The following is a 235,108-nucleotide window of genomic DNA, read 5'->3' on the forward strand; positions in this document are numbered from 1 at the left end:
GTTAGGTTAGAGGAAGGAAGTTAGCCAACATCCACAATGCACTATTTCATCACCACACACAGGAAAACCAAATGCTAAGAATAGGTTCAGAGTATGACCTACATGTGTGAGGTGAAAAACAAACTGAGGGTTGATTTTAGATATAATGTTGGAGCAAAGCTGAAACTGTAAAGCAACAAGAAGTCAAATTTGATTAGACTGAGTCAAAATGAAAGTGATTTAGGTATTTAGTATATGGGCACAAAACAGGACTAGACATCAGTTTTAACATCTGCAGTATAATGGTCATCAACAGAAAATGGACAGAATTTAAAATCACATGACATGACTCAAGTGATTGTTTCTTAGAGATGGTTCAAGAAGGGAGCCAACCAAAGATTAGGTCCATGGAATAGAATTAAGTCAGTCAGGATGAACGGATCAGTATGCTACAAACAAAGTGCATGTGTGCTTGTGCCCATCTACGCCCACCATTCTGTTATCAGATTTAGGGGGGGCTGCATTCCACAATTTTTTTGTGACTTTCTAAAAGCAACAATCCAACAGTCATGCTCACCAACATCACAGGGTGTGCAGAGCGGATAGAGAAGGCAGGATTTCTCTGTTTTCTTTCTTCAGAAAACTTCTTCCCTGCAACACCAATGCCTTCAAGGAAATACTGTCTGAGAGGATGTGGCATTCCCCATATGATTAATTGTGTCATGACTACACGCAAAAGACAGAGTTCTCGGAAAAAGATCAGGGAGGCAGTCAGGAGGATGATATGACAGTAGGCGTTCCACCGCACCTTCAAGTGTGGCCATTCAGAACATGTAAAAACACCTTTGACTTTAGATGTGGTTGGACATGTCATATGACCTACTTTTTCAAGCAGACTGAAAATTTCAGTGTTATTAGATCATCTTCTGGCATCAATGAAAGTCAGACACAGTTTCCTGTAATACAACTTCCTGCCCCTTATCTCTGCCCATTGCTAACAAAATCACTATGTCTCTGGGTTTGTTTGCCTAGTTTTGGTATTTGATGTCACAGAGTATAAAATTACAGTGGATCTAGACTTGAAAATATTGTAGTCAGTAGTGAGCTAACATTACAAGTTTAATGTGTGATATCTTGAATTCAAGTTCAACTTAAACTAAACTCTATTGATTAATGTTCTTTTTATTAATGGAACTAATTCAATTTCAATTGGTGAAAATCCATCCATCAATTTTCTGCAGCATATTTGGGTTTGAGTAGTGATAGAACAAGGTTAATGTAGCCCAGATGCCGTCGTGGGGCATCCCAAGGTCTCTTCCAGACATAGACGGGATATACTATAATTGATCCAATGTTTTCTTGGCCAGCAACTCCTTCAGTTAACTGTCATGCTCCTCTTTTCACATAAGTGTCCAGACATACTGTACGTCTGCAGATCTTATGAAACAATTACAAAATCAATCATCAATCTTTGGCCAAAGGTCGTCTTCAGACCGGTTTTGGTCAGTTTGTGCATGAGGCCAGTCCAGCAATGCAGCAGCATTACTACACAGAGGGACTTTTGCCAGACTGCAACATCATTAGGTAACTTGTGCGGTGGCCAATCACATATATTTGAGGGCACATTCCTGGTAGATTACTCTGTAACATAAACAGCTTATTTCTACAGTTTGCCTCACGATTGTCTCAATGAATAAAATAATTGCAGCTGTGATAACTTTGTAGACTATCTGTGCAGTGTTTTTGCATCTGATAAGCTGTTAAAATCATGGATGTCACTCAAAGCTGACCTTCTGATCTTTCTTATCTTATTTCATTTCTCGCCAGTACCTGTGGCAAGACACCCTCACCAACGCAGCTCCTGTTTTTGGTCTGAATGCCTGCTGAGGTGTTCTGGTATTCAGTACCTTTATGGACCACCATATGGTGACAAGTCAAATTTTTAGGACAGTCCATGACTAGAGAACTTGTTTACTAAAAAAGTACCTTTAAGATTCAGATTATAAAGGCAGCTTATCTCAATCACTTCCCTACAGTTTTCTCCATTTTTGCCCATGGATCCAAGACTGCTGGGTGTTCTGAACTGTTGTTTGGTGCAAAGACACAGACAACTGTCTGAGCCTTCAACTCTTCGAGATGTGGTCGTACTGAGGTGACCCACTTGTTCTCTGGAAAAAACTAACACAGGGATGGCCTTGGGCTCTTGAGTAACCCCACACAGGCCCAATACATTTTATCTTGAACAACAACAGAGTCTGACTGGGAAATTTGTGGCCAATTTATCAAAATTTCCACCCCCCCCCACCCCAACTTCAGCTGATGATCTACCAGGGACATGTGGATGACTATGTGGTATGTGCTCTCATCTTGTAATGAGGAAGCTGAGCAGTGGATCAATCTACAAAACCCACAGTGTATTCCACTGCAACTCTGAGGAGAGTGTCAATTCTTTTTTTAGATGACAGAAATTTGCTTCTTGTGTCAGATCTAGAAATAAGAGTAGGGTGATGTAACATGAGGGGAGTTTTCTTGAGAAAAAAAAAGTTGATATTGAAAATGCATGTGAAATTGTTGTAGACCACACAATGGACAGTTTCTTTTTCACATCTTATCTGTCTTGGTGCTAAGGGTAGTATACCTTCGGTAGGAGGGGGAGTATACCTCCTACTGAAGTCACCCTCATTGGAAAAGCAGGTTTAGTCATTCTCACCAAATGAGATGTCAAATGATACCATAAAAATGTTTGTGGTCAATACTGTAATTTCCCTATGTGGAAGAGAAAACAAACAGAACAAATTTGACTTACTCTAGAATTTTGAGAATTTCTGTGCAATGAGGGATTATTACCAACATTTCAGGTATGCTCACTTTTGGTTTGACCTCCAAAAACAGTGATTTAGATAATCTAGATAAACTGCTGGCTTGTTTACAACCCCCCTGCCATCAGATGACAGATCATTAAATCCACATTAAACCAAAAAGAGACAGAGATTTAATTCCATATTTTGGGGGTATGTTGGCAAGGTCCAGAAGTCTATCTAACTTCAAACTGAAGGGAAAATTGTAGGATTGATATGTCTTTGTGTATGTCAGTTTTGCTTTTTCTCAAAGCCTTCTACAGCAGATAGATACGGAGTCACATTAAGAAGAGACATTTTGAAGTAGTGGCACTGTGGTTTAAATGTTGTCTTAATATTACTCTTATTTTATAAGAAAGGTTAATGGCTGACGTAAATTGTGGCTTGTTTGCTGTTATGGTAGCAAATGTAGGAGGATGTTTCTCTTTTAAGATTATAGGTTGTCTGTGATTATGAAAAGATCAGTGAAAAGCTTGTGTCAAAACCCTGTATTTAAAACATCCTCATTTTTGCATTGTTATTACAGTCTTACCTCATGTTTGCATCTTGTTTTCCTTAAAGCTGAGACTTATGGCAATGATCCATGCTAGTATTGATCTTCATGGAACTGAGTTGATCTCTGACTAACTCTCCCATACATACTCCTGTCTGCTAATAGACATGAAACAATAATGTATTCAGTTTTTAGTCAGATGTCACATGTAACACTTGACTTCCAATGTAATGTACATATTTGTCATTAAAAAATGAGTTTTATGGACTGGACCATCAGTTTTCCTTTTCCACTGTAGTGTAATTATTTTCCACAATCACCACATAATAATTATGAGAAGTAACTTTGAGGATTTCCCTTGTGGTCTTTAAAATATTGCTAAAGAATGTACCCCAATGTCGCTGGTTTGAGTCAGGCCATGTTGCATATCATTCCCCATCTCTTTTTCTCACTGACTTTTCCTCACAGTGAGCTCTGTCATAAAGGCATTACATGTCCAAAAAGAAACTCAAGTCCTTAGTGCTCAGGAAAAAGATGTAAATTGAAACACCTACAGTTTCATGACAACTGGACAAACTCCATCTGGTGATGGAGGTAATGTGACATGGTTGAAAGCTCCTGGGCTCAGTAATCAGACAGTTTTATTTTCTGTTTGTTTTTTACTATTTACTATTTCCATAGGATGGCCAATGCACTGAAAACATACTGAACTAAGGCCCTGCTTCATCATCTGCCTATTTTTACACAAAAGGGAAGTGACACAATGAACTGTAAATACCAATAATGACACTTCAATTCAGAATGCAATATCATACATTGATAGTGTGACTAGGTTTTGGCAATGCTGGCAAACACAGCTTGATGAATAACTGAATGAGTAGAGTATCTGTGGCTGGTGACACCGCATTGTTCCTATATATTTCAAGTATTTCAGTCACAATGAGAATGACATCACTGGAGTTCCCCACCCCCACTCAAAGGAAGACACTTAAAAAGCTGCTCCCTGAGTGTCAATCAACAAACCAGAGTGACAGTAGAAGAAGAAACAAAGCTCTCAATAAGGCTGCTAAGAGTCTGAACAATGGAAGGTGAATGCAAGGTAGCGCTGGATGCTGCTGTCCACATAGGAGCTAGGAAACACACAACGCAGAGTGTTAAACCCAGCTCAAAGCTAACCACAGCCGTGTTGGCGTTCGCATTCTGTTTTGCTGCTGCGGCTGCTACTGCTCTCCTTGTTGTCAACCAGCATACCAAGGTGGGAACATACGTTCTGGAATAGTCTCTGAATTATTGAAGGGCCTGGATGCCTTTCAGAGTGAGTGGCCTTTCTTGCCTGAATCCAGCTGTTCTAACAGTCTCTTTACCATTCTCTTCTTGAAACAGGGGACAGGACAAGGAGAGGACAATGATGGTGAGAACTCTTCCCTTAATTCTCTCAAAAGTTCAAGACTGTACTTTTTATATTAATGGCTTTGTAGTATCTAATAACTGATCATGTGCTGAAATGTAATAATATTAATATATTAAATGCATTAGTCTTTATATCAGTTATTGAACTTAAAACATAGAGCAAGTGAATGAATACTTCAAATTTGCAAAGAAAAGAACATCTCAGTAAACATACCTGACTGTTTTTCTGCAGCTAATGTTGAACCAATAGTGAAAACTATCTTACTCTACTCTGATTCTGATACTAATTGCACCAGAGAGTCACACAGGGAAATGTCAAGCTGCAGCAGGAGACTAGCTAATTTTCTAAACCTCTATCTTCTCTCCTTTTACAGATCTTCGTCACACATTGAGGCAAATTTCCAACATAAGAGCTGCCATTCATCTAGAAGGTAAAGACACACAATATACCTACACTTATACTTGGGGCTAGGGATCTATGTGGTTCATACTTAGACTCATCAAAAAAGGAAGCACGATGTTGTCTTCCTCTGGTTCATTGAGATCCCATTTTAATAGTCCAGTGGTTCTCAAATCCCAGTTCTTCAAGGCAGTTGTCTTGGATATTTAGTAGGGTTAGGGTTAGTGGTCCTTGAGGAAGTTCTAGGGCTTCCTGAAGAGGCTCTATGGGTTCTCAAGGCTGTCACAGGGCTTCTTGAGGAAGTTCTTGGGGTTTTTGAAGAAGTTCCAGGGATTTTGTAGAACATTTCAAGGCTCACTGAGGTAATTCTCAGGGTCCCTTAACTCAAACTGTCAGAAATTCAAGATAATCTCCATCACCATGTCTCTCTACTCTTCAACAGGTGAATACAACCCTGACTACAAATCTGATGTGAAGACATCAGTGGAATGGAAAAATCAGGTGGACCAGTCCCACTCTCAAGGAGGGCTGAAACTTGAAGAAAATGAGATTGTGATCCCTCAATCCGGCCTCTACTTTGTGTACAGCCAGGCATCTTTCCGGGTCAGCTGCAGCAGCAGTGACTCCACCTCAAAGTCCATGGTCCATCTGAGCCATACTGTGAAGCGTTGGTCCAACTCATATGGGAACGGTGACGCCACAAGTTCCTACCAGACCATCCTGCACTCTGTCCGCACCGCCTGCCAAAAGACGGTCAGCCGTGATCCGGATGAGGATGGGAGCTGGTACTCCACTGTGTACATGGGCGCTGTGTTCAGCCTGAATAAAGGCGACAAGCTGAAGACAGTGACAGAGGAGAAGATCTTGCCCAAGCTGGAGGATGAGCCAGGGAAGACCTTCTTTGGTGTGTTTGCCTTGTAAGGACAGTTGACTGAGGGCAACCGCTGCAAATATGAATATACACTAAACAGTCATGCAATGTTGACTTTACACCCAAACCGTAAAGACTGCATCAGAAGGTCATTACACAAGGCTGTGTAAACCAAGAAAATAGCGCCATGTTAAGTGTAGAAATTGAGAAAACAGTTCACAGTAAACTAAAAGTAATGTGCTACCACAAATATCTCTATGAGTCTGTAATGTTGTGTACTATGTACTAAAACCTTGTCATATGTCAGTACCTTTTGTTGTACTGCAGTGTATTTGACATTTGTTACTATAACTGCTCACTACAGACTGACAGAATGGTAAATGGACTGTACTTGTATAGCGCCTTTCTAGTCTTCCGACCACTCAAAGCGCTTTTACACTACGAATCACATTCACCCATTCACACACATTCATACGCTGAATGGGTACAGGGGCACACCATGCAAGGTCCCATCCTGCCCATCAGAGGAAACTAACCATTCACACACATTCATACACTGATGGCACAGCCATCAGGAGCAGTTTGGGGTTAAGTGTCTTGCCCAAGGACACATCGAACTGGAGGAGCCGGGAATCGAACCACCAATCTTCCAATTAGCGGACGACCCGCTCTACCTCCTGAGCCACAGCCGCCCCCGGAACTGAATTCTAGGAATTCTAGGGATTTACATTGTTTTTATTTATAACATTATTTATTTATTGCCTCACATTTATTGAATTATTTATTGAATTATTTATTTTTGTTTTCATGTGTTTATTGTAATTGAATGCTTTTACAACAATATGTAATTATTTATTAAGTTATTTTTAACTTCAATTTGATCAGCTATTTGTCATAATTCTTTATTTTATGAATAATTAAATTACATAGTGTTTCTTTATTTTATAAATAATTATTTATTTATATTTTCAAATAATATGGTGCTGAAAAAATGCTTGGATAAAAATGTAAAAAAAATCTGTTTGCAAGGGTTGTGTTCAAGTATTTTTTAGATCACAACATGAAATAAATAATAAAGTGACAGTACCAAAAATGGAAGAAAGTGTCAACTGGTGGTGGTGGGGTGGGGAGGAAGTTGCAGTTTTTAATGAATGCATATGGTTAACGTATCAACTGCAGAGTACATCAACCACAGTGTTCTATCACCTCTTTACTGTGTGCTGTGCATACAATATTTCCTGAAATGTTCACTTAACCTCAATTAAAACTAGTGGTATCAAGTTAAGCGGGAAGTTTTTCTAGGTTTTTCCAACAAGTCTCTCAGATTTAAGGACAAAATGCATCACATGTGACATATATCAGCATTTTCTACATAGGTCAATGTAATTTGTCTTCCAAACCTGTAACAAATCATTGTAAAATAAAACATTTTTCTGATCTGACAATGATATGGTTAAGGTTTGGTTAGGTTTAGGCACAAACATGACTTACAGGGGATGTTATAGGTCAAGAGCATGTTTTGGATTAAAAGTTCTGTTAATCACCCATTAATTATCTGTTAAGGGTAAGGGATCTTCATTGTCACTGTTACAGTAATAATCACATGGTCAAGATTAAAAGAAACTAACTAACATTTTGTTGACTCACTCATCCACCCTGACCTCCTCCATCTGACAACTTTGTTGCTCTGTAATAATGTCACACTCCTTCAATTCAGATGAACAAGACTATAATTCCTATAGCTGCTAGAGGTCTTTATCCCTTTACACAAATGTTTTTTGGGGTTTTTTTTGCTGACATTGCTGAAATGATGCTGTCGTTTTACTTTATTTTTTCTGCTTAGGCTTTGATATATTTGTTTCTATGAGATAAGACAATGGAGCTGAATAGAATTTTAAATGTGCTATTGTAGTATTATAGGGGTGGTACAAGCTTCAGTCAAAAGCAAAACTATGTGCATCACCAAATTTTGTTGAGCCACTGGCACAGTGGTGCAGTGGTTAGCACTGTGTTAGTGCCTGTTAGTGTTCATAATAGTTTTTTCATTTTGAGTTAATACTTAAATCATCAGCAGGCCATTTCTTATTTCTGCTATGATCCATGATACTGTACAACATTCATTCAAGTTAGTAGATTCTGTTTATTTAGCCCACTGCAAAAATAACACATGCATAGCACCAACACACACATCACTAAGTAAAGTACAACACTTCTTGATGCCTAAGTTATTAGCTTTATTGCCATTTCTGCGGTGTCAGAGTGGAACTGAACACATTCACTCTGACAGTCAAAGTAGAAATGTTAATCACGGTTGGCAGTCGCCCCTCTAGCAGATGAAGATGGTCTGTGTAAATGTGGAAGTTATTCAGTCTCTAAACACTAGTCTGAAATTAGGATGTAGGCTTTGTGAAAAATGAATGCAACTTCTGTCGACCTCCACAGTCTGGATGTCAAAGTACTGTGTGGAGAAGCTCATCAAACCCAGCAGGAACAACTTGCTAATTTATGATTTAAATGATCAAATTCCATGATGATGAGCTTAAATTATGCTTTAATTCTGATTAAAATGAAAATTTAAGCTAATAAAAACCGGAACACATGTAAAAGTGGAATTTCAGCTACAGGTTATTGCTCACTCACTGATACTTCTTATCATCCCACATCAGCTCTACTGTACTAAGGCCCTTTGCCCAAATTTGGATTTCCTGGCTGCAGTAACTATGGTGTTGAATAATAAACCCAAATTCAATACATCCCTGTGAAAGACTCTGTTCTTCTACAGTCTGCAGTGAATCTTCTTTTCTGATTAAGTCCTAATTTAGATTCATGTTGATAAAGTGGGTAAAACCTCAAAAGGCAGCTCCAGTGATCACATTTTCTACCTTGACAATAAAATTACAACCCACAAATCCCAGTGATTTCACACATGATGGCTCTGACAGCTATTTTGTTAATGCCGGTGTTTATTTACTTGTGAAATGACAATGGAGGGGTTTGGTACTATTTTCATGAGAAAAGCCAACAGAGCACTCCTGTGATCTCATCATCACTGATACTGGATAAATATAGCCTCTGTATTGCATAACATACCATGACTTTGTTGGCTCTGTACTTGCATTCGCTTAAAATATGGTTCTTATTCTGCTGTATGTACTGAGGAAGTTTCCAGTGGAGTAACCGTTCCTCAACAGCTATTCAGAGTAAGAGGAGGGGAACTCCCTGGTTATCTGGTAATCCCCATACTTCCTCCTCCTGCAGCCTACAAGCAGCACCACACACCAGCAGTGGAAAGTATTAAAGTATTAAAAAGAATATCCTGGGCTTTCAATTTTATGTCTCCATATTGTTATTTCATTTTCTGTTTTGATAGGTAGGTCATCGTAAGAATTTTTAAAAAATGACTTCAAACTTCACATATTTCATTGTTTTTTAGTCAAGCAAATCCTCTACCACAAATCAAAAAGGTGCTGGATTGAAAGAAAAAAAAAACTAACAAAAAGAAATAAAAGCAGCATGATGTTTTCTGTACTACATAGTTCTCAAAGAACTTCAGTACAAAGTCAAGAGGTTGTGTTACTGTGTGTAGCACAAGCTAGTGAAAAACTGTAAATGGAACTATGCATGCGCAGTGGCATTTGTCATACATAGAACTACTCTCCAGAGATTGAAAATGTGATCACTGTTATTAGTTTTTGGAGCTGTTTCTAAACAAACTAACATGACCAAACTCTTCATAATGAAACGACATGTCACCCAGTGCAGTGATGTGACTCACTGACATGTTTTCAATAGTTTTTGGACAACAACAGGGGTTTACAGCTTAGAGGAATACGATATATCAGGCTTTGGATATGCACACAATACTTGTACGTAGATCAGTTCATTGTTGGTATGGCTCTGCACATGAGATTTGTTGACAATAAGAAAAAATAGATGAAATTACCAGACAAATCATATAAAGGGCTTTAATTCAGACATTAACCTTCAACATCCTCTGCTGGCATCCAGTAAGGACTGTGGAAACTTTGAAATCATTTAGCATTTTTAAATTTGGAGTGGATTCTGTCCATATTGGACTTAATTATGTTACAGATCTCAGTAATTTACTTAAAATGTTATCATAACCAATAGAATGGAGAATGAATGGTCTGTGCAATGAAAATAAAGCCAAGTTGTAATAAATCATGGTTTTCATTTAAGTTAATTGTTACACCCTTGCCCTCTTTATTTTAGCTTCTAGAAGCCGTCTGGAGGAGCTAGACTGTCAAGATCACCTATATAATAATCAAACTGATGTTTAATGTAATAAACAGTGTTACATTGTTATGCATGAAATCAGACAAAAGTCCTCAAACGTGAAACAAAGCAATTGGAAATTCAATTATAAAGTTTGCTCGGAATGATTTGGATCTTCATGATGCAATATCACTGTTTGTCAATAATGATAAAAATGAGTTGCAACTTGTGTGACTGATTAGTGAGGAAACTGTGATCGCAATGCACTTGGTGCAGTGCAAACAATGCTGCATGTGTCAGTGCACACCCCAACCACAACCTGAGGAAGACCCAGTGTGGCTGATCTGTTCTTTCTTTTCAAGTATGATCTGCTACATATGTAATAGAGAATTCTGTCAAACTGTCCTTGATGTAACCCTCTACTGGCTTCAGTTTGTATTGTAACAAACCTTTATTATCCTAACAAGACTGTAAGGGTGTACAGCCACACTAGCAATACAACCACTGTTGAGAGCTTTTTTCTGACAAACAAGTCAGTAAAAGCTGAAAGATAACCAAAATTATTAGGAAAGTCATTAGGATAAATATTACATGTTAATAACCACATTTCCCAATAGTGTTAGGTATCATGGCCAAACACGGGCAGTAGATGTTTCTTGATGTGAGTTATTACAAAGTTGGGATATCAGCACCCCAAGTAAACAGTGAAGGTTCAAGTCCGAGCTCTGACTCTCTCAATCACTCAGCCAGTTATCACAATAAACATGCACAATAATGACAAAAAGACCTCTCTTTAAAGGTACAACAGTATTTATTAATCTCCACAAGAATCAACAAAGTCACCAAATGTTTCAGTTAACACACACTATCCTACCAATTAATACTAATCAAACGACACACATAAAACAGCAGCTGTGTATGGTCAAAAACATGTGAGCAGAAGTGTGTGTGTGTGTATGTGTATGGGTGACCAGCTGACGTGATCTGGCCAGCTGATGTCAAGCGACCTTACGATGGCGGATGTGATCTGGTGAGATGATGTTGCATGAGACTCAAGATGGCTGACTTTGGGAGGAAGTCACGTCATGCAAGAACCAACTGGCAGATGTTGCCGCAGCGTTCCAGTTAAACAATAGCTAGATGGTGCCGACCAGTGATCGGTGTCTCTGCACTCACCCAAATGAATTTATCAAACACACATGTCTGATGGTGTTCAAGTGAACACAGGTTGAAGTCTAGTCACATCCAGTGAGGGGAGAAGCTTCAGAAAAGGGGAAAAGGTACACACAATTACCTCCATTAGTAATCTGGCTGATGGAGAAAGCAGAACCTTTTCCTCACTTGGTTACAATGGAATGGCGGTGTTAAATTTGTGCGGCTGATTCTTAAAGCCACGGCTGCATTGCGCATTACTGCCGGTGATGTTGGGGCGTCTCTGCCAATCAGAAATGAGAGCTTGAGGCTTCCCACAGAGTTCACACTAACGTGCACACTGGGCAAAGCATGATGGGAAGTGAAGTCTGTGAGAGCAGCATCTGTGAGAGTGCTGCTCCTTTGTTTCAGAGAACAAAGGAAAAAGGTGACCTCATGGTCAGGCTTCAGAGTTTACATGTAGGCCTGCCTTTGTCCGACCCCATGGTTGAGGCACAACATCCCCCCTTTTGGTCTGAGGAGGTGGGTGCTGGTCACGGTCTTCAGAGCAACCCAAGGGCCAACTAATCCACATAGGAGGTGTGACCGGTGGGTTACATAGTCCATGTCCCTGAAACAAAGACTCCTTAATCCCTGAGGAAAAGTTAAGTTAGAGAGTCTATACAGTTCAGTTAGCAGAGGTTCTGGCATCTGGGCAGTTAAAAATGAGGCATCATCTGGGCAGATGGTTTCTACTCATGAGGTTGTGCCTGACTACCTCTGACAGTGTTCCTAAGGCATGCAAAGTGTTACTGGTTAGGGCAGAATGGAGGTTAACAGTTACTATGGTACCCTGGAGGGTTTTACCCAAGTCCTTCAATTGTTCACATTGGATAAGGAGTCTCTGTTGGATTTCTGGCATTTTCTCATTGAGTTTGCCCACATGCCTTTGAAGCAGTTTAATGCTGACAGAGTTGGCGGCCAAGGGTCCAATTGAGATCTGATGGCCAACACTGCGGTGATCAAGTGCCCCACAATATGAGTACATTTTGTTTATATATTTTATTTTGTTGGTAATTGTTGTATAATCACAATATTACACTTGAGGGTGTGCTTTACCATAATTGTTGGCATGACAATGACATGGTCGGGAATGAGGTGCATACGCCATGTTCTGTAAGCATCACCCTCTCATGTAATATTGCTTAATTTAAACATATTGAAGCTTGTGCATTCTCTTAAATTCCATTTATCAGCTGCTTTGACTGAAAATGCAAATTTTTGTGTTGGGTTGCTTTCCACTTTCAGCAAAAGTGTAGTGTTTCTGTAGTTTAACTCGATTTGAAGAGTAGGTTGTAGCTTCATTAGATTGTAGCTTTGCCAACACTACGTCTGGGAACTATGAATGTAACAACGTTTTTCTGGTAGGTGTTGAGGTATAAGTGAAAAGTTTAACCTGCTGGTGGTACTGAGCCAAAGGTCAGGAGATCAAAAAAGTTTGTCCAATAGATGTTGAGCTACCTCAGTCTGAAAAGTGGTGGATTGACTGTGCTACTAGCGTGGCTGAATAATTTACACTGAACACAGATAATATTGTGAGAAAAACAACTAACTTTATTTGTCATTCTTGCAATTCAAATAATCAGATATTACAGCAAATAGAAATATATTTTGAATACTGTACCACATGATATACAGCTTGTATATGCAAAGTCAAACATGATCATTATTTACATCATCGTTATTTACAGTCAGTGCACATGTTCTCATGTGTATCAACATCACTTACAGCTTCACTGCTTTACAGACTTAACAGTTAAAATACATCATTACAGACAAGCATACGGTAGATATTTACACATTGTCACTTGATGTAGCAGGAATACTGCACAATGTTCTCATGGTTTATACATCTGTGTGTCATACTGTAGTTAATAGTCAACAAACAACTCAAATTATCCACACTACTGAAACAAGCTGTGCTACCACACACAGAGAGAACATGAGACTTAACTGGAAGTCAAGAACAACGTTAAACCTTGGCTAGATATCCTACAAGCACTGATATAGTTGTCATTAGTTTATGGAGGTGAAAAAGGGTGCCTATGAGTGTGTATTGCACACAAAGAAACAAACTATAAAGAGACAAACATAACATGGCACTGTGATGTTTGTCTGCTTCTAAAAGTGTGTGTAATGAACAAGGACTGTTTGTCATGTGGAAAGGTGACATCACCATATTCTTAAAGTGTCAGTTCACCCAAATCCCAAACAACTGTCACCTTGAAAACAGTAATTTGACAATAAATTTCCACATACAAGCTACATCCATGTGATAAACTCACTACTTAACCAGAGCAAGGCCATGAGATGCGGTTGAATGCTCTGAAAAAAGCTTGTAAGTAGACCTTGAGTTAAAATTGCTTTGTCAAATGCTTTCATAGGCACTATTTCTTCAGTTGAAAGTAGATCCAATGAAGAACTCTGACAGTGTGCTCTCTGGATTATCCAGAGTAACAGGGACACTTTCTGGAAGAAGATTCTGCTACAAATTTTATAATTTTTATTATTATTATCATTATTATTTTTTTTTTTTCTTTGTTTTTTCAATGCTGTGAGCACAGCAACTTAAATTCAATTCACCTCCATTGTACTGGGGTGGAAGCAGTTGTGCATGGACAAGTTTGAGAGGCTGATATCTTAATACTTTGGTAAAAAACCAAAACAAAACACAAAACAGAATCTGTATGGCTAGATAACATGAGAGATTAGTGAGAAAATATGTCTTTTATGGGATTTGGATGAAATAACCCTTTAAGCTTAACAGTTGAGCAAGTTAGGTTAGTTCAGACATCTAAAACAGGGTAAGGTAAAATTTCAATCCTGGTAAAATAAGAAATATGTTTTTTTAGATTTGGTGTTTGGTAAATTGATTAGACACATTAGTTAAAGAAGAGCTACATATCAACACAAACCTGATTAAATGAATCTCATAAACTAGATATTGACACAGGAAAACTCTTCAGGACAGGGCTTCAAGATCGAGTAAGCATCTTGAGGCCCTTATCATGTCAGCTCATACTGTGCTTCAGGGGTCCATATTGCCCAGCTAATTCTCAGCTAAATTAACACAGGCTTACTGTGTGCCCTGAGGCCCCTGTAGGCCTGGGGCCCTGGGGTGGTGCCATGCTTTCACCTGTTGGTAATCCAGCATTGATATTACCTCATCATTCCCTAAGCACGTTGGGATATTACTGCAATCAGAATAATATGTTGATATGCAGTATATGAATGTCCCATTCAAAATTTGATGGACTGTTAAAATTACATCAAATCATGTTTCCTTATATTTCTATCGCCTCATATGACCAGACTATGATATGTCTCACGAGTTAAATATCCACTATTGTTGTAGAGGTTGTAAAGACACAAACTTGTGATTTTGGGAAACATATATACAACTGACTGAAGATTTTAGTCTGAAAAGAACCACTTGTGACTTAAATTGTTGACTGAAAGGTGAACCTGACACCTCTCTGAACCTCTGAGCCTTGTTAACTATACAGTAGATAATGAAACCTGGTTCAACTACTGCATGACCAATCAGACACAAGACAGACACAAAACCAGTGACATGATAGCCCAACACACATTTTATTTGTAGAGGCTTTATGTTGACATAATAAGCAAACTGAATACATCCCTGTGCAATATCATTAAAATGTTAAATGAATCAGTTTTTCAAATGAACTGGCTTAATTATTCTTAGGTTTAGTCTAAAAACAAATTAAAAGTGTATTAAATGGAAACAATTTGTAATTACTTAACATTTTAGTGATATTGACCAAGGGTGTACTCAGTTTTGTAAGAGCTGATTATTGAACTATATATTTTAAAATGCCTACTGTCTAATTCACCAGAGGCCTTACACAGTGAAGGCCTTACACTCAATCCCACAACCTCCCAGCTTCCACGTTTTCAAAGCTGATGGTTGCATTATTTTTGGTCCCTTTTTGTTGTTCATTTATCAAGACATGGCATAAAGTGGAGTCTGTACTTAATATTTGTGTTTAATACAATAAAGCTCCTCAATGAAATAAAACTGTCTGTAAAGAACTGACTGAAGTAGCACAGGCTAGACCTCCTGCAGTAACACTAAAGCCATCTGTGCACTGCTGAAGATACTGTAAGCCTTCTCATTCCACTTAAGTCTGAGACTCAGTTGTGTGATTCACAGCAACTCACGGAGCCACATTGAGACACCAAGAGCCCCATGCTGTCATTTTATGTTAGACAAGTTATTATTAGGTATACAGAGGTCAAACACGTGCTATAATTTCTAATTTCACTTTCTGCAATGAAAACAGTTTCATTGGAACTGTATCTGTGAACTGTACTGTCCACAAAATACCCAGAAAGAGCCATGGTATTTGGAAGTGAGAGCAAAAAAGCAGAAGAGTGAACACAAGAAGTGAAATGCAGCAGTCTGCACAGGGGAAATCTGATGTGGGCTTGTTGGTTTTGTTTTCAAGAACAACCAGATAGACTATTTTGTTTACAGCTGTAGAGGAACTTTGTGAGGTGATATTAACTAACCTTAGGGCATTGAATCTAACACTGACTTGCTCTGGTAATAGACAGACATGAAAACTAAAATGTAATGTAAACTGCTGTGCTTCTGGGTCAAGTATACAGTACTTACTGTGGAGATACAGTATTTGTGCCAGCAGGTACTAAATTTGAATTTATATCTAAATTCAACCTGAGTTTATATTCTCTATTTGGAATTTCAGGATAGAAACAATTTTATCTCCATTGGAAATTTTACTTCCAAGCAGGTCAGCATGACCTGTGAAGTACCACAAGGATCCATACTGGGCCCTCCTTTTCAGTACATGCTCCCAGATTTTTAAAAACAAAAACATTTATCACCCTACATATGCTGGTGACTGATGCTAATATCTACATTACTCTTTCCCCAGCTGACTACAGCCCCTTTGACTAATTATATCAGTACATTTAACAAATTAATGACTAAATGTGTCAGACTTATCTATTGTGAAATAATGACAAAAAGGCCAATCAATAAAATAAATTTTGTCAGACAGACATGAAACTGAAATTGAAGGACTGAAATGCATGTGAATTCATGTATCCTCTGTCCAATCCACATGAAAGTAAAACAAAAAAAATTCAACAGCTGCTGCTCTAAGTATCAGCTAATACTGGTCTGAACTGTTGTGTTTTCAGTCAGAAACAAATCTCCATACCTGCCAACATTTAGGTTTCAAAATATGAGAGTGGGTTGGAGGGTGGGGGGATGACGTGAAAGATAACGTTTTACTTGAGTTGACGACAACTATGCTTGTTACTGTAAGTGCAACAAAACCATTGCGAGTAAAAAGCCAATATATACTTTATCAAACAACCTATTCAAAAAGCATAAACATGTAGAAAAGTGATATTTTCAACTGCTTTGCCTGCAGTGTCCCACCCAATACCAGTATGTTTTACACATCCACAGTGCGCTGGTTAAGCTAATAACACGAAAGCGGTCTGTATGTAGCCTAACAATTTATCTGAGTTTGCAATGTATCTTAAAATTTGGAAAATTCTTATAAACTTAGCTACTGGCTCCTCCTCATCCTCTCTACCAGCAGTACATATAGGCAGTGAATCACATTAGCAACAGAGGGAGGAGGACAGAGGACAGGAGAAAAGACTGCCTGCGCAGAGAGCAGCTGTGCACATGCCCCTTGAATCAGGTTGTGGTGACAGATGGGTTGAAATTGTGGGTCGTCTGTGTGTATGACGATTATTCATAATAAAAGGTTGAGGGTCATGCAAATGATGGGAACTTCCTGGGAGAAACAACAAAATGGGAACACAGAGGGAGAGGGGACGAACATACAGGAGAAACCCAGGAAAAACTGGAGGTGTTGACAGGTATGAATCGCTCAGTCTCTCAAACGTGTAGTCCTCCAATACACTCATTCATTTAGACGTGAAAAGAATCCTGGAGAACAACTTCAAAAAGCTTAAATATTACATACCAACAAATTGTGTCTGCATTAGCCTTATGGTTTAACATTTAGGCCTTGTCAGTTGACAGCTGGTCCATTGTATTTAATTTCTGGCATTTATCTGTCTTTTTTAAATTAAACAGCTGCATCCACGCATTAAACACATAAAGGTGTTGTAATTCATGCTTTTAGCCTCATGTATTGCTCCTTCAGCTCTTGAGTGTGGCAGTCACAACACTTGGATACAGTAAATATCTGACAGATGAGATGAGAGCCGTGTCCTCAGCTTTTCTTCGATCAGGAGTTCATCCACAGTGATGGGGGTTTAGCATGAACACACACAACTATGTACAATGACGCAGCAGTCTCTTTGAACAGAGACCAATAACAATGTAAAAAACATCTCCAAACATTTAACAAAAGGAGCTAAAAATTAGTTTTTTATGATATGGATACAACCAGTTACTTCACAAAACTGGAATCATTTATCATGAAGTCTGTCCTTTTGTCTACAGTACTAGTATAGTACTATCGCAAGACATTAGGAGGCATTATGGCAAGGTACAGATATGATAAATGCTTTGCCATAATACCTTGGTCTCCAATTGACTATTTATTGCACCCTTCCCCTGAACAGAGATTGTTCTGTCTTTGCAACCATGACTAGCCACGGAAGATCTGTCAAGCTTTGAATTTGTGTGCTTGGGGCTCTAGTAGGAGTTATACTTTGTATATAAAGTTTGGTGGGTTGTTTCTACACAGTGTGTTTATCTGTTGTAACACAAGTTGCAAACATTAGCATGCTAAGTAGCTTACTACTACAGTAGTAATCTAACTTTGTGTCCAAGGCCAAGAGTTAGAATGTCATAACTACATTGTTTGGAGGCAATACAGGTTACTTTAGAAAAAACTCCATTTAGGACTGACACATCCACTACATGAGGGCTGGTCCTGGACGATACTACATCAGAGTTTAGGCTAATGTTAACAGCACATGCTCTTTACTGGATTCAGGGAAGTTTACACTCCCAAGCCAAACTTGTTACATTGTTACACATTGCATTAAACATATTGTTTGAGAATATGAGAATTAAAACATAACTCAAACCTCTGTGTTGCTTGGTCAAGTATGTTTTTCTATATTGAGCAACCATATAGGGTTATGTAAGAATGAAATAACAGTCTGATCTTTTTTGTTTTTTTGCTTATCATACTGTATTATTGTAGGGCTAACTAGCTATCATTCAAAATAGAACGAATTTGCTCCTTTATTTCCATATCTTCCACATGAATCATCAACTGGCAAGGATGCTAATCCTTTGCCTGTTAACTTTAGCCTCAGTGTTTAAGCATGATCATGTATGTAGCCATTAACTGCATATTTCAGACCCCGTTACAGAGACATTTTGCAGTGAGTCAGTTGAAGACAGTTTTTAATCAACTGCCAGATTTGCTCAGGTTTATAAGCTTGTTAGCTGTCTAGAGTTGATAAAATTTGCCTGCAACAGTTGACATTTAAACTGATAAAAATGGAGGTCACCGACTAGAAATAGAAAGCTTAATTTTGTTTACCTTTGAAATCCACAATTGAAATTAAGGATGCATTGTTTCAAAAATCACTATTAATTTTGAGTAGTAAAGCTGTCACCATTATTACTTTGAACTGCATATGTGCTATGCTACAATGGAACGGTTACCAGACTTAGCAACCAGAGCTTAGGGGGCTAGGCTTAATGAATAGTCAGTTTTGAGCATTTTTTTCTCAAACCCCATCTGGCACATGATAAATCACTGGTAGATGACAGATGCAAAATTGTATAACAAAATGTATGTACATCTTTTTTTCTTTGGGAGAAAATAAGAGCAACATATTGATTAGCTTGGGAAAACAAGTGGAAATTGAGATCCTCACTGAAGATTCTTAGATATTAGCCTTTCCACTGGTTGTACTCAGGTGATCTGTATGACTCAGCTCCTCCAACAGATACTGATTTATTACTGAATCACATGTTCATACCTCATTCTCTCCACCTCTATGTAGTTTTGAACGTCATGACAGTCCTCCTCCCTCCACTGTTCACCTTCACCTCACTTGTAGAGTAGCTGCAGCCGGCTGGTGTGGCAGTTATTGCGGCTGATCTTGCTGTCCGGCTGGTAGAGGCTGGATGAGTTGGCGAAAGATGGAGGGACAGGGTGGAGGTCAGAGGTGGGGGCTGGGTACCCTGGAGGAGGGGCCAGGGATCTTGGGTCACTCTGGGGGATGGTGAGCGGGGGAGAGCTGTGGTTCTGATTAGTGATGGTGGATGCTCTTCTCCTTGATCGCAGGGCCTGTCGCTCAGAGAGCTGGTTCCTCAGCTCTGACACACGTTCCTCTTTCTGAGAACATAAATGGTAACAAAGACTCAACAATATCTTCTAGTAGCAACTCCTGTAAGATAGTTTTCTGGTATGTTTTAACTTAAAAGATGCTTGTCAGGAGTTTTGAGGAAAGACTAGAAAAATGGGGGTGACCGGGGTTCTAGGCTGGTTTCAGTTATCTAGCCATACTGATAGCTTTATTTTCATTTACTCAAGTCTTGAACTGTCAGACTCAGAAGATTTCTGCCTCCACTCAGTACAATAGGGGTGAACAGAATTTATTTGTGCTGCTCAAAGTATTACATATTACATAACTCCATCTGCTCAGGAGGATTGTGACATGCAGATGAAAGCTCAGGTGAAAGCTAGTAAGATCTTAAGTAAATATTTTTGAACGATTAAAAAATTACATTAAAAACTCAAGAGCAACATCTTTTTTTGTGCTGCCCTCTTGGTCATGTCTCTCTTGACATTTACATTTTAAATGTAAAGAAAAGGAAAGAATAAAGAATGATATGAGGAACAGGAAGAGCTTGGCTGACCTCCTGGATTATCTTCTGTAGCTCCTTGTTCTCTCTCTCCAGCTGTCTGGATTTCTCCTCGTCGTTGTTGTTGGTGGACGAGCCGGTCTTCATTGTCTCCTGGGCGTCTGACTGCCACTCACCCCGTGTGATCAGACGCCGCATCTGCAAATCATGCATGTTTACTTTATTAAAGATGTGATGTTTACTATTTACTGAAGATGTTCAACAGACACCTTTACATCATTTGGAACTATTACTCTCTACACTTTAACTAAGGGTCATAATGACAGTTGGCTAAACATTGATTTATTGGTTTATAACCAGAATATATGTCACCAGGTATCTGATTTTAGGGGAATTACCAGAATAGGACTAGCTGAGATGACAGATATTCGACTTTTCAGTTTTGGGGCATGTATTCAGTAGGGCTGCAACTAAAGAATATTTTCATTTTTGCACTTAATTTGTCTATAAAATTATATATATTTAATTTGTCTATAAAATATCAGAATATACTAAAAAAATACCCATTACAATTTCCCAAAGCCTAAATTGATATTCAAATGCCTTGTTTTGTCTGACCAACAGTCTAAAACCCAAAGATATTCAATTTACTATCTTAGAAGACTAAAAAAAGAAGAAAATATTCACATTTGATAATGTGGAGCAAAAAATTACTTAAACATTGAGTCAGTTATTAAATTGTTGCTGATTATTTTTTTTATTGGCTAATTAATTGATTAATCAACAAATTGTTGCAACTCTACTTTACAGTTTATATGTATAATTCTATTACATCATATCACATACTCTAAATTGCACGTGCAATGCTGATGTTATTTTGTATCTCATCATAGTCAGTGTTGTCTGCAACATTCATCATTTTCTCCAACTTCTCAGCTAGTTGGAGAAAATTAGATGAATGTTGCTATTTGATATTTTGTAAACCAAGTGATTAACCAATTAATTGTGAAAATAATCTGCAGATTTATTGCCTTACGGTAGGGTAAGTTTTAACACTAAGTAGATGTTCACAGAAGCCAAATGCTCAGTCTCGGGTTTTGTTTGTATATAATATCGCTTAGATGGCTGCTTAGATTGAGAGTAAGCCTCACTATAAATACCAAACCATAAATTCCATATGCTAAATTGTAATAAAATTATGACCAGGAGTTGGCTTTCACTATAGAAAATTAAAGCTGTTTCTCTTTTTCCTCTACAGAATGAAGTGCTGAGTCAGTCAGTGTTTGAGCTGCTGCCATCAATCTTAAAACAGTCTGCCATCAGATTTATCAGCCTGTCCTGTATGCAGTTTAGGAGGACCATGTTCCATATTAAATGTCTGAATTGTTGTTTCTATGCAGTTTCTGTTTACTGTTGTGTTTGTTTGTATTTCTCTATCAGTGTTGGGTAGGGTAGGAGTGCGTTTGGTTATTAGTAATAATTCATATCTATCATAGATAAGTATGAATTATGAAATCAAGAGATTATTAATATCAATCAATAATGCGGGCTCTAACTGTTGATATCAGGGGAGTTTCACACGGGAGGGCACCAATATGTTGGATCTGTGAGGAGCACAGTTGGTTATTAGCAATAATTAACAATTATCAGTGATAATTAATTAATTATAAAACTTAATAGGATTATTAATATGAATTAACAACTACAGAGCACCACCCAGAAACCGGGAACAATAACCAAACAAGGTAGTCTCATAAAAGAGTTCACCTAGAATGTTAATATCTGAGTGATATCAACATTCACAGGTGAACAAAGAAGTGTTGAATTCGAGCACTGACTCTCTCAATGACTGACTGACTGACTCGCAGTGGCAACATGATCTGGCGTGATGACGTCAAGGGTTTGGGGCCATGGATGTATAAAGAGAACTGGATACAGCGTTGGAGGCGGGGTCCTGTTTGTTCCTATGAAAGTTGCTCAGTGGCGCATGAAGCCATAAAAGTTCGACTTCCACATATAAAATTACCCGGATCTTCTGGGATGATTGGGCCCATAGAGCAAGCACACTAGTGGCTTTCGCCGGCAAAGCCAGCTACTTCTGGCTACTTCCGGTTTAGCCCTCTGGCTAACTTGAATGGGGATAAAACAATTCAATTGTGCGGCTCTTTCAGACTTTCTAAATGTGATTGGACTGAATGAATCAAATTCTGAGATGAGTCATTTCACGGGGGTTGTGATGCTCAAAAAAATGTATCCGCTGATTTATGGACATCTCTTTCACAATTTAAGTCTATGGAAACAAGTCTTTTTGGGCCCACGTGACATTGTAATTACACGGTTTGGCCACTATGTCAAATTGGCCTCACAGCCCGGCGCTGTTCCTGGGGGCTTGTTTGGGGTGTGGACGTGACTATGGGAGGAAGTCACGTCACGCGAGAACCAAATGGCGGAAGTATGGCAGTGTCTTGGTTAGACAATAGCAAGATGGCGCCGCCTGGCTTCTTGCAGTCACCCAATTCCGTGAAAAACACATGTGATGAGTCCCACGTTATCCGACCATCAGATTAATGTATGTGTGCATGCGTGAGTGTGTGCATGTTAGTTGCAAGAGAGGGAAGAAAGAAGAGGGGAGTGACCATGAGGGGGGAAGAAGCGGTTCTTTGTCCACAGCGCATATGGACGGCATGGCGGAGAAAACAGCAGTTGACTCAGTGGAGGAAGAGCAAAGTTGTTTCTTCCTTTTGCTGGATGTGAGAGTGCTGGTTGCAGCAGCGGTCTCTCTTGGATCCAGGGATGGTGTTTGGGTGAACGCCGTGAAGTCTTGTCTCGTCTGGCGAGGGGAGAGTCTTCTGATCAGTGGGGGAAAACACATGCGTGGGGTACCCCCTTTAGTCAAGCTGACTCACAGAGGGGCAGAGGTTCCCTTAGCTCAGTCGACATAGAAAGGCGATGTTTCTTTGTGTTTCCTTAGGTTTTAAAGGGGCGGTGATGTCTCGGCTGTGTCATCATGATGCTCCTCTGTGCAGGAGCGTCTCTGCCAATGAGAGACTGTTTGTTGAGACCATTTCCTGTTTAGCACCTATGTGTGAAATTTGCAAAGCATTAGCGGAAATGGAGTCCAAAATGGACTCCCATTGTCTGTCCTGGCGCCCTTATCATGCAGGCCTTTCTTTGTGTGTTGAGGCCCAACATTAGAAACAATTAGTTTATTTATGCTCTCAAGTAGAACTGCTATATCATGTAGACTCCCAAGTCTTTTGACATTTTGTGCTGAGTTTGGCACTCCTGATGTGTATGTAACAGGAATATTCTGCTGACAGTGTGCAGTTTTGACTGCTGCAAATACAACCAATAACTTCCCCTGTGTTTGGAGATCCTTTGGGGGAGAAACACAGATGGCATGACAAAATGCAGTTTACAGGACAGGCTGCTGTACAAATCACTCACTATAACATCGTGATGATACCAGGCCAATTCCCTTCCTTATCCTGAATTGACTAAAATCTTTAACCACCTGGGTCTTAACATTTTACTCTGTTTAACTGCCAATTTGGGGATGCTGGGACATCACTAGACACAGTTTTCCAACAGAGTCCAACAAGACAAACTACATGTGAACCATTAAACAAACTCCTTATTTAACCCACGTGTTTATTTTATTATTACTTTATGTAAACCACACAACAGTAATGTCTACTATTATCATCCATTGCATTGTTTAATTACCAGTACAATTACCATACCAGTGTGTGCAAATTTTAGCTCCTTAACAACAAATTATGTGCACTTAACATTTGCAACTTTCAAATGCTTTACTCTGTGAGATTTTAGATAATCACAGAGTAATCTAGTAATTTTACCTTTTCACATATACAAACAGCATAAGTAACAGATAACATGTGAAACAGGTGGTACAGGAGAGAACAAGAAGCCTCATACAGTGGGCCTCACCCTAAATTAAAGATCCCCTCCAATCAATCATTAAATTGGTCAGACTTCATTGATATTGCACCTTATAAGTTGAATGCAATTCAATCTGCTTTACAAGTGACTGACAAATGCACAGAATGGCAAATATGGACTGGGGGTTTAATGCACACTAAGATACAAGTGAAATATCCAAATTAAAACAAGACATGTCATGTTATTTGAGTTGTGTTATGGTATATCACTGCCACCTGGTGGACAGATACAGACAGTATCCTGTAATAGGGTTTTTTACAAATAAAGGTTACTGAGTGAAACACAAGTTGTGTGTGGTCCCAAGCTCTCACTTCTACACTCCTTTTTTGCCACTCTAACATAATAATTTGATAATGATAATTTTAATGTTTGGACATTTCTGTTTTGGCAGATATGTCTGATGAGATTAAATTAACTATGATCATAGGTCGATTAGGCTATTGTAGGCAACTATTGGCTGTTGGCAGGATCTCATGTGAGGACATTTATTATATTCAGTTAATATTTCCAAAACCATAGCCTATGTTCTATTAGGCTAATATGTAGGCTACAATGTTTTTTACTTCTTGCGACTGGGAAATTCTTCTACCTGAGAACATAATTATTGTTAGCAGCATATTTTCAACCAAATAATCAAAAATGGTCTGTGCATTGCCAGACCTATTCCACAGTTCTATTAGTGTAACATTGGAAGAAAACTCTCCTATGGAATCTCAAGCCAACAACATGCTGCCATCAACTTTTATAAAAGTTAGGTAGGGTCCTCGATATGTGCTGTTGTAGTGCAGAAGAAGTGCAGTAAAGCTTTAATTATTCATTTGACCAAGGGATTAGGCTGCTGTTGACAGATTAGTGGATGTGATATATTAACAGAGGATGTGTGATCATTTTGCAGCCAATTTATGTTGAATTTGGAAATGTTTAATGTTTGAGAAATTACATGGGTGTGGGCAGGATATCAAGTTTAATAAAATAGTTGGGACCACTAATAATTCAGGCAGACCGTTGTTGTCTTGCACTTATTCTGTGCAGGCCGTTCTATGCTTATTTATAGACTGGACACAGCCTACATATGACCGAACTGTCAGTGTTGTAGCTGTTTTTAAAAATGTTGAAGGGTTAGATTTAATGTTAATCTGGATAGCTCCTTATCAAGAAAAATAAATCTTGTGAATGACAAAACAGAATTTCGAGCCTTTTTCTATAAATTCTATTTCTCATCAGAAAATGCTTTCATGTCCATTTTTCAGAATACAAAATCAATTCAGACGAAGTTACACAGATTGATTACAATAAAACTGTGAAATGTTAATTAAAAATGAATTGAGCAATAAAAGCAGCATAACTACACCCTCTCTAAATGGTTATCTCTGATATGCAATTTGTAATTTATGAAAAATCACTGGTGAGGTCCTTTCGATATGTGCACAACTACGGTAAGTATGGAAGGTCAAAATTAGTCCAAGATGGAACTCTGCCAACTACAGTCATGGGTTATAGGTTAATAGGTGAGCACTCACATCACATGCCACTAACATCCGTCTTACATTTCACTTTTTTAAAAATAATTATAATAATCCACTGCACAAGTGGAGGTTTCCTGCTCTGGCTTCCTCAGCATGTGTGTTCCTGATTCCTGGCTGGTAGCACCCATAAGGAGCAATGTCACCATGTCTGTGGAGCTTAGCAGTGATGGTGATTACTGAACTGTTATAACAGTAGGAGTAATGAAAACAATATCTGTCTATGTCTATGTTATATCTTTTCTATATGCGGATATCTGACCATATATTATATATTTTATAATATTATGCATTTTATATTTTATCTTTTACTGCCTTCTTTAATTCTTATGTAAACCTCCATAATGGTTTGTTTTCTTTGTTTCTTTTTAAATAATTTTGTTAAATTTGTGACTGTAATTCTTCTTTAATACAATTAAAAAAGACATACCCCACCCAATCATGATCATAAATACAGCATATTGCCACATACTTAAGTGTATTTTGCTCTCAGCCATGTTGCAAAATCTAGTGGAAAGCCAGACTGCAGAGGAGTGGAGGCTATTGTAGTAGTAGATTAATAGTCATGGTTTGGAACGTCACATATGGGTGAAATTTACTGGTATCCACATACTATTGGCAATATAGTCTATGACCAAGAAGTGAATTTTCCTTTACAGAAGTGGAGAGCATATGTATCATTCAAACTGGTCCTCAGATGAATAGATGAATAGATGCCCAGGCTGACAGAACAGAGCAGACTGCTGAGGACTTAGGCAGATATTGATGCTGACACAGCAATTTGGGGCCAATCTACAGGCCATTACGTGATATATTATAGCAGCCCAGACGACTTAGATCCCTTGTGAAAGGGGATTCATTAAAGCTGACACTTAAATTGCTGCTGTAATCTGCAGGGAGGAGATGATGAGTGGAGGACAGTGGTCTGGTTTTACCTTAGGAATGAACAGAACCACTAGGGTGATGTAGACCGAGAAGACGATGGCCAGGGAGGCGAAGGCGAAGGAGGCGTCCTGCTGGGAAGACAGGATCATGGTGACCGGAGCTGTGATCATACACAGAACCTGAGGAACAACAGCATGTTTACTTCTTTCAGTGCAAAGAAAGAATCTCAATACAGGTCAAATGATCACAAGACTTTAAATCAAAGAGGTCTTAGACTTTGTTTAACCAAAGAGAGGTATATACACTACCTGTACCTCTAGGTATGCATCGGTTACACCTAGAGGTACTGTATAAGAGATGCAGCCATGTTAAAACTGGGCAGGATTAAGCCAGATTTTAATGCTGAATTGGTCATCCCTGACTAATTTTAGAATCGGGCAGAATTTCTGCCAGATCTATTGTCATTTGTCATGCAGTTTAAGGTCACAACACCTGTTTAGTCCCTGATAGATCAATAATCTGGCTCTTGTATGATCGGATTTTGGCAGGTCAGAAATTAGTTTTTTTTTAAATTTCTTGAATGAATTTGTTGTGACATAAAACTAACTAACTGATGGCTAAATTTGGCTAAAATCACTGAAAGTTGAGAAATCTATTGTTTTTGTAGAGATTATTATTATTAGTTATTAGGGCTCAAGCACAAAAGTGCCAGGGGCCCAACGGTCCCTGGCACTGAAAGTGCCAGGAACCTATTGTTTTTGAAGGGTTTATTGTTATTTTTAGGGCCCAGGCACGAAAGTGCCAGGGGCTGAACGTTCCCTTGTGCCAAGGGCCCTACAGTCCCTGGCACTGAAAGTGTGAGGAAACGATTGTTTTTGAAGGGATTATTATCATTATTATTATTATTTGTATTATTATTATTATTATTATTATAGTACGCCATTGCATTTCTCAGGGGCTTGGGATGTTTGAAAACTCATGAAAATGGCACACACATCTGAACTGGCGAAAATTGTGATGTTCTGTAGTGATTGGGCTCAGGCGTGGCCAGTGGGCTCCATAGTGCCCCCAAACACAGGGCCATTTTGGAATAAAGTTTCTTAGATGTGCATGAAATTCAGTGGTTTCATTGCTCTCAGCATTATTGACATATTACATATTTTTTAAAATTTTTTTTTGCCCAACAGGAAGTCAGCCATTTTGGATTTAATGTGTCAATTTTCAATTAATGAAAACATGTTTGAGGCCTTTAGGATGTATGAAAAACTCATGAAACTTCGTACTTATGTTCAAATTAGTAAGTAATGCGATTAGTATCACAATTGGGCTTGGGCGTGGCACATTGGCTCTATAGTGCTCCCTAATTACTTTTAGCATGTTTGAGGTGCTAGGGGTGCTTGAAAACTCACAAATCCTTGCACATGCATCAAAAGTGGTTTATCTTGATATCTGATATGTGTCTTTGGCATGGGTGTGGCACAATGGCTTCAGGGCACCCCCTCCAAAATTTCAAATTCAAAGCCCCCATCTTTAAATTTGACATATATGTACGAAATTTGGTAGGCAGATGTAACATCTCCAGACTTAAATAGCCTCTTGGAGCCATACCCTAATTCCAACAGGAAGTCAGCCATTTTGAATCTACTTCGCATTTTTTTCACAAAGTGAAGCCATTGACAGGTGACTCCTAGAAATTTAACCAGAGCAACTTCAAATTTGGTAAGTTACATCTAAACAGATTTGTGATGCTAAATAGTGAAGCCTTTTAGATTTCATGGAATGCCTTTGGTGTGGCGTGCCGGACAATTTTGCCCAAAACATGTTTGGGGCATTAAACAAGAAGTTGTTGTACCTCGGCTCTACATTGTCCAATCTGTGTCACATTTCTCATGCTTGATAAGAGTCCAGCCTAAACACATCTACATGTCAATACTGACTCATAGTCATAGCCCCACCTACTGACACAGAAAGTTGGCCTTACGTGACAAACGTCATCTGATTTACATGAAAATTACATGGTGTGGTCTATACATGATATACAGCAACATGACTTATAATCAGTGGGTGCTCTCTAGCACTACATAGTGGACACAGGAAGTGACATTTAACTTCTTGTGCAATGTCCGATATTTATAACAATGCATATGTATGTCAGGCTACCTTGACTTAATGTATTGCTGCATTAAATGAGCCACTTCTATTCTACATGCAAACAACTTTATTTATGGTTTTTATCTAATTTGTTATGCTATTTTCACTGTCATATTTAAAAGGGTCAGCTCACTCAAATTTGGTAAAAAAAAAAAAAAGTAGATTTATTTGTCCAGGTTTTGAGATATCTGCCTTCACCCCAACAAAGTGGAGGTGAATGGAATGTCATTTATGGTACCTGTCCCTCTAAATAATCCACAGATCTCACTGTCTCATTTTTTGTGAGAACTACTTTCTACCAAAATAGTCTGTCAAATGAAAGCCCTGGACAGAAAGGTGTGTGGATTATCCAGAGCAACTAGGAGAAAGATCCATTATTGCTGTTGACAAATTAAAAAACACCATCATAGATTGATAAGTACTCCAACATACCAACAACTGACAGAAAACAGAAAATCCTATATTACCAACAAGACTCATACACCCTCAGACAAAGACATGAAGTCGTATGCATTAAGAAGGACATTATAATTGAATTTAACTTTTTAATTGATGACTGTATATTTTTTAATAATATGCAGATAATGTTTTTATCACTACTCATCATATATTATCATCATATTGTGTGTATATGTATGTATGCTTTGGCAACACAGGTTTAATTTCCCTCAAACCAATAAAGTTTAATTAGAATCAGAAAGTGAATGGGAGTGAGCTGGCATGAGAAGAAGAAAATGCACAGAACACAGTGAGATGACAGAGGGAGAAGATGAATCGAAGGGAGTCTGTGATAGAATGTGAGAGGGTAGAGGAGTGAGGGACAGAGACTGAGCACAAATGAAACATGAGAGAGGTAGAGGTGAAGCTGGAAATCAATACATATTGATCAACAGTCAGTCATCTCTGTGCAAAAGCTGAAAAATCCTATCCAGACTGGCAAATGGAAGCAGCAGGTGGACACCAGCAGCAGCCATGTTTTCTCTGCTGTGTCATTACTTACACACAGTGAGGCACAAACACAATCCTGCCCTCTGCTCAGATACCACCCATCCAATTTATTTCACCCGCCTCTCTGGAACAAATAACATTTCTGTGCACTTGGGATTGTGTGTCATTCATTTGGAGTCAGACGGCTTCAAAGCAGTCTGCAGCCTTTAGAGAGACAACTTTAAAGGAAAATCTGCCTTATTACCACCTAACTTTCATAGTTTTGTTCATCCATCCTAGCCTGGTCCCAGACCTCTGTATCACTGCCACATATCATATTTGTTGCCTTAGTGGTGACCATGCAGTGGTGTGGCTCACTGACATGACACTACACAATACTTGTAAGTAGATCAGTTCATTGTTGGTTTGGCCCTGCACATAAAATTGGTTGACAATAACAATAATATAGAAAATTGCCACAAGTCCAAGTCAAGTGTAGAATACCCCAAAGGCAGGAGCAAAGGATGCCTGGCAACTGTTAGAGGCACAGATCATGGAAGGAGAGAACTCAAACTCGGATTCAGTGGTTTTAATATCAGGTGATTTTAATCATGTCAACTTGTCTCATGTCAAATCACTGCCCAAGTACAAGCAACAAACAAGGGGTGATAAAACGTTGGACCATTGCTATTGTGTCAACTCCAATGCATATCACTCAGTAGTATGGGCCCCTTTTGGTCAGTCAACCCTACCTGTGCATTTGTCCTATTTATTGACTTAAGTTCTGCCTTTAGTATTATTATTCCAACAAGACGAACTCCTAAAGATGGGTGTCAACAGGTCCATGTGTAACTGCATCTTTGACTTTTTGACCAATAGATCACAAATAGTTAAAGTCAACAACAAGTTATGAATGCCCATAAGCATTGGTGCTCCCCAAGACTGTGTTCTTTTGCCTCCCCTGTACTCAGTGTATACTAACAATTGTATTTCTCTCTCTGACTCAGTTACAATCTTCAAATTTGCGCATCACTGACACCACTGCAACATGTCTGAACTCTTCCAATGATGAAACAGCTTAGAGAGCAGAAGTCTCCTCACTAGTTGAGTGGTGTGCTCATAACAACCATGGAGATAGTTGTGATGAGCTTCAGCCCTTTGTTATCAATGATCAGGCTGTTGTGATAGTAGAAAACTTCAAATACCTGGGGACCACTTATCTTCTTCTCTTAAATGGAATATAAGCCACATTGTGCAGAAAGCCTACCAAAGATCGTTCTTTCTGCGACAACTCAGGAAGTTTAAGGTATCAAATGCAACGATGTATGATTTTTTACAGAGCTGTGACAGAGTGTGTTCTCACATTCTCTGTCACAGTGTCATATGGAAACTGCTCAGCCGATGACAGGAAGGAGCTTAATAAGGTAGTGAAAATAGCATCAAAAATCATTGGTCAAGATTTGCCAAGCATTTGTGATATTCATAATACCCACATGCTAAGGATGGGTCTGTACCTGTTCCGGCTCAGTTAACACAACAGTAAACAAAACAATAATTAAAAAGAGCACACAATAATTTAAGAGGGTGATTAAAATAAGACACATGTACACAGTACACAGAGTTGTGTGAATAGTGTAGACTAACTTGGAGGTAAAATATGGTGTGTACTATATCCAAAGGAAAAAGTACAAAATTGTACAAAGTGCAAATTGTCTTGATAGTCCTTAGAAAACCAGGCTTGGAGGTGTGTATGTGTGTGTGTGTGTGTGTGTGTGTTTGTGTGTGTGTGTGCCATCCTCTCTGTATTGGCCTTCAGGCAGCAGTAATGCCTTTCTGATGGCAGCAGTGAGAACAGTCTGTTACTGGGGTGATTGGGCTCCCTCACAATTTTCTTGGCCTTTGATCTGCATCTCCTGCAATAAATGTCTGGCAGGTTGGGGAGGGTAGTTCTGATGGTTCGCTCAGCCGAGTGGACCACCTTCCTAAGGGCCAAGTAGTCTTCTTTGGTGCCGCTGCCCATCCAGGTGGTGATGCTCCCAGACAGGATGCTCTCTATGGTGGAGGTGTAAAAGTTCCTGAGCACTCTGAGGGGGAGCTTGAAGTCATTCATGCGTCTGAGGTGGTAGACACACTGACCAGCTTTCTTTACCTGGGTGTTGATGTGGTGGGACCAAGACAGGTCCTGAGTAATGTTGATACTGAGATATTTAAAGCTGTCAACCCTCTCCACCTGAGCCCCTCTGATCCTGAGTGGATGGTAGTTCCTCTGCTGCTTCCTGCTGAAGTCCACTATCAGTTCTTAAGTTTTACTGATATTCAGAATGAGGATATTCTCCTGGCTCCAGGTTGCATAGTATGAAGAGAAGAACTACACAGCACATATCCTGAGGCAGTGAGGGCCCTTAACTCCCCATCATCAGTTCAGTCCATGATTAATTTAACTGTGTCCCCTAGGGGGTTTCTTAATGCACAGAAACGTGTGTTTTATTTACTCTGTTAGAGTATTTTATATGTTTATGCTGATGTTTTATTTATTTTGCTCGAGTATTTTCGATATGTTTATGCTGATGTGTATCTGTATTGTATTGTTGATGAGTGTTTGTATTGTATTGTTTTTGTCTAACCCAAGCACACATCAAGACAAATTGCAATCAATGTTTCATTAACACAGTAATAAATTATCTGAATGAATTTTGAAAAAAAAAAGTCTTGATTCAGTCGAGACACGTCCAAATCAAGTAGCTATCAAGTCAGTGAAGCCAAGTCCAGTCAAGTCTCGAGTCAGCTGAGAAAAGTCCACGATAAGTTTCAAGCCAACCTAGACAAGTCAAAGTCCATTTTTAAGTCAGTCAAGACAAGTCTAGGTCAAGTCTAGGGTAAGTTGAGACTGGTCTAAATCAAGTCTAGAGTCAGTTGAGACAGGTCAAGCAAATTGCATGTCAGGTGCAAGTTCAATTCAATTCAAGTTCATTTATATAGTACCAAATCACAACAGAAGTTACCTCAGGGCACTTTTCACATAGAGCAGGTGTAGACTGTACTCTTTAAGAATCAAATGTTTCAAGTCTCTGAATTCTGACCATTAATATGGCATAACATTCGAACATTTTGCTTCCAAAGCTGTTTTATTATTGTTTATGACATACCTCAGACCAAGTCATTTGAATCCAAAGGTCTAATAATTAAATATGCCTGTTCCTCTATTCTATTGTTCCAGGACTTTACCAGGTCAAAACTAGAGACTTGAATGTTTTTGCTTTCAAATCTCAAGTAAGTCAAGTCCAAGTCTAATCCCAAGTCCTCATTTCCAGTCCAAGCCTCAATTGTCAAGTCTTCTGCTCTGGTTGGAACACCCACATTACAAAAACATATATTCTCACATAGCTTTAGTGGTATCTATCCATGCAGATAGTTTAAGTTTTATTTGTCCAGGTTTTGAGATATCTGTCTCTGAGATTTCTGCCTCCACCACAATACAAAGGATGGGGTTGAAATTTGTCTGTGGTGCTTATAGAATTAAAAAATGACACTTCAAAAATTCAACAGCAACATCTCTTTACAGAAATAGTCCCTGTGATTTAAGAATCATTTCCTGTTCCAAAAAAAATACATGAAGCCACGTTTTTGTCCAAAACATGTAGTAGATCCTATAGCTGACCAATGGTTGCAGACAGCAGAGGCTGGATCAAACTCATTTGTTTTACACAGAGAGGGGAATCTGAGAGGCTACTTGTTCATCAAAAACAGACCAAAGCAGGAGGAAGAGAGGAAACAGCAATAAACACATACAGATTTTTTCCCTGTGCCAATTTGCATTTCACCCACTCGGCTTAGGCTTAAATTGGGTTCAGTGTATAATGGATAATCCTCTGAGATGAATTAAAACACAACGATGGGAATGAAAATCACAAAATCAGCCGTACTGGAGATGTTGCTGATTAAAAAGCTATTCTGAGTGAGTGTGTATGTGTGTGAGCTGGCTGGCTGGAAAGAGTCTAGCATTTCAAACCAGCAGCAGATGCCTCACTTGTCTTTTTAAATGTCATGCACAGTGGAATACTTTGCAATTTGTCGAGTGAAATTTGGATGCAGTGAAAGGGCTTCTTATTCTTGAATACACATTAAAAGCTGAACAATTGACTTCTTTATCTGGCTGTGTGACAGAGCAGACAGGCCCAACCAATTATAGACACAGAGAGCAGGGATGTCTTTGAAGAACACTTGAGTAGAGAATGTCAGTTATTCATAGGCAGGCAGATGAAAATCCATCAGAAACCTGGTCAGAGTCACACCGTGTCTTCTCTGCACTTTAAGACTGAGATGGAAATTTAGACTGCTTATGGAGTTGATGGAATGAAGTGGAAGCAACCAAATAAAGCCGTGATGCATTTATTTGATTTGAAAATGTTTCAACTGGAGTGAAAATCACACATACAGACGGGTGACAAATTAAAGGAAAAACCGGTACAGGTCTGAAGGCTTGACCCCTACAGTGAGGTGATCCGGTGGCTCTGTTACTTTGGGGAGCATTTTGCTGACAATGGTTTGGGTCCACTTGTCCCCTTAGAGGGAAGGGTCACTGCAAATCAATAAAAAGTTGTTCTGAGTGATCACCTTTATCCTATGATGAAACATTTCTATCCTGATGGGAATGGTCTCTTCTAGGATGTCAATGCCCCAATTCATAGGGCACGAGGGGTCACTGAATGGTTTGATGAGTATGAAAATGATGTGAATCATATGCGATGGCCTTTGCAGTCACCAGATTTCAACCCAATTGTACACCTATGGGAGATTTTGGACTGATGTGTTAGACAGCGCACTCCACCACCATTATCAAAACTCCAAATGAGGAAATATCTTTTGGAAGAATGGTGTTCATGCCTCCAGAAGAGTTCCAGAGACTTGTTGTAGACTGTTGTAAGTCTTATTCAATGAGCTGCATACAGCAGAATCAAACACTGCAGCTCCTGACTGGTCGAACAGTCTCCTCCAGCAGCCAATAATATTTTTCATATAGCAGTTGATTTAGTCATTTGACCTGTTGCTCTATCGTTAATAAGAAGCATATTGCACTCAGTAACATTCTGTCTCTGTCAGTTACCTACCTACGATCTGATGTTAGTGCTTCTTGGAAGAAAAACATTAATGGACTCAATTAATCTACAATGCACTGACAATTATACAAGAAACAGCAACAAAACAGCTGGACAAACTCGGAAAACATGCAGGCAGTACGCCAACAATTATAAAAAGCTAAGCTAATGTAGCATTTTCAAGTTAACGTTACTTTCAGTCGGCCATTGCTCCTGTTGCTATCAGAAGGAATAAGTGTATTCCAGGACTAATGTTGGAAGTCAACCATCTAAATCTTCCTCTAGATGTTCACTAAAGAAATATCGCAACGTTATCCCACATATCTCCTCTCAGGCTGAACCCAGACAGTAACAGTATTTCAGTGAACAGATAAGTAAATGATTAGTTGCTGTGCTAATGCTAATGTTAATGCTAATGTAAGAGTGAAGTTGTGTCTTATGGGCAAAAGTTGTGTAAACGTAAGGTTAAACATCAGTTTACTGTGTTTTGTTGAACATTGCCTGTTTGCATATGTTTAGTGATGCAGTGTTTGTTAAGCAAAGAAGCACTTGCAGACAGCTTTTGGCCAAAAAGATGTAATTGCATCATTTCAGACATTCCCTAATGTCCGTCATAGACTACCTAATGAAGCAATGGAAGTTTATGCAGCAGATGTATGCAGGCTTGTCAAAGAAGCTTTCCCAGATTTTGAGCACAGTGCTTCAGAGTATATGAAAATGTCTCGCTTCATCGCTGGTCTGGATCAGGAACTTCAAGTCAAATGTCATGAAAGAGGGGTGAAAACTTTCACTGAGGCTTTTCAAGTCGCCTCCCAAGCTGAACGGGCTCGCCAAGCAGCTAGATTAGTAATGCCAGTGTCCTCACCAAATGTTGCCACCAGAGATATTGGTACAATGCAGTCAGTAAATTCAGTACGTGAAAATGACATTGAACTCAGGAAAACAGTTCAGAACCTCACTGCTACTGTTAAAGACTTAAGTAAGGATATGGATGCACTGAGACTGAAGCTGGATGAGCGAAGCAGCGAGCACCACCGTGACAGGCACATGCATGTGCGTCCTCAAAGATCTCCCCCACCTTATGGGAGAAGCCCAGATAGAGATGCAAATAGATGGAGCTCAGGCTACAGACATTCCCCCTCCAGATACTCACGTTCCAATCATTCTCCAGAACACTATTCTCCTCAGAGGACTCGCCACCATCAAAATTACATCCGTAGGGAGCCTGACAGGTACCGACAACCTTACAGAGATACTCACTACTCAGACCCTTATGAGGAAAAGAGAGGGAGGCAACCCTCTCCCAGTAGACCCTACTATGACTCTCACCGCTGAAGCCCGAGTCCCTATGCCAAGCATGTTTCATTCCAAGAGTATGGGGACCAAGGCCAAACACGACAACCAAAGGACTGGGACAGTCAGTATCCCACTAAGAGTGGTTACAAAGATCATGGCAGATTTTCACAGGGAAACGGCCGTTAGCTGATGATGCGAGGTGTTCATCAGCTACTTCTCTGTGGAACCCCCAGACGTCTGCCTCACTGAAATAACAGACTGCATCAGTACACCACTAACCCCCTAGTGGTAATACAGATATGACAATCCCCCTGACTGAAAGTGTGAACATTGAAGCCACTGTAAGTAAAGACTTCACCTCCTATGTAAGTGGAATTGTTGAGGGCACTGATATGCACATCATGCTAGATACAGGTTCCACTATTTCATTCATCAGTGAGGAAACCAAAATGTCAATTCCTTCCCTAGCAAAAAGACCCATTAAAAAGAAGTTTATCATGTCACAAGCAGTGACTGGCCAAACTTTGGATACATTGGGTATGATAGACATCACCTTTAAACTAGGGTCTCAAACTCTGCAACATGAAGTGCAAGTCATCAGAAATGTCAGTCAAGGCTTTATATTAGGTTTTGACTTTCTCAAGCCTCACTGTGTGATTCTGGATATGGGGAGAGGACTGTGCATCTGGGTGATGATGTCCTGCCCCTACTCAGGAAGAGTGACCTGGCACCTGCTAGTTGTAGACAAGGTACAAAACACGCCAATGCTGACTCTATGTCCCGTCGTCCCTTCACAGGTGAAGGCACTACCCCTATGGTTATAGCCAATCAGGTGAGATGTGTTTCCATTCACACTCAAACAGACCCAATAGAGTCATCCATGTGCACTCCAGCCACTGAGCTGGCACCCTGCTCAGAGACTGTACCCACTGCTTCGACTGCTACGGATTTAATATCACTCGTGCAGTCTGCTTCACCAGATACTGCAGCTGTAACGGTGGACAGTTCACTCCTGAATATTGACAGGCAGTATTTCCTCAAGCTCAAAAAGCTGATCCTGAGTTGCAAATAGTCAGGAACTGGGTGTTGACTGACCATAGGCCACCATTCTCAAACATTAAAGCAGCCTCACCTGAAATCAGACAGTACTGGAGAGAGTTTCCTAAACTCACCCTTGTTGATGGTCTTTTGTGTCGCAAAGTCAGACCTCCACCAGGTGACCCTGTTTTACAGATTGTAGTTCCTAGTAACTTGCAGAAGGAGGTGTTTCAAACTTTACATGGACATTCACTCTCGGGACACAAAAGACATTACAAGGGGCACAGATCAGATGCTTTTGGCCTCACATGACACGTGACATAACTCAGTGGTGTCTTGAATGCACAGCCTGTGAAGCACGGCGACCACAGACACCACACCAACAGGCCCCTATGCAAAACATAGTCACATCCAGGCCTTTTGAGAAAATTGCAGCAGACCTGACGGAACTGCCACTCAAACGCCGTGGTAATCGGTATGTACTTGTTGTAATGGACTATTTTACTAAGTACCTCAACTTGTATGCACTTCCTGATCAACGGGCAACCACTGTGGCTAAATGTTTGTTTGAAGATTACATCAGCCACGATGGTGTGCCTCAAAGTTTGCACACTGACCAAGGCCGTCAGTTCAACTCAGATCTTGTCAAAGAACTGTGCAACCGTCTGGGAATACATAAAACGAGGACATCACCTTATCATGCTATGTCAGATGGCATGGTGGAACGAGCAAACAGGACCATCAAGGACCAGTTAGCAAAATATTTGTATACCAGAGGAGGTGAATGGGATGACCATCTATGGCAGGTTGAATTTGCATACAACACGACTGTTCACTCCTCCACGAAACACACTCCTTTCTTCAGAGTGGCCCACCTGCCTGCAGATCTCCTCCTTGGAGACTCACCAGGACTTTCAAACGCCACACCAGGTACTCCAAGTGAATATGCCAATTCGGTATTACTGAAACTGTGTGCTGCTTTTCACTCTGTTGCACATAACATTGAGGCAGCAGGTGCTCAACAAAAGCACTGCTATGATGGTTGGATGAAACACACGGCCTATGACTTAGTGTGGGTTGGCCTTCCTGCCCTTGCTAGACAAAAACTGTCACCTAAGTGGACCGGCCCTTTTAAAGTTCTACGATGACTTGACTCAGGCACAGGTGACATTGGAGTAGACTATGAACTTCTGGATCAATGGGACCCTAGAGATAAACCTAAGATCATTCACTACAATCACCTGAAACCTTATCGTTCAGCCTGGTCAGCTGACAGACTTCCAGTTCCACCCTCACCTTCAGAACTGACTGTACCAGCAAACGGCCCAGGTCCCCCACTGCTCACTGCACTCTCAGGCTCCAGACCTTATGTATACAGGCACCCAAACAAGCCCGGGTGCTCTGTGACTGCGCCTAGGGATCAGACAAATGTTTGCCCTCTGCCCCAGAGTGCTACTAGCACCACAACACAGGTGGGAGACAATGTTGCCACAGGACATTCCAGTGAACTGTCTCCGGTAGTTCAGCCTTTCACGGGAGTAAGGACTAAGTCAGGTCGTTGTGTACGTCCCCCAGTGCGTTACAGGACTGTTGAATGAACTGTTGTCTGATTCATATGCTTGATTGAGAAGCACAAGTAAAAAAAAAACAAAAAAAAAAACACTGGGATGTTATAGGCAAACACAACGGAAAAAATGTATCCTGTTCCACTGTTCTTTGTTGTTGTTTTGCCAACGTCATCTGTTTATATTGTTGTTAAGCATAAAGTAGTGACAGTTTCATTACACCTATTTGGAAGCGAGGACGCTTCTCGTGTAAGGGGGGGACGATGTGTAAGAGTGAAGTTGTGTCTTATGGGCAAAAGTTGTGTAAACGTAAGGTTAAACATCAGTTTACTGTGTTTTGTTGAACATTGCCTGTTTGCATATGTTTAGTGATGCAGTGTTTGGGTGATATTGTAGTGTCAGCCGCTTGGCGGCGCTGTTCAGACAGTGGGTAGAGTTTTGACGGGAGAGAAGGAGAGAAAAGGGTGAGAAGTGTGATGACGGGACTGAGCTGTATTTTAACGTGACTAAAGTTATGAGGAGAACCCAGAACGTATTGGACTGATTTATTCCCTCACTCACACCCACGTCGCTTACACTAATGCTAGGTGAGCAGGAACGTCCTGTTCCAACAGACAGTTTGCTGAGGAGAGTTAGTCTGTTGTATTACTGCAGAGACCAGTGACATGGACACTGTGTGAGTCAACAAGTAAACACTGTTTTACACTAATCAACACCTGTAACCATGGTAACTGTACCCAAAAAAGATGGCAACAGCCTAAAAATGCCCAGAAGACATAAAGATTTTAAAGGCATGACTAGAATGAAAGTGAAATGTCACTGATGAAAACTAGATCAAACTGTCTAAAACTAAATGAAAATCTTGTACCAAACTGAACACTGATTCAATGTGAGAGATTCACTTCTTGAGACGTAGATGGAGAAGGAAAAAGTGGCAAGAGAGAGGCACGAGACTAAGACAGCAAGCCTGCATACAGAGGCTCATTTTCTGAACTGTCAGTTCTTTTCATCCCACTGCCTGCCTGCCTTCAACAGTGGACAACTAAAGGACATGAGTGCATGTGTGAGTATAGAATATACAAGAGTATAATGTAGAAGATGTATCTGTGGGGGATTTTAAAATGTGACTTTTTTCCTGATGATGAGGACACATCACAGCCCTGTCATTCCAGGTATCAGTGTTTTCTGGGCATGCTACAGAGCCTCATGCTCTAAATGTTGTCATTTAGAACACACATCCCTGGTTGCAGAGCCCACCAGCCAGCTCCGCCCTGATTTATGCCTACAAATTGGGCTGGAGGTGAGCCTCACCACCAATGATGATGGAGCTTTCTCAGCAGACCGTGAAAGGAAGGAGGAGAGGTCAAAGAAGAATTCAACATGCCTGCTAAGAGAAGCTGCATTGGTGAAGGACTGAAAGTGAAAGAACAAGTCTGCAGACTAACACAGAGCCTGCAGAGAGCCTTATCAGGGATAATTATGAATTATAAAATCAAGAAATTATTGATATCAATTAATCATATGGGGTGCCAGCTGTTAGAGAACCTCACACAGGGACACCAGCTGTTGGATCTGTGAGGAGCATGGCTGGTTATTAGCAATAATTAATAATTATCAGAGATAACTAATAATTATTAAAATTAATAAAATTATTAATATTAATTAATAATAACGGGGCACCACCCAGAAACCGGGACCAATAACCAAACAATAAGGTGGTCTCATAAAAGAGTTTACCTAGAATGCTAATATCTGAGGGATATCAACATTCACAGGTGAACAAAGAAGGTTTGAGTTTGAGCTCTGACTCCCTCAATCCGCCACTTTTCACAATATCTAAACATAATATGACAAAAGACTTGAACACTAGATATGACAGTGTTCATTAAATAATAGCAGAGTTAACAAAGTTAGCAGATGCTTTGATCTATAAACCAAAATCTATTTCTACCTAAGGAATAACATACATAAAACCACAGCTACACTGTACACAACCATAGCCGTACAGTGAAAACACATGCAAGTGGGAGCGTGTATGTGTGGGTGTGTCTATGTGTGTGTGGGCAGCAAGATGGCGACATGATCTGATGTGATGTTGCGCAAGAGTTTAGATGGCGGACGTGACTATGGGAGGAAGTCACGTCATGCGAGAACCAAAGGGCGGAAGTGACCGCGGTGTCTTGGTTGGAACAATAGCAAGATGGCGCCACCTGGCGTCTCTGCACTCACCCAATTCCGTGTAAAACACACATGCCTGATGGTAGATAATGAGGGGTAGAGCGGCGCTGTGTCCCATGCTATCTGACCATCAGATGTGTGCATGTGTGTATGTGTGTGTGCACGTGAGTGTGGGTTAGTAACGAGAGAGAAGAAAGAGGAAGATTAACGACCGTGGGGGGAAGAGAAGCGGTTGCTTAGTCCACAGAGAGCACGCATACAGATGGCAGTCTGTAACACATATTGTCTGATTTTCGATCAACAAAGCAACTTACTGTCTCACTCACGGTGGCACAAATACAGCGGTCCCAAGTGGGACAGACACAATATAGTCTAGCGTGGTGAACACAACTAAACAGGCAACAAACTTCAAATACTCAGAGTAAAGCAGCAAAATGGACTTGGCGGTCCGTCCATTCACACAACAAACAACAGCACTGAAGCTGAAAATAACACACAGTCTAACACTATCTCTGCCCAGACTTAAACCTCTTATTTAGTTGCTTCAGAAAGCGAGCAGGGTGTGTGTTTCAGTCCATCTTTTGGGTCCCGCTTGGTTCCTCGGCTCAGACGCTGACAGGGCCGTCTTCACACTATGTTGGCGGGTTCATGGCAGCGGACCCTTGGCAGAGAAAACAGTGGAGTTGACTTAGTTGAAGAAGAGTGGTGCAGAGAAGTTAGCCACGTCTTCGTGAAGAAATCCTTTTCTTCCATCTGCAGGCAGTGAGAGTGCTGGGTTGCAGCAGCAGTGGTCTCTTTCAGATCCGGTGATTGTGTTTGGGCGTACACGGGTGAAGTCTCGTCTTGTCCAGTGAGGGGAAAGTCTTTCAGTTGGAAAAAGTACACGTGCATGGGGTTACCTCCTTTAGTAAACTGGCTCACAGAGGGACAGAGCTTCCCCCCCAGCACAGTTACAATGGACAGGTGGAGGTTTCTGTGTGCAACCAGTACTTAAAGGGGCAGTGATGTCACGGCTGTGTCGCTGTGTTGGTGTTGGAGCTGTCTGGTGTTGGAGCGTCTTTGCCAATGAGAGACTTAACACCAAGGTGCGAACTGAGCAGAGCATGCTGGGAGATGGAGTCTGTCTTGGACTCCCTTTGTTTGGCTGGGTGCCCTTCCTTGTTATCAGGCTTTGTGACTGCATGGACATGCAGGCTTTGTCTCATGCACATGGAGTATGAGGCTCAACAACACTGAAAATAAAAGTATGTTTAATGGTTTGTTGATGGGTGCAAAGTGGCTATATGTCCCCTGTTAGTTTTAGACAATGACTTTAAAATTGAAATTAGATTGCTTCTTTATTTTCTGCAACAGCAAACAGATCTGCTCTGTGAATCATGTGTTCTGTGCTCTACTTTCAGAGAAAGAAATCCCAGAAGGATGAAATTCATATTTTTTCATGATTATGTTCTCTGTCTGAGAATTCACGAGTTGGAATGTTGTTGTTTCTTTGTGTGTGTAAATGGAGAGTTTGTCTTTATACAGTGCAACCAACCATATAATTTAATTTCAAACTGTATTTGCATGAAGCAGTAATGTCACTGTTCTATCATTAGCTGATGGTCACACGACTAACTGCAGCAAGCTACACAACACAAGAGCTACAAAACAACAAACCACATTAGCTTCTTATAAAAAAGACAGGTCTTGTCCTGCATCTTGCCTTGTTGAACCAGTCACAAAACAAACATCCACCAGAAAAAATTGCACTGCTTATAATATATTGTTGTTTAATTGCGCTGATTCATATAGTGCTTCACCTTCTGTAGCTGAAGTCTGTTCTGTCCCTACACAGCACCTGTAGCTTTGTACACAGGATTGTGCAACAATAAACAACATGGCTCCCACATGAGGTCTGTGTCCTGTGTGTAGTACATTAAATGGTGTCAGAAGTCTGTCAAGAACAGAAAAATAAGTAATAATGGCATTTTTGCAATTTGAACACCCCAAGATCGACTGGGATGCTCCTGATTTATATCAACAGTTTGAAAGATTTAGGAGTCACATCTGGTTTGTCTTCGATGGTCCTCTCCCTGAGCTAATGGCTAAACAGCAGGCTGGTTGGCTAGGTACGTGGATCGGCAAGCAAGGTAGAGAAATCCACAAGACATTAGATTGGGCGGATGGTGAGAGAGAGGATCATTATAAAGTATTTGATAAGTTTGCCAGCTACATCAGACCGAGGAAAAATAAACAAATAGCCAGGCATCATTTAGAACAAAGGACACAAGGGCCAAATGAAGGTTTTGATAACTTTGTTAAGGATTTGAGACTCATACTCATGGATTATGAGTATGCTGACCCAGATGACATGTTGAGTGACACCATAATTGCGGGAGGAAGAGAATAGTGAGTCCAAGAAAGACTGCTGAACAAAGGTGAGGAGCTACCTAAAGCTCTACCTAAAGCTATAGAAATCCATCAGCAGTTTGAAATGTCGCAGAAAGAAATGAAAAACATCAGAGAGGAAGATTCACAAGTATCAGTAGTGGCTGCCAAAACAAAGTACTCAGCACCTAATGGGAAAACATACAGTAAAGGACAGACACAACCCATACATCAGAGGCAGGCATCAGTAAACTAACTGAAAAGCTGCTCAAGTTGTGGGAAAGACCCCCAGCACAAGTAGAACAAGGGAAGGTGCCCAGCTAAAGGCTCAGTATGTTCCTACTGTCAAATACCAAATTACTGAGTGGCTGTGTGTCTTAAGCATGCAGTAAGCTCCGTGAGTGTTGAGCCACATCAAGATTCATCAGTTGATGAAATTCTGAACATAAATCTGACACAGATTGATAGTCCTGCAGATGATAAATGGACAGTAAACTTGGGAAGTCTGTCTCAGGAAGTGCAGTTCAGGATAGATATAGGTATATAGGTATATATTATAGGATGAACAGTGAAGGTTTGAATTCAAGCGCTAAATCTGTCACCAAACTGTTATCACAGCATATATGCCAACAATCACAGGAAGCTTCTCTTTAAATGCACAACAAAATTTATTAACTTTAGCAACATCAATTCAATAATGCTTCTATTAACACACATCAATGGGGTTGACCACGAGAACAGGGGCTGTGATTAAACATTCAACATGTGCCTCTGATCACCAAAATGGTGTCGGACAAAACTGAGCATCTGTGTTGCCTGGCAACACGTGTCTGACTACAGAATAAGGTTTGGGTGAGCGTCAGAGCGCATGTGTGTGTTCACATGCAAGTGAGGTCAGTAGGGAAAAGAGGGTAAAAGGACCAAAGAACAAGAGATCTCAGTGATTGTGAGGAGAAAGTGGTGCTTGCTTTTATTTCCACAGAGATGTGGTGTGCTAACGTCCTTATTTGCTGGCCATGGTCTGACTTCAACAAATAAAATGCAACTCACGGTCTCATACACGATGGCAAGCTAACACATAGCAGTCCGAGCAGTTAGACAAACACAAATCAGTTTAGTGTGATAAACACAACCAAACAAGTAGCAAACAACAATAATACTTCCACAGTGTTCTCAGCAGCAACAACTGGACACACGGTCCGTTAACTTCACAACGACAACAATAAAGCACAAAGTTTAGTAACCTATCTCTGCCCAGACTTAAGCCTCTTACTTGTATGTAGGAGCGAGTAGAGTGTGTTTCAGTCTGTCTTTCAGGTTTCTCGGGCTGGATGCTGATGGGGCTATCCTCTCACTCTGTTGGCGTGTTTCACGGCAGCTGATCCTCGGTGGAGTTGCAGAAGAAACAACAGAGTCCACTCAGTTGAAGAAAAGCGGGGTTATCCTCCTCCTTCATTTCTGCAGGAAAAGTGGGAGTGCTGGGTTGCACAGTGATCTCCTTCATTGGATCCAGTAATGTGCTCGGTTGAACACAAAGAAAACCTCTATTCATCCAGCCAGGTTGAGATGTGTGCTCTTGTTATAGTAACGTACTTCCTTACATTAGCTGTGCAAACAGCTGGAACCACTGTTTGGAGACCGTCTCAGGTATTTATACTGCTGGTGGTGTCACAGCCAGGGAGAATCCCTATGCGTTCCGATGGGTCTCACCCAATGGGAGCCAAGAGTTTGACTGCCGGATTTCACACCTGGGTGTGAGTTGAGCATAGTATGAGGGGAGTTGAATTCCGTTTTGGACTCCTTTTGTTTGACTTGGCAGCGTTTATTTGTCATCAGGCCTCAGTCAGGCTTTATGACTGCGTGCAGGCCTGTCTTTGTCTCATACACGGTGAATGAGGCCAAACACTGTGCAGGTTAGTTTACATTGGGTCTCCTGTCCACTCAGAGGCTTGAAGACTAAAGGACCATTTCTCATTTATCCTCAAAAACTTTTTTTACTCTTCCTATTAATACATGCAAGCAGTTCTTTCATGCAGTGCTTTGAGCTAAATGCTAACATCAGCATGCCAAAATGCTCACGATGTCAGTGTAAAATATTGGACAATCTGACATTTTGACCTCATAAAGGCATTAGATGAAAAGTCAGAAGCTCACCAAAGTTATTACAGATCATCCAGAGAGAACATGATGTCAACATTTGGCACAAGTGGAAGTCACCAGAGTCATTAGGATAAATTCTCTGGGAACCATGAATGTTTGTACCAAATTTTGTTGTAATCCATGTAATGGATGAACTCCCCCTCCCCTTTTCCTTTCTTTTCAACACCTCATACCTGTGCAATGTCCAGAAATTATATAATATATATATATTTTCTATATATATTTATTTATAGAACTCTCTTTTTTTATATACTGTTTTTTTTTTTAATCTGTGTTTTTAACGGTATCATGCTCGTAATTTTGTTCTGCTTTGCATCACTGATGATTTGCTGAATGACAATAAAAGGATCTTGAATCTTGAATCTTGAATCTTGAAGATACTTGACTGAATAAGATTTGGCCTGCTTTTGGTGCTACAGATACAGTCAGGGACACGGAAGTCATTTGAAATTGTCCTTGGTGGACACTCAGTTGTATTTCATGGCAATTTAGAAGGTCAAAACAGGGAGAACACTGTGTTTTCAAATTTTCATGTTTTCCACATTGTTGTTGACTTGGACTTTAGGCTTACACACACACACACACACACACACACACACACACACACACACAACTAAATAAACTCACAGCAACATTATAGATGGCCATGCCCACAGCTCGGTGGTCATTGATCTTCTCCGTGGAGATGGATTTGGTCTCATAAGCCAGGAAGATGCCAAGCAGCAGCAGTAAGCCTTTATAACCGTACACCACACCTGCAGAGATGGACAAGATGGCATCTGTGAGGAATGATGGAATTGTTTGTACTGCAGCTCATATCAGTCAGCACTTAAAAAAGGTTACAGTCAGTTCGCACAGTACTTGGTACTTGGTATAGTACTTTAAAAGACCATACCGGTGATTTTACATGTTTGAACTCTAAATACAGACTCTCTATACTTGAAGGACCAGTGTGTAGGATTTAGTGGCATCTAGCGGTGAGGTTGCAGGTTGCAACCAACTGAATACCCCTCCCTTCACCTTCCCCTTCCAAGCTTGTAGGAGAACCATGGTGGCCATAAAACTTGCGGAAAACATGAAAGGCCCTCTCTAAAGCCAGTGTTTGTTTTGTCCATTCTGGACTACTGTAGAAACATGGCAGTGCAACATGGCAGGCTCTGTGGAAGAGGATCCGCTCCCTATGTAGATATAAAGGGTTCATTCTAAGCTAATGAAAACACAACAATTCTTATTTCAGATGATTATATACTAATTAAAACATATAAATATTATATTCCATTTCTGCCAAGTCTGTTCCACTAGATTTCACTAAATTCTTCATGCTGCACCTTCAAATCACACCATGTGTAAGACTGATTTACTAGCTTCCAGGCTACATGTCAGTTCATACCATTGTGCTTGGACAAAGATTTTTACAAAGATGCTAGACTAGTCTGAGATCCATCATAGGGAACACTTTGCCACATTTATTTACTATTATAGTTGGCTTTTTAAAAACTCTTTCAAATGTAACAGAGTCTGAGATGTGGCACAAAAACATGAGCACTAGGTTGGAGTCATCAGTTCACACAGATAAATACACTGTTCAGTTATCAGGGATTCAGGTGCTGTTGCCCCCTAGTTTTGAAGAAGAAAAGGAGAAAAAGAAGAATGTTAAAAACAAAAACTGAGAAAAAAGCATTAATGAGTATCCATTTCCTGTGAGTTACAATTCCATCTCATCATATTATTTAACCCTTGACTTTCTGTGGTTGAAGGGTGTAAAACATTTTTTCCATGAAGTGTAAATAGTTAACCATGTGTATGAAAAGGTCCATAGTAGCATTTGGAAACTGTCTTTTTACATGCAGCAATAAAGATCTTCAGGAGTTAGATATCACCTTTGCACAAACATTCAGGCACATCTCCAAGATACAGAGAAATAAATGAGACATCCATACTGAGGCCCAGTGTCCTTGACATTAAGCATCCCACTTCCCACTATAAATTGCTGAATGTATGGACAAAACCAAAATATGTGGGCATGGTCCACCATTGCAGTTCTACACTTTCTCCAAAGTACTGGTTCTCAGGTACACTCATTTGGATTTTAGCTAAGGAGTTATAAAAATCTGATATTTCCAGCAAAAATTTCTCCAAGTCAGTGAATTGGTAGAAGTACACTGAGTTTCTCAGGCTTGTAGCCACACCTCCTCAGGTATTTTCATCTTTATCTCTTTTTCCCCAACGTTCCCTTGTAGAATTTGATGAGTTTTTGTTCACTTATTATACAGTAGTTGTTTTTGTCAGTGACAAAACATGACAACCTACTCCAACCAGTAGAAACACTTATACAATGAAGAGGTCATTATAGTGGCAGTAAACCAGTTTAATTCAATATTACCCTAACAAACTACAGCATCTCTCCACTGCTGCTTACAGTGTGTAATCACTGCTTGATATTTATTTATTGGATTAGAACCATGACATCACATCCTTTTTTGGTTACAATTGTGTTGGACTGACAGCACATGTGACCTTACAGAAGATCTTTCATGGGCTAAAACATGTTGAGCCAGTGGTATGGTGACACAGATAGTGATGCAGGATTTGGTTGGTATTCCACTTACCTAGCCAGGTGTTCATCTTTTCTGAGCTGCAGTGCTCCAGTAATGGCTGGATTAAAACATCCAGGTCTCCTTTGGGGGCTTCTCTGGTGAATTTCTGCTCACATACACACAACATGAACACAAGGGTGAAGCACAGCAACACACAAACATATGAAATCAATTTCAACACATATTATGAAATCTATTTCAATTTAGCTAAAATAGAATTATTCGTGGGGGTTTATTTTATGGAAGACTATGGCTGCCAATATAAAAATAAAATCATCTGATCACAGTGAAATTTCATTTTCTATCTGAGCGCAATTGATGTAATACAAAATTAGAATGAAAGATTTTGAAATTTAGTTTGCATTTTATATTCACTGCACAATATTATTTGCCGAAATGGAAATAAATGGTGTTAAAACAATTATTTTATTAATGGATTAGTTCATGGAAAGAAAATTAATTGTCAAAAAATTGAATGCTATTTATTAAGCAAAAATGCAAAATATTTTGCTGGGTCCAGCTTCTCAAATGTGATTTTGATATGATTTTTTTTTTCATTTTTATGGGCACTATTGTGTGGAATTTTAATAAACAAAACAACAAATCAATCGGAAAATAATTAAGATATTGATAGTGATAATTAATGTTAGATGTTGATGTAAAAATTTAAATGAAAACTTAATTGACAGAATTTTCAGTGTACCGCCTAAGTATAACACTGCCATAATGATTATGAACAAAATTTAATGTGAAATTGACTTATCATTTTCAAATTAGAAGACACTATTCTTTTGGATTTGAACTTAACAATTATAAAACAGAAATTTCCTCTCTAATGAAAACAAAATGAACTTTTGACTTAAGATTTCACAAAAGAGGCCTGAGAGAATCCTGCCACAATAGAAATTTTCATTTTCATTAGAAATGTGCAAAATAGTATATTATGTGCAAATAGTATACAATAGTTATGGTGATATCTCTAGTCTCTATTCTATTTTTAGTTATTCTATTTATTTTTATTTTTTTTATATTTGAGTTAGTGTATTTAGTTGTTGTATGTGACTTAGCCTTAAACAGAATTGTTTCTGTCACCTACCTTGTTGTTTTTGTATTTTGATTTATATCAAGTAAAGTAAACTGCTATAACAATGAAAATTCCCTTTGGGATTACTACAGTACTCTCTTTCCATTTCTCCTTCTCTCCCTGTCTATCTGTCTGTCTGTCTAAAATTGTACTTTTAAAATGTTAATTTTGTTGTAGGTCATGTGCTTACAAATGGACTTTTGTTTAAATGATTTCATTTTAATAATGACAGCCACATGCTTCCACAATTTTCATTTTTCTACTTGCTTTATTACTTTTTCAAATTCTCCAGCCCAGTTTAACATTATTCAGACACACAGGTTTAACTCATAAATGCAACAGATTTTGACAGGAATTTAAAATGATTTTTGCTCAAAATGTTTTTTTATGAAAATATGAATGGATGATCATACCTCCACTGTGATATGTAATGGGTCCACAATCTGCCAGATCATGAGAGACAGGACGTCGATGCTGAGCAGAACGCCAACAGTAGCGTAGAGTTTCCACGGCTCCAGGTGCTGCTGGGAAACAGGGGGGTGGTGGTCACTACAGAAGCATGGCAGGGGGATCAGGAAAAGGCACAAATCCTCTCTTTCTGATTTGTGAGGGAAGGATTTATGAAGCCATAAATAGACTAGCCCAAGCTGGACGAGAAAACAATGATCCATCACTAACTGAGGCCAATTCAATCTGCCCTCAATGCACTGGGCCATGACAGGGAAAGAGACAAAAAGGCCATACTGATGAAAGCACACAGCTCCCTGACTCAGTCAATAAATAGAGGTGTTCCTATATGTATTCAGGTTTAAAGAAAGAAAGCTTTTGTGGGAACAGGTACAACACTATAAAGTGGTTATTGATTTTGCTGCATTATTCCACAAGATCAAAGCTTTCTGGTTATTCAGCTGGAGTGAATATGGAGAAAGGTACAAAGGCAGCAGCAGGATGTGATCCTCCTCTTCTACAAGACAATGATCTACACTGTTCATCTACACAATCACAGCTACAGTTACAGCAGTTATCCTTATCCTACGCCTCATTCTCTCTCTATCTGTCCTTTGCCAGTGTGTGTAACTCGGCAAGTGTTGAGCATTCTGCTCAATGAAATATCCACACTTCTTATGTACTTTAAATAGACTTGATCTGTCCTACTTATTTTTACAGCATCTTATCCATTCCACAAGCATGCTAGTGCTTATTAGAAATCAGTGCCAAATCTGCAGTGCACAATTTTACATCCAACGCTAGCATTCTGTGTCAATGCAGAGTAGTATGTCCTTTATGTAAGTGGAATAAGTGAATTAGCATTATCTCACAGAGCGCATTGTTTTTCACTTGCCTACAGCCATTCCTCCCTTTACCTTATTATTCATAACAGAACAATTAATTACATTATTAAGGTCTAGTTGACATGGTGGGTGTATGTGGTGTGCTGTTGTGTGTAGCCTTGTATTATGTGTCCTGTGTGTTTTTTGCTTTGTGCTGTTTGTTATTGTGCTGTTATACACTGCCTGGCCAAAAAAAATTGCCACCTGGATTTAACTAAGCAAATAGGTAAGACCCTCCTATTGGATAATTACTGCATGGGTGATTATCTTTTAGCTGGCAACAAGTTATTTAAGCCCAACTGATGCAATGAGTAACTTCTCATTTCTTAAACAACCATGTCAAAAGACACATCCCGTGGTTGTGGAAAAGATGTTAGTCTGTTTGAGATGGGTCAAATCATTGGCATGCATCAAGCAGAGAAAACATCTAAGGAGATTGCAGAAACTACTAAAATTGGGTTAAGAACTGTCCAACACATTATTAAAAACTGGTAGGATAGTGGGGTACCACCATCTTTGAGGAAGAAATGTGGTCGGAAAAAAATCCTAACTGATAGTGATCGGCGATCACTTAAATGTTTGGTGAAATCAAATCGCAGAAAAACAACAATAGAATTCAGGGCTATGTTTAATGGTGAAAGTAAGAGCATTTCCACACGCACAGTGCAAAGGGAACTCAAGGGATTGGGACTGAACAGCTGTGTAGCCCTAAGAAAACCTCTAATCAGTGAGGCTAATCGGAAAAAAAGGCTTCAATTTGCTAGGGAGCATAAAGATTGGACTCTGGAGCAATGGAAGAAGGTCATGTGGTCTGATGAGTCCAGATTTACTCTGTTCCATAGTGATGGGCGCATCAGGATAAGAAGAGAGGCAGATGAAGTGATGCAATCATCATGTCTAGTGCCTACTGTACAAGCCTGTGGGGGCAGTGCTATGACCTGAGGTTACTGCAGTTGGTCAGGTCTAGGATCAGCAACATTATGTGCCCAAAGAATGAGGTCAGCTGACTACCTGAATATACTGAATGACCAGATTATTCCATCAATGGATTTTTTCTTCCCTGATGGCACGAGCATATTCCAAGATGACAATGCCAAGATTCATCGGGAAAATTGTGAAAGAGTGGTTCAGGGAGCATGAGACATCATTTTCACACATGGACTGGCCACCACAGAGTCCAGACCTTAATCCTATTGAGAATCTTTGGGATGTACTGGAGAAGGCTTTGCACAGTGGTCCAACTCTCCCATCATCAATACAAGATCTTGGTGAAAAATTAATGCAACACTGGATGGTAATAAATCTTGTGACAGAAGCTTATGGAAACAATGCCACAGCGAATGAGTGCCGTAATCAAAGCTAAAGGTGGTCCAAAGAAATATTAGAGTGTGTGACCTTTTTTTTTAGGTGGCGACTTTTTTTTTGGCCACGCAGTGTATGTTTTATTTGTAAAGGACTGCAGATAAAAATTAGCTTTAAAGCTAAGTCTGGTGCAGTACATTAAATGTTAACATTTATGTTTAAAACTGTACATTGCCCCAATAAATAAAATACAACATTTAAAAACTACAGTAAGTTAAAGTAGTAGTAAAGTTAAATGTGTTAAAAAATTACCTAAACAAACACACTACATTATCTGTCCCTAGTCTCTAAAACCAAATTGGCTGTGGGCAAAGTCTCCATGAGAGAGCATGCCACACACACCTGTCTCCCTGTGTCCTGCATGTCAGTGAGAGGTGGACTTTTACTGATGATGATTAACATATACTCAAGTACTGTACTTAAGTACAATTATAAGGTACTTGTACTTTACTTGGGTATTTCAATTTGATGCTACTTTATACTTCCACTCCACTACATTTCAGAGGGAAATATTGTACTTTCTACCCCACAACATTTATGTGACAGCTTTAGTTACTTTTCAGATGAAGATGATTTGACACAATGGATAATATAAAAAGATTTTAAAATACAACCCATTGTTAAAGGTGAAACCAGCCTTTTTGGCTTTTGATGTCTTACAAAAAACAGTGTGTAGTCGGGGTCACATTTCAGATGTCTATGAGTTGTTAACAGCTCCACCAAATAGTGATTTTTCCCTCTAAACATCTCACACGGTTTCATTTCAATAAAATGTTGAAATTATCCAATATTTCACCAAAAATCCAAGATTAGAGAAAAAAAAGTCCAAAAACTAACCAACCCCTAGGTTGGACTAAACTAGCTAACTGTATATAAAGTAGTGTAAACTAGCTCCACCTCCAGCAGCTACAGTAACATGCTGCTCTAACACTGATGCTTCAGTATTAATAATCTAATGATGTCATATATAAAATTATATCAGTCAGAGGGACCAAACCACTACTTTTACTGCAATACTTTAACTACATCAAGCTGATAATACTTATGTACTTTTCCTTAAGTAGGCTTTTTCATGCAGGACTTTTATTTAAGTAAAGGATCTGAATTCTTATTTCACCACTGTGTAACTGTGATGGATATTCACTGATCTCATGCGGTGGCCATCGGGCTGCTAATTCATCTTTTATGTTATTATTTATAATCTGCTTGGGGCAAACAAAAATTGTGGAGCTGAAGCTCCTCAGCAGCCTTAGAGCTATGGCTGTGTCTGTATGTCATGGTAGATAAAAGCTGACAGGTACTGTAGAGTGAGAGACATGCTACATACAGCTCACTCTCTCCTGCACTCTTTAGAACATGTCTGACCATGCGACTCAGGTATCATGTAATTTGTTTTATTACGGTAGACAGTCAGATATCTGATGTCAAACATAACACGTTATAACATGACGTGATCAAATTCGCGTATATTTTTTAAATTTGAAATCTGGGGGAGAATATTGGGGTGCTTAAGTTCACCAGCAGCCACAAGCTGGTGTCTGTTCCCAGTTGACTCATTTGGTGGCTGTGATAATGGTTTATTTAGCAGCTATTCAAAATAGAAGCAGCTGGAAATCATTTCATTATGTTTACCATCCATATATTATTTTCAGATATTGATTTTTTCTAAGTCAAGGGGAGAAACCCCCCTCCAAAAAAGTATTAATACAGTTGGGAAGGGTCCTGCTTTTTTTTTTTTTTTTTAAATAAAATTTAATATAAGATTCTCTTCCATTTCTTACCCATATAAAAGTTACATCAAGGTAACTTCTGTTTTACCTCATCTTGTTACTGAGTAAGAGAGTTGTGCTGTGCCGTTTCTGTGTTTACATTATTTTATTCACTGTGTTAGAGAGTGTGATTATGGTGAGCAGAAGGTTTACAGTGGAGATGTCTTTGTTAAATATGTGTTAGTGAAAAGCAGCAGATCATTGAGCCTTTTTCCAACTTGCTTCTTTACTTTCAAGAATCTCCACCATTGTCAGCAACTTGCAGGAGAAAACACAAGCAGCCTGAGCTGACCAATCACAGTTCTTGTGGTCTCCATATGGTACCTCTGTAGCTGCTGTAGCACTGACATATAATTACATTTTTGAGAGGGTGCAAATCAGCTATGGTGTAGGCTATTGCACAGCTACAGCAGCCCGCTGCCCCTAATATTAACCATACTGTAGCTGCCACAAGCAAATATTATAGAAAGAAAAAATGTTTACATTAAACATATATGATAGGTCCTCTGCATAACAACTTATCTGTTGGTGAGGGTTAGTGTACAGTGGCAGATGCAGTCAAAGCACAACACATAATGACAGAGGCATCAGACATGCTCCCAGTCAATGGTACTGACTTTGGTTTTTGATTTTAAACGCTGAAGCAGTGTCTCCAACCTCAGAGAGAAGGACTGCAGCAGCTGTGGGTATTAAGTAACTTAAAGTGAACTCAATCGGTTTTGACATAGCCCTCGATAAAATAATCCCCCCTGATAGGCTTTCTCCAACTGAAGATGTTCATAAATATTCAGTAATAGGCTGTATCTCTCTGCCAAGAGGATTCTTGCTCTTGCCTCGCAGCAGGAGTGTCTGTTCTAAGACGTCCTGCCTGACATGTCCTCCGACATACAGTAAACAGGAGAGGCAGAAGGGGGTTGAGGATGGATAACTAGAAGAGACCATCTACCACTGGGACCAATTGGAGGAGTTCACTGGCCAGGCAGAATGATAAATAGATGCTACACAATGCTAAATGGCAAGCAGAGGGCCAACTACATCTCTGTGGGCTAATTATAGAAGCAAGGGAGAGAGTTAATGTAAAAACAAAGCACTTGATTGGAGAATACATCATCTCTGGCTGTGAAGCTTGCCCTTGAAGGGGATGATGATCAAGTAAAGCCTAACCCCCCACAGCTTGGCAGAGGAGCCCAGGGTGGACTTAACTTTTCACTCCTGGAACATAAATCCACAGCTTCCTTGTCACATTTACCTTTCTCTTATCCTTCTTCTCATCCTTCTTGGTAAAGACAGTATGGACCCACCAGATCTTGGTGAACATGCTGCCATACGCAAGGCTGAAACCCAGACCCAACAGCCACAGGCGGAACTAGGAGAGAAGAAAAGAAATTAAAGACTTAATAATGAATCTGATTAATATGTCAAACAAATGAGCAAATCAAATCAGCTCCTCAGTCACCCTCCATCATTAAGCCTGGTTTGAATTAAATAGCTTTTCAGAGATTACCTTGAAAGGAAAATATCCTCTGTCTCTCTCTCTGTTACCCTATCCTCTGTAATACAGCAATGAATCTCCCTTTACTGAGGTGGAAGAAGTATCAGATGAGTAGCAACATAAGGAAAGGTGAGAAATTTAATCAAAGATTAATTCAAGCTTGGGAAGGTAATTGTCCTTTTAAATAGGAGGATGGCATTAGCATTTTGTTATCCTGCCCATTGAAACTAAAGGGACAGATGAGACACCAACCGATGACTTGAAATTCCAGAAATGTAACTGTACAGCAGGGCTATTCAATTACAAATTCAATTGGACCAGATTTTAAAACTAGGAAATGGAGATGGGCCAGACATTTTCAGCAGCCTATTTAAAAAGTTTCTTTTTATCTTTTGGTTATAACAAATTTTAAACAAATAGCAATTATTGTTATATTATTATTGTTATTTTTGGTCACATATATCTGACCCAGGTACATCACAAAGGGCAAACACAGAATAAAAAAGAGCTATCAACATAACACTCATAACAAGTGGCAATAACAGTACCCAATAACCCACACTCTCTCTCTCTACCAGTATCTCCATATTTTCACTAAAAGTGCTTGTTTTTCCTACTGACAGGCTCAGATTGTTATTATAAGTGTCTGACAACATTATGGAAAGGCTCCCTACAGAAAAATAAAACTTTTTTCTTTACCTTTTGCTTGATCCCGTCTGTTATTGTGTCTAACCAAGTCTTGCTCAAGGAGAAGTAGTCAGTTGTTGTAGGAAGACAGCTAAATAATCTGCTAAATATTCAGTCATGACTTTGAATATTTTTAGGTAACACAAAGCCACGCTTTCTGTAACCCAACACAACAAACTCTTTCCAGCACTCCTCTCTCCAACTCTCACTCACATTTCCACTGTTGCCTTCCTGCAACAACTCAACTCTCACAAGATTTCAGAACATTGATGGGGTGCAGTTCAGTCGGGCAGGTGTATGTGGTTTGTCCAAGTGGTGTTGCTGTACCTAGCTGTCCAAGATGGCGGACCAGCTTGTGCATGAGTGACACATCCCACATCTCACATGCCCGGTTGACTCAGATCCTGTAGTGACAGGCAGAATATATTTCTCACGCTGGTTTTGTTACCTGACTGCTTACAGATTTTAGAACACGCCTGCAGTACTGTAACTATTTAGGCTACACAACAACATTAATTAATAATTTTCATAAAATAATATTACAATTAAAATATTAAAATTGCTATTAAAATTGCCTATTTAATTCAAGCTCGCTGGGTCAGTCAGAGGTTCCTTCTAGGCTGGATGTAGCCTGTGGGCTGCCAGTTGCTTGGGCCAGCTGTAATGTCTTTCAGCCTAACCTGATGCGCCAGATGGTTTGTTACACAGAACCATCGTCTTTGGAAACTGTTTGGGAAAGGGCAGGCTTTTTCAAAAAAATACTTGGCAGGTGATTGAATGAACCCTCTGTCTATCACCGTCTTACCTTGCAAGGCATGCGAGATCTCAAGATCATGTGAGATTCCTCATAGGACACTGATTGGTCAAAACCACTGGTGGTTTAGACACAAGTACATAACTTGAAGCCTGACAAGATGGATTCTCGCATGATCTTGTGATGTTATGATCTTGCAAATCCAGCTGCCTGTTTGGAAGGGATTTGTTTTCAGGAGGGATGTGTTTTAGCTCTGATCTCCTCTTTGGAGGAATACCACAATATAATACTGACTTGCAAGAAAATTATTAGTATTTTGACAAGTATGCTGGTACAAATTGTCAATTTTTTTTTTTTTTTTTACTGAGTATCTTCTTTCTTTTCTTTTTTTTCTTGTTTTATTTTACACAAACATAAAACACATATACAATATTCACACAAACAAAAAGCACAACTTACAACAACAGACATACCACATAAATACATACAATACTGTGCAAAAGTTTTAGGCACTTTAGATGTTTAAATTCTTATCCATCATGAAATGCCATCAGAGAGGCGTCTGATAACTTCCGAATTTATTCCGCAGCATGACATCGACCCCAAACATACAGCCAGAGTCATAAAGAACTATTTGCAGCGATGAGAAGAGCAAGGAGTCCTGCAACAAATGGTATTGTTGCAGGACTCCCCCCCCCCCCCCCCACACACACACAGACCTGATCTCAACATCATAAACTTCCAGTTAACAGTGTCAAAGGCTTTCTCTAAGTCAGCTATAAATATCAAACCAGGCAGATTATTCTTATCATAATACTCAACGATTTCAAGGAGTCGCCTAATATTATCACCTATAAATTGGCCTTGTAAGAAACCTGTCAAACCTGGTCAAAATGTATTAACTGTTGAATGACTTGTTTTAATCTCAGTGCAATACATTTGGCCAAAATATGGGCATCACACCACAAGAGTGTTAGGGGTCCCCAATTGTTTAATTTCACAGGATCTTTTGCCGGGCCATTTGCATCATGTTTTAGCAACAGAGAAATTAGCCCCTCTTTTTGAGAATTAGATTGCTGCCCAACATCAAAGAAAATTTATAGCAGGCTAATAAAGCGTCCTTAATTTCAACAGAGAAGGTTCTATAAACCTCCACAGGTACCCCATCTAGACCAGGAGCCTTGCCATTCTGAAAAGACCATATGGCATTATATAACTCTTTCTCATTAAAAGGACCTTCACACAATACCTGCTGCTCATCTGTAAGCTTAGGACGAGGACATATCAGTTGTAGATTTAGCAGTTGTTCCATCTTCATTCAAAAGTTTCACAATATTCTTTCTGGGTATATTTCTATTTTGAAGTTGCAAGAAATGTTTGGTGCATATTTCACCGTATTCCATCCATGTCACTTTACTTCTATATATAATCCCTTTAATCTTATTCTGATAGAGCCTCTCTAATTCTTTTTGCTTCAGATCCAATAATTGTAGATCATCATCAATATGAGTAGACTATTCTCATTCAAACGAGTTCTAATATTTTATAATTCATCCAACGGTGTTTTTTCTCTGTCAGACATTTGTTTATATTTCCAAGAAGAATACTTTATGGCATAACCTCGAAATGCACACTTAAAAGCATCCCATACACTGTGTGGATTTGCGGAACCAATATTAATAGTAAAAAATTCCAAAATAAATTGCCTTGTTATTAAAACTAAAGTCTTGTCTTCCAGGAATGATTGATTAAATTTCCAATAACCTCTTCCCCTGTTAATTTCAGAAAGATTAAATTTTGATATAATAAGATGATGATCAGAACAGAATCTTTCAGCTATCACTACTTAACTAACTTTTGTGATTAAGGAGAAAGAAATCAGGAGAAAGTCTCTTCTACTGTCCATGGAGTTTCTTCGCCAAGTATATCTGATTAGATCTGGATTCTTTATCCTCCATATATCAAGTCCATAGCAGACATTATAGATGCAATGGCATAGTGTTTTTGATCTTGATAATCTTTTTGATCTCATGCTCTATCTTTAGCTGGGTCTAGGACTGTGTTGAAGTCCCCAATGATAATTATCGGATTATCATAACACTGGATCATATTACACAGACTTTTTTAAAAAAAAAGGACTATTATTTGGTGCATAAATTTTAACTAAACATAAGTGTAAATTCTTAATTGTAATATCTAAAATAATTAATTGACCATCCATATCGTGTTCCAACTTATGTAAACAATAATTCAGATGCTCTCTTAACAGAATTTCAATACCTCTCTGATTTCTTAACCCACGATTAAAAAAGATGGGCCCCTTCCATTCTCGCATCCACCTCCCTTCCTCTTCTTGAGAATGTGTCTCTTGTAGACATATTATATCAAACTCCTTTTTGTTATTCAACTAAGTAAATATTTCACGTCTTTTCACAGTATTGGCAAGCCCATTACAATTGTAACTGGCAAAGGGTCTCATTATTCATCATAACTTAAAAAAAGAACAAAAAAGAATATAGAATGCCTGCATATAGAACTTTATTAATAATCTTAGGTACTCTGCTGTTGCTTGTCTGTCAATGTATGTACAAATAAACTAACAAACATAAAACACAACAATACAAAACAAATTTAAGACTAGTAGCATGAGCCTAGTGCTAAAAGAATAACTAGCAAGTAAGTAATAGTGGGGTGGACCACAATCTTCAAAAAATAAATAAAGTCACAATAGTCAAAAGTCAACATAAATTCATAGTTTAGGTATAATCTTCATGCATTGTTCATCCACGTTAAAGCACAAAAGTATCAGTTGGTGGAAAAAGCCAGGGTGTAATATCAGTGTATAGTTTATCAGCAACAAGCCTTACCCTGCTTTTCTTTTGCTGCTTAAACTCCCAGTATATGGGGAGAAGTTTATTTCTTCGGTACACAATCTCAGAGGGAAACTGTTCACTGATGCCAAAGGGTTTTTTGGAGAGATGCAAACCCCGACCAAAAACCAAGTCTCTGTGTTTATTTGCTTGAATCTGACAATGATCCATCTGGGTTTGGAGGGACTTTTGATCACCACGTCTTTGAATGAGAGATTATCTACAGATGCAGGATGCTTCCGTTAGCCCAGCCTGTGCACTCTGTGGAAGGTAATCCCCTTGACAGTGTCACTGTCCAACAACAGCTCCTTAATGAGGAAACTTCTACTAGTTTGCTCAACATCCTCATCTTTTTTCTCGGGAATGCCTCTAAAAATCAGGTTGTCACGCATAGAGTGCGTAGTCAGTTCCTTCATCTTTTCTCTCAGTTTGCAGTTTTCACCTGAGATGTAGTTAATTGAGCTCTACGGCTGTTTAACTTTCTCTCTCATGACTTCAACATCCCTGCATGTCTGCTGCAGAAGATCCACAGTAGATTTCACAGTGTCTTTTAGCTCCTTGATATCTCCTGACAAAGTGTCCAGGATATCTAGCTTCTGTAATTTTTCATTGATTGCCTGTAGAACATCCTCCATAATATTAGTTTTTGACTTTGGCCGGGAAAGATGCGCAGGTGAGTTCTCTGGACTGCTATCTATGTCCCATATGAATCATTTGGCTGGTTGACTTGAATATTTAATCCTATATTCTCAGTTTGAATCACCTGTTGTCTTGGGCGTGCTGCCCTCCATCAAACAAAGAGACGGGAGAAACTGCTCAAAATAGACTCCGGCAAAAATCAAAAATCAGATTTTAAATCTCCTGCATTTAACAAAGTTAACCACCCAACGTTACTTGCATGCACATTCACTTGCGCATGCACATTGTATTTACTGGTACAATTTGTCACTGTAAACTAAAAGCTGGTGACGCCTGTGAGATCAATTGTGCACGTGCAGAGCTCAGATCTGACAGCAACAGGCAGAAGTGTCTAGCTGGCCGAAAAGCAATAGAAGATGGAGAGTTTGACCAATCATAGAGCTGGATTCATTCCCCCTGCTTTCACCCAAATTTCAAATGGGGATGATTATGATTGACAAATGTGTAATGTCATTTCAAGAGACTACAACCTGACATCAATTTATCCCTCTCGTTCCCCCTCCTCACTCCAGCTGGCTGATTCCTCAAGTGAGGACAGTTCCTTTAACTCCTTTGCAAAGATAAATGTGGAAATTTGAAATTGTGAATGAGTTAACCAAAGTTAACAGAGACCTGCCAACCTTGGGAAAATATTTAATGTTAATAATGTTAGCCTTACGTTACGTAATTTGCAAGCTAGCTTGCTTGTTCCCCAGACATTTAAGTTGGCAAAGTAACATTAAGTTATATTGTCCGTGTGTTGCACATTGTTAAACATGGCTTTTCATAGTACTGTATTGTTGCAGCAAAACCCGTGACCGTAATGAAAGGAGCAGATCATGGCACGATGAAAAAAAAAAAAGCGAGTGCATGTGACACAGAAATAACCTTACCTAACAAGTTACCTGTGTGTGTAAAAGGAGGAATGGGCCTGTGGCCTGCTAGGTGTTTGTGTGTGTGTTTTGGCACTGTAATCATTAACTTTGCCTACTCAGCTTGTATTGTTATTAGGTCATCATACCATTAAGTCTACCTATAATGAGAACTGTTGTATTTACCAGCACAAAAATATTTCTGTCACCATAGCCTCAAAATATTCTGTTTAGGCTGGTTTGGGTTTTACAGCTACATTATCATCTTTTCAAATGAGCTTAAAAAGTTCAATTATTGTGGAGGTGTAGACAATAAAAACTATATAAATACAGCATACAGTAGGTAAGTGTGTAGCCTTGTTCCTTGGTAAGCTAGGTAGGTTTAGGTAGGTGAAAGACAAACAGACACTGTTATGCATAAATTTTGTACAATAATTAAATAAATTTTTTTTCTTTAATTTTCCCTTTATCTCGTCTGTTTGTTATTGCATCTAACCAAGTCTCGCTCAAGGAGAGGTCTCACAGAGATCTTGCGAGATTTGAGTTGTTGCAGGAAAACAACGGTGTCCTGAGTGAGAGTTGGAGAGTGGAGTGCTGAAAAAAGTTTGTTGTGTTGGAGTACAGAGAGCGTTGCTTAGTGTTATCTAAAAGATTTTCAAAGTCATGACTGAATATTTAGCAGATTATTTAGCTGTCTTCCTACAACAACTACTGTCATGAGATATCCAAATGAGACTTCTCCTTGAATGAGACTTGGTTAGACACAATAACAAAAACAACGGATCAAGTGAAAGGTAAAGAAAAAAGTTTTATTTCTCTGTAGGGATCCTTTCCATAATGTTGTCAGACACTTATAATAACAATCTGAGCCTGTCAGTGGCAAAAACAAGCACTTTTAGTGGATGCACATGGAGATACTGGTAGAGAGAGAGTGCTACTGGTTACTGTAATTGCCACTTGTTATGATTGTTAGGATTCTGTGCATGTGATTGTTCGGATTCTTCTTTTTTCTTTGTGATGTGCCTGGGTCAGATTTGCAACCAAGAATATTTTTTTTATTTCAAAAGTGAAACAATTCACATTACCATGTTTACTACATTCGTTTGCATTTGTTTAAAATGTGTCATTACCTAGAGCTAAAAAAAAAAAGGTGTGCTGCTGAAAATGTCTGGCCCATCTACATTTCCTGGTTTTAAAATCTGGCCCAACAGAATTTGTAATTGAATTGCCCTGGTTTAACATGTAATGTGCTGGAACTAGAGCAGTTAATACTGAAGTGGCCATTAGGTGGCCAGAAACATTACTCCAGTGCCTATTAGATGTAGCAGTAGCAAGTTAGCCACAGCTTTTAAAATAGTATACTGTATCAGGGAATTATATCTTTCTCCCTTCCATCTAACAAACCAAACAACAAATGTCTTCTTAAATATGGGGTCAGAACAGTGACATTTACATTTTGGCATTGAAAATAAAATTTGGCATTCAAAACAAAACCTGAACTGAAAAAGAAAACATTGGCATTGAAACACTTGTATTGGAAAATGTTGTGTCGGCACTGAAACAAGTATTGGCACTGAAAAAAGTTCCACTCAAAAATACGGACATTAAAAAATTACAATCTTACAATTTTATTATCTTATTTTATTTTGATATTTTTTGCATGATGATGTGTTTTTCCAATGTCAATCTTCAGATTTTTTCTTCATGTCTGTCTTTCTTCAGTGACAGATTTTTTTTACACTATCAGTATTTTTTCAGTGTCACTGGTTTTCAGTTTCAACTTTCTCTTTTTCAGTTTCAACATTCTGTCACAGTTTTGGCATACAGAAGAGGGTCCTTGCTGTGGGCCTACATTACTCAGTGTGCCTTGTGATGCAACGCAGATTGGATATCCCAGAGCAAGGTGTCATGGCGGATATCAAAATCTCTGCGGAGATCAAAATCTCTGGCTCAAAAGCCAGACTGTTGTAATTTTCACTCTAGGACTGTTAATATCTCACTTTATTAAGAATAAATATTTTTTCAGGCGAATAAGTAACCATGTAGATTCCAAATATGTGGTCAGTTTATTCAAATAACGCTTGTAAATCTGCTGCAACATTTTCGGACATGTGAGGAGCCACTGGCCAGGTGAAAGCAGCGGGTCATCTCAGCCGCTAGCAGCCTGAGTCCTGCGTCATCATCCCCAAATGATCTAATGAACTGATCTGTGCAGCTCTTTGGTGATTCACTGCTGGTTCTAATGTCTCCGTAGCATTTTGATCTACAATATAATCCTCTTGGAAGATAAATGTTGGAGTCACAGATTAATTGTAGCTGCCACATTAGTTTGTCTGAATGTACAGTGAAGCTTCATGTTCTTTCTGGACAGAACAGCAGCGCTGTCTCTGTCTCTGTGCAGATATCACCACATTTACATTAATATAAATGTATTAAAACAAACAGATCAGTCTTTATTAAATTTCGTTTTATTTTATTAAGCATCTTCCCGTCCTCAGAAGTTTGTACTCCCGAGATGAACTTGCCCAGTGCTCAACACACTGGCGCCAGAATAAGGGGGACAATGAGACTTTTTGTGTCTCCACTTTCAGGTGTTATGGTAATAAAGTCTGATATGTTGATAAATCTGAAGCCTCTGAGGCGCCAGAGCGCAGCACCATTACGCACGTTGGTTCACTGTGTTTACCTTCATTAAATCAGCTGAAAATGACACCAGGCTGATACATTATAACCACACACACCTCTACACATATCAGCCTGGTCGGTTATCAATCAATCAATCAATCTTTATTTATATAGCGCCATATCACAACAGAAGTCATCTCAAGGCACTTTTCACATAGAGCAGGTCAAGACCGTACTCTTTAATTTACAGAGACCCAACAGTTCCCCCATGAGCAAGCACTTGGCGACAGCGGTAAGGAAAAACTCCCCTTTAACGGGTAGAAACCTCAAGCAGACCCCGGCTCTTGGTGGGCGGCCATCTGCTTTGACCGGTTGGGTTGAGAGAGAGAAAGAGAGAGGGGAAGGGGGAGGGGGGACAGAAGAAAAACAATCACAACAACAAACAACAACAAGCACAAGCATCAACAGACAGGGAAGGATGCCATCAGGACTGTGAAGAACCGCGAAGGTTCGGCCCGGGAGTCAGGTTTTCCTGTGAGATGAGAAAGCACAAAAAACTCCGGGGAAGAAGCAAAGTTAGTGACATGCATTGATGTTACATGAATGCATACAGATGGAGAGGAGGAGGAGGAGAGAGGAGCTCAGTGCATCATGGGAAGTCCCCCAGTAGTCTAGGCCTATAGCAGCATAACTAAGGGCTGATCCAAGGCGAGCCTGGTCGGCCCTAACTATAAGCTTTATCAAAAAGGAAAGTTTTAAGCCTACTCTTAAACATAGAGAGGGTGTCTGCACCCCGGACTGAATCCGGTAGATGGTTCCAAAGAAGAGGAGCCTGATAGCTGAAGGCTCTGCCTCCCATTCTACTTTTAAAGACTGTAGGGACCACCAGTAAGCCTGCATACTGGGAGCGCAGTGTTCTAGTGGGGTAATACGGTATTATGAGCTCTTCAAGATATGATGGTGCCTGACCATTAAGGGCTTTGTAGGTTAGGAGAAGGATTTTAAATTCTATTCTAGATTTTACAGGAAGCCAATGTAGTGAAGCTAAAATGGGAGAAATGTGATCTCTTTTTCTAGTTTTAGTCAATATACGTGCAGCTGCGTTCTGGACCAGCTGGAGAGTCTTTAGAGACTTGTTAGGGCAGCCTGATAATAAGGAATTGCAATAATCCAGCCTAGAGGTAACAAATGCGTGAACTAGTTTTTCTGCATCTTTTAGGGACAGGATGTGCCTGATTTTTGAGATATTACGTAAGTGAAAAAAGGCAGTCCTTGAAATTTGTTTCAAGGACTGTCAAGGTTTCAATTTGTTATAAGTCGATATTCTACCTTTTTATGAATGACATGTCAGGTTAAGAGGGCTCATCATAGCCTCTTTTCCGACCTTCTTTTCAGCAAAAGTAGTGTCTCGAATTTTATTCTTGAGACACATTGCAGTGTAAATGCTGTTGTGTAACATTAATTACTAAACTATGTGACCATTTACAAGATGAGATAGGCTTCATTAGAATTATGGCTGAAATAGCATTGGGCCAGTGGTAAATCACCAAAGACCTGCACCAGGGCTGGTGACTTTTGACTTCAGCTTGGTGTGAGATTTGTTCCATGATCTTGGTGTTGTTTTCAGCCAATTTAATGAAGGTAAATGCAGTGGAACCAATGTGTGTAATGGCACTGTGCTCTGACGCAGCACCTCAGAGGCTTCAGATTTATTAACATATCAGGCTGCCCATTTTGGCTGGAGAATGTTTAATTGAAATAACGTATTTTTTATTTTAAGCATTAATCTGTTATTATGCTCCAGACACATACATGGTTCTGCTGCCTATTTGTGCGTCTCCTCCCAGTAGTTCACCGTGCACGCAGCACTGTGCATCACAACACCACACAGACGGGCAAGGGAAATTTCAAGGGCAGGAAAATACCAAACTGTCTGTGTGCTGCTTGCGCTGGTCGTTTTGCTATCACAAAAAATAGGGCCCAATGTTGTATTTGGTGGTCAAATTATTTAAACTAGTCTGAACTGGCAACCATCATAGGCTATTCACAGTCCTCTGTCTTCTGATTAGGATTGGATTTAAAGGTCGAACATTTTTGAGTAGATATTATCACTGTGACCGTAATACCTGGCTTTAGATATTACCACTTTATTACCATAACACCTGAAAGTGGGGACACTAAAAGTCTCATTGTCCCCCCTATTCTGGCGCCAGTGTGTTGAGCACTGGGCAAGTTCGACTTGGGAGTACAAACTTCTGAGGACGGGAGGATGCTTAATAAAATAAAACAAAATGTAACATAGACTGATCTGTTTGTTTTAATACATTTATATTTATGTAAATGTGGTGATATCTGCACAGAGACAGAGACAGCGCTGCTGTTCTGTCCAGAAAGAACATGAAGCTTCACTGTACATTCAGACAAACTATTGTGGCAGCTACAATTAATCTGTGACTCCAACATTTATCTTCAAAGAGGATTATATCGTAGATCAAAATGCTACGGAGACATTAGACCCAGCGGTGAATCACCAAAGAGCTGCACAGATCAGTTCATTGGATCATTTTCTCCCCGAGATGACGACGCAGGATCTTAATAAAGTGAGATATTAACAGTCCTAGAGTGAAAATTACAACAGTCTGGCTCAAAATCTCTGCCATGACACCTCGCTCTGGGATATCCAATCTGCGTCGCATCGCAAGGAACACTGTGTTTTATTTTTCAGTGGAACTTTTTTCAGTGCCAATACTTGTTACAGAGCCAATACAACATTTTCAAGTGTTTCATTGCCCATGTTTTCTTTTTCAGTTCAGGTTTTGTTTTGAATGCCAAATTTTATTTTTGATACCGAAATGTAAATGTCGCTGTTCTGGCCCTATACTTAATGCCCTCTACAGATGAATCCACTAGCAGCAGTCTCTTCATTCTTACAGTATGTACCAGTTGCTATGGAGATTGAAGCTCTGACATGTCAGTTACCCCTGGGACACACTGGATGCGTGAGCAGCGCGTGTGCGTCGCGGAACCTCTTGCTTTTCATTTCAGCACCCTTATTAACAGGTTAGAGCAGCCACACAGCCCGGGTGTCATGTGCGTCTCACATGAGGCTGCTGCATCGCTTCATCTAGAGATTCGAGGTCTCGCCTATTTTCGCCGCGTGACTTGCAGTTCTCAGCAGAAATACACAGGGAAAACGATAGAAAGATAGGGCTGCCAGTGGCAGAAGCGCTGCAGCAGACACGCTTCCTGTGTGGACGCTGTAAGCGTGCCAGACGCAGCAGTTCAGCAACGCAAACGCACTGCTGAGGTTCACGCATTCAGTGTGTCCCAGGCGTTAGACAGACTGTCATCACCTATAAAGTCTACATTACAACCCCCAGACAAGATCCTGTTGTTGAAGTGCCCAACACTTGAGGATACTGCATAATGTTAAGTGCTAAACTGACAATGTTGTCAACATGAAATCATTTTACAAAGCAGCATTATCACATTATCATCTTTGTGTATAATTTAAATGATTAAAAAAAACCTTTTAGTAACTGTAAAATAAACAAAATAGTAATAATTTAATAATTAAGTAATAATTAATAAACAAACAAGGCTGTTATATTTTCATCCATTGCAATTTTGGGATGTTGAGTTTGAATTGTTTTGTTAAACTACAACTGGATATCTGCTATGGACATCTGTCATTGTTTTTAACATTGTATGAGCAATTAGTCAAACTGATGATGATGATTATGATTATTTGCAGCCCTTCTTCCCATAGCAATACTAATAATATTGAGTTTTGGCAGTTTTTAAGTTTGAATCAATGTGTTTGGAGCAACATTCATAGTGTACCTGGCAGACGACAGGGAACTGCCTCCTGTGGACATGAAGGCCATCAATACCCAAAGGGAAGACAGCAGCTAGAGCCATCATACAGCCCACTGCAGTCATGTTATTAAGGTAGGGCTGAGAGTTCTGAATGTACCTGAGGCAAAAAGCAGAAACACACATTCATGGAGATATACATAAACATTTAGATAAACAAACACAAACAGCGGGCTCATACCATAGTGAAAGGAATGGAATGCCTGGAATGCATGTCTGTTGGTTTAATGTCTTGTTTCTTCAAACTTCAATCATCCAATCCACCAAACACCAAACAAGAGTCAATGGCAGAATAAGCTGTTTGGCATTGGCAGATTTGGCATATTTTTTATGGGCGCAACCCACATACTCAGCTCTGCTGCTCATCCCACAAATGCATGTTCCTTATAAATGTGGCACCATTTAAAAGGGGAATAAACAGGCTTTCCAATGGTATAAGATTTATTGCCAAGAAGCATTTTTACAACAAAGAAATAATCTACCAAACACAAATTTCCTTACATTTTGTGCTAAGTTTAGATAGGACTTACTATTTTTGAATTTTCATCTTCAAAGCAACAAGATAGTCACTTAACTGTCTCATTAATTGAAATCATGAGTTCTTTCACTGCCTACATTTTAACTGACACTAACATTGCTTTTACTCATTAAATGTCGACATTTCAGTTGAGTTTTTTTATCTTCAACTGACAGATCAGCTACTTTTAGGTCTTATACTTCAACTGACATTTTAACTGCTGTCAGTGCTTGCACACCAGCTAGCAATTCAGCTACTTTTGGTGGACACACTTGAACTGTCTCCAGCACTTTCACTTCAACTGAAAATTTAACTTCTTTAATCACTCACACCTGACCTACTCTCTGTAGTAATGAAACTGACATTTCAGCTACTCTTATTTTGGAGAATTTACCTTCTTTTTATAAGCTAGTGAAGACAATTGGTCCTCCTCAGGGCAGAAATCCAAGAAACACACTAACGCACGCACACACACACACACACACACACATTCACAAAGCTCAGGGTCACAGTGAAAAAAGAAAATGTACTGGCATGTTAACATACACACACACATACACCCACACGCCTACACTATCATGCACAGAAGGATATTTGTGTCTGTCAAGGCTATATTTCCCAGTGCACATACAAACAGACACACCAAGCTCTTCACTGTTATCCTCCCGCTGTCAGAGTCAGACTGTCACCCAGTCCAGAATATTAACTGTCTGTCAGGAATAGAAACCACACCAAATCTGGATTCAACTAGCTGCCTCATGCATTCTTTTTAGGAGTCAAAATTAACATGTACATTGAGCCCTGAAAATATTCCATAGATTATATCACCTTGAAAAAAGTATTCATATCAATATTAAAGGTATGTTTTTCTTCCCTTACAGCGTAGGTCCTGAATGGTATTCCATAAAAAAAAAACCAAAACAAGACTTATTGGTCCAGTTTAGTTCCTGTATGTGCTGCCATTTCAACTGCCTCAAATATGTATGTTCCCATTAACTTTATAAGAGGTTTTAGTTCGTGTGTATATTAGATGCTAGATTTATCTACTGTGTATGTATACTGTACAGAGTACAATAAAAATATCTATTTTTGGTATTTTAAAAGGTCTTTAAAATCAATCTATGCAACTTAGTTTTGATAGTTTCACATTTTTGATATTATAATACACTTTTGTGGAACTACTTGTATATTATATTGTATATAGTGCTGTCTTATACTGTAAGCTTCTTATAGTCTACGGTATTTTATTATTTTTCTAGCCTGTGAAGTGAAGCGAAGTTAAGTAAAATGAAGTGAATTTAAAGTAGTATTAATTGATGTTTGGCCACTCAGGGGCAGCGAAACAAGCTGTAAAAATACACATTGACATATTTACACATGAATGTGCCTATTTACACATTTAGCAAACATCACAACATTAGCATTGACTTGGAGTCGTGTTTTTGGCACCCTGATGAATCCAAGTCCAATATTCACTCTGCTTTTAGCACTGTTTTGTCTTTAAAACTTTACCAGCTCCTGAAAAATATCTGTCACATTAGCTGCAAAATGTTCCACTACAGTATGTTCACCTGGTAGTCAGTGACGTTGTCTGTGTATCTGACATTTGGTTCTGGGCAGGTAGTGTACAATGGGTCTGATTAAAGCAGAGTTTGTGAGCTATAAAACCAAAACAATAAGCTGAAAGACACTAAAATCATTCCTTAGAGCTGAGGGAGAGATTTAAGTGTTAGTGATAATTTTCTGTGAGTTTGAGCCATTGTTCGTATAAAGATACTGATTAGTGCAACTTCAAATTAACTTGATCTTGATCTTGCTATGTAGTAAAGGTGAGCCTTTGTACCTGACATTGCTGTTGTAGATGTTGAAGGTGAGGCAGATGATTCCCAGCAGGATGCCCAACCCAGCAAAGACAGACACAGACACAAAGAGCTTTTGGGACAGGTAGCGAAACTCCTCGATGACCACTGTCTGGTCTGCAGGTGGTCCAGAGCCTGGAAAACACAGAGGAGGATGAAGAGACTGTAGGGAGAGGCCAGAGGAGTTGAGTGAGAGAGTAAAGAAAAACTTGTAAGTTAGTAGAGCAGAAAAGCTAAATGCATCCCCAGTGTTGCTCTGACTACTGGGCTTACTATCAGTGCAGTGTCCAGCCAGGCCTCAGCCTCCAGTGTCCCATTAATGTTAGTTGTGAATCATACACAGTCACTGAGCGTGTAGCTCCATTACCAAGTTTCATTTAACATTCACATCATAATCAGCACTAACGGGTGCACAGACACAGCTCAGCACTGAGAAAAATTGACCCTTTTCACTTTTGGTTCATTTCATACATCAACTTCTACTTTGCATTATTCATGAGCCGTTCCCCGATTTTACAAAGCAACATTGCTATGATGAAACACAAAGTCTATTGATGTACACGGCTAAGTCAAATGAGATCATACAAATCTGAGAAATGCAGGCTGACATTTCGTAGTTACATGTAAAATGAAAATGTACATTAATCAGCTGTACATTTATAGATTCTTTCACCTGAAAAAAATATTCAAACACTGTCAGATATCAAAGTATCTGCATGAAAGGCACAAGGGAACTATTTCTACAAGTAAAGAGGATAATGAAGCACTACTTGAAGCTGAGCAGGATCTTATGAACATTGAGTTCTAATGAGACCTCATGAATTTGCACAGGTGCAAAGAAAATCTAACAAAAATAACAGAAAACATTCCCTAATTAAAGACACTGTGTATTTGTAGACTTGAGAGCCGACATTCAAACTCATATAATATAGAGCTACCAACAACTACTACAGCTTGAGGTTAAAGCCAATGTGGAAGTCCCTTAGGCCTTGTTTACACCTGGCAATAACATGCGTCTTGGGTGATCTGACCACAAGTGGACAGCTCTAAGTACGTCTGTTCACACCTGGCATGAGCATGCATCTCCATATGCATCTAGAGTGACCACTTGTGATCAGATCTCACTCCCCAGCTCTATATGCAAATAAACATGTACATCATTTCTGTTTGCAAAGACCAAATTATTGTTGTTTTTAACTGGCGGGATGACCGGGGGTCCCTGTACCCTCTATCCAAAGCTGTGTTAAACTTGTTTGATGATAGGATAAACAAAAATACAATGCATTGTATGCCCCTCATGACAATCAAACGCCCCTCCTATTGATTTGCTCTAGCGTTGCGTCTGAACATATATAACAAATATAGAGTTATATGCTGCCATCTCCCCGCAGCTGTGTTTCCCCATTGAGAGACACTGTGTGCATTTATGCATGAGACACGGCAGCCTAACTTCATTGATTATTTAAATCTCCGACACACCGACAGGATCATTCAGGATCAAATGTTAATTAAGGTTGTGTGTTCTTCTACACATCCAATAGGTCAGCTGTTACACATACACAGTCCAGGTTCATACTATTTGGAGTAAAGCAGCCGTCCTCTTGATAAATCCTGAGCTCATTATGTTGAGCAGCGCAGTAAAACTAAAAACTGTCGTTATCAACTTGACAGGACAGAGGAACCTATCCAGCAATGTATAGCTTTTGAAATACTTTTTTAGACAGACAAGTGAAAAACAAGTTATTCTCTTCTTTTTTTTTCATTTCTATTCTGACTGTTGATTTGATGAGGAAAATGGGTTAGGAGAACGGGGATAACAGGAAGAAACAGGAGGTGGATTACGTTCTTTTAATTCCAAGCGGGTAGCTGCTGGTCTGAAAAGTGAAGCCAATGTGCCTTAAACCTGCATTTTTTCTAATGGCCAGCAGGGGCGACCCCACTGACTGCAAAAAGAAGTCTGATTGCATGGAAGTCTATGAGAAAATGACCCTACTTTTCACTCGATTTATTACCTCAATCAACACTTTCCTAATGAGTTTATGGTCTCAATCAGTAGTATCAAGTCTTCTTCAATGCATCATGATGTTCATTTTGTAAATTATGGTCCTGTTTAGAGTGAAATAGATGATAAAGCAGCGTATGCTTCAGGGAGTGGCTACATTGTGATTGACAAGTCGCTACCACGGCGACAACATTGATTATGTAACATAACCATGGTGTAATCCCAGATTCACAGAGTATAGGCGTAGCTGCTGCTATTCCAGTGTGTTTTCAGTTCATTAAAGATAATTCTAACATTTTGGTTGCCTAAAAAAAGTCTTGTCCAGCTTTTGGTTGTGATAATAGACCCTCTAAAGAGTCAGATGTTCAGTTTTTCCGGCGAGTACATTTTGTTCTAATGGTTTTAGGCCTGTTTTTTGCTAGCAGAAATTAGCATTTTCATTAACACTATCACTGTTAACCATAGATTGTAAATGCACCTTGTTAACCAAACTAGCAGCTAGCGCTATGGTCAAATCCACCTTCTCGTCCAAATATGGTCACTTCTGGCTCCAAAAATCATGGTGACAGTGAAATCCAAGATGGATAAACTCGAGGCTTAAAAACTGCAGTCCACAAACTAATGAGTGACGTCATGGTGACTATGTCCATATTATTTACAGTCTATGTTTAATTCACATGAAAGACAGAAAACAAAAGAATGCATTTCTTTATCCTGTCATCAAAAGAGTTGGACACAGGAGGCAGCAATTTAATTACCATGCCTAGTCTGCTGGAAAATAAAGGGCATCAGTTGAGTAGGCGGTCCTTCAATGTGGCCCAGGACACATTGTGTTTGCACTGCTAAATGAATGTGGCCACATGCGGCCCAGACCACCTCAGAATGTGATTGGATCTCAATGCATCCTCAATGAGTCTTGGGTGTGTTACACCTGTACTTAGAACTGCCCACTTGTGATTGGATCACATGAGATGCATGTTTATGCCAGGTGTAAACAGGGCCTAAAAGGCCCACACACAGCTGCTAGCTCCTCCAATTGACTCCCATTCAAAAAGCTTCAACTTCTCTCTAGAAATACTAATTCAATAATTTTTTTCAGTGAGTCATTAAGGTCTTGATCTCTAAATTCAGGCCCTCTAATAAGTGTGCTGGTGGTCATTGTGGAAATTATTGCTCCGTTAATAAGATCTGAAGACCTATAGTGGCTTTGATGTCAGCCATGTGGGCATTGATTGACAGCATGCTCACCTGCTGTTCTCCCCTGCTCTGGGACTCACACTGAGTTGGACTATTGTTGCAATATTTCATTAAGTTTAATGTTACTTGATTACAATACCTGCCCTATTAGCACAGTTTAGCTAAAGTAGCTAACATTAGCCCAAGTGTGCACTTATCAGTGATCCCAGTAAGCTAGCATTCGCTTGAGTTGGAGGTCACATGGTGTGTTTCCAGAGAGTGAAAGGCAACACCCCACACTCCTTATTTGGAAGGTCCTGGCTCCAAATGGAGAAGATGACGCCGACCATAAGCTGCAACTCTGGTCTTGAAATTGGCTCCAATGAAAGCAGCATGTGACATCCAGCTTTATATACAGGCTGTGGTTATTACTGTATGTGAATGCAGAATATATACACGGTGTAGATATTTGGCATCTAGGCTCTGATCTCATCACTACACACAAGCCAAAACCAGGCAGGATTTTAGGTCTCATTTAAACTTGTCATTTGAAAAGTCTCAGATCCAGATCAAATCCAGATTTAACACACTTTTGTTCATCTTAGCCACATACAGTATATGCATCTCCGTCAGCTACAACTCAAATCTGATTAGAGTCCGTCATGGTTTTCCTGGGTTACATGTGAATCAGGATCAGCGCTACTTTGGTCCAGAGGGTGGTGGTAACCCAGAGGAAAAATCTTTTGCTCAGGATAGTCTTTTCTTTAACTCTTGAGAAAGTAGTAAGATTTTCATTGTATATTGTTTTGAGCTCACTTCAGTCTGAATTGTTGCTCCTAAAACCCCCTTAGGAGAAAAAATGAGACGAGAGACTGAATTTTTGAGACTTAGGTAAAACAAATGGATATTGAATTGAGATTACAAGTAATAGATGAGATCTCATCATTGTATCTTTTTGAGTTCATTCATGTTTGCCTATTGCTCCTAAAAAGCCATGAGGAGCACTAGGGAGGTGTAAGTAAGATCTCAATTCCTTATCTTCTTGAGATCCCTTAAATCTGAAATGTTTCTCCTAAAACCCCCTTAGGAGAAAAAGGGAGACAAGGGTGAGAATGAAGGGTCGGAGCATTAGGGAGAAATAAGAACCAACTCAGAGAATTTGAAGCCAACTGAGCCAGACTTTTATTTTGCATTTACATTAAACATGCAACTTTTACTTGCAACATCAGTGTTAACTTGATATTCAAAATCAAAACAAGACCACAGTGCAAATGTCAGTTCACTGTTAGAGCAGCTGATCTCAACCTTTGTGGTTCATGACAGATAAAAAAATGTATTCATGATTCATGATTCTCCCATGGTTGCATAAACTGAATGAACTTTGACACCAAAAATGACTTATTTTCCCTTTTCAGACTATTTAACTTGATTAATCATTAGATAACAGCTTGAGATTTCAAATATTCAATATTTCAACAAACAGCTATACCAAAGATTATAAACAGTAGTTCTTAAACATTGTAGTTTGACCCCTAAAAAAGAATTAATTGTTTTAGAAGGGCTTGAAATTTCAAATATTAAGTATTTCACAAAACAAAAGCATCTACACCAAAGGTTATAAACACCTATGTATTTCTATATCTTCTCACAACATACCAAAAATCAACTCACAGCCCACCAGTCCCAATCTTGCTCAAAAAGGAGATGGAAAAGTCGTAGGCTGCCATGCTCACATTGGTGCACTATGGAGGCAAGGACGACAGAAATGGGCCAATACTAGTGAGGAGCTTCAAAGGATGATATCTAACACAAACATCACAGACAAGTCAAATATTTACCACTGTTTATTCTGACATTATATTACACTGTCACTACTAGGTATGCACTGTCAAGTTTAGATAGATTTTTATGTCAGGTTTACAGGCAGGCTAGACTGGATCTGGCAAGGACGTGGCACAGACACAGAGTGTGGTGTTGCTAGGCAAAATGTTAAATTTGTTTGAGGACTATCTCCGTTAAACAAGTAAACAAGAAACCACCAATCTCGGGAATTAACTGAGAACCAAATATACCATGACTGATCTTATTTTATAGCCTACAGTCTGCAACACAGAGTGGCCAAGGCATCTGCCGTTCCAGAAAAATATAAACAGGACAGCGACAAATGTAAACACTTATAGACAGAATCACAGAATATTTAACTATGTTAGTAACTGGATCAAGTGTAGTTACAGTAGGCTAAGGTGGGATGTAAAAAGCGAGCTGGGTTGCATAGACTTTTTTGTCTGGATATGTGGTCAAACTTTAACATAGGAGCTCGCCTGCCAAATGAAGTTGCTCTGTGACTTACATTTGGTAAGTCACTGCACAATTTAATTTTAATGTATTTAACGGTTTAAAAGTTGTCACTAGATGGTATAACCATCATGGCAACGTCTAACAATATAAACTTACTTATGCTGGAAAGAATGTCCTCCATCTCCTTCTTCTCTTCCACAAGTTTTATGAACTCTGAACTACACTTCTCACATAGCCAGGACCCTCTGTCATTCTGTGCCACACTTTCAACAACTTCTCTGTATAGCCGTCCTCAAAGGTGACAAATGCAAAGTGCCTTTAAATAAACCAAAAACAATGTAAGTTAGCTTGTCACATTTTACAAGAAAACAAGCTATCTCCTATGATGCCGATATATATCCTGCTCTTGAAAATGTCATGTTTTCATTGGCATTATATTTGCTTTTTCAGTGCATTTAGAATTAAACTCTTTAAGCTATGTTTAACTTCATTGTAATGAATTTCATTTTACCAATACAATTCCAATGTTCCAATAATTAGAATCCCATCTATAAAAGGGTGGGCAACGCATTCCCAAGAGAGGTACAAGAGAAATTAGACTTCAGTCAATGTTAAGACTATCTTTACATGGTTACTGGGATCCAGAGGTGGAAGTAATGAATTACATCTACTGTTCAGTGTTTTCCCTATAATAGTACAGGCCTGGTGGGCTGCCAAGCCAAAAATGCCAAAAATAATGCCAAATATCCATTCATTTGGAAATCAATAGTGTTTGGGAGCCTCTGAGCAGCGCTGTTTCGAAGCAGTCAATGTCTGTGTCATTGCCTAGGAAACTCCTAATAGTGTAGCTCCTTTTAAGGAATAGGGCAGTACTAAGCAAGTGAGTGGCTAAGTGAGAGAGCGAGTGGCAGAAAAGTGACAGTGAATGCGAGCAGAGCAGAGGAAAAGGTGAGCAGTAATTTGTCAGTATGGCAGTAAATGTACAGCACAGACTATAGTGTGTATAGTGTGTATTAATTGCTGTGGCTTCTCAAGACCAAGAAATGTCTCGTCTGTTCTTTCCCCAACTGCTGGAAAAGTGAAGGGGATTAGCCCGAAAGTTAGCAACAATGGGTTAGCCTAACCTGACAATGCTGAACAGAGAAATACAGAATGGAGAAATGTGTCGATGCTAAACACCCCCCACCCCCCTACCTTAATTAATCAATGATTTATTGCACCACCTGGTGAGTATGTTAGTGAACGTGGCATATTTTTAATTGATAATCAGCTGTATGCACAGGCTGCAAGGTGCAATCTATAAAAATGGATTTTATTGTTGATTTGGACACAAGGGCTCGGTTGCGTGAAGCTGTTCCACTTTTTTTGGATTTACATTTAATGCAATGTATCTGGTAGCCTAAAGGTGGTCCAGTTAAAAATGTAATGCAATTTACTCAGCGTACATTTTAACTGATTTACTTTTTACCTTTATCTACGCACATTTCCCAGTACTCTATGGGACCCTAATGAAAGCAACATAACAGTTAAAAAAATGTAATTGGACAGTCACTATTTTTAATCATCCTCTTAGCCTCTTCCTCTATAGTTTCCAGCTGTACGTCCCTCATTTTGGTTGAAGGGAAATGTAGTCTTTTGGTTTGGATCCGGTCATTCTGTAAATCAACATTTCAAATTTATTATGTTGGCATGATATATATATTTTCATATATGACAAACAAGATAAGCAAAGATTGTACATGGTTAAGTATGCCAGTGCAGAAAGGAAGTTTATTAATTTAATCTGATTCACATTTTTTATTGTTATCAAACACTGATAATATTTATTACCTGACAAAACAGACTTTAATATATTACTGAGGTCTTCTGCTAAATTCGGCATCGTGTTTCACTCAGAAGAACTCTGATTCAATAAATCAGCAGTTATAAAAATGTGTAAACTGCGTCATTACGACAGAAAGGCATTATCTGGGAAACATCGTGTTTATTCACTTTACATGGAACTAAAATTGATTGAATTGAATTGTGTTAAATGATCACAGAATGAGCCAGTGTCTGTTTATGAGAAATCATAAATGATCTTTTAGCAGGAGTAGATGTTCATCGGTAAGCTCTGCTCCGTAAAATTTAACAATATGTTTTTGGAAGTTTTCCTCCAACAGTAGGAAACAGTTGAAGACTTTATCTGCTGATTTTAAACTACATTTAACCGATAAAAATGTTTACTGTTACATAAGTTTTGGATGCAGGGCTTTTACTTAAATAAATACGTTTCACAACATGACAACGTCACAAACTGAACTGGCTGACAGGACAGTAATCCTCGCTTAGCATGATGCTAACAGCATATTAATACAATGGGAAATCCCATAGAAAAATGGCAAAGCTAGCAGAATTAGCGTTACACTATTTAACTTATAACACTTACTAGATGTGTACACAAAACGGTCTTTATGAACCTGTAATAACTTTTAAGATGTACGAGGAGTGTCACCAAACAAACAAACATGACAAAGGAGCCTTGAATTAAAACATGACAAACATAATGTGCGGTGCTAAGCTACAAGAAAGATAGATTTTTTTTTTACCGAAGGCGTTCATGCATACTACTGTTGATGGTTACACAACTATAGCCTATGTAAGAAGTTGAAAACTTACCTGCAACTTCTTCTCTCCTCAACTTCAGCTCCTGTATCCTACTCGAAAGTTAACAGTCCAAATAAGGGTGCTGACGATTGTATGTTATTTGGCCACTCGTGCAGTCGGCCACCAATTAGTGAAGCTGAAGTGAAGTGACAGCCTATATGACCAATAGTGCGTGTGCGTCGCTGAACTGCTGCGTCTCGCACGCTTGCAGCATCCACACAGGAAGCGTGTCTGCTGCGGCGCTTCTGCCACTGGCAGCCCTATCGTTCTATTGTGTTCCCTGTGTATTTCTGCTGAGAACACCACGCGTCACACGGAGAAAATAGGTGAGACCTCAAATCTCTAGATGAAGCGACGCAGCAGCCTCCCGTGAAACGCATTCGACATGCGGGCTGTGTGGCTGCTCTAACCTGTTAACATGACCGCCGAAATGAAAAGCAAGAGGCACACGCGCTGCTCACGCATCCAGTGTGTCCCAGGAGTAACATACCCCAGTCTGTTCGGCTGAATGAGGAATAGCACTAGGGTACCTAAGACAAAACTGCTATGACTCCTAGGATCTCATGATTCTTCTCAAATATGTCTCAGAGTTTTCTTGGAGCTTTCTCTGATCCATGTTCAAGAGACTTAAATTACACTTGTTTAAGATCTTTTAGAGATCTCTTGATCAGAGTAAGACACAGATGAGTTATATGTGGTTGTTTCTCCTGAGGTCACTAGGAGAAAATAGATATATTTGAGAAGAATCATGAGATCCTAGGAATCATAGCTGAGTTTTCTTTGAGCTCTGTCTCTGATCTCATGGTACCATGTTCAGGAAACTTAAATTAGACTTAATTAAGATCAGTGTTTCCCCTAGGTTGAGTGGTTTGGGGGGAGGGGATGATTAGCCACACATTTCTCTCTTCTCTAGTTCTCTGTTTAGTGTCGTCAGATTAGGCTAACCTAACTTCTTAGCTAACCCCCTTCACTTTTCCAGCATTGGGGAAACAACAGACGTCACTTTTCTTGGTCTTGACAAGCTGCAGCATTTCTTAACTGACACATTGTAGTCTGTACTGTACATTTACTACTAACAACAACTAACGTTATAAGTAAAGTTAGGCTTTGCGGTCTGCTTCCCGACTCATTTTAAAAAATCCGGTGAATCAGAATAAAAAATATTAAATAAAATAAAACGTTATTAAATAAACATGCCCACACCTCCACTCGACCCTGCGGGTGAATGCCGCACCATCTGATTTAGTATATGGCCTTACTGCTCACCTATTAGTCTGCTCTGCTCACATTCACCGTCACTTTTCTGATGCTCGCTCTCTCGCTTAACCACTCACTCGCTTACATACTGCCCTATTCCTTAAAAGGAGTTACGCTACCTGGAGTTTCCCAGGCAATGACACAGACATTGACTCATGTTTCGGAACAGCGCTGCTCAGAGGGTCCCAAACGCTATTGATTTCCAAAAGACTGGATATTTGGCATTATTTTTGGCATTTAAAAAAAGATTTTTTGGCCTGGCGGGGGTTCTCGTTGGCCTGGCGAAACACTGAAGATGATTTAGAGATCTCTTGTTTTGATCAGAGTAAGACATAAATGAGATTATCCTGAGTTGAATTTGAGAAGTAGGAGTAAAAGCCTTTGGTCTCACCTTAGTTTTAAAAATAGCTCATTTGTGTCTAGGAGAAATGAAACAAACAACTTCTTGGATTTTGCTTTCCTATGGGAATGCAAATGAAGCTATTTGGTAACTGTTAAAAATGCTGAAAAACAACAACAACAACAAAAAAAACAAACAAAACTTAAAACATTTAGTAGTTTGTTGACAGCTGTAGAATCACATGACGCATTGTATTATGGAATAGTGAGCATAAAGTGGAGTAAATACCATGGACCCCGCTTTTTTCATTCCATTATGGGAATTGTAAGAGCACGTACATTTCATTGTTAGAATTTAGAATGGTAAACAATGAATATAGTGAATATGGAGTAGTTTCACTCACAGTACAGGATGACTTAGGTAGTTCTGGATGTTTGAAGTTTTGCTTGTCTTCACAGCCTCTCACTCGCCACACTCCCTCACCCATTCTGATTACTGCTCTCTCACCCACACGGATCTCTCAGTGGTTGCACTGATGAACACCACAACAGCATGTTACACCCTCTGTGTGACCATACAGTAGGGTCCAAAAGTTTGAGACCACTTCCCCATTCAAGTGAATGGTGTTATCAAAGTGGAAAGAAACTGTTAGTCTACTTTCACAGGACTCTTTCTGATGTAGTTAAACTGAGAAGGAGAAAAGCTACAGTTGGTGTCTCGGAAAGGTGGATGCATTTACACCTTTTCAACATTTGCTCTAGGATGTGTGTCAAACCACCTCCTAAGGAATCAGATTTCAATCTGTCTCTAATGCCTCTTGACTTTATTGATATTGGACAGCAATCCGATCTGCTTAAGAACATGATGCGCCAATGTATAAATGGGCTATGATACTCAGAGCATACCAGTGGATTCTGGGGTGGAGATGGGGCTTATGTAGTGCTAATTAAACAGCAGCAGCAGTGTTTGCAGGTGAGTGGTGCAGCAGCTTTGCCTAAATACACTGCCATATTGCAAAGATTGCATTGGATATCCTGTATCTTGCAATGAGAAGCATAGCAGTGGATTGGAGTCATCTCTCTGAGCTAACATGCAGGCTTCCTCTTATTTCTAATGAAAACACTCACGTCACACTCAGCATATATATGATGAAAACAACCTGCCCCCTCAGTGCACAGTGATCAATTAGTCAATTAGTCTCCATGTCAGTTTTTCAAATATAACTCTGCCAAAAGCAATTAAGTCAAATAACAGCTAGCATATGGAGGAGTAAATTACAGAATATAAATGCAAACACAAATATAAATAGAACAGCCCTTTCTAGAAAGGCTGCAAGAAAACAGCTTACACTTTGCACTCAGGTAGTTTAGCTGTGGTTTACAACAGGTTCAGTTCAAGTTCAAGCCAGTGCTTCACCTAGAGGCACCGGTTTGAGCTTGAACTTGAACCTCATTATCTGACTTAACATGCAGTTTAACCAGAAAATGATGATGGTAACATGATGATAACAATGGTCTTTGTAATTCTTTTTCTCTTTTGCCTCAGCAAAATGTGTACTACCCTGCTAGCATAGAGGGCTAGTACTGAGGGTGTCTTATTTAGTGAGAATGCTGGAGAAAAGAAATGTCTATTTTTAACTGTCTGAAGGAAATTATTTGATGTTAATTAAACTAATAGGCAGGTGAATATTATTCTGAAAGCCCATGAAGTGAAAAGAGAGTAAGCTCCACCCTGTGTGTGAGGTGCTGACAGAGAGAGAGAAATGGACAGAGTAAAAAACTTTCGTCCTCCAAGCCAGAAAGACTTCTTCCTTCGGTAGAAGTTTGTCAGAGAAAACCTTGCTAACTAAAGGTCCAATGAACATTGTTCTGTTGAGATAGACTTTTGGAATTACTGGGACTTTTCTCGGTGAGTTGAACTGAATGAGAAACTGTTGAGCTAAACTCACAACAGTGATATGCTAATGGCTAGCGTTGCTAACTAAGCAAGTGGATGTGAAATTGTAAAGGCTGGATCTTCTACAAGATGTGGTTAGCCGGTTGTAACGTTGTATGTAAACAATACAGGTTATATGCACATTGTAGAGAGTGTGTGTGTTTGTGTACTGAATGTAGCTGTATACGCTGTGCAGTGCAATGCACTCATAAAAGTTTTTTCCTGTAGTTGCTCCGCGGCACCACACAGTCGCCATTTTGAGGCTTCAAGAGAGCCCTGTTTCTTGTTCCCTTTGGTAAGAAACAACTCTTATCAATGATTTGGTTTGCTTGTAGATGTTTGTGTGCAGTGTTAAAGATAGGCTAATTCATGACTGTGTTGTACAGGTCAGGTTTTGATGTAGGCCTGTGATTCAACAATGATCCACTCCAAAGATGGCGAGCCACTGTACCAGGATCCACTGTGATGATGACTTATTTCAAGAGAATTTGAAATATTTTGGATGGACTGTGAACTTTGCTGATTCTGCTTGAGTGGTAGGGCAGACTTGCATTTCACTGTTCCTCTGCATATCTTGCAAGGACAATAAGAGATTTTAACACTGAAATCTCACAATTTAAATGGTGTGTTTTGATACCATAAAGACTGAGTCAAATCCTCCGGGGGTATAATTTTGTTTCTTATCTCAGTATTTTGGGCCCATTCTCTTTTGATGTAATTTTGTTACATTCTTTTACTATGGGTGAGAGTGTTAAGTAACCAAATTGGAAATGACAGGTTGTACTGCACTTGCCATATTTTCAATATATGTCATCAAGCTAAACCTACTGAGGTGGTCTAAATAATCATCCATCCTGCTCCAGCAATCAAACCTTGGCATGTGGTCCAGTATCCAACTGTATACTGGAATTTGTATTTTACCTATTGAATTGGGTCACAATAGCATAATACATCTCTTTGACAGCTTCAACCTTGAAATTATTTGTCCCAAACACAAAATGGTTTGTCTTGTATTTTCCAGACGTGTAGATCCAGCAATCCTGACAGTATATTATGTTTGTTTCTGGATCAAATACAAACATGACCTGATCCTTTGGCATTATATATCCTCATTTTCTTCTTCTCTCCTTCCTCGCTTTCATTTTTATCCTCAGCCTTCCTCTTCTGTTCATTTGGATTTTTTACCCTAGTCAGAAATCTCCACATAATTAGCTAACTTGGCAAACTCATAGATAAATTGACATTAAGTATAGTGACCACTCACTATGGCCACCTAATGGTTGTGTTACACGTCAGTAAATACGTCATGACATAGTGTTCATGGAAAATGTATGATTAGGACTAGGAGTATTGTTTCTGCAGCCTGCTTCAAACAGATGCAGTGATATTTAGAGTTTGATTCATCACTAGCCAAGTTAGCTAGTAACTTTACAATGTTACCCGCCACAGTTAATTTTTACCTGCATTTGGTGGGTTGGTGGGTGTTAAAGGACGACGTTGCCCATTTTAAACCTTATCTCTATCTATCTGAATTTAGGATATAGTGTGAAAAACAGCAACAGTTGTTTTTAATGTTCTCTGTGTCTCTGGGGTGCAGCTGCAAAATCTGTTCTTCAGGCACCAGCATCGTCATTTGACATGTACAGTGACGTAGTTGGGAAGACAGGATAGGAAGGAAGGATCAAGGATAGTAAAATGGGCGTCTCCTGAAACATTCCCCCTCCAAAAAACAGACACTAAAATATCATACTACTAAATACTTTAAAATATCCCCAGAGCGGAGCTGCATTACAGCGGCAGCCAAGAGACAGGAGCCTGCATCCGGACAGGCTGCACCATCGACCGCTGCAGACTGAGGATCATCAGGGAGAATGGAGACAGACAGATAACTCTGCACTGCAACAAACTTTGTGGTGCTTTGGTAAACCTGAGTTTATTTTCTGACAGAAATTTATATCAGACTTTAACTGTTTCCCAAAAAAAGCTGAAATGCAGACAGTAGACTCAAAATCTTTTGACTGTCTACCGGTAGCTCTGGCAGCATTCAGGCTTGGGTAACATTAAAGCTCTTGGTAAGTTTGCATTGATCAACATAACCAACTCTAGTGCGCCTTTTGTTTTATGATCCTTGCACACTGGTACGATATATTCAGACTTGATGAGGACAAACGTTTTGTAAATGAAAATAAGCCTCAGTAGATATAACTACCCACTAACTTTGTCTTTGTTAAATAGCTGCTCTGCTGGCTGTAAACACATCATCAGTAGTCAGTCAGTCTGATTGGACAGGAAGTGTGCAATGCATTCTGGTTGTTGTAGGATCCTCCTTTTAAGAGTGTTATGTGGAATCTATAGCCTTCTTTTTCTCAGTTTGCTCTAGTCATAGGGCACCATTTTCAAAAATGATTGCACATTTCTACTATACCTGGTTTTAAGAAATCATCATATTCACAGCACTGAATTCCCCCTTTAATTTCAAGCTCTGTGCTTAGTTAAATAAAATGCCAAATACAACTTTCCTTCCTTATGATCTTCCTATCTATCAGACTATATTCAGAGACAATGACTAACTAAATACATATTAATCTACTTTTTTTAAAACATGTTTTAGGAATGTGGTTGAAGTTGTTACATGATTACAAATTTGGGTATAAAGTCCAGCAAATTCCAGCCCACAACAAATAACAAAGACAAATTAAAAATGAGCAACTAAATACAGTACACATTTTCCTTATTTTACTTTCCATTTTTGTAAATATATTAGTTAGCTTATGTACTTAAACATATTTTTATCTTTTACCTTATATCTTATATATTGTGCTTAGTTAAATAGAATACCAAATACAAGTTTCCTTCTTATGATCTTACCTATCTATTGCTCTGTCTTTAGAAACAATGACCAACTAAATGCAGTGTGTTATTCCACATAAAACTGCAGCAGGCACTGATTTTCTGACTGTAATGTTTATTTTTGGGGCTATTATTTATAGTACCAGGAGACTTAACGACAGAAATGTCTGTAGTGTCTCCCGCTTTGCTGACAAGCATACTGAATAAAAAGAACTAAAAAGAAACTAAATATCTGAGCAGCAGAAATTTAACTTACTAAATCTCATTTACAACACTCTATTGCCTTACTGTCAGTTAAACCATGTCCACAACAGCTTTAATCTAAAGGGGCAATCCAGTGATTGCACACATCAAGGTTGCTTTACTGATCATGTGGAGTTCTACGGAAGTGCAATGCATTCACTTCAGAAAAGAAATTGCCCTGTTTTTCTGAATTAATGAGATAATTATCTCAGAATTCTGAGAAAAGTTTTCATGAAAAAAAAAATCTTCTCTGTGTTTCTGAATTAATGAGATACCTCAAAATCCCAAGAGAAGCTCCCATTCCTACTTGAGAGCTCAATTTCATGGAAGTAAACATGTCCCGCCTGTTCAGTTTAATGTATTTATATTTTGGATTTGGATTGAAACATGGGAGATACACATGTCTTTAAAGCTGGACATTTCCAGCTCTAAATTTTTATTTTCGGACTCTACTAGAGTAGCTTTGCATGATTCACAGTTCAAAAAACTCCTTATTTATCTTATACTGACCCTTTATGCAGCCTCTGTCTCTTAACAGTCCGTTTGATCTCCTGTCTCTTTAAGGCCTTCCGCCCAATGAGCACACTCTGCTCTGATTGGCCAGTTTTCCGGAAGCTGCTGAGGGGCAGCACTTATCAGAGTCATGTTAAGTTACTGCTGATGCAAACCCAACATTTCCTGCTTTCCTGCTTCAAATTAAGCTTTTCAATGACTAAATAACAGGAGGCTTTTATTGTAAAGAATTTGAAGGAAGTGAAATGTGTTTCTCACCCGTCAAAACAAGAACATATAGAGATATTTGGAGCTCTTTGTTCAGCGGATCAGTTAGAAGTAATGCAGGGAGGAATAGTACAAGCAGAAACAGCCACAGTGAGATGTTTGATGAAGAGCTGCAGACGACCAGCACACCTCCAACAGTAAACTACTTATTTTACTTTGCCCTGCTGTGTAATGGAGTCATGGCTTGGCGTGACTACCTCCAAAACAATAGAAAAATGCCATAATATTAGCAGAGTGGAGCAGTGAACTTGTGCACTGTGCGTCACAAGTATCTGCTTGGACACAAGCAGATGTCCAAATAAAGAGATCCGTCACAAGCCAATGCTGGCTTGGGCTGAAGTAGAAAAAAAAGCTGAGCGTTCAGAGCAGTCTGTAGCTTTGTAGCTGAGTTTTTTGCTCACAGGGGTTACTTCTCCATACATTTACCTCATTATTTGACACATTAACCACTTTTAAACATGAACATCTAACATTGTAACATTATATATATATATGACTGAAAATAAGGAAAAGCATAATAAGTAACATAGATTGTCATTAGATTGTTATATTGTTATTAGTTTTTTGACTTTGTGCAGATGGTGTTGTTACCACAGTCAGGATTTTGAGATTTCTTGTTTATTCAGAAAAACAGAGCAGAATTATTTTTTCCATGAAAACTTTTCTCAGAATTCCAAGATAATTATCTTGTTCATTCAGAGAAACAGGGCATTTTTTTCTCAAGTGAATGCCATACACTTCTGTAGAGTTCAGTACTATTCAGCCTGTAACTGTTGTATAATGTATACTGTGGCTTTCTACAGTCAGAGAATATAACCCTGATGATGTTGTCAATTTAGAACAGAAAACCTACTTTACAACCTGAGGACATGGAGTTCAGTGTCTCCATTACATGGTTTGTCCATCACACAGCACTGAAAAGGTTAGTTTTACACTGTAAAATGTTCCACTAACTACATATCCTTGTCACAGTTATTGAAAAACCCTAAATCCATTTAAAAAATTTAGGTTTATGGCATGTGTTTATGTAAAAAACTACTGGCCAATACGTCATTATCAGATTTTCTAAACTTTCCAATATTGTGTTGGGTCTCACAGGCTGACCACATGTTTCAACAAGAAACAAAGGGAGCCCTAAAGAAACCAAGAGTCCTTGGTTGTTCACACCCAAGTGTGAACTCTGTCCACGGACCCAGGTTAACAAAACCAGAGCTCCCCCTCTCCACTACTTCTTTCTCTCCCTGCTCCCAGGAGAAGCAGGAATTGTTCCTCTCCTTCTCCACACTGCTGCTGAAGGAGCAGCTCTGCTTCTCAGCTCTCTGCTCTCGCATGTGGCCTGCTCACAGCAGATACACACAGAAGTATTTTCTTTACAGCAGAAGACACAAGAGCCTGCCTAAGACTCAGCCTGACTCAACCAAGAATTCACCAGCTAGGAAGCAGCACACCACAAAGCAAATCTCTTTCTCTGTGGACTTGGTAACGAACTGGGCATAGTATAGTAGCACACATGACTAAACAAGACTGTTTAACTCAATGTACTGTACATGTATTGATTCGGTTAATCTTATTCATCCTATTGTTGTGATGTCCTATTCATGGCCAGGTTATCGAATAGCCACAACTGCTAAGTTGATGTTAGTATGCTTTACAAATGTTACATCCTGTAACTAGGACATGCATGCAACTAACACCTCTTCCTAATCTGGCACCTTTATCCTACACACACTTAAGAGGTTTAAAACCCAGCTATGCACACTTTGCCTTTGGCAGCACATGTGGTTTCAAGACACCACATGGTCTGGCCTTTTGTCTGTGTAATTTTTTTGCCATATTGTCTGCATGCTGTGTGTTCAGTCACCATGTGACTTCAGCCATCTTGCTATTGTTTTGCCTTATTTGCAGTTCACATGCTAACACAAACAAACAAACACACACACACACACACACACACACACACACACACACACATACACATACACCTCTGTATATAGGTACACTTAGGAAGATTCCGTATGTGTTTTTACTCTTTTAGTACATTTTAGCTAAGATAACAGATTGTGTGTTTTGCTTTTACCTTTTTTTAAATAAATGCTCTTGGATATACATGTCTGTTTAATGCTGCACAAGAGTGAATTTTGCCAACCTCTGCAAAATCCTTCAACCTTAATTAGCTATTGATATAGTTAGAATAGTTTTGTACATTTTGAAACTAAATCAGTTGATTGGCTATCTTCTTCCCCGACCCCAGGGTGGTGCCTTGTTATTAATTCTTATTAATAATTTCTATTGATTTTAATAACATTTGTCTTTGATAATCATTAATTATTGCTAATAGCCAAACCTTTAACCAAGGCCCAACAATTGATATCGCTATCGGCCTCAAAATCCAGTATTGGTTGGGCTGTAATCTCAGCCTCATCAATTTTGATCATTCTGTCTCTCTCAAGTTTGCCAGCTTCATGGAAATATAATACTGAATTGCTGCAGTGCCAGGGAACAATACATGTTTACGTATAAGTCTTGAACTTGTTGAATTAAATTATGATTACAAATTTGGGAATTAAGTTGAGCAAATTCCAGCCCATAAAAAATGACAAAGACAAAATAAAATTGAGCAACTAAAATAAGTAAAATAGCAATTTTATTAATTTTGATTAGGTGGGTGAGGACAAAAATGTGTATGGAGGAAAAAGACAGATGTAGGATAGCTGAGGGAGCAGTATCAATAACATGGCAGCACACTCAGCTGAACTGTGTTGAGTTTAAAACTCCACCACTGAGTTGAGGGAACCATTTGGGGATTTGAGGGTGCTACAGGGTGATATAACCAAATCGGGGAGTACAACACTGTGCAGCTCCCGTACAGTACTTCAGTGTTAAGAGTTTTTAATGTCAGTGTCATTTTAGACTGTAGCTCCAATGATGCATACCCCCTAACCACTGTTCTGCATGAGTAGAGAGTGAAAATAAACACAATGAATGTGTAACCAGAAAAAACTTTTTGTGCTGGAGGATTTTACTCAACAGTTTGTAAAACCCTGCTGTGAGACCCGCCTTAATGAGCTGCTAACACAACAACAACTGTTGGAATGCCAAGACATTTAGTCGAGATAAAAACTGAATCTTCGAATTCAGTAGGAAAATGCTTGAATGTATACAAAGCTAGATATCATCCTTCAGCAGATAAAGTCTAAAACATTGTACTAACTAACTAACTAACTAACAGTGTGTCTAAACAGTACTCTTCTTCTGCAATGGTTTAATGGCACCCAAAATGAAAATTAGCGCCATCAACTGTAATCTTGATGAACAAACTCCTAATATTCACATAACAGTAGTGGATGGAAACAAGCATTAATTTGCATTTTCTTGTGCAAGTTTTCAGGATTTGGTTAAAATGTGTGACACATTTGGATGGAAACCTGACTAATACCTTAAGTCTGCAACTGGCAAGGCTGAAATATCAACATCAGTATTCAAAGATCTACAGTGTTTCCATCCATTCATTCTGGTGAGGCAAGGCTAATTCTTTCTTGATTTTCACCGACATGCTAACTTTTTATAGTCTGTTAACATACTACCTGCTGCCATCAGTGAGCTGGCTGGATCTGCATGTCATACTGGAGTTACACCTGTATAGTTTAGGATCAGTTATTCTACATTTTCAGTTCAGCCAGTTACACAGCGGGTCACTTATCCTTTTGTTTGTGTTGGACCAGGAGTATCTGATCAATAGTCAGAAATGCTACCTGCTGGCTGAGATTCAAGGTTGAATTTAGAAAGCATTTTTGAGTACAAATATTTGCTCAAATCTAGAGTCACTGACTGTGCAGCTCATTATGTTTTTTTGAAGCTAAGTGATCATATCACTCAGTCTACACACCAGTTAGTGATCCATGATATCAGGGCCCTCATTTGTGTTTACTTACCCTAAGCAGCTAATATACATTACTGTACATTAGCTGTAAAATTAAGCTAGCTAACAACTGACACACTGACCATGTCTGTGGGAGAGTTTCTGTGTTTTTGTGTTCAGTTCAGCTGCTGACTTAACTCAAAACTCACTAGGAACTCACCAGGTTCTTTTTGTTATTTTGCTACATTTTCTCTCCTGTTTCCACTCTGTGTAGCCCCACGATATGCGCAAATTTTCTGCTCAAGTTGAAATATTTTCAACCCATGCGGACATATTCGCATCAATTTGCGTTGCCTGGGCCAAATTCACACCTACTCGTGTCTTTGCATTGACTTTGTGTGTAATTGCACCGCACAAAAAATTCGCTTTGCGTTCTGTCTGAACAGATTTCATGTATATTCCATTTACAACATGGACTCTGCATGTGTGAGAATAGGGCTGTTTGTGCATCAGTGTTGCCTGCTTAGCAGCGTTTTTAGAAAATCTGAAGCTTGAGCAGTGACAGAGGAGCCCCAGGCGATGCAGTATAAGATCTGTGAGTCTTGGCCTGATTGAATGAAATGTTAATAGCAGCCATGTTGCCATGGATTCTTCAGGTCAGAATAGTAACAGGAGCTTCATTAGCCTCATAAAAGTGTCGCTATGGAGGCTGCTGTATGCAGTTCTTATGTCTCACACGTCAGAGTCTGATGCAGCAGACGACTTTGAGAATCTAACTTCAAGAGCTTAGTGTTTGCTATTCACACAGCAGCTATATTTGATTCATGCCATACTCACTCAGAGTAAGAGATCTTCTAAAACAAAATGATCTTCCATTATCATCAAGCTCAGCAGATCTCAACTTAGTGCTGTTTGTATTACACTAATCTCCATGTTAACTAACTACAGTAGGTCTGTAACATCAGCTATATTTAGCAGTCAGCTACATCATGCTGTTAGCTTATCAAACCTCTAAGTTTACATTTTAACATTTGTAGCTGACATAATGACAGCATGATATTAGCACAGTACATTACGAACACTAAACACTTTACATAATGTTAATGCTGACAACATCTGGCTGGTTTGGAGATAAATAAACCATTAACAACCTTAACTTTTTTGGTCTTTCAAATTTGGCTTTTTCAAGAAAACACACTCTAACTGTTGGACAAAAATGTACTGGCAAGTTTGCTTTTCTTTGGCCGTTCTAATGAACGTGCTTAACAAATTTAATTCCAATCTGCCTGTTAGACTTTATCCTGTATACAAAGCTGACATGTACTTGTGCACAAGTAGACATTTAGGTGTGATGGGGATTTATTCTCAGGGGTTAATAAACAACTACAGCAAATTTCACAGATTTCAGAGAGGACTTTTTGGTGGTGCAAACACCGATCCATGCAAAAGAGCTGGGTGAAGTAGAACATAGTTCAGAAGGTGTGGTGATTACATATTTTCTGAGACAATCACATCATTGGTCTCATAGCTCTGAAAAAGTTCAGCCAGTGACAACAAAGCATGACAACAACAGCTCAACAAATAAAAAAATACTTCAAGAAATCATAATGTTGTCTGGATGGATCAGAGTGAAACAACATGAGCACACAGTACAACACATATCTGCAGCCAGAGGCAGATGTTGGTGCAGAATGATCTGTTTTTCTACTAGAGGGAGGGTCAAGGAAGCACAAAAAACATTATAAATCATACATTTCATGGAAATCTGGCCAGCAGTTTCCAAGGTATCTAGGAAACAAGCTTAGGAAGCTTGTTGTAAATACTGTATGACCAGAAGAGGGCAATGACAATGAATTTTTGTACATTTGAAAATGTCAAACTTCATAATAAAATAAAAATGTCTCTAGCACACATTACTAATTGGTCTTTTAGTAGTCTGTCTAAAACACACTGTCCAAATAATTAATCGTTACCTTGAAAGGTAGCAAAATAATGTTTTCAGAAGGATATGGTATCTAAAGTGTATGTCACATTTCCATTTCATGTTTCAAGGACAACGTGATTTTTCCTGTTTCCTTCTGTGTTGTTCTTTTCCATGAAATGATTCTCACCCTGTTTATAATCGTAATGTCATGTCAATAAAGTAAAGTGCTCTGCAGTGAAAAAGTAAGAAGCCACAATCATAACTCAGAAAGATTAGGCTCTGTGCATGTGAGTGGGTGTAAGTGCTTGCTGAAGGCAGATACAGACTATACATGTGCATGTGTGTGGGTTAGACAGAAAGAATGTGTGTGTGTGTAAGAGAGTGTCCTTTGGGAAAATGTGTTCTCCAACACTGATACCTCTCCCTGCCCTTGATGGTGGAATCGGGACAGTATGTTACCATGGCGACTGGCCCCATAATGGTTACCAAGGCAATAAAAGAGAGAGGCAGCGATGCAACAGTGGTTGTCAAGGAGACTGAAGAATGAGGGAGGAGAATAGAAGAGATTGTGAACAAATACTGCGAAGTGAGAAAGAAGGATGAAAGACATGAGGGGCTAGAGAGAGGAAAATAGATACAAATAGACGAGAAGTTAATTCTGAGAGGTGATGGAGGAATGGACTGTATAGAGGGGAAGGGGAAAAAGAGATGGGAGTTGGAGTAAAGAACTAAAATGTCTTGAACTAAACCCAGAGCTATGACACATTCGCTCATAGCAACCAATATACAACCAACTCCTGGTCACCTTGAGGAGGTCTAATTCTATCATGTCACTCTCCTGGCTATTTCTGGTGTTCACTGCCAGGACAGACACTGCTGACCACCACCAGCAGTGAGAAAGGAGGACATCCTGACGAGTGCCTCAGGGTGACTGGCTGTCACGTAGATGATACTGGCTTCTTGTACCACTTGGTTCATCCACTGCCCGAAAGCATCTGCAGACTTCCGCACACAATCCAGATGGCCCAGACAGCCTTGCTGGAGGCAGCATGACCGCAGGGTCAAACACCGAAAACACAAGAGGTCAACACTTTTTCTGGCCCTCCCTTGGGTCTTGTCATACCAGAGCGAGAGGCCACTTGGCTGACCTTGCTGTCTGGCTTGGTTGCAAAGATGTGTTTCTGGCACCCAGCCAATAACATATCCCTGCTTACAGCTTTTCAGTGACAGAAGACAAGAGTGACGTCAACCAACTACCAGGGGACATTGCAGCTTGGCTTGTCTTCACAGCTGAGATGTCGGCAGACACTTGAGTCAGCGGCTTAGTTTTTAGAGGATTGGTGGGGAAATGTCATGCTGTGATCAAGAGTTTAAAGAAGGCAACACCCACAGTCACTTCTACTTTCCCGTTCCTTTGTTCAGTGGTAAACTACCCTCCATGAAGTTTCCTACACACATACTTCACGGTAAAAGCCTTCCAGTGGCTCAAAGAGAGTAATACCTCCTTCTCTTGATAGGCTTTCAAGATAAAACATCTGCAGGAAGTCTTCACTGACACTAGTTTAACACAAACAAAAGAGTGACAAAGTTAAAGCAACTAGAAATACTGAATGAATGAAAACAGTATTTATGTTCAAAAGAAAATCTGAGAGCAGCAGAGTGGTTGTACTGACAGAATTAGTGCTGTGGAAATGTACATTTATCAAGACCACATGCAAACATGGAGGAACTTGAGTTTGCATTAAAAGCAAATAGAAATATGGAGCAGAAAACAGGGAGGCTTCCTACTAAAATATTATGTATAATATAAAAACAGGAAATTAGAAAAAGGCCTATGTCTAATAAAGCCTGTTTCAAATAAAGCCCTGGTTTCACTCCACAGCCGGGATAAGTAATGACCACCATTTCACAATGTACAGTATTTATGATTTGTAATAAAGAGACTTAAGGGGTAACTTCAAATTGTCAAGTAAAACTCTGTAATCCAATGTGTCAGAATGAAGAAATAAAGGATGCTCTGCAAAGGGGTGCGTGTGTTACCATTACCTGTACTGTAATAGCTATCATGGTAAATTCAGTATAATATACATTTCCACAGCACTATTTCCATCAGTACAACAGATTCATGTTATGTTGCATTTCACTGACAGTAGAAAACAGACAAAAAAAGACAAAGTAGAACTGATTACCAGAAGGAATAAGGGCTGTGGAGAGCAGGTGGACCAAAATGCAGAGACCAGAAGCAGGTCTGAAGAAAACCTTCTTTATTTCTGGGATGAACAGAACAGACTCCGGAACAGAACAAAACAGGGCTAACTGAGAAGAACAGAGTTGACTTAACAGATGACTCGACAAGGACTGAACTGAAAACTGAACTTAAATACATACTGAACTAATCAGACAACAAGGGACAGGTGGCACAACACAAGGGGAGGCTGGGAGCTGATAGGCTGGGGAAGGTGAGAGGTGGAGCACATGAACACAGGAGGAGTGAAGGAACACATAAGTGAAACACAGAGCAAACCAAATCCCAGAACATACAGACCACAATCCAACTGAGAATGCAAGAAAGTCTTTCAAAGTCAAATAACATAAACAAGCTCAACGAAATGACTAGGCAACATAAGTGTAACGCAGAAAACCCAGAGAACACAAAGAGTCCCAAACCATGAGTCCATCACAAACACAACAGGTACACATGGAGGAATTTCCAATAACAGCAACAGTAGCAGATCGGAAAACACGGATATAACTTATATATCATTAAATACACTACTGTCAATTCTCAAATAGTAGCCAAGGCCTTTATTTACCACAGTGGCAGAGAGAACCAGGCCTTTATTTTCAATTTCTTGTTCCCCAGTTAATGTAAACTCAATGCTTCCTCCATGTTGACTTGCTGTCTTGATAAATTCAGTATAATACCCATTTCTACCAATAGTACTAATTCCATCCGTGCAGAATGAGTCTTTGCTTATTCCTCCAGAAAGAGTAAGCTACGAATGAAACACAACAGATCCTACCTAAGTCTATAAAGGTAGGCTTTTAATGTGAAAAAACATTGGGAAGTGTTTTTGTTGATGGTATCTAAACACTGATCAGTATTTATTTGGGACTAAGACATTATTTGAAATATGGGTGTTGCGATATACCGGTATTGACGATAACTGTGATATTTAAATACACAATATGTAATTTCTGCCGTTAGGGGTCTGTAAATCAAAAAAATAACAAAAGATGGAGTGTGATGACGGTGTGAAGTAGCGTGGGATCATGGGAGTTGTTGTCTTCATTGTTAAACAAGCAGCTTCTCCAGGATAGGATTACTTCAGCGTTCATCTTTCAGCAAGTTTTTACCATGAGCCGAATTATCCACAGAGGTCTCCTCCTCTTCAAAATAAATGTACATGGGAAATAAAACTAAAAACAGTGAATAAAGCAGTTTCACATTAAAAATCAGTGTTTCTCCAATGCTCTTTGGCAGAAAGAGGATGTCCGGGAGGGGCTGCTAGCCGAGCTGCTGCTAATGTTTGTTCAGATTGTTTTTCTGATAACTTAAGATCCAGACTTCCAATGACTGAAATCCTTCATCCGATTAAAAGATATAGTTAGAAATGACCAAGATCTAAAAAGTTTTTTGTAAAAATATGGCTTAAAACTGAATAAAAGTCAATTTATGACAATTTCTGATGGGCAACCATAACGGCGACGTATTATCTTGTATGTGTATACTCTTTGGTAGACGCCATTGTGACGAACAACCACAATGTTGACGTTTTATCTTGTATGTGTATACTCTTTGGTAGAGGGGGTATGATGCCATTGACAGGCGACCAAATGAAACAGACTGTTACCTTGAATAAAATGACTGATTTCTCTGTGTTTGAAAATTGTTGGAAACATTTGGGATAGTGGAAGCACACAAATCAACAAAATATATAACATGGATCTAGTTGTTTTTAGGCATTTTAATGCAGAATAGTTACATATTAGAGTTTTAAATAATGAAATATTGATATCATGTTAATAATAACCTTAACATTCTGACGGTCTGTCCATGGGCCATCACACTGTTAAGTACACAATTCTGCTATGTACACAACTCCTGTCTTTAAGTGGGTACTCATTCAACACATCTTTGGAAAGCTAAGATTCTTGTGATTCGATTGATTTGCAGACATAATCACAACAGCAGGTACAATCAACACTTCTGTCAGACCACCAACAAACAAACAATTACAAAATTGTAAGTTACTCACCTATGAAGCCTCATATTACTCCACTGACTGATACAACTCAAGACAAAAATTGTCTTGTTACATTGGCAAGGTCCAGTCGATCCACTCCAGTAAATATTTAGTCCATAACACATTATTATATCCATGAATATCCACAAATAGTTGTTGCATTATTTAGCCACATCTTGGTATCAAAATGGAGGCTGCACTCTGACCTTTCAATTGGCACCTCACGTGACCCAATAGGAGCTTCCATGTCCTGTCCACAATCTACAATAGCCAAAGAGAATCTGTGTTGAAAGGAGGTGCCTGCCCCTCTTCTTTTGTGTAAAGACCAAGCCAATAGGAACAGATTCTGCTGATGAATGGTGCTTCAAATAGCCAATGAAATTCCAAAAATGACCATATGCTGCTTTATTGCTTTGCTTTTTATAAAGCCACAACATGGAAATTATGTAAATATTAATAGTTTGCTGTGATTTACTTTTTATATGAACTACTTTTCCACTTTAGCACTTGTGTTGACTCTTTTATATGCACAAAGTTTAGTTTCAACAGGGGAACAGAGGTAACACAGGTTATACTGGTGTCTTTAAATGGCCTTTTTTGGAAGATGCCTAGACATACCCTTAGAAAAACATGTTTAAAATATTCATTATCTGTGGCATTGTTATTAAATTTGAACTTGGACTAGGTAAGGCTCCATGCTATGGTACCATTGTATTTTCCAGCTAATAAGTCACAGCTATAGATAGATATAACATTGTTATCATGAATTCTTTTGGCCATGACAACCGTGTTGTGAAAATCTGGTATCATGACAGCCCTGATTTGAATACAGGTTTTTATATGGGAATTTATGGTATACCTGTCTCTCATATAAGCTTGTTTAAATGAAAGTCTTGGTCTCTCTGCAGTTGAGGTAAGTAAGTGTTTCACCCACATTTTGAGAATTTATGGTACAAATGATTTGTAACAAAGGGATTAAAGGGATATTCCAAAACCATGGTATGGTCCTTTAAATAATAACCTTGTTATAAACTGTTATTTTAACTGTAAACATGTTATTTCTGTAATACTGCCTCCACCCTGTCAGCCAGTCAGTAACCAGTGTGTCACCTTGTTCAGTTCTGGAACAGTCACCCTGCTCCTCCCACCTCCTAGCATCAATCAATGCAATTTTGGAACTACAGGAAATCCAGTCAGTGGTGTCTGAGAAGGCACTTGTGACAGCCAAACAAACAGGCAAACACAAACACAAAAAAACTGAGGGTTGATTCATATCCACCATCATCCTCCTCCTCCTCCTCCTCCTTCCCTTCACTGCATCATTTTTTGTTTTCCATTCCACATACTTGCACCATCCTCTACAGTTTTCAGAGCATTAACCACAGTTAGATCTGCATCTTGTCAGTGTTCAGGGAGGCAGAACTGATATGGATGCACACATCGCTCCACATACTGATTAGGAACCACAATTTCATTCCTCAAAGTCAAGGTCATGAGGCCCAATCCCATTACACCACCACCCAGATTGCTTTCTCCTATTTTGTTTAGACTGTCAACTAGCATCTTCTATTTATTGCACTGCTGTCATGGATTTGAACTGGTCCTCATGTTTAATTAGTAAATGGAATGAAATCTTTGCTCCACAGCACATTGGCCCATCACTGTGCTTAACTGTGCCTCCATTCAATGCTGAATCACTTGGCTGTCTGGTGAGCTGTGAAAAGTTAGAGGGAGTGCTGCTGTTCCCACATGCTCAATAAAACCTGACTGACTGATTGATGAACATTCTCAGCCAACCTTGTATGTGGAGAGGGGGAGGGAGAGAAACAGAGAGAGGGCAATAAAGGAGGAAGGAAAGAGGAATTAGAGGGGGAAGGGGGAGGCTGTGGGGTCAAAGAAAACAAGAGATTAGAAGGTAGAGGGAGTGCAACAGACAGTGATAAAGAGAAAAATTAAGGGGCTGAGGAAGATGAATGTTCCTCACCTATCCACTTGTCATTCCCATACCAGGAGAGATTGCCTTTAGTGCTGTCATAGTATCCAATCTTCTTGTAGCTCCCTCCTGTGTGAGAGAGACAGAGAGAGAGAGAGAGAGAGAGAGAGAGAGAGAGAGAGAGAGAGAGAGAGAGAGAGAGAGAGAGAGAGAGAAAGACAGGGTCACACTAACTGTAAGAATCCACCAGGTAGAGCTGGCTATCCAACCTTAGTACTTTATTGGAACTGACCAAACACTTAGAACAACAAAAAAACTGGCATCATATGTCTGGTCAGATTCGTAACCTTGCTTACTTATTCTGTGATCAGGCAGCTTTTGGTCTTAACCAAGATTTTTAGACTATTTTAGTTCTTGTACAGTTTAGAACTTTGAGAACTTTGGCTTCTTTTGTTGAATATAAAAGGGGGGCTTGTTCAAAAACGTATTTATAGTTCTCATGTAAAGTATCAAAAAAGTAGCATTTTGTTAGCAGTACAGAAATTCAGGTCTTGTATCAGCACTAGTATTGAAAATTCCAAAACAATACCCAACCCTGGTAATATGTCTGTCCAAGTTAATAATTAAATAAAATACTGAAAATACTGAGTTTGAGTCAAATTTTATATGAATGAATTGTGAAATTTGCTCATTCACTTTCTTCCCAGCAGTGAGTTGAGAAGATGGATATCAATCTCATGTCGTGTTCATGTGTATTAAGTATAGAGTCAGGATGTAGCCTAGCTATGCATAAGAAGTGGGAGCAGGGGGAAACAGCTAGCTTAAGTTAAAAAATGCACCGACCAACATCTCTAAAGGACACTGATTAACTAGATGTATCTCATTTGTTTAAATCTATACACAAACAGAAATGTATAAATAATATTTTTTATTTTTGTGCATGTGTGTGTGGCTGCCAGATACAGTCAGCAAGCACAGGTTTTACTTTTGTTCTCTGTAAAGGCACAATGGCACTGAACCTGGCAACCTCACTGTGGTTACAAGGTTCTAGGACACAGCAAACAGTAACTGCACACAGCAGTGTGCCCTCAGAGACCACGTTGTCTACTGTGCCACTAAAGCTGCACCGGACATGCTGACCAAAGTCATGAGACTTTAGAACTGGAACTCCATCAGATTTGTGTGAATTGCTGTTGTCTGGATGGATTAGAGTGAAACAACATGAACACATCTTATAGCAACACATATCTGCAGCCAGAGGCAGATGTTGGTGCAGAGTGCACTGTGTGCTGAACACCAAAATAACACACAGACATGCCAAGCTAATTTCCAGGTGAGGAATGTATCAGAATGTATCAAGTGTCAGAATGCTGCTTGCGTTGGTCGATGCGCTGCCATGAAATTACAGCTCTTGGAGTCAGTATGCATCTTTTTTAATCAAGGTGAAATTTTTTTGCCTAATTTTCTACTAGAGGTAAGGTCAAGGACTCACAAAAAAATTATAAATCATAAATTTCATAGAAATCTGGCCAGCAGTTTTCAAGGTATCTTGCTTAGGAAACACTTGTTGTAAATACTGTATGTACCATGACCAGAAGAGGGCAATGACCCCCTTCTTGCACATTTGAAAATGTCAAATTTAATAATAAAAGAAAAATGCCACTAACACACATTACTAATTGGTCTTTTAGTAGTCTGTCTAAAACATAAAATAATTAATCGTTACCTTGAAAGGTACTGTTTGCAGTAGGATATGATAACTTCAGTATGTATGTATGTCACACTTCAATTTCATGTTTCAAGGATAACATGCATTGTAATTTTCCATGAATTGATTCTCATCCTGTTTGTTTGTTTGTATGTGTGTTTGTATGTGTGTGTGTGTGTGTGTGTGTGTGTGTGTGTGTGTGTGTGTGTGTGTGTGTGTGTGTGGTTGCCATATATGGTCAGCGAGCACTGGTTTTGGTTCTGGTCTCTCTAAAGTCACAATGGCACCAAACCTGGCAACCTCACTGGAGCTACAAGACTCTAGGACAAACAGGGCAAACAGTCACTGCACACAACTGTTGTTCAGTGGGTAATTCCCTGTAAAGCTTGTAAAACCACTACCAAACTGTTGTTTTTACAAAAGTTTTTATTCATTTCACTCTTAGAAAGAAAGTAATTTCCCCAAATGTTGAACTATTCCTTTAAGTGTCATGTCATCTTGTGGCCCATCCCATTAGTTTTAGAGACAATGTTAAAAAGAAAGGGGAAAAAAAGCAATAATAAGAAATGATAACAATCACCAATTCATGACCGATACAGTGCTCTCTTCCTGGGCTCCCATGCTTTCACTGAATAACTTGCCAAATTGAAGGTCATGTCATTGTGAATCACTCATATCCATCAGCTCACTCATGTCCTTTGTATCATCAAACAAAAAACCATTACATTTCCATCACAAAAGACAGTAAGAAACAAAATGATATGCATTTTCTATTTCATATCACACACTGGACAGATGTGACTAAAGGCACTGTTCCACCTCTGATCTGAGCACAAATAGAACTTTTTTTCTTTGAGAAATAATAATGAATTTAATTTCTGGTTAAAATAATCAGATTTAGTTTTACATTAAGTAAGCTGTGGATTACTGTACTTCAAATATAAATATAATCTCTTTTTTGACATTCATGTCTTTTTTTTCTCTGGGGAAATCATGACAGACAGATGCCCTGCGTCCTTGTCCTTTTGCTCCACGAACCAATACACTTTATGAGATATTTCATTAATGAAATCCAGGCCAGAGGAATCCCTGCAAGCCTCTTTTAGGGAAGGAAAAAAATTACCCATGTGAGAAACAGGCCTGTCATCAGCTGTAGCACATTCCTGTGGTGTGTTGTAATAACACTTTAATATCCCAGTGTAGTAGCACAGAGGCACAGGCCCAGAGGCATCCACCACCACCCACTGGACCACACTCCTAATTGACAAGTAGTAATTAGGCATAGTCAACTACAGTGCTCTATTTAGATGTACTTATTATGCTCTTCAGCAAGGGCTGAGACAGAAAAGCTACTATAAGACTCTTTCATCAACTCTTTCCTAGTAAACTACACATTTAGCAGGCTGAACATCACAGGTTTTATGCTATATTTCTAGCAACACTATAGCGGCAGGACTCTAGAGATGGCAATGATGGTCAGTCCATCCACCACAGTGGTCCAGAAATATCTAAAGGACTGTCATAACATTCTGTACAGACATTCATGTTCCCCAGAGGATGAATTTATGTAATGGTGATAATCTCCTTACTTTTCCTCTGGCACCACCCTGAGTTTGTCATTTTAGTTTTTTAGTGAAATGTCTCCACAGCGATTTGATAGATTGCCATATATCCCGCAGCAAGATTATGAGGAGGCCTGAGCACCAGCACTAACTCCAGGTTGACGACTCCTGTTCAAGACAAGCTTGGCAAATAAGCACAAAAAAGTTATGTTGTTAAAATTTAAGTTACTGTTATTCTAGTTTTATCTATGTCACATAAATGCTGTGTGTTGTGCTGGCATTATGCACAGATTTTACGATGTTATTAGAGTCACTGGTCGTTGTAGCTAGCCTGAAATGTGTTCAAGTTAACACATAAATAATAGCGGTTATTCATTAAGTAACATACTGTTAATATTATGTTACTTGCACTAAATGTCATGAACTAAATGTTAAGGTTAAGATAACTCAGGCAAGCTAGAACTAACAATTTGACTTCAGCTAATGCCATAAAATCTGTGCACAATGCCAATACAACATCATTTACATGAAATGATAACAATAAAACTAGAATAACAGTAACTTTATTAGGAATCATTTTAACAATATAACTTTAAACGCTTGGCTCATTTGCCAAGCTCACCAAGAACTGAACCTGGAGTTATGCTGCATTCATGACATTTCAGAGTTACCATAATTATCAGTTTCCCACTAAGTGTTCATGTCAACCTCGTGATTATGACTGGGAAACTAAGAAAACATGGATGCCTCACATCAGTTTAAGTCCATCATTCAATATACAATGATATATCCAAATTTATGGATATAATGTAATTTTGGCACTGCAGTGTATTTTAAACCCTCATACAACCTTCCTGAGTCGTCAGGTGATATGAACGATTACAAGTCCATAAAAGGGAATCTTTCCCATCCAACATAGCAGAAACATGGCATTAGCACTGGTGCTAGGTCCTCCAAGCAATCCTGAAATGGGACTGCCTGAAGATGAATGTTGGCTCCTCCATCTACAGGAAATGTTTTGCTCCCTCTATTAGAAAATCTGCAATAGACATGCAGTCAATTTTGCTCAAGACTGCTCTCTGTTCCTCTTCCATTTTCAACTCTGTTTCTGACTGATCAGACCAGAACGGTGAGCCATGACATTTGTCTGAATCTCTGCCAAGTGAATGGGCAACCAGTCATAATCATAGAGTTTGATTTACCCTGCTTGAAGTGGAAATAGAGTTCGAGTGGAGTTTTAATATAATTTCTTTGATATTTTCCATTCATGTTTATTTAATTTATTATTTCCTATTTAATCATTTATTTATTTATTATTTTTTTTCTTATTTAATTTTCTATCTTTTTAATATAATTGTGACCCATCTTCTGTAGTCTCTGATGCAAAAAGGTCCTTGGCTTTCTTGCCAAATTGGATAATGGCTTGAACTACAAAAACAATAGAGCCTGCTCAAACCGCATGATACCACCTGAGGGGAGTTCCATCAATGCAGCTAAAGAAAGCTGCACTTACTTGAAGAAGCCTGGCTAGAATTAACTTCAACTTTCACTTGAGGCTCAAGCCATTCCACTGACGCAGCTTAGCTCTGTCTAGTCAACGCTAAGTCTAGCCAGACTGGAATAAGCTTGCAGTGTGCGTGCGCACGGAGTACATAAGCAGCCTAGAACAGTCGATTGTTGAAAAGACAATACTATGTCGCGAAAAGCGACCCTGCTGCTGAAACTATATGAAGAATATAAAGGAGTTTTCACCAAAAAGGGCATTACTGCTGCAGGTGAGGGAGATGGCATGGCACAAAATTGGGTGGGTAGAGATGGCCTAAAGATTAGAGGAGCAAACTTATTACTAGAAGGTTGATGGTTCGATTCCCCCCATCCAGCTTGATGAGTCTGGGTGGGAAAAGTGAAGAGCAGCGATTGTCCCTTTTCATGGTTTTAGTAAAGTAAGTAAAGTAATGAAATGGACAGCTTTGCCATTTACTGAATTTTACTGACTATTTCAAAATACTGCATGGCTGTTTCAAACGCAGTGTGCGCACATTTTTGAAGCACCGGGGGCTCTGACTTTTGCCAATGACAAGTTCCTTCTTTTCCCCAGTGGCAGAACAGGTGAGGAGAGCAGTGATCCTTTCCTTAGATTTCTTTCCCCACTTTTATTGTCATAAGCTATGAGGAGACTACGTTTGTCATTGAGAGAAAATGACTTTCTGTCTCCATCATGATTTCAGTGTGCACGCAGCACCGGACTCAGGTGGGCAATAATGGTGCCGCAGCTGCTTATCATGGGAGTAAAGTGCAAAAAATGTGTATGTACTGTAGTTTAAAATGTTTTGACATGTATGAAGAGACCCAAAATGAACACTGTAAGTGGACTACTTGATTAGCCTACTATAGATGAATTATTCAAACAGCAGAATGTTGTATAGGACTGATTCTGTCTTGAGCTTTTTAATCCATATTAGCAGTTGATCACTATAACTGTGATCACTATAAGCAGTTTCCACCATATACATCTATACATAGCAGAGGGTCATGGTTTGGACTTCAAAACAACGTTGGCACCCTTTTATTTTTAAATTATAAATGTTAAGCTTTTAAATAAAAGGGCTCACTCCAACACAGAAGTGACCATGAATAAAATGGAAATTAAGTAAAGTATTTTTGTCCCTCACAGTTCTTTCATTTTATCTTTCTGAACACGGACAAGTGATGCGAGTGTGAAAAGACATTTGACAGAACCGTCTTTTGGGAGTCTGTTTCCATCCGTCGGACATTCTTTGACACACGCTTGACAGTTAGCCTGCCACGGAGCAGGCTAATTCTGCTGAAAAAGTTACCATGGTTACTGAGCAGCGAATCATCTAAGCCGCAGTGATGGAACGGAACTCTCATTTAAATTAGCGAGCCGTATCAAAATAATCCAAGCTTTTCCTTTAGCCAGCTTGATGGAACACCCCTCTGGCTTCTGACATTTTGACTTGGCAGGGCAGGAAATACACAGCTGTAACTGATAACAGTAATGATGTTTGTGTCAGGGGTCTCAGTCAGCCATGGCAGTGAACAAGTACAGACACCAGGGCTCTGGAACTGAGCACCTTGAGGTCCAGCCATCATTAGTGGTGTTAGTTACACCTGTGTTTCACAAGTGCTTTTACTATTGGTTAGTTGGGACACCTGCACACAGGGGGTGGGATGTGGGGAAATAGTGTGACCTTCCTGATTGAATTCCTCCCCTGCAAGTGAAAAGAAGTGGCAGGGGACAAAAACATGTATTAGAAGGATGGAAGGATTTCTGTGTACAGCCTTCCCAGGACGGAGCTAGCAGAATGCTAGACTAATAATGCAGAGCAGAGGGCTATTCCAAATGAGGAGAAATATGATCATGCATTCATATCGACAAGTACTGACATGCCATTCTTGGATTTGATTATTACTCGGTCTGCATCTGCTACAGGCCAGGTGTGGTTCATTAACTATCAGGTAGATTAAAACTCTGTAGAACACACCTGGTTTTAATTGTTTCAGAGACCTTTCCAACCTGAAAAAAAAAAAAATAGTATGGCATACTGTAGCTCTTCTCAAAATACACGGGGCATGGATGTGGCGTGACATGTCTGTTGCAGCATGGCTGCAGCAGAGCGCGCCCATTATAATCACTTGAAGCTGCTACACTGACCATGGAAGCTGCGCACACCTGCACAGACGTTGCGCGGCTTATGTCTATTTTTGCACAGCTGGTCTATTTTTTTTTAATCTACACGTGGCTACATGGCCCTCCAACAGGTAAAAACTACATAGAACTGTGTATAAAATGAGTACAATATGTTTAAAAATGATTAAAAGAAATACCTCATTGTACCAGAGGCCAATACCAATAATTCAGTACCAATAAACATAGCCTACTCTTCCAAACCCTGCATAACCAACTGCATTATCACTTGGCAAAATTCTTGCAGTGATGGAGATGGAGTTGGTGTAGCAGGTAGAATACCCCTCTCTGCCCCGCCTATGTGATGCGCTGGGTCCGTGCCTAATGTATTACAGCTGTAAGACAACCATTTTCATGCTAACAATGGGCCTCATGCAAGATCCACTAAACCAGGATTCATTCTTTATTCATTATTTGTGGCCCAATTGATCACTGCATCATTAATGTCTTAATGTCTATACCTGCGCTCTTCCTAATTTGATAAGTCAAAATGCCTGCCGTGCAAAGGTTCTATTTTCTAATACTTTTTTCTCTGAGGTTAAAATGAAAATGAGTGGTTGAAACTTGTTATCAAAGTCATGAATTTAAATATGGTACAAAAATGAAATTAAAAAAAACTAAAACAAACTTAATATTCTGTTGAGCATATCATCATCATCATGGTTGCCAGTTCACAGAGAGATTTTTTAAGATGTGATGTTGTTTATGTCAGTAGTAGTTGTAAACAGCTGCCTCATAGTGTTTCTGAAAATTATTAATTATTAATTAGAACTCAATAAAATGCACCTACTGATAAACAGGTGACACTCATTAGGCTGAAATTAGCAATTTATGACAAGTTTATGCAGTGAAGAGAATTTGGTGAATCTGATGTAGAACACTGAAAAAAATTAGAGAGATTTATTATAAGAATACAAATATGTTCTTGCATTCAATCAAATGTGCCCATGTAATGTTACAGGATTGCTAGTTCTGGAGAACACACAGTGCCTCTATTTCCATAACAGATACTCTTATGCCTTGATTCCAGGGACTGGGAAGCCAGGAACCAGGGCAATTATGGCAGCAGTGGTGTCATATTTAATCTTGTGATTGAACCTCTTGTCATCCATGGTAAATGGACTGTAAATGGACTGTACTTGTATAGCGCCTTTTTAGTCTTCCGATCACTCAAAGCGCTTTTACAATTCGAGTCACATTCACCCATTCACACACATTCATACGTTGAATGGGTACAGGGGCTACCATGCAAGGTCCCAACCTGCCCATCAGAGGAAATGTAATCATTCACACACAGATGGCACAGCCATCAGGAGCAATTTGGGGTTAAATATCTTGCCCAAGGACACATCGACACGCGGACTGGAGAAGCCGGGAATCGAACCGTTGATCTTCCGATTAGTGGATGACCCTCTCTACCTTCTGCGCTCCTCTGACCAGTGGACTTCTGGCCTGGTGCCGGTTATAATTTAACGTTGATGTAGTGATGATATATATATATATATACACACACACATATTTATATATACACACATATATATACATGCATCTTAACCAGTAGGCTACTGGGGTGCACCTAAGATGATACTCTTAAGACTGATGTCCTGCACCAACATCCTGGTTTAGCAGGAACTGCATCACATTGAGGAAGTTGTGGCTTAGTTCCTAATGCTGCATTCATGTCACATCAGAGTTACCATAATTATAAGCTGGACCTAATCAATATATGTGAAAGACAGTTACAGTTACATGGTGTTGATTAGTGATGGGTGTTTCAGTGTTGTAGTACTCGAGTCCAGGACTTGGACTCCAGTCCTGATTTTCAGGACTCGTGACTCGACTCAGACTTGTGCATTGATGACTCGGACTTGGACTCAGACTCAAGCATTGACTGCATTCGGACTCGGAAGTTGAAGACGAGGACTCTTGTTAACTAATAAAGAAGTAATACATGATTTTTTGCCGGTCAAATTTTCACATAGCCACATTATGGTTCACGTCATGCACACAGCAGCAGCTGCTGCACAGACAATGTAGTCACACACACACAACATGCAGTCAAGCACACAACTCACAGAAAGCCACAGCAACAGCCACACACACACATACACACCATGCAGTCGCGCACATAGCACAAAGAGACAACAGCCACACACACACATTGTCATTGGTATGTAAGTTAATTAGCATGAGTGAGGAAGACACTTTATAATTCTTATAAAGACAATCTGAATCGCCAAAAATCCAATAAAATTTCAATCGGTGCATCATTAATAATAATATGAAATCACAGCTGTGTCATTTTTGTTTAATGTAGACCTTTTTTTTGTATGTCTGCTCTTTGACCATGCCAGAGTGGAGCACTGGAGCCCATCATGGCTCTTGACTCAGACTCAACCTTAATGACTCGGACTCGGACTTGGACTCAGGTAATGGGGACTCGATTCGGACTCGACTCGGACTCTTCTTTGGTGACTTGGACTTGGACTTGAACACTGGGGACTCAAGACTTAACTCGGACTCAAGACTTAGTGACTCGAGTACAACACTGGTGTGTTTACAGGATGTCTTCCCGGTACATTAATATTTTCTATGCTTATTGAATTTGCTGTCATCACCATTTACATGACATGCCACATTGTGAGTTAGACATGTGAACTTGTAGAATGTGTGCACAACCAGAGAGCCCTCACACACTTGGCCAGTGTCCCACTGGGACAGAGCCATAGGTGATTTACAGTAGCAGGAGCACATGTCAAAGTCTGTGAGTCTGTAAGGGCAGACATTATGGCTAGACCAACGATACAATTTCACGAGACTTTTAAGATAGATATACACTTCTCCGTCAAAGTGTTGCAGTACTTTATGCTTATAGATAGAAATCTCCCAAGCTGTTCCTAAGGATTGGTATCAGGGCTGATCTGGGCATATTTTAAAGGATCAGAATTGAGTAAAAATAACCCCAATCAAAATCCGGACTCTTTTCACTGCACTTCAACTAATATAGTGCTAGTGTTGCAGCATTGCTTTATGACAGCTGTGCTCTACAGTGCAAGTATTTCACTGCATATAGGAGTAAAAATTAGAGTGTGTGATTGTGGTAGTGATTAACACCTAGACTAGCAAAATAGACAGATTCACTAAACTCAGGCACTATCTTATCTGTTATCTCTACATTCTCTTCCTTATTATCAAAGGGCAGTGAACAAATCATTCAGGTATTAGTCTCTCATTTTTATCAGATCATATCAGCTGTCACTAATTAATGTTAATCCCTCAAGTATAATGGGCCAAAACTAAATATGGCTGTTGTTGGGTTTGTGTGCTCTCTGTAGCCGTACTCCACTAAAGATTGCTTGTGAGGGAAGATACTTTGTATTGCCACATTTTTGTACTCTGTAACACCACTGTTCAGTTACAAGTGTTTCAGTAGTTCCAACAACTCCAACAGAGTCTTTCTCGCTTCATGTCAGTTTCAGAAGTCACTGTCTCCCAGTTGAACTTTCATTCATATCATTTATCAATAAGTGAAGCTGATCAATTTAATATTTTTGGATCACAACTTTCAGTATTTGGATCAAGCAGCTTGTGTAAAGTAAGATGTACCAAATTTAGTAGTCTACAGCGGTTATTTCAATATGTCAGGTACACATTTACTCAACATTTAGGTAAAGTTAGGTAAAAAATGAAAGTGTCTGACTGTTTGTCAAAGACAAAATTGTTCAGTGTTACTGTATAGAATAAGATTAGCCTTTCATCCTCGATCATGCTGCCTTTACTATGAACAAATATGACCACACAATATTGTTATCTCCACATAGCCCCTGGAACCCTGAGATGTATTTATGTTTCCCAGGAGTTGCATATTGTCTACAGCAAGAGCCTCTATGCAGCTACAGAGCCTGTCTCCATGCATGCATACTGCAACACATATCAGACAAGCTTCCTTGTCCCTTTCAAAGCCTTACAACAAGTACTCACATCTACAAACAGTGGACTTCCAGACTGCAGCAGAGCCAACTCACACTTATGTTGAGAAGCTGACACGAAGGTTGGATTAGCGTTTCATTTCCATGTCTATCTTTCCACTTAGCATAGACTTAACCAAAAAACTTCTCAGTGCCAGCACGGTTCCAATTACCATCAAACGAAGTGCAGCTCATCACTGACCCTCCTCTTTTGGGATGATGGAAGCCAACAAAGAAAATTGGCAAAACAAGCTTAATTTTTAATCAGTCCCAAGAACACAGACAGCCTCCATTGGTAAAAGATCTCAACGCTGTCAGAGAAAAACAAAGCACAGACAGACTGAATTGGAGAACACAGGCTCAGTGATCAAAACACAGCCCGCCAACCAGAGCCTTACATCACTACAGATAATACACTACCATTGCCATATGATCAGCCAGTTCTATCCTATTTAATAAAAAACAGCAACTGTGATGCAACTGTTCAACATGAAAACTAGAAGGCATGTGTGTTAGAATAATCATTACATTTTTGTAGAGGACACTTTTGCAGGGTGAGTTAACAATAAATCCACTTAGGTTAGTAAATGTACAGTACTGTCTACAGTACGCACTGCAACGGTACTTAAACTAACAAAAAATCAAGTAATGCTGCCATGTAGACAAAAACAACAACAAAAAAAACTATTATGTTGTCTTGTACTCCATGTCCCTAAGTTTAACAAGTTAAAGCCCTATCTCCTTAAAATTATATTTATTATATATATATTTATCATTGTATTATATTTTTCATTGCAACAGTAAATTTGTTTTGTGGGGAAACATATGCTACCCGAATTACATTTTCTGTCAGCTTAATGAGAAAAGGTATCTGGCAAGTCAGAAAAATAGTGATACTGAAGATATCAGTAAAATGTTCAGTGACAACGTAGTAGATTTTTTAAGGTTCTGGCAGCACTCAATTAAGGTTAGGGAAAGATCTTTTGATCTTTTGAAGTTTTGATTTAATACAGAAAAAAGTCTGCAGTGACTTGACACAAGCACGGGACACAACATGTTTATTAACATTTAAGCGAAACCGGGATCTTTTACCAACCTTAACCACACACAGGACTTAGGGTGTGAACCTTGATCTCTGTTGTCAGTGCCCTGTGTTTTGTATGCCTGTCATCCAACCTGACCACCTGTGATGGTGCAGGCCAGTGCCCTCTAGACAGTAATGACCACAGATGACTAGATGTGCTGGCCCTTGGCTAGCGGGTTGACCCTTTGGCTGAGTGGTTAGCTCATTTGTCTGTGGTCTGGGAGACCAGGATTTGAGACCTGGTGTGGGAACCCTCCTTCGCTACATTTAATGCCAGAAGTGTGATGGTTAGACTGCGAGGCCATTGGAAATGTGTGCACCCAGAGATATAAGGGAGCTGGTAGTCTGAAGCGCAGGGGTGCGCTTCCTGAAGGAGGGGGTAATGTCACAAGAGTAACGACCAGGGATAACTAGATGTGCTGGCCCTTGGCTAGCAGGTTGACCCTTTGGCTGAGTGGTTAGAGTGGTTTCATAATTCCTAGGCGACAGGTTTGCAAGGTTATGTCAAAGTCACATTTGCTGAGTCTTTGCAGTTGCAGCTGAAGCTATCAGTTTAATTAAGTCTGGCTGTAAACCGCTATCTGGAACATCAGTGAAGGTCGAAAGTCAGGGAGACTGAAGTCATGCCATGTTAAATGAGATAGTAGTGCTTCCATTTTGCACTAAAGGCCCAAACGTATTAAAAGTGATAATTGACGCATGTCATTTGATGCACATCAATTGATGCTCTTATGGTGCACTGCAAGCATAAAATTTGAAATGAAATGAAACTAATAGCGTCTGTGTCCACAGTAAATCATCTGTTTGATGGTTATTTATTTGTGCTTTAAAATGTGACTGCCGTGAAATAATAAGAATATAACGTTTTATTTCTCTCATTCAGAGGTTTTGTTCTAACTACCGCTCACTTTCCTTGCTCGACCACTGCCGCGCTGTCTCTCTCTCTCGCTTGCCCGTGCTCAGCTGGCTTGCACTATCTCTCTCTCTTTTTCGGCTGCAGAGAAAACAGCTTTGTATGCTGGGTCCTCATTTGACGCTCCAAAATTGAATCAAGGTTAGAGTTGGGGCATCAAGACATTCTGACGTGCCTCATAATGCTTCTAGTGTGTGTTCATCCATTAAAAACAATAGGTGTACTTCAAAATGCGAGCGTCAGGCGCTTTCGGTGCATTTGGGCCTTAAAGTGCACTAAAAGTGCCTAAAGTCACGGGGTGCTGAGAGTGCGACTAGGCCGGACTGCTACTTCAATTTCATGCAAACAAGCTCACTAAATCCAACTTCTTATTCTGGATGTTAAGTTGTTCTTCAATACTTTTAAAACCAATAATGTTGGCAAATCTTGAATTTCTGAGTGAAGGTGCATTTCTCTGAAGAAAAATAATTGTCCTATTATTGTTTTTTTTTTTTCAAAGATCCTTAAAATTTCTCCTCTGTGAATCACTTTACATGATGTTTCTTTAATCAACCCCAGGGAATGGCATTGAGGACAGACTACTGAATTGATAGACTGTGCACTGTATTTCATAGAAGCCAATTTGGGAGGGGCATGACAGTGGCTTTTTTTGAAATTCTCCAAATTTTAATAAAATATTCAAAGAGCTATTAACTTTTTATGCAGAAATAAATTTTTTCTATAATTGTTGTGTCACATGCAAAATAGAACAGTCCTGCTTTGCCAAAGACACTGGCCACATCAATATAAAAACATAAAACATGTTTTGAACAGTCTAAGTTTAGGTTTGAACCATAAAAAAACTTAAACTTAAGTTAAAAAGTGGTAAATGCTTCAAACCATGCCAACAATATATATGAATATATTTATTCATATATATACAGTGTGATGGAAAGGACATGGTAGCGGGATGTTGTATTTAATAAGCTGATTATTGAAATGAATTCCATTTTAAAGCAGGGACGTGTGCTGTGGCATACCTTGAAGCTGTTCAATGAGAGTCCAGGCCATTCGAGACCCTTGGGCATCAAATACAACATGACCCTGGAAGAAAAAGGCAGAATTTTAATGTTTTAACATCCCCCTCCATCCTTTACACAGTTTACCTCTCTCTCTTTCTAATCTCTCTATACAGCACTTTCTTGCTCACTTTCTGCACCTCACCACATCTCTCCTTTTCCTTGGGGTTTTTGTACTCACTGAAACTCCTTCAAAGGAGCTGGTGTTGAGGGCTCGGTAGATCTCAGCTGTGATACCTCGGTTGTTGTAGTTGAAATCTTCTAGCCGATGACCTTTGGACTTTAGAGGCCCCACAGTCTTGTTGAGGGCCAGAGCAAGAGCCCACACAGCGTCGTAGGCAAGTGGGGCCTCCTGGAAACCACCAGTCTCTTCTGGATTTTTACCCCCAAGCTTAGACATCAACTGGGCTAGAAACTCCTGGGAAGTCTGGAGAAGAAAATGATGAGAGATAGTGCTTGGTTACACATGGATGATGCTATGGTGACATTATATTTAGGGCTTGAGCACCCAGCGCTGCAAAGGCCCTATTGTAATTGAAGGAATTATTAGGGCCCGAGCACAAAAGTGCCAGGGGACCAATGGTGCCTGGTACTGAAAGTGCAAGGAACCTATTGTTTTTAAAGGATTATTATTATTATTATTATTATTATTATTATTATTATTATTATTATTAGGGCTCAAGCATGAAAGTGCCAGGGGCCCAATGGTCCCTGGCACTGAAAGTTCCAGGAACCTATTGTTTTTGTAAAGATTATTAGGGCCCAAGCACTTGCGAAAATTGCAAAGTTGCGATTGGGCTTGGGAGCCAGCGGGCTCCATAGTGCCCCCATACACAAAGCCATTTTGGAACAAAGTTTCTTTGATGCGCATGAAATTTGGTGATTTCATTGCGCTCATCATTCTCAACATAATACAATTTTTTTTCATATTTTTTTATATAACAGGAAATCAGCCATTTTGGATTTCATGCATCAATTTTCATTTTACAAACATTATTGAGGCCTTTGGGATGCAGGAAAATGCACAAAGTTTTGCACTTATATTCAAACTAGTAAATATGCATCCAATGGTCCCTCTCACTGAAAGTGCAAGGAACCTATTGTTTTTGTTAAGATTATTAGGGCCCGAGCCCAAGCATAATAATAATAATAATAATAATAATAATAATAATAATAATAATAATAATAATAATAATAATAATAATAATAATAATAATAATAATAATAATTATTATTATTATTATTATTATTATTATTTAGGGCCCGAGCACTGAATGGTGCTAAGACCCTCTTGTAATTGAAGGAATTATTATTATTATTAGGGCCTGAGCACCGAATGGTACAAAGGCCCTCTTGTAACTGAAGGAATTATTAGGGCCTAAGCACCCAGCGCTGCAAAGGCCCTATTGTATCTGAAGGAATTATTATTATTATTATTATTATTATTATTATTATTATTATTATTATTATTATTATTATTATTATTAATATCATTATTATTCTTTTTTTTCCCTTTCAAAACAAACGTGTTTTTGAGGGGCTAAATGTGCTCGAAAACTTATCAAACTTTGCACATTCATCAGAAGTGTTGAAAAATGTGATATTTTATGGGTCTTGGCCATGGGTGTGGCAAAATGGCTCAATAGGGTGTGGCAAAATGGCCCCCTATAAAATTTCTAATTAAAAGCCCCCACCTTTAAATTTCACACAGATGAATGAAATTTGGTAGGTATAGGCACAAAAAAGCCTCTTGGATCCATGCCCGAAGTCGAACAGGAGGTCAGCCATTTTGAATTTAATGTGCTATTTTGGAGTTTTTGCCATTTCCAGGGGTTGTAATTTAATGAACTCCTCCTAGAGCTTTAACCCCACTGACTTCAAATTTATTCAGTGTCATCTAAAGACCTTTCTGATGAAAAGTTATCCCCCAAATGCCCAAAACCTGCCCCAAAATTCTCATGCTTCATAAGGGTCCCATCCTGAACATATCTATGTGTCAATATTGAATCATAGTCATAGCACCACCTAGTGGCAACAGGAAGTTATGGGTGCTGTACTTTTACAACGTCTACCTAGCAGGTTGAACACATCTCCTTCAAATTTGGTCAGAAAAGCATTAAGACCTTGATGATGTTATATGGTGAAGATTGTGAGTTTTCGTTGAACGCTGTTGCCATGGCGACGCAGTGAGTTTCACCATTGCAAAACAAATTGTTTCAATTCAACTCCACATGGTCAGATCTTTCCTAAATTTCACATGTTTGATAAGAGTCCTGGTCTGAAGACATGTACAGGACAATATTGAATAATAGTAATAGCCCCACCTACTAGCAACAGGAAGTATTAGGCCCCATACTTGTACTAAATACTCCTAGCAGGTTAACCAGATCCAGGTAAAATTTGTTCAGCTAAGTTGTAAGATGTTGATGATGCCAAATGGTGAAGCTTTTTGAGGTTTCATCAAAAGCTGTTGCCATGGTGACACATTATTTGCCATGAAAAATGAGGCTGTTTTTGAGGGGCTAGGGATGCTTGAAAACTCATGAAACTTGGCACACCTGTCAGAAGGGTTGTATTTAGTTGTCTGATATGGCTCATGGGCTTGGGTGTAGGAAAAGTTTCAATAGGGCCCAGGCACCTAGCAGTGCATAGGCCCTATTGAAACTGAAGGAATTCTTCTTCTTCCTCTTCCTTATGAAACTTTGCACATTCGGCAGAAGATGGTAAAAAATTTTATGTGTCTTGGGCATGGGTGTGGCAAAATGGCTCGAGGGCGCCCCCTAAAAAATTTCGAATTAAAACAACACAACCTTCAATTTGACGTAGATGAACGAAATTTGCTAGGCATATATATTATATCCAGATGCACAAAAAAGCCTCTTGGAGCCATACCCTATGTCCAGCAGGAAGTCAGACATTTTGAATTTATTGTGCAATTTTCGCATAGTTTTTGCCATTTGCAGGCTTTGTATTTTAACAAACTCCTCCTAGAGATTAACCTTACCAACTTCAAATTTGGTCAGTGTCATCTAAAGACTTTTGTGATGAAAAGTTGCTGTTACCATGGCGAAACATTTTTCACCATGAAAGAGGAAGCTGTTTTTGAGGGGCTAGAGATGTTTGAAAACTCACGAAACTTGGCATACGCATGAGAAGAAGTGAAACATGATATCTGATATGGGTCTTGGGCTTGGGTATGGCAAAATGTCTCTAGGGCACCCCCTAGAAAATTTCAAAGTCAAAGCCCCCACCTTTAAATTTGACGTAGGTGAACAAAATTTGGCAGGCACATGTATCACGTCGAAACAAACAAAAAAGCCTCTTGAAGCCATGCCCTAAGTCCAACAGGAAGTCAGTCATTTTAAATTAACCTTGCAATTTTTGCTCCTTTTTTGCCATTTGCGGGCGTTGTATTTTAAGAAACTCCTCCTTGAGGCTTGAACCGACCGACTTCAAATTTGGTGAGTGTAATCTTAAGAGTTTTGCAATGAAAACAACGTAAATGAACAAATCTATGTATCAATATTGAGTCATCGTCATAGCGCCACCAACTGACAGCAGGAAGTCAGCAGCCATTTTGGAACAAAGTTGCTTTAATTTCTCATCATTCTACCCAGAAATAATCCAAACAGGAAGTCAGCCATTTTGGATTTCCTACATACATTTTCATTCTACAAACATGTTTGAGGCCTTTAGGATGTGCAAAAACAAAAATTTGCAAGTATGTTTGTACTACTAAGTATTTCGATTTGATATCACAAATGGGCGTTTATTATGATATATGTTAATGCCCATCACACTGTCACCAAATCAGCAGTCAGAACTGGACCCAAAAGACATCTGATATGTGTATTCCAAGCAGACTTGGAACTGAAGATGAACGGGAAAGGCAGCAAGTTTTCCAGGTATGATGTCTGTGCCCTCAGCCAGTGTCACTTCATTGCACTGAGGCCATTCCTTCATCTCAAGCGCTCCCCGTTCATGCAGACAGAACTTCCAAGGCCAGTGGATAATGTGCCCTGAACATTAATAAAAGTGTAACCTCACTGTTTCGGGGAGTTTTAGATTTAGCACTGTCATACAGAGCAGCATACTGGAAGCATTACCCAGCAAGCACCTGTGCAACAAAGCACTGAGCTTTTCCTCTATGTAACACTTTAGTATAACTGCTATTTTCAGGTCAGGTCAAATGAAGGTTTGATAAACAAGAGATAGATAAAATAACGAGAACACCTGCCAATGTAAGAATATCAACTATGTAAGAAAGAGGGATGTCACCATGTCACTTACATGTAGTTAAATGTAGTTCTTCAAGAACAAAAGCCTGCACTTAAAGGGATGAAGAAAGTGGGGATCCACTCCTTACAAAGCACAGTTCTGTGTTGATCTGTTAACAATCCTGTAATCCATGAGAGCACTTGACCATTTCTCTTCCAGCTCAGGAACTCTCAATTTAAAAACTCAAAATCTAAAAATGTATTTGCTGGGGCATGTTGTTTTGGGGTTTAATTTAGGGATTCTAAATTCAAAATCAAGAATGAAAAATTCATAATCCCTCAGTATTGGGGTTGAAACCTCTCAAACTTAACTCAAAGCATTTGGATAAAGTTAGGGAAAAACGGTGGTCTTGGTTAAATATTAAAAGAATAAAAGCTGATTTACAGTGTGAGATGAAAGGCCATTTTTTTAATTTGAAGGTAACATGGAGTTTTGACCACTGGAGCCATTTAAATGAGTGGTCCCACTTTGTTTGTATCGAGTGGATGCATACAAGGCTGGACATGTGCCAATATAAGAAGGCAATGAACATTCCAGCTGATGGTTTCATGCCATTCCACTGATTGACAGCTGTCAATCATCAATTTGTATAACATCAGGATGATAACATCGGCCATACTATCTGAGCATGCAGCGCAACTCCTAGTCCAAGTGCTGGTCATCTCACGACTGGACCACTGTAACTCACTCCTGGTTGGACTACCAGCATGCATTGTTAAACCTCTACAGAGGATTCAGAATGCAGCGGCACGTGTGGTGTTCAACCAACCTAAACAAGCTCATGTCACACCTCTGTTCGTCTCCCTCCACTGGCTCCCGGTGGTGGCTTGCATCAAGTTCAAAGCTTTGATGCTTGCCTTCAAGGCGACCAATGGAATGGCACCCTCCTACATTGAGTCACTCATCAGGCCATATGTCCCCTCCTGTCCGCTCCGGTCTGCAAATGAACAACGTCTGGTAATTCCATCACTGCCTGGTACGAAATCACTATACAGAATCTTCGTGTTTGTGGTTCTGTGATGGTGGAATGAGCTACCCAGCTCCATACTGTCTGCTGACTCCCTTGCACTCCCGTGCACTCAGGAAACGCCTGAAAACTCAGCTCTTCTGTGAACACCAAATCACTTGAGCTCCTCTAATCTTTAAGCACTTTGTTGATTGTTGCACTAGTTTCTTGTTGTTTATTATGCACTTGTCTACGTCTAGTCGTTTCTTACTGTACTGTTGCTACCCAAAACAAAAAAAAAACCCTTTTGTCCAGCGCTCTTTCTCAGTGTACTTGCACCTGGCCAGCTACTTGAGACTTTGTACCATGGCTCTTTTCACTGTCACTGTCCTCTAATGCTTGATTGTTTTGCCTCGCTTGTAAGTCACTTTGGATAAAAGCATCTGTAATTGTCAAAATGTAATATAAATGTATCGTAAATGTAAAAAAATCAGCTTTGCATATATTTTTTGAGAAATGAAAGGAAATGTATTCAACATGTTTGTTAGACCTAAAGGATACATACCTTGTTTTTAAAACACTGAAACACTGAAAGAAACACTGAATATATTGGCCAGTATAAGATAAATAAGGAGTTTTTTTTTAACTGTAATGTGCTGGAAATGTGCAGAATATGTCCCCTTTCAGATTGTGGCCACACTGTGCAGATGTCATGAACACCTAACTGAGATCTGATCACGATGTGAACCAGATCACCTCAAGATGTGGTCTGATCATTTGGATCAGATTCTGAATAAACGCATTTTGCCGGAATTTACACCCTGAATTAACACACGTTTTTCAAGCATTTTTTCATTAAAAAGAGAAAACTCTGCCGTTTTCCTTGTTTCAGTGTCAGTATCTCAAAAAAAGATCTCACTTCAGATTGTTTTAAGACAATAATATTTACTATTGTTTGAGTAGTCCGTCTATAGTCATGGAAGAACCACACTCTGCTAAAGATAATATTGAGTATACACAGAAATGCCTTTTTAAATAAGTAAAACACTTATTTTACTGCTGTAGCAAAATGTAAAAACTGCATCAGAGCATTCTTAAAAAAATCCCAGCAGCCTCTGCAGCTGCAGATTATTCTGTTGGGCATTACTGATAATGCCTTTCTTACCAGGTTGGAGGCTCCTCGCACTGTCTCCGGGTTGAGCATAACAATCTCAGTGGTCACATGACCCTCCACAGCCTCTGTCATCTGTTCCACAGTACAGTTGATGGACGGGTCCTTGATCTTGAACCAGTTGTCTGCATACCAGCCAATGAGGAACCACACATATTTCTTCCCATACAGCTTCTCCTTGTACACCTGCAGAGGGACAGTAGGGAGAAGAATGTGACACATGAACAGCTATTGTGTGGAAGAACATATTAAGTTGTGTGTGACAGAGTGTGTATGACAGAGATTAATATCATACCTGTCATGCTGTTTGATTTGATCATGTTATTAGTTATTTAGAAAAATCATAATCTACTCTGTGATATCTGAAATGCTGCATGTGATTGATAGATTTGATTGGATAACTTAACATCTACAATGTCCCTTTAGACTGTCTGACTGTATATTTATAGATAATTAATAGGTGGTTTTGAGATACTGAACTTCAAGTTTTTAATAAATTGCAGAATTAATATGCAGTACAATTCTCTTTTATTGGTCAAAATAACAGCTTAAAAAACACTCTTACTCTAAAAATGCTTTAATACACAAAGTCAACATATTGATTACTGAAGGGAGTTATGATATAAGATATTTGTGCACAGACAAAAATTTCTTAGCATCAAATCACCAATATATTTCACAACTAGCAAACTAGAAATCTACATATGTCTCAGATTGCTATAAACATTTTGGACATAATTGCTGTCCTTTCTAAAGTAGTGACAGTCATTTTCAGTTATTAACAAAAAGACCTGAGTAATTAACTCACGCAAGCTAGCTGGTTAGCATGGTAGCTAATGATAAATATCCATTTTTCACAAGTTCACAAGAGAGAAAATGTCTTGGGTTAATCAGTTTGAGGTTTCTTAAAACCTCAGATTACACACTTTTCAGCTTGTTAAACTAAAGGACCACATGGTTATGATTTTTTGTTAAATTTATATGACATTGGTCAATAAAACATACCAATTCTATGGTCACACAATGTAAATTTGGTAGAGCAAAGTAGTTAGTGCACATATAATCTGTTGTCCGTGATGCATGATTCATGTAAGAAATCAAATACAGAAATAATTGACAACATAGATTTATTTATATAATATGTTTATGGCATAACATGTGAACTATATCTGGATACATTATCTGGATAATAACATCTGATCAATGGGTGTTTGCATTTACACCTGGTATTAAAATGCATTCTTATTTTCTCAGCTGTGCCCACATTGTGATTGGATATCAATATGCAAATTAGTCAGGCGGAGCTGGTGGACAAATATCGTGAATCCCAGGTCAAAGAAACTGACTGCCATGAGCGGACGTCATTAATTTTTACATGACTTTTTGAGAGGGAAGACTCCAAGCTACTGCTACTACTTGTAGTTTTTGCAAAGCTTGCTTTAGCTGGCAGGAAGAGGCAGAGCTAGGTGACCTTTCAACTTGCTGGGACGATTTTTTCGTATGAATGTGTTCACATTGTACAGATTGCATTTACACCTGCTGAGATCAAATCACAATGCAAGTCTGACCACCTCCAAATGTGGTCTGACTGATCTGATTGCATTTCAATCACAATGCGCTCTGAGTGCATTTACACCTACATTAATGTGTTTTTCCTTATCCAGTTAATGTATCCAGATACAGATCACGTGTTAATGCCAGGTGTAAAGAGGTATTATCATGAGGTTTATCATGAAGGGTCACAAAACCTTAGCCCTAAAACAAAAAATTCACTTTTAACTTCATCATTTTTTAACTTCATACAAGCAGTCTTTGATACTTTAAATTTATGTCAGCCAAGTCTGTCATGAAATATGAACAGGAGAACAAATTACCTCACAGAAGACCTTCCTGGCTTCTGTCTCATAGAAGAGGCCAACGATAATTCTGGCATCTTGGCGCTTGATGAAAAAGAGAAGGACAGAGTCACACATGGGGTGGAGATAAAAAGCACAAATTAAACGCCCTACAGTGTGGATAGGGAACACAGGAGCCGATTCTTGGCCTTGCTCCTGCACCACACAGCAGTAGACTTCCTCTCTACTGTTTCCATGGTTTCCTCTGCAATAGCCAATTAATCTTGCACACCAAAACTAGGCCGGCATGCTGGGCAAGGTCATGCTAAAGTGTGAGTGTGTGTGCCAGGAAGGAGGAACATCAGGCTGACAGAGGTGGAAGAAGAAAAGGAGGAAGGACGTGAAGGAGGGAGGCTGGGGGGGAGGAAGTAAAGGGCTCTGAGATGCAGTCTTCCTTTGCTTTCATTAAACCCTACGTACAGATATCTGTGGCTGAAACACACCGCAGACCATAAATCAGAATCCCATTTGGGAAAAAAACAAAACCTCAATTAAATAGCACACAGATTTGTGGTGCTGTCTGTGGATAGAGAATAGAACTTTGTTCTATTTTTTTCCTTTGCATTGCATTGCAGCAATGCAATTAGCCAACAGCCTTACAGTTTAAGGTGCATTTTAGCCACTTATGCACGTAGAGTAACTCTACTTTCTTTAAAACAATAGTTTTGGGAAATACATTTTGGGAAATACAGTTGAATACAGAACCTCGATATCAATCAAGATTTGGTTAGCTTAGCTTAGCATAAAGATTGGAAGCACAAAAATGTAAAAATGAGAACTTCTGGTTTTGGGGAGAGTTGTGTGTGTTGAATCTATTGATTTGTGTGCATAGACATGATTTTTCCAATTTTTTTGTGACTGTCAGCATGACTTTCAAACAAATGTATTTCAATTATAAGACGGTTTCGTCAGCCGTCTTCTCAGCAGCACGTTTCTTTCTGTCAGTCAGGACTCAGCAGGCACAGAGGCTGTATTGTTTTTCTCATCATTTTTAACTATAACCACTACATCACTCAACATTTAATCACCAGATGTTATCCTCGCTTTTATTTCTTTATTAATTTTACCAGTCTGGTTGGCGGACTGAAGAGGACATGCTGCATATGAATACTTTCCTCACTGTCGGTTTGAATATCTTTAACATTTCTCAACACAAAACACGAACCCTGATGACTCTGAAATGGTTTCTGCCTACAGATAACCGATGCCCCCTGCTGGTGTGGATAAGACACCGACAAATGGCTGTCCTCTACCTCTGACCTAGGTTCCCAAAATCTACACGCAAGACCATCCAAGCCTTGGTAGGGAACCTAATTCAGCCTGGCCTCTATAATCACCAGCTGTCGTTGAACCACTATCAACAGGCCTATTTAGTCAGGAATTCCTAACAGCCATGGGTCACAATGAAGTGTATTGGTGCAAACAGGTGTTGGAGGTTTGAAAGTACTCCAAGATGGCCTTCTAACAGGTCATCTCGGGAGGAGGCCCACTCTGACAGTTGAGGACACTCACCTGGTTTTATAGGGCAGCTTCAGAGCCCTGGCCCTAAAAGTTTAGCCAATTAAGTCCCTAATAATAGATCTCTCAACCTAATTCTACTCTGAAATCATACATCTATCACATGTACAGCCACATGTTGATCTCAGTCATTAAATCTAAACCACTACCTTCCTGCTATTCAATAAACACTACAAGTTTATCCTTAACAAATTTCACCATAATTTTTAATCTAAATAAATTTAAATCTAATGTCAGCCTATCCCAAAGGAGGAGTCTTTGCTTACCTGGGAGAAACCAGAAGATCTCAGAGATGAGCACAAGTCAGGAACTTTGGATGGAGTGTATAAAAATACAAACCAGTTTTATTTGGTTTTACAAAATAAGTAATTTAAGAATGCACAAGGTAATTTAATTTTATTTAGTTATTTAATCCAAACCATTCGAGTTATTACAAAGTTTTTAACAACTTTTTTTCAGCATAGTGTCATAAGTCACCCATTAAAGTTTGAAGCTGATACCATTAACGCCCTCAGAGGAGATAGTGTTTGTTCAGAAGCCAAGATTGAGAAAAAGTCTTATTTTGAAAGGCTAATTGCGGACTTCCTGTTGGATTTAGGTCAGGGGTGTCAGATTATGATTTGAAGGTCTTGATGAGACAAATAATTGAGTTTTGGTTTGAATTCTCTACGACGTTCCTACGGGCCGTGGCGGCCATTTTAGTTACATAGGTGGCGCTAGAGAGCACATTTTGGCACTTTGGGGGTTAATTTTTACATTTTATCAAATTTTTCACCAGATCTGATGTACGTGCCAAATTTGTGAGTTTTTGAGCATGTTTAGTGGGTCAAATTTAGGTATGAACAGGCAGAATAATTAAAGCTGCAAGCAGCGTTGAATGGGCGCCTCCACACGTCGGGCCGCAGCGCAGTTGAAGGGCTTCTGTCACAGGCATGTAGATGTCTTCAGACCCAGGCTGTTTTCAGACAGTGCAAAAAGGAGATAAACATCACTTCCTTTGTCCACTATTTTTCCTGCTGCTGGGGCTGCTTCGCTAAAATTTCGTAGGGGGCGCTATTCAGCCAGTTTGCATCACTGGTGGAATATTGTCATGTAGATGTGCTCAGGCCTGCACTGTTATCAAACATGTGAAGTTTCAGGCAGATCCGACCATGTACACTAAAGTTATAGCAATTTCCTCTGTTATGGCAAAACACCAAAACTCAACGCCACGCCATGGCCACATGCTTCAGTGATAGCTAAATCTTTTAGTGACTTTTGATCACAAACTAGTCTAGATGACACACACTGATTTTGAAGTTGTTATGATGAATTCTGTAGGAGGAGTTCATTAAAATACAAGGCATGCAACATTGCCCGAAATGACCACTAAATTCAAAATGGCCGACTTCCTGTTGGGTTTGAGCTATGGGTCCAAGAGACGTTTGTGTGTGCCCTGGCATGATACATGTGTGTACCGATTTTCGTACATGCAGGTTTAACCAGGCGTGGGGGCTGCTTTGTTGAAATATAGTAGGGGGCACTGTCGAGCCATTCTGCCACACTAAAGCAATAGCTTTTGATGAAAACTCAAAAGCTTCAGGAGTTATCATCATCAAGGTCTGACCAAATTTTCTGTGTTTGTGGCTAACCTGCTAGGAGTAGTTAGCGAAAGAATGGCGCTTAAGACTTCCTGTTGCCAGTAGGTGGCACTATGACTACGACTCAACATGAGCCTGTACTTGCCTTCAGACTGGGACCCTCATCAAGCATGGGAAATTTGGAAAAGATCTGATCATTCAGAGTCAAGTTATGACACTTTGGTGAAATATTGAAATGCGCCACACCACCACAGCAAAAGCGTCCGGTGAAAACCAAGCAGCAACCTCTGGGGCTGTAACATGAAGCCAATGCGGAAGTGCCAAAAACTGCAGTTCCTTGAATGGCCACTTGAGGCTAAAAGAGAGTCATTCCCCATAGATCCCTATGTTAAAATGCCCAACTTTACAGCAGAAATAAACATGTTTACAGCCTGGTACAAACGATGGTTTTGGTCCCTATAGCTAATTTCCCCTTTCATGACAACTGTATAACTCACCCATTTAGGTTTTATTAAGCTATAAAGTTATGCATAATGAAGGACATGGCTGCTTTGAGTGACAGGTCCGCCAGCAGCTAGGTGGCTTGTTTCGGTCATTCGGCCCGCCTCTTTGCCCATTTTTGATTGGCTGGGAGTTAGGCAGCATCACACACTGCCAAGAGCTTCAAAAGTGCTCTTCAGAAACCAACGGGTGACGTCACGGTAACTACATCCATATTTTTATGCAGTCTATGGTGAAAACTCAACATTTTCACAATATGGAATCATCAAAGACTTAAGGCTTTTCTGACCAAATTTCCAATGGATCTGTTCATCCTACTTGGTACAGCTCATAAAAGTACTGAACATGTAACTTCCTGTCATCAGTAAGTGGCGCTGTGACTATGTCTCAATATTGACACATAGATGTATTCAGAATGGGACCCTCATGAAGCATGAGAAATTTGGGGTAGATTGGACAATTAATGTTGAAGTTATAACAACTTCCTGTTTCATGGCGATACATGAAAGTTTGCCATATCGCAACGGCAAGGGTGTTCAGTGAAAACTCGAGATTTTGATAACTTTTCATCACAAAGATGACACTGACAAAATTTGAAGTCGATCGGAATCAATCTCTAGAAGGAGTTTGTTAAAAGACAACGTCTGGAAATGGCAAAAAATGCGAAAAATCTCAAATGAAATTCAAAATGGCCAACTTCCTGTGGAATCTAGGGTATGGCTCCAAGAGGCTTTTTTGTGCCTTTGGATATGTTACATGTGCCTACCAAATTTCATTCATCTACATGAAACTGAAAGGAGGGGCTTCAAATTAGAAATTTTCTAGGGGGTGCCATTGGGACATTTTGCCCCACCCATGCCCAAGACCCATAAAATCTAAAATTTTGCACCACTTCTGACAAATGTGCAAAATTTCACAAGTTTTTGAACACGTTTAGCCCCTCAAAAATGCTTTTCTTCACAGAGAAGAACAATAATTCCTTGAATTACAATAGGGCCTTTGCACTGTCAGTGCTCGGGCCCTAATTAAAGCTGCAAGCAGCGATGATTGGGCCCTTGCACCTTTGCACATGACAGGGCGCGGCACAGTTGAAGGGCTTTTATTGCAGGCATGCAGATGTGTTTAGGACTGGACTATTATCGAACATTGCACAAAGGAGTTAAATATCCACAAATTTCCACTATGTGGTGCTAGAGAACACGCATTAAGTAAACATTTTGTTGCTGTATATTAACTGTAGACCACACTCTGAAAATTTCATGTGAATCAGATGATGTTTGTCATATTAGGCTGATTTCCTGTTGTCAGTAGGTGGCGCTATGACTATGACTCAATATTGACATGTAGATGTGTTCAGGACAGGAGTATTATCAAGCATGAGAAATTTGGTGCAGGTTGGACAATGTACATTCAAACTACAGCAACTTCCTGCTTCATGGTGAAACATCAAAGTTTGCCTCGTCGCCATGGCAAAGGCGTTCTCTGAAAACTCAAGATTTTGATCACTTTTCTTCGTTAAAGTCTTTAGATGACACTGACCAAATTTGAAGTCGGTTGGACTAAATATCTAGGAGAAGTTTGCTAAAATACAATGCCTGGAAATGGCAAAAAGTAAATTAAAAATGGCTGACTCCCTGTTGGACTTAGGGTATTGCTCCGAGAGGCTTTTTTTTGTGTCTGGACATGATACACGTGCCTCCCAAATTTCGTTGATCTACATCAAATTTAAAGGTGGGGGCTTTTAATTTGACATTTTCTATGGGTCGCCCTTGAGTTATTTTGCCACCCCCAAGTCAGCTGACTATAACACCGCTAGGTGCTCTGACAATGTTACAATTTCTTGCTTTGAAATTGTAGAAAATGTGCCATATTCCAAAATCTCACCACTTAACTTGAATACAATGTTATAATTACTGACAGTAATGATGACTTGCAAAAATGAGAACCAGGTTGTATAAAACTGGAACTCCCCTCAATTAAAGTAGTATTGCCTGCAACACTATTCAAGAACAGCTTGACAATTCATTCTTGACCTTGGAAGCAGAATTTGGCATAGCGATCTCAACTCAAGGCAACCTTACTCACTTTACTTATTTTGTATTGAGACCATTGTATCCTGTGGACAAAAGTACTTGATTTGTATTTCAAGAGAGAAGGTGTCACTTTCTGAATGGAGCTGAAAGTATTTTGAAACCATCATTTCATGTTGTATCTTAGAACTCTTGACCATTGGCTTGAGCATTCACCACAGTTTTTACCACAGTTTGGGCCACTGGGCAGCAGGACTGCAGCTATAGAGATGTATAAGTATCTTGCTGATTTAGCACATAAGACTGCTTCTGTAATTTCTGAGATATTGTTGCCCAAAAATAAAGTATCCAGCAGCTCTCAGTGGTTAACTGGCCAGACGAGGCTTGACTGATTGCTGTTTAGCTGCCTGGCATGTGTAAGAAGAATGGGGGATTCAGACACCTTGAGGTTTTTGACAGCCACAGCAGGGTCGGTGAGGAAGCTTTGGCGAACGCTGATTTCAATCCCTGCCTCTTTCACTCTCTCCTCCAAATCATCCAGAGTCTGTCAAAAAGACACACACATACACACACACACACACACACACACACACACACACACACACACAATAAGGATGCAGAAGAGAGGGACAGCAACAAAAATGGAACTGGAAGACATAATGGAATGGTAAGTTGCAAAAAGAAATTTGAAGAAACATCAATTCAAGTAAGAGCAAAGTAATGAGGCAGAAGATGAGTTGGTGGTTAAGAGAGATGATGGTGGGTGCGTAGATGATGATACCAACAAACAGATAAAACAGCAGGTGACGAGAGGTAGAGAGAAACCAATCAAGGGAACAGTAGCCATGATAGAAGACGGGGGAGATAAGAGAGAAATAGAAAATGAGAAAAGAGATACAATTTTCACCGTCGTCTTTTTCTCTGAGTGATCTAGCACCTCCTGTATACATTTCTGATTGGCCATAATAGGCCTTAGAAATATGCCTATGTTTTAATGGACACAAACCATATAATTACATAAAGTATTTTTATTTGTTGTTTTTTTTGCATAGTTATGTGTAAAAAACAGTGAAATTACAATTTTAAGTTTGGAGAATACTTCCAAATGCCAAATGCCTGGTTGTCTTTGGAAGGAAAATGGTAATGTTATATCATAAGCTGAAGTCATGATGCTGTTCCATGAAATTTTATGACTCAATGCAATCTCTTAGTTAGTGAAACAAAAATTAAACATGTTCTGAACTTTACTATCCATATTCCAAGATAAATAAGTGTTGTTAGCATTCAAAGCAGTTACAGCTCCCAGGAAATTTTACCTGCTAGACAGTGTGAATATTATAAGTTATCGAAACTGTTTCTCGATGTCCACCATCCACTATCTTCTAATGTCATCTTTCCATCTCTTTAGTTGTAATCTCTGACGTCTATAAAAATTTGTGCTGTTTGGTTCTCCATGTCAATCTTTATAGCTTGCCATTCAACTGGTCGTAGACTGGATATATACTTGCTTTTTAACCATGTGTTTACATAGACAACTGGCTGTGCCATGAACATAATTGTTCACATACTTGCCTATCTACTTTGTGTGTTACTGCAGGATTCCACTCGAAGGCACACCAGAAAATATACATAGAGATATAAATACAACTTCTGGATTTGCATGATGTAAAATTGGCCAAAAAACACAAAGAAGAAGAACAAGCATGATGTGAAAATTAAATATGGTGACACTCAAGGAGGTTACCACTTTGTTAATTCAAGCATAGTTCCACCATTGTTGTCGCTGCTTTTGTGCCTACTGACCCCTGACCCTGGCACATTCCCATACTGCCCCTACACTGCCCCTACCATTCATGTGTGTATTACATCTTGCAGACATGTAGCGTTAATTTCTGAGGATGTGCACAACCAATGCTCCAAACAGACGGAGGATATGCGAGGAAGCCATCATGCACACATGAAAGTGTAGTTAAAAGCAAGTATATATCTCCGGCCTTAGTCTGTCAAGCTGTTATTTTTTAAAATGCAACGGTCTTAAGGTGTGTGATCAGAGTAAATGTGAGGTGAATTTTCACCTCACCTAGAGTTTTGCAGAGTTTATTTACCCCAAACAGTTAATGTACAGATGTTAGCTGTAAGCTAACTAGCAACATACGCAGCCTTTGACTGAACTCACCTGGAACTCAGCTATTTCTGTTATTTATCCCCAATTGCTCCCCTTTTTCCTCTTGTCTCTGTACATTTATGAAGTGGCGTAATAAAGGATTGGGGATAAGTGTAACTTTTTCACTCAAGTTTAATCTTTTTAAAGTCACATGGACGTATCTCTGCCATGGGCAGATTTGCATCCATTTGAGTTAATGTGTCTTCCCAATGACTTTGTATGTATGCCACTAAAATTCTTCTGAGTTGTAGGAAATGATGTTGATCAAATGTCGCTAAAAACGAAATATCAGTTAACAACTATATAACTTTTTGTTGTTGTTGTCTTTTTAATGTAGGCTACCATCATTGTCTAGACATATGGAGTAAACGATATAACATATTGTTGAACAAGGTTATGATGTTTTATGGCTTCACTTTTATTCACACCATGTTTTTACTGTAATATTTAAAAGGACTAATTAGTTATGAAAAGTGAAATACATTTTCCAATAACCAACTGATATTTTTTAGGCTAATCATTGAAGCACTCTTCAGCAAATTTCCAGAGCATCATGCGGTACACACAGACAGAAAGTTTGCTGCCAAATATATGTATCACTCACTGATGTAAAAACTTCTGTTGTCTGCTGAATAGTGGCAATCTTGGTCCATTTCCACTTTTGGAAGAGCTGCACACGAGTGGGGTTGTGCAGGGTGGCGGAAGGATGCGTGCGGAAAAAGGTGGGAAAACGCTGGCGGTTGGAAAGTGCTGGAGAGCTGGAGCCATAGGACAACTGAAAGACAGGGAGACAGAAAACAACAAATTACAGCTTGTATCATCATTTGTTGTAATGTGATTTCTGACAAGAAATAACATTAATACACAAAAACAAACAACACAAAAATTGGTTAAAGTCTTCAAATTTCCAAATGGAAGTTTAATCACCTTTAATGTTACACGGAGTTCAGATCTCGTAACAATATGTTACTGTTGGCCCTGTAAACTTATGTAGGAGTATTAATACTTTATTATAGAATTACCTCATTAATGGGGCACCACCTCCTTTTTGGTTAGGAAAAAGTTCTTGTCCCAAACAGTGACGTCTGTTTACTCAAAGAAGCAACCAAACAGTTTTAGGATAAATGAAGATGTCTTGAGGATACATGATAAAGCATAAGATAATATACAGAAATTAATGAATAAAAGAAAGTAAAATAAATAATAATAATAAATAAGGTCTATAAATGCTAATAAAATTAATAAAGAAAACTATTCAGCAAGAGTGGCTCAAAGTGTGTAGCTGGTGGTGGAATAAAGGAATTTTTGGGGAAGTCTAATTCTGTCCTTTTACACACAAAAATCACACCTCAAAGTCACTAGGTCTGAACATTTCCTGTCAGCTTGTATCATATTTGTAAAACCATTCAAGACAACAGTTAAGCAGTTTACATACATTTCATGATAAGTCAGTTCTTCTAATAACATAACAAACATTAACCTTCATATTAACATTTCATGATGTCTAAGCAAATAACCTTAATTGATTCAACTTTCTCAAACTATTTACACATCTCAAAACATCTACATCTACCATCAAACCATCTACATTGAAATGAAAAGTTTAATACTATAGTGAAAGGAAATAAAGTTACACAACACTTATGTGCAGTCATAGTGCTTGTGTACCCACAATAGAGGAGCTGAAGTATGGTAGGGTTTACCCACCCTATTTTTAACCACTACAGCCCTGTTGGGAACAGAATGTCCCATGTACTGTATGTGTTATATTTTATTAACCCTGTTACTCTACTCTCATGGTAAAACATAAAATCTCTTTTCTTTGCCATAATTTACAATTGTGTCTTGCCTCAATGTGATTTGAATTAGTGGTTACATAAAAACAAACTGAAATAGAAAATGTAACATTCGTCACTGAAAAGGGGTTCACAGAATTCATATGACTCAGTTTAAGAACAATGGCCTGCAGACTCCCGGAAAGGAAAAAAAAAACTGGAGACAGACGAATCTGCAGAATTAATGAGAATGGAGCCATAATCAGGTTAGAGTATCTTTATGTTTGGTTCAATATCCTTTAGACAAATCACTCTAAATCAGGTTTGTTCTGTTATTCATCATTTTCATTGATTGCCTGTAGTGTAGGCAGTACATTATGAAGTGGACAATGACAAAGAAATATGGGTCACAGTCCTACTGTAGCAACTGGAGGAAAAGCTCTCTCTAATATAAAAATAGCAGTGTGTATGAAAAATGAAGGAATGTGTCTTGAAACTTTTTTTAGTGAGTGCACTTTACCAATGCTCCCCAAAGAGCAGAATGACATTAATGCTGTGCTTTGCTCAAAGCTCAGAGATGTTAGTCTGTAAGGCACATGACCTGTAGTGTAATTGATCTGTTTCTGGATGCTACATTGTATTTCAGGTTATCCTAGATTGAATCAGAAGTCTTCAATTCCGAGAAACAACTGTAAGATAGCTCAATTTCTAAACTCCCAATAGTGGCCGCTAGAGGCTGTGGATTTACAGCTTATACAATACAGATGAATACAACAAACAATATATTCTGGCTGTTGCAGAGCCGTGCTGGCAATGGAGCTAAATATATATTGGTGCTAGAAAAAAAACTTACAGTGTGTCCAAATTAGAGTCGACTGCTGGCATAGCAAAAGCTAGCAGTGCTGGGGTTATGTAAGGCAAACAACAGCTGCAGGTTATAGGTAAGTAAATGATATGCATACATGCATGTACAGTAAATACATGCAATGCAGTGATAGATGCAAATAAGGAGGAAGCAAATGTTCACTTGAATTTCTTCTTGCAAAGACCAACACACGGAATTTTTATGGCTTGTTTATGACAATTAATTTTCTCCATTAATAGAAGCACAAAGAAATTTGAAAATAGCTATAATGTGAAATGCAGTTCTGTTGGTTTGCAGTTCTCAGTTTTTCTTTGCTTCTGCTTCTGAGCTTGGTCTTTATGGTAATTGGACAAATGTTCTAGGGACAGGGGTTCTGTGTGGTGTGGCTCCACTTCCAGTAACTTGGAGAATAACTTTGAGTTTGTCTGTCTTCAGCAGTAAGTATTCATGAATAAGTGATGAAAAAAGATTTAAAGTCTTAGGGAGTACTGCTTCCTGAATGCTAACAACATTGAGGCTTTGTGGTCACTTCTCAGAGTTCCTGGTGGGATGAGACTGACAGTCTATTGGACTAATAGAGGAGCAGCAGAGCCACACCAATCAGAATCCCCACCCCTAGAACATTTATCCAATTACGGTAAAGAGCTCAGAATTGCACAGCTGTAGGCATGTATGCTGTACCAGCAGTATCTAATTTTATTGGCTGATTTGGGGGCGGCTGTGGTTCAGGAGGTAGAGTGGGTTGTCCATTAATTGGAGGATCAGCGGTTCGATTCCCAGCTTCTCGAGTCCGCATGTCGATGTGTCCTTGGCCAAGATATTTAACCCCAAATTGCTCCTGATGGCTGTGCCATCAGTGTGTGAATGATCAGATTTCCTCTAATGGGCAGGTTGGGACCTTGCATGGTAGCCCCTGTACCCATTCAGCGTACGAATGGGTGAATGTGATTCGTAGTGTAAAAGCACTTTGAGTGGTCGGAAGACTAGAAAGGCGCTCTACAAGTACAGTTTCAGATCACACAGTACACTGATTATTTTTCTATTTATGCATCCTTAACTCTGTCAAAGATCTGTGGACATCTTTTTATTTTAAGCAAATCACCAAACCCCATTTTACTAGTTGTTTGAGTTACAAATTACTGCAGATTTTGCCCTGACTCCACAGGCATAGACTGTGTTGTAAAAAAGTTGGTCCAAATCATACACACACTGACAGGAATTATTTGCCTTGAAAACATATTTAGGGCAGTTTGTTCAAATACAAGCCCTGTCAATAGTTGTCAACTGTCACTTTGTGGAAAAAATTGCAAAGTTGATTCAAAATGGCTGACTTTTTGTTGGACTTAGGGTATGGCTCCAAGAGACTTTTTCTAAGTCTGGGGATGATACATCTGTGTTTCAAATTTAGTACATTACCCCACTTCGGATGCATGTGCAAAGTGTCTTGAGTTTTTGAGCACCCCTAGCATCTCAAAAATACTAAAAGTAATTAGGGGGCACTATAGAGCTGATGTGCCATGCCCAAGCCCAGTTTTGATACTAATTGCAATACTTGCTAATTTGAACATGGGTGCAAAGTTTTGTGAGTTTTCACACATCCTGAAGGCCTCAAACATGTGTCTGTTAAATTATAAAATTGACACATGAAATCCAAAATGGCTCACCACCTGTTGGGTGAAAAAAAATGAAAAAACATGTATTATGTTGAGAATGATGAGATCAATGAACTCACCAAATTTCATGAACTTCAAAGAAACTTTGTTCCCAAATGGCCCTGTGTTTGGGGACACAATGGAGCCCGCTGGCTACTCCTGAGCCCAGTCACTACACTTTACTTTTAACAATTTTCGCCAGTTTTGACATGTGTACCAATTTTTGTGAGTGTTTGAGCATCCCAAGCCCCTAAGAAATGCAATGGTGTGGGGGAATAATAATAATGATAATAATAACAATAATCTTTACAAAAATAAGAGGTTCCTCACACTTTCACTGCCAGGGGCCCTTGGGCCCTGGCACTTTCATGCCCAGGCCCTAATAATAATTTTTACAAAAACAATAGATTCCTCGCACTTTTGTGCTCGGGCCCTAATAATAATCCCTTCAAAAACAATAGGTTCCTTGCACTTTTGTGCTCGGGCCCTAATAATAATCCCTTCAAAAACAATAGGTTCCTCACACTTTCACTGTCAGGGACCGTTGGGCCCCTGGCACTTTCATGCTCAGGCTTTAATAATAATAATCCCTTCAAAATCAATAGATTCCTCACACTTACAGCGCCAGGGACCACTAGGCCCCTGGCACTTTCATGCTCAGGCCTTAATAATAATAATCCCTTCAAAATCAATAGGTTCCTCGCACTTACAGTGCCAGGGACGACTGGGCCCCTGGTACTTTTGTGCTTATAATAATAATAATCCCTTCAAAAACAATAGGAAATATTTAATAAAATTAAATATTTTCTCTTTTTATTATTTTTTGAGGAGGGGGCATTCAGGATTTGGCCCATGGTGCCACCTAGGCTACAACGAGTACTGGTCCAAAATGGAAAGGATTCATCCTCTGGGGAGCAGGAATATGCTTAGTACAAGTGGAAATACTGCCCTCATTGTGGAACTTGAGGAATTAATGTGGGGACCATCACAACAGATTTTAAATCTGGCCATTGATTTTTGAGATACCTTTTCATGGAACAAAATTTTCAGGTGAAAGTGAGGAGTCTCCCCCACCATTATGGATCTGAATACTGTGAATATTGGTAAATATGGCCCGTAGTTGTTGAGATTTCTCACTCTGGAGCAAACTGTTGGACAGACTTATCTTAAGGTCTAAGTAGTAGGGCAAAACAAATGCTGACAGGTTTGTCTGGACAGAATCTGGTAAAAGCATCACACTGATCATGGACTGAGTGGTAAGTACAAACAAAAAAGTGAATGAAATCCTGAAACTGTTCATTGAACAGGTGTGCTGTCTTGTGGAAAAAATGTCTTTTCCTTTTCCCATTTGTTGCCTATGTTTTCATCTCTGAGATAACATTCAGTTTTCCTAGGTCACAGTTATCTATCCAATGTTAATATATTCACACAACTGGAAAACAAACAATACAAACTGAGTGTGTATAAAGACTGAAATACAAAGAATTACATTCAAAAGCTCATGTAAAAATACACGTTATATCTGGAGGGAGTACAGCTCCCAAACACTTGGCCTCAATGGTTTTATAACTCAGTAATTAAAGTATAATGTTCTCGTTCTGATATTTGTCCTCTTAACTATCACTTTCCACTAACATGAGACAACATTCATAGACTGTGAATATGTGTATAGATTTGATATAGACAAGAAGAAAGATAAGATAAGAAAGACAAACAGTGTCACTGACAAAAGCACCTGTCACCGCGAACAAAAATTCTGATCCAGTGTTATCTGTTGACATTAAAGTGAAGGGCTAACTATGAGTAAATGAAGAGTAAATAAAGATTTCAGGAGTGTGGGGGCTGTGTGCTCTTATTGTTTAAAATAACCCACTGATTACAGTGCTTGATGCAATCAACACCAATCCAGCAGGTCAATAACTATCTTTAAACTTATTTAAGCTTGATACATATTGTACTGGTGTCCAGCTGGCTGGTGATTATCAAACTAACGTCAGCCTGCCGTCTGACCAGCAGTGCTGCTCTCCTCTGCTGGTGCTTTTTTTGTTACTTTACTTCCACCACAGCTCAGCAGGGAAACATTGTCCGAGGAAACACAAAGAGGGAATTTAATGCTAAAAAGACTGTAAATGTGGCAGATATCCACTTGATATGACTAACTTGGACTGCTGAAGCCTCATATAAGCTTCAGATCAACTTTTAAATGCATTTTTGCCTAAAATGTATGGACACACTGTGGATTTTGGTCCCATCATTCACATTTGAAGGGTATCTTTTAATAGCCAGTATGAACAGGAGGAATGATTAAACCTCTTTCAGTGTTCATATGGGCACCTGACTGTTGTTTTAAGACACACTTCAAAAATTGAGAACCTATCCTTTAACTTGCTATCACTGATCAACAGTTGGTAACACACTAGTAAATGTAGCAATGTGTCAGCAAAGGTTGAGAAGACAAAGACTACTAGCAAGCAGTTTTATGAGGAAGGAAATGGATTCAACTTTATTAGACCTCAACAATGCACACAATGTGTTTTGGTGAGAAACACTAAATGTAAACATAATTCTATAGGGTACCTTTAAATTTAATTAAGAATCCTGCAAAATAAAGTTTTTGAATAATGTATGGCACCTTTTTCCTATTTGAAGTCACTTTAATGAACTACAAGGTTCGACAAAGAAAAGAAAAGCTGGGTTTCCTCCTGGCTGTGGTGGTGAATGGTGCCCCCTTAATTCCTAATGCAGTGAAGTGAAACCTATTGCCATGCAGAGTGACTGTATGAATCAGTATTCTATTGTTTACTCTCCTAAACTGACCGTGAAATCTTATTGTGACATGCCCTGGTTTAATGTTTTCAAATGTATGTTTTTGGCTCTTGATCTTTGGTGTTAAGAGTACCTTCCAATGATGTTATTTTTGTATTTTGTTTCCACCTTTGGTGCTAAGTGTTCTTTATGTTGTTTTCACACTCAGTACCCAGAGATCACTTGTGAACTAAATTGTGTGGGCAGCCTTAATTCTTTCCTTTTCACCAGTGTTTCACCAGTGGCTCTTCTTTGCCTGTTAGCCATGATGGCTCACTGCTCATACTAACTACCCAATTCTTCTTCTTCTTTTTTTTTTACATCACCATGTACCACATTCTTCCCTAGGAATACCTTCTATGAAGTGGCCACACTATTGATGTTGCAATAAACATCAGCATTACTGAAATATGACAACTTTCTGTTGAAGAGCCACAAACTGCAAGGTGAAAAAGGTTGTTACCACTATGAGGTTCCACATGCGAGCAGCTTCGGCCACCAAGGTGGACACGGAGCTGCATCCCGGCATCAGAACGATCTTAATGGGCTCCGTGTACAGAAGGTCATACAGCAGCTTGGTGGCTTCCCCTGGATCACACTGTGGACACAGAGATAGCAGGGCAGTCAGTTAAAGAAACACAATGCACCCAGTGACCTTCAAGAGCTAATAGAGTATACATGTATTATATGACAACATCAGATGAATAACAAGTCCACAAGTATGTGGGATATGCAAGGTGACCATAGGTTTCACAATGAAAAGACATTTTTAACACTTCCGTCTGGAAGAGGATGATTATATATATATCAATTAAACAAGAGATTTCACAATATTTGCAGTTGGTCATAGCTAAAGAGAGGTCTGAAATTATGACAGAATAAGAAAAATATTACCAAGAACAGTTAGTGAGATAAAGCCCAATACTCTGTGATTGTCAGGTATTGTATGTATATGTATTTTGTTTTGTTGTAGCAGGTGATGTACCCATCTCACTGACAACATTTTCAGTCAGCACAAAAGCTGCAGCAGCTGTTGCTATTAAATTAAATGATAGGTTCAGGTTTTTTCAAGTCTGTCTTAATACAATACTGACATGTCAATATGTACATGGGAATGGATCTTGGTAATTGTATACTGGCCATTAAGCTATTCCCTGCAATGTGACTACACTGTAAGAAATGGGGGACAATATCCACAGCCCTCATTCTGTGCAAAAAACATTCCTACATTCCATTGAAGTTAATATGAGGCTGCAGCAATCTAAGTCAGCTAAATTGAGTCACTATCCTCTAAAGTTACAGCCTGTTTAGCATGAAATTCCTTCTTTGTGTTTTGTAATGAATATGTGTTTTCTTAGTATACATACATATATAAAGTACCACAAAGCTTATACTCTGATACAGCACAGATCAGCACTAAATACTAAACAGATTTTTTTTAAAAAAATATTCACAGATTGAAAAGTTTCACATCAAAAAATATTAATGCATGTATCAAATACATGACTGAATACATGAGCTCACTTTGACACAATAGCGTCAGTGTCCAAACTACCTACAGCACAGTATATGATCTGTTTGCTATGTTCTTGCTAAGGAGATAAGTACACACAACAGTCACAGACATTTAATCACTGGAAAAGAAACTAGCGACAGAGTGAGGGTGTATCTGACTCAAGTCTTCTTTATTTCATGGAGATGAATTATGTCATATTTAATATCCCATTGCATTTGTTGTAATGTTGGTCATGTTTGTTTTACAGATCTTTGTCACTGCTAGCTAACCAGTATGATATCATTAGTAACACTGACAAATAAGCTAACTCTCTTCTCCCACTCAAATAAATTAAGCTTTTAGTGCAAGTTCAAGAAGGAAGACAAATGTCAGCCTATTTCATCATCACACTGAGCTCCGCCTCTTAACTATTATCCAATCATTTCACTGGGTTCTGCACACTGACTTTTCTATCATCTAATGATTATCTTAGCCAAAGAATATTTAAACCACCTTACCTGTTTTATCTCTCTCTGCTGTCATTGCAGTCTATGCTGCATTACAGCTTCACCCCTACACCTCCCCACTGCCCCAACACTGCACCGCCACCACTTTCAAGGCCCTGTCTATGGCTCCCCTGGGGGGATCCCTGGGGAACTGGATGCTATTTATAGGGCTCCATTCCTATACATCCATTTAAACGATGGGGTCAACACCAAAGACTGTCAAATAAAACTTTTGAATTCATGTCAGCTTGTGTCTTGATTGAATTTTCTATTGTTGTAAGGACAGAATGTGACTGCCTTCACGGTTCACTTCAGAAAGAAAGAAAGAAATGTGTCAAATAATACATGCTGCATTTCAGGGGAGCCACATGTACAGCTACATTTTTTTCTATTTTTCAAGATAGGTAGCTGGCTAGCTAAGAATAAGATGATGTCCCCATTCTTAATCCCACCTACAAAGCTCTGATTAGTTGATTGTTTCTCCAACTGGTGGAAACAGCTGTCAATGAGCTCACCAAATGTATCTGAATCACTCAAAGAAATCAGAGATGTTGGCAGTGATTCAGAAGTCTGGAACCAAGCAAATTGTGGACATGCATGTGGGTCAAACTCACTGTCCCAAACCTAAAGTGCAGGAAGGAAATATAACTAATTGAGATAATATTTATTATGAAAATACATCATCTATAATATCAACAATGAATAATAAGAAAAGTGGAATAACATGCTTGCCCAGGTTTGGGTAAAAATATTTAACGTCACAATGTAATTTCATAAAGACTTTTGTTGAAGTGAGCCTATGTGACTTATGCTTAATAGTGGTCTCTGTGGCTTTAACTGACAACTACAAGATAATTGTAAATGCTAAAACATAGAGTAACAGTCGCACAAGAACAGCATAAAATCTGTGAACTGACTCAGTCAGTTATACAGCAATATCTATCTGTTTATTCATGTCAGCTAGCCAAATTGTTTAAGTCAGTGGTCATATCAGACCAAGTTAGGTTGTAGCTACAAATCCCTTAAGTGTACTGAATAAGGGCGAATTCTATTGCTTATGAATTCTGTCAAGTTACATAGTCTTGTTTTAAAGCCACTATGAGTTGAGTTTGTATGTGATCACATCTTTCAAATTACTCTGATAGCATGAGTTTGCAGAAAAATGAAACAATACAGGTGAAAATCTATGTGTCGCTATAAGTGGTATGCATTGATATGTGTTTTTTTATACTAACTTGGGGGATAGCCAAGATCAAATATTTCAGAATTCTATCCATAAGGGCTCTAAAGCCTTTTAAAGGAACCTGCAGATACTTTGTAGTTTTGTGGGATCTACTGGACTAACTGTGATGTTCTATGTGTTAGGTATATGTAGTGTGTGTGTGTATTATATGTATGTACTGTTCTGTATGGAATGAATGAGTGTGTAGGAAAACTGAACACACGGGAATAATGCACAGCTCACTAGAAGAAGTCGTTAAAAACAGTATATATGGTAAATACACTGTGCTAGGCAGCAGTCAGCAGTACCTTGTACACATTAGTGCAGATGCTACATATAATGATACACAGTGCAGAGCCACAGCCAGGGAGCCAAGGTGAGACACGTCTCAAGGTCACCTCAACCTGAGTCCTGACAGGCTCGTCTGGAGAGGCAGACACAGCATTTATCTGTGTGAATGCTAGGAAAAACATTTACCCACCACTCAAGTGCCATTATCTTGATCCACACATTACAAATGCTGCTCCTCGCTTTCCATTTACAACTTATAGTCAATGGAAAATCAATAAGCTATTTAAATGATAATTGTGAAGGTGTGGTGACCATTTATCATTTAACAGAGAGACAGTAGGCCATGTTTGGATGGCTGTTGAGAATGTGACTGTGGGGGGTCAATTTGTCACTGTCATTATCATGTGTCATTATGTCATATTACTCCACATGGACCACTCAAAGCAAAAATGTAAAACTCTTGATTAGGGCTGCTACTAATCTGTTGATTATTTTTTAAATGAATTGATTAGTTGTTTGGTTCATAAAATGTCAGAAAATGGAGAAAACTGTCAATTAGGTAAGGTAAGGTAATGCCCTCAAATTATCATAACCCAAAGATATTCAGTTTACTGTCATAGAGGACTAAAGAAACCAGAAAATATTCACATTTGAGAAGCTGGAATCAAAGAATTTTCAAAAATGATTAATTGATTATCAAAATAGTTGGTGATTAACTTAATAGTTGGCAACTAATCAATGAATTGACTAATCATTGCAGCTTTACTCTTGACTTAAAAATAATTTTTGCCCTTATTATAGATAAGAAGACAATGATTACGCAAATTTCTGTATGATCTGGCAAGTTTTAGTTATAATAAAGCACACATTGAGGGCATATGTTATTACATCAAACTGCAGATGACACAGAATCAAACATGGTACAAATACACGTCAAATATGGATTCATACCAGACTGAGCTAGACTGAATGATTCAAACAGTCAGAAAAATGTGTGAAATGACATGAAGACTCAACTCTAAATTACATCTGTATTTGATGTAAATATATTTAGGATTTATTCCTCAAAGGCTACAACCAACACATTATTTCACTGTATTCCTGCTTCAGAGTTTGCTAAGCAAATAGTGTCATGGTGCGCCTGTGCCATTTGTTTGTATGGTAATTAGGTATTCATACATTTGTAAATGTGCACAGCCTCTTTCTCAGTTTGGAGACGCACTTATCATTTCAGCTGTGTGATGTTGCAGCCAGCTGTGACACACAGCCCACTGTGGGCACCAAATAGAATATCAGTACTGATGTTTCTGTGAAATCCCGGACACATTCAGTGATGACATTATTGTAAGATTCAGACATTAATCTAACACGTAAGCTGTAGCCTATTTTGATGGACATTTCAGTAGATTGTGCTATAGATGTGAAATACTAGAGAAGCAAAAGAAGCAAAATACATGAAAGTTGATTTGTGATTGTGGAGCACTCTGTGTGTGTACACACCTCTGCTAATTAAAGACATGCAATTTGAGGCTTTTGTGCTCTACACAGTTTTCATTACGGACCAAACTGTGTGCTGAAATGTGGAGGAAGCATCATCTTCCTACATACCTAGCTATCTACCTACAATAAGCTACATTCAAGAAAATAGTGACAGAGAAATGGGGACAAGTGACAAGATCAAAGCAGCTGTACAAGTCATTTTAAGTCAACTTACAGAAATAACACCTTCCATTGTCATTAAAAACATTATATCAACTGCCTCTAGCAAATGCTGCCTCAACTTTTGTGTCAACTGATAATGAAGATAGCCAGAGAGATACATCTAGAGCTAATGACTGGAAAAATATTCCCCTTTTTCAAACAGAAATCGGATAACATGAACATAATGTCAGCCTGAATAATGAAGTGAAATGAAATTGCAACTTGTTCTGATTAGCAGCCTGGCCAAATAAGGTAGACACCATTTCACTTGTACAGGAACGCGGTTTGCTAACTTGTTGTGCCATATCTTGACTTTGTACTGAAGTTCTTTGAGAAATTTACAATGTAGCACAACAGGCTAGTGAGCAGAATATGGCAATGTGTTTTCATAGTGGTGCCTGCCATACACAGAAATACTCTCCTGAGATTGAAAACATGATTGCTGTTATTAGTCTTAGCAGCTATTTCTGAACAAACTACTGTGACCATTGACTTTGTGGTGAAGGAAAATGTCCATAGTTTTTGGACAACAGCAGATGTCTACGGCACAGAGGAATAAGATAAATCAGACTTTGGATACACACACAATACTTGTAAGTGGATTAATTCATTGTTGGTTTAGATCCAAACATGAGATTAGTTGACAAGGAGAAAAATATAGATAATCGCCAGACATATCTTCTAATGGCATATAGACTGTGGGTTTTAGCAGTCTTATTTTTTTGCAAGCCTCACTGTTTGATATAGAATAAACTTGGGTATGACATAAAGTTTGATGTGACTGTGTGATGATCCCACCTAGTGAATCGTAGGCTATGACACAAGTCAGTATACAAGAAAACATCATCGGCATGCATCATCCATCTGCGCCGCTATAGTGGTAAACAATAAAGCTAAGCAAGAATCAAGCTTTCCATGCTACGTCCTTCTTGGTGCAGTCATGATAACAGCTGGAGAACACAGACAAACAAAGCCTCTGCTGCCACAGATCAACAAGATTTTCTTCTTTGTTGAAATCCCAAACATTTCATTTTGCTCATTTTCAATCACAACAAAAGTCATCTCAAGGCACTTTTCACATAGAGCAGGTCAAGACTGTACTCTTTAATTTACAGAGACCCAACAATTCCCCCATGAGCAAGCACTTGGCGACAGCGGTAAGGAAAAACTCCCCTTTAATGGGTAGAAACCTCAAGCAGAACTCGGCTCTTGGTGGGTGGCCATCTGCTTTGACCGGTTGGGTCCGGCTTTGACCTCCATCATTGAGTTTAGTGCCAGTGTCGCATTGATCAATACATCATTTCCATGCTATCCTTTTCATTGGTTGGTAGATGTAGGTTGTAGCAGAAGTCACGTTGTGAGATGGTTATCCTAAATTTCTGACGCTATCAGAATTTGGGGCCATGACCAAAGATATTGCCACATTTTTTTCACGTTGGTCATCTTTTGTCTCAGACAGCCCAAAATCGCACAGTGAATACAAGGCTTAAGAAGCTTGAGACTTTGTTTCCCACTGAGTAATGCTATCTGCACTCTGTATGTTACTCTGTGACTTCTACATTACTCTGTGTCAGGATTCACAGTTTCACATTTCACAGTGTAACATATAGAGTGCTGCGATTACAGATCTACACATTTTTGTGAGTTTTGACAGTCTGGTCATCCACCCATCACAACATCTGGACCCATGAAATGCAGACATAGCTAGCTACCTGCTAGCTGGCTTAAACTATTTATACATGGCTTTTGGCTATGCATTTTGGCTACTCTGTTACCAGTTTTCATGCTCTCTTGCTCTCAGCATGTGGTTGTTATGGCTGGCTCAAATACCAAACATAATAATGGACACAACACCAGTAGGAATTTACTACATATGAGTTTATAAAGGAAATTAATGAAATGGATGAATAAATGAAGACCAGATACCTAGCACCACAAAGGTGCTTCTGCAGCAAGATAGAGAGAGAGAGAGAGAGCTGAACAAAAAGCTGCTAAACAAACAGCTGAACAAAGACCTGATATAGACTCAGCCCACTAATCAGCACAGGTGCCTGCCAACAGATGATCAACCTAAAGGGATCAACAAGAAACACTAAAATAAAACAGGATGTAACACTCCCCCCCATAAAGATGGTACTTAAATGTGACATTATTTGTACACATGTGACAGGGCATCAGCCACAACATTTTCTTGGCCTTTCTTATGGAGGATGTCCAAGTTGTAGTTTTGAACCATGTTGGCCCAACGCATTAGCCTCTGGTTGCTATTGTACATGTGATGTTGGAAAACCAAAGGGTTATGGTCTGTTTAAACAACAGGCTGCACGGAAGAACTAACATATACTTCAAAGTGCTGTAGAGCCCACAGCAAAGCCAGAGCTTCTTTCTCAGTCGTGCTGTAGTTCTGCTGGGTCTGCAAGAACTTTTTGGAAAAATAGCAGACGGGGTGATCAATGCCTGCTGAGTCTTCCTGAATCAGAACAGCTCCAGCACTTGTACTACTAGCATCGACCTCAAGCTTGAATGGAATAGCAAAGTTGGGGGCAGCAAGAACTGGTGAAATGCACAGGACAGCTTTCACAGCTTGGAAGGCCTGCTCACATCTGGAGTCCCACACCAACTCCCTAACAGGACTGACAAGGTCAGTCAGGAGAGAAACAATAGTAGCAAAGTTAGGACAAAAAGCCCTATAGTAACCTGCTAGTCCTAGGAAACGCCTTAGCTGGCACTTGGTGGTGGGAGCTGGGTACTCAGTAACAGCACTGATCTTAGCTGCAAGACAGCGAACCTGTCCCTGACCTACTTCCTTGCCAAGATAAGTGATGGTGGCTTTTGCAAACTCACACTTACTCAGGTTCAGGTTCAGTGAGGCATTTTCAAAGCGTTGGAAAACAGTCGGGAGAGTATTCATGTGACTCTCCCACTCAGGTGAATACACTACAATGTTGTTTAAATAGGCCGTGCAGTTAGCTTCACCAGACAACACTGTCCACATGAGTCACTGAAAGGTGGCAGGGGCGTTACACATGCCAAATGCCATTACAGTGTACTGGAGGAAGTTGTCAGGAGTGACAAAAGCAGAGATGTCAGAGGCTCTCTGTGTCAGTGGAACTTGCCAGTAACTTTTAAGCAAATCTAACTTTGTCACATAACAAGCTGTTCCTACCCTATCAATGCAGTCCTCAACACGGGGAAGAGGGAAAGAGTCATGTTTGGTTACACTGTTAACTGTCCAATAGTCTGTGCAGAACCTAGGAGTCAAGTCAAACTTTGGAACCAGTAAACAGGGTGAACTCCAAGAACTGGTGCTGGGAACTGCAAGACCATTGATTAACAAGTACTCAGCCTCTTTCTGCATTAATTCATGAGTTCACATGATAAGGATGCTGCTTGATTGGAGCACTATGACCTATGTCAATATCATGCTGCAATATATTTGTGCAAGTGCGTACATCTGAGAACAAAGCAAGATGACCACGTATCAGCTGAAGAACATCCTCCCTTTGAGAGTCAGAAAGATAGGACACATGAGTCTAGATTTGTACCCAGAGCAGGCGCATTGTCCTTGGTCAAACCATCATCAGCAGGGCAAGTGGAAACAACTGAAACTGCAGCAACACAACTCACTTCATTTGAGGGGCTTTGTCTCTCTTGGGACCAGGCAGCATATAACTTCAACATATCGATATGGCACACACGAGACTTATGCTTTCTGTCTGGAGTATAAATCAAATAATCCATGTCACTCAGCTTCTTCTCAACAACATTAAGCCCAACAAACCTGGCATGTGACACTGACCTAGGTATTGGCAGAAGAGCCAGCACTGAGTCTCCAGGTTGGAAAGAGTGCTGCACAGCTTTTGTGTCAAATTGCCGTTTCATTTTAGACTGAGATTTTGCCATGGCCTGCTTGGCTACTTTGCTTGGCTTTGTGATGGAGACACTCTTGAAAGGAACTCACATAGTCAAGCACATTGACATTAGGTGGAGTATCTGCCAGTAGCTGCTCTCGCAGCAGTTTCAAGGGGCTTCTGACTGTGTGGCCAAACACCAACTTGGCAAGGCTGAACCCCAGTGACCCTTGTAGTTTCACACACTGCAAACAACAGGAAGGGTATGCCTTTGTCCCACTCTGGACCATGTTCAAGGCAGTAAGTGCGTAGCATGTGCTCTGGTGGAATCTCTCTGGGGCTCCTTGGCTCTCAGGATGGTAAGCACTGGAAACCTCATGCTTCACAGCCATAACCTCTAGCACCTGATTGAATACCTTGGACATGAAGTTTCTTCCTTGATCTGTTTGGATGACTTTCTGCAAGCCAAAAGTAGTACAGAATTTCACAAGCTCTTTGACTACTGCTTCAGCCTTAAGAGTGCGCAGAGATGTTGCCTAAGGGTAGCGAGTGGTGGCACACATGATGGTCAAAAGGTATTGATGACCAGATTTTGACTTCGGAAGGAGGCCTACGGAGTCTATGACAAGTCTCTCAAATGTTCTTCCATTACAGGAATAGGCTGTAAGGGTGCTGAGGGAATCACCTGGTTAAGTTTCCCTGCTGGCTGACATACATGGCAGGTAAGACAATACTCAGCCACAGCAGCCTTTAATCCAGGCCAAAAGTAGTGTCTTAGTATTTGATGGTAGGTCTTTCTAATCCCCAAGTGACCAGACATAGCATTATTGTGACCTAAGCTCAGTATCTGTGAGTGGTACACAGAGGGAACCACAACTTGGTACGTGACGCTCCAGTAAGACCCATCAGGAAAAGCAGTCCACTTATGCATGAGCACATCACCGTCCACATAAAAACCAACAGGGACAGATAGCAGTTCTTCCCTCAGCTTAACAGCTACAAAGCTGTTGGCCAATGAAGGATCTGCCCTCTGTGATGCCACTAGCTCTGCTCTACCTAGCTGTAATGGGGTTTCAGCAGGAACACCGGGGTTACACAATGTCAAATCAACTTTAGGGGCAACAGATAAGTTATCTTTGCCACTTTCACATTCAGGCTTAACTGCACAAGCAGCAACCAGCTCTGCCTCATCTGTATTTGGACGATCAACAATAAAGGTGTCAGAAAGGTTGAGTCAGCTTTTCGAACCTGAGCACGAGTCACAACACAAGCAGGAAAAACAGGTGTCTCAGGTGTTGGATCACTGTGGTCAGACTGTTAAGAAGGCACAGGGCTGTTTGTCACAACTGGTGGAGGAAACACCTTTTTCCCAGCAAGGTCATTGCCTAAAATGAGGACCCCCTCAACCAGAATGTAGGGACGCAAACCCACTGGAACAAGTCCTATAACCAAACCACACTTCAAATACACAGTATGCAAGGGCATACATCACCACCAAGGAAAGTCTCCTCGGACATGGGTAACACTTCTTGCAAGAGTATAGACTTGGATGCACCAGTGTCCCGCAGGATATGAATGGGTATGGCACAGTCAGACTCAGACATCGCTACAAAGCTGTCAATGATAAATGGTTCAAAGCCTGATGGTTCAGAACTATCTGAGCAGCATGGCTCTTGCTCAGGGTCAGCATCAGGGAGCTGGCAGAGCACAGAACCAAGTAAGGCCACAGGTTTAGGTTTCTGCTTCTTACTTAAAACAGGGCAGTCAGCTACAATGTGACCCGGCCTCTTGCAGTAGAAACAAGCCCTATCTAAATTTCCATTTCTAGAACTAGAGGCTTTACTACCAGAAGCATAAGGAGTAGAACTACCACCAGGAACTTTGTTGGAAAAGTGAGAACGCCAAGGGAGTGTATGGGTTTTAGTCTCAGGCTGGAACTGGTCAGTAAATGTAACTTTATGGGCCAAAACATACTCATCAGCAAGTACAGCAGCATCCTCTACAGTTCTTGCTCTCTACTCACTTAAATAAGTGGAAACCACCTCTAGATCACAATTTTTTAGCTCTTCCAGCAGAATCAACTGTTGCAACTGCTCTCTTGTCTCCCCTTTTTGTGAAGTGCACTAGCAATCAGACAAAATTTCTTTTTCTCGGGCAAATTCCACATAGGTGTGCTTTTCATCTTTGGATTAGCTACAAAAGCACTGTCTATAAGCCTTTAGTACTAGCTCATAGGTACACAAAATAGCAGCTTTAACAGCATCATAGTCAGTGCTTTCATCCAAAGTTAGTGCAGAGTACACCTCCTGAGCTTTACCTGCAAGAGCAATGTCCAGTTGTGCTTTGGCCACTCCAAAGTGGTTGCCAACCGCTCAACGTGTGAAAAATACTTTTCAACATCTTTCTCATTGAAAGGAGGGACCAAATTTATGTTTTTACCCACATCAAATTTAGAGCTTGCTATAGGCAACAGATGTATTAGTAGCTCTACTTCCTGCCTGAGCTTTTAACTCTATCTCTTTGAGTTCCCTCTCATGTGTAAGTCAGTTTTTCACGTTCCAGCTCATGCTGCCTTGACTGCTCTCTTGTCTTTGCCTCAATCTCTAGTTCCAGTCTCCAAAACTGCAGCTTTAGCTCTAGCTCCCTCAAGCCTGAAGTTTTGTCTTCAGTAACTTCTTGCTTCTTCTGCCACAACTCACTCTGCTCCTCCTGGTCTCCCTCAGAGGATGCATCAGTCTGCTCATTGGGCAACTCAAATTTTTTCTGTTCAACCAAACCATTTATGATTTTTGTACACAATTCATCTTTTCTTAAATTGCCCTCAACACCAATACCATAATGGTCTGCTACAGAGCGAATATCTTTCTTTGTGCAACCTAAGAGTTGCTGAGTGTCAGGATCTTTAACAAACCTGTCCAACTCAAATGCCATAATGGCAACAAAAAAGTGAATACTACTCTATGAGTGACCAGATAGTAGCATACACACTGAAGTTAAATACACTAGCCTGCTAAACCACACAATGTCAGTTAGTATTATCAGCAATATTTCATCCACTACAAATAAACCACAAATGTCTCCGTTGAGACTCCAAAAGGGGTTACAAAAGCTGTATTAATGGTGGCTATAAGCCACAAGCAAATCACAGTTCACAAGCACAAATAAGCATTCAGGAAATTGTCACCTAAACTAAAGTACCCTCAGTACAAAATACCCCTTGAAGTACCACACAATGTGCATACTGCAAAAGCGTTACACAGACAAAACTCACACAAGCAAAAGTGAGCATGATCCAGAATGGCTTCTAAATTACTAGCCTCACAAAAAGTATAAGGGTTACACAAGTGACAGCTTTACTATGAATGCTCAACACAAAGCCCCAAATCCTCACTACAACTCACTCACACACAAGCAAGCCTCACACAGGTCATCATAGGCAGCCGTATACTACTCTTAACACAGGATTGTGACATGTCTAACCTCCTGCTCTAGAACTAACCCAGCTCCCTAACTCAAGGTTACTACCTTACTTTATCTGTTTATCTTCAGTGATGCACCTGGGCACGCCATGGGCCACCCCAAGGCTATCACACAAAAATAAAAAAATGGTGCTGCTCTCTCCAGCACCCGGCTTACTCAACTGGGCAAGTTCAGTAAACTACCTCATGTGGCTGCACATAGACGACCTCACTAACTAACCAGAAACTAAAGGACTAGGTTTGTATCCTGCTCAAGCTTCTGGCGGCGCTGCTCTGCTGGTGACCCGGACTTGTGCTGCTGGTGCCATTTTTATGTCTTTTTAAGTGTTTTTAATTGTCTGATCGTCTTATTTTTACTGGTCTGTGTCATGTGACTGAAACAAATTCATGTTGGATTGATCTCCATGGCGACTTATGCACATAGATTACTCTTGGCACTGACTGTTTGGGAACTGTCGGCGACTTATCAAACAGCTCAGACACGCAAGGAGACGAAGCTGTCAGTGTGTTACTCCAAACGCACTAATTTCCCTCCGTCCTATGGGAGCGATTCCACTGGCTGATCTGCCCGATGATCTGAAAATACAACCGACCAGATACAGACAACGACAGAGAGGCAGAAGAGGCGGAATATGGCAGTGTCTCTGGAGAAGAGGGAACAGACCCCTGCTGTTACTCAGCAACGTCAGATCGCTGAGGAGCAAAATGGAGGAGCTCCGTGCGAACAGCATAGTCTGCTTTGAGTACAGGGAATCGAGCGTGGTTCACAGAAATGTGGCTCCATCAAGACATTCCAGACTCCCTCGTTCAGCTGGAGGGGTTCTCTCTCATCCGAGCAGACAGAACAGAGCTGTCAGGGGAGAACCAGGGGGGCGGGGTCTGTCTGTGAGAGAGACTGTATGCACAGCTGACGTAGAGCTGCTGTGCCTGTCTCTGAGACCCCACTACTTACTGAGGGAGTTTGGAAATGTTTTAATATGTGCTGTGTAGAAACACTCAAAGGATCCTTCCTTTGCACAGACTGGGACACATTCTCTGATTTGGAGATTGATGAGGCCACTGAAGCAATAACAGACTACATACATTTCTGTGCAGACAATGTGGTTACCAAAAAGGACATTATTGTGTATCTCAACAATAAACCCTACATAACCAAGAGTGTAAGGATTATATTAACAGGAAAAGCTAGCTTTTAAAAATAATGACATAGCAGGACTGAAAATGGTGCAAAGAGAACTCAACCAGAGGCTGAGGGAAGCCAGAAAGCATCACAGGGACACCATAGAGCAGACTTTTATGTCAATGGATTCAAAAAAGCTGTAGGACTCTATGAAAGCTATTACAAATATGAACACCACCAAGAAACGCCTCAGTACTGATGATGATCTGGGGAAGGCAAATGAACTAAATGACTTTTTTCTCAGGTTTGAAAACCATGACTTCACTGTGCAATCTAATAATGTCATGGGAACTATCTTAACTGATGTTAGCAGTAGGATTATAATTGATCCAGTCAAGATTCAGTCTATTTTCAAACATGTGTGCACTAAAAAATCCACTGGCCTGGATGGCATTTCTGCACTGCTCTTAAAGGCATGTGCAGAAGAGCTCACTCCAGCTTGGTGCCCCATCTTCCAGCGGTCTGTGGACTCACACACTGTTCCTGCTCTGTGGACCATAGTTCCTGTAGCTAAAAAACCATGTCCAGGTGATAATAATGATTTTCAGACCTGTGGCCCTGACTTCGATTATAATGAAAAGTTTTGAGAAATACATGTTATCCATGCTTAAGGCAGAGGTCAACTTGGCACTTGATCCATATCAGTTTGCTTATAGGCAGGGGAGAAGTACTGATGATGTCATCAACAGCATCACCCACTTCCACTGTCAAGCACTTGGAATGCCCAAAAGCATATGCACGGATTTTATTTATTGATTTTAGCTCGGCTTTTAACACACTGCAACTCCATCTGCTCATCTCTAAACTGAGGCAGATGAGCGTTTACCCTTTTTTAATCAAGTGGTATTTTTCCTTTTCAACTAATCAAAGACAGTAGGTGAGAGTCAATAACACCCTCTCAGAATGCAAATCAATCAGCACAGGTGCTCCACAGGGTTGTGTGAGCTCCCCCGTCCTTTTTACACTCTGTACTAATGACTGTACAAACAGCCACCTAACCTATTTTTCTGAAATTGAAAACTTGGCAATGGTGTGATGCTCACCACCTCACTCTGAATGTCAATAAAACTAAAGAGTTGGTCTTAGATCCAAGATCAGTAGGGGACCATAGTCCTGTTGTCATACACGACTCACCCATTGAGCAGGTCAGCTCATATAAATATCTTGGAGTTCACTTAGATGACACTTTTAGTTGGTCTGTGCATGTTGAAAGCTTGTGTTCTCGTCTACAGCGGAGATTGTATTTTCTATGCAGACTAAGAGTATATGGGGTGGACAAAAGCATCATGTTTTTATTCTACCAGGCAGTGCTAGAGAGTTTAGTCAGATATGGGATGTCATTCTGGTATGGCAACCTCACGGCAAAACTAAAAACTAAACTTGCTTGTCTGGTACACACGGCCATGAAGGTAATTAGAAAAAGTGACTACCAGACCCTGCAGTCCATTTACCAACAAATTGTTTTTAGGCAAGCCCAGACCCCTCTCACATCCTTCATTCAGAGTATGACCTCCTACCCTCAGGCAGACAATACAGAGTCCCTCACTGCAAACTCAACTGTTTTAAGAATTCATTTGTTCCAACCTCCATTACCTTTCTTAACAATGCTGCTTGAGGCCGAAGTTTGTGCCATAATTTTTGGTAAATGGTAAATGATTGTACTTGTATAGCACCTTCCTAGTCTTCCAACCACTCAAAGCACTTTTACACTATGTGTCACATTCACCCATTCACATACACATTCATACGCTGAATGGGTACAGGGTACAGGTCCCAACCTACCTATCAGGGGGAACTAACCATTCACACACATTCATACACTGATGGCACAGCCATCAGGAGCAATTTGTGCAATCTGAGTTCATTATCTTGCCCAAGGACACATGCAATCTGGAGGAGCTGGGAATCAAACCCCCAGTCTTCCGATTAGTGGATGACCCGCTCTACCTCCTGAGCCACAGCCACTATTGTAGCTGGGAAATTACTGGTTATTGGTGAAAATAAATATACTAAAGATCAACCCCACATCATCTATTTATTTTGCTTGTAAACCCAAATATGAGGCTATATATATATATTTTAGCAAAGCCTAATTTCTATTTTCTTTAATTACACACAATCTTTCCAGATACCCTCCTGGTAACTGCAGAACTACCCCTGAGCTATCCCTGTGGATCTATCCATTATGATGATGTTACATTACAGGTGTCATGGGAAACACCCACTTAGTGGCTCCAGCTTTGACACTATTTTTACAAATATGTATGTCCAAAATCAACTTTATCTTCTTTTGAAAAATGGAAACATATACACAATGGCTATAATACCACTATAGTTCAGATCTCCTTACAAATAAATTGAGGAATTTAAATGATGTTAACAATGGAATTCTATGTAATAAAAAGCAACCTATTGTCACAAATTTATAAATAAGTCTCCATCATATGACAAGCTCAGGTTACCTAAAGGAGAACATATACAACAGGGTAAATTTTCTGTACCACCTACTGAAATTGCAAAGCAAAAGCAACTTAGCGCCTTTTGAATGAACTTGCAAGTTTCAGTTATAATTACAGTAACAGCAAAGTTGAAGTTATTTCGCAGAGGAGCAAAAGGAAGTGAACCCCCCCCCCCTCAGGGTCATGATGAAGGTCACAGACCATTTCAGTTCAAATCATAAACATTCAACACAGGTCTCACTTAATTTCCTGTTTCAGTGTTTGCCAACATCAATAGCTGACAGGACATAAACTTGGATCCAAGCTGTTACCTAGCAACCAGCCCCTGAAACAGTCATATCCTGTCTCTGAGGGAAAAATCCAATCCCCTGTAGTTACAGGAGGCTGCTGAGGCATGTGTTGGATTTGCTCCTCTCACCTAATGACACTGAGTCAACATGCTTGGTAACAAGCTTCTTGGAGAAAGCTGCCCTCCTCAGTCCTGAATGAAATAAATTGGTTTGTAAAGCAGACCGGCAGTAATCTGGAGCTACATTCCTTGCAGCTGACTCATTGATTAACCCTGGCACTCAGGGGAAATCACCAACACATTCAAATGAGATACTGTAGCTTCTATATCTGCCCCCTACCCCATCCTCATCCCACTCTGAACCTTTGGGACCTGTCCTCTACTTTTAGCACCACATGGCTCGGACAGATATTTAATCTTTTCACCAGATCTCAGGAAAAAGCTTGAGAAATTTTCTGCTTGACGCAGGCTTTTTTCTTTTTTTTCTTTTTGCCTCTCAGACATGGCAGCCTGCAGTGCTGGATTGCGATCAGCAGGAGATCTATCAGAGCATGTTCAGTGGGATGTGCAGCTGGCCTGGCAGAGAGGTGGAGTGGTGTAGAGGTCTGTGATCGATGAGTGCTCCAGCCAGCACTTCTTTCATTTGGCCAACTGCTCTCAATATGGCTTTCTCACACGGACAAACTAAAATCGTCCAGCCATCCATCTGCTCCTGTTTGTGCAATGATAGAAGGTGCATCATCTCGCCTTTGTCTCGGAGCCAAATCTGTTTTGTTTGAACCGCAGTTGTCTTGGTTACTGTTGTCATGCCAACCTCAACAACACCTCCCCTCCCCCCACACCACCACCACCACCACCACCACTCCAGGCTTTTGAAGTGAGGATCCAATGCAATGCAGAGCAGCTCAAACCAATCAGAGAGATGCTTTTAAAAAACACCAGCCTGTCACAGCGCGATTAACTGTGTATATATTCTGTGTGTGTGTGTGTGCGCACGTGTGTGCATGTGTGGGTGTGTGTTGGTATGCAGTGTGTAGTAAAGCTCAGGTGGGAATAGGCAGATAGAGGGAATGACACAGAAGTTATGATCCAGCAAAAGTGCAGCATAAAAACCTGAAACCATATCTTAGCAATTAAAAAATGAATGACAATAATGACATCTCTGCTCACAGAGTTTCAATATATCTCCCTCTCATACATGTTTAGAGAGATCTGTTCTTCTGAGCATGAAAAGATTAAAAAAAAACTGAAAATGTGTTTGGTGAGGAGTTCAAAGCTATTAATACAGTTTATACATCTATTTCACAAATTGGAGGTGAAGAGTAACAACCCACACACTGTATACATTGTGTCCCTGTTGGTTGGATTCGGCCTGTGACAGCTGCTCCACTTTCTTTGTTATACAGTATGTTGTCATGAGTCATGTGTCATGTTGCTTTGAAAGCTCACATATCAGAGTACTGATTGCAGGGCTTCTGTAATGCTGACAAATAATGAGAATTGACTTTAACCTCTGACTCACATCTCCCATTTGTATAGTGATTCAGATAGGTCTGGTGGGCTCACTAGCTAGGTTTATATCCAAATGTAGCGCAAATTTTTTAACTTTCTAGAATATTGGTGAAAGAAAAATCTAATGAATATCAGGGGTTAATTCATCAAGATAAACAGTTGGTGGTGCTAATTTGCCAGTCGGTTCAATCAAACCATTACAGAGGAAGGGGGCATAACAGGATGATGTAAAACGGCGGCAGTCTATGCTCAAACAGAAAACCATGTGGAAATTGTGATGAAAATATGAAATTTGTGTTTGTTTCATGTATTAATTTGACGAATGTTACAGTCACCTCATCGCACCTCATCAGATCTGATGTTTTCTTCTCTTCAGTGGAAACTTCAGTAACGTTTAAGTCACATGCTTCACGTACGTCATTATTTATTCACTAAGTCTTCTTCGTCACATTTTACTTTTATTGATACACCAACTTTTCTGCTTCAGCCAAACTTAAAATCTCTTTTGCAATATTTTGAGATTTTTTTAAAAAAAAAATTGCCATTTCACTCAGGGTTCTTTTTACACACAAATTGAAACTACAAATAAAAAAGTGGATGAAAATGCACTTACTTACAGCTGCTTCAACTGTGTGGAGAAATAATCCGCCAATCAGAAATTTGTAGGTGTGATTACAAATAGGAATGTCATCATCCTAAAAAGCTAACTGGCTACCTAGCTACTGTACAGCCATGAAAATGTATTCCTGGGGCCAGAGTGGGGAACATTGAATCAAATTTAGAACTGATGGCTAAGGATAAGCGTAAATATGGTACAATTGTTATTCATGTCAACGGGAATGACTCCCGATTACGGCAATCGGAGGTCACTAAAATTAATGTCAAGTCGGTGTGTACATATGCAAAGATGATAGGTAAAAATTACCAAATAGACTGAGGTTGGTTGAAGTCAAGCGTCTCTTTAATTCAAACCAAACATATGTTGTAGACACGGAGAGTACGCAGAGTCTCCGTGGAGAATTCTGACAAGACAAAGGAAAGACACTAGTATATATTGACGGCCTTGATGCCCTGGGAGGCACCTCTAGTTGTTTACAGATTCCTTCTAACAGCCCCAGACAAAACTTTACAGAGCTCTCACTTTCCCATGATGACCATGATGTCCATATGTCTATTATAGTGTTCCCCTCAAGGCCCTGCCGTCAAATACATACATACATATGACCATATCTACTTAACTAATACATGAATTTTTCTATCATTTCCCCCCTGTTTATACTTTGTAAAACAAATGAATAAAATCAAAAACATAGAAAAATGTATAGTGAAAACTAAATGTGTAATTGATTAGGATATTCGTAATACAGGATACAATCAAATCAACATCAAATCATCATGAATGAACATAGTTTTTTTTTTTAAATGATTACATGGATACATGATAAAAGATAACAGTCCTTGTAAAATCAATCAACATCAACTATGCCTAAGCCAGTAATTAATTACTAATGATTAATAGTGATTAATAATGATTAATAGTGATTAATAATTTTGACAATTTCGATTATACCATCATAATTGATAAAAAATGATCAAAATACATCACAGCTGTAAGTTACAACGTTTCCATCAGAATCATCAGTCAATATCAATATATCAGTCAATATATGTCAGACTCCATAGTCTTCTCTGGGCCCCTGCCAAATCTGACCAGTAGTGACATGTATAGCTGCATGTCATCATTCAACCACTGACTGTCAAAGTGGTGTCCAGCAAACGATGTGGGCTTCATAGACAGGCAGACTTTCTGGGGAAGACCTGGTCTGATTAGGAGAGACGGCATACATCCCACTTTGGATGGAGCTGCTCTGATATCTAGAAATGTGGCTGAGTTTATTAACAGAGACAAAGAGGATGTAGAGCACGCACATCCAAAAAAACTTTCACAGGTGCTTGATCAAAAATCACACTAAAAGCAACGATCAGAAAAAAGATCCACACACTGTACTAGTAGCTCCCAGCAATTTTAATTGAGCAACAGTTCGATCTACCAAAGATCTTCATCAGGCATTGTCAAATCACCATCACAGAGCAAGACCGGAGTTTATTACCAGACCAAAACCATGACAACCCAGAGCTGAGACGTGGAGGCAGAGCTGCAGTCCTACAAGCTTCTCTGTGCTTCCATCAGAGCAGTTACCCACCCAAAACCAAATAGAGACTGCTTCTGTTCCCTGACCACTTAAATCAGTTAAATCTAAAATAAACAAAAGAGGAGTCATTCATAAAAATCTTTTTTTTTTTTTTAATTTAGTGAGATGAGACAAAACAGATGGTACAAGACATAATAAGACAGAATGTAATCCAACGGAAGACATGACAGGATTTGCATGAGAAGACAAATATGCATTGAGGACTTATAGTGGTAACAGCAGAAAAGAAAAATTCAGATGTTAGTACTTATGATATGAAATGTGTGTGTTAGGGCAGGTGTAGGGCAGTCTGATTTCTGTGTGTGTAGGTGTGAGTGTGTATGTAAGTGTAGAAGAGCAACTGGGGCCAGTGGTTAAAAAAATGATAACAAATAAATAAATAAAAATAAATAAAAAGGGAGAGGAATGGAGAAAATTTGAATTAAAAAAGAATAAATAAGTTGAAGTATCTAGGTAGGGGAGGCTGGTGATGTCTTCATTCACTGGCGCCCCAGCCCGCCGCCCCCAGAGGCGAAGCAAGGAAGGAGTGAGGAAGAGCAGGGGGGAGGAAAAAAGGGAAGAGAGGGGAAAAAATGGAGAGGGGGGAATAAATAGGGAAATTGAGAAAAGATATCCCAGGTACAGCCAATTCATAATATTTTCTTTGTGTTTAATGTTTTGACTTTGCTTTTTTCCCTCCTCCCCTTTCTTTTTAATCCTCTTTTTCTTCTGAATTTGAGTTTGGATTTTTGCTTATTTCTGCATGGGGTTGGGTTATTCCCTTCCTTAGCAACCTCCAGACCCTGGGGAGGAAGCTGGCTGTTGGAGGGCGCACCACGTCGCCCACCCACCCATCCTGAACAGCCCCCAGAACCAATGGGAGAGAGCCTGTTCTTGTGGGAAGAGAGATTCTTCCCATCCTTCCCCACCTCCCATCCCATTCCCACTCCCACCCCACCCCACACCACCCCAGAGGACAGGAGACCAGGGCACCCCAGCCAGGAAGGCATGGCTGATCAGACGAGTGGAGGAGAGGGGCAAATTGAGGTGGAGCTGGTGTGCCTTTTTTATTTTAGTATGATTTATTTGTGTGTGTTCCGCAGGGTGTTTATATCTGTAATAGTGATAATGGGAGAAAGTTGTGATGTCATGCATTAATGCCTTTTATCTCATGTCATGAGGAATATGTTAGCCTAAATGAATCCCCTCCCCTCAGTCACATTAATACTCATATTCCTTGAGACACTGGCCGAGGAGGTGGAGTTGCAGCCATTTTCAACTAAAGCCTAATTATCAACCCTAGACCTAATCTTAATTATAACTCATTCAAAAGCCTTTTTCTCAGTCTCTCTCAACGAACCTGGAAAACTTTACAGCCAGTTCTGTTTGTTATAGTGTACCGTCCTCCTGGCCCATACTCTGAATTGTTATCAGAATTGGTCTAAGACTCAGCATTAATAGAAGAGAATAAAAACAGCCCAAGGTTCCTTTTCACCACTTTGGCCAGGCTGACAAAGAGTCATAACTCTATTGATCCATGTATTCCTATAGCTCTCAGTAGTAATGACTTTATGAGCTTCTTTAATGATAAAATTCTTACTATTAGAGACAAAATTAACCACCTCCTGCCCTCAACAGGCACCATTTTCTCCCCAAACACAGGCACCTTAGAAACAGCTGTAAATCCTGACATACATTTGGACTGTTTTTCTCCAGTCGACTTTTCTGAACTAACTTCAATGATTTGTTCAGCTAAACCATCAACCTGTCTCTTAGACCCCATCCCAACTAGATTGCTTAAGGAAGTCTTACCCTTAGTTAGCACTTCTTTACTAGATATGATCAATCTGTCTTTAGTGACAAGCTATGTACCACAGTCATTTAAAGTAGCTGTAATTAAACCTCTTCTTAAAAAGTCTACTCTTGATGATTGAGGCCGACTATAGACCTATATTTAATCTTCCATTTCTCTCTAAGATCTTTGAGAAAGCAGTTGCTAGTCAGTTATGCAACTTTATACATAACAATAGTTTATTTGAGGATTTTCAGTCAGGATTTAGAGTGCATCATAGCACAGAGACAGCACTGGTGAAAGTCACAAATGATCTCCTAACTGCATCAGACAAAGGACTTCTCTCTGGACTTCTCTTGTTAGATCTTAGTGCCGCATTTGACACAATTGACCATCACATCCTATTATAGAGGCTGGAACATTTAATTGGCATTAAAGAAACTGCATTAAGCTGGTTTAAATCCTATTTATCAGATTGATTTCAGTTTGTACACGTTAATGATGAATCCTCCATGCACGCAAAAGTTAGACACAGAGTTCCACAAGGTTCTGTGCTTGGACCAATACTATTCACCTTATATATGCTTCCTGTAGGTAATATATACACTTCATAAATTTTCATTGCTATGCAGATGATACCCAATTATATTTATCAATAAATTCAGATGAAACCTATCAGTTAACTAAACTCCAAGTATGCCTTAAAGACATAAAGACCTGGATGACCTGCAGTCTTAGAAAAAACTGGAGTTATTGTGCTTGGCCCTAAACACCTTAGAAACACATTATCTAATGACATAGCTACTCTAGATGGTATTGCCAAGGCCTCCAGCTCCACCATAAGGAATCTGGGAGTTATCTTTGATCAGGATATGTCCTTTAACTCCCACATAAAACTAATTTCAAGGACTGCCTTTTTTCACTTACGGAATATTGCAAAAATCAGGCACATCCTTTCTAAAAAAAGAAGCAGAAAAAATAGTCCACATATTTGTTACTTCTATTCTGGATTACTGCAATTCCTTATTATCTGGCTGCCCAAACAAGTCTCTAAAGGCTCTCTAGCTGGTCCAGAATGTGGCTGCATGTGTGCTGACAAAAACTAGAAAAAGAGAGTATATTTCTCCCATTTTAGCTTTGCTGCATTGGCTTCCTGTAAAATCCAGAATTGAACTTAAAATACCTCTCCTCACCTACAAAGCTCTTAATGGTCAAGCACCATCATATCTCAAAGAGCTCATAGTACCCTATTATCCTACTAAAACTATCCCAATTGTAGATCCTACAGTCTCCAAAAGTAGAATGGGAGGCAGAGCCTTCAACTATCAGGCTCCTCTCCTGCGGAACCATCTCCCAGATTCGGTCTGGGGGGCAGACACCCTCTCTATGTTTAAGAGTAGGCTTAAAACTTTACTTTTTGATAAAGCTTATATTGAGGGCTGACCAGGCTTGCCTTGTACCAACCCCTACTTATGCTGCTATAGGTCTAGACTGCTGGGGGACTTCCCATGATGCACTGAGCTCCTCTCTAAATTTAACTTCTCATCTAGAGCACTGGCATGGATCTCTGCATATTTATCTAATAGGATACTGTGTGTAAAAGTTGGTGAAACACTGTCCAGTAACATGAAGTGCACAGTGGGTGTTCCACAAGAGTCAGTGTTAGGTCCTCTATTATTTAGTCTATATTTTAATGATCTCCCTCAACAGCGTCATGATGTAGAACTACAAATGTATGCAGATGACGCCATTGTGTACACACATGCAAAAACAGCTGAGTTAGCTGTAACAATTGCATTGGAAAGGATCACACATTTGGCTTGATCAATCATGTCTGAGTCTGAATGTAAACAAGACAAAAGGTATGTTTTCCTCTAAAACCATGGTACAACCTCCTAATGCTGATATTTTCATCAAAAGTGAAATGACAGACATAGTTACTGATTTTAAATATCTGGATCCAACTTTAAGAAACACGTTAAAAAAACAGTTAAAACCATAAAGTACAACTTAGCAAATTTTAGAGATATTAGAAACTTTCTCTCTTTGGATGCAGCCAAGATATTTATGCATGCTATGATTCCTTCCCATGTCTTATTGCATCACATGTTGGGGGCAGGCTAGAGAAACAGCCATAAACGTCTTGAGTCCTTATACAAACAAACTCTAAAAACTCTGGACAAAAAGTCAATGCATTTTCATCACTGTAGGTTACTGGAAAAATACAATTTACTGAGCTTTGAGAATTTTAGATTATTCTCAAGCTTGTGCCCAGTTTATAAAATTTTAAATGGTTTGGCCCCTCCTCCACTATGTGACTTTGTGTACACTCGCTCAGTTAGTTCTATTCGATCCTCCAGAATATCCTCTATACAAGATTGTACCATACCATTTCATCACACTGCATTTGGGCAGTCAGCTTTCTGTGTGAAAGCCACAACTAAGTGGAATGCCCTACCTGATATGAAGAACTGCAGTTCAATCAATACATTCAAGGCCAAATTAAAAGATCTTATTAAAAGACCAATCAGCTCTGTGACCACTGAGTCTAAATTTCATCTATGGTATTCTCATTAGCGCAGGTAGTCTTGCTTTTAATTTGACAAGTTTACATTATTAATTTCTAATTGACATTGTGAGTGTATGTGATGTGCTGTTGTGTGTAGCTTTGTATTTTGTATCTTGTATATTGTATGGTGTGTTCTGTGTGTTTTTTGCTTTGTACTGTTTGTTGTGATGTTGTATGTTTTGATTGTGGGGGACTGCGGATGTAAATTAGCTTTGAGCTAACTCCGATGCAGTGCATCTTTTATGTTAAAAACTGTACACTGTTCCAATAAATAAATACAATCAATCAGTCAAATCTCCTCCTCCTCTCCATATGTATGCATTCATGTACCATTAATGCATGTTACTAACTTGGCTTCTTCCCTGGAGTTTTTTGTGCTTTCTCATCTCACAGGAAACCCTAGGGTTCCAGCTGTGGGCCTTTGCCATGGGAGTGGTGCGGGGACGGTGGCGGTCCTGTTGGTGTCCTTCTCCAGCTATTGCTGCTACTTGTTATTGCTAGTCATATCTCTATTATTATTATCATTATTATTATTATTATTATTATTATTATTATTATTTCATTGGCTACTAATTTGTTAGGACAACTACGAAGAAAAAACTCCCAAACAGAAATCAACTAACATGAGCACAATGTCAGTCTAATTGAATGAAGTGGAACTAAATGGCAATACAGTCTGATTATTGTGCTAAATAACCCTGTGGCAGTGTTTGTAAAGGTTTCTTTTAAAACCCTTTTAATATGTCTCTACATTATTTTTTCAACCCCTCCTCTATCTCCTTGCAACCCTGTTTCCTCAAAATTATGTTCATATGAAACTATTTTACATGAGCAAGATGTAAAGTAGGAAACATGATACCGCTCAGAATACATTATGTATCAGGAAACATTTATAAATAACATGTCAAACTGTTTACTGACAACACTAAATGTTCATATTGAATGTACTGTTCACTGTCAGTGTTGTTTTTTCTACAATATCTGCTCTTGACTACTAAAGCAAGAATAATGTTTTGGTAACCCTTCCTTTTACAGTCCCCTAATTAATAAGTATTTACCCGGTAAATATATGGTAAATTATAGTATATTATTGGGTAATTACCATTGGTAAATAAGTACGTAAATACAAAGAAGTTTAATGCACTATCTAGAAATTAAGATAGTACTCTCTGATAAATAACTTTTTCTTATATAGATATTGTTTGTGGCTACACCACTTTATTAAGGGTTTATTATTATGTTTTATCTTAGAAACAATGGAATTGTTTTTAATTAAAATGAAAACTTACATCAATACTTCCTTGGTAACACCCTCCGCAGGAAAAGTTCTCCTTTAGTATCATGGTACATCTTAAATGCTATTTTTTAAAGACTGTTTTTACTAAGTAAGTAAGCTGAAACTGTACTGTAAAAGGAAGCCTTGTTTGTTTCCATGGTATTACCAGGCTCTTACGTCCACCCACACCTCAGACACTGTTTTATGTTTTTTTTATGTCCTTGCAGCAGCAAATTGCAGGGTTAGTGCAGTCTTTAGCCAATAACAGTGATTGGGTGGGGAGGATGTAACCCAGCTATAATTTTAGTCAGTTTGTGTCATTATATTGTCAATTTCATCCAAAACGTAACACCTTTTAAGTGGTACGACTACTACTTTACAACTGCTTTACAACGGTCAGTTTGTATACGAACATGCTGGTAGGAGGAAAAGCAGGTCAGATGGTTGTAGCTGTGGCAGTTAGCCTGTGAGAGCAAGTTGCTCACTCTATGCACTCACCAGCCTCAAATCACTTGCTTTTGTGATATTCTCCTATTGGGTGAGCATTCATATTTAAGATATATGACACTGTGTCTTATGGTAATGTGTTGCCTGCCTTATGGTAAAGTTTTAACAACCAAATTAATGTTTATTAGCATGCTAACTGCTAATTATGCACCATGCTAGGCAGACTTTGGCAAGAAGTTTGTACAAGTTACCTCTACGTCCAGAGTGTAAACTCACATGTTTTATGCTGTTTTAAGGTAAATTTCAAAGGAATATGTTGCTTTATATGTCACAGTTTCACTCACTTATATTAGGGAGTGATGTGTCTTTTGCATTTAATAGAAGTTACAGTGAGTTATAGTTTATATTGTGTATTAAACCTAGAGCACAATACTGTTTGTTATTGAGCTACAAAAGAAAAAAAAAGCTCAGATGGTTGTAGCTGTGGCAGTCGTGGGGGGTTACGCAAGAATTTGGGTCACAGAAGATGACAGCAAGATTTGAACAGAGACGATGGGTAACAGCATCTACCGGCTCAACACGTGTCTCTAACAATAAGATAACTTGGGGACAGGGCTAAGCTCTGCTATAGAGTTATCTGCTCACCAAATGTGTGCGTGTGTATTTATAGGAGCAGGTATGTGCATTGTTAGCAAATGAGGTAGAAGCACCAAAAAGCGAAATTTCTCAGCAATCGTGAGGAGAATTCGTGCTTGCTTTTATTTATACAGAGACATGGCACGAATTAGTGCAGCCCAGTACTTGTATTTGTATCAGTATTTGTTGAGGCAGCAAAATTATTTGTATTTGTGTTCAAATAAAAGTGGAAAGAGGCTTAAAAATCCTGTTTTTGCTTTTGTTTTTATTGCGCTTTTAATTTTAGAAAATTGAAGTGTTACAATAAGTGTTCATGAATAAACTACCTTACGAAGGAGGTCCCTACACCGGTTCTCAAACTGGAGTCTACTAGGTCATAGACGACTGCGCTGACTACTGAGCTAAAACTTTACTTATCACCTCATTGCAGACAGACCTCTTCCTATTTATACACCCATAACAAAGAGACAGAACAGTGTGTAACGTGTAGGGAAGAACTTCAAAGGCGATTATTGCTTTGCTCTTTTCATTTATTGCCTATTTTTTACAACCTAACTTTGTGGAAAGGAGAAGGGGAACAACAGGTTATGGAGAGTCACTTCGTGTGTGTCAGTAGCTCAGCTTTATCTCTGGGGAACACCCCCAACTCTGGGTGTGATGTCCAAATTAGGAAAGGTGCATCATGTAGCAGGTGGATGTGACTCCTTTTTGGGACCTGCTGATAGACATAACAGTGGAGCAGAGGAGAGATACTGAGATAGTGATGTAACCAACCTGTGCACTGGTAGTTGACATGGGTGTTTTTTTCTTCCTGAAAACAAATCATTTTTAAAATATTTGTATGAAACAAATATTTGTAAAAAAAAAAAAAAAACAAACAACAAAACACTATTTGTGCTTTGCCGAATAACATATTTGTATTTGGGCACACCCCTAGTGCAAACGTACTTATTCGTCGGCCGCAGTCTGATTTCAACAAATAAAATGCAACCCACAGTCTCACACACGATGGCAAGCTAACACAAAATGGTCCAAGCAGTTGGACAAACACAAATCGAGCATGATAAACACAACCAAACAAGCAACAAACAGCAACAATACTTCACAGTATCTTCAGCAGCAACAACTGGACTCATGGTCCATTAACTTCACAACAAACAGCATTGAGGCTGAAAATACACACACTTTAATAACCTATCTCTGCTCAGACTTAAACCTCTTACTTGTGTCACTTAAGGAAGGGTGTGTTTCAGTCCATCCGTAATGATGGGGCCATCCTTGGCAGGTTGGCAGGTTCACAGCAGCTGATCCTCGGTGACATTGCGGGGGAGAAAGCAGAGTCGACTCAGTTGAAGAAAAGTGGGGTTATCCTTCTTCTTCACTTCTGCAGGAAAGGGTGAGAGTGCTGGGCAGCACAGTGGTCTTCTTTGGATCCAGTAACGTGCTCAGCTGAACACAGAGAAATTTCTACTCGTCCAGCAAGACTGAAATTGTATGGCCTAGTTACAGTCACGTACATACGTAGTTACTTCCTTATATTAGCCATGTGAACAGCTGGAAATGCACTTTGAGAAGTGCCTCCTGTGTTTATACTCTTGGTGACATCATGGCCGGAGGGGGAAAACCCCCATGCATTTTGAGCGGATCTCGTCCAATGGGAGCCAAGAGTTTGACTCACGAGATTTCACACCTAGGTATGATTTGCAGGGCACAATGGGAGTTGAAGTCCGTTTTGAGTCCCTTTGTTTGACTTGGCACCTTTCTTTGTTATCAGGCTTTATGAGTGTGTGGGGGCCTGCCTTTGGCCCTAAAGGACCGCCTACTCCACTGACATCCTCTATTTTCCGGGAGACTAGGCAGGGGAATTGAATTGCTGCCTCCTGTGTTCAACTTGTTTGATAACAGGATAAAGAAATGCATTATTTTGTTTTTCTGTTTTTCATGAGAATTAAAGGAACTACACTTATTAGTCTTGTGGCTTGCTGCTCGACATAATGGAGCTCAAGATTTATCAGGAGGATAGCTGCTTTACTCCAGACAGTATGAACCTGGACTGTGTATGTGTAACAGCATAACATATTGGATATGTAGAAGAACACACAACCTTAATTAACATTAGATCCTGACTGATCCTGTCAGCGTGTCGGAGATTTAAATAATCAATGAAGTTAGGCTGCTGTGCCTCGTGCGTAAATGCGCACAGTGTCTCTCAGTGGAGAGATGCAGCTGCAGGGAGATTGCTGCATATAACTCTATATTTGTCATATATATGTTCAGATGTGGTGCTAGAGCAAATCAACACAAAGATTTGATTTTTGTGAGGGGCACACAATGCATTGTATACTTGTTTATCCTGTTATCAAACAAGTTGAACACAGCTTTGGGCAGAGGGTACAAAGACCCCCGGTCCTCCCACTGGTTAAATAACAACAATGAATTTGGTCCTCGCAAACAGAAATGATGTACGTGTTTATTTGCATATAGAGCGGGGAAGTGAGATCCAATCACAAGTGTTCACTCAAGATGCATGTGGAGACGTATGTTAATGCCAGGTGTGAACAGACGTACTTAGAGCTGTCCACTTGTGATCGGAACACCCAAGGTGCATGTTAATGCCAGGTGTAAACAGGGCCTTTGTCTCATGCACATGGTACATGAGGCCCAGCATTTCCCCCTTTGGTCTGAAGAGTGGGGTACTGGCCACAGTCTTTAGAGCAACTAAAGGGTTGAATAGTTCAATTATCAAAGATAATTATTAATAATTAAAGGTAAATACAATTATTAATATGAATTTATTTCTTTTCTTCTTCTACAGTATAGTTTCAGTTTAGTTACTCTGTAAATTGCAATGCTTTACTTACTGTAAAAAGTACTTACTGTAAAATGTAAGTAAATTATAAAAAAAAATTGTAAAAACATCTACAGGAACCTATACAGTACTTAAGAAGATGTACCATGACACTAGAGGAAAACTGTTCCTGCGGAGGTTGTTACTAGGTAAGTATATAATAAACCCTTTATATACTGCATGAACAATAACTATATATGAAAAAGTTATTTATTGGAAAATACTATCTTGATTTCTAGATAGTACATAATTAAACTTGGGCTGTTACAATACCAACATAAACCTTGGATCATTATAATTGTAAGTTGAATTGATGTATACACTGTAAAAAAATGTCTGTGAAATTAACAGTGAAGTGCTGTAAAAATCACAATATAAAAAAAAGTTTAAATAGAAAGATAATGAAGCAGTGGTTAATTCACAGTTATATTTTGTGAAATACTTAACCAAGCATAACTGTTATTTTTAAAGTAAGAATATGTTGAAATCATATTTCTGGGTAGAATTTACAGATTACTGTAGTTTAAACACAGAAAACCTGTAATATAAAAATCAATATAATACACTTAAAATTACAACATGTTAGTGTTAAAATAATTTTTTGTCAGGTAGATTTTTTTTAGACTGAAAGAAACCGTATTACACTTTAGAAATTTGTAGAATTGAGTAGGCCTATATTTAACAATATAGCAGTAGGCTAGGGGAAAGGGTTCTTCAAAAAATTGCATTACATATCAATTATTTTTATATCCTCCTGATAAAAGAACTAACGAGTATGTGTTGCTAATAGCCAATGGATTTCAAAACATTTGAGTGTTACTTGTTCTGTGAAACCTTTTTATTTCTATTCATGTTCACAAACAAAATAAAATGTGCTTGGCATTGCTAAGTACAGGTAATTGCAGTGAACATTTGTTTACGTGGTGGCATCATGGGCACAGGTATGCTAACGTTTCATTTTCTTCAAACTTGAAATACATACCATGACCGTTTGTTAACCGAAAAATATTAGCTTCTGTTTGTGACTGAAGGTATACTTTGCAGAATTAACACCGACTGACAGGGTTAATTAGTCTGGTGGGTTTCGTGCTAAATGCTGAACTCATTCATTTTCAGTTTGTTTCCATGCTGTTGTGGAGCGGTGTTTTTTTCAACGATGCCCGAAGAGGGTAAAAAACTTTTGAAAAATAGGCAAGGTTGTTAGCTTGCAAAAATGATTACCTGCCATTTTTGCAGCAAAACACTAGATACGTTGAGGGGTTATGTGCTGCATTTTAGAGTTCACAGGAGTGAACCCCGTTGTTTTTTTAAATGTGTTGGCGTCAACTGCAAGCACCCATTTTATACTTATGCAGCTTTTAAAGCTCATTTCTATTGTGTTCACAATTTGCCTGCACCCTCTGCTACTGCTAGCTCTGTTGTTACAGATCTTAAGTTTTCAATTCAGTTCAATTTTATTTATATAGCGCCAAATGCCAAGTGTGCAATTTCGCTGTGTTCACACAGTGAAAGAACTTATATCACACTTGAATGAGCATATAGAGGAGGGGTGACCTGTGTCATGTGCAGCAACTGGTTGTAAAAACACGTTCACTGTGAAGTGGTGAAACTGTAAAAGGGGCTCTGTATTGTATTGCTGGTGATAATTTGGGTTCACATGGCATTGGTGGGTTTACTGAAAATTTTAGTCATTCTCATTAATTTTGTAGGTACTGTGGAATCACGCGGAGTAAGTTTGAGAGTGATGATCCAAATGTATGTGGTCCACAGCACACACCTGAAAGTTATGATTCTGCTGTTGGTGATCTCCTAATTCAAGACAGTCAAGACATCAGAGGCATAAAGGTAAACTCCATTTTCAATGCTCTGAAATCTTTTCATGTTTGCCAGCCTGGTCTTTCACCTTGTTTAGGCCATGACATATTTGAGGGTGTCTTATCCTACGATGTTGCACCGTACTTGAAGTATTGCATTAAGAAAAAGAAATGAAAATTGCTTGACTAGAGAGTGAAGCAGTTTGAAGGTGTGTTTCAGCTCATTATCTGCTCAGTTCTTAAAATGTTAAAGAAGCAAGTGAAAGTTTCAGACAAAATTGATAAGGAGTTTGTATGCAATTGTTACTGAGTTTTATTGCTGTTTATTTTATCATCTGCATGCCTGTACCTCAATTTGAAGGGCTTGTTTGAGGATATTGGTCCATTTGTTCTATTTTTCATAATGAGGAAATCAGTACAGTAATACAGTAATCCAAAGGATGTTAAAATTCTTACATTTATTCATAAAAAATAAGCCCTTAATTGTCCTTAAGACATTTTCAGGAGGAAAGTCTTTTCTTTCTTTTCTTTCTTTCTTTCATTCTTTTTTCTTCTCATCTTTGTTTCTTTCCCTCCATCTTTCCTCTTTCAGTTCCAGTAAGATTAGCACTAAATGAATGGTAAATGGCCTGTACTTGTATAGCGCCTTTCTAGTCTTCCGACCACTCAAAGCGCTTTTTACACTATGAATCACATTCACCCATTCACACACATTCATTCGCTGAATGGGTACTGGGGCTACCATGCAAGGTCCCACACATTCATACAATGATGGCACAGCCATCAGGAGCAATTTGGGGTTAAGTGTCTTGCCCAAGGACACATCGGCATGTGGACTGGAGAAGCCGGGAATCGAACGGCCGATTTTAGGATTAGTGGACGACCCGCTCTACCTCCTGAGCCACAGCCGCCCCACTAATCTGCACATGCTCTCTATTTTACTGTTGGTAAGTACTTACTGTGAGTACATTCATTGAGAATGGACATATGTTATTGTTTACTGGTCTGAGGTTAGCTTTTGGAAATACAAGTTACTATAGGATTTTTTTTTTATCTTTCAGTACAGTAACTCTTAAGGTATTACTAGCTTTGCTCCTCAAATGCAATGCAAGAGGGCAGTGCAGTTTAAATTAAATCATCTAAAAGTATACCTGTAATGTAGAGGAACAGTTCCTATTTTTTCACTGAGGAATAATCCTAACAGGTGATTAGTTTTAGACAGTTTTACAGTTTATATTTGAGAGTGATATTAGATAAGAGTCATAGAATGGAATTTTATGCCTTTAAATTGTAATGATTAAATTTTACAGAAAACTCAAAAAATAAAAAAATAGCCCCATAATGGTCCCTAGCCCTGTAATGGTCCTATAATGGTCCTATATTTTTTTTCTTTCTTGCCTTGTCTTTCTCTCGTCTTTATTTGTTTCCCTCCATCTTTCTTCATTCAATTCCAATAAGATGATCACTAATCTGTCACAGGAGCTCCATTGTTATGTTTGTAAAGCACATATTACAAATAAGTATGTTAAGAAAGGCTGTTATTTTTCACTGCTTTAAGGTGAATAAACTTTTGGAAATGCAAGTTATTGGATTTTTTCATCTTTAAAATAACACACAGGTATATCTAGCTCTGCTTTTCAAATTTTAAATGCTTAATCTGTGTACACTGGATTACACTTTTCACATTTCTGGTAAAAGTCAAACATCTGTAAGAAGCCAGTGCATTTTAAATCAAAAAGTCTAAGATAGAAGTGCCCAATATGCATGTAAAGTAGCAAAACAGTTTCTATTTTTCACTGAGCAATAATTGTAGCAGGTGATGAAAACTACTTTTAGACAGTTTGACAGTTGAGATTGAGTCAGGATTATACGCCTTTGTGGTTGTAATGAAGAAATTTTACAGAAAATTCAGTTTTTAGATGATGCTTTTATGTAAAACTCTTGTCATTAATACTGCAAAGACACTACTTTATAAACAGTTTTACAGTTAAACTATGTTGTTTCTTTGGTAATTATTAGTAAAATTGAATGGGATTCAGTGTATGATAAGCGAAAACTGCATGTAAATGTTACTGAAAGAACTGGTTTAATAGCAGCATGGTCGTGCTAATTTAGCAGAAAAGGGCTGTTGGATTTACTGGTTTTAAGTATAATTCTATTTTAAATTGAAACAGTTTTAAACTGTAAAATTTACATGTTTTTCTGTAAAGTTGTTTACATTTTTACTGTATTTTTTACGGAATTGTTCTAGCAACCACAGCTGCCAGTTTTTTCCGTAAAAACAACGGAGTTAATGGGTAATACTGGAGGTTTTTTTCTCAGTATTTCAGCGGCAGTTTCTCTGTATTTACCTACTTATTTACCAGTGGTATTTACCCAAACATATACCATACCATATATTTACCAGGCAAATACTAATTAGGGGACTGTAAAAGGAAGGGTTACCAACATTTTCATGGTAATATAAAACACAAAGTTTTGGATTAAGTGTAACTTACTTCTAAAGAGTAACTTAACACTAAATCCACTTTTTTGGACCAACAAATGACATATGCACTCACTTTATTACAATATCAACGGATTCTGGGCCCAGTCTATAGAGTTTATTGCAAAGACAGTAATTCTGTTCTCTTTCAGGCAGCAGTCATTATTCCTCCAAAACATATTTGGCAAAGTATTCAAAAGGTTCAAACAGCTGTTCAGTTCTCTACATGTCTATAGTCATCTGTGTTTGCCTGTATAAACACACACACCAAAAAACACAGTTATATTACTAAGTAACATGCAGTAGGTCAACGCAGACTAGACAGTCCGCTTTTACTTCTCACAGAAAAGAATGAAGCAACCCAATGTCACATTGACTTGGTCCAACAGGTAGAAACTGAAATGCTGATCACAAGTTTAGTTCACTTTTGTCTTACCTATCATCTTGACCTCCATACTTTTCTTTTTCTAATTATGTTTCCTCAACCAAATCATTCCCTGCCCTAGCTAAGGTAGAGCTTAGACAGAAACAGAAACAGATAAGCAGTAAAGTTTAGAAACTGAGCAGACAGGGAGCCATTAACAGAGGGGGTGGTATTGTATGAATGTGAGCTGATTTTACAGCTCCTGCTCTTATGCAAACACACACAGATGCAGTTGTTGTGCCACTATACAGTAGTTAGTCATTTCTCTGTGGGCTGCGACCCATTTTATGACCCGAATGCTGCATTTTAAAACATACAATACACAGAGGAGAGAGGACTGCCAATTATCCTAATGATGGCCTGACATGATGTGGAAAATGTAATCACTGTGTAGCAATATAAATAAAACAACCACAGTGAAACAGTCTGCTGCATGGACTCCACAGTTATAAATAATGAAAAGTTAATTAAGAGATGCAATGCTATGCTCTCACCTCATTCAAGGTTTAAGACAACCATTTCCAGAACAGCCTAACAATTAGCTTTTTCACCAGTACTTTCTACTTTTTATAAAAGGTTTATAAGTTGTTACTAATGATTAATAAATTATAGTTATAAATAATAAATTCCTAATTTTGGTATTACCTATTTGGCCATGCGCTTTCGACCCATACAGACACAGTAATTGTGAAACAGAACATGGGTTAGAAAACACTTGAAATGGTGATGCATAATCAACAGGAAATCTCGTCTCAACCTTTTGTGTTGTTGAGTTACAGCATGTACAACTCGTGACAAATAAAACCAACTCTGATTCTGATTCACATGCACTGTAGTGAAGGATGGGAAAGACTGAGTCTATATTGTTAATGAAACAATGAGTTTCACCAAACTGAGGTACTGAGTTACTCACCATACTGTCGTAGTGTATCAGCTCCAGCTCGTAGTCTGGTAGTATGTCAGTCCTCTTATTCACCAGGTCCAGGGCCATCTGAGCGGCGGGGAGGCAGGCTTGGCCCCCAGGCCAGCCACCGCTCATGGGGAAGAGGGCGCCGATGTAGAGCTTTTTCTTGCCTAGAGCCGGGCAGGAGCAGGACAGGAGGACAGTAAGGGTAAGGGTCATAAAGTAGCTGAGGAGCGCAGCCATGGCTGGTGGGTGCTGGAGGCTCAGAGGTACTCAAATAAGTCACGTTATTCCTCCAGTAATGTTCAGCTTTGAGTCTGCAGGGTGCACTGTGCGTGGGTCAAGAGGGATGAATTCCCATGAGCGGCACAAGTAGAGTTTTCCTCAGAGATGGGAGCACATTGAGAATACCAATTTAGGCTACTTGAGTGATAACGGTTTCATTGGAGCAGAAATAACATCTAACAGCTGATAAACAATGGCAATAAACAGAATTAATCTTATTCAGCTTTAACTAATTCAGGATTATGGAAATTACTGTTATCTAGAATACCATGTGTTGAATAGAACTCCATAAACCTTGACCGTCAGAGGTCTTCTAACCTGCGCTGCATGCGCGGAAAACGATCCCCATGCAACTCGTTTCAGGAATTCAGTAAAATGCAGAGAAGAAGTTCGAAGATGAATAGAGACAGTTGATTAAAATGAGAACAGGCTGGAGCTAAATTAACTGGGATATGAAGTCGAGATTAAGCTCGCTCCGCTGTCCAAGGTGCTGAAACTAAACTCGCGAAGCCTGTTTCACACAGATGACACCGCGTCCCTTTCCTCCTTACGAAATATGAACAAAAATCCACACTGCGTTGACGAAGAATCACGCAGAGAGCTTTATTTTTTTCCGTATACCCGCGTCATCTATCTGCCATTCCTCATCTATCCGCCTACATACCCACGGCTCTCTTGTCGAAAGGCTCATTACAAGGCACATCACATGCTGTATGAGAGCATCGCAATACACGAGAATTCTGTGTTCTCAATAATCCAGTGGAGCCTAATGGAGAAGAAGAAGAAAAGAAAGAGAAGAAAGGTCGATCTCAAGATGAGAAAGTGTCCTCGGTGTTGCAGGAATGCGGTGAGCCCTCAGGAGGAGAAAGAGAGAAAAAATGATTGGAGCAGTGTGCGGCTCGTAGCTCTGTGCGTTAGATTGAGGCTGACTGCAGCAGCAGCATGTGAGAGAGGAGGAGGAGGAGGAGGAGGAGGAGGAGGGATGTTCAGTCTCTCCGTTTCACAAACCACTTTGAATTTGCAATCCCTTAACACAGCCCTGCTCATTTATCTTTCCTCCCCCCACCCTCCCCTGCACCCGCTCCTCCACAACAAGCCTCTCCCCCTGCCCTCCCTCTGTCTTTGTATCCTCCGCCCCACCGCCAGCCTGCAGGACATGTTCATTACCCGTTAAAGTAAAACTTCACCGTGTGGATTTTTGGTCTTCAGTCTGTCCACGCGCTCATAAGCATGGAAAACATTCATCAAGATCATTGTTGGGTGCTAGAATTTTCCAGTGAAAACACACGCACACATCCAATCAGAACGAGATTAACACGTTATGGGGCCCAGGGTAGAAATAAACTGTGGGCCCCTTGGTTACCACTGTCTCGGTTGTGAAGTGTGAGGGGATGGTGGTTCTGGAAGTGTATTTCCCCATTCCCATTTCAAATATTTCTTTAAACGATCTACTCAATGTTACTGAACATAGAAACTCAGGACTCTCCCAGATAATGTAACGATCCCACAGCTTTACATTCTGATCACCAGTGCACATTATTTACACTTTGTTTCTGAGAAATGTCGTTTTTTTCATGATTTTTACGGACGGCTAAGAACACTACAATACCCATGAGCCTTGGCCACCGTTGCTATGGAGAAGAAGCCAGGGGTGTGAATCATAGTGTAATGAATTCAAGACGCGTTGTCGCTAACGTTGTAAACAAAATGTGGCGCGATAATTGTTGAATTCACTCAAAAGTGACCCAGAAAGTAAAAGACAACTGATTCAGTCTGTAGATTGTAAAATCAACATTGTAATATCTTTAGCTTCTGCTCGCTGTTAGTGGCATACATGAATGAATTTTACGCTCAGTGATTGGCTGTTTCTTACTGAAATAGGCTACACATTGGGAGTCGTAGTTAACTTCTGCACCAAAATTCTTATGTACACAGTCTCTTACCTTGAACTTTTTTTAAAATCAAAGAACCAGATATATTCTGAGACAGTTGTTCATCTTGTCTACTAGCAGTGTAACCAATCTTATCTTCCTCCCATGATTAAAAAGTTTAATTCATAAGAAATAAAATGCATAAGCGTGCTTAAAGAACAGTGCACATGGCAGCTTCTCTACCACCAACCAGTACTGTTACTCTGGAAAATGTTTATGCGTTAGGAATAATGTACTGCACAATTTAAATATAATCATATTAAATGAAATAATATAAAACCAGATTTGACACAGCCCCCCAAAACCCCACATCCCACCCCCACCCCCCCAACCCTCTCAAAACTGGAACTGCCTGATGCCACTATTATATGGTGTTTCAGTGGTGCTATTCCACAACAAATCTATTAACAATGACCAATTAATCAAGTTTCCACACACTAATTGCTTGTACATAGTAAACCTGGGGCCTTTAGGGTCCTTGCAAATCTGTGGCCAGTTGTCCACCTAGTTGGTAATCCAGCGTTGTTCATCTACACTCCTATCAGCAGCTGGTTTCAGCCTTTCACAGATACAGTGTATCTGCAGTGATAGGCCAACTGTCATTCAGAGTCTCATGGTTTTTTTTTTCCTTTTCCGAGCATCCCCCACATATTGGCCTCCTAGTTGATTACCTGAGTGCCTATACCACAAAGCACCATTGTATATCAGTATGAGCATATATGCCGGCCACTAAATCAGAAGCAATGTTAAGATATGTCAAAGATATGTTTGAGGTAATTTAGAAACAGTGTCTCCATTACATTTGTCTTCCACAGAGCATGGACAAGTTCATTTTTACACTGTAAATGTCCCATTCACTACATAGTTTTATTACAGTCCTTTAGTAACCACATTAAAGGGATCATTTAAATCAAATATGCTTGTTAAAAATTAATATCAACCCATAGACCCTTAGATTTTTCAATAACCTCAAATATCAACACATTGTTTGCCTAAAAAATCCTGCATTGTCAGGCTCTAATGCTCAAGAATAAAAAACTGTTATTATAATTGTAAGGTCCACAAACTAGCTTTTTCCAGAGCTTTCAACTGCATTTCACAATCTTCTTCAATAGAGGGAGTTTGCTCAGTTGACAGTGGAAGACGAAATGAGTAATGTTAGTATTAGTAGTATTACTATTCATTTATTAGTAAGACTATTAGTATTATTACTATTTTGTCAAACTACTATTCAATTCACTTACTGCTCCCAAGGTCAAGGATGAACTGTCATGCTCAAAAACTGATGCATTTTTCAAAACATTCATATAGTTTCTTTTTTTACATGCTCTAATTATTTTCATCAGCCTTACAGTGTTTAATATATTTATTAATATTATGATGTATCCTATTAATATATTTACATGAATATGTATGTTATATTAAAATGCCTGATGGATTGTATTTCTCAAATGCAAAGGTTATTAAACAGTTCGGGTAATTTTTCCAATCATGTATTATTATGCTGCAAAACTGTCCTTTTTGTTTATTTTCATCCATTCAGCTCCTTTATCTCCGGTCGTCTTCTTCATGAGCCCATACACTGTTTTCATTTAGCTAACCACATTTCAGAAATCTTATTGAGCCATAATGAATCATGCTCTGCCTCTCCCCCACATCCTCCTACATTTACACATTTCTTCATTACTGTCTCTTCATGATGGTGGTGATGCCTTCCATTTTGTCTGGGTGTGTGTGTGTGTTTGCTGAGTGTATCTTTAATAATGTACCAGCGGAGCAATGGGCTGACACCGATCCTTCCCTCTTCATTCTCATTATTTGCCTCATTCTTTTTTCCCATTTCCAGCAGCCACAGACCTGCGGCTGTTCTTTCCTTCAGCCTAGTGTTGCAGCATGATGTCTATCTCTCTCTGCTCCATCCCATTTCTGTTTCCAGGCACAGCTCTCTACCTGACTGGCTCTCATTTTCTCGGGTGGGTTGATATGTATCTCTCTGTGCCTCCTCCTATCTGTTTTGCCATCTCTCTGGGATTATCCATGCTGCTAGAGGACAGAGGCGTGTATCTGTGCCTCCCACATCCCCCAGCTCCAGCTCACCAGCTCATTTCTATCAACAAACTGTGTTGTCATTTACTGTGACTTCAGAGCAGACAGTTCTGCACTCACAACTTGTTAAACTAGTTTCCATGGATATGACACTGAGGAGAACATGCACCCCTATTATGCCTCCTGATCTGTTGGGAGTTGGGTTTTTTTTGTTATTTTTTGGAGTTTTGCAATAAATTGTAATAACATTTTGAGCAGAGCTGATAAGTGAGTCCCTGGCTTTATAAATAATAGGCTAACTTAGCAAAATGAAACACTCATGATGGAGTGGGTAGAAGCAGAGCCGCTGGTGTTTAATAAATACAATTAAAAAGCTTAGGATAGTTCACTCTTCTAATACTGTTCAATGTTCTTAGTCAGTGATGTATGAGTCAAGGTCAATTATGTGCTATAAACTGTACAAAGCATGCTTTGCTAAAAATGGGAGCATGGTCATATACAGGGCCAAATCAACTGCTTAGGAAGCTGTTGGGAAAAACTGAGTTATGGGCTCCCATTCAGCCCCTCCACACACGTTACCTCAACCCATTTAGCCCAGAACACCTGAATCTATACAGCATTTCTTTGCTGGAATTCAACTCGGCCCCAGGTTTGCTGAGTGTCATTTTGTGACAGTTTGATTAAAGATTACATGTTGAAGGATATGCACAATGTAAGCATAATATCATCTACAACTTTAAGGTTTTAAATTTAGATTTTGACACTACAGTAGGTCCCTTTATAAGACAGGGTCTCTGCAAATATGTTCTGCAAGAAACATAATGCTGCCAATTTTTTTTGCTCCCTTGGAATTACATTCATATTGATAGTGTGTGATTTATGTCCAGTGCAAAAGTTCAGTGCCAAAGTAAAAAGCAGTGAAGCAGAAAGTGAGGTTGTGGAGGTCAAAGTATTGGATGAGAGTGTAATGTATCTGACTACATGGGAGACTGCAGTATGGATATTTTCTGAGACACTGTCTTATAAATGGAAGTGATTTTTTGAAACTGTAACCACGATCTTTTCAAAACCTTGACTATGTGGTTTAGTTGGCTAAGCTTTACCATACCTTAACCATCATTTATTTTCCATAACCATGATCTTTGCCTAATATTATCCGTACTGTAATTGCCATGCAAAGATACTGTAGATACGTAAACATTATTAAATCATTGGATGTAATCTGAGGTTTTGCAAAATTGTCCAATATCAATGTTCATCTGATTATTTGGTTGTTGGAGACTGTCCTCCCAAAAAACCCAACACAGTAAGTCGTAATGTCAGTCACCCAAAAATGACATAGTTATGTTTGAATTCCAGAAGCCATCTAGTGGCTATAGTAGTTATGACTCGGAGCAGTGACACAATTGAGATGACATCTACGTATATAAATTGGCAAATACCCTCATTTGGAGTTGGCAGGTTGGGTGGATAACCCAACAGTGGACTTTGAAAGAGGAGGCCGCTGTCCCTTTTCTGTTTCCAACCGTGAGTGTCAAATTTCCAACTGTGAGTCAGGACAATTTTTTAAAAACTGTTACTATGATCATCCCCTAACCTTAACCTCGTGGTTATTGTTGTACCAAGGGACAAAGGTGGCCTAACTTTAAGGAAGTAGTAACTTTAACCCACACCACATGTTTCTCTAATCTTAACAAAGTGGTCATTTTAACCCAAACCATGATCTTTCCCTAAACCTAACCAGACCTTGAAACTAGAGCTGTCACATCATAAAACATTATTTTTTAACAGTGATTTGTAACTGTTTTGGAAAGCACAGACAAATGATGTTGTCCTGCTGATTACTGTCAAGTTGCAAAATATTCATACTAAACACATCTGCAAAATGTTCACTGACAACATTTCATTAATTTTTTCCTATATATCTGCTCGTAATAACTAAAGCACAATAAATGTTTTCATAGTGATGTTTAAAAATGTTTTACTCTATGCACTTTTTTAAGTGCATTGAGTTTAAGAATGGTTACCAAGATGACAGATGGTCATCAAGCGTGACTGGAAATGCAAGAAAGAACATATCCATTTGAAAAATATTTAACCACCATCATTCCCAAACCTTCAAGAATATGGCTGGTGATTTTCTGTTATTCTTTTCTTATTGTGGTGGGGTAAAGTCTCTGCATGTTTCAAACGCAGACAGTACAAGCGTCAAGCAACAGACCAGCTCTTTCTTCAACTCCCCAGGAATGTTGGCCAATAACACAAAAGTGAGAGTTCCAAACTCCTCCCTGTCCAGACCTTCTAAACAACATCCTGAAAACCGAAAGTATCAGATAAGGAACCCGCCATCTCCTGCATGGTAACTAGACCAGACCACTGACCCAAACCACCTTTGATGCTTCAAGCTACAAGAACACACTCTACTATTGATTCACACTAAGGTGTGAAGTTAGAAATTATGGAAGCACCAGAGTTTAAGTAAAAAAAAAAAAAAAGGCAATTCCATCATCCTTGATAACACAGTCATCTCATCCGTTTATCAAGTCTCTCATACCAACTACACAATAGATAACTGCATCATGCATTCGAATCATTCGCTAGCCAGTTTATGTTCCAGTTTCCCTCTCCCTCTTGTTTCCTTGTTTCCCTGTCTTGTTATATATTGTAGTGTTTAGTAATTGCAGCTGTAGTATTAGTAATAAATATGTAACTAAAGTGGACTTGGTTGTGTTTTTTGTGGTTGCATCTCAGTCACTTAACCTTAAAAGACCTATACCATATAAAATCATAACGTTAATAATTCTAATTGACCTCTCTTGTGTATCCAACAAGGAGGACTATTTCCCTGTTGTTATACCTACTCTAATATGAGTTATGTCGCTGAATGAATAATTGTGCACAATAATAACTCATAATTCCCCCATAAAATCTGAGAGTTCGTCAAGGGCACAAATTCCTTCATTATCAACAAATCTCTGAATGTACAATGTAGTACAAAGTCAAGAGGTTGTGATGTTGTTATGACTTGGCTCAAGTGGCCACAAAAAAGGGAGACACACCATGAAACTTTTAACCAAAGAAGATAGTAATTAATCTGATGTATCGATGAAGCAGGAAAGTTGATCTGTGACTGACGTGCTGACGTGCTACGGTAAGCGTATTGAGTAATTTCCGGTTGTCGACTGTGTTTACTGATAGCGTTGTTGCTGCTCTCAACTCAGTTGATTTTGCTATATATCACATTACTGTGGATTAATACCTGCTGTATATTTAAACTTTCGCTAGTTCTACACAAGCACTCTCAGTGCTTTTCTCTTAGCAACTTTTCTCGCCAATCGCACAGTTGTTAGTTATTTTAGCTCTGCAGCTAGCATTAGCAGCTAACTTAAACTAAGCAGTTAGCGATGGCTTCTCTCTCTCCCTCTCGTTCTCCTGCTCTCTCTTGCTCGGTGTGTCAAATGTTTAGTTATTCCTCTGCCTCCTTTAGTGATGGTGGTACGTGTAATAAGTGTAGTTAATTTGCAGTGCTGGAGGCGAGGCTCAGTGAATTGGAAGCGCGGCTTCGCACCATGGAAAAACAATCAGTAGCTAATGTAGTTAGCCAGCCCCCAGTATCCGGTGTGGGCCGACCTAGTGTAGCTCCTACTCCCCCGGTAGTTCCCAAGCAGCCGGGAAGCCAGGGTGGCTGGGTGACTGTTCGAAGGAAGCATAGCCCTAAGTAGAAGCCCACGGTTCACCACCAACCAGTTCGCATTTCAAACAGGTTCTCTCCCCTCAGTAACACACCTGCTGAGAAACAAACTCTGATTATTGGCAGCTCCATCGTCAGAAACGTGAAGTTAGCGACACCAGCAGCCATAGTTAAATGTATTCCTGGGGCCAGAGTGGGTGACATTGAGTCAAATTTAAAACTGCTGGCTAAGAATAAACGCAAATATTGTACGATTGTCATCCATGTTGGCGGCAACGACTCCTGATTACGCCAATCGGATGTCACCAAAATTAATGTTGAGTCGGTGTGTACATTTGCAAAAACAATGTCGGACTCCATAATTTTCTCTGGGCTGCTGCCTAATCTGACCAGTGTATAGCCGCATGTCACTGGCTGTCAAGGTGGTGTCCAGCAAACGATGTGGGCTTCATAGATAATTGGCAGACTTTCTGAGGAAGACCTGGTCTGATTAGGAGAGACGGCATACATTCCACTTTGGAAGGAGTTGCTCTCATATCTAGAAATATGGCCAAGTTTATTAGTAGACCAAAACCATGACAACCCAGAGTTGAGACCAGGAAGCAGAGCTGCAGTCCTACACGCTTCTCTGCGTTTCCATTAGAACAATTACCCACCCAAAACTACATAGAGACTGTGTCTGTCCCCCGACCACTTAAATCAATTAAATCTAAAGTAAACAAAAGAAGAGTCAGTCATAAAAATCTAGTAAAAATTAAAACCACTACTGCAATAGTACAACAAAATAAGATAATTAAATGTGGACTCTTGAACATTAGATCTCTGTCATCTAAAACTGTATTAGTAAACGATTTAATCTCAGATCATCATATTGATTTATTTTGTCTTACTGAAACCTGGCTGTGTCATGAAGAATATATCAGCCTAAATGAATCCACTCCCCCCAGTCATGTTAATACTCACATTCCTCAAGGCACTGGCCGAGGAGGTGGAGTTGCAGCCATTTTCAACTCAAGCCTAATCATCAACCCTAGACCTAAATTTAATTATAACTCATTCGAAAGCCTTGCTCTTAGTCTCTCTCAGCCAACCTGGAAAACTTAACAGCCAGTTCTATTTGTTATAGTGTACCGTCCTCCTGGCCCATACTCTGAATTCCTATCTGAATTCTCAGAGTTTTTTTTTTTATCAAACTTAGTCCTTAGTACAGAGTAATTATAGTAGGTGATTTTAATATTCATGTGGACGTCGATAATGATACTCTTTCTTTCTCTCTCAACCCAACCCGTCAAAGCAGATGGCCGCCTACCGAGAGCCGGGTTCTGCTTGAGGTTTCTACCCATTAAAGAGGAGTTTTTCTTTACCGCTGTTGCCAAGTGCTTGCTCATGGGGGAATTGTTGGGTCTCTGTAAATTAAAGAGTACAGTCTTGACCTGCTCTATGTGAAAAGTGCCCTGAGATTACTTTTGTTGTGATTTGGCGTAAATAAAAATTGATTGATTGATTGATTGATTGAGAAGTTTATTTACCAAATTAAAGCCAAATTAAAGAACTAAATATAACTAAAGTGTGGGGTGTGGATATCAGTAGTGTTAGTGGTGTATGGTGTGCATGAGTGTAAGATGTGTGCGTGAATGTTTGTAAGTAGAATATAACAAAACTACAGCTCCACACAGCAGCAGCCGCAAGCAGTCAGAGAAGAATGACACAGCCTGCTAGCTGCAGCCAGGCTTTATCCCCTGGGAACACCGCAGCCAGGTGCTCCCAGTTGGGGTAATGAGCCACCTGTATGGCAGAACAAAACAGGTGGATAAGCAGTAAACCCCAAAATGACAGGGGCCATCACAATATGTAGCACAACAAGCTGATGAAGCTCTGTAAACAGAACTCCATTATATGCTCAGTGGCTTCAGCCTTACACAGAACTACTCTCTGGAGACTGAAAATGTGATCACTATTATTAGCCTTTGGAGCTGTTTCTAAACAAGCTATCATACCCAAACTCTTTGTGGCAAAGGAACATATCATCCAGTAAAACAGTGTGGCTCACTGATGTGTTTTTAATAGCTTTTGGACAACAACAAAGGTCTACAGCACAGACGAATAAGATATCAGGCACACACAATACTTGTTAGTAGATCAGTTCATTGATGGTTTGGCTCTGCTATGAGATTTGTTAACAATAAGAAAAATATAGAAAATTTCCAGCCTTATCCTTTCACCAAAGTGCTTTTGTTGACTAAACCTTATCACATGTACACCTCACAATGAAAACCCAGTCTCTAGTGTCAAAGTCCTGTGCTACATCCATCCATCATCCACCTAGACCAACTCCCTAAGACTCCTGACCAATATAACAAAAAATCACCTCCTTGAGTGAAAATTATATTGGCAGTGAGCAAAATCTAGGTTCAAGTTATGTTATTAATTGAATTTCTAGGAGACAGAGTTGCAAGACTGTGTAAAAATGCAGAAGCCATCTTAGGGTCCTTAACATTTTTATTTTTTAATTGTTCTTTTGTGGTATCACCAAATTACTTTTTCATTATTAATTTTCAATTTATCAAATTACAACAAAGTCAATGCCACACAGACAACCTGCAGGCCTGGGGCCCAAGGGCTGTTGCTCACTTTGCCTAGATGGTAATTCAGCCTTGTTTATATATTAATCAACATGTTTAGCCTACTGTTTTACCTACTGATTAATGTAAAACTAACAAATAATGATCACTTGCATGAATCTTCCTGCTCTGAAAATGGAACTCTAATGGCATCTTGAACAATGTGTAGATTAAAAATAAAGAGAAAAGGCCTGATTTTATAAAGTAGAACACTGGATCAAACTCAAAAAAAGAGCTGTTATGGTGGCTCATCTTCTTTGCCTCTGTCTGTTATTCCATTCTTTGTTTTGCTTCTTCCTCTATCTTCTCCTCGCTGTCACAATTTCTTCTCTCTCTCCTCTCTAACCAACTTTTACATTTCTATATTTGCCCAGGCACTAAAGCCCTGCAGGGTAGCTTCCAAACAATATCACATGTGACATGTTGCCATTACTTATGCTGCTTTTGTGTTCCACATTCTTTCCAGTGCAACTGCATAAAGCTGCATTTTAATCTATGTAACATGCACAGTGTGTATGCAGGGCAGCAGTCACCACTACCTTATAATTCCAGCTCAAATACATCACAGACCAAGTCAAGACCAGGTTCAAAGACCAAGACTATGACCAGAGCGAAACTGAGTCCAAAATAGCATGGGATTAAATTCAACATTTTATATTGGAATACAATATATTATAATATGTCATATTAAATTACATTATAATATTGTAGTAATATTCTATTCTAGTCTCTTACCCAGAGTTATTGTTGTTATTGTTTATTATTGTTTCTTTTCAACATGACCATGGTCTTTTCCCAAAACTGGGTCATTTTAGTTGCCTTCAAATCTAACCACGAAGTTGGCAAACATTTTTTTACAGTCCCAACATTTTGGAGGACATTGTTTGAAGTTAACATCCTATATGTGGTGAATTAGTTAGTTTAAAGCAGTCAAACATGTTATATAGCGATTATATTGGTAATTTGGGAAGTCACTGACAAACAATATCATCCTGCCAAGAGGGACAGCAGAAAAACTTCACCAGGTTTTTCTGATCAAGGAGTGTGTTGATAACCTGAACCAGAAGACAGGGACAACCAAACGACATCCCTACTCCTATAACTTACATGTCACCATATGAAAAATATTCAGTGCCTGTCTACCCTCTTCCACCCATTAGTCAGTCAAGCACACTGATTCATTTCTGCTCCAACCCAACAGATTTGCTGATTTGAATGAGGTTAATCTGATAAAATTACAATGCAAACTAGGCTGGCTCTCAATGTTTGTATTTCATGCACAGAGGAACAATCTCTCCCTGCTGTCTGTCAGACTGAGTCCCGTCAGGGTTGGCTGCATGAAACTACATTGGCATGCAGCTTTCTGCAGCGCTCTAGAGATGAATGTCAGCCATGGTGATGACAGCTCAAAAATCAAAATGAAAGCTGCTGGGAGAACAGTGCTAACAGCAAGAGCATGGTGCTGCTGTTCACTGGTCAGTAGCTGAGGCTTCACTGGTTAGTAGCTGAGGTTTCACTGGTCAGTAGCTTGGGTTTCCCTGGTCAGTAGCTGGGTGTTCACTAGTCAGTAACTGAGGTTTCACTGGTCAGTAGCTGGGTGTTCACAAGTCAGTATCTGGGTTTTCACTGGTCAGTAGTGTTCACTGGTCAGTAGCTGAGGCTTCGGTGGTTAGTAGCTGAGGTTTCACTGGTCAGTAGCTGAGGTTTCACTGGTCAGTATCTGGGTTTTCACTGGTCAGTAGCTGAGGTTTCACTGGTCACTAGCTGGGTTTTCGCTGGTAAGTAGAGTTTTCACTGGTCAGTAGCTGAGGTTTCACTGGTCAATAGCTGGGTTTTCACACTGGTCAGTAACTGATGCTAGTTTCAGAGTGTACAATGAATGTGGAAAGTAGGGGTGTGCCCAAATACAAATACGTTATTCGGCAAAGCAAAAATAGTGTTGTTGGGTTTTTAATTATTATCAATTATTTTTAAATTTATTTGTTTTTGGGAGGAAAAAAATCATGTCAGATAGCACCGCGCAGGTCGGTTACATCACTATCTCAATCTCTCTCCTCTGCTCCGCTGTTACGTCTATCAGCAGGTCTCAATGAGGGGAGTCACATCCACCTGCTACATGACGCACATATCCTAATTTGGACATCATTCCTGGAGTTCGGGGTGTTCCCCAGAGATAAAGCCGAGCTACTCACACATGTAAAGTGCTCCCAAGGGACATTTCCATAACCTGTTGCTCCCCTTCTCCTTTCCAGAAAGTTAGGTTGTGAAAAATAGGCAATAAATGAAAAGTGCAAAGCAATAATCGCCTTTGAAGTTCTTCTCTACACATTACATGGTGTGCTATCTCTGTGTTATGGGTGTATAAATAGGTAGAGGTCTGTCTGCAATGAGGCAATGTGTAAAGATTTAGCTCAGTAGTCAGCGCAGTCGTCTATTATCTGGAAGACTCCAGTTGAAACCTGGTGTGGGGACCTCCTCCGCAAGGTAGTTTGTCCATGTACACTTATTGTAATACTTTAATTTTCTAAAATTAAAAGCGTAATAAAAACAAAAACAGTCACCACTTTTATTTGAATACAAATACAAATATTTTTGCTGCCTCAACAATTACAGACACAAATACAAATATTGGGCCCTCTGCACAGTCGTAGTGGAAAGATGAGCACAAGATGAATAAATAGGTTTGTGTGGTTTCAGAGAGGTTTATATGAGTGTGTGTTCATCAAATAAAGTGACCAAAACATTATGTGGGAGATGGGTGGTGGGAGGTGGGAGGTGGGAAGCGGGTGGTGGATGGCACAAGACACACTCATTATTGGCACCTAGATTGCAAGACACAGCTGGATTGGCATTGCCATTCCCTCTACTTCGCCCATCCGCCCATTGTGGCGCGTGGTGAGTCACCAAGATACCAAACTGCTGACACCAAAATAGAAGCCCATGTGTCACAGAGGTAGCACATGTCTGTTCATACCCTTCCTAGGCCATCAGTACCGTTAGCAGTAAGAATAACTGCAGTGCAGAAGGAATCGGAAATAATGGTTTAAAATAGATTCTGGGTAGCTTGGTTGACCCTGTTCAATAACGAAGTGGATTTGTATAACTCATTAGTTGCATTTACACCAAGTAGTAGCTTAGTTAATACAGATCCATAGCCAGGTCTACCCTTGTCAGTAGCTAAGTGTATCAGGTCATAAGTTTACAGTAGTGAGCAGTTGACTTTACACTGATCAGTGGCTGAGTTTACATTGATTGGTAGTTGAAGTTATACAGTAGTTAAGTCAATACTGCTCGATAGGGATAGGCAATATATACCATAAGATAATAGAACATTTTCAGAGATTTTGTCATACGTTTATACTGAGGTAGCTATCCCTTTAATATCTGTGGATAGGTTAGGCCATTGTGGGAGATATTGGATGCAGCATTCTTTCCTGCAAACCTTTTAAATCATGCCATTTCAGCAGCAGAAATGGTGTTAAATTAAACAGTTACAATATAGGATGATTTATAAATTATTATTTATTAATACATCAGTTTATTCATCTTGAGACAGCACCAGGCACAAATGGGCCTGGGTGGCACTGGCCCAACCACATTACCCACTGGCCCACAGAGTTTGATAAACATTCATTTTGGTTCTGTTTAGTTGCAAGTTTATGCTTCTCAGACAGCTTCCTCACCTCTACCAGCTTCCTCAACCTGTTGTCATGTGACTTTCTGTCTTCACCCCATACAAGAATGTCATCTGTCACATTCACAACTCCTTCCAGTCCTTCCAGATGCTGGGACAGGCAGCTCTGAAACACATCTGGTGCTGATGAAATCCTAAAAACAAGCCCCTTAAACTTGTACCTGCCTCATGGTAAGTTATATAGTCTGGAGCTCTCCTCATCTCACTGGATATGCCATTAGCCTTGGTTTGTATACACAACTGATAACACCTTTGATTTCAGCATCTCTGCAACAACTTCTTCCACTGTTTTCAGACAATAGTGCTATCTTTTCATTGCTTTAAGTCCTGTGGATCAAGGCATATCCTGATCTTGATCCTGATCTTTTTTGGCTTTACTATAGTCACCATGCTGCTGACCCATTCTGTGGTTTCTGTCTGTTTTTCTATGACACCTAGGCTTTCCATCCATTTTTGTTCCTTCTCTATGTCTTTTTTTAGGGCCACAGGGACCTTTCTGGGTGAATGAATCACTGATGGAGCCCAGTCCTGTGAATAAATCCTCATATTCACTCAAAATGCTGTCTCTGTTTTTTCTTTCACTCTATACATCCTCTTAAACATCCCAAGTTCACTACTAGGCTCACTTCCAAGTACTGCCCTGGTATCTTCTATCTGCCCTGCTTTATTACTTGAAATGAAGTTATTATAACTAAGTTCAGGAACAAGACCAGACCCCGCTCACTAATTCAAACACTTGTGCCTCATTAATCCAAATCACCTGTGCCTCTCTAAGCCATTTACCTGCGCGCATCTATAGGCGTATCTAACCATTTCCTCTCCCATTCATCTCAGTTCTCTGGGTTTGAACTCAAATTTGCTCATTGAGACGTGCCCCCACCCCGAGTCTCAACTCAACTTCAACCATGCCATTCAACCCCCCCCATCCAGTCAAGCCACTTTTATCCCTCCTTTCAACCCCTACCATCCCTCCATACACAACCTCAACCAATCTCCGGCTCCCATTGATCTTCCCCAGTTACCGACCCTTTTTCCCCTTCTCCTCAACCCCAAACATTCAATCGCAATCAACCCTCATCCTATTCTTTCCTGAATCTTCTTGTTGATCCCAATAAACTGCTTCTTAAAACTCTACAAACATATTGCGTGGTCTTAGTTAGTGAAAGTCCAGCTCATACTCTTTGTCCTTGTATTGGCATTTAATGGTATTCTGCCCTAGCGGCTTCTCTTTTTGCCCAAAATGGACGTGTCGGTGCACAAAACCCACCGACACATCCATTTTGTCCAGTTGCATAACATGACACATTTCTGTTTCTTTCAGTTAAATTGTTCCTATAAACATGTCATCATCGCTTCTTGTGTCACGTTTTCTTTGTATTTTCTGTTGTTTCTCTGTCTGTTTATAGTTCTGTCTGTCTACATTTTTGCATAGTGGTTCTTCCTGTGACAAGAGTTATAAGTCTGGCCATATGCAGGACACTTTCTTGGCTCATGTTTATACCCGCATCCTCCACAGTCTGCTTGTAGTTTCTCTTTCTTTGATTGTGCTTGTGGTCTCTCCGTTTGTGCATTACCATCGCTCTTTATTATTATTGTGTGAGAGCTCACACTATATTATCTTTGCTATTATTATTATTATTATTATTATTATTATTTCTTCCATTCCTTTTTTAGATTGCTAACTACTTTGTTTCAGCTACAGAAACCATTCCAATATCAAAATCTTCAGCTTTATCAGGACAATACTTCTATCATTCATTTTATTTATAACTTTTATACTTTTTAAGATATTAAGCTTTTTACAACAAATTTTTACAATGGAAGTAAATGGGAGTAAAGACATACATACTGTACATACATAAACAACATACATGCATGCATACATACATACATACATACATACAAACATACGTATGTATCATGTTTGGTGGTACTGCCTCCCTACTGCAGAGTTGTCACATGAGGATAAATACATACATACATACATACTGTACATACGTAATACACACTGCACAAACATACATACATACATTCATATATGTGTGTCTGTGTGTGTGACATACATACTGAGACACACACACACGAACACACTAACTGGTTTTTCTATCTTTGTGGAGATTTTTACTCTCTCTCTCTCTCTCTCTCTCTCTCTCTCTCTCTCTCTCACACACACACACACACACACACACACAAACACACACATGCACAAAGTGTCATTTCTGATTTTTGAAATAAAAACCCAATATGGTAACCTTATCACAAAAGGAAAGTCAGTATGAGCCCGGATTTTCAAAATAAAAGCCCCCAATGTTCACTGTAAGTTAACAGGAAACTAGAGATGGACCTAGTTTTTAAAAATAAAAGACCTATAGAACTGTAACTGTATCAGGAAGCTCGGGATGAAGGTTGTTTTTTAAACAAAAGCTCCCAACTGTTACTGTATATTAACAGGAAACTAGGTAAGGACCTAGTTTTTCAAAATAAAAGCCCCACACGGTATGTTACAAGAACCTAGGAATGGACCTAGTTCTTCAACATAAAAGCCCCAGACAGTTACTGTATCTTCATAGGGAACTCCAGATGAGTGTTTTTTCAAAATAAAAGCCCCATAGAGTAATTGTATCTTAACAGGAAGCTCAAGATGATGCTTTCTTTTCAAAATAAAAGACCCAACTGTCACTGTATGTTAACAGGAAACTAAGAATGGGCCTAGTTTTTCAAAATAAAATCCCCAGACAGTAACTGTATCTTTACAGAGAACTCAGGATGAGGCTGTTTTTCCAAAATAAAATCCCCAGACAGAAATTGAATTGGTACAGGAAACTTGAGATGAGGCGGTTGTTTCAAAATAAAATCCCTAGAAAGTACTGTGTCTTAATAGAGGGCTAATGAGTTTTAGATCTGATATTAATACAAAGAATTTCTTCTTTCATAGTTTTGAGGCATTTTATTTCTTCTTCCAGGTTTGGCAGTATATCATTTGCCTTTCAGCTGTTTCAGCAACATGTTTCAGCTCCCAGCTCCAGTTTTACATTCAGCTTCCAAATTCTCAAAGCAATGCATTTCAGTTGATATCAGCTGGTTTTTTTCAGCATTGCTCCAGCAATTTCTCTCAGCTTTCAGCTTCCAGTGTATTCAATCTTTCATCATTCACAGCCAGCAGCTCACAGCAACAGTAGGAGCAGCTGGGTGCAGTGGCAGCTGGGAGATGCAGCAGCTAAAAGCTTCCAGCTCTCACACACATTTTCTTCAGAAAATAATAATAATAATAATAATAATAATAATAATAATAATAATAATAATAATAATAATAATAATAATAATAATAATAATAATAACTTTATTTGTATAGCACCTTTCATACAAAAAAATGCAGCTCAAAGTGCTTTACAGCAACAGAAATTACATGCGCCAAGTGCTTCATATCAAGAAAGACATAAATCGCATACAATGAACATAAAAACATGTAAATGTACATAAGAGGGAAAATAAAACATTTTGATCTAAGATAAAATAAAGTGAAGGTAAACACATGTAATAAAATAAAATAACATAAAATAAAAAATGAAAGTCAAATACAATATAAACAAAGTTAAAACAGAGTACATAGAATGTATAAAATTAAATAAAATTCACCATTTTAAAAGAAATGCAGTAGTGCATAAGTGCGAAGCAGACTGAGACAAAAGCTCATTAGGGGAGGCTGATCTGGGAGCCTCTGCAGCTAATCCAGTAGTGTTATGACATATCCAGGGGAGTGTGTCAGCTACATCTGTGACTGGATTCTCCACATCTGATGCACTCCCATGTATAATAGTCTGCGTCTGTCCATTATAGTTTGGTAGCTCTGTACAGTAGCTGCTACAGAGTCAATTAATTGCTCATTCTCACGTATTTGATGCAGCATTTCATTCTTCTTTTCAAGTTGCATTATCCTCTCAATCAGTCGCTCACACTCTGTGCAGCTTACTGACTTTGTTGGGTTTGTTATGTCTATCAGCAGGTCTCAACGATGGGAGTCACATCAACCTGCTACATGATGCACATTTCCTTATTTGGACATCACTCCCAGAGATGGGAATGTTCCCCAAAGATAAAGCTGAGCTACTGACACAAGCAAAGTGCTTTCAAGGGACTCTCCATAACTTGTTGTTCCCCTTCTCCTTTCCACAAAGTTAGGTTGTAAAAAATAGGCAATAAATGAAAAGTGCAAAGCAAGAATCACCAATGAATTTCTTCTCTACATGGTACACACTGTGCTGTCTCAGTGCTCTGGGAGTATAAATAAGTAGACATCTGTCTGCACATTTGCAATGTGCTTTGCTTTGCAATATAGTCAGCGCAATCATCTATGAACTGGGAGACTGGAGTTCGAGATAGTTTCATAAGATAATTTATTCATACACACTTAAACACTTTAATATCCTAACATTAAAAGCTTAATAAAAACAAAAACTAGATATTTACACCTATTTCACTTTTATTCAAATACAAATATAAATTATTTTGCTGCCTCAACAAATATAGATACAAATACAAATACTGGGCTCTCTGCACATCCCTAAAACTGATACAGACATACACATACTGGCACACATATAACATTTTCATAATGTTTATAATTTTTAAATAATTTTTTAAAGTGTTAAGATTAATACTAAAAAGTCTATGGGAGGAACATTTTAAAGTTGATATGTCAAAAACTTAAAAGTATTCATACTTTATGGACAGCTGCCCCATGTGGAAATGCTTAACATATTAAAACATGGTACCTATAGCGCCACCATGTGGTCAGTTATTACGTGTTTTACATTGGCTAATAACTCATGAATCATGAAGCATGGCAAAACCATACTTACAAAGTGTGTTCCTTGGATGATGTCAATTCGACTTATATAGGCCACGCCCATCTGTGCCTGGAAACATTTTCCGCTATTTTGGATTTTTTGGTAAAAACATTTTTTGCGTCTTTGGAGGAGTTTTTGGGCATCACTTACCATTTGTCTGTAATTGGTTACCAAACATCTGAAGGCATGGCCTGATGCCCTAATGGGCCATAACTCTTCAGTACTTTGAATTGCATTGCAACCAAATTTGGGAATGTTGTATATACAGTCACACTGCACAAGAGTGTAACATTTCATACAATTCTACCTAGAGGGCGTGCTAAAGTGACATTATAACATAATATTTCTGCAATTCTGTTGTCTTTAGTCAAATTAAACTTGGTACACAAGTTCTGCATGAGAATGTGCACAACATACTGAATCATGGCACTAATAGCCCCACCTTGTGGTGATTAGTAAAACACCACCATACTACTTATTAACTGCCATATCTCTTTAATGTAATAATCTATAGTAACCAAATTCAGCAAAGTTGTACAGATGGGGATGCTGAACAAGGTTGTAGTATTTGATTCAATTTCACCTATATGTGGCACTAAAAGATTTTAAAAATTGCAGCTGGAGCAGCAGTTTGCAGCAGCAGCAGTAGCATCAACTGGTGGCAGCAGCAGCAGCAGTGGAACTAACTGCTTCCAGGTCTCACACACATTTTCTTCTGAAAATGCAAATATTCCAGTTTCCATTTGTCTTTTGCTTGTGTATTTTCTGAACTGGCACTTCAGTTTCTTCATGTAGCTTTTCACGCTGGCTTTGGCTCACTTTGTTAGCATGGCAAATGTCTATTGCTGTCATGCCCCGTCTGGATAGTTGAGTTACCTTTTTGTTTCTCCCACTGTTCTTTGTCTTGTTCTTCTTGTTTTATTTTGATACTCACCTCTTGTCTTGTTTCAGGTCCTTTACTTCCTGCCCTCATGCGTCTCCCTCCTGTGTGATCCTTTTTTATATCACATACAACTCTGTCTATTATCAATGACTCAGTAAAGTCTTCAAACTCACAGTCTTTAGTTTTATTTTTCAGGTCAGTTATGTATGCATCAATGGACTCTGCATTGCTTGGCACCCGCATGAAAAACAAATGTCTCTAGTATATGTCATGGGAACTATCTTAACTGATGTTAGCAGTAAGATTATAATTGATCCACTCAGGATTCAGTCTATTTTCAAACATGTGTGCACTAAAAAATCCACTGGCCCGGATGGCATTTCTGCACTGCTCATAAAGGCATGTGCAGAAGAGCTCACTCCAGCTTGGTGCCCCATCTTCCAGCGATCTGTGGACTCACACACTGTTCCTGCTCTGTGGAAAAAATCCACCATAGTTCCTGTAGCTAAAAAACCATGTCCAGCTGATAATAATGATTTCAGACCTGTGGCCCTGACTTCGATTATAATGAAAAGTTTTGAGAAATACATGTGCTGTGCTTAAGGCAGAAGTCAACTTGGCACTTGATCCATACCATTTTGCTTATAGACAGGGGAGAAGTACTGATGATGCCACCAACAGCATCACCCACTTTACTGTCAAGCACTTGGAATGCCCAAAAGTATATGCACGGATTTTATTTATTGATTTTAGCTCAGCTTTTAACACACTGCAACCCTATCTGCTCATGTCTAAACTGAGGCAGATGAGCGTTTACCCTTTTTTAATCAAGTGGTATTTTTCCTTTTTAACTAATCAAAGACAGTAGGTGAGAGTCAATAACACCCTGCAAATTGATCAGCACAGGTGCTCCACAGGGCTGTGTGAGCTCCCCCGTCCTTTTTACACTCTGTACTAATGACTGTACAAACAGCCACCTAACCTATTTTTCTGAAATTGAAAACTTGGCAATGGTGTGATGCTCACCACCTCACTCTGAATGTCAATAAAACTAAAGAGTTGGTCTTAGACCCAAGATCAGTAGGGGACCATAGTCCTGTTGTCATACACGACCCATTGAGCAGGTCAGCTCATATAAATATCTTGGAGTTCACTTAGATGACACTTTTAGTTGGTCTGTGCATGTTGAAAGCTTGTGTTCTCGTCTACAGCGGAGATTGTATTTTCTATGCAGACTAAGAGTATATGGGGTGGACAAAAGCATCATGTTTTTATTCTACCAGGCAGTGCTAGAGAGTTTAGTCAGATATGGGATATCATCCTGGTATGGCAACTTCACAGCAAAACTAAAAACTAAACTTGCTTGTCTGGTGCACACAGCCATGAAAGTAATTGGAAAAAGTGACTACCAGACCCTGCAGTCCATTTACCAACAAATTGTTTTTAGGCAAGCCCAGACCCCTCTCACATCCTTCATTCAGAGTATGACCTCCTACCCTCAGGCAGACAATACAGAGTCCCTCACTGCAAACTCAACCGTTTTAAGAATTCATTTATTCCAACGTCCATTACATTTCTTAACAATGCTGCTTGAGGCCGAAGTTTGTGCAATAATTTTTAATAATTTTTGCAGTACTTTTACTATGGTGATCTTTAAGCATGATTTTTATGAGGTGTATGTGTGTATTATATAATGGGATGTGTGCAATATGGCAATATGTATGTGTTATGTTATGGGTTATGTGCAATATTGTCATGTTATGTAATTGTTGGTGTTGGTATGGCTGAGGTTGTATTGTTTGTGTCATTGTGGTCATCAAGGCATGCATGGTGCAGCTACAGAGTCCAAGACAAATTTCCCTGAGCGGGACAATAAAGTTTATCGTATTGTATCGTATCGTATCGTATCTCAGTTTTATTGAGGTCCACAGTGCTTTTTGAACAGTTCTTTTTATACTTCTAGATCATCAACATCATCAAACTGAAAAGTGTTGAATACCTTAATGATATTCAACTCACGATGAGATATATCTCAAACGTTGAATCCACCCTCTCCAGTTTTCTGTCAGATTACCCTTTAGGCTCAACATTCCTGGAGGTTTTTGCTGTTCCATATTTCCATTTTATGGGTTCCTTTTGTCTTTGACAGAACAGCATAGGCAATGTTACAACACCACCCATTGGTAACTCCAGTGCTACAACACAATACATGACAATAAGAAAATAAATAAATATAAACTTGATTCATTGTTGACTTGTGTGTGTTCTAATTAAAATGGAACTGTTGTTCTTCTTAAGGGAATGTCATTAGTTGCTATGATTCTGACATGTGGACCTTCATGATCCACCTTCAGGAAAATAGCCAGCCGGCTTTTCAGGCGGTGTAATGTTAACACTACAACAATGGTTAAACAAAGTTTTTTAATATAATTTTATTGTAATTTATTGTAATTATTTACTGTAATATTAAGAAAGCAAGAGGAAGAAGACACACCACTGCCTCCATTGTCTGAGTCCACCAGACTCAACAGCCCACAGTGAGGTGAGCCCGGCTACTTGCTCCCTGGGGGTATAGAGCATTCTCCCGGTCAGCCTGACGTGGGTTCATCTGCTGATTTATGTGCAATTGATGAACCACCCTCACAGCCAAATTTGTAGGTATTTCCCTGCAGAGTCAAAAATGGAAAAATCAAGGTACTTCCCATCACAGTGGTATGGACAGTTTTCTTGAAGGAGAGTGTTACCCTGTGTCTAGACAGCAAGCATAGCATGAGCAGCATGTCAGCAGAGCAGTGAGCTTCATCTGTGTGTTGAATCAGGTGCAGTGTTGAGCGTAGGTTACCCACATGTTGGAAGTGCTCAGAGCTCAATACACAAGACTGTATTAATGTTCATAAAATGGAGGAGAATAGACTTGAAGAGTAAATGAACGCTTCAGGTCATGGTTACACCCATGAGACACGGCTGAGATGTGATCCTGCACAGAGCCAGTGCAGACAGCTGCATAGATTAAAATGAGAGTGTGTCTGTTGCGACTGACATGCGCATGAAAAATGCATCTGACATGCTTGCTGTCTAGACATGGGGCAAAGATGCGGTTTTCATTAAAATGTGCAGACTTTGTTATTCGTGAGTTGACCATGGTACTGAAGCAACATTGGCTGTAGGCTATAATGAATGCACAAGGGATGTGTTACATGTGCGATATCTGTCTAAGTTAACACCTTCTCTGCTGTCTTGGTTTATGTTGCCTCTTTATGTAATAACATAGTTAATTAACAGTGCCGTGCGCTGTAGAGCTGTAGCACAGTCGGTCTTGCTCGTGCAAATATACTGTATTTTAGACTGGACAGACTATAAAAGACTGCTTTTTGTCTATACTGTTGTACACGGGCTTTATAGAATGTTGCTCTGCTTGGTTGGCATGTTGGATAGATAGTGTTTTGCTGTTACTGCCTTTGTGATGAAGAATGTTGCAAAGTAAAATGGCTGCTGGTTTTTCAGTTTGTCTATGTTTGTTCTTTTTTCTTCTTTAAACTTTTGTTAAGTCAGTATTTCTGGTAAAAGATGGCCCACCCAATTTTTTATTGGCCCACCCAATAAACAATGTCTGTCTACGCCACTGAACAGCACAAATTTAATATATTGAAAATGTATACGAACAATACAGTACAATAATTATTACACTTACAGTTTCTATGTCATCTGGATATCCAACCAGCTCACTTATCTTATCTTTACACCACCATTGCCCCGATAACTGGAATGGTTAACCAAGCCAATGTTACCTTTAGAAAAGTGATTTCTACTGCAAAGGTATATGTTAATCATACTGTGTAACTGCTGTTTGGATAGTTTGAGAAAAATGCCAGGAGTTGCCACAAGAAATGTGTAAGCTGCACAGAAACTTTTTTAAAATTTTAACACAGAAACCCCTAAATGGTTTTGTCAATATACAATAAAAAAATTTTAAAAAATTAAAAAGGAAAAAGGCAGTGTCACTTTGTGTGGTTCTACTTAGAATAGAAAGTATGACGATAAAAAGAGGAATATAGTGTGGACGTGCAGGTGGCTGGAGGATGTGGACAATTTTGCAACAAAGTTCAGTTTTTTGTTTATTTCTGATCGGCCTGAAATCCACCCAATCATCAAACAGTGAGATCAATGATAATTTGGGTAATTCATCAGGCATCCCCACCCCCGTCAAACTGAATGACATATGACAGCCAGTCTGTCAGAAATTTGTGCTGATTCTAAAATTTGTTAAAGAAGGACAATTCAGTGTTAAAATCAGGCTTAATCTTAACCTTTTTTAATTTGCTGATTTTTTTAAACCTGGGGATTTGTTTTGATATTATTGTACATGTCGTTTGGGACAAAATCTTTGAATCTATGTGAGTTACTATGTCAGCGCAGCAAACTAGTGGTTAACTAGTAACTTAGAAGAGACTAGAATCTACAGTGCTGTTTGAAAGTTTGTGAACCCTTTAGAATCTGCTCTATTTCTGCATAAATATGACCTAAAACGTGACCAGATTTCCATTCAAGACCTAAAACTAGATAAAGAGACATCAGTTAAACAAATGAGACAAAAACCTTACACTTGTTCATTTATTTATTGAGGGAAATTATCCAATGTTACATATTTGTGTGTGGCAAAAGTATGTGAACCCCTAGGATTATCATTTCATTTGAAGAGGAAATTAGAGTTGGGTGTTTCAATCAATGGGAAGACAATCAAATGTGAGTCTGGGAGGTCCTGCCTTATTTAAAGAAGAGAAATCTGGGTCTTTAATATGAAACTCTGAGCTTCACAACACAGGTTTGTAGAAGTGTGTCATGGCTCAAACAAAGGAGATTTCTGAGCACCTTAGAAGAACAGTTGTTGATGCTCACCAGGCTGGAAAGGGTTACAAATTTACCATTTCTAAAGAGTTTGGACTCCACCAGTCAACTGTCAGGCAGATCATGTATAAATTGAAGACATCCAACACCACTGTTGACCCTCCCCAGGAGTGGTCGAACAACAAAAATCACACCAAGAGCAGGCGTGTAATAGACTGGGAGGCCACAACGGACCCCAAGGTAATGTCTAAGAAACTAAAGGTCTCTCATGCAGTGGCTAATGTCAATATTAATGAGTCCACCATCAGGAGAACATTAAACATCAATGGTGTGTATGGCAGAGTTGCGAAGATAAAAGCCACTTCATTCCAAAAAGAACATTGCTGCCGTCTACGGTTCTCTCAAGACCACGTGGATAAGCCAGAAGGTGATTGGAACAATGTTCTGTGGTTGGATGAGAACTTCAAACTTTTTGGCTTGAATGAGAAGCGTAATGTTTGGCGATGAGCAAACACTGCATTCCAGTATAAGAACCTTATCCCATCTGTGAAACATGGTGGTGGAAGTATCATGGTTTGGGCTGCTTTGCTGCCTCTGAACCAGAATGGCTTGCAATCATTGAAGGAGATACGAGTTCTGAGTTGTACCAGCAAATTCTACAGGAAAATGTCAAGGTATCTGTCTGTGAACTGAAGCTCAACAGAAAGTGGGTTGTGCAGTAAGACAACAAAACTAAACGTACAAGTCGCTCTACCAAAGAATGGTTAAAGAAGAAGAAAGATAATGTTTTGGAATGACCGAGTCATAGTCCTGACCTTAATCCTATAGATATGCTGTGGAAGGACCTGAAGCAGGCAGTTCAAGCAAAGAAGCCCACCAACATCCCTGAGCTGAGACTGTTCTGTAAGTAGGAATGGGCTAAAATTCCTCCAAGCTGATGTGCAGGGTTGATAAACAGGTACCAGAAACATTTGGTTGAAATTATTGCTGCAAAAGGGAGTCACACCAGTTACTCAAAGCAAGGGTTCACATACTTTTGCCTTCCACTAATATGTAAGATTGGATAATTTTCCTCAATAAAAGTATGAAAAAGATGAAAAAATGACATTCTTATTCTTGTCTTATTTGTTTAATTGGGTTCAGTTTATCTAGTGTTAGGACTTGTGCAAATATCTGATCACGTTTTATTTCATATTTATGCAGAAATACAGAAAATTCTAAAGGGTTCACAAACTTTCAAGCAGCACTGTATATCTAGCTTCACTATTGAGTGGTTACACTGTGTTACATACACAATAGAAAGCTGTGAGTTTGTGTTCGCTGTCACACTTGTACACATGGTTTGAGATGATAATAATGAAAGTGGCTGGGTATTTTAAACAGAGGCAGTGTGGGTGAATGGAAGAGGAGGGATCTTTAAGTGCTGCTTGTGCGAAGGTCCTGACAAGACTCCAGGAGCTGTGGGCTACATCTGATATTCATGGGCTTTCTGTCCCCAGCTCAGCAGTAAGCCTTGAGGTCTGTTCTAAAATAAAGCACAGGCTCAAAGTGACGATGAGATGAGAGAGAAACATTCAGAGCCTGAGGTTTCAATCCCAGTCAGATAACACATCTTACTTTATTACTCATTTCAGTTAGTGTACTGCACTCAGCAGGAAGACCCAACCCGTGGTGCATGTAAAGATGTTAATTCATTATATAGTAACACTCTAGTAATTAAATATCTACACTAAAAAGTGATCCAAATAGATAAGAATAGAACCCAGGAACCTAAAAGTAACCACTTGTGTCCTATTTTGAGGTCAATGCGTCTCTTCTATGGCAGCCAAAAGTGCCCAGCAAGCCTCATTAACATTTCACACCATCTGCATCATATTAGGGCAAAAAAAGGACAAATCTGGTCTTGAGAACTCTTTTCCACTGGCATTCTTCTGCAGAATGGCACTGTGGGCAGCTTTTGAAGGAGAGACTTCATAGGAGACTGCAAAGCCTCAATCGATTCCTCACGGTGCCATGATTGGTTGCACAGGTTGCCAGGTCACACTGAGCAGCATGTTTGGCTGTGCAGGTTGCTGCAGGGTGGCACAATTGGCTCAACAGGCTGCCAAGATCTCTGCAGGCAAAAGGATGTGCCGGTGGAGAGTGGGAGCTAAAATTACCACTCAAGAAAAACAACAGCTACTGATATCTCTCCAACAATCAATGATGTAAAAAAATTCAATAATTTATGAATTAAAACTGAAAATATAGTGGCTTAATGAGCTTATATATACTGAATACTGTATTTTTGAGAAGCATTACATAAACATTTATTTTTGCAGTCCATGTCATAATGTTTTTTTGTCTGGTAAACTGACACCCCCTCTTTGGGTATTTGGTTCCTTCCATCTGGAAGACTACTATGCAATTACAATGGTATACAGTTAGAACAGCACACACATTGTGTGAGTGACTGTGGGTTGATTGCAAATCACATGACAAAAACAGTATGACTTACTGAGAGCTTAATATCTCATATAAGTAACACTGGCTTCAAAGGGAGTGACTTTTAGCTTAGTGTAAAAACATTAACATACACAAAGTAGCCAGAGACACATGGCTGATTTGTTTCTGTTTAATATCAGTTAGCAGAGCAGAGACAGCAGTAGGGGCAAGTGGAACCACAGGATCTCAAGTCAGATCTTACAGTGGAAAGTAATCATAAGCAACAGTGTAAGCTCATTACTGAGAGGCTTTAGATTTATTATGGGGCTCACTGTTACTTATCATTTTATTAACCACAAGAAACAAGCAGTCCAATAGAGACAAGCCATTACAAAACCTGTTCAATCAGCCACTTGAATTAATTAAAACAAGTTTAATTCAGACTGAATAAACCAATATGTTATGTGGGACCTCAACCACCCAGATCAATATTAGAAGTTCTATTTTGTCAAATAAATTAATTGATTGTCCTCGTGATGAAGTCATTGTCACATGGTTCTCATTTAGATTGGTTGCTAAACTTAAAGAGGGCAGTTCTTATCTAATAGGAGCCTCTCAGTTGCCAGAAGAAACAGAGTAGAGGAAGATGAGAGGAGAGTGGCTGCAGTGCTGCTGTTTTGTTGAGACTGTGATGGACACTGAATGATAACCCTAATCCCTGAAATATTTTGGTTTAGCCTCTGTCCGTGTCTGTTTGTTAACAGATATGAACTGAAACCAACACTTAGCTCAGTGCACGGATGATGACAAGAAGAGGACCAGAGCTGGCTGGCTCCCAATCACACGGCCACTGCAAGTAACACATGCAGGGGGCTGAGTGCAGCAACAGTGGAGGGCTAGTCAAACTCACCAGGGTTCAAGTAAGGCCTGCATCCTTTTGCTATTGTTGGCAACTGAAGGCATTCAGTGTATGTTGTAGCCTGTTAGTAGCTGGTACAGCTCTCATGCTCAGTGGTAATTAAATCCCCTAGACCTAACAACAAAACAGAATTTTGAAACAGTGCTCTCTCGAAAAAATTGGATGCAAAGGCCCCTGACCTTTTGTATATAAGCCAACTGTGGTCCAGTATGCAACTTACACAAGTGTGATGCGGAAACTTGAAGCCTCCAGTGCACATAGACTGAATAGACTTTACAGTGAAGTAGGAGACATTTGTATTCAGATTCAAATTTGTGCTTAATTTTTTTTTAATTAAAACTATTTGCATATTCATAGATTCTGGATTTTTCATTGAGGGAGAAAGAGCCATGTCATTCGACATCTAAACGTCAACAGGTTTTAAACTGGTAGTTGAACTTTTTTGTGGAAAAATCATCAGACACAAATGATTTTGTGCAGAGTATTTTAATATATTTTTTAAAACCAATCTGGAGGGGGTCTTTAACTGGTTAAGTGACTTATCCCCATAAATCCACATTAAGCTCAGTTGCTCCCTTCCATTTCAAATGAGGATTTTCAAACATCTTTTACTAATGTTTTTGCTCACCTTGCTGAATCAACTTAAACTGTTGGCTGTATGATGTTTATATCCCCCTTGTTCCTGGAATTAGAAGATATATTTTTCATTGCCATTTTAATTCATAAATCCACAATTAGATCTCTTTTTACCTTGTTATTTTTAAAACCTTTTTTATACTACATACCTTTTTTGACAGGTTTTTAAAGAAATTATTTAAAACATTTTGTGGGATGAATTTATTTAACTTCTTTCTGGGATTGAGATGTTCAGATGACTTTCAATCTTGTGTCTATGTATTAATTACAGAACTGGAAACAGGATGTGCTTAGCCTAGCTTAGCATGAAGCCTGGAAGCAGGGGAATAGAGCTATGTTTGTCCAAAGTTCAAAAATAGACATACCAATACATCTTGGTAGGTAGTGTTGGTAGGTCAATAAAAAACAATACACAATTAACATGTATATTTTTTGTTGTACCCAAACTGTAATGTATAAACCACAGTAAGTCAGTGGTATTAGGGGGGTTATTGCCTAGAAATATTTCTTGACAATCAATGCTCAACACTTTTGCGCAGCATCTACAGCTATGGTGTTGGTTGCCAGATTTGGTCAGTGAGTACAGATTTTGGTTTTGGTCTCTGTAAAGGCACGATGGTGCCAAACCTGTCAACCTCACTGTGACTACAAGACTCATGAAAGCTGCAGACAGTCACTGTACCCAGCAAATAACAATTTGCGTCAAAATTTTTATTCATAAAACATCAAAATCATATCAAATTCAAACTTCCTTTACACATTTATCTTTCATTGTGCGTCTCCCATTGTGGTCTTAATGTAAGGGACAGGTGTCTTAATCAAATATTAAAAGCATTGACAACAGGACGATAAGCATAAAGCCTGGTTCCACATGAAACCTGTCCCCATCTCCCTCAGACTAGTCTCGATGAGCTGCATTATTTCTTAGCTGAGTGCAGGCTTCTCATTTCATCAGTGTAGTAATCCTTTTATCATTCCACCATGGAGTGCAGTCTCCAGACACATTTGCTCAATTTGACACCAAATTGCATTTGTTCATATATTTCAGGACACAAATTACATCAGCACTGGTTTCCAGCTCTCCCAATGGTAAGCAGAACACATTTTACAATGAACACTGTGGTGGGAAGCAAAATAAAAGCCTGACACAATGCACAGTGGCAATAGATGATGTCATCAGTCAGCTGATTCCTCTCTGGACTGACAGAGATTAAAGTAATTGTGTTGTTGTTGCAGAATTCACAATAACCCACAGCCATTGGAAAAACAGTCAGTGACGGAATCATAGCTGTTAGCCACCTCCCCTGCCCTCAGCATCACCTCACTCCCTAAATCTGTTCAGTTGAACTGGAGTGTGAAATATGACTGGCCACTGCTTTCTAACACACCTGCTGTTTAAACCGTCTGTCCCTCCAAATCCCCATCATCTCCTCCACATCCTCTGATGCCTCCTGTTCCCTCTTTGTCTCCTACCATCACTTCCTTCCCATCTACCCCATGCACACACCCTTATATCCTCTTCTCCAGCTAACACCTCTCCCTTCTCTCCTCTGATCAGCTCATTTCTTCACAGTTTTCTGCAGGTTGCACAAAGCCACATTTACAACTTTTCAAGTCCTTAGCCTGGGATTGAATTCAATTCAGATTTCATGATGAAAATAAACAAAATGCAGGCAGATTCTGATTCTGAAATATATGTAATAAGAACCCACTTTCTCATTCAAGGAAATGGAAAGGTGTGGGAACTTTTGACTGGTACTGTACCTCTGATATGTTTTTATGTGTATGCATTGCATTAAAGATTTTTCATTAGGATATTAATGGGTGGCACCCTTCATTGTCTATTTAATTGAGAGGGAAATTGTTGAGAAGGAAAGCTAGCAGTTCTCTGAGGCTGTACTCAGGCACAGCAGTGCTTTAAGCTAAATGCCAACATCAGTATGTTAACATGGTCACAATGATAATGCTAATATGCTGATGTTTGGCAGGTATAATGTTTACCCTGTTCATCATCTTAGTTACAGTGTGTATGTGTTATAGTAGCATGCTAACATTTGCTAAATAAGACTAAACACATAGTACAGCTGAGGCTGATGGGAATGTCATTAGTTTGTCAGGTATTAGGTCATGAACCAAAGTATTGGACACATTTCATTTTGACCTGATGAGGGAGCCATGCTGGACTTACATTTATTTTCTCTCTTAACCTAATTACATTTAATCAAAACAACATATCAGGGTTTTTTTTGTAACTATTTTTATATTTCTACAATATCTGTTCCTTCAACTACAGTATGGTTAAGGTATAGTCAAAGCAGGATTACCGTATTGGCGGTTGGGTTGTGTCATATTTGAGGACAAAACATTTATGTGCTCACAACATCAGATATTCTTTTTTAAATGTAGGGGAGACCAGGGACAGTTGTAACACTTTTTGCAATTTTCCAGATAAATCAAAAACCGTTTACACTGGAACTCTCCATTCGCTATATTATAAACTTCAGTGTGTTAGCTAGTGAAAGAATGTATTTAAGTGGCTTTATGAAATATGCACATGTTGCAAAACTGATTAAAATACAGTCACATCACTGTTACAACTGTCCCAGTGTACAGGGACAGTTGTAACACATGCCAGGGACGGTTGTAACATTTCAAAAATATACATAATCAATCAATCTAATACTCAAAATGAAAAAAATTATTTAACATTCATCCTATTGTGACTATTCACTTCTTTTTTTAAAAAATAATGAATACCTTTTTTCACACTACATGACAAAAAAGAGAGGAAGCCATCAAATTATAATGCAAGAAAATTATTTAATGGGTAGAACACACATCCTCAAAAAGGTTTAAACATGAAATCAAAATGGATTAGTTTGAGGACAACACACACATGGCAAATGCCACATGATTTGGCTACTTTCCTGACTGATTTCTGACTGACTTTCCTGACCCTGTTTTATGCCATCTGAAGCCCTCTCCTGCAAGGGAAGTGGGACTCCCCTGTCTGTCTTCCTCTTTCTGATATTTAGCATGCCGTAAGCAAACACGTTTCCACTGACTATTAGCCTGCAGCTGATTATTATTAACTTAGCATGTAATTGTATGACATTTTACATTTAATTTGCTATCTATCTATCTATCTATCTATCTATCTATCTATCTATCTATCTATCTATCTATCTATCTATCTACCCATCTACCCATCCATCCATCCATCCATCCATCAATCCAGTTCATGTAGGCGTGGAAGCTTGGTTTAGGAACAGTTGTAACAAGGCGTTACAACCGTCCCAGTATCACCAGCCATTCTTTACCTCATGTGAACTAGCTTGTCTGCTAGTTTGACACATGTTAGCCATTTCTATTTTTAGCTTACAAAACAGTGATTCTAATAATACTTGTTTGGATTCCTACACATCTGATCTCAGGACAGTATCCAAAAAAATACATCTGATAGAAAAGTTAAATTTTTACCTCAAAAAAACACTTTTGCTGGTAACTTTCTGTGGGAGTTTCAAATGTGGCTCTTTTTTTGTAAGCAAGAAGACAATCTAACTGACATGTGTGGAGTGAGTGTAATCACTGTAGCTTGTTTCTGATTGGAGGAATTCAAGGTGTTACAACTGTCTGATGTCACAACTGTCCCTGGTCTAGTATTAGTATTTAGTATTTTTTTAGTATTTTTTATTCGCACAAAGGTTACAATAAATATATTTCACAGTAAAAATTATATTAAATTGTGCAGGAGAGGAAGGAATCCCAGAGGGCTTATACAAAGTCCTACCCTTCATTTCAACAAGTCATAAAAACATACAGTCATAAAACAATATAACATCAAATAGACAAAGACACGTGTATAGCAAAAAACAAGAGAAAAAGACAGGAAAGAAAAAATGAGTAAAACAGAAATTTGAACACTTTAAATGTGCAAGAGGTGTAATATATACCCAGTCACACAAAATTCTATTTAAATAAAGGATATTTTTTAAAATGTGTTTTAAATGTTATTAAAGAAGATGACGACTTCAAAGTTGTATTTAGTGAATTCCAGAGATGAGGACCTCTAAATTTGATAAAAAATTGATGATTTGAAATGTGACAATAAGGTAAATTAAAGTCCTTTGATTGCCTCATCAAATAAGAGTGAATGTCTGACGATAAAAGGAAAAAATTGTGAAACGTATCTGGAAATTTTAAATTTCCTAAACAAAAGTGCAGATGGCTCTTGGCTAGTAGAATTTGAAATCATTCTTAAAAACCTTTTTTGGATTAACAATAACTGATTGAGGTGTGAAGAATATGTAGCAGCCCAAACAATATTACAATAATTGATATATGGATAGATTAGACTATAATACAGAGTTAAATAAGAAGAAGGATGAATCAGAGAACAAACTTTCCTCAATATCCCAGTCATTTTCATTGACCTTTCGCAAACATGTTCATTATGTTTTTTCCAAGTTAGTCTTTCATCTACAATAACTCCTAAGAATTTTGTAAATGAGACTTGGAACATTTCTGTATCATTTATGAATATTTTAGCGTCATCTTATGGATATTTTTTGTTTTTATTGCAAAATATCACAAAATTAGATTTTTCGACATTGAGAGTCAGTTTGTTCATCCAAAACCATTTAAAGATGAGGGACATACCATTGTTTGCATACTGGATTAGCGCTTTGAAATCATCATGAGTAACTATGAGATTAGTATCACCAGCAAATAAAATGGGAAAAAAATCTTTGCAAACCATGGGCAAGTCATTAATATAAATCAAGAATAGAAGGGGGCCAAGTATAGAACCTTGGGGTAATCCACAAAGTAATTTTAATCTATCTGAGATGCAACCATTTATGAATACAAATTGTTCTCTATTGTTTAAATAACTGACTACCCATTTGAGTGCAACATCCTGTAATCCATATTTGTTAAGCTTGGAAATAAGAATATTGTGGTTAACTGTATCAGATGCTTTGAATAAGTCTAAAAAGATGCCAAGTGCAATTTTTTTCTCATCCAAGGCAGAAGAAATCTTGTTGACAAGCTGTAACAGTGCCGATTCTGTTGAATATTTTTTTTGAAAACCATATTGATGTTTGTACAGGATGTTATTCTCAACTAAGTGCTTTGAGAGTCTTCCATAAACAAGATTCTCCAGAATTTTTGAAAAACAAGGTAATATAGAGATTGGACGATAATTTCTCAAAGTATCATGATCACCTGATTTGTAAAGGGGTATAACTTTAGGAACTTTGAGATCATGTGGCACAACACCTGTTCGTAGGGATAAGGAGACAATATGGGTAAGAGGATCAATGACTGAATTAATAATTTCTTTTATCAAGTTACTTCTGATTCCATCATGTCCCTCAGCAGAATCCTTTAACTTGATAATAATACTATGTATTTCTTTAACAGTGGGTGGCTCAAAATTGCAGAGTGAGGAAAATTTACCTGTAATTAAATCAAATGGAGTCTCACCAGAATCATTAAAATTCATGGCTAAGGAAAATCCTACATTTATAAAAAATGTGTTGAAACCCTCAGCTATCTCCCTGCGGTTAAGAAGAATTCCATCACTCCCCAACATTTCAGATGGCCAAACAACAGGAGCTTTTTTTCTATTTAGCAATTGATTGATAAGTTTCCATGATGACTTAATATCATTAGAGGCTTGAGTGAATTTCTCTGAAAAATATGTCTTTTTGCCTTTTCTTAATAACTGGGTAAAATTATTTTTGTACTTTTTATAGGTTTCCAGATTTAGAGGAGTGGGATTCATAATGAATTTCTTATATAATTTGTTCTTTATAATAGAGAATCTTTTTAATTCATCAGTCAACCAAGGTTTCCCATTCATGGAGTAATTTGTTTTTGTCCTCTTAATCAGTGGAAAACATTTGTTAAAAAAAGAATTGAAAACAGCTGAGAATGTGTGATAAGCTCTTTCAACATCTTGTTGATGGTGGTAAACCTCATCCCATGAAACTTAATTTATCAATAACTTAAAAGACTCAATATTCTTTCTGGAAAATTCATGATATTTTGTGATCACTTGTGGAGTATTTTTGGATTTGCTGTGTTTATTAACCCTGGTTTGAATCAACTGAAATACCAGAAGATGATCAGAAATATCAGTCATCAGTAATCCTGCACTAATACTGTAATCTAAATAGTTGATAAATATCTTGCCAATAAGTGTAGCAGATGAACTTGTTATTCTAGAAGATTTATGAATCAAGGGATAAAAGTAAGTTGAGGAAAGTAAATTTAGAAAATCAACAATGGATGACAATTCATCCTTGAGGAGATTAATATTGAAATCAACAAGTAACATACACATTTTCCCTTCCTTACATATAATTTCCAAGGTACAGTAGAGGGCATCCATAAAAGTGCTGATGTCAGAATCAGGTGGTCTATAAATACATCCAATTATAATACTTTTGCCATCAAATAATGAACAACAGGGAATTTCAATGAACAATGACTCCACATCAGTCTTATCTAAATTAAGGCTAAGCTCTTTTCTTTAAATGAAGTTAAAATTGTTGTTGTAAATAAATTGAGACTCCACCTCCTACTCTGTTCTTCCTGCAGGAATGAACAGCATTGAATTGTGACATTAGATAAAGACATGTTATATCCTCAATAAGCCAAGTTTCTGATGAGGCAATCACTGAAAAGGTATGCTCAATATTTATAGTAGATAAATATTGAGTTAGGAGATCATAGTTTTTAGGAAGACTATGGATATTCAAGTGAAAAGTTGAAAAAGCACATACTTGATTATCCTCAGATTGGCTTTGGGTTAAATAATTAAACTGATCCTCATTATAGTATTGGCATGATAATTTAGCCTTTTTGAAATTATCAAGATTGTTGTCAGGATCAAAGTATTCATTGTAAATAGTAATATTATCATTATGTAGGTCAAAAGGGTTGACAACTAAAACATTGCTTACACAGGACTCAGAGTCATCAATTATATTGATATTAGAGCTAGAGGATTCAGTGGAGCAACTCATGATTTAGTAGGGTGACTCTCTCCCCCACTGTACTAGCATAAAATCAACTCCTACAAGGAGTGTTGCATTATGGGTTGTTTGTAGCCTTGAAGATCCCCTAAACACATGTTTGAAGCAATAATGTGTGTCTGATATGGTTTTCCAGATAAAAAAAGTATAATTCTCACGTTAAAATCCTTAAAATGGCCCTCATTAAAAATTCCAGAATGTATGAATATGTAAATATATTTCACTTCAGAACTTTAGCTGCTGGACACAAGGTGTCCCCTACTTCACTGTAAAGTCCATTGTATGTGCACTCAAGGCACATACACTGGAGTTTTCCACACCACACTTTTGTAAGTTGAAAATTTGATACATCATGCATCATTCTGCATGGTGAAATTCAAATATTCAACTGTAGGAACAAGAAAAACAATCAAGTGTCTTAAAGTCTGTTTGAATTATTCAGCACTAAAAGTGTTTGGTTAGCTCAGTTAAGCCTGCAGGATTTTCTGAAGGCTCACGTAACACATTTTATCTGCCACGGAGGAAATAAATTCATGACAAGTGAAAACACAGCGAGGACTGAATCTATCAAATTGCCAATTACCACTGTCACAGATGATGATGAGCTCAAAAAGAGAGACAGTCTGAAAAAGCTAACTGCTGGATAAAATAATATCGACCACTTCCAAGAACCTGACAGGAGAATGTGTGAGTATGTGACTATACTGTGATGTATCTTGAAATGTCCTTTTCCAAAAACAGGTGTTGGAAAATGCGGAGGCGGGGGGATAGCCGCCTGCTGCTCCTGGACACCAGGTAGATGAGAGCCATGAGGTCGAACCATACCAGCAAAGAAGCCATAAAGCAATGAGCTGAAAGAGGCTAAAATGAGAGGGGGGTTGAGTTATTGAGAATTCTCTGTGGGTTTATCACTATTACTAGTTATTTGATTCACCGTTAGTAGAAATTATTGATTAGTGCAGGTTTAAAGTTAATTTAAAGTTAGGCAACAAAAACACTCAGTTATGGTTGTTAAAAAAAGCCAACATCAACAGAGCTGTGAGGTAGGAGGAGCTATTTTGGGTGCCCCCGGTTTCGGATGATATAGTCCTGTTCATTTTCCCCATAGACAATATTAGGTGAGTCACATTTGGAACTCTGCTACAGTTTGGCTCAGCATGAAACTCTCCTGGTTGAATCATCAGTACAAAAGATAAACAACTGTGTTAAAAAATATCTAGTTCTTTGAAAGTTGAACACATTTTGACAAGAAACATCCAATCACCGAGGTTAAAGTTTGGTGACTTGCACCACTAACGGTGGGTGAAAGTTAAAGGTTACAATCTTGAGAAAACTTATTTTTTATAAATATTCAGTAATTATAGCAACACGTTTTGTTCACAAATTCAATGATGAATCATTTTGAATTCACTACAGCTGTGATTCGCACCTCTGATTGGCTTCTTCTCTGTAGCAGTGGTGGCCGAAGATCATCGGGTATGGTTGTATTTAGACCTGTCTGTCATGTCAAAATGAAGCAAAACATGGCTACGGACTGAGAGACAAAGTTGAAATAATTAGAACTGGTGGTCATGACATAAAGGATTCTTTCATTATCCTAGTAAGTAACATTGAGGATATAGTTTAAAGAAAAATTAGAAATTGGAATACAGAATCCATATGATCAAGATTTCTAGGGTTTTCCTGTCATTTGCTGAGACGGTGAAGTTGGTGGGGGCTACACAGCCTGAGCATAAGAGCTGGCTGAGAAGCATTCATCAGTATCAGGGTTACCCACTCGGGGTCTCTGGGGAAAAGTTAGCCCCTGCTGACTCACTGTTTCTCCAACACTGTGTATTAAGTATGTATTAATTTGTAATGAATTACTTTGTGACATGATTAAGCACAAGTGTATTTCATAAAATGTTTAATGTAAGCACAGTTAATACAGAGGATGAAGGCCTTGAAGCTAGATTCTACAAGATGAGTCCTCAAAATGAGATAATAATACAGATGTTGCCTTAAGGCCCCGTGTAATTTCAGTTTTAGAGATACATATAGTTGTTGGGCCTCAAACATGTGGTCAGACAAAGGCAGGCCTACTTGTAAACTCTGAAGCCTGACCACGAGGTCACCTTTGTCCTTTAACCCCTGAAACAAAGGAACAGCGGCAAAAGGCTGCTCACACAGACTCCATCTCCCAGCCTGCCCCTTCAGTACGAACCTCGGTGTGGAATCTGGGGGAGCCCCAAACTCTCGTCTCTCACTGGCAGAGAAGCTCCAACACCAGCGACGCAGCTGTGACATCACCGCAGCTTTAAGTACTGGCTGCACACAGACAACCTTTCTTCACCCCACTTCTTAAGCAACAAAAGTAAGGCTAAGTCTGGGCAGAGATAGGTTATGAAAGTGTGTTAATTTCAGCTTTATTGCTGTTGTTTGTTGTGAATTGATGGACCATCTAGTCCCTTTATTCTGCTATCCTCCGAGGACTATTTAAAGTTTGCTGCCTGTTGAGTTGTGTTTACCACACTAGACTATTTTTGTGTTTGTCCCACTGGGGACTGATGTGTTTGTGCCACGGCAAGTGAGAAAGTAAGTCACTTTGTCAATTGACAAATCAGACAACATGCATTACAGACTGCCGTCCGTGCGCATGCTCTCTGTGGACAAAGCAACCGCTGCTCTCTCCCCTATTGTTTAATTAACACTGTCATATCTTTAAAGAGAAGTCTTTTGTCATTAATGTATTTATATATTGTGAAAAGTGGGGGATTGAAAGAGTCAGAGCTCAAACTCAAACCTCCTTCATTCACCTGTGAATGTTGATATCCCTCAGATATTAGCATTCTAGGTAAACTCTTTTATGACACTACTTCACTGTCTGGTTATTGTCCCGGTTTCCAGGTGGTGCCCCGTTATTATTAAATCATATTAATATTGTTATTCATTTTAATCATTAATAATTATCTCTGATAATTATCAATTATTGCTAAGAACCAGCCGTGCCCCTCCCAGCTCCAACATAGTATTAATAAATGCACTTGTAATCAATTTGAATAAACAAGTGGTGAACCTGGACCTTTGGGTGACATGAGGGTCTGGAGCCCTGGGGCAGTTGTCCACTCTGACTGGTAGGTAATCCAGTAAAGCACTGATGGAAGAACTCTCAAAAATACTGTAGGGTTGAATTTATGTTGGATTATAAAAGAAGCTTCTGTCACCATATTCTTTGGCCTTCACCTCAAACACTTCCCAGAGATGAATCTTTAACTTGTTGTTTTCAGCCTCCACTGCCTTTGTGCTGTGGCTAGTTGAAAATAACAAGTTCATCCATGTGATTCATTGTCTGCTCTGGGGGCATCAGTAGCTGATCACCATCTGACTGCTCTGTGTGATGGCCACCCTCTCTGCAGGCTCAGACCTCTGGAGTTGGTCTTAAGCTAATTGGGAGCAGTCCAGATCTGTGATTCACTCTCCCCCTTCCTCCTGATATCCCACTTTCTTCTTATCACTATCTTAGATTCTCACTTACACAACTTTACCTTTCACCTCCATCTCACTGAGCTTCCCCTTATTTCTTTCTAAGGATGTGCAGAGGGCCCAGCATTTGTATTTGTATCTGTATTTGTTGAGGCAGCAAAATCATTTGTATTTGTATTTGAATAAAAGTGGAAAGAGGCTTAAATTTCCTGTTTTTGTTTTTATTACGCTTTTAATTTTAGAAAACTAAAGTGTTACAATAAGTGTTCATGAATAAACTACCTTACAAAGGAGGTCCCCACACCGACCTCGAGTCTCCCAGATCATAGACAACTGCACTGACTACTGAGCTAAAACTTTACTCATCACCTCATTGCAAACAGCCCTCCACCTATTTATACACCCATAACACAGAGACAGCACACTGTGTAACGTGTAGGGAAGAACTTCAAAGGCAATTATTGCTTTGCACTTTTCATTTATTGCTTATTTTTTACAACTCCCCAAACTCCGGGATTGATGTCCAAATTAGGAAATGTGCGTCATGTTGCAGGTGGATCTGACTCCCCTCGTGGAGACCTGCTGATACACATAAAAGTGAAGCAGAGGAGAGAGACTGAGATAGCGATGTAACTGACCTGCGTGCTGGTATTTGACTTTTTTTTTTCTTCCTGAAAACAAATAATTTTTAAAATATTTGTATGAAACAAATATTCATAAAAAAAACCCACTATTTGTGCTTTACCAAATAATATTTTTGTATTCGGGCAAACCCCTATTTCTGTCACACTTATTCTCATTCAGGTCTATTTCACTCCTTCAGTTTCCCTATCCATCCACTGTCTCGTTTGCCCTCTCACCCATTTCCATCTCCATTCCCTCCCTTCCAGCTTGTCTCTCTGCTCTATTGTTCTCTCGCCTTATTCCTGTTGAATGTAATAATGTTAATGTGATCTGCAGTGCATCCATAAAACACACTCTATTCTCCCTGGCTGTCTGTGGGCATGCAGCTGAACCTGCTCAGCTATTTCTGGTTCCTCTATTTGTCATGGTTGTAGTGACTGTTATCACTGAAGCGCTTATTTCTCTGTTGCAGCATGCACTGGTTTGAATGCTACTGTTGCTATGTATGTAGAACAGCAAAGTCCAGGGTGATGGTAACATTCTTATCTTACACTGACAAATATTTTAGAAAGAAGAATGTGTTTACTTTTCAGTGTCTAGTTAGGACCATTAACTGCAAACTCAATCCTTTCTTTTAGAAATATACAGATGGGTGACAAATTAAGTCATCCCTCCAGAAGAGTTCCAGGGACCTGTAGAATCAATAACAAGGCTGAGGAACACCATTCCTCAAAAAGATATTCCCTCATTTGTGGTGTGTGTGTTTTGATGATGGTGGTGGAGAGCGCTGTCTAACATGTCAGTCCAAAATCTCTAGTAGGTGTTCAATTGAGTTGGGACCTGTGAAGGCCATAGTATATGTATAAATATATCATTTTCATACTCATCAAACCATTCAGTGCCCTGTGAATTGGGGCATCGTCATCCTGGAAGACACCACTCCCATCAGGATAGAAATGTTTCATCATAGGATACAGGTGTTGACTCAGAATAAGTTGACTGATACAAGCACCTGACACTGATACTGATTTTTTTTTTATCAGAGTTAAAAAGGAATCTGATAATGATATATCGGTATATCGATCATGTATCGGTATATATACACCGATATATCAGATATCAATATACTGATATACTGGTATATTGATATATATATATATAAAAATATATATATATTTAGATATAGATATAGATATATAGATATATATTTAGATATACCGATCTATCATTATCAGATTCCTTTTTAACTCTGATAAAAATTTAAAAAAATCAGTATCAGTGATATAATATGAGCTGATATTGGCTAATATATTGGCCTGGTTGATTTATTGGTCAATCTGATTTGGTCAGAGATTCAAATAGGTTTTGCTGATTGACTGGCTGACTGGCTGTTTGTTGGAGAAACAATTGAGCTTTGTTGACAGGATTTAGAATGGTATAACCATCTCTCTACATAGCTAGCTAGCTAGCTACATTCATGAAAAACAGTGACAAAAAACAGCCACAAAAATGGCAACAAGCATATATGAGATGGACACAGCTTTACAAGTCAACATACAGAAATAATATCTCCTAAATCAACATATTTCTTCAATCCTTGTAAAAATTAACTGTCATCTTGTGGACAGACATGAAAAAGCATGAATTCAGACTTTTTCAAATTGACATCATGCTGTAGTTATTTCAACATCATTTTGATCAGTTTATTGCAATTAAATCAAAACAAAATCTAAGTTGATTTACAATCAATACCAGCCGTTCTGAACAGGGCTGTTGAGACAGGATGAGAAGGCTGCTATGGTGCTTGATCCTTGTGGTATTTTGACCAAAACATGTCAGATACAGTTTATTTAGACCCCAGGGAACTGTGTTAACTTGTAGAAAAGGGGTATAATATGGCCCCTTCAACAAAATGTCATGTTAAATTAATGAAGTGAAACAAAATTGTGATTTAATGAAGCGACTGCCTTTTTTTAATACCGAGTACACCAGTTAAACCAACTGTAAACTTGCTGTGTGACAAAATATTCTCAACTTCAAAGTCAACTTTTTTCAAAGCTTTTAACTGCATTGACTGTGAGATGAAGTCAACATCACCTGTGACTATCACTGTACTATATATTTAAAATAAAATAAAAATTTAATATTATACACTACATCTGTACATATAAGGAGCCAAAAATCCACAGAGGCAGCAACAAGTAGATTCTGGCCAAAATTAATCTTTCAAAAGGAACGATAACTTATGACAGTCACACCTGAGGCACCACTAAAGTACCAAAGGCATCTCAAGTAAGACTGTTCCCTCTGTGATGACCATGGAGGCTGACTGGCTCGTCACATGACCAGCTGATTTAGACGGTCCTCACATCTCTGAAAACGTTGGAGCAAATTTTCAATTATATTTGGTGACACAACAGTTGTGAAGGAAAAAGATAACAGCTGTGGCTTTAGCTGTCCTCTGCCATCACCACTGACTGATGTGAAATGCATGCTTGGATATTAGTTTAAGCCACACACACAAGTCAGCTCCCAAAGCATCTTAAATTAAATGGACACAGCAAGAGCACTTCTGGAATTGGCTAAATGTGGACTTTCAACTCAGTCAGTAGCAGGGCCATGATTGATGATGTCCACAAATCCATAAGAACACAAGAAAACAGATTGAGAAAGCCGACACACAAACACACTCTCATTCATGGTACAACAGCTGCTTCTTGCAAATAAAGGTGGTCTGTGCAAATAGTAAAACAGTCACATTTGCACAAATAAAATGAAAAAATTGCATTGTGAAGAATTTGAAATCACCTTCACAGCACTACAGTGAAAACAGTACTAATATAAACTCTTTGTAAATATGCATTGGCCCTACATCAAATGCTCCTTCATTTCAACCTGTTGCCACACAGCACTCACTCTTGATCCCATTTAACACCAGCATGTGTTTGTTGTTCCTCAGGGCAAAGTAAATGTGCAGTGTACATTCCTGCTGGATGTGAGGCTGGCCCTGGACATTGGAATGCAGCTCAGATCACAGCTCTCCTGCCCTCAGGCGAGGCACTTAACCTGTACTGACCCTCTCCAGCCTCAGTGAGATGAGGAGAGAGGCATCTGACAGACCAATAAATCACAGCATTAATAACAGCATCAGAGCATGGGACAACAGGCCAGCACATAGCTGTATTAGACATGCATTCAACAAGCTGCTCAGGTCATTCTTAACACTGGGACTCTGTCTTCCTTGTGCTTATGAGACAGGGACCTTGAGATATGAGGCTGTCGCAGCACCTATTTTACAGGGAGGATGTATTCTGTGTAGTAAATGAGTGAAATGATTTTGTGATGTTTAATTGATTAAACCTTAATATGCAAGGACCTCAAGACATTTTATTTACCCCTGGAGACTGGCTAAATATCTTCCTCAATCTCAGTCATATGTGTGTCTTCATGATGTGTTTGACATTAATGGCAAATGCACAATTACAGAACTAAAGATGGCAATCACGATATGATATGATATGATTTCTTTGACATGTCTTGTCTACCATCTGTTGCAGCAGAATTTCTTTTCATTTCAGACTATTTCATTTCAGAATATTTCCTCTTGTTTCATGTCCATTTCTATATTTATACATCAAATATATTAGATTGTTGTCCATTTCACATGTTAATTATTCCTGGAGATTTCAAGATTCCACCCAAATAAAATGAGCTTATAATTATATGTGCAGAATAACTATTACCACTGAGTAAACTCAGAGCCATATAGAAGAGAGAGCTACGAAAGTGAGGGGTCAAAAACATATCGTGTCACGTGAATCATATAGCTTCCAATAGTTCCAAAAGGGCGATTCATTCAATTGGATCTGGATTTACCAACAAAAACAACTTTTAATGACTTGTACAGCCTTGTAAAACAATTTTGTGTATTTTAAATCAATGATCAGTGGTTGAAATGTTAAATATCAGTGTTATGAAACTATTATTAATTCTCATAGAAACAGATTAGAGTGAAACATTACCATAGCCTACTCCATCTTCTCCACTTTCTGTGGTAGTTGTGTCACATCTATTCTGCCCTCCCTAGGTGTAACTGACTGGCTAGTGTAACAGATAACAAACAGTCTTCCCATTGAACACAAAGCTGATGTAAAGCTTCGGCTGCTTATTGACGTGGGTAAAAATGTAAAACTGGAAATACAGAAAATGTAGATGTTACAATCACATTGTTAAACTATAATCACAACATGATGCAACAGAAATAAAAAAAAAATACATAAGAGCAAACTGCTGCCAGCGAAACATAGTCTGCACAAATTCCATGCAGCTAGCAAAACCAGTATGCAGTTAATTAGCTTAGTGCTATTTAGCTTTAGCCTTTTAACAATTAATAAGTTTTAATTATTGGATTAACATTTACATAAACTACCTAAATAACACAAAACTACAAGAAAAACAAAGGAATGTTCTTATTAGGGCTGTAGTCTGCTGGTCAACTGGTCGATTAGTTGGTCGATATACTCTCGTCCGACTAAATTCTCATTGGTCAAATAATCTCTGTGTTATTTTCATAAGGAGAAAAGTACTACATCAACAGCTTTCCAGGAGTAATCCATTATTTCCTGCAGCGGGAGGGACAGACTAACAAATTACCTGTGAAAACAGGTATTCAAAACACCCCCGTTGTTTTCACAATTTTGAACTCGCCCAACCTAATGGAGACTGCTGGGTCTAACTGTACTGAACGTTTACTGAACATGCTGAACGTTTACTGAATCTGTGTTTCTCCATAGTGACACAACGAGAACCCCCGCCAGGCCAAAAAAAAAAAATTTCTATTTGACATCCGACAGCGTTTGGGAGTCTCTGAGCAGTGCTGTTCCAGTACGTGAGTCAACCTCTGTGTCATTGCCTGGGAAACTATTGGTAGCGTAAGGAGTATGTTTGCGTAGTGAGTGGGAATGAGTGAGAGGCAGAGAAGTGACGGTGGATGCGAGCGGAGCAGAGGAAAAGGTTAGCGGTAAGTTGTCAGTCTGGCAGTAAATGTACAGTACAGACTACAGTGTGTCAATTAATAAATGCTAAAAAGTCACATCTGTTGTTTCCCCAAATGCTGGAAAAGTAAAGGGGATTAGCTCCAAAGTTAGCAACAATGGGTTAGCCTAACCTGAAGACACAAAACAGAAATGTGTGGCTGCCAAGTTTACTGTGCACTCCGACTTGTATTAAAATCAATAAATTATGAATACAAATTAATAATAACGGGGCACCACCTGGAGACTGGGACCAATAACCAAACAGTAAGGCAGTCTCATAAAGGAGTTCACTTAGAATGCTAATATCTGAGGGATATCAGTATCCATGGGTGAACACAGAGGAGCTCATAGAGTTCTGACTCTCTCAACCAGCCTCTTATCACAATAAATAAACACAATAGTCACAGAAGACTTCTCTTTAAATGTATAACAATTTATTATCCTCAACAAGAATTGACAAAATCGACAAATGCTTCAGTCACCAAATACTATAACTATACTACAACTAACACTACCTAAACAAACATACATAAAACAACAGCTGTACACAGTTCAACACACAATCAGGTGAATGCATGTTTGTGTGTGACAAGATGTCAGACGTGATCTGGTGTGATGACGTCGTGCAAGAGTTTAGATGGCGGGCATGACCATGGGAGGAAGTCACGTCACACGAGACCCAAATAGCGGATGTGACTGCGGTGTTTTGCTGGAGCACACACGCCAACCCAATTAGGCGTGTGTGCTATCAAATACATAGGTCTGGTGGTAGATGGCGAGGGGCAGAGCGCCGCTGCATCCACCAGATGTGAAAAGGGGTGCAAGTGTTTATGTGCATATGTGCATGTAAAAAGGGTTAGTAGCAAGAGCGAGAGGAAAAGAAAGAAAGAAACGTCAGCTCACGGCGGAGTCAACAACAATGAGGAGCGAGCAGCTGCTGCTTTGTCACACGGAGAGTGCACGTACAGACAGCAGTCTTTCACACACATTGTCTGGACTGTGGACTGCCAAAGCAACCTGCTTTCTCACTCACAGCAGTCCTGAGTGGGGCAAAACAAATCAGCTTAGCATGGCGAACACAACTAAACAAGCAGCAACATCAACACTCCTCAGAGTTTAGCAAAACAAGACTCGGTCCATCAATTCACAACACTACAATAGCAATAAAGCTTAGTAAGCAATAAACACAATATAACATTGTCTCTGCCCAGACGTAAGCCTCTTACTTGGGCCTCTTCAGAAAGCGATTACGTGTGTGTTTTAGTCCGTCAATGGGGTCCAGCACGGGTCCTCCAATGCGTGGTCCTGGCGGTTCCGTCCTCGTTTCCTCATGGGTCAGCGGCGGCTGGTTTCTTGATGGGTAGCGAAGAAACACAGGAGAGTCGACTTGGGCAGTGAAGGCAGCGGGGCATAGAAGTTATCCATATCTCTGTGAAGAAATCCTTTTCTTCCTTCTGCAGGCAAACAGAGAGCACTGGGTTGTACATTGGTCTGTTCTTCGGATCTGGTAATTGTGCTCGGTTGAACAGAGGGAAAAGTCTCAGCTCGTCCAGTGAGGGGAGGATCTTCAAACTCAGCGAGGGAAAAATATGCGTGCACGGGGTTACCTCCTTTAGTAAACTGGCTCATGGAGAAAGCAAAGCTCACTCCAGCGTGGTTACAATGGGAAGGTAATGGGTGTCTGTGTGCACCCAGTATTTGTAGCTGTGGTGAAGTCACAGTTACATCATCCAGATTCCCTGCGGTGCTGAGGCGTCTCGGCCAGTGAGAGACAAGAGTTTGGGGCTCTCCCAGATCTCACACCTAGGTGTGAACTGCAAAAGCAGGCTGGGAGTTGCAGTCCATGTGAGCAGCCTTTTGATACTCTTTCTTTGTTTCAGGATTCATGTCTGACCACATGGTTGAGGCACGACGCATATATTTTCCAAGGCTTAGCCAAAGCAGCACGCAGCAGTGTTTCCCCTATAATTGTACAGGTCTGGTGGGCCACCGGGCCAACGAGAGACCCCACTGGACCAAAAAAAATATTTTCTTTAATGCCAAAAATAATGCCAAATATCCATTCATTTGGAAATCAATAATCATTTGCATTTGGGAGCCTCTGCAGCACTGTTCTGAAATGTGAGCCAACCTCTGTGTCGTCGCCTGGGAAACTCTTGACACAATGTGCCTCGTCTCTTAAGGGTTTTTTCAGTGCATACCGCCAGGCATGAAAAAAATTCTAGGGGAAACACTGCTGCGTGCTCTCTCATATGCTGTCTGGCAAGCACTGAACAAACTGAAAAAACTACAGCAAGTTCAAAGGACTAAACTTAAACCAAATAGCTACAAAAACCACAAAGCCACAAAACCACAACTAGGTGGCTACAATGTCTACCAACAGTGGGCAGCACAACATCTTCTTGTAATCTTTCTGACTTTCAGATACCAATATTAATATCAATCCATCCATCCAATTAAATAAAGTAGTTCAAGATTCAAAATTCAATCTTTTATTACCATAAAATATTTGAAAGGCCACTCCACCAATTTTACAACATTTATGTGTTGTCAGGTGTACTACTGAAACAGTTGTTTAGTGTCTTCTTCTCATACAACAATTTTTGAGAAGATGTAAAGACAAAGTCAGCAACAAATGTAATGCATTATTAAAAAAAACATGCGAATTGACAAGAAATCTAGGTATTAATATACATTCAGAAGTGAATTTTAGGCTCCAGAGAACCCAGCACATGAAGGTAGTGGAGTGGAAAAAAGAGCCATGAGTGAGACAATCCGTTCAGTGGACATTGGCACACTGGCTAGAACTTAATACAACTCAGCTGTGTCCGCTGGACATTAGGCGTTATTCAATCTATAACATGAGATCTCTTAAGACAACCTTTAGGACGTATATCCAGACAATACAATGTGAATAATTCCGACCTGTTTTTCCTTTAAGGTACTATTAAAGGCTTTTATACTGTTTCTTGAAATATATTCATTTAGTCGTGTTACATATCAAACATTTCTCTAGGAAAGGAACATTAGCCAGCTAATGAAAAAATGTGGAAAGCAGTAATAAATAAAATATAAAATAGTGCAGTCTAGGAATAATTAGTATACATCATTTATATTAACAGTAACCTTTTATGCATATGAGGTTGACTTGTCTGGAAATGTCAACATATAATGATGTGTTCATGATCTCAAACTGTGTTTTTTGTTCCTCACCTCAGATTGTGTTGATGTTCTGTTTTTCAATCCATCTCAGTCATAAAGGTATTCATCAGCTCATCTCTACATATTGATATATTTGTTTCTTGCTCACTAGTGCGCTGAGAAAAAGGCAAGCAGGTCAACTGAGTCAGTTGCAGTTGTGATAAAAATAAAGGAAACTTTCATCAAGCAACTGATGGACAACTTTTCCTTGAGATTTTGAGATTACAGTGTAGGATAACAAACCCAGGAAGGCATAAGGATGTCAAGGAGACAAGGACCCTGTTTACACCTTGCATTAACATGCATCTTGGGTGATCTGATCACAAGTGGACAGCTCTGAGTACAGGTGTGAACGCACTCAAGATGCATCAAGGACGCACTGAGACCCGATCACTCAGACCACATTCTGAGGTGGTCTGGGCTGCATGTGGTCACACTGAAGGACCACCTACTCAACTGACGTCCTCTATATTTTCTGGCAGACAAGATACAGGAATTGAATTGCTGCCTCCTGTGTTCAAATTGTTTGGCAACAGGATAAAGAAATGCATTATATTGTTTTTCCGTTCTTCATGTGAATTCAAAGAATGTAATCCACTTCCTGTTTTTTCTTCTTTTCCCTGTTCTCCTAACCCATTTTCTTCTTGAAATCAATGATTAGAATAGAAATTAAACCAAAACCAGAAAAAAATATTTTAAAATATTATTTTCTAAAAAAATATTTCAGAGGCTAAATGTTGCTGGATAGTTTCCTCTGTCCTGTCAAGTTGATAACTATAGTTTTTAGTTTTGCTGCACTGCTCGACATAATGGAGCTAAGGATTTATCAGGAGGACGGCTGCTTTACTCCAAACAGTAGGAACCTGGACTGTGTGTGTGTGTAACAACTGACTTATTGGATGTGTAGAAGAACACAGAACATTACATTAACATTAGATCCTGACCGATCCTGTCAGCGTGTCGGGAGATTTAAATAATCAATGAAGTTAAGCTGCTGTGCCTCGTGCATAAATGTGCACAAGTTATATGCTGCAGGGAGATCACAGCATATAACCCTATATTTGTTACACATATATGTTCCAACGTGGCGCTAGATCAAATCAATGGGACAGCATTTGATTTTTGTGAGGGGACATGTAGTGACCACGGAATCCAGTCGTTGAAATCCGTTTGTGCATTGAATGTCCAGATGCGCTTCAAAATAAAGATATTGCTTTATTCACTCCTTGCCTTTACAACATTTGCATATGGAAAAACTATTATGATAAACAAAAGATGCAAAATAAGCAAGCAGGCAAGTGTGAGCTGCGCAAGGTCTGAAGACTGTATGCTTTCCAGTCAGCCACACCACTAGGCTGCAGCACCTGTCCTTTAAAGGAGAATCAGCATTAATAAACACACACCGTACACACAATAGAAAACGACCAGTATATAAAATTAAAGAATATAAATGAATACAAACTAACGCCTGGTCTGGTGCAGCGCAAGTCTCTTCGCTACTTTAAGACCGACGCAGTTGTCATTCTCCCGTCCAGCGCCCACGTTGTTAAACTAGCAATTGCACTTGCGCCCATCAGTGCACCCATGGGCATGTTGATCTAAAAGTAAGATGTGGTCAGGCACATTGTTGGCGCATTGCTTTCTTGAGGAAGCAGAGAGCGATTGCACTATTGACCAACAAAAACCTGGTCTAAAGTCAATCACGGAGTGTTTCTATGTTATTTTAAGGGCCCATTATCAAGATGTGCCTACACAATGCCCTGTGCACTCCGCTTGTTACACACACAGGACGCGCAGCAGCGTACAAACATGCAAAAGGTAACAAATAAAAGGATTACAATGTGACATGTATTTTAAAAAATACATGTCATAATGCTTAGTCATAATATTTATCAGAATTAACTTATCGCAGTAATGATGGATTAAATGGTTTAATTATTTGACCAAATCGTGGCAATACACGTTGGTATTTCAACAGGCAGACAACAACGGATCAGACACAGATCGACTTTCCTGCTGCATCAATACATGCTGACATGAGGAACACATGAGGAAATAAATGAGGTGAAAACAATGATTAAACTAAAGAAGGAAACAAATCTGCACAGCTTCTAGTTGCTGCCAGCAGCAGGATCAAAACCTTAGAGAGCTGATCAAGTCCTGATAACTGTGTTAATGATTCTTTACATGATTAAAATTAATGATTTAATTTTTGAACAATATTTAACAAATATTCTTTGACATTTTTGAGAATACAGTGATCAGGTTTCCATACTTTCAAATATTAAAACCCTGCTGATTTGACCTGTTACTCCATGACTGAACAAAATAATTTTAAAGAAACCAAAGCTGTAATGTAAGAGAAGAAATCTTTTCAAAAACCAAATGAAAATAAATTGGCAACAAATTAATGAACAGCACCTTAAACTGGTGGTCTGGGGCTGACCACGGGAGGGTCCAGTAGCAGCAGTGTGCTCATTATGGATCATGCGCTTTCACTTTGCGCACAAGCAGATCCGTTTCCTATGCAGAGAAGCGTTCCCTCTTACTACTTGGCAAATGCGCCATCATAATAGCAATCCGCCAAGGTGCAAGCGCACCTTGCTCTTAAAGGGAATGGGAGATGACACTGTGATTGGTTTATTGCATGTTACACTGAAAACACACCCATGATTAATTAGGAGACTAAGGACAACCCCTTTGAACCATGCGCCTGGCGCACCAACCATTTTTCCGCCGTTAAAATAGCAAAAGTGGATTTGGATACACCCTCAATGCAATTGCACCATGCACTTCAGACCATGCACTTTAGATCGTTAAAATAGGGCCCATACAGTTTGTTGCATTATGGGAATTATAGGATTCAGCATTAAGGGAGGTTGACCCATACTAAGGACTGAAAGTCAGGATATCTCAGCTTCTGCTGCATTGATTTTGACTATTCTTTTAAAAATCAGTTTCTTCTGAGTTTCTTGATATTATCAAAGTCCAATAAATTAATTATAAATTAATTTGAGTACCCCTTTAATTTCTTTGCTAGAGCTCTATGTGCTATGATAGGAATTCCTTAGAGCCTTGAAAAAACACATAGTTATAAGATCTTGCTTATTTTAAAATATTCCCATGATGTGACTTATGTTAAATTTGGCAGTTGTGTTAAGAGAAATACTAAGGAAAATATTTTTCTTATTATGCTTTTTTCCTCCAAAGAGGGAAATTTCATTTTAAGATATTCTGTTGAGTGTTATTCAGAGTTAAAGTGTTGTAATACACATACTCCCTCAACCTGACTGTCTGCATCTACATGTGTGGAGACACATGTTAATGCCAGGTGTAAACAGGGCTAAAAACCTGTGCCTTCCTCCACCAGCCACAGGAGGAAAATGGACAATTGGAATTAATGAATTTGTTTTTCTTTTCAGATACAGACTGCACCAACCTGAATGAACCACTTTCCCTTTAGTTGGGTCATCTCCAGAAGTTCCGTGACCATTGAAAGTGGAGGTTCGTTTCTCAATGGATTTATCATCTATGAAGGTTAAAAACAAATTTAGTCACCATGTCCCTGCAAAAATGCAGGCTAACTTTTTGAGAGCCCTAAATCCAAAATACCATCTGCCATGGTAGAAACGATCTCAATGATTTGGCCTACAATGCTGCACAGTACATTGTTTCTGGGATTTTTTTTTGGGTCAAGGAATTCATAAATGCTGTCTTTTTGATGTGTTGACCTATTTTTGACCTTCAAATCCAAGATGTGTGCCAATTTTCAGCTCTGAAAGGTCAATTTTCAAGTCAAGTTGTCGTGGAGCCTTCATATTAGGCTCTAATGAAAACTATGCTCATGCTGAGTTGAGTTATAGTCAGCAAAACAAGTAAGTACACAGAGGTAATCTCAGAGGTCAAAAAGGGCAATGTTTGTGGTTGATGAGAAACAAATCTTTGGTCTCTATGGTCACTAATTTCTGAATGAATTCAATTGAAATGAATGATAAAGTGGTATATTAGAATACATTGGCACACATTTTTACATCAATATCCACTTTATATATATTGAACTCAGCAGCTCCTGGGAACTTGTCTTCAGGCTTGGGAAAAACATTTGGGATGTGTGGATGGTGGTTTTGCTGCCCGATGATTGTGCTCATCATCCTTGATTCTGATGGGAAGGTCATACTTGTCATTGACAAGGATGATGAAGCATGCATTAGTGTGGCATGAGAAGATGATAGAGCAGATTTTATCAAAGTAGTCACTCAAGCAGTACTCTGAACTGTCCTGCTTCCTAGCCTCGCAGTCCTGAGGTGTGGGGGTGGCTGGCCGCCAGATCAGCTTGCTCTTAACAGTCTTGTGCATTGACTCATCTACGTTGTAGAGTGAAAGGCACTCCTCTGTCACTCTCCCCTCAAGGGCTGACTCAAGTTAGATCATAACTGATCCCTCAGCAAGGTCCACAAGGGCCACCAGCCCCAGTCTCTCCATCTGTGCCACCTCCATAGGTGCACCACATGGTGCACAGATCCTTGGTGAACACTTGCTCTTGTGGGAAGGTTTCAACCTGAGCTTGGCCATGTGGAAGTGCGGTCTTGAGGTCATCCACTAACTCCAGTGAGATGACCAGGCCAGACTGTAGTGACCTCAGTTTAGGTGAGGAGGTTTCAAAGGGCACAGCGTCAAAATCCTTCATGCATGCCTGCAGGTCCTGAACTGCCTGCTCATCCTTCTTCATCCTCACTGGCTGGCATTTAACATGCTTCGTATGGCGACAATGGCACTTTAGGTTACTCTTCAAAGTAGCCTTCACCCTTGCAACGTTGTTCACATTACCTCATTGTTGAGAACAGTTGCTTCTCATTCTGTAGAAACTGAAGCCACCCTTGCTTTAGCTTTGAGTTCAGACTCATAGTTTTTTCTATCCAAAGGTCCAGCGGCTGGCAGGAGTAGGGGAGCCCTGTCATTGGCTGGGTGGAGTGACTGTTGAAGAAGGCCATTTGCTCATCTGATAGCAAGGACAGCATTGCCCAATAATCTGGCAACCACCTCCCATAGTCATGACTGTTACTCATCAGTCCAGGCAACATGTTTTATGTTGATGATAGAGCCATTTCTTGCATGACATGCATCAAGATTTTGTACACAAGGGTCAGAAATCTCCATGAACAAGACCCAGAAGTCCCCCATGTCTGTGCCAGGTTTCTCCTAAACTCTGTTGATCAGCTCCTTAAAGTCACCATTATTTTCAAGATCCCTCCTGAGTCTCAGTGAGTGCATTACGCAGAGTGTTGAGGTTCTCCTTGATGTCCTCTGATAGTTCCTCATGCTCAAGAATCTTTGTCAGTGTTTTCTTGCTTTAGCTTTAGCTGCCTCTCTCCAGAGCAGGATGCAGCGCACACCCTGCCTGTAGTACTTCCCTCGTAGTGCTTAACCAGAGCCCCTAAATCTCTTCTAGAAAGCATAGATGTAGGACATCTACTGGTGTAAAGCGCCAAGAATTGGGATGATCTCCTTGAACATTTCTAGATTCTCTGCCTTAAGCTGAACAATCATCTTGTAGGTGGGCAAGTCACCAATGAGAAAGGAGAATGGAATATTTTTCTTGTGCATGGCCTCCACTAGTTACACCATGAAGTCATGCACCACTGACTTGCTTGGAGGTTCATTGTAGATTGTGAGGTAGTAAGGCTTGCTCTTGTTGGGCGGTGGATGACAGCAGGACTGGGCACCGTGTGCTGGAACCCGCTGCTCATGAGGTAGTGGTCTTGTACCATCATTGTCTACACGAGACAGTGCGTGTATCACAGAACGAGCACGCTGCAGAGGTGGTCCGTTCACTAGTGGGCCTACCCTGGTATGAGGAATGCACAATAAGGGTCTGAATTGGTCAGAAAATGCTACTAAATGTGTAAACTCTTAACTTGTATATCCAGTGTTAATGTTTACTGTGTTTTAAATTCAAACTCTGCTTCAAAATTTGATGTCACACATATTATTGCATTTGATTTGTTTGATTTTAACCAGTGTAAGTGTATTATTAAGGTATGCTTTGATTGCTAGGATAATAGTTTCATAATAGGTTTAATTACAGATTAGGAGATTAAGGTTTATTAATTTTATTCTGTATTTTATTTGGTTTATGAATATTATAATTTCTAAGTGTTTTCTCTCTGATTCATGATGTGTTGATGAAATTGGCATTGGCAACAGAAATGAGTGAATATTAAATTTGTAAACTCCAAATTTCCAGACCTTCAACAAGAATAAAATGACCTCCCTTTTATTTGAAGTCAGTTTTTCTCTTGCAACAAAGGAATTAATAAGTAACCAATGTGGTACCTCAAAAGAGTGCCAAGGATCCTTTTTTTTCAAAACACGCCCCCTAGACTATAAAAAGCTTTAGCTCTTCTTTTTTTTCAGCTTGTGTGCTGACCGCTGCTGTGGCTGTTGCTTCTTTTTTCTCTCTTCCTTATCAGCTGTAATGGCCCGTGTTGTGTCTCAGGCATTGTCTTTTTCATCTTTTCCTGAGAGATACAATCTCCAGAGAGAAGACTGCAAAGATGCCTAAGCCACAAGTCAAGCCATGCCATTTGACATTTGAGTATCTATTACTCTTGTAATCTCCTATGTTTATTGTGTAGTTACATTTTTTTGTAGTAGTTACACTTTTCCAGGGACCCTTTTGGTAGTTAGAGCTCAGCTTCAACTCTTCAGCCTGCCTCTGAATGCATCAAGACTAAAACACACAACCATGTGGTGAGTTTGGGCAACTATGTGGCCTCAGCGAGTCTAGGTCTTCTCCAGCGTTGCATTCACTCTTCTGAAGAAATGCTGAACTAGAGCGTTTCATTGAAACTGCAGCACTTCTCATCTGGCTGTTACCCTGGCGATCAGAGGATCACACCGAGTCTGCTTCACCTTGCTCTGCACTTTCCAGGAAGTTCGCCCATCATCAAGCCATCACCACCAAGGAAACAGTAGGAAAACCATCTGCCATGCTTCTGTCTGAGAGTTGATGCAAGAGCTTTTAAAAAATTAAAATTTTATTGGCTGTAGTCAGAGTCTTGGCCCCTCATTCATTATTGACTCATTTTGATAACATTCATTCATTCATTTATTAATTCTGTTGTCAATAACTTATCAATTTAATTTACCCATTCATTCATGTATCCATTCATTCACTCATTTTAAATGTACATATACTTAGTGTTTCCGATTCATCCATATTCCTTGGTAGTTCAATAAACATCTTGATCTATAGCCAAGTTGTATTTGTCTGTTCCTTTACAATAGAGATGGACGTCATGTATTAAAAGTTCATGACTTTGAGATATAAGACTGATTGATTTGATTTAATTATTTTTCCTCCTAATTAATTAATTAATTAATTTGTTAATTTATCAGGCAGTGGTGCCCCTATTAACTATACAAGTTCTTATTATTAATTTCCAAGTGTAGAAATACTTGCTACAACAAAGTCCCAAAGATGTTATCACTTTTGATCCTCTCACAGTCCAACCATTCAGACACTTTTCTACCATGGACATGGACATGCTACCCTCGCTGGATGCAGCTGCAATCAAGACTGATTTGAGCATACAGCCAGAGTCGTAAAGAACTAGCGTCTACAACAAGAAGAACAAGGAGTCCTGCAACAGATGGTATGGCCCCCACCAAGCCCTGATCTCAACATCATGGAGTGAGTCTGGGATTACATGAAGAGACAGAAGCAGCTGAGACACCTAAATAAGTTGTAGGTGCAGGTGTACTGAGGAGAGTTGCTGCTTCTGTTTTAAAGGCAAAGCGTGGTCGCAACAAATTCATTTCAGTTAGGTTTCTTCCATTAACTGCACTGTGAGGAAGTTAACCAGAGTGTCAAGGAAGGTGATAGGAGGCAGAGACCTCTAACAAAAAAGTGATTTATTCCAACCAGTGTAACTACAAAAACAAGTGTCCCCCAAAATGAAATGAAAAACAGACAAACTTAGCTTAATCTGGTTTAACTCAGGAAACTTCTCTCCTTTCTATTCTCTTCCTAAACCAACAATGCTCCCCTTAAATAGGCCCATAAATCTGTCTAGGGAGAACCATATTTCTCACAGGGCTGTCCCTTCCCTTATACCAACAACTAGTATATGACAATATCACGTGTATCAGTTAACATTGTTGACACACTTTATCCACATATTACTCCTCACCATAAGACACAACTTAGTACAAAATCACACAAATACTAAACCAAATATTTAACTAAATACAATAAATCTCCCCCATACTTGGTCCAACCCATGACAACACCGGGGATATCAGCAAGAGCTTACAAGCATGAAGTGGTTCAGTGACCCCTCTTTTATCTTCGGCAAAGCATGGTGAGTATGGTAACACAACAAGCTAATAGGCCTCTATAACTCAAACTCACTAGATCAATAAACCATAAGTGAACTTAAATACTTGTCTGTCTAAAATAAATATAACAAAGAGATGAGATAAATCTAACAAAACAATGCAAAACACAAACAAGTATGTCCGTGAAAGCAATGCTACAAATGTAGATGTTATACTGGCTAAAAGAAACAAATAACTATGGAGAGAAATACATCAAAGTGTAATGGGGACAAATGGTGTGGTCTAACCCAATTTGTCACATTCACTTTGTACAAAGTTGATAGATAAATAAAAACTCTTCATGGAATTATTTTTGAAAGCATCTTCATTTTACTTGCAGTGCTTAATTCCACCCTATTCCACTGCTGTAGTAATCCATATTATGGCAAGAACCACTCAACTAAGTAAATAAAATAACAGTCCATCATTACTTTAAGACATTTTTCAATATAGAAACTTCATTCAAACATCATTACGTTCAGCTCAATTAGGAAGCCACCACCATGTTTTACAGATGGGATAAGGTTCGTATGCTGGAATGCAGTGTTTGCTCATTGCCAAACATAACGCTTCTCTTTCAAGCCAAAAAATTCGATTTTGGTCTCATCTATCCACAGAACATTATTCCAATCACCTTCTGGCTTATCCACGTGTTCTTGAGCGAACCGTAGATGGCAGCAATGTTCTTTTTGGAGAGAAGTGGCTTTTTTCCTTGCAGCGATGCACAATGCACACCACTGATGTTCAATGTCCTCCTGATGGACTCATTAACATCAACTGTAGCCACTGCAAGAGAGACCTTTTGTTTCCTAGATGTTACCCTGTGGTCCATTGTGGCCTCCTGGACTATTACACGTCTGCTCTTGGTGTGATTTTTGTTGTTCGACCACTCCTGGGGAAGGTAATAATGGAGTTGGATGTCTTCAATTTATACATGATCTGCCTGACAGTCGACTGGTGGAGTCCAAACTCTTTAGACATGGTTTTGTAACCCTTTCCAACTTGGTGAGCATCAACAACTCTTCTTCTAAGGTCCTCAGAAATATCCTTTGTTTGAGCCATGACACACTTCCGCAAACCTGTGTTGTGAAGCTCAGAGTTTGAGAGTGAAAACCTCAACTTCTCTTCTTTAAATAAGGCAGGGCCACCCAGACCGACACTTGATTGTCATCCCATTGATTGAAACACCCGACTCTAATTTCCCCTTCAAATGAATTGATAATCCTAGAAGTTCACATACGTTTGCCATGCACAAATAGATTGATTTGATTTATTGATTGCGACAGTGTGCAGTTTTGCACTGCACTGCACTGGAGTTAGCTCGAAGCTAATTTGCATCCATAGTCCCCCACAAAGCAAAAAAAAAAACCCCAAAATGCGCAAAATACAAAATACAAAGCTACACACAACAGCGCATCACATACACCCACAATGTCAATTAGAAATTAATAATGTAAACTTGTCAAATTAAAAGCAAGACTACCTGCGCTAATGAGAAGACCATAGATGAAATTTAGACTCAGTGGTCACAGAGCTGATTGGTCTTTTAATAAGATCTTTTAATTTGGCCTTGAATGTATTGATTGAACTGCAGTTCTTCATATCATCAGGTAGGGCATTCCACTGAGTTGTGGCTTTCACAGAGAAAGCTGACTGCCCAAATGCAGTGTGACTAAATGGTATGGTACGATTTTGTATAGAGGATATTCTGGAGGATCGAATAGAACTAACTGAGTGAGTGTACACAAAGTCACATAGTGGAGGAGGGGCCAAACCATTTAAAATTTTATAAACTAGGCACAAATTTGAGAATAATCTAAAGTTCTCAAAGCTCAGTAAATTGTATTACTCCAGCACCCTAAAGTGATGGAAAACATTGGCTTTTTGTCATGAGTCTTTAGAGTTTGTTTGTATAAGGACTCAAGAGGTTTTATGGCTGTTTTTTCCAGCCTACCCCCAACATGTGATGCAATAAGACATATGAGAAAGAATCATAGCATGCATAAATATCTTGGTTGTGTCCAAAGAGAGACAGCTTCTAATATGTCTAAAATTTGCTAAATTGTGCTTTATGGTTTTAACTGTTTTTTTAACATGTTTCTTACAGTTCAAATTTGGATCCAGTGTCACACCAAGATATTTAAAGTCAGTAACTATGTCAATTTTTTCACCTTTGATGAAAATATCAGCATTAGGAGGTTGTACCATAGTTTTAAAGAAAATATTTTGTATTTACCTATGTACCTTTTGTCTTGTTTACATTTAGACTCAGACATGATTGATCAAGCCAATGTGTGATCCTTTCCAATGCAATTGTTAGCTTAGCAGCAGCTAACTTGGGTGTTTCTGCATGTGTGTACACAACAGTGTCACCTGCATACATTTGTAGTTCTACATCATGAAAATGATGAGGGGAGATCACTAATATATAGGCTAAATAATAGGGGACCTAACACTGACCCTTGTGGAACACCCATTGTACACTTCATGTTACTGGACAGTTTGTCACCAACTTTAACACATTGTATCCTATTGGATAAATATGAAGACATCCATGCCAGTGCTCTAGATGAGAAGTTAAATTTAGAGAGTTTCGATATTAAAACATCATGATTGACTGTATCAAATGCTTTACGCAGATCTAAAAATACAGCAACTACTTCTCCTTTGTCAAGTCTTGATTCAGTTTGCTCTATTAAGTGCAACGTAGCAGTTTCGATGGAATGATTTGCTCTAAATCCACATTGCATACAATGTAGACCAAAACTGCTTGTATTAAGAAATGTTGTCAGTTCTTTAATGACAACTTACTAAGCAACCTTTGAGAGTACTGGCAGTATAATTATGGTCTGTATTTACTGGCTTCAAGGCGGTCTCCAGATTTAAAAATAGGTGTGACAATGGCACATTTCCAGTAATCAGGAAAAGAGCTGTGTTTAAAAGGCAAGTTAATTAAATGAGTAATAGGGGGAGTTAAAATATCTTTGTGTGATTTGACAAACAGTGTCAAATTGGAAAGCATCTCTACTTTTGGAGCTTTTTAAGGAGCTGATGATTTTTCTTACTTGAAACTCATTTGACTCTACCTGCTCAAACATCTGACCTGTAGCATCTATAGGAACAATATCCAGTTTCTTTTTTGTAAATTTTTTTCCTAACTCATATACAGACCCAAGAAAAAAAAATGAGTGAGTGATTTTACTTTTTCTGTGAGTAAAAGTATCACAGCCATAGTACAGATCATCAGAGGACAGTACATCATCCCAGTTTAAGCTGTTTATTTCACTGATGAATTCTTCTTGCTTAGCTCTGGGTATGCATTGAAGGATCATTGTCGTTGTGGCCGTGGTCAGTTTTCTCACACATAGGGTTAAGTTATGATCTGATAAGCCAGTGACTGAATTATAACTTTTAGTTATTCTTTCTGGTTTGTTAGTATATATCAGATCAATTTGTGTACTGGAGCATTTTGCAATCCTAGTTGGGCCTTTTACTAGTTGTTCTAGTTGGATTTTCTCTGTGATCATTTTTAGTTTTTTCCTCTTAGTTTTATCCTCCCAGTCACATTAAAATCACCCATAAGTAATAATTCTTTGTTGAGATTGCACTCTTTCAAGACTTCTGTGAGTTGATCATAGAAAGTGTCATCTGCAGAAGGGGGCCTATAGATACCTATGATGTTAAAAGACATTTGCTGGGATAACATTATTTTTATCCCAATATTCTAACGTGTTACCCGCATTATAAACCACGTTTACATTTGATGTTGTCTCTCACATAAAAAAGCACCCCATCTCCTCTTCCATCAGGTCTGTCTCTTCTGAAACATTGGTATCCGGGCACCGTGAGTTGTTTGTTTCAACCATGTTTCAGTCAGACAGAGAAAGTCCAGATTTGAGACACAAGATGAGTTAGCTGATTGCTCTTTGCAGGAATGCTTCTGATGATAAAATGTCCACCGAATAGCCCCCTCGGTTTCAGCTTCGGGTCCCATAAGACTTTTGCATGATTGACAGTTTTTTTTTGTGAGAGAGACACTGGACCTATCAAGGTTTCCACAGCCCGGTAGCGAAAAGTTATTCAGTGTTTCCCCTTGGTTGACTGCTTTAGAGTGGCGGCAGTGGTGGTGGGGGGGGGGGGGTTGTCATATGTGGGGCCATATGACAGAGACTCATCAGCCACACATTTCTCCATTGTCTGTTAAAGAGCGGCTGAGATTGACACTAAAATGAGAATTGCTGGTCCACCTTAAAAGTCAGTCCACCTTAAGTGAGCCTGGTCAAGTTAAGCTAACGCGTTGTTGCAAACTTCGGGGCTAACCCCCTTCAATAGATGAGTATTTTCTTGAGGAGCTGAAGCATTTATTAACTGACATACAGCCTGTACTGTACATTTACTGCCAGATTGACAACTTACTGCTAAACTTTTCCTCTGCTCTGCTTGCATTCACGTCATGTCTCTGGCGCTCGCCCTCTGCGCTCACGCAACTACACATGCACATTTACACACACATACACACACACGCACTGCCTTATTCCTTAACGGAGCAACACTAGTCTTGCAAAGGAATGAAATTTTAGCAGCGGTGCTCAGAATTTTGCAGCGGCGGTGCGCCGCTGCTGAATGAATATAGACATCATGCCCTGTGTTAACAAAGTTTAGTCTGTTAAGGGAGAGGCCTGGCTCAGACAGTTGCTGCTCATTCATCACTGGTACCAGAGGAGTCCCAGACACACTCGGGCACAAATCAGCATCAAAGTCTTGCACCACTCCAGGGGTTACTGGTCCAGGATTTAGCTGAACATCTCCGGAGAGCAGGGTCAGCATGAAGAGGAGACCTGCTATTCTCCGAAATGGGCAGATGACCGGTCCACTGGATCAGTGATTCGCTCTGGTACTCAGAACCTCCTCTCCACCTCAGTGGGGAGAAAAGGCCACCATCCAAGCGGTTCGGAACCCCAGACGATCCATGTGGCCAGGACCGTTTCCTTCAATGTTGAGATGCATGTACAGATGGTCTTGATGTTTAATCTAATGTTTACATTTGAAAACCTGGGCTGGCCTGGTAGCAGAGTTGGCAGGGGGGTGAGCTGACCATCACCCCATCCCGATGAGTGACCCCCTGTCATATGCCATCACTTCTTGAGTCCAGGGTGTATAGACAGGCTCCAGCATGCATGGATTATATTACCAGCAAGGATCCTTTAAGTTTTCGTCTTGTTTTTAAAAAAAAGTTACTCTTCTGTTAGCTTCTTTAGTGCTGCATCTCCTTTGGAATATTGGTGACATTGGATGATGTTTTCTCTTCTGTTCTTGCTGATCAATGCAATGACTTCTTCTATAGAGTCCTTTCTGAAGATTTTTGAGTGTTAATTTGCAAAACGTTCCACTTTTTTGGGTCCAAGTTTAAGATGTAATCAGGAGCTCACTCCCAGTGCAGCCACCCATTTTCTTCAATAAATGAATGAACAAGTGTAAGGTTTTTGTCTCAATTGTTTAATTGATGTCTCTTTATCTAGCTTTAAGGAGTTGAATGGAAATCTGATTACGTTTTGGGTCATATTTATGCAGAAATAGAGCAAATTCTAAAGGGTTCACAAACTTTCAAGCAGCACTGTATGAATTGAGATAGCTCCTTTATTTTAAGTCACAGAACAGAAGTCTGAAGTCTCGGGTCACTGAAACTGAAGACATTTTTTCGACTTTTTTGACTTTCAGTTTCTGAGTTATAAGAAGTTTTTCTGTGCCAAGTTTTGGCTTCAAGGGCATTGGATATGAATGGATATGCTTGTCTGTGCAGTGTCACCATAGCAACCTAGATGCTGTACTGTGAAGCTATTTTTAGACCATTTTTAAAGGTTTATTCCACCCAAATACTACTTTCTCTATAACTTTTAACTCTAATTTCACACATACATACTGACACACGCATATACACACACACACACACATACACTGTCTTCATCAGCTCTCCCCTCCTCTTCCTCCTACTCCTATTCCTATTCTCTCCTCCTGCTACTCCTCCTCCCTCCTCCTCCTTCCTTCTTCTCCTGTTCTCTTCTCCTCCTCCTTCTCATCCTCCTCTTTCTCCTCCTCTTCTCTTGTCCTCTTTCTCCTCATACTTTCTTCTTCCTCCTTCTCCTCTTCCTCATCTCCTTCTCCTCCCCCTCCTCATGTTTCTCCTCCTCTCTCTTCTTCCTTCTTCTCCTCCTGCTCCTCTTCCTCATCTCTCCTCCTCCTCCTCCTCTCTCCTCCTTTTCCTGCTCCTCTTCCTCCTCTTCGTCCTTTCTCTTCTCCTTCTCCTCTTCTCTCCTCTTCTTTCCTCTCTCAATCTTCATTTTCTCAGGTCCTCCTCCTCCTCCTCTTTCTGTTCTCTTCTCCTCCTCCTCCTCCTCCTCCTCAAAATAAAAGCCCCCCCAACAGTCACTCTGTGTTAACATGTTCCACATGTTTCATACATTAGGAGTTTTATTCAACTTTTAATTCCCATTCATACTTTTTGAAACTATTTAACACAGCTAATTAAGATTTCATAATTTGACCACCCATTTTCCACTTTTCTAAATCATTCATACTCCTCCAGCTTCTTCATTCAAAGTTAAGCCAGCAATCCAGTTTAGTGCAAGCCTTTCAACTATTCATACGGCTTCAACTTCTTCATCCAATCCAGCCTATCATCAACCTTTCAGTAGCAAGCATTCACAATGCAATTTCTTCAGAAATTGCCTATTCTAGTTCCATATGTGTTATTTTATACTTAGGATGTCTTCTGCATTGTTCTACAATGTAGAAAATAGTAATAATAAAGAAAAACCCTTGAATGAGTAGGTATGTCCAAACTTTTGACTTGTACTGTATATGAAAAATGATGTTAACTGCAAAGTATAAAAGGACAAACTGTAGCTATGTGGAATTTGGCCCACGGGACGATATTTGCCTGCAAATCTATGTCAAGGTTATACCATTGTCAAGAACAGTGTGTCATATTAGCTCCTTGGCTACATGTGCCAGATGGATGGTGAGGTCATCATCATGAGACGTGACTTCTTAACAGTGTAGTAACAGATGTGTTGGAGGACACAGTGCTGGGTTCAGGACACTCAAGTGATGGATTTTATTTTCATTGTGCTGAGATGAATAAAGTGTGTACCAATGTACTGTTGAGTCCTGTCATGATCTCTGACCTCTCATCTTATTTGCACTCTGTCAGAGACGCATACATAATTCATACACCATCTTAAATCGGAAGGCCATGGCATGTTAACTATGTAGCCATGTTTGGCCTACTGATCATTGCCTCCTCTTTGTTCTCGCAAACTCATTTATTTAATAGTCTTCATTGGTGAGGGTGACACACCATATGGCGTTTTAATCTTAAAAGGTTCTTTTCTCATTCACTCTCCCATGGGATGTGCAGCACAAGCAACAACCCACTAGTCATACAGCCCACACGAGTCATGCAGCCCATACACATACACAGCAGCATCACCCCCCACTTATCACATGGATGTTCATACTGTTGTTAATCAGTCGCAGTCATGAGAGCTCATGAATGTTGTAAAATAGATGAAGCAGAGGAGCATATGTGTACTGACAACTAAGTGATGAAAACTTAGACATGCATTATGTATGCACATGCAATTTAGCTAACTAATGAGAATGGGAATTGTTAGAATATAGTACATCAATATTTTGCTCCTCTGTTTTATGTCTATATACAGCTGATCTGGGGGCTGCATATAGCCACATTTAAGACTTTTGAGACATTCACTACCACCTCTAATTGGATTTAATACCATTTCAACAACAAAACTAAAGCAGACAAGCTGGTAAAAAGATTGTTTTGAACTGAAATTAGCAAAGAAAGTTTTGATGCTATAAATGAGCAGTGTACAGTAGGGGTGTAATAATACACAAAATTCATGGTTCGGTACAGTATGTACCTCAGTTTTGGGGTCACAGTTCAGTACAATTTCGGTACAGCTGAAAAAAAAGAAAGGTAGAAAATAACAATTTGGTCTTTTATTTTGAAAAATGTAAACATCCAACAATGGCTCATTGGTTGTAACTATCATTGACACAGTTTAGTTGTGCCGCACTGGAAACTATTGTTGAAACAGTTTATTTGTGCTGCAGTGGAAACTATTACTGACACAGTTTAATTTTGCAGCTACAACAATTTTTTAAAGACATTTTTGCTTGAAAATTGACTGGAATGATGGATTGATTATCACAATAGTTGTCAATTAAATTTAAAAAATCTATAATTTTATCGATTACTCGACTAACAGTGGCAATTCTGTTTTCTGTAATTCTGTGGTTAGGGTTAGTACATTAACCACACTGGTCTGCAAGAAAGTATATAATTTTAGATCTTTTAGTTTTGTATTACAGTCCAACTTGGCCCTGGCTTACAATTATTTGTGTAGAAATTAGCCCTCTTACATGAACTAAATATTTTTACAGGTTTTAGTTTGATGTTTCTGCTTTTCAAAGGATGTGAGGACAACTGGAAAGAAAAACAAATGTCTTTAGTCTCTTTCTATCTGTATCTATTCACACACAGAGTTGACCTTTCCCTCACTGGGTTGGTCACAGGGAGGCAGTGGAGGCATACTGGGAGAGAGATATTTGGAGTGCAGTCTTAATTAAAAGATGCTAATGCATGCTGCTGCCTGCTGGCTACAGCCATAGCTCCATGCTTCCATATCAAATCTCTGTTAAATCC

The 235,108-nt window shown here is 39.3% G+C and overlaps 2 protein-coding genes and 3 long non-coding RNA genes across 5 annotated transcripts; 2 read left to right on the plus strand and 3 right to left on the minus strand.

Moving 5' to 3' along the window:
* The first annotated feature begins 4,313 nt into the window (after nt 1-4,313).
* Nucleotides 4,314-6,446, plus strand: tnfa (tumor necrosis factor a (TNF superfamily, member 2)). Its single transcript, XM_044335877.1, has 4 exons — nt 4,314-4,585; nt 4,714-4,741; nt 5,115-5,171; nt 5,583-6,446. The coding sequence occupies exons 1-4, from the start codon at nt 4,412-4,414 to the stop codon at nt 6,059-6,061; spliced, it is 738 nt and encodes a 245-aa protein (XP_044191812.1). The 5' UTR covers nt 4,314-4,411; the 3' UTR covers nt 6,062-6,446.
* A 6,558-nt stretch (nt 6,447-13,004) lies between these two features.
* Nucleotides 13,005-171,023, minus strand: LOC122970467 (gamma-aminobutyric acid type B receptor subunit 1-like). Its single transcript, XM_044336615.1, has 18 exons — nt 169,823-171,023; nt 134,905-135,039; nt 127,949-128,119; nt 125,623-125,724; nt 119,531-119,596; nt 117,651-117,842; nt 111,443-111,688; nt 111,223-111,286; nt 97,311-97,388; nt 69,754-69,904; nt 67,361-67,493; nt 54,789-54,905; nt 49,491-49,598; nt 48,006-48,099; nt 46,024-46,151; nt 26,669-26,797; nt 20,302-20,445; nt 13,005-19,777 (listed from the first exon to the last, which is right to left on the minus strand). The coding sequence occupies exons 1-18, from the start codon at nt 170,054-170,056 to the stop codon at nt 19,490-19,492; spliced, it is 2,580 nt and encodes an 859-aa protein (XP_044192550.1). The 5' UTR covers nt 170,057-171,023; the 3' UTR covers nt 13,005-19,489.
* On the minus strand, nt 74,106-78,054 carry LOC122970469. Its single transcript, XR_006399210.1, has 3 exons — nt 77,904-78,054; nt 76,714-76,900; nt 74,106-75,561 (listed from the first exon to the last, which is right to left on the minus strand). It is a non-coding gene; the product is annotated as an uncharacterized LOC122970469 (long non-coding RNA).
* Nucleotides 81,251-82,510, plus strand: LOC122970468. The gene is made up of 3 exons (XR_006399209.1): nt 81,251-81,396; nt 81,652-81,718; nt 81,810-82,510. It is a non-coding gene; the product is annotated as an uncharacterized LOC122970468 (long non-coding RNA).
* On the minus strand, nt 141,672-161,131 carry LOC122970471. The gene is made up of 3 exons (XR_006399212.1): nt 161,122-161,131; nt 145,705-145,711; nt 141,672-141,771 (listed from the first exon to the last, which is right to left on the minus strand). It is a non-coding gene; the product is annotated as an uncharacterized LOC122970471 (long non-coding RNA).
* Nucleotides 171,024-235,108: the final 64,085 nt, after the last annotated feature.

Source organism: Thunnus albacares, chromosome 19 (genome assembly GCF_914725855.1).
Source record: "Thunnus albacares chromosome 19, fThuAlb1.1, whole genome shotgun sequence".
Taxonomy (NCBI): domain Eukaryota; kingdom Metazoa; phylum Chordata; class Actinopteri; order Scombriformes; family Scombridae; genus Thunnus; species Thunnus albacares.

Coding starts and splice junctions, on each gene's coding strand:
- tnfa (XM_044335877.1), top strand. CDS start 4,412: ATGGAAGGTGAATGCAAGGTAGCGCTGGATGCTGCTGTCCACATAGGA. Junction 4,586..4,713: donor TTGTCAACCAGCATACCAAG/GTGGGAACATAC, acceptor TTCTTGAAACAG/GGGACAGGACAAGGAGAGGA. Junction 4,742..5,114: donor ACAAGGAGAGGACAATGATG/GTGAGAACTCTT, acceptor CTCCTTTTACAG/ATCTTCGTCACACATTGAGG.
- LOC122970467 (XM_044336615.1), bottom strand. CDS start 170,056: ATGGCTGCGCTCCTCAGCTACTTTATGACCCTTACCCTTACTGTCCTC. Junction 111,287..111,442: donor GCTCCTTTGAAGGAGTTTCA/GTGAGTACAAAA, acceptor TTTTTCTTCCAG/GGTCATGTTGTATTTGATGC. Junction 48,100..49,490: donor CATTACATATCACAGTGGAG/GTATGATCATCC, acceptor GTATGTGAGCAG/AAATTCACCAGAGAAGCCCC.